The sequence below is a fragment of the Macrosteles quadrilineatus genome, unplaced genomic scaffold, assembly GCF_028750875.1.
Source record: "Macrosteles quadrilineatus isolate MER2022 unplaced genomic scaffold, UCM_ALF_1.0 Scaffold_2__2_contigs__length_208266976, whole genome shotgun sequence".
In the NCBI taxonomy this organism is placed as follows: domain Eukaryota; kingdom Metazoa; phylum Arthropoda; class Insecta; order Hemiptera; family Cicadellidae; genus Macrosteles; species Macrosteles quadrilineatus.
The window spans coordinates 6,964,819-7,201,985 of record NW_026542595.1 but is presented as its reverse complement, the minus strand read 5'-3'; the positions used below and the strand labels follow the sequence as shown (position 1 = coordinate 7,201,985).

The 237,167-nt window shown below is 37.1% G+C and overlaps 1 protein-coding gene across 1 annotated transcript; it reads left to right on the top strand.

Annotated features, from left to right (window-relative positions):
* The first annotated feature begins 17,980 nt into the window (after nucleotides 1–17,980).
* On the top strand, nucleotides 17,981–220,119 carry LOC128985747 (protein tiptop-like). Its single transcript, XM_054405584.1, has 3 exons — nucleotides 17,981–18,280; nucleotides 205,187–205,346; nucleotides 211,814–220,119. The coding sequence occupies exons 1-3, from the start codon at nucleotides 18,241–18,243 to the stop codon at nucleotides 215,187–215,189; spliced, it is 3,576 nt and encodes a 1,191-aa protein (XP_054261559.1). The 5' UTR covers nucleotides 17,981–18,240; the 3' UTR covers nucleotides 215,190–220,119.
* The last annotated feature ends 17,048 nt before the right edge of the window (nucleotides 220,120–237,167 follow it).

The window sequence follows — 237,167 nt, the reverse complement described above, 5'->3', positions numbered from 1 at the left end:
TAAGACTAGGTCAAATAATTATTTCTTGCAAATTTTTGGCTTAGTGATCATTTTACAAATGAAGAACTGCACACAGAATTCACCTAAACAAACTCATGCTGTGTTACTTTTCCAAGTTTCGAGGGCCCCGTGGTCCGTGTGATCGGTTCACATTGTTGGCGAGTTTGTTGATTTACAGACGAGAGTCAGCAGCTGCATGTTCGCGGTTCGTCCGTGTTTGTCGAGCCGAAGGTGAGTTATTGCCGCGTCAAACTCGACAAAAATCCGCGATCTCGTCAAAGCGCGCATTTCCATAATTCCGCCATATAGATCGGGCCACACGGGGAACTTAAAACTCGAAATGTCGAAAAGAGGGCGCGCGGGGCCCGACGACTTTTCGGGGTGTAAATTAGTGATTTATCTTTAGTGTGTAAAAAGTCTTTGTGCAGCAATCGCCCCATCATAACTCACTAGCGGCGACAGATTTAGGAGTTCCGATATGACTAAGGGTGGAGGGGGGGACAATACGGAGGCTAAATCATGGAACAATCGCGTCACTCTTGCATTGATCTACCATCTACAACACATTGTTGCAGTGCCGGCTCCAGACGTCCACCCTTTGTTTTAACTGGACGATAGGAACGGCTTTGCAAAGGGCGAGAGGGAATTATGGACTGTGTTGTGTCTGTGTGAGTGGACAACCAAACTACCTTCAATCCGTTTTCTAAATTTAATGAAAATATGTTTAATGCTTTCGAGAAGGGATGAAATTTAACTTTAGGATTTAGGCAAGGAAATTATCTACTACAACAGTCTAGGGTACAGACACACGAATCCCTTACTCATGATATCTAATTTATGAACAAATCCCTTCAATGATTTTTCATTCATAATCTTTCCCTGAAAAAAACTTGATGTTTTCTTGTTAAAGTCTAAGGATTATGTGTTACGTTCATAGTGTTCGCAAAAGATGTTAAAAAGTAAATACAAAACGAAAATCATTCGTGGTAATCATTAGAAATAAAAAAAAATGATTTCATTGATGTTTAAGAGAATTTTTCATGCATTTGGGTGCTGTTGGCTGTTGGCTTGGGTGGCTCGAATAAAGCACAATCTGGGAGTACAACTCCCGATCCTTTTATCCAGCAGCTAGAGCCATGTATCAGCAATAACGCAACAAATCTCAGCATCTAGGTCATCTAACTTCTGTGGTTGAATAGCGTTGACGTGAAAGCACTTCTTGTGTCCTAAAGATGGAGCAACTCACCACACACGCAGGACACTTGCTTTACTTATGTTTTTTTTATATATTTTAAACCATACAAGCAGGACCCAGTAATTAGCATTCATAGTCATGCATCGATCACGAATGGATTATTTTCTGTAGGAACATGTGAAGTAACATTTGAATGTTCATAAGGAACAAACAACGGATGGCTTAAACATAAATTCGTCGAGTTATAGTTACAATTATACACAAATTTGGTGCTAATGTGGCATATTTAGATTGCGCATTGCTGGAGGCTATCTGCGCTGACTAAAAAGTCAAAATAATAGGTAAACGAATAACATAAATTTGGCAACATATAAGGGCAAATAATAAAAATTGCTATTAATAAAACCTTAAATATCCAGTGCCTCTTGTACAAAGAACTTTGGATTTGTGGACTTTCTGAGTTTTATTATTTTTACCACAAGATTAACTTTGAAACTTATAACATGTGAAATAATCTCCGATAACTCGATAAATCTCCGATTTTTGAATCAAGAGTAAACTACTTTAAAAGTTGATTATTTATGGCATACCTTTTTCTATGTTCTTATAGACTTTCTTTTCCAGAGTACTCGGTACCATATAGTGCTAAAAATATTACTATTATGACTATCCTTTCTGGTTTTGTATTTACGTAGTAGTAAGACAAATGGAAATGAATGACATATGAATACAAAATACGATGCTAAAATAATACAACTCATTGAAAGTGTTAAAAGACTGTCAAGGGCATAAAATCTATAATTTCGTTAAGAATTAAAAATAAAATAAAACTTTTTAGTCAATGTAGCAAGTGCCGTATTGCAAACAGAAGCGATAATGAAAGTTAATTGAATCCGTCAATTAGAGGCAACGGAAGCAAACTTATTCAGTACAACGCTTAGCAATAAAAAACTCCCTCAGATTAATCAGCCGGTAGGCGAGACACTGGAATGTATAATGAAATACGTCAATGTAATTAACTCAAGGAGTTTATGAAGGAAATCAACTTTTATCTTAGAATTTCAGGCACTCTTTTATTAGTTACTTTCTAGTTCACTTAGATTTGTTGTAAAGTATGATTAAGAGCCAAACCAAAATGGTTATTTTCTTATAAAATCTCTATAAGTTTTAGCTTTAGTTGTAAGTAGACACGTTTTCCTGTCTAATATAACGAAGAAAGATGGGTGAACATTAATAGTACACCCGTAGTGGTACCTTGTTGTGTAGGGCTTGGTTATAGTTGTTAGTAAATAAAATATGATTTTACGAAATGTTAGTTGAGACGAACCTTCAATCTATAACTATGAACCTATAATGTGGCCAATTACTTTTTTAGGTTTTTTTGGCAAAAAAAAACTTTGTTTCGCCATTTTATGAAATAGGTTGATAATGATTATCAAAGGAAATTTTGTTTGAAAAGTGATTAACTTCCGCTTCAACTCCAGTTCAATAAACTTGCATTCTTGTCATGGAATCACTACTTGGATTTTGTAGCCTACAAAATGGTCGTTTTTGTCAAACATTAAATGGGGTAAAAGCTAAAATCCATGTAAAAACTGTGTCCGTTTCATGTATTCTGTTTCAACAATCATTTTTATTGCTTCGTTCTTCCTACACATAAGCTGAACTAAGCAAATCTTCATTTTATTTTGGCAATCCATCAAATATGCCTCTAGGAAGTAGGGTAACAAGAGGATGCCTGGAGGAAGGTATGAGGAAGTAATGTTTCAAGCCTCCAAGACCGCGACTAGATGTGTGCAGATCAGCTCAGCAGGACAGTAATATGAACATACATACGGTCCTCTCTACCACAAAATGTAAATGAACGGCCTAACTTAGCGGTGACCGTAAACTAATCCGAATAGTGGGACCTAGCTTCAGCTTGACTCTAGACAGAGAAGGCACATATCACTCTGTCTCTCTCTGTATCAGATGGTATCCTGGAGTCGAGGTGAAATTTCTGATGGTTTTGCATATTCCTGTAACTTGATGACGGGATGGGATGGATCCCAGATAAGTCCCGGAGTTTATGGGAGGCTGAGGTCTGAGGAGTTGAGGTCAAATCTTGGTCAGTACAGTGTGACTGTGACTGTAGACTGTCGCTAATGTCCAGTTACTGGATAAACTATCTACCAGAGTGATTACTTTCTATTGGAATGGAATTATAATTCATATAGGTGTAATGTTCTTGTTTTACAACATATTCGACAGTTATATAGATTATATGAGCGTTAATAAGTTAACTTTGGTATGGAAATTTATTAAAATAACAAGTCTATCCAATCATTTATAATATGTTGGGACAACCAACATTTTATTTGAGCTTGTTAGTTAATAAAAAATCATAAAAATATATGTGGCGAATAAAAGATATCACTTTCGAAGTGTTCATCATATTTTGTATTTTATTACAAAATTATGCAAGCAATCACGGTTTTATTGAAGCTTAAAACTATTTTGTGTATGGAATATTAGCCAAAACGTTTTATTGATTAATCACAAAAATATGGCTTAAAATATTTACAAAAGGTTAATATTTTTTTACGAAATGAGCTGTATCAGAGTACGGCAATTCTTATTTATAAACCACTTTATTTAGAAGTTTCACCTTTTTACAAGAATGTGAGCCATTTCAAAATTAAAGAATCAAGTCAAAATAAACTAAAAACATGCTGTATTAATCGTTGATTAGCGCAATCAAAACGTCGTTAAACATTCGTCAAAATGTCGTAGTACGCACATGCTCACACTATATATACATTCGTCAAAATGTCGTAGTACGCACATGCTCACACTATATACATTCGTCAAAATGTCGTAGTACGCACATGCTCACACTATATATACATTCGTCAAAATGTCGTAGTACGCACATGCTCACACTATATATACATTCGTCAAAATGTCGTAGTACGCACATGCTCACACTATATACATTCGTCAAAATGTCGTAGTACGCACATGCTCACACTATATATACATTCGTCAAAATGTCGTAGTACGCACATGCTCACACTATACATACATTCGTCAAAATGTCGTAGTACGCACATGCTCACACTATACATACATTCGTCAAAATGTCGTAGTACGCACATGCTCACACTATATATACATTCGTCAAAATGTCGTAGTACGCACATGCTCACACTATATATACATTCGTCAAAATGTCGTAGTACGCACATGCTCACACTATACATACATTCTTCAAAATGTCGTAGTACGCACATGCTCACACTATATATACATTCGTCAAAATGTCGTAGTACGCACATGCTCACACTATATATACATTCGTCAAAATGTCGTAGTACGCACATGCTCACACTATACATACATTCGTCAAAATGTCGTAGTACGCACATGCTCACACTATATATACATTCGTCAAAATGTCGTAGTACGCACATGCTCACACTATATATACACTCGTCAAAATGTCGTAGGTCGCACATGCTCACACTATATATACATTCGTCAAAATGTCGTAGTACGCACATGCTCACACTATATATACATTTGTCCGAAAATCACAAAAAATTATTGGGTCAACCAAGATCTTAAACATTCGAACAAATGCCCTTCCTGCAGGGTATTCCCCACATAATGCCGTTTTATATCGGGGGTAAAGTTTAAAACTAACTCACGCGTTTAATCGAAGGTATCCTCAAACCATGTTTGTTATTGTTTCCCCAGTTAGCCAGGGTAGTAGTATTAATATTATATCTTGAGAACAGCTTAATATTAACGTAAAATAGTGTCTTGATTTGAAAATATTTAAGATTATCAGTACTACTTAACGGTATATGTAACCAACTTTATATTACTTAGAAAAAACATTTTAATAATTTTTTTTATTATTATTATCATCTAACGGGTGGATTTTAATCTAATATTTTGTATGCATATAACTGTTTTCAAATTTCAGCCAATCATTTATTAAAATTGTTAAATACCTTATCCTTTTATAAACAAGTCAAAGATCACAAGAAAACGCAAAATCTTGAAATGATTACATAGATCATTGACATTGTCACTGGAAGGCATAATTTTATAAGAGTATAAGAACGCTTTATTCGTTGTATATTTCAAATTTTAACTTAAAATAAACCCTAATTTCAATAATACAAACAATCGCAACACTTTTCAATGTCTTACTAAATTCACCATACCATTCCAATACCGCAACCCCCTTTTATAAAAATATAAATTTCAGGTATCCCTTAAATTACAAACGGCCATTGGAGAGCCGAGTCGGGTATCCCTGTATTCTATAAATTGTACTAATTACTACCACAAATATAAAGGGATAGGATTGCGAGGCGTAATGCTCTGTTTCGAAACATATATCAGTCTTAGGCTTGTGACGCAACTTCCAGCTGTGGCCAGTGTAATAATTGGCGCTAACATCCGTGACGGGGTGAGGGGAGGGAGGGGGCCCTTGCGCCTTTATACACTCGCTCGTAAATTGTACACATGTAAAGACGAACCCCTATGAATCAAGGGGCTCGGCCACCGTTTTAATTCCATCTGCGGTTTGAAATAAAATATACTCCGAGTTGACAGGTCTGTCCGAACGAGTGTTTGGTGGGATTAGTAAGGGTGGGGGATTGGACGTGTGGAACTGTATGAAGTGGAACAAAGATTTTAGTATGTATTGAAATAACCATGCAAGCGTTGAAAAAATTATCAAAGTAACGGAGAAAACAACGTGTGAATGTACTTTAAAAACACAAAATTAACTGTCAAAAAAACCTCGTAGACGGAACTGGCATTTATACAGGGTGAATCAGACCACCCGTGCACACTGCACATACTTTAACTGGATATACAGCCGCTTGTGCAACTCACTGACTGACTGATTAGTTATATAAATGTTTACCCACTTCTAGAATAGCTAGCATCTGAATATTTTTGTGGAGGCCCATCTCGGTCCTAAAACACACAAAAAGTTACATTTTCAAATTAAAACCCCCTCAAGAAAAATTGCCTTGAACCCCCTTTTTGAGAAAAAGAAGTTTTTTTTAACGGCTATAGCTCGAAAACTGTAAGAGGTAGCAAAGATTTGTAAGAATTTTCACACTCAGGAATTAAATTTTCTATAAGACACTCTTATGGGATTGTCGAAAATCGTACTCCTTCACCGTCAAAAAAGCCCTAATTTTAAAATTTGTAAAATGTCTAGGATTTTCAACCTGTTTATAATTTTTTTTAATTAATGTTCCAAACACATTACCATCACCTCAACAGCATTGCGTGTCCTTCAACATAGCTACAGTACTTGCTTTCTTACCCCAACCAATGCTTTATTTAAGGTTTATAATCAAAATAAGTCACTGTTTTCCTGAATATTGTATACATTCCTTTACCAATTAGTGTAAAACTTTTTATTTTGGCAGAATGTTATTTTATGGGGTTTCACTCTTAGTTATTGTACACTAATGAGTTGGGAAGTATTCGTATTTCCTCATTGCCTTTAATCTTGAAGCCGTGTTATTCACTCTTTGTAAGTTTTTGATTGTACTAACTCATGGTAAGACAATATTTTTCAAATACTTAACTATTTGTGCTGTAGTTAGTTTTCTGTGCTCTAAGTCATTAAAGTTGTAAACCACAATAGGAAAATGTAGAAATGCATTTTTGAGTTACATTATTATGCAGAAACAAGAGCTAGGAACCGCACTATGTCCAATTATAAGTCTGCGAAGGCATAAAAAGACACTATATTATTAAATACGAGGTGACTTATTGTTTTATCTCAGCTCGATTGGTAGAATACATTGATTACCCCACGTCAAAGAGCGAGCTGGTCTAGTCGGTTAGAGCGCGGGACCTTGATTCTGTATCTTACAGTATATGTAAACATTTAATCGTTTAAAAAAAATTTGTGATAATTTTAATTTTAAAAGACCGATATCATTGAAGACTTTACTACAAATTAAGGCTGAGTTTTGAACCATATTTAGCAGTTAGACGGATTGTTTGGATTTGAAGGAACAACGCTTTTTGGGCTGTACTGTGAGAACCCAATTTAAAGTCTCTTTTTTATACGATGTGACGAGTAATGACATAAAAATGTTTTTAATTCATTTGAATACTAATAAATAAATCAAAATAAACAAATAGTGATGGATAAAATATAAGAATGTTTGTCTCAATAACATCATTTGTAACACTGGATTGCGGTTGTGTAATAGCTTTGATTATAATAGTCAATGGTAATATATTATTAATATATTTTTGTTTGAAAACAAATCATACTGTTTAAACATAAGAAGGGTTTAAACAACTTGTATTTTGCCTTGAATTTACCAACCTTACATAATAAATCTATGACAGTCAACTTCAAAACTACATATAGAAAAAGAGTAAATCAATGAATGATAAAGAATTTTTTTTTAATATAGGCGTACAACTTGCTAACTTTTTTGAACAGCGAATAAAATCAAAATGGCATGATCTACAAACTAGCAGTTTAAGAGATAGTTTTATAATATTTAAATATTATACATTAATGATTTTGACAATATAAGATATTATTATTAACAGCATTCGTAATAGAACAGTGTATATTTTTATACTTGGAATATAGAACTGTATTAGAAGGAATTGTTGTAGTTACAGTAAGGACTGTCGTATTGGACTAATATAGTCAGCAAGGGGACAGTACCATCCCCTGTACTACTGTGCTGGATCTCCCCAAGGCTACTCCTCGACCTTCACCTACCAAATTAATAATTCTCCCCTTTAAAATCCCACCAAAATTGTATGCTATCAGTACACAGAGCCTCAATTATTCAATGGATCTCTTGGCAGTGATGGCAGTGATAATGTGTTTTATATAATTGATACAGGAGAAGATATAACACTTTAGCCTTCTAAAATTGAATTGAACATGAACATCAAGTTTAATCCCAGATCCAAAATCTCAAACCATCACATAAATACAAACCAACCATGTTATGAGACTATACACAACTTTCTTCTTCGGGTACTTCACAGCCACTCCTAGGTAAACCTGCAATAGGTTTTGCAATCACTTGCTCAAATTAATGAAATACAGCCACCTTGTAATTACTGGATTAACAGACACTTTAAACTGTTTGGAGGCTTAGGTTCCATTCATGTCAAACCCAACGAGAATGGAAAAAATAACATTTACCATTACCATTTGCAATCAACACACCTTGTCAGATTCCTCTTCCTCTTTGGGAAGCTACTAAAGAAGAGCTTGAAAGAATGGTGTCAATGGGGGTGATCGCTGAGGTACACCATGCCACAGACTGGTGCTCTCCAATGGTTGTTGTACCAAAGACGGACTCTGACAAAGTCCGTATTTATGCGGATCTTAAAAAATGAAACACTTGCGTCAAACGAAGATATTATCTCATTTTTACCTATCGACATAATCAATGCCCAAATCTCCAAAGTAAAATGCAACCCTAAATTGGATGCTTTAATGGATTCTGACAGACCCCTTTGGACAAGGAATAAAAATATTTGACAACGTTTCTGACACCGTTTGACGCTTAACATTACATCAACACAAGAGGTATCCCAAGATTTTGTCCATTACAGTACATAGGCATACAATCTACCATTCCTCAAATTCATCTGTTTTCTTGGCTTCACATTTTTACAGTACATTGGAAGTATATTCTCCGTAGGGTTGGTACCAAATTTGGAAAATAAAATTCCCTGACTTTTCCAGGGTTTCCAGACTGATATACTTTTTCCAGGTATACCGTAAGTCATATAGACCAATCAAAAACAAGAAATATTAGAACAAATATAAATATTTAACTTAATTAATCACTCAAAAATACAAAACTTGTTCAAACTATATACATATTGATTCCTCCCATGTACCTATAATTAACTATCGATATAAAAATGAGGATCAGTGCTTACGTTGTTCTTTTTGCCATTGGTCATAACCCTGACTAATACATGTTTAGAGAAAAATGTAGCATATCTGTAAAAAGATAGTCTTTCAGGAGAAATTCCAGAATCTTTCTATAATTCCCTAACTTTTCCAGACCAAAAAATCCCTAACTTTTCCAGGTTTTCCCTGACCGTACCAACCGTGTCAATGATACTACTAGCACGTTTCGTCCATTTGGAATGTGAAATCAAAGTAAATCAATTAATAAGCAACAAGTAATTTATCAAGAAAGAGTAACACGTCTGGCGGCAAAATGTGTTCTGATGACTTAGTTGGGACAGAAAACAATCAATTCTTATGCAGCAAATAATTAGCTGTTTATTGTTCAAAGTTATAATTATTATGGTTGGTTTTTAGTCAGACACCAGACGCAATGCTAACCAGGAGATTTCTTTCTTCGATTCAGAAGTTTTAGTGATTAAAATTTCTACACCTACCAGTTAACAAGCTGTACCAGTGTAATAGTTGATAAATTATGAATAATTAATTGACCTTAACCCGTTAACGGTATGTGGTATGGAACGTTTTTATGTCTCTTAAGACCTCTGTTGACATGTACAATCATTGAGGTGTACATTGTTAACATACTTCTCCAACATGTCTGGTAGTGCTCTAGTGAGTTGCTAGAAGGTGTTAACTACGAGTATCATTGATAATCAGGTCAATGTAGAGCGAGGGGGTGCTCCGATGTTTGTATGTCTTTATGCACTCAGTCTGGACATTACACACTGCGCTGGCAGTTCTCATGGGAGTACTCGGTGTAAAGTAACTTGTGAAACTTACATCTTAGCCCATGATAAAAAGTAAACTTAATATAACACCATCAATCCGTCTATGTAATTAATACAATTGGGACTCTCTGTAACAACCCTGTTTCGCCCGTACCGACCGAGTTTATCGAATTTCCCATATAATGAGCTATATTACATACGTTTATTCGAACGAGTTCGCGAACCAGCATGATCAGACCATGTGAATGGGGTTTTATATTGTGAAACTTGGTTTTCTAAGTTTTTAACCTCAAAACATAGAATTTTCCACTTTATCTCTAAATTGTTTTGTAGAGCTTAAAATAACAAATAACTTAGTATATTGATTTTTTTACGGTTATTGGTTACGGAGAAAATTAAGGATTCCCTTTTATTCTTATTGAGAATAAGTAAATTGTTGTAGTTTGCTTGTCATTGATATTCGTTCAAATCACAGACAATAGACCACCCATGGTATATTCTCTGTTATCAGGCTTGGCAAATTTATTTATTTTAAACTTTTATTACAGAATGTAAATTTAAATACTTTCAATGATAGTTGTAACCTAATTGAGGTAGTACCTCATCACTCTTAATGGTAGCCTATAAATCTACAATCAACCGACTCCAACTCAAAATCAGTAGTTTGATTGACCTAATAACTCAACAAACATAAGTTAATACAGTATTTAGAAAGTAATTAAAATTTGGGCATTGGATTTTATTCGTTTTAACAAGTGCTTTTCAAATGGGCAATTTGCGCTCGGGGTCCCCAAGTTTGATACATAGGCTAGTAAAAATAATATGCAAAGCGTTGCTAAAAATGTAATATTTTCTTGAATTTCAATCGCCACATTAACAAAAAAATTATTACCACGAGATACAAATAAAAAACCACTCAGCTAATTTTGTTAAATTAGTGTAAGTGACTCATGCTAAGTTTTGTTGTGAAATCAATTCTGAAGCATTTTTCTTTTTTTTGTTATAGCTAATAAAGAAAACTAAGTTTACCATCCAGAAGTTAAAATTGTTTTACAGTAGGCACTGGACTAAAAAATCTCTACTCTTGTAATTACAAGAATGTTTACCGTACTAGGTACTGTAATGGTGACTTGTAAAAGGTTTTCATAAAATTCAAGAGTTTTACAAATACTCTGAATACCTAATAAGGAAAGTGTTTTCAACTTAAATTTTAATGTTACTACTTTACATAGAAAGACGTCGGTAAGATATGTAATTATCATTATCACCTGATTTAGGGGCCTTCGAGCCGAAAGTGTTGTTCATCGGTCCTAACATGACTCTACTTTCGGCCATGAAATGTTGTTCCGAAACCATATTATACAAACCTAGTAATGTACAATCCATGTTTTAAAATCTAAAAAAAATATTTAATGTAAGTTAAATATCAACTTAAATTTGCATAAAATATTAATACTAAAACCCATTGCTAATAACATTTTTTTTTAAATAGCTAAAACGCACAAAAAACTGTTGAACAAGTGCACCCCTCGATATCCGCTAAGTGCAACAGTGTATACAATGTAAGGTGGTGTGAAAGTGTGTGTGTCCGGGGAGGGGAGTTGTGAATGTTTGGGGGGGGGGGTTTGACCTTGAGCCAGTCGCTCTGTTATCAGTGGTTCCATCAGATAACACGCCGCCACGACAACATCGTTTACCGAGATTTAAGCCTTAGCCAAACATGTATAATTATACAGTTTGCTGTCCTTGATCTGCTAGATCGATGCCTTGGTGGTTTTTATTGTATTGCTCGATTGGCCTCTCCTGTCTAGGAGTTTCGACAAAAAGTAGGCCTAGCAATGTGTGAGTCGGTATACTGGTTTCATTTTTTGTGTGTGTCAACTCAATTGGTAAAATAAAATCTCACATACTCGACAATTTGTGAACCCAGAGGTTGTCAAGTTGTACGGAAATTTTAATTGGTTTTAACAAATACTAACCAACACCAAGTAGACTTCTAATCCCATTACATTTTGAAGTTCATTTTGTGCCTAGTTTATGTTAATGTCACTGACCACTAGGGTCGACAAAATTTCTTTTAGCGAATTTCCCATATAGGGAATAAGCTATTACCGTAGGTCTCATGGTAAGACCTAGACCCGGGACCGATTTACTTTTTCGTTTTGGGGTCCCCAGAGGCCAAAAACACCATCCGTTCAAATTCATATATATATATATATATTTATTTATTTATATATGTGTCCGTTAGCGCGATAACTCGAGCAAAATTGATCCGATTTTGATGAAATTTGGTACAAACGTGTAAACCTACATTTATTCGAACGAGTTCGCGAACCAGCATAATCGGACCATGGGATCAGGGGTTTATGGGAGGTTTTAAGGGGTAAAAATGGGTTTTTCTCATTTTTGACCCTAAAAACTTTTAATTTCTAAATTTCTCTCTAGACCATTTTGAAGAGCTTAAAAAAACAAATAATTTAGTATATTGAAGTGTTTTTGAATGTTCATTGACTACGGAGAAAATTAAAAAAATTGTAAATTTAAAATTCCCATGTTATCCTTATGGAGAATAAATAAACTGTTCTAGTTTGCTTGTTTATGGATATATTTTAATCAAATTTGGCAATTTGGTTTATTTCATACTAAGCTATCAATATTTTAATTGAAAAAACACACCTCAACATCTTCCCGTAGCAGCAAATTTAACTACTCACTAAAATTAATGTTATTTAAAAATGGAAATAAATCTGAAAATTTATAGGGAATATTTTAGTAGAAATCAAGCCGGGTAAATGGAAATTCGCTTAGTATGCAGGTTTGCTGCGACGGGGGTATTTTCAACATTTTAGGGTTAAAATTTCATGATTTGTGCTTTTCTGTTTGGTTATAAATTCGAATAATAATAATAATAAATTTCGAATCGAACCAGTGGCCTTAAGATTTGAAGGCGAACACTAATTATTGGTATTATTATATTTGCGAAACATTGTTAAATGTGCTTATTGAGCTTATAATAGAATGAGCAAAGGTTCATTCACGATTTCCATGTTAAAATAGTCCAAGTGTGTTTTTAATGGAATTAAGAAGATTCAGTAAAATATAGCGCACCGATCTTTTAATGGTATATTGTTAATTTGGTGAAGTATTGTGTTTACAGATGTATAGATATCAGATATGGATAGATTATGTTAGTTACAGTTAAGGATAAGTTTCAGATTTTTAATAGTTTATTAATTCTTTCTGAACTCTCTTGTATAAGATCAGTGTCAATAAAATACTAATAATAATTAACTGTAGTTTAGTAAAAACAAATATGTAGAGACCACAATGTAAATTGTTAATAAAAACATAGCCATACCAACAAAATATTCGTGTTTCTATATCACAAGAATTTTTTTTAAATGTACGGGAAAACAGAAAATACTGTACGATTAATTTTTCAGCGTAAGCGTATTGCTTTAACATGATTATAACACGTTATCCATGCAGACATTGAACAGTGTTTCGTGCTTTGTTAATCAGTATGCAAGTTACTAAAGTACCAGTACGTACTCTTTTAAATCGCATTTTACTAACAGTAAACATAGAATAAACTGTAACTAAAATTCACTTTAAAATTGTACTAAACAGTAATTTAATGGCACATTAAAATCAAATCAATAAAAACGATCAACATCGAACCATGATAGTTGCTTGATGCTTTTTATGATGATATCGTAGCTCTTAAACTGGACCGTGTCTTAAACAATAGAAAGACAGGACGAGTGATGTTTTTAAGCAAACAAGAAACTAATTATAGACTAAATCTAAAAACCTTTGCGATAAGAATGCTTGAAATCAAAGAAGTTAATACAATGCCGAAACCGTAAGTTATTATATATTCCCTTTTACAAAATAATTTATATAAGGATAAATAGCTTATCCTACAATAATTTAATTGGGTCTATAAACTAATACGTCAAATTGTTTACATAATTATTGACTATATTACTTGAATGTTGAATTAGAAACTAATTTTATGGCAGAAGTGTGCTATACAAATCGTGTATTATAGTAGTAAAGTAGATAAAAACCTTTTTTACAATATAATTTGATAAAATAACGATTTAATGGATACTACCAATTCATAAAAATACAGCAAATATAACGTTTTAGCAAATTTCTCATACAAACATGAAATAAGGTGATAACGTAAGTCCTAAACCAAGGGCTAATTTTCTTTTCATTTTGATGTCCCCAGAGGCCAAAAACACTATCCGTTCAAAGGCATATAACATTATGTATACTTGTGTGTCCTTTATCACGATTACTCGACTTAGTTCATACGATTTTGATGACATTCTGTACAAACTTGTAAGCCTTCATATTTTCGAACGAAACTGGGTTCAATTGCCTATTTTGAACCACTAAAAAACTTTGCTATTTTCTCTTGATTATTTTGCTGAGTTTAAACAACAAGTAATTTAGTATATTTAAGCTTGGTTGTACGCCTAATGTTTTTCATGGAAAATTCCAAAAACTTTAAATTAAAAATTCCTACCTAAATCTTATAGACAACTAGCTCAACCCATCATGGCTTTGCTCACGAAAATTTAAATATAAAAGCTCCTTTCATCTGATAAAAATAATATAAAAAAACATTACGGACATTGCTTTAAAATAAAATTTATTTGCATTAAATCCATTCTATTCATATAATTTTACTATGAAATATCATGATATTATAATCAACAAAGTTAGTTTAACATAAGTTACTATTGAAGTTAAACTATGAGATAACTTTTTTTTTAACTTGCCTTTCACCAGGAGCTTCGGACTACTCACTCTAACAACCCACTACATAATGTGTTTGGACAGCAAAACACAGTAAACTTCCCGCTGTATCTAAAGTATTTCGTATTTTAAAGAAACATAAAACAGAAAAACCTTGCACTATGCTTTATGACGGTTCTTATAACCCTCAAAGGCCCTAAACAGTTACAGGTGTTGATGCTTTTACCAAGCGAAATATACAAACACAAAATGGCTTTCCAGATATCTCCATTAAAATACATTATATAACTCGATATCATACATAAATGTCTCTACAAGAAAATAACATAAAACGAGTTTTTATTAACTTTAACCGCTATTTAGGCCTACATAATATGCAAAACAATTGAAGTCGGATTAAATACTCATCTGTATTTGCATAATTAATTGTGACACTGTTATTAGCCTATATGTAGGGATGGAGCGGGATGGACAGGATTGTACATAACAAGAACATCTGATCTCCTCCTTTAAGCACCCATTATAAATAATCACAAATAAAAGTGATAGAAGTGTGCTTTTCACATTGATATTCTGAACACAGTAAATATTATTGGCTACTGTTATTATATTGCAGTGAAACATAGATCTTACAAAAATAGTGTACATATCTTGATTTTTAAAATCAAATTAAATATTACAAAAAGTGTTTTGCAGTAAAACACTACCTACTTAAAAAATATTTAATTTCAACCAATTATAGCAAGCTAATCCCTTAATTGATAGTGTAAAACTAAAAACTCAATATCTGTTCAAATGTAAACAAATTTTTTCCCATGAGGATAACATGAGAACTTTAAGGGCCACTGGGGAAGAGCCCTTACGGAATTTATTGAAAACACTTCTTCATTAAGCACATCTAGAGCTTAATTGGAACCTCCACTCCAATTCCTCAGTTCTTATGACTTGTAAATTTTAAGATGTTCAGTGAATGAAAGAGGGAGTGGTATTTGCCTTTTGTAAGTAGGGTACAGTATAGCCTTTTGTAGTTTAAACTGTTCTAGTTTGCTTTGTTTAGGGATATTTTTATAACATTTGGCAATTTTTTAATATATACAAAGCTCATATTAATAAAAAAAAATTAAAAAAAAAACTTAATTACTTTCCCTGTAGCAGTAAATCAAAGTATCAATTGAAATTAGTGTTATATAAATAGACAAAATGCTGACAATCTTTTGAAGATTTTTATAAAAATCCAACCAGATCAATGAAATTCACTTAGTCGGAAGGTTTGCTGTGGTGGAGCAATTTTTTATGGGTTGAAGAGTAACATTCAATTTATAAAATACAAGCCTTTGTTTTCTTTTTGATGTCATATATTTTTGGAAGCTAGTTTAAAAATAAATCCATTATCTCGCGATCAAGTGATATAAGATGACTACAACAGTGTAATGTAGGTTAGAACCTACAACCACACTGCTACTGTATCTATACTTGAAACAACGGCAATTGATAATTTGTAAATGTCTGTAAAACAATCTACTCTGTCAATATGAAGAACAGATATTGATCTGTGTATTCAGTTGTCTTTCACTGTGCGTATATATGGGTACGATGTTTACTACCATACTGTAGTTGGCAATCACGCTAAATACAATCAATAACTCAACGTTTTATCTCCAGCTTTCTATGATGAGTCGAGTCTATGTTGAACTTCATTATGTTTTTGTAGCGTGACAAATTTATATTGAAGCAAAATGTCTGATAAACAAAATACAAAGTTGGAATACCCATAATCCTCAAACCATTCCTTAAGTTACTTCCAAAAGAGGTCAAATTCCAGGTTTGCTACGTTGTAGCCACTCTACAAGTAATTTAAACGGATTACAACAGCTTTAAGAAAATATTTATTACCTTGAGGGTGGTGTCATTTTAATGTGTAAATAGCAAATATAACTGACGAAAAGATTATGTAGAAGGTTAATAGAAAGTTGAGATAATGTGATACAGGTTTATACAATTTTATCAGTATTTGTTGTATGATATAAGGTACTGCTAAACAGTAAATTCAGAGACACATAGGGATTTCCATCTCATTCGCTGTATGGTTGATTTCCATCTGTAAGACATCTAAAACCTGTCTATTGCATAACAAAAAGCTCGTTCGATTATCAAACATGGACACAGACGTACCGGGAGAATTCCTGAGAATAAATAACGAACCTATCTCTGTAAGTGGTTTGAAAGTTTAAGAGAGCGTGATTCGACCTACCCAGCCGATATTTTAGTGGCCGAGTGCAGAATTTTCATATTAATCGCCAATAATTGAAACGAACAACGCCGATAAATAGCGGAGAGGAGGACAAATCGTGAGTGGCGCGGCGGACAATAAAATGCAAACGTTATTAGTAATTACGGAAATAAATTAGCATCCTACATTAGCGGCATGCGAGCGAGCCGCGCACCGAAATATCTCTTGATTGATTTATCTTTTCACTTGTGACACGTTAATGAGCGCGAGTAACGAGAAGCCCATAAATTGCGGAGAGTTATGACGAGCTCCGTAGATCGACGTACTGTAATAACTTCTTTGTTTTCTCGTACGAGTCTAATACACTGATAGCAGTACAGCGGTAACGGGGAGTCACTTGATCCCCCTCTCACTCGCTCCTGGGCTGCCGGTCGCTGCTGCACTCTCGCGGCGCAGCGGGGAAACACGTCGTAAATCACGAGTCTGCCGCTAGGAGTCGATAATTGTAGTGCGCGCCGCAGCTGCGCGTGGAAATAACCTCAAATTGAGAGAATTATGATGCACCGATGAGAAAGTGATTGACAGCTACGTCAGAGAACACCAAACTAATCATATAAGCATGGTACGAACGTTGAAACATTCGAAACCCCCGAGCAACAAAAGTGAAGAACGAAGGCGGCAGTCTCAGTACGGTGGCCATGATGGTTCACGGGGCTGGTTCTGATGTCGACGAGTCTAAAGTATTTGTCTGCTCTTTTCACTGACTTATACCACATACCGTGGTCATATTCGAACTTAAAATAAGAGGACATATGTACTTACTCAGTATGGTGACAATATCCGAGGTCAATGCGCAATATACACTCGAAACCGAACAAAAAACCGCGGAACACTTTCGCAGCGCTGTAGTATGAGTTGCGGGCGGCTTGAACGAGACATAAACAAGGTCGGGTGGAGGGGGAGCAACGTGCGCGACGGTGTAAGGGCGGAGCTTAGCGGAGAAGCCCCGCCCACCTGTCGTGACGTCACAGACCATGAGGTTTCACTAGAACGCCGGTGTTTAGCTCCTGACGACGTAGGATTTCGGGAGCTCGGGTATGCCGGCGGCCGGCAGTGACGCGCGGTTGACAGATGGGCCGGCAGAGTGCGCGCGGGAGGGGCGAGCGTGAACGACGGCCGCGTCAGTCTCTCTGAGTCCTTCGTAGTGACTACATCGCTGTCGCAGGACATAACTACGATATATCTCGTGTTGAGTGTATGTGACACAAGTGAGTTGATGTGACGCGGGCTGGCAGCCTCAGAGATATTCTCGTCCCTCCGCACCATGACTAGGAGGAAACAGAATTGCCCCAAGCGAATGAAATGTGAGTTCTAGTGGAAGTTAGCAAGTTTGTGCAAAGTGTTTTTCACGTGTCCGACGTTTTTGGAATTAGTGTATCATCGATGTGTTATGTGTGAGGAAGTATGGTTTTATTTTGTTTATCTGCCAGTCGTGTCGATAAGAGGCTTGAGTTTGGATTACTTCAGAAGTCGTCCACGCTGTCAACATTTTAATTACGGTGTAAATTCCTTGTAATTTCATACTGGGAATCAGATCTGACTACGATCAAATAGTTTATACCCAATATTTCCTTGTGATAACCGATTCCACTCTTTTAATCTTAAATACAATTTATCGACAGATTATAATTTGTTTCACATGCCAGGTAATACGCGTTTGGTAAATATTGAAATAAAGCTATCAAAATTTAAAGAAACTTGGAAATATTTATCACGAAATTATTCATCCTTAAATTGTAAAAACAATCCCTGTAGTAAATAATCTGTTATTTTCCATTGTGTTATTTTATTTCGTAACTATATTGAAACTAATATTCTTCAACATTATTCTTAAACTATAATGTCAGAGTAAATTGAAATACCCGTTCGTAAAGCGTCAGTTACTGTAATGTTAAGGTTTGATAAGCGGAGGATGGCAGGAGGAATTGTTTTGCGCGTCTCTAGAGTCTCGAGCAGCTTGACTGACAGTTGACGAGTATCACAATAAGACAATTGCTTCCCGTCCGTCCGTCAGACTGTCTGTCTGTCTTCTGTCAGTTCTGAGACAGTTTTAATTGTAAACCTGACAGCAGAACTAACTTCTTTCGTCATTCTGACGTATTAATCCGGCCTTCTCCTTGGCGGCTGGAAATTATTTCCAGTCTGAATTGTTTTTTTAATTTTTTTTGAGTTTTAATTACGTCAACTCTTGCTTACTAAAACTCCCAAAATAAAATCCCTAACCGAGATTACTCTTTAATCAAATATCTAAATGAGTTTTTTCTTACAGTCTAGTGCTAGTGTTGTTAACTTTACATATCTTACACTGGGCGTGTACCTAATCGTGATATGCTTATACATGCCACTGTCAAAGCTTTAATAAATTCAATGTCACCTTCACAACAATTTACTCAAGCGTTTTATGTTATTTTTAATTCATTCATTTTTTTCATTTGAACACAGTTAAATTTGATTTGTAATACTAAATAACAAGGAAATCGATTAAAAAGATTTAGAATTTTGCTTTCCTCGAAAAGCCCGTCGCTAATAACAGCACTATGCAGCCAATGTGGCAGATCAGAGTGATGACAGAACATATGTAGTGATGCTAGCTAGTGATAAAGTTGGTGATAACAGAGTGATAAGGACCCCTGACACTGATAAGAGAGCGGGGCGGTCGGCCAGCGCGCGGCACTCCGGCATATAGCTGCGAGCTCTTCTTGTATCAGACAACTTTTGCGGAGGGCACAACAAAAATATCGTGGTATTACGACGTTTGACAGTGTCCATGTTTTAGTCTAATTAAATAGTAACAAGCAAAAATAGGCTGGTAAACTAGAGGAAATGTCGGATCCAGAGTTCAGTAGAGTAGATCAACTAATAATGTTCATTTAGGTTTGACTCATTTTGATAAAAACTATTATTTATGTAGATATAATAATGTAAGTCATGTTATAGTTAGGCCTATTTTGGTATTTTTTTTCTTTTAATTGGTTGGATTAAGTCAAGTCCCGATTTTTCTTCGAAGTTCATCAAATTGAATGATGAACTTCGATATTAACTAGGTAAAGTAAGTAAATAAATAAATAAGTAAATAGATGAACTACTTTTGATATACTGCTCATTGTATTGATATAATGACTGCAGTGGTTATTTTATAAAATTATGCAGGGTAGGCTTAATAAATAATTAGGTATATTCTTACAAATTATTTTACAGCGATTAATAAAATTCGCCATCGTGATAATTTTTTGATAAAAGTTGTGGATACTTTTACGGTTGTATTTAGTTAGATGAACAAAATTAAGTGAATTTTAACGGTTGTTAAATTTACCTAAAGAATTGTTTTTATTATTCTCCCGTCAAAGTTTTGTTATTTGTAGCCCATAATACTTTTTTAGCGCATGGCACTAATAAACTACGTAGGCTACATCTGTGATAATTTAAAAATTGAACATAGCAATTGACAATTTAATCATAACAATTGAACTCGATAAACTGTTCTTATTCTAGCCGATGCGAACCCTAGTTTTTTGGGGTTTTTTTTAGTTTAAAAATAGCAATGCATTAGATTTGGACAGTACCACACTTTTGCATGCTTTACACAAGGAGTAGTAGAAAGACCGCTGTTCAGTGTTTTTTTGGATTATCCTCGGTCTTATAATGATATCTTATCACATAACTTAGTATTATTTACTTCCTAGGATCACCGTAGGAGTCAACTAGGCCTACAGTATGTTTGTTTTGGCAGAAACAAGAAAAAATTATGAATAATGATATATAATGAATAATTCAAGTAAAAATATAATTTTCCAACAACATTAAATCAGTGTTAATTGAAGAGAGCATAGGTTTTTCTGCAGGTTTAATTTACATACATTCCTGGAAAATAAAGATTATATATATTTATAACTTGTGTGTGTCTGTAACACAAAAAACCTATAGGCAACTAATGCAGTTTTGTCATTGCGCCTTTCACATCGTCTATTGATCTTACAATTTTGATTTATTATTATAACTGGTTGTTGTATATTTTTACAGTCTAAAGTGCTGTAAGAAAATGTAAATGCCTGATTCTACAGTTATCCAAAAGTATAATTAATTGAACCTATATTTTATCATATAGCAATAACCATGATCATATAGCCTAATATTGCATTGTTTTGCATGTTAAATCATTAGTACAGTATCTATATCAATTGTTTTTAATAGCAAAAATCTTGAGTACATTGCCATAGTTTTCCTTAAATGTTTTTAGATACAGGGAAGTAGTGTATGTGGTATGATAATTATAATAACGTGTTCTTTACCTTGATACTGGTTTCATAAATAACGTAATGAATGGGTTCATCCTGAAAAGACACAAATAGGATGCACTAAGATTTGTGTGGCCTATATTGTGTACATGGGATTTGGCAGAAATTCAAACGTAATCATTTTATAAAAATGTTTTTTTTACCTAATGTATGTAATCATTACTTGCGAATGTCATAACTTTAAAATGTTTATCAATCCAATATAAAGACGTACCTCACCTAGCCTACTTTATCGGTATTACAAGTTTTAGGCACAAAAAGTCCATAAGCAAACAGAAAAATACAGAACTGAGGTGTGCTGCACACAATCTTCTTAAATGTTCACCATGTCATTAATTTAAAAGGAAAAAATCTGTTTAGCTCTTTATAATGTATCGATAAAAAATTCGGCCATTGATATTAAAATCCATACATATTACCTATTATAGTTAATTTATAGTTATAATTTCAAAATTTTCCTCTCGTTTATTAGGCAATTTTATAATAGTTTGCTCAAGTACGCTAAATACTTAGGCTATATTTGGTCAAGTGTTCTCTTATCAATGGCCGGCCATCCAACCAAAATTGCTTGCTTGCTCTGACACCAAGTTTAAAACAATATTTGAACTATATTGTAAGCTGTATTTTATATACAAAAAATAATAAATAGACTGTGTTCTTAGGTTTGGAGATCTTCCTTAATTTTAACACTATCTTAATTATATTATAAGCTAATAACAAATTGTTAATCACCCGGACCGGATTAGCTAAAGATATATTATATTAAGTTACTGTAAATACCTTACAGCACATACATCTCTGATGAGATAATCTAATATTAACTATTTTCCCTCACCGAAAAGGAGGGAATCACAGGAGGGTATTCTTTACTTCACGTATGGTGGTCAAAAGAATGTTCTCCGATGAACAACAGTTCTATCTTTGACTATGATTGGCACCAACCAATTAGATTCCCAAATTAAAACTTTATCGGTTTTAGAAAAAAAATTGTAAGTCGATTATCTGAGCTGCCGACTGAGAGCACCGACTGGTAGTGTTAGTCTAAATCATGGCTACAGATGTACATGTACAGTATATCTGTAGCCATGAGTCTAAATACTGATTTCTGTTAAAGAAAACAAACTTGAAGCACAACTTTACTGTATACCCAAGCAATTTCCATGAATTAGTTTATCACAGCAAAAAAACAAGTGACGTTATAGAATTTTAGACTTTCAACATGCAAGTACATCTTTTTAAGTATACGATTATGCACAGTTTGTCCTTACAGATGCGATTTAACTATCCAAACCTCAGTGGATCTATCCAATTAAGTTATTGGATGCTCGACCAATGTCGACCTAATAATATAATAACCGCATTTTCTTAAAACCCCAAAAGAAGAATAACTAGTTGAAGAATCTTTGGATGATTTATGTTTTAAGCATAGATATTTTGCAGCGTTACGTATGTCGACATTTAGGCCACCCACGAGGTCTTGTCCAACGCTTGCGGATGAGTTGTGACTTGCCACAATAGTCCTCGTGGACTCCTCAGTCCTCAGTTTGTGCGACGTTTCGGCTATTTATCGCCTGTCGTCGTCAGGCCAGACGAGTGATGAGTTTACGGGACAAGCCGCCTTGCCCAGCTAATTTGTACTACTCCGAACCCGGGGATGAGGAGTACAAGGCTACAACACGTCTGTTGGTTATGCAAAAATGTAGTGTAGTGGAAGATTCTTGGATTAACCCTACCACACACAATAACTTGGTTATTCTATTTGTAGCGTTGTCAAGACGCTCATAGTAGTTTCATTTACTTGATACCTAGCCTAGTCTTTTCTTTTCCATAGTGTGTTTTATTGGTCCTTGTCAATCATACTGCTTTGGTTGTATGCTTGGCTGTGTGAAGCTTGGCAGCCGCATTTGCCATGTTCCTAGATCCACATATCCTACAAAGATGTAACGAAACAAATCGTTGACTGAAGTTTAATTAGAGTTAATTAGTTAAATATTATCAACAACTGTTTATGCTTTAATAACTGTTTGCAGGTTGACTTCCATAAAAAATTGGTCTTAAAATAAATTAATGCCGGTATAAGTATTCAATACGTTTTGATTATCATAAATAAATACATTTCACTGTCTATGTAAAGGGCCTACTTCCCAAGGACAAGTTGTTCTGTATTTGCTGCATCACACGTACTGAGTACTGTACATGAGTTTTTAGTAATCTCTTATAAAATGCAATTGATTAATTTAATCATAAAACCAGCGGTAGTGTTAAAAAGGCATTATTTTAGGTAAAAATTTATAATTTATAAAAAATTGATTGGAAGGAACCAATGATAATTCACATGTTATTGATAATTCAAGCAACTAAATAATTTAGTGCCTTCTTTATTAATATATCAAATCAACACTGGTAATACAAATTGTATAACAAGTCAAAACTCCAGCGTACCATATAACGTGTTATAAGCAGTTGTAAAGCTACTAAGATACATCAAAAAGGTTTTTATTTTTGTAAATACTAGTCCATGTAACTGATTTGTTATGTCATAATCTTAAAATGTTCGTATGTGAGTAACCTGTAGAAAAACTTGCTGCCGTTGAGTGGAGATGACAGTCGTTATCAATGGTGATATACACCTCGACCTGCTGCAGAAATTATTAATATCAATACGTAATGCTTCTGATAGCAAATCGTAAATTACTACAATTATCTCTTGATTTGAAACTAGGTTACCATAAATAAACGGAACGACGACAGACCGTCTGACAGGTTAATGCCGTCTTTGATAAACGCAACGTCTTCTGCTCTTCAGTCTTGAACCATGAGCACCGAGTAGGCCTAGTCTACAGTATGTGTATAGACTGTTGGCAGTCTCAACTAGCTCATGTTGGTTCTCGCAAGTAATTGTTTGATTGTTGTTAAGTAGGGTGACATCAAGTGTAGTCCAATTTAATCGGAGAAAGGGCTTATAATTCTTACAAATGTTGGGAGTGGTTAATTTTTTTCTTTCTGTTTTGACAAATGAACTATTGAACATTTCATAGCTCAAAACATTATCTAAACCGATACAATTCAAGATCACAGTAGATAAAATGTACCCCAAACATTTATGGGGACAGTGTATGAAGGCAGTGTATTTTATTCGACATCTGTAATGTAATGATTAGGTTATTATAATTTAGTTATTATATAAATATCGTTTATTTTCTTGGATTCATCCAATTTCAACATAAATTGATTTCACTTATACAGTACATCCATTTTCATTTATCAATAGTTTTCTAAGACCTATCATGTATAGGGTACTATTTAATCGACACACAATTAGTTTGAAGTAAGTTAGTTTCTGTGTGTACTCTGTACAACTGCAAAAATTGACTGAAGTGAATTATTATAAATACTTAATTAGTCAGTCCTTAGAACTGATTTAAACGTTAAAAAAAAACTCATGTACAAAAATAGAATACTGTAGTTGTACGGCAAAAATCAGCCGTGATAAGACACTTAGATGATTCAATGTAGAATTATCAATCGTCAATTTATCTTGTCGTCTAACATTGATTAGGTACTTTTATTGGATAATTATTCAACATTCATTTTTAAGATTGTTAAATTTCACGTTAACACTAAGGATATCCGGCAGTGATGAGTGATGACACGGTGTCACAATGACAATCGCCTCTTGTGTCATCTGCATTGAAGCAGACGAATCCCATCTTACCTCGAATTGTAACAATCCCAGTGGAGCCGCGGTCAAAATATCCCCGGAAGTCCGCTTCAGAGTCTTTGACAACGCCGAAATCGAAAATCGGAAATGATGTTTGACATGGTGCGCTGGACCGTGGTCCCGCGGCGCATATTATGATATCACAGTTGTTCTAACTTCTTTTGTCACTTGTGGGTGACATTTTGTGTCATTAGGCGTTTTGCATGCCCCGGCCCCGACTATACCGAATTGGCGTTGTGTGGGTGGGAACTGGGCACCGCGAAATCAAAAATTGCCCCCGTCCTGTCCGCTGACACCTCGATTGTCGATTGTCGGCCCATTTCACTCCTTCCAGTCTTTACAAAGATCTTTCAAACCTAATTGTCACCTCTCTCCGACGCTGGGTGGCGCGGTACAGGGTCGAAAGCTGCAAAATTCGGGAATCAAAACATTACTACGTTAACATTCTATGAGGCTTCAAAGCAATTCTAGGTACACACAAAATGTAAGTATTATTTGTAAGTCAATTAATTTGTATGTCAAACCCTACGTTTTAGATTCTGTTGTCTATTCTCATTATTTACTATGAAATTAGATTCTTTTAACACCCTGAGCTACAATTTCCCTACTTTCATGATGTGCCAGTTTGCGATATTTATGGTGTTCCCAATCGAATCCTTCTACTTTACTACGTCATCTTAAGTGTTCAATGTAGGTATACATCTACCTTTGTACTCTGTGACTTCCCTCACCTAGAGTGGCGCAGCGTTCTCTTATCGCACGAGTAGGTAATCATCAAGATTGGATCAGTGGAGTTATGAAGTACAAACAAGTAATACATCAAGTCAGCTCAACAGATCAACAGCGAGTCGGCTGTCATTCTCTAATTACGACGATTAGAAGTGATAAAGTCTAATGGCTCCCAGATAGTAGAGTCGCAGTCTGCGGTAACCCGACTATCAGGGGGTTAATACTTGGGATTCCCGTCGATTTGTCAATCAAACTTTAGTTTCTTCAATTTTCAATGAACCGCATTCAGGTAATTTATCACAATTCAAGAGTTTGTAATATATATATGGCATTAACTTGGTATTAAGTCACAATTACAGAAGTTAAAACGATATTTCGCGTTTCTCGTGTAGATTTTGTGTTTATTTTAAGTTAAACCAAATATTTGGAATTGAATTAGATTTTGAAACTGTCTAGATTTCTATTGCATAAACACGTTATTTTATTTAAACAAGTTTAATTTAAATCGGAAACTTAAATAAGATATAGATATATTTTCTGGGTACAAGATCTTTTGTATTGTTATGGACACGGGTAAACGTTTTAATAATTTTATTTTGAAATGTAAAATGTGTTTACAGATAAAATACTGGAACAAAGTGTTGGTAGAAATTAAAACTAGGCTACATAAATATTAATAATAAAAAAAAAACTAAAACCGCTATGATACATCAGCGCCCCTGCCAAGCTATGATGATGGGTCGCAGTGAGTGACGTAAGCATGGCGGCGCCCCATGTGGTAGAGTGACGAACTGTGTAAAACCGTCAGATTATTTTACTTTTTACGTGTTATATCTAAACTGTAACAATGCCTTCCAAACAACTCTTTCGTCGGAATTTTTCTTTCGTTTCATGTTTAAAAGTTTCTTTAAATAAAAACTGCAATTATTTAGTGTATTTTTATTAGATTATGCCTTCAGTTAGTAGTCGAACATAACAAATATCATTATAATTATATATGTGCCAAACATAGTCTTCAGTGCTTGGTCCAATGATCACCTTATTTAAACAGAAAGTGCTTATATTTTATAGGTTATTTTTTTTTCGTAAAAATTTTATTGCTTTCTGTCAACTAGATCCTCGTTGAGTTTATTTCTATCATCATAACATAACCATAAATTGTCTTTGCAAATATAAATATAAGAGAAGCGTGAATTGCTAGTTTATCGTTGAATGTGCAGTAACTTACCGCACAAATACAGTAGGCTATGTGTATGAGTCTCCAGCACGTGTGTTATCACCAAGTCAGCTGACTCCAGTACACCTGCGACTCAGCGTCTGTAGGTACATCAGCTGATAATGCACACACACAGACTCAGCTCTGATAACTGACTTCTCTGAAACCACATCAGCACACGGGACATGTGCCATTTTGCTGGGTAAAGCCGTTCTGCAGAACCTGTGAACAGTTGTAAATTATGTGTAAAGCATTTAGAAAATCTGTCAAGTGGAAGTAACATTATGCTCGCTCTATATGACCAAAAGGAAATACTGTACTGGTATTGGTATTGAAGTTATTAAACCTTTTGAATGTTTTATGAATTATGTAAGTATGACAAAAGCTTTTGTTGGTTCTCAATATAGTTCTGAATATTCTGTGAACGGTATTATTTGACCATATCTATCCAAATACAGTAAATGCAGATAAAATTACAATAAAAATATGATCTTATATTAGTTTTATTATAGTACTTTATCATAATATAATCAACTGATAACATGAAATTGTTAAACAAATTACTTAACATTTAATATAGGCCTACATATTTACTTATAATGTTGATTTGTTTCATTCATACAATTTTCAATTTTTACCTTAAACCAAAGGGCAGCAGGTTTTCCAATCATATAGTCTGAAGCCTTTCCTTTTTAGAATCTAAAAAAAAACATTTATGACTAATTATGGACTATGTTTGCGTGTTTTTAAATATCTAGGGACACTTTTTACCAACACAAAACCAATTACAAATTACAAAACACCTGAAAAGTGAGTGTATCAGTGCAGCTCGGTATGTATGTGATGTAGGCCTTATTCGGCGTGGCGTCAACCGACAGAACGGTAGCACTGTACCATAGTCCGCGGACGTGGCTCTTCAGTTTCAGTTCACTATTCACCTAACAACTTATTACGACACAAATTCACAAAACTATTGGAACAATGTCAAACACGTTATTATGGATAAAACATTAAATTATTCTCTAGAAACATAAGTACCGCAATATTAATATTCTTAAAGAATCTTTTTTCGTTCTTAAATTCTTAAATTCGTTGTACTTTTTCAATTAACAACACGAAGTCTTAAAAGATATGACACAAGCTGATTGTATAGTTTTCATAGATGTTTAGGGTAAATATTTTAATTTCATTTAATTAAAAAAAGGTTTTTCGTCGATACATACAAAATTCTTCGTCATGGTTTTTAGTTCCATTATGTATATATGATTGTCAATAAATAAATAAGACAAAGTTGTACCAATCTACGGTTATTAACTTACTGTACAGTATTAAATAACGTTTAGTTAATAATCATACTTGAAAATTGTTGAACGATGTTCTTCTGTACTCGTTATTTGGTGATTTTCGTACAGGACATGTATTTTTGGTGGTTTAGGAAATAACAATTTATTAACTGTTTTAGAAGGTTATTTTGTTCATAAAATCCATTTCCAGAGCGAAAATGTAAATTTAACAAAACTATTGTATTGCAATAAAACTGCTAACTATCTGTTATAAAAATGACTATGGAACATTTTCATTAGAAGACCCAGTGTGTCTACAAGAAGTGGGTTTGGGAATGGTGTGGGGGGAGGGAAACTGTGGGGGAGAGGGAAGGGAGCTAAAACTGAGCCGTTAATATAGTGTCACAACCGGCATTAATCATATGTTCGAGCCCCATGATGGGTAGCGCGTCAATAATATCACGGACCTCTAAAAGTAATCATATCCAACATGGCGTCCAACAAATCATTCTAACCTACATACACCGATGACTAATCATTATTTTATATCCGTAGTCGATTGTAATGTCAAGGCCCGCGCCCGCTGGTGTTTTATAGGTAAAAGCAGATTTAGAATGTCCGTTGATGTCATAATTATCGGTTGTGAATGGTCAGAGATAGGATCGCCATTTTTGACAGTATTTGCAGATTTATTGAGGTTCGGAGATATTCTACTTGGCGGTTCTGTCCATAAATCCCGTCACTTGTTTTCAATGGTTTCGTTTCACGTCTCTGTTGGATCATTAGTCATTTAAATAATAATTTTAAATGAATTGTAATTGAGGAGCCGTGTAGTGTAGGTATGTTTATATTGTTACAATAAAATGAGTGGCAAAAACAATAAACACAGTTAAACGTAACTAAAGAAACTCGGTGACGTAAACTGAAAGTGTGTGTGTTTTTTTAAATAAAGCATAAATCTCTTCTACTAGACATGAATGTGTTATTTAGTTGACATGCATTTTTTACACAACACACCAATGCACAAAAATTGATTCTCGCCCGATATGTAGGCTACCTAATCTGTTCAACCTTAGCTAGAAAATCACTTAAGCCAGAACAGTATCTCGACATCTCGAGTATTTCAAAGCCACCGTGAAGTGAACACCCCGAAATACGTTTTTCATCAATTCACCCCTGCACTCCGCGGGCAATTGCCTCGAATAAAGAGCTTAAAAAGTGTGTTAATGGAAACAAGGATGATCCATACCCCGACGAGAGGAAAAAACTAAAGCGACAAAAAATACGTCACAGTCCATCAGCGAAGGTACAAAGCACTGAGAGGTTATGTTTTACGGCCAGGTCCCACCAACAATGGACCACATGATTGACAGCTGATGGCTGACAGCTGGCTACCGCCGACATTTAATTAACAGCTGATTAGCTGAGTCACCCTGACTCGTGGTTTTCCCGCGCTCACGCCCCGACTTCTTCACTCATCTCAAAGCAACAGTCTAGATTGCTGTAATATTTTGAACGGACGACTCTAGTTTCTAATATTTTGTTTTGTAAATAATACAGGTTATCTTTAAAACTAATTCTGACTTTGGACACTTAAAAATGTTTGAAATTATCTGTGCTCTTCTTTATACAACATAAGTTCACTTAAATAAAATTGTATTTTAACAAGATTAATTTATATCAATATACGTAAAACATTTTACTACTGTATTTCATTACAAGCCTACTTTAAAAGTATGCCGTTAATTGAATGGGAAATCGTTGAATAATATCAACTTCTAATGGCAAGACTTAGGGCCGGTACCACTGTATTTTGTTCCATAGTTTTTTTTTTTTTTTTAGATAAAAACATTGTTTCCTAAGATGTTATAGCCTAGTACATACAAATGACAGTAAAACGAAAATCAGTATTACCATATTTCAAACAAATTAGGATCCAGCTCTTTAGTAGCATCTATTAATTCTCAGATCAATTCAATCCAAGTAGGGGTGAGGGTTTGAATCTAAAAAATCAGTTTGACAGTTTGCCAAAGTGTAGTCCCTATTATGAGCTAAAAGATATAATTTTGTCTTTATAATAACAAAAAGATTTAGTTAATCACTTTTATAATTCTAGGCATTGTATTATTGTAGAATGTTTTTTTTATAATATTACTGTATATGTTTATACAATTAGAAAGTTTTAATTTCATTGTATATTTTCAATTTAAACGGAAATTATTGTTTCCTTCAGTTACCTGACAATGTGGCCTTTCTTGCATTGATTGTAGCACGCAAAGTTGCTTATTCCTGCATTTACTTCCTTTCCTGCACTCATTTCACTTTATAGCACTCATTTTACTTTTCCGCATTCCAGTATTTACACCAAACAACACAAAATAGTGTGCTTCAAATGGGCACGTAATACAGGTATGTTTGAAAAACAAGTTGGCAAGTCTGCTAAATCTACAAAATCTGCGAACAATTTCAATTAACGTTTATTTGTTTGTAGGACAATTTCATTTAAGCCTAGGTTTGTATTTGTTAATTCGTGAAACTGCATAGTAAAAGTTCATAAAATTACCTATTATTTATGCTTTATAGTAACTGTAGGAAAAATATAATGTATAACGAGCGCAAAGTCTCTTTGCTGCAGTCGACAAACTTTGCACACCCGCCTGCGGCTCATTATACTTCGGCTCATCACAGCCACTTTGCGTACTAGTTACACAAATAACCATTGCTACTCGTAGCAGTCTAACACACTCATTAGTTATACACTCACTGATCCAATCATTTACACTTTGTATTATTGAAGTGTAAGTTTATTTTTATTGTAGGCCTACACATGTTAAAATAAACAACAAATAAAGCAACTTGTATAGTTCGCTTAGTATGTAGGTTTGCTTCCAGCGGGTGTATTTTTTTATTCAACGAGTTGCTTGAGTGGATGGTTTTACACTAAAGCTTTGTACCTATACGGTTGTACAAGAAAACTGTTTTAATAGAAATTCAAGCTATAACTAATACATTTTGTTGAAATGTGGAATGCTTTGGTTTGAAAGGACAGTGTGTAATTCATAAGAATTCATTTATAAATGTTTAAAAAATGTATTTCAAATTAGAATTCAATAATTTATAGCAAGCCACGTGGTTGATACAAACACAGCATCGTCCCCAATCGGAAAACAAAACGACACATTGTCCAAGACGCGTCAAGAAGGTGATGGTGCGGGGTGTCGGTCAAGCTCGGCACATGTCGGCAATCTCCGTTAGTGTTCGTGTGTCTTCGGCTGTGTTCGGGCCCGGCTCGGCCGTCATTGGACGAGCACTTGCAATCCTCACAATTTATGTGGGCCCGTTGCACTATCTGATGCGTCCCGGCAGTCTGTTTAATTTCTTCGCAGACAACCAGTTTCGCCAACAGCCGGTTGCAAATTAGCAGCTTTTGCCTATCTGTTTTATTTGTTGGCAAATTCATCGATCCAGGGCAATCACTTTCCTGAAATCATTTTCTGACTCATTTGATGTTGTATAATTATTCTAATTGATTGGTAAAATAGTTGGGCTTATTTGGTAATCGTGATAAGATTTTTTGCTAAACAGTATTTATACATACGGTTTAAGATAATAAACCAAAATAAGGTTATAATATCTGTGTATAAACTTCAAACCTGTTTTATTTGTTACATTGTACTACAGTTAGTGTGAATTGAAATATTTTTCCTGTCTATAAAAATGTGTTAGCATATTTTTATAATATTCGTGCGAGTTTTAAATACTCCAAACTCCGAACCTTTTACAGCTAATTATTAAAATGAATAGTTTCTGGCATTTTATAACACTAAACAGTAGGACTACAATAATTGTCAATTGTAATTGTCAATATATTATTGGCATGGTAAATAATTTGTCCAAGTATTGACATTGAAACAGTTAGTAATAATTATTTATCGCACTATGTGTGTAATGTTTGGTATTAAACGGCTCAGGATTTGCGGCAAAAGATGTCATGAGCTTATTACGAGATGTGTTCAAACTTAACAAGCTAAAGTAACTTAAAGCAGCGTTTAACTTATACTAAAAATAATCCACCCTCTTCTAAATGTTGACTAAAATCCACATTTTTATCTATTACAAGATTAATAATCATCCTAAATCGAATAAACCGGACCAAACAATAGTCCTTACAAAGGATCGCGAATTTTCCATTTCCTGCGCAACAATCGCTAAAACCACCCTTTCTGCCCAGACATGTGACAAGTGATAAACAAGGGGTGGGGAGGGGAGGGGAAGTGTCCGTCTGTCTGTCCGTCACTCAAACCGTGGATCGATGGGCTCAAGGCAGGTCAAAGATGCCCCCTCACCCCCCCCCCCCCCTACTCCTGCTGGACACCGCGATGTAAAGATCTCTCAATCAACTGCTGTCATCTGCATACACCTAGTCCAGGGGAGGGGGAACCCTTAAAAGCTGAAATTACCTTCCATACAGCGTATTACCTACAAAGCCGTCCTGAGGCTCTTGTCTGGAGCTTTATTATTTTTAATCACGAATGTGTCAGTGACCAAAGCGCCTTTGAAGTGACTGAGGTGTTAACGTCGAGACTGGTTTCCCTATTTACTTATCAGAAATTTGTCAATATACTTACCTTAGGGTATAAATTTGTAGACAAAGTAAGGTATTTTGTCCTCTCTAGAATTTTGCTTAAATTTTTACTTGACACGTAAACAATTAATATATAAAATTAAAAATAACTATGTTATAATGTCTGAGCAACTATTGGAACGAACCCTGCTTTTTCGGAGTGCCCTCAGGTAAAAAAATCTAATAAACAGTATTAATATATCATAGATAATAAAACATATGTTTATAAAAAAATACTGTACATAAAAAAATCGTGGTTATGAACATTTTGTTGCTCGCTATTTTTTCGTATGTCGTGTGACTTTTTTCATTTGAATTATCTTTTTCCTTAATATATTTAACATGTTAGATATATTTCACATACTCCTAGTTAACTTTGGTATACTTTTAAACATTTATTATTTCGGAAGATAATACAAAAAAAGTTTATACTTGTGGGTCAGTGAAATACATTTAGTTTTATTCACTGGATTTGTTTAATCCAAAATCAAACGTTTAAATTGTACTTTGTTTGCCCAAGAAAAGTACTGAATTTATTGACACCAAAGCCCTAAGCTCTATATAAATCCAAGCAAAGAAAATAACTCAAACACATGTCAGAATAGGACTCCCCTTAAATATTGTTTATCTCAACCATTAACCACAATTGTCTACATACGGTACAGAGTTAGGCATAGTGCCTTACTTTGGATAACACCTTCACACCAGTTGATCAAGTTGCGTTAGTGTGCGATTTAAGGTGCTGAAACCACCATCTTTTGTTGAGTTTACAATAGCTGGGAGTAAAACAATCATCTTCCTCTTGACAGGAGGGAAATATTGACAAATTCTGGACAATAGCCTCTCCCCCTCAAAGGGTCAGTCGTCTTATTCCAATTTTGGGGTGACGTGCGCAGATGAGGTAATTTTGGGGACGGGTCAATATCAAAGTGACGAGCCCTTATCAGTGTTCCGGACCTTTGTAGCCAAGGACACTCTACTGATAACAGGAGACTACAGAGTAGCAGTCGGCGTTGCACGAAGGCCACCTAATGGCAATGTTAGTTACGCTGGAAATCTGTATGTTAATAAATCAAGATATTTTGCATGTAGTTTTATCCTTTTAACGGTCCACTTTTCAAATCAAATAATAAATTAGAACAATTTGTACTTAATTGCCTACTATAATTAATAGTACGATTGCTGAACAATAATCAACATAAAACCTATAAAACATATTCAAACAGTGGTGTAAATTGAAACAAAGCTCACAGCTTTAGAGAACTAAAAATGTAAATAATTTGAACTTAAAGGGGCAGATAACATAATTTTCATTAAAAATACATTTGAGTTTATTTGGCCACAGGTAACATTAGGCCGACAAGCTTACTTATTTTTAAAAATTATTTTATTCTCATTATTTATATTTGTGCCCTTTAACTTTTGTTATTCAGTTGATTCATAGCTCCATAAACAATAGTTTGATATCGAAAAAATAATCACCACGTTCTTGTATCCTTTAACTTTTGATATGCAGTTGATACATAATTGCATAAACAATAGTCTTTCTAATGAAATAAAAGCAACAATACCAAAGTAGTTGAAACAGTCCCGTAGATTAATACAGCTTAGTTAAAAACAGTCTGTGTAACGTAGCTCCTTAAAGTTCATAGTTTGCAATTCGCGTTTTTTTCTATAGTAATAGGCCCTATTTCAATAACAAATGTTTTAATGAAAATAATATAGCTTTAAATTAACCTAGTAATATTCGTTTGAAAGTGCAAAACAGCCTCCCATTTGGTAATCCTACAGACTGTACTGTGGACACTACACTGTCTTAGGCTCGACGTTTAGCACGGCGCTAGGTAGGCAAAATGGGTACAGCCCTCTCCTACAGGCCGGTGTGGCACTAGCGCTGGGACATGTAGGAAGGCCTACGACAAACCGTTTGAATTAAATTACATACTACGTAATTATTTCCCTCAAAGTTTCGACAGTTACTGGGTTTAATAATGAAGAGAAAATCATAAATACTAGGTCTACTTCTTATTGGATAAATGAAACTGTCTTAACTTAACCAGGAAAAATGAACTTATATGTTGATATAAACAGTGTGACTAATTAGGCTTACATGAAGACCAACTCAATCTTGTAATGGGATATCCGGCATTTTTATCAAAGCAACTGCAATTGATTTTCTTGTAATTGTATCATTGACAGTTTCAAAGTAAAAAATAATGTTTTTCGTTGAAAATAACATCGGTTCTGCGCCACTCAAATATTCAAAACGTAAATTGAACGTTTTCATTAATATAGGCTACTTAAAAAAAAATTAATGTTATGGTTTAGCAAACCACTGATTTACCGGTTGCACGGTCGTTAGGGACTCATGGAAGTTATCGCTCCAACCCCCCAGACACATGATCAACACTCACAGTACACACAGTAAACAATACTGTCTTATAACAGAGAACTATTTGTCTAGCCGACTAAATGTTTTATCTGTACCAAGTGCTAAGGCTCCACCACATACGTATTGTGGCCCTAGCCCTACAGCATGCACGTTTACTTGCTCCACCACATACGTATTGTGGCCCTAGCCCTACAGCATGCACGTTTACTTGCTCCACCACATACGTATTGTGGCCCTAGCCCTACAGCATGCACGTTTACTTGCTCCACCACATACGTATTGTGGCCCTAGCCCTACAGCATGTTCGTTTACCTGCTCCACCACATACGTATTGTGGCCCTAGCCCTACAGCATGCACGTTTACTTGCTCCACCACATACGTATTGTGGCCCTAGCCCTACAGCATGCACGTTTACTTGCTCCACCACATACGTATTGTGGCCCTAGCCCTACAGCATGTTCGTTTACCTGCTCCACCACATACGTATTGTGGCCCTAGCCCTACAGCATGCACGTTTACTTGCTCCACCTCATACGTATTGTGGCCCTAGCCCTACAGCATGTTCGTTTACCTGCTCCACCACATACGTATTGTAGCCCTAGCCCTACAGCATGCACGTTTACTTGCTCCAGTTTCGTCCTACACTTGGCGCTCACTGTTGCTTGTTTACAGCCATGTTCTCCGCACTGTAATGATTTCTGATGGAGCACACTCGTTCTGATTATTGATGAGTTGCGACAGAGGTTTTGTACCCTTGCCAACTTGCTGACACCAAACCAAACCCAGAAGTCGACATGACTCATGTATAGTGGGGCCATTTGAATAAACTGTGTCACTGATGCCGCATAAATATTACCCGCATTAACCAATAGAAACGTGTCACTTTGTTGGTTTATTCCAGTTTTAGTACATAGAATAGGCCTAGTTTAAATAGAAGAATATTGTCGTGTCTGAAGATATGAACTTACATTTGATCTACAGCCGAAAGACACGTAATGGTATGATAATATAGTAATAGTATGGTATAAGGTATACAAACAACTCTATACAATCTTATTTAAGATTATCAATCTTACAATCTTACTTAAGTACAATCTTACGCTCTTATATAAGTAGTAAACTACTTCAATTAATTGATTTGCGATTGGCTAGGTATTTATGTATTTATATATGCACCTACTGCCAGAAGTTTATGGCAATGCATTTCTCAATTAGCCAACTACTGAATTACTCCATGGATGTCCCCTGGCCCTGGCCTTCGCCCCCTCCTACGTCCCTGGCCGAGGACCACAGGGGAGGTCCGGGCTGTGTCCTAGGCTTGTCAGTGTAGCCGCTACATCAATATTTATCAGCCAAGACCGTCCCGTATACACCGGCGTCCTACAAGCCTTGCATTAGCGCCATGATTCTCGTGACGTTTATTTTATCACTAACTAAGTGGGAGTTTGTAAAGTTGTCGTTTGGTTTAATATACGCCAGGCATTTGCATTTCGATGCTATGGACTGCGTTAGTATTTAGGTGAATTATTTATTCATCCGTATGTAAGTTTGTCAGGTTCTGGATTTGTTTTAGATTTTCCCGAATTTATCGTAATTTTTTGAGCTGGCAGGAACGTTTGCGTAGGGCCGTCAATATACGACCCTTCCTTGCATCCACACCACTTGCATAGTGATTCAACACCACCAAAACTGACTGTTATTGTCACTGTATAACACTGCCAGATCGTCTGTCCCGCTGGTGAGGCGCGCCTTGACGTGGACGTGGACGCCGTTGAGTAAAGAGCGGTGTCCCGGGATGGATGATCTACGACTCGTCACAAAAACCCCCACTTAGCCCGGAGACCCGTTTATGGCGGTGTTTGGCCAAAACAACGCCTCTAATGGGCTCTCTATGACAACGAACATACATTTTAGGATGTTTATTTTATTGCGTCTTATCGTCCGCCGCTCCATCTGCTAAGATCTGAAGGTAGTTAATTTTTAATACTGTAGTCAACATTGGAAACGACCAGAGAAGAAATTTTAGGTCCTTTAAAGTAGACAGTTTACATGGTTTTAGATTGACTTTTATTAGTAATATTAGAACCGGTTACAGAAACCCGAGCTGCTGATGAACTGTGTGTAGTTTTTACTTGTCGCGTTATGCACGGTGTTACCTAGAATTGTGTAATTTAATTATGTTAACATGATATATGCGAAAGATTGCGTGAATACCTAATAGTCAACTATTTTATATTTTCTTTATTTGTTTACCAAAATCGGGTTTACCTTGCAAATACTATTAGATAATTTACCGCACAATTATAGTAGTTAGTTAACGAACATTTAAGTGATTTTAATACGTATCTTTAACGAATGGTTTATCCATTTAGTAGTAACAAATCATACAAATAAGAGACCTTCCAACTCTAAATGATTGATCGAATATTAAAAAGCCACCACCCCCTCCCACCACGGCTATACCCATAGAGCGCCCTTATCGAAGCCGTGTTTCACCTTGAAACGACAGCAAAGAGAACGAAAAGAGAAAAATGGCTTTCAGATATTCCAGTGACACGACGGGGTGACGTGATATTGTTTATGTCCCTCAGAAGGGCTTTATCAGTAAATTACTCCGAAGAGAACCTTTTTAAATTAAATCCCGAACCACTAACTCATCCGTTCGATCCGTTCCTAAAATTATTTCGGCTTTAAAGACCGTTGGAAGAAGGGTTGAAAACGTCACCCGTATGGTCGGCGGGGACGATTAAGTTTATGGGCTTTAGATGATATTTTATCGCGAGTGTGCAGATAGGGCGAGATTCCAGTAATTTATGGGTCCGTGATGAAGAGAAGTCATAAACCACCGGAGTTATCGGAGCCGGCGTTGATTTGTGGCCTTTGTCAGAGAGCAGCCCTTCGTCCGAGGAAAATATTAAAGACTGATAATGGTTCAACGCTAGGGAATAGTGCGGTCAATATACGACCCTTAGCTAGCGTATCTTTGCCTCCACACCACTTGCACGGTAAAACACCACCACCAAAACCGACTGTTACACTGTATAACACTACCAGAACACTACCAGTCTGTCCCGCTGGTGATTATTCTAGTCAAACTAGCGTGTCTTTGCCTCCACACCACTTGCACGGTAAAACACCACTACCAAAACCGACTGTTACTCTGTATAACACTACCAGAACACTACCAGAACACTACCAGTCTGTCCCGCTGGTGATTGTTCTAGTCAAGCTAGCGTGTCTTTGCCTCCACACCACTTGCATAGTAAAGCAACACTACCAAAACTGACTGTTACACTGTATAACACTACCAGAACACTACCAGTCTGTCCCGCTGGTGATTATTCTAGTCAAGCTAGCGTGTCTTTGCCTCCACACCACTTGCATAGTAAAGCAACACTACCAAAACTGACTGTTACACTGTATAACACTACCAGAACACTACCAGTCTGTCCCGCTGGTGATTATTCTAGTCAAGCTAGCGTGTCTTTGCCTCCACACCACTTGCATAGTAAAGCAACACTACCAAAACTGACTGTTACACTGTATAACACTACCAGAACACTACCAGTCTGTCCCGCTGGTGATTATTCTAGTCAAGCTAGCGTGTCTTTGCCTCCACACCACTTGCATAGTAAAGCAACACTACCAAAACTGACTGTTACACACTGTATAACACTACCAGAACACTACCAGTCTGTCCCGCTGGTGATTATTCTAGTCAAGCTAGCGTGTCTTTGCCTCCACACCACTTGCATAGTAAAGCAACACTACCAAAACTGACTGTTACACTGTATAACACTACCAGAACACTACCAGTCTGTCCCGCTGGTGATTATTCTAGTCAAGCTAGCGTGTCTTTGCCTCCACACCACTTGCATAGTAAAGCAACACTACCAAAACTGACTGTTACACTGTATAACACTACCAGAACACTACCAGTCTGTCCCGCTGGTGATTATTCTAGTCAAGCTAGCGTGTCTTTGCCTCCACACCACTTGCATAGTAAAGCAACACTACCAAAACTGACTGTTACACACTGTATAACACTACCAGAACACTACCAGTCTGTCCCGCTGGTGATTATTCTAGTCAAGCTAGCGTGTCTTTGCCTCCACACCACTTGCATAGTAAAGCAACACTACCAAAACTGACTGTTACACTGTATAACACTACCAGAACACTACCAGTCTGTCCCGCTGGTGATTATTCTAGTCAAGCTAGCGTGTCTCTGCCTCCACACCACTTGCATAGTAAAGCAACACTACCAAAACTGACTGTTACACTGTATAACACTACCAGAACACTACCAGTCTGTCCCGCTGGTGATTATTCTAGTCAAGCTAGCGTGTCTCTGCCTCCACACCACTTGCATAGTAAAGCAACACTACCAAAACTGACTGTTACACTGTATAACACTACCAGAACACTACCAGTCTGTCCCGCTGGTGATTATTCTAGTCAAGCTAGCGTGTCTTTGCCTCCACACCACTTGCATAGTAAAGCAACACTACCAAAACTGACTGTTACACTGTATAACACTACCAGAACACTACCAGTCTGTCCCGCTGGTGATTATTCTAGTCAAGCTAGCGTGTCTCTGCCTACCTACCACTCATCGCCATTAGTTAATAGTACCAAATCAGCCTGGTAGTCGACTTTTCTCCTGATATCCACTAAACACCACAGAAACCTGAGCCTACCACACTCCACAACGTCGCCATCTTGTCGCCGGCAGCCGCCATTGGTGAAATATACCCATTGTTACGCCAATCTCGACGTAGGTATTGTAAGGTCCGATACATCGGGTTACTGGATTGCAGGATTGCCAGACGCTCCATTCGATACTGTTCTTTATCGCGTGAGCTGAGATGAACATCGTTCCAAACGCATAGCAAATGTGGTAAGCGATTAAATCTACCGTTTGGTATTTCATTAGGTTTTGTATTCTGTTCCCATGTAAAGTGGTCGTCGGCTTTTATAAGAAAATAGGCACATTATTTCATTGGGTCTAGATTCAACATGACAACCTGGTAAAGTATAAAAATAGAGAAGGGCGAATTTAAGTTAAAACCCCTTTGTAATGGATGTCACAATACTTAATCGTAATCAATGTTTTACATGATATATAATAGGTATACAACATTAAAAAAAAAATTGTAGTTGAAAACTTCGTGCATATAAAGTATATGCCTATTGGTTAGGGGTATATTGTCGTCAATACGTCGAAATAATGAATAAAAAGTATCCAAAGTTCAACGTTTGTGTTTAGTCCTGTTAAACGATATAAACAACTCACTGTTTGGTGGTTGATTCTGGTCATATAAATACTAGATAATTAGTTATTATTACATTGTAAAACAAAGTAGTCTTGTAGCTACCCCCATCACTTTGTACAGTATGACTGACACAACGAGGCTTCGCGTAGCCCAGTTGGCAGCATTGCTGACTGGGCAGTTGTCGGTTGTAGGAAGGTTGGTGGCACCGTCGCTGCACCAGGCGCCGCGCGGCGCGGGAACGCATTCGCGCATATATAATTATGACTCATAAAACGACACGGAATTTAAATGTCGTCATTAACCGGCCCAAGATAAATATTTATTATAGCAATAATAGACATCGGATTGATGTTACAAGAAGGTCGTTTGTACAGAACAGTTCGCGAGGCCAAGGAATTTTTATTCGATCGCTTCAGAGGAGATGACGGGCCGGAGTTTGGCGGTTGTTCCGAGAAGTAGACGGATTCAAAGATAGCTTGGCACCCGGACCGGGATACAATGGACGGGTGTTAGTCACAATCTCGTAAATCTAACGCGTAGGTGTCTCAGTCACTGTGACAATGGGGTGTTACGTTACAGTAAATAACTGTACCAGCTTCTGATCACTACTGTCGGTGTCGCTATGGAGGTTATTGAGGTTATTTAGGGAACTGTCTAATGATCTCTGGACAGATACACTTAATACTGTGTATTACATCAAAGAATCATAGGGACATACACTAAACACTGTGCATTATCTCAAACAATCTGCAGGCAGAGACACCAAACACTGTGCATTATCTCAAACAATCTGCAGGCAGATACACCAAACACTGCGTATTATCTCAAACAATCTGCAGGCAGATACACCAAACACTGCGTATTATCCCAAACAATCTGCAGACAGATACACCAAACACAGTGTAATATCCCAAACAATCTGCAGACAGAGACCCCAAACACTGTGTATTATCCCAGACAATCTGCAGGCAGATACACCAAACACTGCGTATTATCTCAAACAATCTGCAGGCAGATACACCAAACACTGCGTATTATCTCAAACAATCTGCAGGCAGATACACCAAACACTGCGTATTATCCCAAACAATCTGCAGGCAGATACACCAAACACTGTGCATTATCTCAAACAATCTGCAGACAGATACACCAAACACTGTGTAATATCCCAAACAAATCTGCAGACAGAGACCCCAAACACTGTGTATTATCCCAGACAATCTGCAAAACACTGTGTATTATCCCAAACAATCTGCAGGCAGATACACCAAACACTGTGCATTATCTCAAACAATCTGCAGACAGATACACCAAACACTGTGTAATATCCCAAACAAATCTGCAGACAGAGACCCCAAACACTGTGTATTATCCCAGACAATCTGCAAAACACTGTGTATTATCCCAAACAATCTGCAGGCAGTGACACCAAACACTGTGTATTATCCCAGACAATCTGCAAAACACTGTGTATTATCCCAAACAATCTGCAGGCAGTGACACCAAACACTGTGTATTATCCCAGACAATCTGCAAAACACTGTGTATTATCCCAAACAATCTGCAGGCAGTGACACCAAACACTGTGTATTATCCCAGACAATCTGCAAAACACTGTGTATTATCCCAAACAATCTGCAGGCAGTGACACCAAACAATGTGTATTATCCCAGACAATCTGCAAAACACTGTGTATTATCCCAAACAATCTACAGGCAGTGACACCAAACACTGCGTATTATCCCAAACTATTTTCAGGCAGAGACACCAAACACTGTGTCAAACAAATATATAGATAACATTCCTAATTGTGAGACATATAACCATAAAACATATCCATAACCAATAAATAAATTTTAAATTCAAAAGTACCCTTATATTTTGTAGGTAGTACTGTTGCCCGATATTGATTTAACATTGAAGTGTTGATTGTCTTTAATGCTTGACTCCCACATACAGTTTTCCCCTATACAGGTTTCCTATGTATGCAAACGGTTTCCGTATTTTGAATGCCAGGCTTGCTTCAGTAAGCCCCATTATTTTTTGTGGATAACAAATGAAAAGGTACAAGAGATTGTATTGACCGTTGAACAAGTACAGTATTTTAACCTCCTACGTCGAGTTGAGCTTTGCAACGGGCAGTAAAAGAGAACAGTTAGTGTACAACAAGTGGGTAAAAAAGCCTTTAAATACACATTTGTATAAGAAGGCGAAAAGGTGGAAGACGCTGTGTAAGGAATTGGGGTCGATCGGATGAAAAGGCGCCCCATTCAACAGGGCACCCCCCTCCCCCGGCCCACTAGTGGTCTCCCCGCGGATCTATTCCGGGGCTTGTTTTTACGAAAATTCCTTTACTTTTATACGCTGGCGTTACTACGAGTGGGGAGTTCATTCATGGAACAGGTCGTTCATCCTGGCCGAAAGAGATTAAATGAATCGGCAAAGGAAATTGCGTTAAAAGATTAAAGGCAGGAGATTGAACTAATTCTAGTCATCATGTTTCTACTATTTCAATTAACCAAAACTTTCATCAATGACTTTAACTGAAACGTAATATTGTTATGAATTTCAGGGCCAGAAGTACCTAATAACGAACACCACCAAAACCCACCAAATTCATCGGCAGTAATGGACGTTTGTTAAAAAAAAAAAAAAAAACGGTTTTGGTGAGCAAATATTATTGATAAAGTAAAAAAAATTACTTGCAATACATCATTATTAATACAATCTTTATGTAGGAACAGGAATAGTGTCTTAATCAGCAATATAAATTTTACACACCGCTCATTTCAAAGTTTGGTTGACATTTCTTAGCCTTTGGGGGAAGTTTATTCTTTATTGCTCTGATTTTCATTAAATCTTTTTATAATAAAATAGAATCTCCAACGCATCTACCAAATTTAAGTAGCCTATATACATGTTGTTTGCTTAAAGCATATTTCATTAAGTATTCTATTAACACAACAATAATGTATCGTACGTGGTTCATTATGCTTTTTATTATTTTTAATCTATACTTATTTAATACGCAAGCAGGATTTTTGTGACAATTACTCCTCCGAAACTACTGAACCGATTGACATGTTTTTGGACTCATTGGAAAGAGCATAACGTGAAGTTGTGCAGGAAACTTTCTTTTTAGGGAAATAATTAGAGAGTGAGGCCCTGGGGCCCTTTAAAGTTTCATATTTCTCCATAAGATTAACATGGGAAACAAAAATTGTTATGAAACTCCAGCTGTTGTCAGAAATTAAAAGTGAGAAGAAGAACATATGTTGTAAATCGTTAATAAGTTTGCTAATTTAAAAGTTTGCTACAAACATTTACTGACTTGGTTGAAATGAAATGTTTACTATTTGAATTTGGGTTGGCGTAAATATTACAATGGAAAAAAGTGAGAGAGCCTGGATAAATTGATATCTTAAAAAGAAAACTGAATTAACACTGTGCTGCATTTCTTATTAATCATTGAAAGAGCCCATTTGCAAACTATGGAACCAAAGGAAAGTCATAGAACACCACCAAGGAGAAGAAATAGAATTTTTTTTTATATTTTAATGTTATTATGGGTAACCTAATGCGGCTACGAGTAAGGCTATTTGTAGAAAACGCTAAAAAACAAGATCAGCTTTAAAAAAAAATGATAAGATATTTGTGATTTTTGTGATATTGTGATTTTGTGATATTTATGTGTCAGATAAGATATCTGACAAGAAATTGTGATTATATCGATCTGTTATGTACCTACATCATGAGTATTTCCAAAATCTTTGAGTTGAATCTTTTAAAGTCATCAGAAATTATGACTGTTATTCATTTTAATATAACGCCTTTAATACTTAGCAATTGCTCGAATTCGAGCAACAGGGACACTAGTACTATAAAATACATAATTCATTAGGAAACTAAAAGGCCGGCACACATCTTAGAAGCTGTTCCCAAGCCCCGACTAATTCCCCAAATAACACAACTCCTCCCAAAGTCGCGACGTACAATGTCCTCGTATTACGCGTTCCCGAAATCCAAATTGCAGAGGAAAAGAACAATTTAAAAAGCAAATTCGTAAAAGCCGTCTGTCGCCGGCGGTGTCATTAAGGAGGTCTAAAGGTGTAATTTGGGGCAATAAAACATTATAAGGATACGGTGGGTGCTTCGATGTCGAATTAGACCGACCCTGTTTGCTTTAATGAATCTCACAAGAGCATCCGAGCCCGAGTACCCGGCAATTGGGCTCCGAACCACGGGCCCCCGCCACCATCCTCACCGGCTCCGGTATCTCATCCTGATCACTTTATTATCAAGTCCGTCACCAACCTTCTTTGTTTGGAGTGGATTTCTCAACAACTACGTAGGAAGCTGAAGTCTCGAGAAAACAAGTATTGAATATGTCGTTTTTCAATTTTGATTTAGATTCAGACTCACTATTTCAAAGTTTTAAAATTAAGATGATTCCTAATAATAAAACTAGTTCATCATGTTCTGTAGTAAATGTTTTTGTAAGAATTATATCGCGTGACCTGGGTCAAATCGTTGGAAGGACAAATATAACTCATTTCCATTCTGTGTATTGCACGTAGCGGGTAGACAACTTAAATGAGTATAAATACTCAACTGTCAAATATGATTGATTTCACATGGACTATATTGCGTATAGATATTGACAACAAATCGTTAGAATGTTTTACGACATTCTTATTTTAATTAGGGGGAGATTCGTCGTCACAATTGACAGCCCATATACACCAACCGATCTAATAACATAAACATCACGTTGGCTCAACTGGCGCTTCGGATGAATCAATCGAGGAAATAAAAACCGATGTAGATGTATCAAATGGAGCAGAACTGTAAATCTGTCCGTCAGCGTCGCTTTTTGGCGGTAAAAACGGGAGGGAAGCGCAATCCGTCAATGGAATGAAGTTTCGATAGAGTATCTGCCCATCAATGTAGAGAAATGGCTCTATAAATCCATCAAGGTATATCTGTGACGCAGTGACTGCGATGTTTTACTAGGCCGACTGCCACCTGCGAAAAATACGCGCCAATGCAACGTACCTTTGTGCGGGCCTACAGCTTTTAATCCTCCTAGTACAGTAGACTATACAATACACGCACTGCATTAGGTTGCGTAGATTTTATGAAATTTAGTATATTATTAATATGTTAATATTTCGAATAAATGTTGGATCCATTTGATTTTTTTTTTATTCGTGATACTGTACAATGTATTTGTTTACGTAAAATGATGTACAGTACTAATGTACAGTAACTACGTTTTATCACAATTAACTAGTCGTTATTTATGTTCTCACTCCCACCATTCCGAAGACGTTAAAATGAAGCACTTCTCAACGAAAATAACTTGATTATAACAAACTGTGAACAAATTTGATTCAAGACGACCCTGATATTTCTCTCCCTAAGTCTGGAATTTTTTACCCGTTTTCCCGTCAAGCCACCTAAGTAGCCATTCATTCTGAGTATCAGCTAATTGGCAGTTTCGGTCCAGATTGATCGCCAGGGCTAAATGTAGTTTCGATGTTGTCGTGAAGAAGTGAGTGATAGCGCGTCCGAAACGTGGCAGCTAAAGAGTTATTTACGAGGCGCGATACCATCGTGTACTCTCCTCGCTTTTTATCGACCTATAACTCCCGGAGAGGGGGGGGGGGTAATTAATTCTAATTACCCGACCATAATTCGGTGACCCGAAAAGGAAAAGGCATTGGAAGCGTCGGGGGGAATCATAAAACCTTCGCTTAACTGCTTCTTTTAATTGTCCGCCGCACGTAAACAAATTCCGTTTTGACGGCCAGATCACATGGTGGATTCAAAATCTCGCAATTGATAGTCCCTTGCGCCCACACGCCGCCGCCGCTCCCATGCTTTTATCGATTTGGAAATTTCGCGTCCGAGGATCAAAATGGGAGTTTATGTGCGGCGGTGCGTTGTGACAAGACTAGTGGGCATTAACTAGACAAACATATTCCCTGTAGAAATCCCTCGCGTTCAGATAGTGGGGAGTGGAATGCTCTTTGAAAAGGCGTTTTGTTCAGTGTCAAGTAGTCGTACAGGCTATGTTGGTTACTTAACTGTCTTCAAGATAACGCAACGATATGTGTGTCGTGGAAATGAGTGTGTAAAACAGTCGGACGATCGATGGTTAAAATAAATTATTGAACTGCTGTATACACACTTAATGATAGCAGCAAACATCGTGAACTCAACTTAACGGCAATCCTGCCTGAATAGCATATAGGCTTTCCCTTTTCAAAAGTTTTTAAAAAAACAATCGATTATACTGTACCAGTTTGCAAGTAAGGTATGTCAACAAAACAAAAATGTATATACTTTCTCGTGTGAGTAATTGCAATGTTTTTAAGATATGTAGCAACTCAATAAACATATTTTGGAAAAATAAAAATTAAAAATTAAACTACCAAGCTGTAAAATTGTTATTGCGCCTTATATCACATCCTATCCCACATTTCCTCCTTTTAATCCGCCTCTTCCACATCACCCACATTTACCTTGGCTTTGATTCCTTATTCATATAATTTCGCATTCTCCTTTCCCTGACAGATCCTCGGGCCTCTCCTAATTATTTCTGGCCATCGCTTGTCACTCCATGTTGACAGCTGAGCTAATAGGCTGGGCTGTATCAATCATTCCATCTCACTTATAATTGCAAATACCCTCTCTCGCTCGCCCAAGTTGCGTAAGATTCCTGTTATTTATGCACTTGTGTCGGTGGATACTTATTAGTTGTGATTTATGTCTGATTTGAGCGCTCAGCTGATTTAAAGATATTATTGTGATTTGTTTGTTGGATTTCCTTGACACCACGTGGATGTGCAAGACCCAGAGTTAGTCGCGTGGGGTTCGCATATTGATATTGTTTTGTTGTGTTGTCCTTTTCTGCAGTAATTTGTCTGGTTTGTTCTGCATGATGGCCCCTGTCCAATTGGACCTACTACTGTGCTTCTCTCCTACCGTACTGTCTGATCAAAAATCTTTTATTTTGTATTCTCTAATGTATAATATACGTAAGAGAATAATACTTGTAACTGATAATAATTTAAGTAATCTGTTCATATCAAATTAATTAAAAACATTTCTAAAGTGTCTAAAATAAGAGACAATATAGCTATCAATTTTGGATAAACAAACAAATTCCCTACCTTTTCTCAGTTCTGATAGTTTTTTTTTCAAATCTGCCAAACTGAAGTAAAGGTTCTGTCTAAGAAAGATTTTTAAACTTACATTTTACACTTGAAATTGGTTTTTATTAGAAAACCTGTACACCACTCAAAGTAACCAAAGCAAAAAAGATATCTTAAAATCTTGTGTGTTTTAAATCTTAACACACGTATAATAAATAAATGTTGTTTACTTTATCATCAATTACGATATACAACTATAACTACAGTAGAGACTAAACTATATAGCCTAAAACTATTCAGACTAAAATCTCGCTCGTGTTTTACAGCGGCATGTTAAAATTAATTATCACCAAACACATTAAAATGGTTGACAATCGGATGACACAATCTCCACTATGACAATGACACTGACAGCGGATGACGGATTTATAATAATTAATTACATCCAGCTGATAACAAACACATGTTTACAATATGGCCATTGTTATTTATTGTTGATTGTCGAGCGGACTTGTAAAATAAGTCAATGGCTTTTCACTGATAACATTTTGATTAATTGATATTTCATTAGTAAAGATAAGCGATGTCACTCGGATTCAGCTTCCGCGGCTGGTTGTATCGCAGAAATTATGTCGCTATTTGATGAATCATGTCGACATTATCTGGCGTTTGGTCGAGTATTTATAGAAATTATGTGCGATCATTATTATATAGCTGGCGCTTGTTTTTTAAATTTATATTTAACTATAATAACTACATAACAAACCTAATTGTGATTGTTTTTTTTTCAGGTAAGTGTGGACATTCTCTTTCAACACCATGACTGCAAAACCAAACGTGTGAGTTTAACGTTACAATATTCTTTTACTCGTTATGGAATCTGAAAGGGAACAACATAGTATAGTACTGTAATACATAGGCCTAGTCAGGGAAGTATTTCTACATTCATCAATATGAAGAGTTGCTATAGCCTAACTTGTAGTTAGTTTTTCAAATTAAGGCGTGTGTGCTGTGGTGACGTTAAACGAACCATTATTTTGGTAAATACCTTTCGTGTTCTTTAATTGATTAATTTTAATATTAAGTTTTGTGTTACCTTGCACAAAAAATGCACTATTTAGTATCCGGAATAAAATGCTTAGTTTCCTCTTCTTATAGTATTTCATATAGTTTTATAAAATTACGTTTCAAGAGTAGTCTTGCATTTGGAAATAGAATAGACTGTATTTTAGAAAATTGCTTTGCCGTTTTTTTTTTCAATGTAAAAACTTTAGAAATTGCAAGCTATATGAGTGAATGAACTAATAAAAACATTTCTAAATTTATACTTAAGCAAACAAAACTCTGAATGTTGAGCTCAAAATCACACTCAAATCTGTATGAGTAGGTGCATTATAGCTTACATTCGTTTCTCCGCAATAGTAAAGTGTAAGTAACTCAGTAAGTAAGTGACTTGTTTCTCTACTCGGTGACTCCGTGGTTGACATTATTTGTGTCTGCCTTCCTAAAACATTAACATCTTCCCATAAACCAAGCCTAATAGACAAGAGGGCGGCGATTACCACTTAATAAAACATTATTCGACGTTGGATTAGTCGAAGCAAACAAGTTATTACAGTTTAAATTTCAATCAGGAGCGGTTAACTTTCTGTGGAATAGCCTCGAGCAGGGCTCATCCGAGGGCAGGTGGTGACTGGTGAGAGGCCATAATATACGCGAATTACCGTCCCCTGAGACAGAAGTATCGTTTTTATAAACGCGACGAACAGGTTTGAAATTAGGCTGTTGAAGGCGAGGCGACCTTGCTTGATAGATACGGTTTTGGTTTGGATCCAGAAGGCTTTTACACATGAGTGGCTATCGACGGATTTTGGATGCTTCAGAGTGACGAGGATCTGTGATATCGGCCTGTCATTAGGACTAGTTTCTCTTGTTTTTATTTGTCTTCATTTATTTTTTGTCCGGACAAGGAATGTTTATATTTGTATCTAAATGTTTGCTAATCATTCGTTTTCATGACAACATAGTTATATAATGAAGAACGTCATTATATAGCTGTTTAACTTTTTACTAATAATTACATTTACCACCCTCTTCCATACTTATTGTTATTTTTTTATTGTCTATTGAACTTAAACTTTTTTATTGCTTATTACGTTAGCAGGTAGATTGCTTAGAAGTTATCATCAGTTATTTTGAACCACGGACTGGCTGCGTACATTGGTTACGTACTAAACTTAATGTTTATTTTAACTGATATTAGTTGCGATTTATACATTTTGAGAAAATAACCATTGATGTAAACGTAAACAAAACACGTAATCACTAACGTGAACACAAATAATCTACCAATTTATTGTGTTAAGTGTGTTTCAGTTTTTGGGGGAAAATACAGAAAACTTGACAAGGGGCTCCTTATTGGTGGGTAGGGCCTAGTTATTTTCAGTAAAGTATTGTTGACAAAAATACCAACCATGTATTTATTAATTATATTTTTTGACATTCACATGTTCTGTGTTATGTGCATTCCATATATAAATAATAAATGAACTATTTTTCTAATACTACTTTTTACCATATACAGTGTGTAAATTAAGTATTGAAACAAACCCTTTAAAATGAGGGGTCACTCAATAGGGTTTGTAATTTGAAAAAAGTCACCCCCACCCCCTACCCTGTTAGGGGGCTTAAAACATATTTTTGATGTAAATAGGTGCGGATCTTTTATTAAAAACTAATGCCACAAACAGAATATCTCTATCTATTTCGGTTCAAAAAATACAGATTTGTTCCAATACTTAATATACACACTTTATAACAACCAATTACCGGTCTATAGCCGGATGGATTGGTCCACATCCGGCTGACGCTGCGTCTTCTGCTCGCCGCACATTGCATGGACGGACGACGGACGATCCGTTGAGCCCCGCCAAGCTCAAATGTCACCTCTAGTAAGAGTCACGCACATCCAAATCCTCTCTGGATCGAATTTCGGTCTTAAAAGATCGATTTTTCTCGTCCATCAAGCTTCAAGGAAGCCGACTTCTTATTTTATCCTATATAAATCTAGTTTTTACATACAGTAATCATACATGTATTATTTGAATGTCTAGTTTATGCCATTGAAATGAATTAAAACGCTTAGTTTATGTAATTTACCACGCAAAGAATTGATTATTTTTACGTCAATGTCCACTTTTAAGTTATTACATTCCATCTACAGTATGCATAATCCCAATTGGAAATAACGTTCTCCAAGTATGGTTGTGCCTTTGACTATTAGTTTTACCTTTTCCAAAAGCCAATGATTTTTATGTAACCTTTCTCAAAAGTATTAAGATCAATCTATTTCCAAGAACAAATGACGTGGCAAAGAGACAGTCATTCGTCGATTACCTAGCTAAGAAGTCCGCGGTTTTGGAACTTTGCCACTCATTTTGGAAACGTTCCAATTTTTTCTACAACTCTGCACCACAAACAGAAGATTCTACGTTCATTCTTAAACCCTCCGTAGAAATTGGCCTGACTCTATCAACGAACAATAGTTCTACTAAGTTTTATTAACTTATGAACGTTGTTTGACCGTTTGAAAGCTGTCGCTAGTCACTATCCACCCATACATCTTCTGAAATTAATTTAGTGACTTTATATTTAATGAGAGCCATCGAGTACGCTCAGCAATGTTTATACTGTTATGAAGGAAGCGTTGACTCCGTGATCTCACATTATTTCGTTACATCCCCACCTACTCCATTAATTTCGTCATATATTTGCAGCAAGAACATTTCTCGGGATGTGTATGTGGTTCTGGATTCGCAGATAAACCCATTCGGTTCACCATCCTGCGGAATGTTGTCCTGGGGGCCTAGGGGATGTTTTGGCCCTACGGTTCATTTTGTGACCATGTTGGCCCTTGCAGTGGAGGTTACTACGATGGAGTTCATTACTAAAACTAATAGAACAATTCTGAAATTAACTAGTATTTACTCTTGATAAAAATAAATAATAATTGTACTTGTATGGAAATAACCACTTTGGATTTTGAAGCAATGATATCTGCAAAGGTACGTTAGGTAGAAGTATTGGTTCTTGTGAGATGTAACTGCTTTGGTACTTGTGGCAAATATATGCCTTACTGCATTGGTAGTCATCAATGCGGTGGAGAATCTGACCAGTTGCATATGGTTTGTTGTGAGGCTGACGCAAATAGAGTGTATTACTGGCGTTTAACACTTTTTTGAGCGATAAATTTGGAAGCTTTTCATGTAAACTGCCGGTGTAGCTCTGCACGTTCTTTTTATACACTTTTTTCTTACTTGCTATTTCTATACACTACACGCAGTAGATTTGCCCATTCCAACGTCTCATAAAGACATTCTTTGCTGGATCTTCCTTGATTCTACACTAGGAATGGATTCTATATCAGTAAAACAGCGTATATTTATTCTGTTTCTGCACTCGGTTTTTTCAACCTTGCATTGTCATCCACTAATCATCTTTGTCACGTCAACGGGCGTCTGAATACATCAGTGCATCAGTGCAGTACATGCGCGGGGAGACATTACAACAATAGTAGTATATTTACCTGCCAGCGAGCAGATTCAGTAGCTCACGACGGAGGTGCCATCCATTGCTGGAGACATCTACCTCCACCGTCTGTACCTACTGGACAAAGGCCGGGGTCGCGAGTCGCGACGTATGGAAATCACTAACCCTGCGTAACTGCAAATAAATGTTGACTATTATGAATACAATCGGTCCTCGTTCCCCATTGGTGCGACATTTTTCGATTTTCGATCGGATTCCGTATTGTACCGATGTTTTTGTTTTAGCAACGTCAGTGTCTAGAGTATTTTATAGTCGCTTCGCCTTATTGTTCGGAGTTGAATTGTAATCAGAGGAAAGCGATGTATGCGTCTGACTCGGACGAAGGCATATCGCTCCAGCCATTCAGGTACTCCGACTGGAGCTGTATCCAACCGCAATAATCTTTTGCTACAGTAACATGTTTCCTGGCTCTTTCGGGGTTGAACTCTGCCTTTTTAATGCATATTCAATATTAATTATTTTAATACTTAGTTGTAAAAATAATGAAATACACTTTCAAAAAGAGGTTTTCTTTGGATGATAGTGATTTGCCCTAACATATTTGGAAAACATTTCCAAACTATAAGACACTTCTGTACAGCCTATATTTTGTGTTATCATTATTAAGTTTCTGTGCACAGTTTTCCCTGGCCAAATAAATACGGGTATGAATCGACTTACAGTAAATCGTAGGGCATTGTACTGTATCGGACAATGTAATCAGAGCAAAAATCCCGTAATACTATACAGTTTCTGTGTCAGATATATTCGTCTGCTCCAACACTGTAGGGTTGGTCAACTCATATCATAATTCCCTCCGTACCACGTTCCCACCTTATCTCTTTCACCATCTGATATGTTTATTGCTGAAAATAATTAGGACCTTGTTTTTCGCACCGCTTGTGCAAAACCGATCGCACTTTCTAGTTATAAATGGAAATAAGATCGCATATTACGAGGGGGCGGGTCGGTTTGTCTGTTTCCGTTCATTATTTGGGTAACCGCGCGAGCAATTAGTTTGAAATATAGTGTTCGGCTACAATGACACCTCGGGTGTGAAAACTGCGTTATTAATGTGTTCAATTATGTATGTTTCCTTGGCTGGCCGTGGCGCCACGATCGCGGAATCTGCTAATGAAGTTGTCCGGCCGCTAAATTAGGACTGGACTTGGATTGTTCGGATTTCTCCATTTCACCTGTCTCCCGCTCCCGTTAATTCTGCCCAAAGGCTGGGCCTGATTTGGACTTAGCCGGTGGATGAGTGAGATAATCCTGACGCTTCAAATGGTTATGATAGGTGATAACCTGACAGTTGGTGGAAACGTAGGAACCGTCTCATTGAAGCCTTTACATTTAGCTGTTTGCGGATTACAGCAAAAACATTTAATTTTGTTATAAATAATTTGTTTAGATTTACTACTGCTTGTGTTAACATTAAATTGTTAGTGTTAACATCAACTCATGCACTAAATAAATCTATAAGAGTTCACGTCTGTAAAAAGGCTTACAATCACTATTATTATTCAATACTAACTGCATTTCAGCGTATTATCTTCAGCATAACATATTTTTTCTAAAGATGTATCTTTTGAAGAAACATATTCGCAGACGAGACAGTGACGTGTTGTTTTGCTGTCGTCGAGATTGTCGTTATTGGACTTGTGACGAGCGGTTGTCACATACTGATCTCTCGCCTTGTCACAGCTTGTCATACTTCTTCAATTCACTTAAGAGTCCAACATGTATGATGCTAGACTAGTGACGAGCTGTTGTCACATACTGATCTCTCGACTTGTCACAGCTTGTCATACTTCTTCAATTCACATGAGTCCAGCATGTATGATGCTAGACTAGTGACGAGCTGTTGTCACATACTGATCTCTCGCCTTGTCACAGCTTGTCATACTTCTTCAATTCACTTAGGAGTCCAGCATGTATGATGCTAGACTAGTGACGAGCTGTTGTCACATCCTGATCTCTTGCCTTGTCACAGCTTGTCATGTTACTTCTTCAATTCACTTAAGAGTCCAGCATGTATGATGCTAGACTAGTGACGAGCTGTTGTCACATACTGATCTCTCGCCTTGTCACAGCTTGTCATGTTACTTCTTCAATTCACTTAAGAGTCCAACATGTATGATGCTAAACTAGTGACGAGCTGTTGTCACATACTGATCTCTCGCCTTGTCACAGCTTGTCATACTTCTTCAATTCACTTAGGAGTCCAGCATGTATGATGCTAGACTAGTGACGAGCTGTTGTCACATACTGATCTCTTGCCTTGTCACAGCTTGTCATGTTACTTCTTCAATTCACTTAAGAGTCCAACATGTATGATGCTAGACTAGTGACGAGCTGTTGTCACATACTGATCTCTTGCCTTGTCACAGCTTGTCATGTTACTTCTTCAATTCACTTAAGAGTCCAGCATGTATGATGCTAGACTAGTGACGAGCTGTTGTCACACACTGATCTCTTGCCTTGTCACAGCTTGTCATACTTCTTCAATTCACTTAAGAGTCCAACATGTATGATGCTAGACTAGTGACGAGCTGTTGTCACATACTGATCTCTTGCCTTGTCACAGCTTGTCATGTTACTTCTTCAATTCACTTAGGAGTCCAGCATGTATGATGCTAGACTAGTGACGAGCTGTTGTCACATACTGATCTCTTGCCTCGTCACAGCTTGTCATGTTACTTCTTCAATTCACTTAAGAGTCCAACATGTATGATGCTAGACTAGTGACGAGCTGTTGTCACATACTGATCTCTTGCCTTGTCACAGCTTGTCATGTTACTTCTTAAATTCACTTAAGAGTCCAACATGTATGATGCTAAACTAGTGACGAGCTGTTGTCACATACTGATCTCTTGCCTTGTCACAGCTTGTCATGTTACTTCTTCAATTCACTTAAGAGTCCAACATGTATGATGCTAAACTAGTGACGAGCTGTTGTCACATACTGATCTCTTGCCTTGTCACAGCTTGTCATGTTACTTCTTCAATTCACTTAAGAGTCCAACATTTATGATGCTAAACTAGTGACGAGCTGTTGTCACATACTGATCTCTTGCCTTGTCACAGCTTGTCATGTTACTTCTTCAATTCACTTAAGAGTCCAACATGTATGATGCTAAACTAGTGACGAGCTGTTGTCACATACTGATCTCTTGCCTTGTCACAGCTTGTCATGTTACTTCTTCAATTCACTTAAGAGTCCAACATGTATGATGCTAAACTAGTGACGAGCTGTTGTCACATACTGATCTCTTGCCTTGTCACAGCTTGTCATGTTACTTCTTCAATTCACTTAAGAGTCCAACATGTATGATGCTAAACTAGTGACGAGCTGTTGTCACATACTGATCTCTTGCCTTGTCACAGCTTGTCATGTTACTTCTTCAATTCACTTAAGAGTCCAACATGTATGATGCTAAACTAGTGACGAGCTGTTGTCACATACTGATCTCTTGCCTTGTCACAGCTTGTCATGTTACTTCTTCAATTCACTTAAGAGTCCAACATGTATGATGCTAAACTAGTGACGAGCTGTTGTCACATACTGATCTCTTGCCTTGTCACAGCTTGTCATGTTACTTCTTCAATTCACTTAAGAGTCCAACATGTATGATGCTAAACTAGTGACGAGCTGTTGTCACATACTGATCTCTTGCCTTGTCACAGCTTGTCATGTTACTTCTTAAATTCACTTAAGAGTCCAACATGTATGATGCTAAACTAGTGACGAGCTGTTGTCACATACTGATCTCTTGCCTTGTCACAGCTTGTCATGTTACTTCTTCAATTCACTTAAGAGTCCAACATGTATGATGCTAAACTAGTGACGAGCTGTTGTCACATACTGATCTCTTGCCTTGTCACAGCTTGTCATGTTACTTCTTCAATTCACTTAAGAGTCTAACATTTATGATGCTAGACTAGTGACGAGCTGTTGTCACATACTGATCTCTTGCCTTGTCACAGCTTGTCATGTTACTTCTTCAATTCACTTAAGAGTCCAGCATGTATGATGCTAGACTAGTGACGAGCTGTTGTCACATACTGATCTCTTGCTTTGTCCCAGCTTGTCACGTTACTTCTTTAATTCAAGGAGTCCAGCATGTATGCTACTAGCGGCGACGAGCTGTTGTCACATACTGATCTCTCGCCTTGTCACAGCTTGTCATGTTACTTTTTCAATTCACATAAGAGTCCAGCATGTATGCTATAGCGGCGACGAGCTGTCGTTATATACTTGTGTTTCGTTATTGTCATCGGTGCCACAGTATATGACGGTTACTGGACCAATATCAATATCAATAATAAATGACGTCATCACATTCATCCACTGAACCTCCTCGTCGTAGCTGTGGTCGTTGGGAGGTGGGTGGCGGAAACTCGGTCATAGACTGACCTTTGCGGAGGAGAGTGGAGAGCCTGAGGGCCCGTCATGGCTATGAGTCACAGCATATGGGCACCTGCGGCAGCTGTATACTATATACTTGATTTCAATATCTAGGGGGTCGCGGGGGAGGACAGCTAAATCATAAACAAGTATCCGTACCGGCTAGACCCCAGACATTTCACGAATCCCATATATAAACACGTAAGGTTCATTGTCTGGGCAAATTAATCGGTGACAACGTAGGTAATCGAGCCTTACGAACGCGATTAGAGTTATTTAGCGGGATCTACGTTATCAGAGATAAGCCTAGCGAGGTGTCTCTTGTCTCGCCCCCGCGCGTGTGTGTGTGCGTGCGAGTGCGCGTGCGTGGGGACGAAAGGCGCCGCGGTAAATAAATTACGACCGTGGAAACTGGTAAGTGAGAATCGTACAAGACCGAAAACCTGGCGTCGCGCAGTAAAGTGTCCCACGTTACGAACTGTCGGGAGGGAGCGAACAAATCTGAACGCGCCATGGAAATGCACTCGGCGCTCGGCGCCCACCGACTAATGCGGTTGCATTTCCTGCAGATAATGGGATTGTGTGTTATTCAACTATTGTCCAATTGTAATTGGAAAAATACAAGGGGTTTGACTCTCATTACGAGTATATTGATCTTGCTAAGATCATTTTCTACATAAAATACAATACCCTTGTTTATCTGTACGACCTTACCAATGCAGTGTTGTATTCAGTTCCAATAATTTATTTCGATAGTTAATGACTGATAACAAATATTAGTGACTTATCCATAGTTTAAGAAACCCGGTGATAAGATCATTCTGAAGGATTTAAAAGTAAATGTTCTCGTCAAAAATTTACGTCTTGGTTCCCCTTTCAAACATACTTTAGCTATACTCAGTATTTACACTTGTACAATTCCCGAACACCCGTTCAATTAGATTAATCTGTTATACTGTTAATCAGATAGCGAACAAATCTTATCTACAGGATCCCTCTCTCGCACCTGTCCTGAAAAAGGTTCAATTTAAAACATTACTACTTCCTGCGAGATACGAGGAATCAAATGTGTGGGCAGATATATGGCGCGTATATCAGGTGATAAGCAAACGTGTCGGATGGTTATCAGTGGTAAATCAGGCGCATCGCAGGCTCTCGGAGACGTTGTATGCGCTCAGCGCACCTGTCATCGTTGTGGCAGGTGCTAGAAAACAGTTGCGAAATTGTTTCAACTAATTCATAAGAAATAGCATATTCGTATGTTAGGTCCCAGCTTGAACTTAAAGCGGATGTTTTTATGTTTATTATGACATGGTAAAGCGAATTTAACTCCAGTGTTTTGTATTTGTGTTTACAAATGTAAAATCTTTAGTTATTTATCCTTGTATTTGCCATCGAAATTTCATGTCCTTTAGGTATTAGCCAACCTGTGGGTCACCAAACTGTAATGTAGTGTTTATTGTATTTTAAAACGTTTTGATATTTGATAATTATAATAAATGTAAGTACACAAATCCTCTACATTACCTTCAATACCTCAGTGGAAATAGTTCCCTCGGTTTGTTTGACTCAGTTTACAAGTCTTGTTAAACATGTTACTTGTTAATCACTACATTTGTAATCACAGATAATTGTAAATACGTGTCGCAACTATGTATTCCATTTAGTAAGGAGAAGAAAACAAATCTTACATGAATTAATTTTTGAAGGGTTCCATTTTCATCAATTAATCGGACGAAGCCGGTGGGATTTGTGAAATTGTAATTGACGGAAGTTTATTAAAATGAATCCATTTGAAACGTCAGCGAAGAAAGCATTTTAATATATTTTTGTGAGTTGATTAGAAATTAATGAATAAACTAAGCCGCTAATAAGCTGTATTGACAGGAATTGTGGATTAACGTCTTTATTGTCCCTGACTGATTTGGCTTGTGGAATGAGAGGTTTTTAATTGAGTTGTCATCTTTTGAGGGTGCGAGGGAGAAAAGTAGGTAAAGCGAATCGTCAAGTAATCTCAAGATTAAATTGTAGGATTATATTATATTACGTTAAATATTTATACAGCTTACTCCCTCGTTGTTTATTACAGAACTGTCTTTAAGATACAGTAATTTACAGCATTGTTGATAATGAACCATTAATTATTACATTCGTATTCACGGAAATAGGCAAGACAATTCCTTTTAACGTGTTTGATATGTTACTTGATTATTGTTTTTATTTTTATTTTTAAGACTTTTGTACTTAACTTGAAACGTCTAATGAAATATTTGATGAACTCTTGGGATTTTCCAATATTATACCACCCAAATAGCAACGATGGCAATGCTACTGCATTGCACTAGAAAAATTTGCTGTTAACACTTATTAAAGCTAATTTGTATTTTTTTCCACCCATAAGGAAGGAGGCCTACTTTGTGTCAAACTTTTGATATTGATCTTATATTCCTTCTCCCTGTTAACATCGTCAACCGCATGTAACGCATTTACAGCATAATGTATGCTGTAAATGCAATATTTATTGTTAAACTGTATTTTTTTGTAATACGTGTTTCCAACTGTCGTATATAGACAGATCAGTACAGTATACCCCTATAAAGGTACGGCTCTTTTAGTCAAAAGCTCCCAACGCAGAATAACAAACGTATCCTTCAGTAAGCAATCAGTTATTGGATACTAATCACCTGTGTCTGAGTCTTGTTGTTCAAAGGAAGACTCATATCAGCTGTTTTGTTTTTAATTGGCCTGTCATTGTCGTCGCTGTGGAGGGGGGTAGAGGGTATTGTCAGGGGGAGGGGGTTGTTGTCCATCAGACCTCGCAATGAGCATCTTTCTATGCAGCGCCCGTCCTCCCCCCCATCACTTCACTATAATTTATATCCCCTCTACCCTATTCTTTTACCCCTCCCTGGGACCCAAAACGCCCGATCTGTTTTATTTTGCGGACCAAAGTCGGTGTAAATTCTCCACGTTTTCCGGTCACCCAGACTTTTCTAATCATTACCATTGTACAGTCACGCGGTTAGGGTTGGGTTTGCGGTCAAAAAAAACATTGTTTCTATGAAATATATTTTTATTTGCTCGAATCAAATGAAAAGGATTAAAATCGTGCATTTTTGAGTTAAATGTTACAATTTGATAATTTTAAGAACAATGATTGATTATTACGTAAGTTTATAACTTTTGGCATCGGTTGCCAATGTTTACGCTATAAATTTATAAACATTATTTTTTAAATAATTGGTTTGGACGTTGATTTTATCGTTCTCTGTATCACATCTAAGCCTAGCAATATAAACTCCTTAAATTGATTGTTTTGAAATTTGTAATTTACACATCTTTTAAATACGAGTAGTTATTTCATTTTAAACGTTCTTACAGAAATAAACAAGCGATTGGTTTACAATTTATCTTTGGCTCTTTAATTAAATCAACCCAATTAATTGTTACGACAATTATATAACTGAGAGCGAATGAAATAAGTAACCATTCCGATACTACTGTTGCCATTTGTAAATAATTCAATGTATTTAAACGTGCGTCGTTGAAGATCTTCTGTTTTCAAAGTGTACAGCATATGTTGTTTACTTATGGAAACACCTTGTTACTTTATAGCAATGAAGGTTTTATTTCCTATACAATAATTCAAAACTTCATCTGAAGTGGATATTCACTGCCCAATTAATACTTGGGCCACCCTAGAGACCATAACGAGTAACGCTTCCCGTCGTCTTGGTTCTCTCGTCAGGCAGCGCCACCGTCGACCCGTCACAACTGTTATGATGTATCTGTCTTCTTTTTAGGTCATAAATATTTCTACAAAATGATAAACACTCGCAGCGTTTCTCTAGTTAATCTTCTGTCTTGTAATTCTGGTGCTGCGGGAGTTATTTATTGTAGTTTTGAAACGACTTTTATGGAATTTGTGCAATTTGTTGTGAGAGGCTTGCGACCGTGTGTGTCATATTTCCTTTGTAGATTTCATATAATGTGTGAGGAGTATGATATAAATGTTATACTTATATATTAGTACAAGTAGGCCTACACACATTTTTAAGACTTAGTTGTTTATTGTTTTTGTTTTGAAATTTAAAGAAATTGTTGGGTACGAAATAATAAAGTGATTAAGTATCGCAGTAAGACCTTTTGTCGTAAAGCATTGCCAATTATTATCATTTATTGTTTTTCTAATATTCTATTGTTTCACTCGATTACAGAAAAGTTATATTATTTCAAATCGTTGTAAATTCTCAACCTTTTTGCTTGTATGCTTTAAAACTACAAGCAGTTTGATCTATAGTTCCATCCAACCCACTAAACCCATGGTAACTAAATGTAGATTCTTCAATTAGACCCATTTATAAGCATGAAGTTTTTGTCGTAGTAATTAATATGAATAAGCCAAAGGTGATTTACGTAAGTTAACTAACGTTAAGTAGTCGACATTTAAGTGGAACTTGCACCACAGCACTGTGTTTCTTTCAGCGACTCACAGGCATAGCTTAATTGTGCTTGTGACATCAATGATAAAAGCTCTACAAACAGCACATGTGGTATAGAGCCGGCGCTAGCCTCAGACTCGGCCTCTATGTAGAACATTTTAGCACCTCCCCCACTCCAACTAATGACACAGCTGTTTATAGCCTACCCTACTCTTCAGCGAGTGTCATAAGTGGTCTGTTGAAGAAAACTATCCAGCTTTCGCATTAGTTGATATTTGACTTGGATTTTCGAGGATGTTGAAGAACTTTGGCGTGCTGGTTTGCTTTAAGCTGTTTATTGTTTTTGTTTTCCCGTGTTATTATTATGCTTATTATGATTATTATGTGTTGTTATTGTGCTGACAGGTCGTGTTTTGGCGTTTCTTTGTTTTATGATAGTGCCATATTGAAATGTTTCAAATCAAATTTTCTTTATAGTTTTCGTTAAACAATCTTCAGTCAATATTCGCATTTTATATCTTGTATTTTTTCATATACTTGTGCTTTGCAAGTCACTGTAATTTTTTACCGCAAATATTATAAACTTTTTTAACTAGTTTATAATTTAAAGGCTGCTATAAATTCAGGTTTGTACCATTAAACCAATGATCCTGTAGATTGCATGAATGCTATTGTCATTTGCTGATCAATTATTGTAGTTGTACATTTTTAGTCATGTTCCTCGCTTTGTTTTACTAAGTACATTAGGTTTAACTAGAGATCGTGGTGAGTATGAGATAGTCAACGAGTAGTGTGTAAGGGAGTGAGTAAGTGAAGGAATGATCTAAATTGTCGTCAGCCTTGAGATGTAGCTCTCGCTCACTCAATGACTCACAAGCTTTATTTTATGGAGTTCACAAATTGGTAAATTACAGATCCGGATAACTGGTCGTCAGTCTAGTTGATTTAACGACAAAACCAATCGACAACCAACCGTGAGTGATATAAGTCACTGTAAATTCTGTAAACTTTACAAGCCACTGTAACTTCTCTGAGGACATAGAAATTCATGTTGCCACTAGAGCACCATAGCACTATTAAATGTAACTAAGTGTGTTGCTGCAGGTTGGCTCTGTTAATAGTTATACAGTTATAGTTATAGTTATATAACTTCTGTGACCTTCCCAAGTAAACATCGATAACATATGGTGCTAAATTTTTATATCTTTTGTCGTTAGTTGTGCAGTTTTATTTGTGGTGTTGTGTAACTGTTTTAAGGACCAGTGTCTAAAGCTGCAGATTCCAGGCTCCAATATTGAACGGATATTTTAACATCCCAACTATAAAGGAATCTGCTACTATTCTTTAAGTTGCAGAACTTAATTGTGTACAAACACCGACCTATATATTAGGTTCTAACCACTTTATTACCAAACCAGTTAAATTGGTGGGGTGTAATCGTTATACAGGGTGTCCCGGAACTCTCTACCAATATTTTAGGGCATTGCTCCTGGGTAAGAAACATACCTAAATATCATATTTAAATTGTCCGGAAGTCCTTAGTTATTCACACAGCCGCCATTTTGTTTTTTTCAGTTATTAATTTTTTTCTAAAGAATGGTTAAACATACGAAATGGAAACTTTGCATACACATTACTGACAACTAGACAAAGCTACAAAAAAATTATGACGATTTTTCAAATTCATAAAACAAAATGGCGGCCATTTAAAATGTTTATAAAATCAACGGGTTTTTAGCTATTTAAGAAACAACATTTTAAATGGTCGCCATTTTGTTTTATGATTTTGAAAAATCTTCATAATTTTTTGGTAGCTTTGTCTAGTTGTCATTAATGTTTGTGCAAAGTTTCCATTTCGTATGTTTAACCATTCTTTAGGAAAAAATTAATAACTAGAAAAAACAAAATGGCGGCTGTGTGAGTAACTAAGGACTTCCGGACAATTTAAATATGATATTTAGGTATGTTTCTTACCCAGGAGCAATGCCCTAAAATATTGGTAGAGAGTTCCGGGACACCCTGTATAGTAGTTAAATCTAAGAGGAGCCTTACGTGACATATCTTTTTAAATGCTGATTAGTTTTGTTTACATCACCATTGCCGTTTCATTTTTAATTTAGATTTTGACAACCAATCTAATGTTAGAACTAATGTAGTCCAAGCTCGGTCCTCACCCAAAGACCACCCTGTCTTGTTCGTCCTCGCCCTGTGTTGATTTTCTCCCATTAATCTGCCAGTCTTTGTCCGAATGTCGGCGACGGACACGCTCGCTGTTCGACACATTCGACCACAAAACATTCGCACATCTCCAGATAACGCCAGGTATTGTCTCCGCCAAGGGCAAGGACGACTGGTGATTTAGAACAAGGACGTGCGACGTGAGAATTCCCAGACACATTGGGTTAGTAAAGATCACAGTCTCCCGTGGTCATGTCAAATAAGCTTACAGTCTTATATTTAATTTGTTGATAGGGTCCACGTATAACTAACACTAAATTATGCTCACACACTAACTATATATAGCTTTCGAGTTTGAATAAATAAATCTAGACGCTTAAAGTTGATTGTTTGCTGTATTGGTTTAAATATAAAAATACCCCCGCCGCAGCAAACCTGCAGACTAAGCGAATTTCCATTTGCCTGATTGGATTTACACTAAAATGTCTCCTTAAAAATATCACATTATTCCCTATTTAAATAGAATGAGTAAAACACATACTTAGGTTTGCTGCAACAGGGAGGGTAAAAGTGTTTTTTTATGTAAAATGTTAATAGTTAGTAAGAAATAAAAACATTTTCCAAATTTGGGCAAAATATGTTAATAAACAAGCAAACTACAACAGTTTACTTATTCTCCATAAGAATAACATAGGAATTTTAAATTTACAATTTTTTGGAATTTTCTCCGTAACCGATAGGCGCATTATAACGCTTCAATATACTAAATTATTTGTTTTTTTAAGCTCTACAAAATAGTTTAGAAAGAAATTGCAAAATTTTATGTTTTTTGGGTCAAAAATGGGAAAAACCCATTTTTACCCCATAAAAGCCCCCATAAACCCCCGTTCCCATGGTCCGATCATGCTGGTTCGCGAACTCGTTCGAATAAACGTAGGTTTACACGTTTGTACCAAATTTGATCAAAATCGGATCATTTTTGCTCGAGTTATCGCGCTAACGGACACATATATAAATATATATATATATATATATAAATATATATATATATATATATATGAATTTGAACGAATGGTGTTTTTGGCCTCTAGGGACCTCAAAACGAAAAAAAAATCGGTCCCGGGTCCAGGTCTTACCATGAGTACTACGGTAATAGCTTATTCCCTATATGGGAAATTCGCTAACAATTAATGTATGACGATTTAAAGTACGATTTTGATCTGGCTAACATATACATTCCTATGTCTCGTGTTCAAAACCGTTGGTGTCTACAGGACACTTCTTATAATCACTGTCAATAATAATTCACATCAGTCTAATTTAGAAAGCTCTTGGACGAGTTGTCATTACTAACTCTCTAATCTATTTACGAGCCTCGAGGACCAGATTTGACATTGATCCGGCCGAGACCGTCGCCACACAGTAGTAGTCCGGACACCCGGATGCCCGGATGCCCTGGATGATCTACAGGGCGTTCCAGGTCCAGAAGCCCGCCGAGCCGTGCATCTCTCTATCTCTTTCTCTCTCGCACGCTAGCGATTAATTGGTCGAGATCACGAATTTAGCCACTCACGAAATCCACCTATTAGATTATAAACAACTTGTACGCCTTTAATTTTATTCCAGCCATAATCCCAATAATAATGCTCGCGCAGGATGAGTTAATGAGATGAATAAACTGAGCCGGATTTACATTTCAACTCGGTTATGTCGATCCCTGGTGTGAATGCGATCGCGAGCCTGTTTGGCTGGTGTGATGACGTAAGCTATGTCGCTGTGGATGTAGTAGTGAGTAGACACGGTCGAACAATACCATACAAGTGTATGGTGTTTGACAAACTACCTATATATACACACGCGCATTTTACGGAGTAAATTAATTATAAAACCCATCTCCGATGGGCGTAGTCCTGCTTCTCGGCCTTTTTCTGTTAGAAACGTTCGTTTGTTCGCTTTTGAAATTTCCAGATTCATAGTTGAACATTATAACAGCATATTTGATCATGGATAAAATACATGTTAAGTCCAACATTTTTGCCTTCGCCCACCATAGTCTGCTTGTGTTTTATCATGTGATCATTTTAATTCGGGTTCGTTTCAAAAGTGTCTACACCGTCCTCGATAAGATAATCTGAAAACCATCAGGAGTCATCTGTGTCGCGTCTGGGAGCAAATAGTCTGAAGCAGGAAACAATTTGGGGCAAATACCCCTTGATTTGAGAACACGTCGCCGCTACATATGTAAAACACGGGTTATTGAATCCGTAACAGCAGTGGTCCCAGTAGCCGGCCCTGTGGCACTCCCATCTCGCTGTTTATAGCGTTTAGCAGCGATCCTATCGACTTCTTTGTCTCCCGATGGATCTCGACTTGTCCCATCTGCTCGGTTGTGAGACTCGGCCTCATCTACCGTCCATTTGATTACGAGTCGTCTAAATCTCGAGGTTTAGGGCCGCTGTCGACCTCCGGCAGGTTTATTTTTCCGGCGCCCAATGTATTCTCCCCGACTTTTTGGTTGCGTGTTCCCTCTGATTTAGACCTACTCCGTGAGAAATGTCATAATATCTCGGTCTTACTCGGGATTCTTTTACGTTTTTGACACTTTGTGGTGTTTATCGCTTTTCTTCGAGTTGTTTCGTGAAGGGTTTATGCTTTTCGGGTCGCGTTCTAGCTTGATAACACCTGGAAAGTGTCTTGTAGCAGAATAAACTCTTGTTATTATGCTCTTAACAGTTTGTGTCAGCTTCATATTTGTAATGCGATCGATCTTACTGGTTGATATTTATGTTTGGCTTTCAGCTATAAAGCGAATACATGTAATTTGTCTAATAGCATTTCCTCGTAAATGACTTTAGGCCTACATATCACATAAAATTTAACTCTATAATTGAATGCTAGAACAAATATATAATCTCGAAGACATTATAATTAGCTATTAATGGGTATGCCTACTGATGTTTTCTACAAACTATTCTGAAAATTAAGTCTAAATCAGCAGACACTTTAAGCCCTGGAGACTCGTGAGTCCCTGGCAACAATGTTATGTTTGTGGAGGCAATGTTTTGATTGGTCGACTCGTCGGCTAATTTCACCGCCACGTGTGTTGTGGGTTATGAGTGACTTTTATGCCCTCTTGAGCGCGAGCAGATGAGGCTACAAACAATATCTCACGCCCTTGTTGATGACCTAAACACCTAAACACTTTGTTTAGGCTGTTATTGTAAAGTAACGCCATAAAAGTTTATAAATATGGTTATTTAAGGAATATATATTTTTTAACCAATTTAAATGGTTTCGTCTATTCTTCACGATCTAGGAATACTGTAATTACACTGTTTTGACCAAGGTTATTATGGTACACTAACTTTTAAAAACATAAAATACTCCGCTATATAATTATTATGCCCATAAATATTATATTGGTAAATCTAGAGGTTATGTTGGGGTTTGGAACATTAATTTGGATGTGCAGACTTTATAGGTGTCAAAATATATGTTTTGGGTGTGTAGAGTTGGAAAATATGCTTTCTTATCACATATTGTAATGCAGTACTGTACTCAAAATTATTAGTAATTATTAAATAGACCATCGCCTGAGACTTAATATTGAGATAGTAACGCAGCCTTGTGGAGTGCCGTATCTTGCGAAACCCAATCACAAATCAATCAGGAGAGGTTAAGGGCGTGGCAGACTTTAACGGAGGAATGATTGAAGGAAAGAACTAGGCTATAAAACATAACGATAAACTGGCTGAGAGAGAGCAATCAGAAGAAGACGAAGTAAAGAGAGGAAGAATGATGGAACGGGAGGTGTGTAAATCTATCAGCACTCGCGGGCGGACTCCTAAATAACCTGTGACGGGAAACAGAACAACACGTGGAATGCCGGGAAATCTCATTGTTGATATTGAAGTTGAAACTGAGAAACAGACGCAGGGGTGGGGTGTAAAATATGCTCATGTGATGAGCAAAGTGTATTGAAGTGATGCATTCTCCATCTCCAGTCTGTGTTGTTGTAGTACGACACAATTATATGATGAACACAGTGCTACTGAGCGCTCTCTACTGACACTCACTGAACATGAGTTTGTACACGTGTATAGTCAATGACATAAAATATGCTCATGTGATGAGCAAAGTGTATTGTATTGAAGTGATACCATTTTATACGGAAGACACAATTAATTATATTATGAACATGCCCAGCCTTTATCTACAGAGGTGATGTATATCAACTGCATAACTGTTAGGTTTACTGAAATATGTCCATAAGAATAACGTGGTGTTTCTTACGCTGTCATCGATTGGTACGATCGAATCTAGCAATTCCCATGTTACTGCTGAGTCTTTCGTGCTATGAACCCGGCGAACGACAAGTGGTATTGTTAAATATTGATCTTACAGCTCAAGTAATGAAGTCCCCTTCCTACAGTAATTACCGATACTGCTCCGTCTTCCACGACAAGACTCCTGCCTCAGCCCAGACTCCTGGACCCAGACTATTGTTCTCCCGATACCCATCTAGCTGCCACCGTGTCCTGGCGAAGACCTAAATCGTATTGTCCTGTCCATGGCGATGGCATCTGGTGTACCACTGTACCGGACAGTGGACGGGCCTGTGCGGGTTTCATGAATTTTAAACGACCTCTTTCAACCGATGCATCATATTGCACGTTCCGTGATCTGAGTTATGCTACCCCATAGCGAGAGCTAAAATATGTATAGGTTTGAACAGGATTTAAACGGACTTTGATGAAAATGGCCATTGCCACATGCGTTAATTTGTAATACAGTTCTTTTACTCTTACCTTTGCCAAACTCACCTCCTCGGGAAAAAAATAATTTAGCAACACATTTATGTCGTAGCCTTGTTCTGCAATTACAGTATGATGAAATACAAATCAATGCGCCGTTCTTATCCTGAAGTGTAGGGATTGCTGTTGACATGGAAGCATAGTTGTAAATAAAATCAAAGTAGCAAACTTGAATGAGTATTAGGAAAGAAAATATTTGCATAAGAACGTTTGTTCATATTATGAGGCCTTGAACATTTACCATTCAAGCAATAAAATGTAATTGACCTGTCCAACTCGTCTCGGGTGAAACATCTTGGAGGGAAAACATTGCCGCAGTTTTCCAAACCGTTTAACAATACGGGACGTCTTAACCTTTATCTGCGACAATGTAAACAGATAACTCGCGACTCTAGAAACTTGGCTGGTAACGTATTGGAGAAACTAGACGTGTAAAACGGCTACGTCAAAACATTTCTAACGGTAAAGCGCCTGGGTTTAAAATTAGTTTTAGTGACCCAACTGCTTCGATTAAATCATTTTAATAACTTAAAGTCAAATGTATTCAATTTATCTCTTGAACCAAATTCAGGCTTTTATGGATTTAAAATTAGCTTCACTAATTTCTCTCACAGGTTTAAATCTGGCAAAATCGTAGATGAAATGTGCACAGACTACTTAATGGTCGTACTCTAACAGACTACAAAACCAATCCCATTCTCCGTGAATTTAAACGAAAGGCTCTCACAATTTGCACAGATTTTGATTTTAAAGTTGTAAAATTGCCAAAACGACGAACAATTAACTGCAGTGTTTGAAGAGTAGCAGCGAGGACCAAGTGCCTTATAAACAATCCCTTTTTACAAAGCTGGCGGTATTATCTAAGTATTAAACAGATCGCAGCGAGTGTGCCAAGTTAGGAGGGGCAAAACCACCCCTAGCTACCGACCAATCTCTGTTTATCCCATATCAACTAATTTAATACCTGTCCCCAACAAACAATCTCCGAATATGTTCCTGGACCAATTATCTTTTTTCCTTCGTTTCCGCCCAAAATTTATCACCCACATCCGACTTTAATCTCCCCAGGTCCCCTTCAATATCGTTTATCGAAGGTTTCGGAGTGGTCCAGAGGACGTGTTGAAATGTGGACGTATTTTTAGATTGGAAATTTTATACGATTTCAGTTTTAGAAAGGTTTTAGGGAAGTTTTGTTTTATTTGAACTCGTTCAGTTAACAATTTTATTACCAATTAATTGTTAGACACTAGGGCTTCTGGAGTTAGTAGATTCGATGAAATTTAATTTCAAATGATTTGCTTCTAAGTATTTACTGTATGAAGTGTTTTGTTCCTCTCTTAAGAGCAGAACTATGGACCTTCCTCGTTGACTGATTTCTAATCTCAACTATCCACGATTATTCCTCACACACAATATCCTCAACAAGGAGATATGAGCGACGTGTCCATCCAAGAGAGGTCAATTACTGGACCAATCTCCAATAATTACCCTCAAGACCTCGACCAATTACTGGAAATGTAATTCCTCAACATAAACAGGCGGGTAACGATCTACCGCCACAACTCGGTCGGAATTGCTAGCAAGGAGACTATAAAAGTTCATCCCAATCACGGACGAGGTTAGTGACTCCGGCAAAAACAGGACATCCACCATTCCCTAGTCGATATCCACAGATAATTACAAAGCCGCCGCGAAAGTAAAAGCAAATTGCGACGTTCGATGGTACAATTACACATGTAATTATTGAAATATTAATGTTCGTATTTGATAGTGTCGAGGGGTAATCGGTGATGGGGGCGTGGTCTGAAATCGTCGTGGGATCGTGGCAGCCTTCAATCAAGCTCTACGGTTGATGGATGCCTGGGACGTTGCAGTCATCTTCGATAGCGCGGTCCCCTCGAGTGAGTATACCTTGGGGTGTCCTCAGCTCGTCATGATCCACCTTAGCGTTGTTGGACATCGTTCTGGAACCGTAACAGGCTTCATCAAACTACCAAACAGTTGACTGATGCCTGGGACGTTGCAGTCATCTTCGTTAGTACGGTCTCCTCGAGCGAGTATACCTTGGGGTGTCCTCAACTCGTTACGTTCGATCTTAGCGTTGTTAGGCAGCATCCTGGAATCGTAACAGGCTTCAATCAAACTAAACAGTTGATTGATGCCTGGAACGTTGCAGTCATCTTCGATTGCGCGGTCCCCTCGAGCGAGCATACCTTGGGGTGTCCTCAACTCGGCATGCTCCATCTTAGCGTTGTTAGGCAGTGTCCTGGAATCGTAAAATGCTTCGATAAATCTCAGTTGATTGGCATTCGTGACGTTGCATTCATCTTCGTAGACAGACTTTTCGCTAATGTAAACATTATCTCTACATCACAAGATTCTCATTTTTAGCTTGTTGGATCGCATATAGCCTTTAAAGATATAATATGTAACCTGTTACTTGTGTGAGTGTGAGTGTGGTACATAAAGCACCGTAAAAACAACATACATTTTAAAACTGCTTACAGACTGATAAAGTATGTATGGCCCACATATGCTATACAATTACATTTTATTGAGTAAGCTACAAATCCAATTTTCATTGTTCGGTATTTCGAAACAGTTGTGAACACATTGTACGAACAATGCCACACATTCAAGCATCAAATTGACAACGCTAATAGTCTCAAATTGGTGATAATTATTGATAAGTGATGCCACCATGACAAAACACCTGTCCAATCGTCGAAAATTCACGAAAAATAAAATGTTTACGATCTCGTTGTCAAGTGTTCGGAGTGTAATTGTGGAGTGAAGCAACGCGAATTATCATCACGATATTTTGACAATTGGTCCGATCAGAAACAATGTTTGTGTTGTAGACGTTGATACGCAGCTAGGTGGGCTATGTTCACAGATGTTCCTACACCTGTGGTCGTCTGAGGAGCTTCAGATCGTACCGACATGTGTCAGTCGCCACGGTGGTCCCCGTGGGTTGACTCTGGGTAATCGACCATAGGGTGTAAAGGAAACCGCACTTGCAACAACTGAGTAACACAAAATGTCAACAGTTGTATTTGTCGGACCAAATTTTGTATATATTTATCATGTCATGGCCACAATTATTTTGCTGACGAATACTTTAATCAAACATCCTATCCTAACTGAATGATCAATGTATATTATTCAAGCTGCATTTCGTATGATGAGCATCACAGCATTTTTCGTATCAGCGGTAAACTGCTCAAAGGAGACTTAGGTCCCTTGTGAACAAAAGCCGAACCGACCATTGACTCCGAGCGAAAAATCATATTTTCACAGGTAAGGGCAAACAAGAAGGTCCATCAGCAACGAAAGACGGACGAACATAAATTACCTGTCACCTTTGTGGCCCTGCGTCCTGCGCCCTCTACCAACACATAAATCAGTCATCTGGAGGCATCTGCATACACCAGATTTGCGCCATTTTTTGCGCCCCCAAAGCCAAAATCGCCCAAGTATCTCGTAACTCACGGCATCCAGCGCCCTGAGCTCCGCCTTCACCTTTCCTCCCTTTTAATTACTCTTCTTGCGCTGACGGCCGGTGCCATAATTCTTGTTTTATTGTTAACCGCTAGAATGGACCACCCCGTAATGGGTTCTCTCGTTAGTTCTACAATTAGGGATGAAGGACTTTCCTTTATTTATATTTTTAATGATACTAAAGGTTTTATGTTACTAAATTATTTTCATTTTTGGGTTAATTATTTGCTATATTTTTTGTGGAACTTATTTATAATTTTGATTCATAAACAGTTATCGATGCTTATCTCCTTGTGAACAATGTAACTCATTGATACGTATATAATTCCGAACCTTCTGTCACAAGAAATTAATCAACATTTATCTGGTAGGCCTATCAGTTTCTTTTGGCAAGAAATTGAAGATGTTTAATCTGACGTAACAATAACCCGTACCTACCATATTACCTACATCACTTTGTAATATTCAGGCTTGCTACCAAAATCAATTTTTGCTTTATTTACACATTTAAACTTTTTTGAAAGCATACTCATCACCAATATAATGAATACCATTTAGATACTGCATGAAGTTTAACACGTATGCCATACCGAGTTGTGTTAAATGTGTTAAATGTAGACGATTAAATTCAAAATTACATGGCGGTGTGATAATGAGTGACAAAATCCGTGACGGAGTTGACACATTTTATGCTGACCCGCGGAACCTGTAGGCTACTGTGATGAGTGTCATTTTAATAAACGTCCGCGGTGAAATGCAGTAAAATGGCAGTATCTGTTGGTAACACTGTCAGGTATCCGATCAGCTGATCAGCTACAACAATCACATGTTACATTGATATGATATGACGACAGTTAGTTAGTTACCTTGTTCGACTAATCCATCTGTTTAAATACTTGCGGATCTTATCACTTCCACATGATGGCTGTCATTTAGAGATCTACAACATTGAACTTACTGCCAAATGTATGTTGAATTGTCATTATCTAACGGTTTGGGGTTTTTTTTAACTGACACTTGCTTATTTAGGTAAGAAGGGCTAGTAAAATGACAAGTAATTTAATATATGGCATATAAAATAATTTGATTTTCCAAATCTGAATGTCAACCTTTCTAGATAGACCTACATTGCTATATTTTCCATTTTTTATTTAACAAAATACAACGTGGATTACCCGAAAAAAATATTTCGTCGTTGAAAATTAAAGTAGATTTGTTTGCACATGATAAGATATCTTAGTGACAATGGACAACCAATTAAAAATTAGACTAGTCAGCACTATTACTTTTGTTGTTGTTTATAATATTATAATTTAATTTGGTTAATATGCCTTTGTCATATTTAAGCACAAGGACTCGAGGAGACTAAACAAACCTGTACCAATGACTGCAAAACTCTAACTTTGTTACAAGTACATAACCTCCCCTCCTACCACCTTCGCGACAAACTTAGCTCGTAAACCCCCTTTAGTGGGGGGGGGGGGGGCTGCAGGGGGGCAAGACGCTCGCTTGTCGAACACATCTGCGACAAAAGACGGATCAATACGTTTTAAAAAAATGACAGTTTGTTATTTGTTCGTACAATGCACTTGTTGACAGCACCATAAGATAAATGGCACGCACGCCACCGCCCGCTCCGTCTGACAATTTTCCATCCATCACAAATGAAAGAAACCTACCTGGCTTTCCCCACTTTCCTTTCGTTTGGGAAAATCTCCGAAGCGGGAAATTAATGGCAGTTGTCGAGGCCGATACAGAAGGCTGCGGAGTCGCTGTTTTTGCAAATTGTTTGCTCTGTGCGACACCTTGCAACTTTTCTACCCTTACCTTTCAGATTTATGAAGGCATTTGCTCGTAGATTGTTTCTCCGGATTTGATTGTCGGGTTTCAGTTTTCTCTTCGGTTTCTTCGATGGATCGACGGTCGTAACACCCTATCGAGGTACAAATTACTCAATCATCCGATTCAATATCCAATAGTATTGTATTAGTTAGCTGTAAGTTGGGAATTAGGTAAATTATATTAGTTAGTTTATTGTTTGGTGTTACAGCTCTTACGTGTTTTTACAACGCAATCATAAACCCCCGGACTTATACTCTTGCTATTTGTCCATCCATAACATATCAAAGCGCACAAAAGAAACATATACTCACGTACAGTACAACATTTTTAATACCTACCGCATATAGTAAATTGGATTGAATTTTGTAACTTAATCCACAAACGTGTGTTTGAAATTAATTTCGCGGATGCATAAAAATAACGTCAATACAAAGTCCACTGTGCCACACAAAGTACAACTGAATGACACTAAGTATTATTATTTTAATTACGTTGTTCAGTACATCACACACGAGGCATTATACAACAAACAACCGTTGATAAAATAACTTTTGATACGTGTGTCAAATGATCAATTATGATAATATTCAAATATTAATATTATGTTTAAAACTTCAACTATAATTCTCTTTGGTCTTTACTGGGCTTTGAAGGACATTAGGGCGTGTTAGGGACAAAGAATAGCTGGGATGTTGAAATTAATTGTGTTTGACTAATAATAATCACCAAAGTTTATTAATCATATTTATAAGAGGAAATGGTTATAGGCAGTGCTTGCTTTTGAGCAAAGGGTCTTTGATCTTCCGTTTTAGTATACCATTGTGTGTGATAACAACAAAATATGTTACAGAGATAATCATGTAAGAACAATAAATTCGTGAAACATTTGTATGAATACACTACTAAAAATTATCCATGTTTTACAAATTTAACTTTAAAAAATTTATATCCAAAAAGTTTTAGGACGGAGTTATATTAGGAACCAACAATGTTTAATGTTTCCCCTTATCTTTGCTAATATCTAGTTTATAAAGACTCATGGTAATATTGCATACTATTCTTTTATTAAGAAATATAGCCTATGTTTTGATTGAATGAAATCAATTAGCTGGTTCTGCATGTATTATGTAAATTTGAAGGTCACACCTTTAATCCATGCTCAAGGTAACTTACAAAGGTATAGGTTTAGGTGACTGCCTACCTCAGATATACATTTCAGTATTTTGCACGGTAAAAATTGTTTCGATACGATTACCGAAAAGAAACCTGCTTAATAAGCAAATGTCTTACACAAAACAGGAATTTTATTTGTAAATGCTTCTACTACTGTTTGGCCCGTAGCACGGGTAGGACTGTATCATGCTGCGCGATGTCATTAAAACTAAAATCAAGTGTTTATTTATTGCCTTCACACATTAGATCAAATAATTTACGATAAGTAAAGTGGATCCTAGGTTGAGTTTATTTTCCATAATCCCACAAGATTTGTTACTGTTTCATTCTGGCTCCAATTCCCGAATTTATAAATGATTTATTCGAATCCAGAAAAACGAAAAAACCTGATTTTTGCATTGGGGGGAAACTTTGTTTATGAGGATGTTGATATTTTGTATATTGCTAATTAGCTAAATAAATAACTTAACTGCTCTGTCAATAGTATGACGCTTTCTTATTGCTTACCTACACGAATGAGTGAGGATCTTGGTGTGAGTACTGTCCTGAGGTATCCTCCGCTATGACTCTACATTAAATATAAGTATACAAAACGTATAATTTCACGTCTCTTGTTGTAAAAGGAGCCAAGTGTAAACCACATTTAGCCTGTACTGTTGTGGTTGTGTGTGTTGGTTTGAAGGGGGAGTTGGGGGATGAAAGCCTTCAACGCCGCGGCAGATGCCATCTCATCAGCGAACAGAACCTAACAGTAAATCAAGTCAAAAGCTCAGCCCAGATCAGGATGCCGTGAATTATGTCCCTCCAGAGGTGGATCTGGATTTTCAAAACTTTTTTGAGCCCCTCTCTCTCCCCCCCCTCGACAATACCATCTCCTGCTGTAGTACAAACAGACATCACTCGTGTTGCGGTTGGAGAATATCGAGGTTTGCTTGTGTTGGTAAACACTAATGTATTCTTGACTCTACTTTCTGATTAATATTTATAAATTTTGTATTTTATCGCATGTTTGTAATGTTATTGATGTCGTGTGCTCATATTACTTTGTTTGTGTAACTAATGTGCCAAACTATAATTAAGCATAACCTAGAGTTTTTTTTAACCTGAAAAGTGATTTTGAATGCAAAAAACAGATAATAAATACAGGAATACATAAATGTGTAACCAATGTGCAAAAACTATGGTCGTGTCCACAAACTGTTTAACCTTAAGAACAGTTTCACCCTCCAGCTAAGGCAGTAGTTACGCCAGTACAAGTCCAGACCCTCGCTCGTGGGGTCCTCACTCCCCCATACGTCTCCACACTCCTCGTACCTCGCATACCACGTCACAGCAACGACAGCTTTACGAATATGGTCAGATCGTCGTCCGCTCCTAATTTCCATACCTTTGAATAACATCATATGAGACGTCGTGATCGGAATTGCTATCAGTTAATTCCTCGCCACAGAGTTGTAAGTTGCGACCGCGAGTAAATTTCCTTCACCACAACGTCCTTATATATCTGCGGCCGGGAAACTCCCTACGTTTACTTGACTTTTTATTACTGCAGGAAATCTCTCTAACATTTATTTATATCCTGGTTATATTAGTGTCATAACCCTTAGGCTGATATATTATATTTGGGACAGTACAACTCGCTCCCTTAACTCCTAAATGCCATAAACATGTTAGTCTCGTTAATTTGAGGTCGTATTTCCGTTCCTAGTATGTACAATAGCATTGTTTTTTTAGTACGGCAGGTTCAATGTAAGGTTTTTGCAACCGTAACAATTAACTAGAACATAACATTTGTCTTAAGGTCTTGGGACCTAAAATAAAACAAAAAGCACAGTGTTCACGAACCTAGGTTCCATACGGCAACAGCTTTAGTATTGGGAAATAATAATAAAAATAAAAAATAAAAAAATAAACTGATAAAATCCTACACTTGTCTGTGTTTGTAATGCGAGAATTGTCACACTGTGACTAAATGTTATTTCTTTGCTCCATTATTTTCTTATTAACTTCAATTTATTGATAATATAGTCAAACATCATAAAAGTTAATAACACATAGGTGTAGCAATTAAATTGTAGGTGTCAAATCGTTATATCATATTCTGGCACTGCCTATGCGGCATGCCGTATTATCATGAACATGAGACATGCACTATGAGACCATGCCGCAGACCTGTCGCAAGAGACATGAGACCATGTCGCAAGATTGATGCCAGTCGAAGCATTAACACGTCAATTTAAGCTAGCCTAATCCCTCGTCAGCCGTCCGTCCGGTAAGTCCGCCTGTCCCTCAAGAATACTTCGAATTGGATTTACTCCCAGAGTTTTCGATTGGTTTCTTAATCTGAAATGTTGTTTGTGAATTAAATAAAATACTCTTCACAGAGTTTTGTATTATTTAATGTTAGGAAGGTTTCGATACGGCAAGTCTCACTTTTGGTGGAACTAGGCGTCAAATAGCTGTAGGCGGATCTTACAATAGCAAATTAAATAGTAAAATGTTACCAGGGGAAAATAGTGCAGTAGAAATAGGGTTTGAGGTGGAACTAATTGCAACAGAAATTATTCCAGTTAGAAATGGTAGGTAATACACTTTTAAAAAACATACTAAAAATATACATTTGTACTGTTACGCAAAATACGGTTTTTTGGTCGCCATTTAAAAAAAGTGTAAAATTTTAAATTATTGTTAAAAAATCTGGTTTGGTATCAAATTATAGAACATTTCATGCTGGAAAAGAATATAATGGTTGAATTTAAAATATACTGTTAACGGTGATTCACTATGGGCGAAAAAAGGTGCGTTTAAAAACGTGGCATTTGAAAAGTTTTTTATTTATAAGTTATTTTATACTTTTAAAATTTGTTTTTTTCATTTTTGACCCTTAAAACGTAAAATTTCCCAATTTCTCTCTAGACCTTTTTAAAGAGCTTAAAAACAAATATTTAAGTATATCAAAGGTGTTTTGTACAATTATTGGTAACGAGGAAAATTAAAAAAAATTGGAAATTTAAAATCCCCATGTTATTCTTATGGAGAATATGGTAAAAAGTTGTAGTTTCCTTGTTTATGGATATACAGGGTGTCCCGGAACTCTCTACCAATATTTTAGGGCTTTGCTCCTGGGTAAGAAACATACCTAAATATCATATTTAAATTGTCCGGAAGTCCTTAGTTACTCACACAGCCGCCATTTTGTTTTTTTTTAGTTATTAATTTTTTTTTAAGAATGGTTAAACATACGAAATGGAAACTTTGCACAAACATTAATGACAACTAGACAAAGCTACAAAAAAATAATGACGATTTTTCAAATTCATAAAACAAAATGGTGGCCATTTAAAATTTTTATAAAATCAACGGTTTTTGAGCTATTTAAGAAACAACATTTTAAATGGTCGCCATTTTGTTTTATGAATTTGAAAAATCTTCATAATTTTTTTGTAGCTTTGTCTAGTTGTCATTAATGTTTGTGCAAAGTTTCCATTTCGTATGTTTAACCATTCTTTAGAAAAAAATTAATAACTGGAAAAAACAAAATGGCGGCTGTGTGAGTAACTAAGGACTTCCGGACAATTTAAATATGATATTTAGGTATGTTTCTTACCCAGGAGCAATGCCCTAAAATATTGGTAGAGAGTTCCGGGACACCCTGTATTTTGAGAAAAAATTGAAGATTTATTTATTTTATACTAAACGATTAATATTTTACTAAAAACACACTTAATTGGTTTCCTTGTAGCAGCAAACCTTGGTACTCGTTTCGTTAAACCTAATGTTATTTATTTAATAGACTAGCAACAGAGCCCATTGTGGTTAAATTAATGCAACGGTCTCTAGTAAAATAATGGTTATGAAATCCATACACCACTTTACTCACTAATATTTGGTACATATTAAGCTCATAACATTAGAATCACACACTTAACATAAGAAACACACTTTAAACACAAATGCAAATTGATAACAACAATATTTAATCAAAGAAAATTTAATTAAATAACAATATAACAATAAGCTGTTAAATTATCAACTCATTTTTCGTATGGTTAGATTATGCATACTGGTGAATCAATTATTGCCATCTATAAAAATAATTGGTTTTTCTTTTCCAAGTCGGGTTAGCTCTTCTACAAGACCGATTTTCATAATTTTGGCCTTAAGCCGGGTTTACACTATGTAGCTAAACCTGCTACATTGCAGATTTGTGTAACATCTAGCAATGTTGTATAACATTTGCTAGAAGTAGAAAAAGTAACTTTACAAAAGTGCTATATAACACTGCTATATGTAGCAGATCCTGCTATATATAGCTAAAATTGTGCTATCCATCGGGAGTCGGTAAATATCAAAAGAAATGCGTGCTACATCTAACATTGCCATATGTAGTAATGATATACATATATTTTTCGTCTAGCATCTGCTATATGTAGCGCTGAACGGTTTTGCTCAGGGATCTTTGTTTACAATGGATGGACTGGAAACGGAAAGTGGCAGTGCCTAAGATCGGGATGATATTATCGGGGCTATTGATATTATAAACTTAATTGAACTGTTCCGTGGACAACCGGCGTTGTGATCATACGTAAAACGTTTTTGAAGTTACCGTCGCCTTATTTAGCGTTTTAATTATGGATTGTCAGGGTATTCATAATCATTAAGGTCCCGTAATAAATCTGCTACACTGTACTTATTTCTCGAAGCAAGAAGCGGTCAAACCTAAAACTTGCTAAAATCTTCGCTCCTGTCTGTCTCTCTCTCTGACTTGCAATATCACCACGATAGCTGCCACGAACAATGTCTCTTCAGCGCACATTTCGATACGGAATGCGAATGAGGTTGTGCTACATATATGTGCACAACCGTGTACATATCGTGCTATTATAGCACGAGCACCAGAATCACTAATATTGTTTGTAAATTTTTCATACAGCAAAAGTTATAAAGCAATGTTATATAGCAAAAGTTATATAGCAGGTTTTGCTACATAGTGTAAATTCGGCTTCAAACTAAAGCTATATACACACCATAGATTTGCTATTAAGCATCAGCACTCATTTTGACGTATATTTTGAGCTATGCACAAACTGCCTCCCTGTACATTACTTACGGGAGTTAAATTTGTTTTTTTCGAGTTTGTTTGGCTCTTCTACCAGACTGATTTTCATAATTTTGGTCTCAAAGCTATGCAAGCACATATTTGTCATAATTAATCTATCAAATGTATAACCCTACAAAAACAATTAAATTGGATTTTTTTCAATTTTTACTTCAATTAAAAATGTATTCCAGCAGTTACATTATCCTATATCTTTTTATCTAAAAATCTTCAGTGAAATACCAGATTCCATTGGAATTATTGATTATTGAGATTGGACGTACCTAAAGCACACTGCTAAATTATAAACGACCCAAATAGTTTAAAAATGGATTTATAGTTAAAAGATCTTACTTGCAAACTCAACAGTACCTAAGCTAATTGTCGACGTAGACGGGTTTCACCTAGCAAATCTTAAAAAATCAAACTTTAATAATTATTTGAAAATCTACACGAATTCCTTTCCAATGACCCATTAGGTTATAAAATCGGTCCAGTAGAACTCTAGATTTAGTTGTACAAAGATTTTTAAAACTGAATTACTAGATTTAATTGAAAATCAATTAAGACAAATGAAAATTCGTTTAGTCTGCAGGTTTGCTGCGGCGGGGGTGTTTTGTACTACGATCGTATTTCTAAATAGTGCTAATAACCACTATTATAACATTTTTCAGCATTAAATTTCCTATAATTTGATACCCAAAAAGTTATTTTTACGAATATTAAAATGTTGACACTTTTTTCAAGATGGCGGCCAAAAAACGTATTTTGCGCCACAGTACGGATGTATATTTTTAGTATGTTGATTAGAAGCATACTACCTACCATTCACAGCAAGAATCATTTGTGTTGCAATTAGTTCCACCTTAAGCTATATTTTCGATTATTTCTACTGCACTAAAAGATGTGTTAACAGATTTATAGTTTCAGCATGATTTTTCTACTGATTCTACCCGCTAAGGTTAGTTTTAAACCCTATTAAATTTCTTTAAAATGTATAATTAAAAGAGGACCTATAGAGGATTACAAGGTAGGTACCAATTGAGGTATCCAAAAGGTTAGGCATTTTAATTGTAGCAGACGATGTATGGACTACGACTAAGTTTACACAATCGTAGTAAGTCCCTCAAGGATTTTATTTTATTTTATTTTTACATGTGTGTTGCTGATTTCAAATGCCACATAGATTAGATTAATAAAATAATAAAAACAAAACAAAAACTGGGAGTTTTGTATATATTTTTTTAATAAGTTGTAAATATTCCCCACCATCAGCAGTTTGATACAAATATAAAACAACACGTTTTACCTACAAGTTCGTGTTTTGCTCTTCAACACATGTATTGATTTCCCACAGAGTGGAGTATTCAAGTGTAAAACAGGAACAGTTTAGACAGAGTAAGAAGTTGCACGAGCAGTGGCAGCGACGCGGTGGCTATAAAGAAGTCAATCACACTGGGATAATAAGAGCTTGGGGGGGGGGGGATGGGGGAGTGACGGATTTATGAAGGCATTGCGTCTGCCTGACTGATGGGACGCCAGCTCCTCCGGGACCTCCCTTAGCTTAGACAAACCCTAAAAATATCACGGGACGACAGAGCGATGAAATAATTCGAAAACTGAAGAGTCCGAAATAACAGTCATAATCTAGGCGCTGGAAGACGAAATGCGGTCTGTGACAAGTATTGGAGGAGTTTCAAAAGAGGTGGCGACTGAGGAGTTGTTATCATTGCGAGCTGGCCAGCTGTATTGCAGCAATTAATATGCGAGTGTTTAGACTGGGCTCAGCTGTTTTGAGGGATATACTGCAGTTGGGTTAGTAGCAATGAGCAATTGGTCTTGAAACGTCAAATCAATAAGAAGCTCAGTTGCTTTGGCCAGCGCAGTTATACTGCAACAAATAATATCTGAAAACACCTGTTTTGATAATTAAAAAACTTTAGCCATTGGTAGGCATACACCAACACTCTGTAGTAATTGTGTTGCATATAAAATCCCAAAATGGTAATTCATAATTTCAAGTAAAATGTCCATCAATATATCCAAAGTGTTTAAGTTTTCAAGGTATTAATAAAAATAGACGTTTTAATAGTCAGTAACATAATATTCAGTCAGCGATTGTGTTAACTTATTAATTGTGAATCATTTTTAAAAATCCTGAATGTACTGGGTCAAATATTTTTTAATAGGCCTAACTGAACAATCAATGTACAACAATTTCTTCGTAGTATTCTGAGACTGTGTAGTGAAAAAAACGTTGAACAGTTGTACATAACCTATGTATATTAATCAGCATTTAATATTACGACTCAAGAAGTAAATCTATCGATAGGCTGGACTAATTTAAAGCTAGCCGAAATACCTCACTTTAAGTCCCCGGGGAACGGAGACAAATGTTTCGTCATTTCTCATCGCAAAAGATCGTACGTCAACGATGAACCATCGCTCTCGTTTGTGAATAATTTAAATAAATATGCGTTTTTCTAAACTGCAAGTTGACGAGAGAAGTAGGGGCGGGAGAGAAGAGAGAATGAAGAATGGGACTTCTCCGTCAGTGCCAACCAAATACAGAACCAGGCGATATATTCGCGTCAGATCCCAGTAGCGATATCATTCATTAGAGTTGGCAGTAGAAGGACCAATCGCGTGGCTGCTTACAACAATTAAACCTCAGACACACAGGTGACGCTTCTATTTAGGAGTTTGGCGAGCGGCCCAGTTGGTCCATTGTTGTCGAAATGCATCGCGAGTATTGTAAGTGGCGAATAGCGATCGAATGTCGAACGCGACTCAGCGATCGAATGTTTTGTGTTTTCCTCCAAGAAAGTTAAAGTTGACTCTTATCGATACGCTCAGTTATCTTTTGTTTAGCGTCGAGACAGTAACTACAACCTCGAATGGTGTCACGTGAAAAACATCAATAATGTCATCACCAAATGTCACTAAACCTTTTTGTACTGTTGTAACTTGTAAAAAAATAACAATAGTATGCAAGTTTAAATGGTTTCGTTAAGAATTATACAATTGTGTCAAAATAGAGATGTATGCTTCATTCGTAAAACCATAACTCTATTAATCAGAGATGTTAAAAAAATTTTATGTGTAACTTGAGTGCTAAAATAATTTAAATATTCCAGATGGATGAAGTCTAAGTGCCATTTATGGTTATGTAAACTGATATTGGTTTTACACCTTTTCCGTCTTACCATTCATTTTATTGTACACTATTAAAGGTTAGTGAAAATTATATGCTTGAAAAGGTTTTGTCTACTATTCGCCCCAATATAATGGCAGTCATACAACACGCCCCAAGCAGAAGGTGGAGAATAATTAACATTTGATAGTCGTATCGACGAGCGATACATTGATTATCACATAGCGTGTGGACGTTGGCAGTTGTGTTATGTTCGTGGGCGAAGGCTTATTTGTTGTTACTGGAACGTTTTACTTCTTTTTATTTTGATGTCAGCTTGTACTAACTTATTGCGTAAGCTCTCAAAACAGAGGCACCATTCTACATTGTAATGGGATTTTTTTTATATCTGTCTGCAGGGAATTTGGTTGATCTAATTCTCCCTCTTACTTGGCGTTTTTAGTTCAACGGCTGCTTGAATAATACAGATAATGATCAGGGTGTCCACATTCTGGAAAGTCAGGGAAAGTCATGGAAATCTATTCTGGTCATTGAAAGTCATGGAAATAGGCAAAAGGTCATGGAAAGTCATGGAAATCCCCAATGATGAATAGGTTTGACGGGACTTTTCAATGCTCTAGTCGGCCATAACCCCGACTATTGTAGAATTTTTTTTTATTTTTCACAAATGCACGACAATTTAATTTAATACATTTGTATAGGTTTATGAGTTTTGAGTTTGTAATAGTTCAATACTAACTGTCCCTACTATATATTATAATTGAATTTAATATTTGTAGAATATTGTTACAACAGAAGTGTGTATTTAAATGTTACAACTTTATTATTACAACTCAAATTGGAATATAAATAATAGGCTATTGTTATAATGTTTTAAGTTGTCTTAAAGTCAAATCTTTCTTAAGTTAAAAGCTAAATTTAGTAAACACTAAACTCAATAAAAATCAATAATAAAAAGTATATCGGAAGGAGAAAAGAAAGTGGAGAGAGAACTTGGCCAGCTACGGGGACGGAGGAGGCTGGGTTTTCTTCATTTCTTCCTTATTTTGAATACCATATTTTGGCAAAATTGATTACTCCATTGTTATCTGTTAATATATATTTCAGTATTTTCTGTGAAATTACTTGTCTAGGCAGTATTATCCGTGTGTACGTATGTTATATATAATTTTCGAATAAAATTCGTGAGTCATGGAAATCAATGTTAAATGGTCATGGATAGTCATGGAAAGTCATGGAAATTAATGACAAATTTTCTGTGGACACCCTGATGATGCTTGTGTAATATTGCCATTCAACAAAATAGAAAAATAAGGATAAACTACATGCACTGTTGGTGCTATAATTTAAACGCAAAATCGCTTTACTTTCAATGAATACCGAATAGTTGTACACAATTAGTTTGACAATTCTTATAAAAACATAGTCATTAATAATGCTAAGACATATTTTCAGAAGCAGTTTTTTTACCTTTACTGTACTTTGTTCTTTTTCAAAATGTTATTATTCATCCTAAGGTATTTTTGCAATCCCATGGTGACTTGTAAGCCTGGCCCTCTGTTAAAAAAGGTACTTCTAATAAGCATCCAAACATTGTTTGCTTATGATTGTCCACCTTTTGTTAAAGTGTGTACTAACGAATGTTTTAAAATTTCTTATAATGCAGTTATAAACGAATACAAACTCATACTATACTGTGATAAATTTTGTCATTAACATTCAACATAACTGTTATGCTGTAAGGTGTATAAACGTCGTATAGCTCATGAGATACAACACTTGTCACCTGTATGTGTGTGTGTGTGTGTGTGTGTGTGTGTGTGTGTGTGAGAGAGAGAGAGAGAGAGAGAGAGAGAGAGAGAGAGAGAGAGAGAGAGAGAGAGAGAGGCAGAGTATTGCGTGTCGGTCAGGCATCACAGGTCGTCGTGTCACATTCATTAAATGCTCGACCAACACTCTTGCCCTTTTTGCTTCACCTCCTTCTTTATCACTCCTCTTGCGAGTCTTCTTTATTCGCCAATCTAAACTTGTTTTTTAAGGAGACTACTATGTGTTTATCACCACTGCCTCGCTCTATCTCTCTCACTCTCTCTCACTAGTCTCTTGATACACTCACAGTTGTATACTCTCCATTTTATTGACTCTCCGGACGTCGCGTTATTGATGCTTACTAGTCCAGGAATGCTTTGAGGCGTTGAGTGTTTGGGCTTATCCTCGGCTTGAGTTACGTCCGTGAGATCATCTGTAAGTAAATCGCCGTGCGTTTAATGGCGACAAGCAGACCTAGAAAATATATTGCATTGTGCTCAATAGATAGAAATTTTAACTTTCTATTTTTTAATTTATTGGTGATACATAAAACGATAAACATTTTGAATTGCAAGCCTTTTTGAAATCCATCAATATTGGTTCTACTACTCCTCTAGTCTCCCTTCTCGGAAACCTTTCTTACGAATCACGCCACAAGCCGAGATGCATATCAAACCTCGACTTTCCACCCGATCGAATCTCAACCGCCAGAATGCAAATCACTCATTCATCAAAGCTAACCCGGTATTAATGTAATCGCGCTCACAAAACCTATCTATCACGGGGCCAAAATGGCGGATGACGAAACTTATCATCCACGGACGGCGTATCTTACCTGGCCGGGGAGCCAATTAAAAGCCCGGACGTTGTGTTAATTATGGGGGATAATGTGATAATTGTGGCTCGAGACTGAGCCCCGCGTAAATCAGTCAGGGGAGCCGTCACGACGTCCGCGTCCGCGTCCGACTCTGATTGAAATTCTGACCGCTGAGGCAATTAACAACTTATATATGTTACCATAAATAACATCCGAGATGTAATTTGGACCGTCCTGCCACAGGGAGATTTACTGCTCAGATAAGTCAGATATTGGTTTTAAGATATAAATTATTATTCGTATTTTTGTTGCCGGTCTCTTTGTTTCAGTCGGGCGCAAGGTGCAAGCGGAATTAATGGTATGCGAGCGGTGCGATCTTGTAGCGGTGGTGTACCACAGGGACATGCGGGGGTCCTCTGTTGGCCGAAAACTCTCAATGTATTGCCAGTTAATATGTGTTCTGAAATTGTCACTGCTGTGTGTCTAAAAACAATCAAACCCTAATACACTACGACACAGAAAATGTTATAAATATATTTTGCGTGTAAATTATTAGTGATCATTATATAATCTATCTTCAACGTACACAACTGTGCTCCTTTAAACCCAACCATCACATCTGGACGAAACTCCAGCCTCTAACTAACCAAAGCTCGAATATACTCAGCTAAAAGTCTTATTACCGTGTTTAACCAATAAATATAGTTAAGATCGCCAACAGTTCGCTGCTCAGGCTCTAACGCTATCAACGTCGGCACCAACGGTCGTTAATTAACTTCATGAATGTTAACGTTACTTCTGTGTCGTTACGTTAATTTATTATCCGTTAAGTGTCGGTAGTAAACCCCCGCCGCTCCTACAAGTCGCGCCAACCGTAACTACTAAATGTTTTGTTTGCTAAACTCAAGAGCCGATTTCTGTGTTAGTGTAGTGACTTGGCCAGTTCCAGCTTGTGGAAGTGTCATAGAGGAACATCAAACTATATTGTTAATGATCAGTGAGTGTAATGACGCTTGACTTGTCATTTGCTCTTGTAAACGATCGATGAATGTTCTCGGCTAAGTGTCAGCGTACTGTGGACTTATATTTTGTACACCAATCGTGTTTTTTTATTGTGTCCCTTAAGGTCTACCTCTACAGTTTATTAGCGATTTCATAGTTTTCATTTGCTGTTCATTCATGTTATTGTCAAAAGACCTGTGTAGAAGGTATCTGTGCAGTAATGTCAGTAGTTGTAAGTCTCTAGCATGTAAGTCATTTCATAATTTACTCATCAGCCCCTCATAGTTACATGATGGGTAATTTGTAAAGTCACGCCACATTACCAAGTCGCCCTCGTTGCAGCAACCCCTGTTGTATACAGATCGCTTAGTTGTACACACAACTCCGTCACTCCCTTCGAGCAGCGATTTGTCTGCGTTTTCAGCTCATTGCCCGTTGAAATATCAATTTGTCGACAAAAAGGCGACTCGCTGGTCGAGCTCCGGCTCAGGCTCCCCCCAGAGTCGAGTTCACACAAGACATTGCCTAACAATGGCTCACGACAGTGCGGATTGTCAAAATACTGTTGGGGCACCCTTTCATACCTACAGATGTCCGTACTTAAGTAGGTTTAGCCCGGCCAATGGGGGATGTCGTATGTCGTACGCCGTTTCGAATCGGTGACACCGCATTAGTGTTGTGGCGCAACCGGAGTTGGAAATCGGTGCGACATTATAGTACTACGTAGGGCTCGAGGTTGGGCGTGAGGCTGCGATTGTGTTTGTCTAGGTCAGGTAGACTGCGGTGTTTGCTTCGACGGGGTTGTTTGTTTGTTTTATTGTGTCGGTTACAATCAAAGATACTTCGATCAAAAACACATCCAACAACAACTACAAATTTAGGGATTTCAATACAGTACTTCAACAATCAACATATGGGAAAATAGCTGTGTTTGAGTTTGAAAATAGATAGTATAGTAATTAGCCAATTTCAAAATTAATTTGATACAGTCAATTGCACCACATCTTAGATATTGTTTTGATTCATGATGACCAATAATGAATCACCTTTGCCAAACCAATGGGCTTTTTATCGCCCCTAGATCGTACCCCAGCTATTTACCTCCGTTTAGTGAGGTTATTCTGTAAGCCGTACAATAGCGCGGGTAAGGTATGTTTTTGGCGGGTTCTATCTCGCTTTTGTCTCAGCTTATATCTCTATCTGATCCTACGTCACTTGTCAGGTGGTCTCTGAGTGGCAGGACAAAACGCGCAATTTTCTACACGATGAACACGGACCAGAGCAGATGGTTAGGTACGTGCGATCTATCGATATCAATATCGATGACAACCGTGTTAAGACAGATGGTTGCAGGTTAGGTACTGTAAGTGCAATTTTGACGTCGTAACAATTCGCTGAACTGATCGGTAATGATGCAATTAATCTTAATTTATCATAAGAAATCTTTAATTATTAGTGTTAAGCTAAAAAAAGATTGCAAATGTACCTATCATATAGGCCTACCTTATTAATTGTAGCTATGATAATCATCACCCAAAATGGAAAACTATTGTTCAAATGAAAATAATTTATTAACCTACAAAACAAAGGTAATACAACTAACATACCTAATGCTTGTCTCATCAATTATTGGAGAACGTTTAGATCACCAAGTGTTAACCATTTTGTGTGTAAGGGGTATAAGTATACCTTTTTTAGTGTTTCATAATAGTTGAAAATTTTACTGAGCAAAAATTGAGGAGTAAACCTACTTAGTATGATTGGAAGTTTTTTAAACACTTGATCAATTATTAATAATAGCGATCTCTTTGAATGATTGCTGTTCGTGAGCACTAGGCACTACTGTAGTTAGCACCATTGATGTTTCAGATAATATTTAAAGTCTCAGATATACCGGGTGCGACAAAAGTCAGCGTACCACTGCAGACCGTTGAGCGTCAATATATACAACATTAACTCACTGATCAGGTATACAAAAGATTAGGCACTTCTAGAATAGCTAGGGAGCTGAGATTTTTTGTGGATTTTTTTGTCTAGGTCCCAAACCACCAGGAAAATCCCAAAAAGTTACATTTTCAAAATGCAACCCCCCAAAAAATTCCATTAAAACCCCCGTTTTTTGGGAAAAACACGTTTTTTTTTAAACGGCTGTAGCTCGAAAACGGTAAGAGCTAGAAGGGATTTGAGGAAAAATCGTAGGTTCGGAATTAAATTTTCTACAAGACACTTCTAAGCGTTTTACGAAAATCTAACTCCTTCAACTTCAAAAAGTAGCCTACTTCCGAAAATTGTGAAAACATTTAAAAGAATTGATAACGGAACATTTTTAAATTTTATTCACACCACAACTATGCAACAAAATGTGTAAGTCAGTGTTGAAAATGTGCTACAAGTGTATAGACAATGATGGTGGTCACATTGAGCAGCTTCTCTAACAGGTACATTAAAATTATACTTTTATAGTTATGTTTAATGCTAGCTACAGTTTAACTGCTTTTTCGGTATACTGACTTTTGCCGCACCCGGTATATCATTTGCTGGCATTTGATTCAATCGTAAAGCATCTTGTGAATGTTTTGTTTGAGAATTGAGGATCATATGAAATACGGTTCTAAAGTGTAATGTTCAATACCATTAACACTTGACAGTCCATAAATATTTATAATTCTTTACGTATTGTGATCCACATTGAATTTTTTAAGTAACATTTTAAGCAGTGTATTGATATAGTAAGTATATTTTATTTAATGAAGCCTAATTTATCTCTTTGTTGCAGGTATGTATGCGAATATTCCTAAGCTTCTCAATGTTTTTGACACGTGTAAGTAGAATATAGTTTAAGCAAATGTAGTATAACATATACTGTATATCTGAAAGTGATGAATTCTCTAATGTGTAGAGTAATAAACCTATTGTTGATATTATTACTTAGCGTATTTTGGTTATCCTCGACCCATTGGGCACTGAACCCCCCACCTGAAGGCGACGTACCGTGAGTAAACACCCCGCAACAGTTCTTCCCCTTCGACACTTTTCTCACCTACTAATCACTAGTTCAATTACAAGATGCAAATGTGCGTCGCAGGGTCTCTACGCTGTTTGTATTTCCTAATTCGCGCCGGTTCACTGCACTAAGCTCTCCGGCTGTTTTTCCATTTCGTGTGAGGTAAGATGCCCTACACCTCTATGTAGATTAGACCTTTTGTCGCTGACTTGTTCTCAGGGACAGGATCGCCCAACAATACCCCTTTATTCACTTTATCGTCGTTTAAGTTTATAACAGCGTATTTAAGGGGTAATAAATTTTTTTGAGAATTAATTGCCGTTAAGATGTACTGTTAAATCAGGTCCTAGGGTAGTCGGCATAAGGCTAAAGCTTTACACAACTGAACGTTCATTTTAAATGGCTAAGATTATTTATTTTTAATTGACCTGTAAGATAAACAACAAGTTTAGAGTCAAATTAGCACAAATTGTAGTTTTAAATTACTTAGGTATGCAACTCATTTTGCAATGAATAATAAAAAACAAAAACAAAAGAGTTTTAAAAATAGCTGTGTAACCATTATTTTTTATATGCACAGAATCTTATAATTATAACAATACTAATTGACTTTGTAATTAATTAATTACCTTTATAAATGTTTTTACTGCCGTTAGAATGTAATTTTAAATAAATCGTAGAATTTTACTTGATAAAATCCGCCTAAAACAATATATTACATTCAGCATATAATTGGTTTAAATATTTTTTGCTTTCGATGTGGTCATAAAAAAAAAATAATACCCAATAGATATATTGGTCTATAATTTAGATGGAAATAGTGTTTCTCGAAGATTTACATTTAATCATTTCAAAACAAGGAGTTTAACAATCTTGCGTTCTAAAATGTTTCTAGAAGATAATTTCAATTTTTAAAAGTTGTTATTCAATGTATGTAAACGCAAGTGATCTCCTTTTTGTTATGTTCGGAAAAAACAATTCTATTGAAATGGAAAAATACATATTTGAATTGGGACGAAATTTCATTACGAAATAACAATATTATTCTACTAGTTTTGAGTTTGAGCTCGAATACAGAATTCAGGTAGCCTTTTGGATCGTATAATTTAATAATAACCAGAATGAAAATACGTTATAGTTAAAGTGAAAAGTCTTCAGCGTTTCTATTGTAATTCTAGACCCTGTGCTTGACTATATGTTTACAAATAGCCGGACCAAGTTAGCGTACAGCATATGATAAGCTGATGGCCTTGAACTGGTCTTATAAACTTGGTTGTTTAACTTAGTTCTGCAAGTTGATGGTCTAGAAGTTTCTTTGTGCATTCTGATTAGTTGTTTGTACTAGTGAGATATTTTCAAGATATTATATGCTTATAATACCCTTGTTATTGATGTGTGTGCACATGAATAACTGAAATACGGAATTTTTAATTGTTTTTCCAACATCTAATAAAAAAAATAATTTTTGAAATTAGTATTAGGTTAAACTAAATTTGCAGTATTTTTATCATCACAAAAACATGAAAATTTGTAATGGAAGTTTCTAAATGCCCCTGTGCTATCCACTATATTAATAATACTGTTACACAATTTAGCAATATTGAGGGAATATGACATTTAAATGATAATTGCATCCATAATACAAGAAATGAATTTGATACGCTAAGACTTGGGTATTTTTGAAAAATTATAATCGTGTTTGAATTTTAATAAAATTCAATTTAATTCTGAAGTCAAAATCTGGTAAATTTTAATAATATGTTCACCAAAAGGTCTTGGAATTAAATCAGTTTGTGATCTTTAGCTTCAGGCGAACAACAGCAAATAACAACTTATGTCAAAGTCAAAGTCGTCCCCTTGCAATCCATCGCTTAAAATCACTCACGGAATACATTAAACATTAAACCCGAAAATCCCGTTGAAACGGAGAAGACGGAGTACCGGTCCAGGTCGAGTAAACAATAGCTGTACTTTAACGGCCTATTTGACCGACGCCGATCGCCAAAAAACTAGTTTGTAGGCCTCCCGTCCGAGCTGCCGAGTTTTCGAGAGATATCGGATGGCAAATTAGCATGGGGAGGGGCCTAAGTAAACATCAAGTCATATTAATATTTTGGGCTACATTAATACAGTTACTCTCTCGCCCCTCGCTTTGACCTGTCAGTCATAATTAGACACAAAGAGGTTCGCCACACAATACGCTCCTACCCTTCGGCGTACATTTCTTTTTAATTGAGAGGGCCGGGTCAAGGGGTGTCGTGCCGAGGTTCGTCATGTGCTTTACAGATTGCTCATATCCTCAAGATCCTCCTTGATTTTCCCAACCCCCCCCCCCACCAGTACAACAGATGCTACTTGCAGGCGGGTATATTGGTAGTGTACGTGAGATCGCAGAGATTTGATTTTCGAAGCGTGTTGTTTTTGTCGGTAAATTCTTTGTTATTAAGGCTCAGGAATCAGTTTTTTTGGTGAGCGAGAACCATAAGTCTACAGTATTATTCAGCGTATAAGCGAGTAAGTAGAACTATTACGCATAAGAGAAATTACATTTCTTTATCAAATTGGTTTTGATCCAGCCAAACAGCCTACATTTGGTTATCGTAAAACTGTAACTTTGTTCCATATTCTACAATTAGAAAAGTAAATCAAAATTAGTATTAGCCTACATATTTACAATCATCCCAATATTGCGATTATCAAATTAAAGGAGATCAAACCGAAGGTAATTTTATTTGCGTTATTTGGTAATATTGAAAGAGATAAAACCAAGCGATAAACTGAGCTAGTTTATAACTTTCAAGTGTTAAACTCGAAAACTCCGAATGCAAATTATTCCACAATAATCCCCAGCTGGGTTTATTTTCAACTTCATTCGCCTTTAGTGACATAAGTCCCCCAAACATATTGCGCCTAAGTGAGCAGAAAGCCTTCAAATTGGTCTCTAATCAAGGAAAACCTTTCGTCGCTAATCCTCAGGTATGTCTATAATCCCATTTTCCTTATCTCCAGTCTCTTCTTTTAAATAAACTATATCGAATCGAAATGATCACAGGCAAAAGAATCTCTTTTTCAAAGTAATTAGACTAATTAAGATTATTTTCTAAAATGTCTGCCTCCGTCTTCGATGGCCTTCGACAGTTTTTAATAATAACGAATAATTAGTATTTAGTAATAAATAAAGTTGCCGATAAAAATGTTTTATTGTTTATGGTTATGAGTGTTCCCATTTTAGAAAGCTTAATCTTCCGTGGGAAAAGATTTACCCAATGGACTTTTAAGACATCTAAATTGTGCATAAGAATACACAATATAGTGTTCTTGCTACCGACTTAGTATTCAACTTGCTTAATATTCAACTACCAATAATTCACTTCTGGTACACTCAACGAAGTTGAAAACCATTAAAAAGTTAACACCTTTAAACCCCATTATCTCAAATACCATGGCATTTTTTTTATACTAAACCAATGTTGAATTGTTTATAAAACCAAATTTGATTCATGTATACTTCTGCATGTAAGAGTTAAAAGTATATCGGTTTAGTTATAGGTTATATGCATCTATGGTTATAGGTTAACAGATTGTTTGTCCTAACTCCATCTCCCACATTTTTAAGCTCTATGTCGTTATACTTGTTGTAACCTCAACATTACAACATTACCCCCTCCCTTGACACCGAGGGATGGCTAGGAAGGGTGGGGGAAGGATATCCATCACACAGTCACAGAGGTCCTCGTGTCCTTAGCTGAGGCGTCCTTCAATCCTGAGGGAACCTCATCCATTCTGCATCCAGCCTATTATATCTGCTTCAATACCCGTACTGACTGCGGGTTACAGGTATATATGTATATAACTTGTTTACCCGTATGATTATTTTCTTAATACAATTTTTTTAAGTAAAAGTTAGACGCTTAATAGTTACGGAGAAACATCCAAAAAACTAAATTTAAGATTCCCATGTTATTATTATGGAGAATAAGTAAACTGTTGCAAGTTTGCTAGTCTATGAACTCATTTTGATCAAATGTGGAAAGTTTATTTATTTCATTCTAAAAGACAATAGCATTTACCTGAAAAAAAATGAAAAAAAACACATGGCAGCGAACTTACGTACACTTTCAACAAATTCTATTTAAATAGGGAATAAATGTGAATTTTTAAAAGATATATTTTATTAAAAATGTAATCAGGCAAATGGAAATTAGCTACGCTTATAATTTCCATTATTTATTTATTTATTTTTGGAAAAACTTTGCTATTTTATCTACGTGATAATTTTAACGAAATGTTGTTATTTAGATAATATATTGTGCATTTGTTTGAATTTAGAGCCTTCTTATTTCATGCCAAAAAGCGAAATTGTTTAACAATTCATCGTGTATTTATAACTTATGATTTTACTGTTCTATCAAATATTTATTTTTCTGTTTTACCATGAAATGAAACTAATAATTATATCGGTTATTACAGATCTGAAGAATGGATACATTGTGTGGATGATATGTCAATACAAGAGCATCATTTGTTTAAGTAAAAGAGAAACGCAAATAAAGTTATGATATTACATAGCGGTAGCTGGACATCCTTAAAACTTCCTGTAAAAAATGTTAACGGTTTTAAATAAAATTGATTTTAATTTTCTTATTATTATACAGGGTGAAACGAAGTAAGTGTTAAACACTTTTATGTGTTAAACTACTTAGTGTTAGTGACAAAATGGTGCCAAATTAATTTTCTATGCCCTTCTGTAAACCCCATTCAAACTTAATTTTTAATGAAGCTTTTGTCATATTATATAATCACATACATGTTTTTTTTTTTTTTTTTTTTTTTTTTTAAAGTAAATGCATCTTTAGCCGTTCCGTGTTTTTCCAAGAGAAACTCCTAGCTTTAAGGACGAAAATCTAAGAAACCGTTGGTTTTATACATTATTTTGAAGCTTTTCAATTGAGGAAGTCTTAAGTCAAATTTGACACTCCCTGCAGTCCAATGTAGCATAGAAAACCCTAAGTAAAAGTTAATGATTTCTTTCAAAAATCACAAATTCAATCTTCCATTGAAGAATAAAGGCTTATACCAATTTTTAATGTCAATTACGTTGTACTATTATATTAGATTTAATAAAGATTATGAAAATGACAATAAATAAATAAAAACAACGTTTAGTGCACTTATGGCTATTTTATCTAAGCAAATACAAATATTTTGATAATCATCATGTTTTGTACCTATGAGGTTATAAAAATTTAAATTTGTGTCATTTTGTCACTAACACCTAGAAGATTTACACATAAAAATTTTTAACACTAACTTCGTTCCATCCTGTACATTTATGTGCATACTTTAAATGACGCGTTTTGGTATCACTTAATTCGGGTCTAATTGGGTTTCAGCTTAGTTTTGATACCTAATTTCCATTTGCAATAAACTTGATCTCTTTTAAATCCAATGTTTAGTTTTCACCCTTAAGAGAGAGTAAAACACTTGATTTTTACTTCAGCTCTCAGTTCTGCATAAACACTGTATATCAGTAGTATTGACTAGTGTATATTCATTAATCTATCATTGGTCGAGGTGCCCGCTGTACCAATTTTCATAGAGTTCGATTTAAAAACAAATCGGTTAATCTTGATGGTATAATAATACGTATAACGGCTTAAAACAGGTGTTTAGATTTATATCAAAGTGCATATTTTTTTAAAAGGCTAACTAACCATCTTCTGTTAAAATGTGCCTATGTTGATATCGCTTCTCAACAGTGTGTACAACATGATTTACACAGGAAGCTGTATTGTTAATACTAAAGACTATCACATGCATACTAAACGTATATATACAGTAACACACACAGTGGTATAGTCTACACCTTTATCTACCTCCTACACTGCGCTATTCCACAGCCAGGCGCAGTTACGTTTCCGTCAACAATGAGTTATACACAGACGTGACGTTTGCCCTGTGACGTTTAGTCTTACAGCTGATTTATAGTTTCCCTCTACCCCTTCCCTAGTTTACCCTATCCACATTTCCCCCTTCCCCAATAAGTAATTCCCTAATCTCATGTGCTAATTAGTTTTGCCGAGTAGTTTATTAATAGTTCCAATAGTTTCAATCGGCCAGTGTTTGCGTTTTCAGCGTAATTTCATTAAATCCACATTATGACGAGGTCCACATTTGTTTGTCAATTATTCGCTGGTAGAGTGCAGTGTGTGTATATACGATATGTAATTGTGTTGTTTTAATGTAATCGTATTAAAAAAAGTGATTACTGAATGTACTGGATCTTTCGTTTCTTAATGTTTTTAAGATACGAAATGTTAGCTGTGCAGTTTTTTTTATATTTTTTTAGTTTGTTTGATTTCGTAGATTCACAATTTTTCCGATGGAATTTAATCGGAAATTCTTGTAATGCTATCATCAATTTGTAACTAATCAAATTTGATTTAATAACATTATGAATAATAATGAGATTTTAGAGTCCTCATTTTAATGACTTATATAATATTTAAATGCCACAATAGTTTTCCGATCTTCGTAAATGTTTGCTAACAAACGATTTTTAATTATGTTGTTTGTCGTTCTGTGATTCTTAAAACTTTTTACGTATGGCTGTTTTTTTATTTATTTATTTTTTTTATTTTTTTTCCGGTAGATATAAAAATATGAAAGTCCAACGGAGTTTTAAATTGCCGCGTGCCTAATTATTTCAAGTTAAACATACAATAAAATAGTAACTCTACAGTAAGCTAATACACTGCTAATTGTATACAAATCCATCATTATTTTCGAATCTGATTCGTTTCAATTTCACAATATCCCATCAGATCGCTGAACAGCCCGTGTCTCCGAGGTCACTAATGTGACGAGATTACCTCAAGGTTTTTTTTATAATTGACACACCCTCACTCGTCTATTACCCGTGTTTTATTTGCACCAAATGATGAATGTTTCACATAGTCGTCTAATTAGATTAAGCTTTATAATTAATGTGGACAGCGTTGTTATTTATGTGTTGACTTTTCGTTACGCCGTGTGAGTTTGTCTACTGTTTATTCCACACATTGTTGGCAACGGTAGTGTGCAAAAACATTACTTACTTCTTAGCGAAACAACTCAACTGAACCTTCAAAAATATAAGTCGTTCGTCCCCGCGGTTGTAATTTGATAGCAGATGAACGAATAATGAGTAAGATACTGAGGAAATCACTGTATCAGGTTGTACAGGACCAGCCAAGTCTAGCCATAGAACCATGTTGTTTTGTTATCCAAATTTAACGTACCTCGGTAACGGAAATTCTATGAACCGATAGAATAATCGGGCAGAATAATTAATTAGGACGATACGCGCGCGCATCTGTTCAATATGTTTAAAATTACTGCAATGTACTTGACAATGCATTTTGTTGGTAATGTGGCTGACTAGTTGTCTTAAGCGAGTTGTCGAAACAGGTACGGTTCGTGCACCAACACAGTATATTTAAAACTTTAGGTAGATAATTTGCTCTGCAGCTTTTATTGCAAGGAAAACTGAGAATCAGCAAAATATTTCAATTTTCAATTTTTACCACGCTAATTTGGGTTTTTGAAATGAATTCAGGTTTGTAGTGGAACAGTTAAATAAACTAGTCTTATTCATTCACCATTCAGTAAACAAGATAACATAAGTTATCAACATACAGAACCACAAACCCGTTTCCCAGGCTCGTCGCACCTACAATCAAACTAATTGAATAGGGGGCTACTGATACACCCTCAAAATTATAACAGAACACCACAAAAAACTATACTAAATGACCAATTTTACTGTCCAAGTGATGTTAATTGACAAAGGAAAAAGGAAAGAAGACTCGATTCCGTAAACGGAGTGAGAACTCGCAAGAGAGTGTGTAAATCCGAGATTGACGAATGAGAAGACATAATGGACAGCAGACTGCGTTGTTTTGCGAAGAAACGCAAAAGGAATGTGGAAGGCAGGAAAGATGGATGGGGACCCGGAGCACAATAATACTGAACTCAACTGAACGTCTGAAAACTGCCACTGATGGATAGCTGACGTTAACCGTTGACGTTGGGGGCGAGGGGGCAGAGGCAGGGGGGCATTGACGTATTTGTATTGGACAACTGCTTTTGCTCTCTGTTTACCCTGAGATGGAAATGGACTTGTTCGCAAAGAGACCTGTCTTTTGTATCTGTTCGATAGAACGGGGTACACCAAGGGATCATTTTAGGTCCCATATTGTTTAAACGAAAAGGCGTTCTTTTTGTGTGATCTCGCTACGGGTTTAAGTAATCTAAATATGTTTATTCATTACGTTTTAAATATTACGAGGTCCGCCCATGATAGCTTACATTCCCGATTAACATATAGGCATATTCTTATCTCAAAAATCCTTTCGGGATCCGCCCCAGAGGCTCTGTAATTCCCCATGTTAACCTTATGAGTATTCATATTTAAAGGGAATTGAAGAATTTAGTCAGCTGTTTCAACTAAAAAAGTTGGTTCTATGATATGGAAAAGCATTAAAAAGTTATAAGATTTACCAACAGGGTGCAGCACTGTATTTTTTTTGCATTTATGAAAACAGCTAATTTGAACTAAGCAGCAACAAAAAACTGTGATTCGCAAAACTGACTGTTTGCTGTGACTGTCAAAGTAGGATTGTTTACAGTTATGTTTGTTTTTCATTTCATGAATAATTTGTGATATTTTGCGAATTGTTTATAATTTATTTTTCTCTTTTGTTTAGGTGAAGTGGTAGAACATTATGGCTATGGTAGATGTGTAATACTATAGAATACTGTAAATTTTAAAAAGCAAATTTTATCAAACTGTGTCCTCCCTTATTGCAAACGCAAAGCTTGAGTATAACTGCAATAAGCATTTTTTACTTATATCCCAACCCCGTACGAAGGACGGGTACTCCGCTAGTTGCTAAATAAATAAGTGTAAACAAAGAAAAGTAAAAACAACAACAGTTTGTTTTGAAACAGCTGTTTGGTTCAAATAACATTCATTTGAAAAAAGAACTGGTCACATGTAGCAGGAATATAAAAAGTAAACACGCTAGTAAAGCTAATGACATAATTGTCAATGTTTATTATCCATACCGTTATCAGTTCTATCCTTGATAATTACCCACCCTCATTGAATAAATGTACATCGTAATTTCCCATATTAGTTCATTTAAACTACAATATATTCATAGTTGAAATAAAAGTGATATTTTCACGTTTGGGGGTGCTGATTTAGCACCCCCAAACGTAACCACAACTGAACACGATTTCATAAAAGGATGGTTTGTCTAATTGCAGTATCCTAGGTCAATGTTGACGTTGTGTTCAATCTATGTCATCCATCTGTTTATCTTTGTATAAAACCCGGCTGAGGTTGTGGTGGTAATTTAAAATCGTGATTCCTGATTATTCTTGATCTTCTTTTTACGACATAAATATTTCCGGGCCTAATCCAAACAAAGTTAAAGCAGACAAACACAAACATTAATTGTAAACATAAAGCTACCATTAAGAATTAATACATGTAAACACTGTTATTTTTTAATCTTTCCTTGAAAAGTAGAGCAGTAAAATAATTTGCATTTATCCTTTTTTATTAAGACTCGTGTACAGAGCCTCGATTTGTACTTTGGTTTAATTAATTTTGGTTAAAACTGTGGTCTAATTATCTCTACTAATCTTACTTATTTCCTATAATCAATGACAAAATAAAAGTAAATAAAATAACCTCATAGTTCCATAGTTTATATTTAACCAGCTGTTAGTTAAAACAAATTATATTGCTCTAAAACAAATCGAAGATTACAATGATTGCTTTAAAAAATAATTTGAACATCCTAGTATTTTACTATGTATATTTAATTATACTGTAATCTTCTTACCGAAGAATTGAACGTATCAATGATTAGCGTTACATATAGTATAAATAAGTCAACCCTAAGTATGTCTTTACATTTTTATCCAAATGCTGAATTTGTGACACAAAAGCTGAATGTTTACAGCTGTTATGTTAAGCAAATTATTTTACGCCAAAAGCTAGTTTAGAATCTTAGCGTCGGCTGCTAGACTTTTTAAAAATTAAAATTTAATTTCTCAAAAACTGGGACCCTAAACTAAAATTATGGCTTCGACATTCCCTAGTTCTCAAAATTATCTTTCTTTCAACACAAAAATCATGAAAATCCGTCAAGTGGTTGATTCAGAATCGTGAAATAAAAAAACACTGTTTCGTTTTAATATTATAGATTTGCTTATTTTGTTTGAAATTGTGGGTTTATTGGGCTTGTTCAACTTTTAAAATTTGTATATCCAGTACAACCTTTACATTTTTCTAGTTAACTCTGTTTCAAATTTTTACAAAGACTATATAGGCCTACATCAGTTAGAAGTAGACCATGTGTATATAATTTATATGTAGGCTTAAACTGTTGAAAAATGTAAAGTTACACTTATACACTATAAAAAGTACGCAAGGTTTCTTTAGATATTAAATCTTTTAAGTGTAACTCAAAGTGCTCACTATGAATGATCATATTCTCTTAATGCCCGCTTCTGAGAAACTGAATAATCAAACTGTCTCATCACCCGAGAGAGGGTATGTAACACACGATAAACCTTAACAGCACTTGACAAGAAAATCTACAGATCAACTCGTAAAGGAGGGAAATGAGTGGAAACGGTTGATGAGTTATTGCAAAATTCAGTGTCAAAGCGAGCGCTTGACGAAGAAATCTCTCGTCGGAGAAATATCTGCGCGTGAAAGTACGCGTAATGAGATGGTTCATGATACAAAGAGTGGCATGGAGCTGCCCCGGGCGTCACAAACGGAATCTTAATTCACAGACAGTCTTACACGCGGGTGTACAGGACAGTAGCCTCGGGGCGGGATCAGCCGCTAATATCATTATCTACTTGTCAAACATCAAAGAACAACATAACCTATTTTAATATCTGTGTGTCACTTTTGTCAATACCGCTCGCGCTGTCTCGGGTAGATGGGTTCTTTGAGCAGAAATCGTTTATCGTGGTTTAATTCCGTATCTGATTGTTGATGCTATTATTCTAGCGTTTTACTCACAGTACTTTGGTTATCAACTCTACCTGTAGCAAGTATGGATAGTGATAAAGTTCTTATAGAAAATAGTTCTTTATGATTTTGGGTGCTAGTTCATACATAACTTTAAAAACACTACGCTATTTATATGTTTATAGTTGCAAAACGGACATCTTAACTGAGTGGTTATGTTCATTTTAATTACAATTCCAATTCTCATTTCTTTATTTGACATTGTATATACAGAGAAAGTTTAGTCGGCAACGCGGTTCAAATGTTGTGGCTTAACCATAAAACCTCTAACGACACAGTTTGAAACCCCGTGTTCAAAGTTTGTATGCTTCAGATTTGTAATCACTTATATTATAGAACAAAAATATTCTTTTAATACCTTATTTTATTCCTCTCAATAGACACTTTCAATACATTATCATATTTTACGTTTGCAAGAGCTAAACGTAAAGTCCATTGTTTCTTGACTTGGTAACATCCACGTTGATTTTCTTTTCCAGTGTATGAGGGGATAACTTTTTCAGTCTGAGTATCCCCAAAGATCTTTGTCCGGGAAGTAGAGTAAGTAAACAAATGCGGCCAGGGGGTGGTGGATGGGAGTGAGTTATAGGGTTGTTCATCGGGGAATGAGTGAGGGGGATTTATCTACTGAGTTATGTTGCGTCCGTCACTGGACGCCGGACCAACTCCTTCACTTCTGATCCTTCCTTATCCTTATAAATAAGACTGCGATCCGGGATATTGGATTTGTGTGATTTACTCGCCTAGGGCGAAAATATGCCTAGTACTTTATAGCCTTAGATAATACAACCCGAGGGGAAAATATCTAGAATGTAAAATATTCTAGAAACTATCCTGTTTACAAAAATGTTTTGGAAAATGTTTAAGTTTGTTGTAGTTTTTATTGAATTAGCCTACCGCTGATGACATTTTAAGGAGGATGGACTTTTATAAGCTTCAAAACACATGTTTCTTCTGACACAAAATTTTTTAAAGTTTCATGTGTTTTTCAGATAACACTTTATCAGTTACCAACCATATTCATTGCAAATATATATTCATAGCAAATATATATGTGGCAGGTTGTGCCAATTCTTTAAAATGCAATAAGATAGCAATGATTTAAGTATTAATGAAACCACTTAAAAAAAACATTACAAAACACTACTTTGCCGCACTATATTATGTTAGTAAAGATATGCCGCTAAATATGGTCTACTGCAGACTATATTTCATTGTAATTCACTCGATTTATCAATATTATAATTACTCCTAAACATATGCCCTGAAAACAATGCAATTTAATCATCAAACAATATGCTTTTAACATTATCACATCAGACAAACGAGGGGTAAAACATACTCAATATTTGTACCAAAAACCAGACGTCACACGCAGATGTGCAATTGCAACATATTAATCAAAAAGGAATAGGCGGGCAGCACGAGCGTAGCGCATACAGACGGACAAACCTATGTAATGCACTTCAGCAGCACACTCGCCGCCATCATTAACAAAAACACTACGACTGGAAATTCCATCAACAAACTAGAATTGATTCTGGATCAAAGCGTTCAATCACACACCAGTCCCGGGGCCTCACGTTATCGTTGTGTTATGCAATGTAACGTGTAACGTGGCCGACTGTCCAGTGCACGTCGTCATCGCCCGCAGATCATCTCCGTTCCACCACTTTTGAACAGTTTTGCCATTTTAAAGTGCATTAGTTAGCGGCTGTTTAGGTTATTCATTGTTTAAATACTGATTTAATTGAGTTTAGTTTGTTGTGAACTAAAGTACTTAACTCCATCAATTTATGATGATGTAACTACGCCGTTTTTCTTGGTGAAATTAAAAAGACACATCGCTATGTTGTCCCTTCGAAACTAGCTAGGAATATTTTAGCTCAACGTTTTCTCTTCACTGGGTTTATTGATGTTAAAAAAAACAAATAGGCCTATACTAATATGTTAAATAAATAATTGTATGCTTGAATGTATCTTACAGTAAAAAAAAGAAGAAAAAAAATAGGTTTAAACTGTATATAGTTCACTTTATTTATAAATTATTTTCATAAATAAAAGAAGTATATTTTTTTGTGTAATACTAGTTTCGGAGGAAATATTCAGTATATGTAAATAATATGGGTTATTATAATATGTTTTTATAAATTATGTTATTATAATATAAATAATAACATCTTTATTTTATGGGTGTAGTACATTTCATTTTGAAACACTGTGAGTGTACCATACCAATTATGCTAATAAGGTTTATTTCATCCGTTTGTTTGGCCATGTTGCACCAATCACAATGTATTTGTTCAGAAGAATGTGTTTCCCACTCCAACAACTACCGTCCAATGGCGGAGCTGTTTCTTTCGACAATCGACCTGTGTATTTGCTCAGTCTGTTTGCATATTGCCGTACGATACTCAATTAAACATAATTTATGATAAAAGCGGTGGAATTGTCAACAGCAGCCTCCTCTACTGTCAATGTTTGTCCGAACATCAGCTAATAATAATTAGTTATTGAATTATAAATTGGTGAAATAATATCGCGCGGAGCAAATAAAGGCGAACCGCGATAAAGGTAATGGAAGCTCGTTATTAGATGATATTTGCCGAGCGATGTTTTCAAATGTCTAATGAGTCGCGAAATTGAATAAACTAAATAAAGCCCAGGGGGAAAATTATTTTGCGATTTTGATAGTTTTAATTTTGCGAGTGGCATTCGCAGGTGCAGCCCGCGGACGTTTTTGCAAGTGTTGTTTATATTGGTGTAAAATTCGCTTACACGCATCATCAGATAGCGCGCAAAAAACCTGTTGAATGCGAGGGGCATCCCGGACTGATTTGATTTCCACTGTTAACCAAATGAGGTCGTGTGTTTTATCTTAACAAATTGTTTTGTGTCAAATGTTTTATACAGTATATTTATTACCATTGACTAGGTATATATAGTCAATTAGCTATTACTAATTCATATCTTTAACTTTCTGAACTAGTTTTCATTAGTTCACCATGAGCACACGTCTACTTGGCTTCGTTATTGACTGTATAAACATTATGTAATGTGACTTAAATATCCGTTGTTTTTTTATTGCTTGGATAGATTTTAAGCCAGGGTGTGAAAATATTATTGCTAAACATGACAATACAATTTAATTATGTTTGTTGCAGGTGCGTATATGAAAATGACGATTCTTGGTTTAAACATGAAAGGTGTAAGTTATTAACTTAGCTTTTAGAAAAATATTAACATCTACAGTACATAATTATTCCATTTTTAGTCAATAGAAACATACTGAACTCGTAACCATCATTTTCAAATATGTTAATTTATAAATCTTCTCCTCAAAGACGATTAAAGACTGTACCTGTAAAGTGAACCATACTGATATTGATCATATGTTTACATGTTTTGTTACAATAAAATAAATAATAAAAATACAATTGTATAAAGAAGATGAATGCTGGAGACATGGGAACGGTCAGCCGGTCGCTGCATTGATGTGATGCGGACGAGACAAGTTATTTCTGTCAGATGACATTTGTGACATTTCTTGTCTCGTGACATTTCTCGCAGTTCATCTTCCATTGTGTCACGTCTGATATCCACTGTTGTGTTTCTTTGTCTTGTCTCTGCAATAATTGACGTGTCTTTATCATCAGTCAACCTCATAGATTACTTTTTTGTGGATGCAATGTCAGTTCATACAATGAAACATATCATTGTAATTCCTTCAAGCATATAAAACTTAGTTTGCTATTATGTTTGTTGATAACAACTAAACCGAAGACTAGAGGTAGTTTATCGTATGCAACTGTGTATTCACAATATTATGTGATTGACAGATATTATCGATATAAGGTGGTTTGATGATCCATCGTATCACTATATCATAACTTAATGTTAGTCCTTCTTTTTATCTGTACAATACCGTACATTGAATATAAATAGTTAGATAAACTTTTATTACAAATCCCTTATACGTATTTTGGTTCTGGTTTGTACATACAGTACATATATTACATAGGGTTTTGTTTCGTGGTGGATGCTTAATTATTTGTAATTTTTGTCTCGTACAGTATTTGTTGCGTTATACTTTGTTATATGGTCAGGGTCAGGTATGCTATTGACGGCTATTTGCCGTGTCACGACTGGTGACGATTTTTCAAATGTAAGTCGCTGCAGAAAGTTTCTGTACATTGTGTTCACCTATATTTCACAGACTCGGCCGGTGCTGAGTCCCGTCCGCCATCGCTAGGTGTAACCATCAAGGACTCATTAATTGATCACCTCGGGCCACAAATAGCACATTAATGAGTCTACAGAAGGACGGATGGCCGACCAACTAATAGCGCTCATCTGCCAAATCTCGTCACTAACTTTGTGCGACGATCGCCTCGGTGTTCCAATTAATTTTGGGTCACCTGCCCCCCTCCCCCCCCCCCCCGGTCGACAAATCCCCTTGTCTTTTATCACCATCGGTTCCGTATCACTCCTCATGATGGCCCCAGTTTGTCAGGACCTCGCCGTAGATGGATGCCCAGCTTACAGGGATTAGTAGCGAATTGAGGATTAGAAGGTTCTGGAAAAATGTATCGCGTGATTGTTAAGTGTGATGGAGGATTTGTTGCGATGTGTTTCTTGTATCTAAATCTAAATGATTGATCTTGGATAGTTATTGCTTTTTCTAGTATATATCACTTTAATCAACGATGTTTTGTTGGATTTAATAATCCACATAAAGACGAAATGTCTCCAATTTCTTCTCAGATAGTTTGTTTCTTGTGGTTTAGTCTACGGATTGTAAGTTAATCATAAGTTTCATTACACCGTATTCACTTGCAATCACAGTACTTGTGGCTAAGAGTCGGTTGTATCCGGTTGTATCAATGTAATGTTTGCGGTCTCATTGTGTATTAAATCACGCGTTTTATTTGTCAATTTGCAATAAGATGTGTAATCTGTGTAATTTTATATTTCAGTTATCTGTTTGTTAAACGAGAAGTGCAATTTTAAACCATATATATTTGCGTTTTACTAATAAAAAAAAATACATTCAATCAACCTATCACTTTGTAAAAAGTTATCTATGAGGTTGACTGATGATTAACACTTTGTCAATTACTGCAGAGACAAGACAAAGAAACACACAGTGGATATCAGACGTGACACAATGGAAGATGAACTGCGAGAAATGTCACGAGACAAGAAATGTCACAAATGTCATCAGACAGAAATAACTTGTCTCGTCCGCATCACATCAATGCAGCGACCGGCTGACCGTTTCCTTGTCTCGCCTTTTTTCTCGTCGACTTTGTGATATAAAATATTCCCTCAGCGAAACATTTTGAGGAACGATTTTAATAGCGTAGGCCTACGTAGCTTAAGTTATTTTGGTAAGTGTGTTTCTTTGGTGGTGCCACAGAGGAAATTATCTTAATAAAATGCAATCAAAATATTCGATTCCTCTACACATACTACTCAACGACAGTTACAGTGGTCGGACTGTCACACTTCTGATCTTTCAATATATGATCAAATAATATACGAGTTACCAGACCTTTTTGTCTTCTTTTGCCAATTGATGTTTAAGGGGAAACGGATCGACACCAGTGAAATAGCACACTAACATATTTGAATATTTAAACAATTTGACAACAATTTTATATTTGAAACAAATCGATAAGTTTAATCATATATGATGTTCCTTGAAGAAGTAACACACTTATCCTGATTTTGTCCTATTCTGGTACACCTGTGGGTACGCGTATTTCATTAATATTTTGTCATAAGCAATTGGTAGTTAGGGTTTTGAACGATTTGTTAAAAATTCACAAATTTCAAGCCTATGTGTAATATTATCTAGGTGGTTTGTTTAGCTGCATTTCTAACATTCCGAGCCCGCGAACACTCTCTACCCTAAGAGTTTATGCAAGAGCGTATGAAGCTCCGTAACTCAGGCTGAGTTAGGGGGGTGTTGGCCGAAAGTAAAAATGCGCGTATTTTACGTCGACATGCGCTGTCGGACCCGAGTAGGAAGTGGCGGAATACACGCCTACATCCGCACTGCAATTGCGCGCAGCGCCTGCCGCCTAGACCAAGTCCTTTTTGCATCTACAACTTATGCAGGGAGATAGTTCTTCAGAGATGTATCTCTGTAATTAAACATATTATGGTATCCGTCACAGCTGTTATTCCATTTTTAGAGTTTATATATAGGAGGGTTTAATTAATGGTGTAATTGCTAGTAATTTGCAGCCGGTTTAATGATAGTTTTAGTCGGTTGGCACGTTTAATTGTCGGTTACGTTGCTCTACCAGTCGGTGGACTGTTGCAGTTATTGACGTGTCAGGTGGCCGGTTGCATTTGTCTGTTTCATTTTAGCGAATTTCCCATATAGGGAATAAGCTATTACCGTAGTACTCATGGTAAGACCTGGACCCGGGACCGATTTTTTTTTCGTTTTGAGGTCCCTAGAGGCCAAAAACACCATCCGTTCAAATTCATATACAGTGTGTAAATTAAGTATGGAAACAAATCTGTATTTTTAAAACCGAAATAGATAGAAATATTCTATTTGTGACAATAATAGTTTACAAAGATTCCGCAATTTTTCACATGAAAAATATTTTTTTACCCCTCTAACAGGGTAGGTGGTAGGGGGTGACTTATTTTTTTCAAATAGCAACCCCTATTGAGTGACCCCTCATTTTGAAGGGTTTGTCAAAAGAAACACAATGACGCAAATCCGAGGTGAATATCTCACTCCTAGCCCAAATGGCGGATATTCCAAAATTTGATTTATTGTACGTGAAAAGCACCAATTTCACAAATAATGGAAAGAAATCTGTATTTTTAAAACCGAAATAGATAGAAATATTCTGTTTGTGGAATTGATTGTTTGACATAGGTTCCGCAATTCTTTTAATTAACAATATTTTTTCAACCCCTTTAACAGGGTAGGGGGTGGGAGTGACTTATTTATTTCAACAACAACCCCTATTGAGTGACCCCTCATTTTGAAGGGTTTGTTAAAAGAAAAAGAATGACGCAAACCCGAGGTAGATATTTCACCCCTAGCCTAAATGGTGGGTAATGAAAAATTTAATTTTTGTAAAAAAAAGCCCATTTTGGAATATCCGCCATGTTAGCTAGGAGTGAGATATTCACCTCGGATTTGCGTCATTGTGTTTCTTTTGACAAACCCTTCAAAATGAGGGGTCACTCAATAGGGGTTGCTATTTGAAAAAAATAAGTCACCCCCTACCACCTACCCTGTTAGGGGGGTAAAAAAATATTTTTCATGTGAAAAATTGCGGAATCTTTGTTAACTATTATTGCCACAAATAGAATATTTCTATCTATTTCGGTTTTAAAAATACAGATTTGTTTCCATACTTAATTTACACACTGTATATATATATATATATTTATATATATATATGTGTCCGTTAGCGCGATAACTCGAGCAAAAATGATCCGATTTTGATTAAATTTGGTACAAACGTGTAAACCTACGTTTATTCGAACGAGTTTGCGAACCAGCATGATCGGACCATGGGAACGGGGTTTATGGGGGGTTTTATGGGGTAAAAATGGGGTTTTCCCATTTTTGACCCAAAAAACATCAAATTTTGCAATTTCTTTATAAACTATTTTGTAGAGCTTAAAAAAACAAATAATTTAGTATATTGAAGCGTTATAATGCGCCTAATGGTTACGGAGAAAATTCCAAAAAATTGCAAATTTAAAATTCCCATGTTATTCTTATGGAGAATAAGTAAACTGTTGTAGTTTGCTTGTTTATTAACATATTTTGCCCAAATTTGGAACATGTTTTTATTTCTTACTAACAATTAACATTTTACATAAAAAACACTTTTACCCTCCCTGTTGCAGCAAACCTAAGTATGTGTTAAACTGATTCTATTTAAATAGGGATAAATGTGATATTTTTAAGGAGACATTTTAGTGTAAATCCAATCAGGCAAATGGAAATTCGCTTAGTCTGCAGGTTTGCTGCGGCGGGGGTATCATTTTGTATTACAGTAACCTACATTGTTATAAGAATACTGCAAACCACTTACTTAAGTCTAAATCAAATACAGTTAGACAGAAATAAGTATACAGTAACACGATTTCACTTTATTCGCGTGGCACATACGCTAGCGCATTTTTATTACGTTAATAGTAGTTTACGCAACGATTGCGTTAAGTGAGTCTTTATGACACGAGTAGAAAATTTAAGGCACGAGCCTTGGCGAGTGCCTTAAAAACTTCTACGAGTGTCGTAAAGACTATTAACGTGAGTTGCGTACACTACTTTACCTACGACCGTTTTTTAATTACTATCAATCTGGATTTAATTACTAACAATCACTAATGATAACTTTTTAGAGAGGTTTTGGTTTCGTGTATTGTCATTGCCACTGAAAGTGATGCAACGACTTGTTGTATAATCAGCTGATTTCCTGTAATTACGTGTTTGTTAAACTTCGTTAAATATTACATTGCTAGCAGCATTCTTACCATAATTAATATTGTATCAGGTACAATTCGGCAAATATTTAATTTATTTTTGGACTTCCACCAACTTAATTAAGAATACGCGAGTATCAACATGAACAAGTCGGATCAACAATTAAATTGGTCAACTGATCAGCTGATCAGCTGATTAGTTGACGTTCGAAGCATTACAATTTTAATTCTTTTCTCTCAATACTTGAACCTCATTGGTCCGTTACCTGTGTGGATATGAGAAAACTATGCGGATATGAAATGAAACCATGCGGATATGAAAGTAAACAGCTGTAAAGTGAAACTTTTCAATTCTAAGAACTGGACTGGAATGGCTACTTTAAAAAACGGCCGTAGGTAAAATGTTTCTTCCTTACTGGTTCCTATTTCGAATGCATAAACAAACACGTCAATACTTCTATCGTTGACAAAATGGCTTGACGAATATTTATGCACAATTCACCGTGTGATGAAGTAAACAAAACACCATATTAATGCTCAACATTTATGTCCAAGGGCTACCAAACTTCAATTCCTGCCATTCAACACAATTCATACGCAATAGCAGAAACAGAAACGTTTAATTATTAAGAGTGTTCTCTCCACAATCTTGTTGACGACTGCAGTAGACCTAATCTGTTGGTCGGTTCGTCGCCAAGACAGAGAGCTTCATAGCTAGGCTAGGTGAAGGGTGGATCTGATGTGACATGCTGGGTACAAAGCATAGCCCCGGTCACAAAGGCCTTATCACGACAGGGACAGCTGTCTGACAGAGAGAAGAACTGTGAACTGTGCTGACATGACAGGACGCTTGTGCCACCGCCGTCTCATCACAAACACCATGAAAATGACGTGCACATCTACGACACTCAGTACCTCAATAGTGTAAGCATACACGTCAAGAATCGGTAGAACCACAACGAATAAACTAATCATACACAGGTTCTACTAGAGTATCCCAAATTGATTTAGAGCCTAACGTAAGTGTGTTAAAAAACAGAAAATCTTTTCACACAAAATATGTTATTTTTTCATCTCATGATTCAGCTCTTGATATTTTTATTCAGGTTTTATTTTTAGTTGCTAGCCTTAACTAATTAATAGGTACTTATGATAGTTTAATTGATTCGTGACATTGATGTATATCCATAACAAGTTTAGCTGTTCGTTGTCCGTTGTCCGCGACGGCGACGGTCAGTCGTACGATCAATACGGCTTGATTGATAGAGACGTATGGCCGCAATAAGGTCACCATTATAACGTGTTGTCATAGCAACTACGACCGGCGACCGGCGACACTTGACAGGTGAAATGTCCTTCTTAGATGCGACGTTTGATTAGCAGATGATTGAGCACTGAGCAGCGAGCTCCCCTGAATAATGGATCGGTCTCGACGGATTGGCCAAGTTTAATTATCGCTTCGCATGACGATGACGAGTCGTATAAAGGGTTGACCACTAGACCTCTCGCTTATTGATCGGAGACGATTCTCTCCAAGGCTCGACTAACTCATTTGCTTTTGTTAAGGTCCAATCAGTTGTATGTACTCTGCATACTTGGGTAAATGTTATTGGAAGAACCAAACATAAAGGCATTTTTTGTTCAATACATTGTGGAATAAAACTTAATATAAAAATTAGGAGATATCGTAAAATTTCGTTTATAAAAAAATTATGAGGTATGTGACCTTATATTGTGGTAATACAACGAAATTCACCAAAATACGAAGTTTGTGATAAATATAAAACTTTACCAAGCACTCAAATGTGTTATAATGTAAAGTGTTGGCCTCTACTCTATAGGGAAAGTTAGGAAACATTGTACTCTATGTAGTGTTCAGTTCACGAACGGCGCACTCGATAACAATAATTAATGCCATTTCAGTTACCAAAATTGTTTTGAGTTCTTTTTTTATTATTAAGTTTAAATAGCTTAATTTACCATTAGTATTTGGTTCTGATAATGAACTGTACTTAGACACTGTAGGCTACAAAGCAATAATCTTAAAATATTATTATTGTCATAAATATTTTATTTTGATTGCATTGAGCTAATATTATAACCACGACCTGTGGTTTCCAGTGTCATATCCACAATCGGGAAAATGACACAACCATTTTGCGTCAATTCGTACCAAAAACCACTAAACAGAGGCTCCGAACGCAACCCCACAAAAATGCAAATAGCCGCTCCTCCCTCAAAGACTAATCCAGTTTATTTACAAAGCAACACCACTCGACACTCACTGCCACTTGTTGACTCGACTCAGATCAATTAATCAACTCCAACCGGCCAATAAATTTAATAACCGGTCAATCTATCACGTAGAATAAAAGCGCTGTAAAAACCGTCTAAACACGGCCCTAGCCTCGATGGACTGCCGTTGTATTGTTAATTGAATCATTTTGTACAGTATATCGCAGTGTCATTCTGGACCTCTGGGCAGGATACTGATTCTTTTCAAGCACGTTTCATCCTTTATGTTTGGGTTTTGATTTGTGTGTTTGTGTTTTTGCGGAATGTGATTTTTGTTGCTGCTTAATTTGTTGTGTCAACGTGGAAGTGGGGAATTAGTACTTAAACTGATAAATACGAGCTGTTTCTTTTAATATCACAACTAGCTGTGTGCATAATACTTCATACAAGTAATCAACACTTTTCTGTGAAAGCAAATTATGTAACATGAATGCAATTTATAAATAATTAAAATGCATTTAAAATATTGCCGTTGTGTTGATAATTAATTTAGGCCTAACATTTTTTATTAAAATCTGGTATCAAAAAGTTATGTTGAGAAATCTGTAGTTTTAATGCAGATTTTTGCTGCACTAGGTAAAAGCTGCACTTTTAGTTCTTATTTCACGACGCTGAACCAGTTTCTTAGCGGCACAAATCTATAATTGAAGTACTTTCATCAATTACTTTTGAAGTATGTAACAAAGGTCGGAAGTTTTCCCACAACCAGTCTAGACTCCAGACATTGTAGTAGGTAATAGGCGCGCCCCGGCCTGCACCCAGCTCTCTCATGTTAAGGTTAATGCTCATCAGATTATATCCATCAGCTGTTCAATAATTGCATATGATTGTTCGACATAACTGCCCCACGCCACAACATCCTGCGATCATGGAGTAATAAAATATGAATACAACTGAGCCGTAACCACAATGATTAGCTCCTGGTCCACCACGTGCTGTAGACCTATCTACCATCTTCTGTTCTGTATTGGCGAGGTCAGCACTCAGCACTGGTAGCGACCATGGCAAATACGTACCTATATCTATCTACCTGCTGCACTGAGGCTGGGGTCACAATGATTAGCTCCTGGTCCACCACGTGCTGTAGACCTATCTACCATCTTCTGTTCTGTATTGGCGAGGTCAGCACTCAGCACTGGTAGCGACCATGGCAAATATGTACCTAAATCTATCTACCTGCTGCACTGAGGCTGGGGTCACAGTGATTAGCTCCTGGTCCACCACGTGCTGTAGACCTATCTACCATCTTCTGTTCTGTATTGGCGAGGTCAGCACTCAGCACTGGTAGCGACCATGGCAAATATGTACCTATATCTATCTACCTGCTGCACTGAGGCTGGGGTCACAATGATTAGCTCCTGGTCCACCACGTGCTGTAGACCTATCTACCATCTTCTGTTCTGTATTGGCGAGGTCAGCACTCAGCACTGGTAGCGACCATGGCAAATATGTACCTATATCTATCTACCTGCTGCACTGAGGCTGGGGTCACAATGATTAGCTCCTGGTCCACCACGTGCTGTAGACCTATCTACCATCTTCTGTTCTGTATTGGCGAGGTCAGCACTCAGCACTGGTAGCGACCATGGCAAATATGTACCTATATCTATCTACCTGCTGCACTGAGGCTGGGGTCACAATGATTAGCTCCTGGTCCACCACGTGCTGTAGACCTATCTACCATCTTCTGTAGGTACAGCGATCTATCTACGTGCTGCACTGAGGGTTTTCACTAGTGTCCAACTCTTAATAAAAGATATTCTACTGCTCATTTGATTAGTCAAAGACAATCATTACCAAGACAATCAGTTTTAATTTAAAATAGGTTAATCATTTCGGAATTGAATTAAAATGACGAGAAATTAAATACCCGGTTTATGATTTGGTATCATGAATTCAATCAGAGAATCCGATATTTACGAGTGACTAATCTAAAACAATTTAACAATCACCCCGAAACAAATAGCTTCATCATAAAGCGGTGTATCCAATTAAAACAACGCAATAAAACGGATGCAGTAAAATAATGAAAAGTGTTTATCAATAACTTTTCAAATGAGCAAATTCATCAGGCTCATTATAACTTATTTTACCTCGATTTATTTTATCACGGCTATCGACAAATTTCGCGAACCAGTGGGCACTGTATTAATTTATTTATTCCGGTTGTTCATTTTTCGGCCGGATATTGTTATTTAGCGCATTACCAGAGGCGCTAGTATCGATCGCTGGGAGGGGAGTATAGTTTTAATTCGTCCCTTAATGAATGGATGCAATTACAATAAAACAATGTAGCCGGGTGGATTGAGTGATATAGTGGCCGCTGCATTACCTACAGCCATAATTGTTTGGTCGCAGACAAACTGTTTAATTCCAATCTCCCCGAGAAATATTGGATACGGTTTGGAGTAATTGGAAATATTTTGATTGGATCAAGCTTTGGACGAGTGTACCATACAAAAATGTATAGGTACATGTATAGGAATAATCATATTTTTAGAGATGAAAGGATCGTGTCTACATGGAAAGGATGATGTCTACAAAGGATCGTTTTGACAGTAACAAGGTAATTTAAACCAATATATAGAAATGAAAGGTTCAACTGTTTTCAACTCAATATGTTGTTAGAAAGTGTAACTAGAAAAAGAAAGGCCTCTTTTCCTGCACACATTTTCCTACATATATTTTCAATATTCCCTGTCAACGATTATACATTTTTTATGATAGAAAACTGCTGAAATCATTCTATTAGTAAATTACCACTTGTAAGTAACCATTCAAATAGTTAACTTTGATTGAGGCCAGGTCCACTTATCAGTCTCAGCCAAGAAGGGTTCCTTTAATTAAACTAGACCTGCAGGATTTGTAATTGTTATCGTTCCAGGACCGCTGTTACCGTTAGAACACACTCGGGCGTTACTTTCTTTTATCTCAGTCCTTAAGTCGGCCCTGGCTCTTCCCCAATTGACTTTTATCCCGGACAGGACTTACTGGAAATGTCGGGACTCTCTCCTAACGCCCCATTACCTATGTACTTCACCCTTGACTGGGTCTCGGGTCTCCTATACTGTAGCTATACTGTATACTGTAGTTGTTTAACTAGGAATCGCGCCGCCCCCGGCTTTTGCGTTGTTTATTTTCTAACACATTGTTTTGCTGTTGTTACGACTGCCCAGTTTGTTTTTCACTATTTGCCGTTTCGTTTTGTTAGTTTTGCGTCTATTTATTGTCAACAATGTTCGTTATAGTTGTTTGTCATAAATTATACTTTGTTTTCAGTTCCTTTTCGTCTTTTATTTAATTATTTAGTTCGTCAAATAGTGGGCATTTGTATTTATTCAGCTAGTTTTTAGTCGGACATGTCGGATGTTATTTAAACACGCGAAACTAATTACTTTTCTGCCTACTAATTAAATGTTTTTGCGGCCTGCCAAAAATTAGTTTAGTTTCAAATATGGCGGTAAACAGAACGCAATTTCCATTATATGCTTTTAATTCTTTCCATTTTTTATTTGTCCCCGTTGCATTATTATATTGCAACCAACTACGTTAATGTTAATTGGTAATATAAATTTGAAATAAAAACTTCACCAATATTTATGAATTTTTAATTTTATGAGACCTTTCGCCAACTATGCTGGCATCATCAGTTAAATTAATTGGTAATGTTTTGTGACAAATTTACTCAAAGAGCAAAGATACATTTGGAGCTTATTTTAGTCATTACAAAATGCATACATACATATAACTTATACCATTGACTGTATATACTTACCTTATACCCACTCTCCGAGCATCTACAATAATGCAAACCCACAGAACAGAAACAACCCTAAGTAAAACATCCAGAATTTGTCGTGGAACCTTTTTAAATCCAATTCAGACAAACAACTGCCATCGAAAACAATCGGACCGACGGAAAGAAACGACAATTCCATTCGAGAGGAACAGAAGGAGCGAGACAATCCAATCAAATTCGGTCCAGAAAGTCGCATGAATATTTAACTGGTCACCAGCAGGCGAGCTCGCAAGTTTTTCGTTTAGCGATTATCGCCCTTCTTGGGTCGGATTGAAGGGTAATGGTTAGCTGGTCCCGTAATCCGAGGGTCGAAAAAGGTTGGGGCAATAAAACGACTCCACTGGTCCCGAGAGGTCCAGGTAGTTTTGGGGCGGCTAATCCAGTGGGGCAATGAGGCATGAAGCGTGATGTAAACAAACAATAAATACTTGCAGTCCTGTCCTCGGCATGAATGGTGTAAATTTTGGAATTCCCTCGCCAGGTCATCATCCCATCGCGAAGCTCTAAACAATGCATCACTTCACTCTACACGTCAACAACAGCAAATACTTGCAGCGCTTTTGGTATCAAAGAATGTTGCGAATTTGGGGTTTTGTAGCACTCACCTACCATAAGGGGGAAGTTGATAAATATACCTTTAAACATCTATGAGAGAAGTAAACAAAATTGAGTACAAGAGGTAGTACTGTAGTAAGCAAAGTTAGTAGGGATATTTATGTTCAAAATCAAATGTTGAGGGGAGAGAAGGAACGTGGAGGAAAAAGAAGACTGTATCAATGAAATACTTCATCGACAAAAAGCTAGAAATTCCTTCATCAAGGGAGATCGACCTGGTCACTTTTAGCGAATTTCCCCTATAGGGAATAAGCTATTACCGTAGTACTCATGGTGAGACCTGGACCCGGGACCGATTTATTTTTTCGTTTTGAGGTCCCTAGAGGCAAAAAACACCATCCGTTCAAATTCATATATAACACCACACCGTCCGTTAGCGCGAGAACTCGAGCAAAAATGTTCCGATTTTGATTAAATTTAATACAAACGTGTAAACTTATGTGTATTCGAATGAGTTCGCGAACCAGCATGATCGGACTATGGGAACAGGGGTTTATGGGGGGTTTTATGGTGTTTTCCCATTTTTGACCCTAAAAACTTAAAATTTAGCAATTTCTTTTCAAACCATTTTGTAGAGCTGAAAAACAAATTATTTAGTATATTAAAGCGTTATTATGAGTTTCATACTAAACTATTAACATTTTACAAAAAAAAAAAACACATTGTTACCCTCCCTGTTGCAGCAAACCTAAGTATATGCATATAGGCATACTCGTTAAACTAATGTTATTTAAAATAGGGAATAAATGTGAAGTTTTTAAGGATACATTTTAGTGTAAAACCAATCAGGCAAATGGAAAAACGCTTAATCTGCAGGTTTGCTGCGGCGGGGTATTAAAAAATATGTATCAAACGTTTCCTTACCCAGAGAGGTTTAGTCGAGGGGAATAGAGTCTGTGAATATAGTTTTTAGTCTTTTGTAACATGGTAGTTTGTTTGTAAAATCTTTGTAAGCATTCAGTTTATCGTATTTTTCGTTTATTCGTATATTTTATGAGTTTTTTGTTTTGTTATCAATTGTAAATACATCTCTTTTCCGCAATTTAATTTAATATTCAATCGTATTTGATCTGGTTTTTGATCAATGTTTATGTCAGTTTTTGTGAAATATGTTTTTAAATGTACTTAGTTATTATTAAATCGTAAATATTCATCTTTTAGCTGTGTGCCCGTTTTACGCACGGGGATCTTATAGTGGTCAGTTGAAACCTTCCTGTATAAAGAACAGCAGTTGGTTTGCATATTTTCAAATATGCTGGCCAAACTATTATATATAAACAAATACAGTATCCGACAGTTTCAAGTAAAAAAAATGCGTAATAGTATAAGGGGTACACTTCCATATCTGTTGGCACAAACAACCAAATGAGTAATATTGATTATTCGATTGTTTAATTCGATATATCGTTTGGTTAGTTAGGTTAGGTTAACCTTACCTAACCAACCAAACGATATTGAGTTAAAATACTATACCTCGACCTCGCTATTAAAGATTCAGGTTGGAAATTTCACTATCAAAGGCGTTCTTGTCCTGTCCGTACGGAACACTGAGTATATAATATGTGCTACCAACTTATGAATAATTGTTTAGGCCTGCGATCCCAAGAGATAGGCAATTGGTCTATTGGCTGTATGGTCCATCGAGCAGCACATAGCGTTGAGAAGACTATAAGAGGTATAAAATTACCTGAGTACTGCCAAAGTGATCCTGTTGGTCCTTACGGAGTACGCGTTTCGAGGAGCTTAAGTCCTCATCATCAGATATTGTACAAGAAACACATCTATCACTTCGAAAAGGTCGTCAAAAGTTTAAATACACAACACGGACACATAATAAATAAACATGTTTTACAATTATGAGTAGGCCTACCGACAAAAACTTTTGCTTGCAATGTCCGACCGCCCAGTTCGTTGGTCATGACTTTAACCATAGATAAAAGGAGTATAGACATCTTTTAATCTATGCTTTAACCTACAACGTAGACCTCTGTTACAATCACCCACTGCAGTTGTCACTTTACACTTTACACAACCACCATTGAAGTGCCGTCAATGAGTTTAAACCTTTTATGTAAGCTATTGGTAATGCTTATGTAAAAAATGTAAGTTTCCCAGCCATATAAAACACTGATTCAAGGTCTCTTCCCTGGTTATCAAAACTCAAGAAAACTTTTATACACAAAGAATCTCTATTTTCATTTACAGTTACCCCACAAGTTATTGAACTTGCGATTAATTAAATCCGTTATGTAAGGAAAAACTGTTTTAATCCAACTTTGTTTGGATTTGCTTTTGAAACGTGATCGGAAATGATTGCGGTATTTGTAAATAACATTAAATGTAAACATATCAGTGACATCTAGAGAAAAATAATCTTGATCCGAACAGCTGTTCGCTATTTCATCTATCTATATATCTATATTATTATTTATTTAATACACAAGCAGGTATTTTGTGACAACTACTCCTCCCAAACTACTGAGCCGATTGACATGTTCTTGGTTTCATTGGAAAGAGCGTTACGTGAAGTTGTGCAGGAAACTTTCTTTTATGGGAAATAATTAGAGAGTGAGGCCCTGGGGCCCTTTAAAGTTTTGTATTTCTCCATAAGATTAACATGGGAAACAAATAGTGTTATGAAACTCCAGCTGTTGTCAGAAATTAAAAGTGAGAAGAAGAACATATGTTAACTGTCAACAGTCAATAAGTTTGCTAATCTAACAGTTAGTTTGCTACAAGCATTTACTTACAATGCTTACTTACATTTACAAGAAATGTTGATTATATCGATCTGTTATGTACATCTTGAGTAATCCATAAGCTTTGAGTCGAATCTTTAAAGTCATAAAAAATTATGAATGTTATTCGTTTTAAAATAACGCCTGTAATACTTAGCAATTGCTCGATTTCGAGCAACAGGGACACTAGTACTTATTTAATACGCAAGCAGGTTTTTTGTGACAATTACTCCTCCGAAACTACTGAACCGATTGACATGTTTTTGGTGTCATTGGAAAGAGCGTAGCTTGAAGTTGTGCAGGAAACTTTCTTTTTTGGGAAATAATTAGAGAGTGAGGCCCTGGGGCCCTTTAAAGTTTCGTATTTCTCCATAAGGATAACATGGGAGATAATTTTTATTTACAGAAACATATGTTTGTTTCTTGAAAATAGTCAAAGTCTACTACATAATAATTGCTGAGTATTATGATTGTTAATGTATATTACATTTCAATCAAGGATTGTGTACCTTAAAGTTTACTCATAATGGATCTTACTACTTTATTTTAATGCTGGGAATGGTAAAATTCAGTCGAGAATAAGTTACCATTCATGATTTAGAAAACTTAAATATAATAATTTATGTATTTAAAATCACAAATCTTTGACAATATTAATTCATTTGAAACTAAACAGCTGATCAACAAATCAAACAAATCATCTACTTCATGTGAATAATATTGTTACACAAACATAATTTTTGTTAATCAATAACTTGATTCTTTTTTACTTGTACTTATTTAATACGCAAGCACGATTTTTGTGACAATTACTCCTCCGAAACTACTGAACAGATTGACACGTTTTTGGTGTCATTGGAAAGAACGTAACGTGAAGTTGTGCAGGAAACTTTCTTTTTAGGTAAATAATTAGAGAGTGAGGCCCTAGGGCCCTTTAAAGTTTCGTATTCCTCCATAAGATTAACATGGGAAACAAACATTGTTTTGAAACTCCAGCTGTTGTCAGAAATTAAATATTAAATAATTCGTTTAAATGGAAGCATGAGAAAATTCACAATGTTTACATTTGCTTTGACATTTTATTGTAAACAACCAGAACTGTCAAATTTCTATTTCACAAATTCCGACAGCTGATCCAAAAAAATGCATTTTCCCTTGACCATGTAAAACAACTACTGTATGTGGTAGGTTTATTTAATCTTAAACTTTATGATAGATTATTTATTATAAATCTATTTCAATGATTATGAAACAGATTTTTCCCATTGCGAAGCAAAAATTAATAGTGAGAAGAAGAACATATGTAAAACAGTCAATGTGTAAATTATCTATGTTGTATTAAAAATGTGTTTAGTTTTGGATGTTGGTGTGTGTTGAATGATATCGGTTATTAGTTATTGCATTTTTATTTTAAGGATTTGGCATATGAGTAAACCTATGATAAATAACACCATTTCAGAGTTCTGCCAGTTTTTGCCTAACTCTATCTTGTAGAGTTTAAAGTGGCCTACACCTTATTGTCTACATATTGGCTAAACAACTTAGGTACGGTACTTTATAAAAGCTGAAAGCCTTTTTACGTTGACTTAATGTAAGCTTACCTTTTCCCGTACATGGGCAGATTGATTGTTAAAAATTAACCCTTTAAACTGGAATAGGACTGTCATGTAAATAGTGAGTATTTCCTTTAGTTAATAATCTTATAGTTGACTCTTTTAAAATCATCAGAAATTATGACTGTTATTAGTTTTTAAACAAGTTATTTGTTTATAAATAACTCCTGTACTTCTTTGCAATTGCTCGATTTCGAGCAACATGTACACTAGTAGATGATTATGTGATAAAAATTGGGAGAAAACTTGACAAAAATCGCACAAAATTGGGTTTTTAAACGTCCGTAAGTTTATTTAAAAAGTAGTGAGGCCATACTTTAATAGCTAAAGACACTCTCGCCAATCCAGTGAAAACATTAAAATGATTCGGATCTTGATAGGTACTCTCGTTTTTCAGGAGAAGGCCGCGTAAATGGCTCTTGGGCCGTGACAGACGGAAGACAGGCAGACAGAAATTGAGATGAGACTTGTTTCGGCTTCTTTAATGTATAAAACGTAAAAATAACCTAAAAAATTATGATTCTGAGCAATGTACATACAAAACTATAGTTTTATTTATACAGATTGTTTTAAACATATGTCTTTGTATATTTTTTCAATTCTTTTCTTAACGCATTTGTATTTTATAATAAATAGGCCTATTTTCAGCATGAAATAATCGAAAATTATTCCAATGAATTCTATAACATGCCATATTACAGTACTGATACTCATTCGCTGAATCACCTTTTAAACACTTGAAAGTATAAAAACATTAATGCTGTACTTTTTAATGTTACTGTTACTGGTAACACTATCTAAATCTATCAAACACTCTCCAAACATGTGTTTTTAGAGACAACGAACACCTCAGGCCCCTTTCTCCTACTGATGAATGAGCATTGATAGCTATACACACACTAGCCGTAATCCTGTTAGACAAATTGCAAAGGGGCTGCCGACGGGACCAGTGGAAGTGCGGATTAAGAGACCTTACTTGAGACTGGGACCAGTAGAAGTGGGGTACCTGGCTTACGGGACCAGTTGAGTCTGCCCCGGATTGAAGGCAGTCCCGCAACTATTCCGTTCGGACGCTTTGCTAATGTGGATTGCTGGGGTTTTACACGACCCAGGTGGGTAGTGGACATCTATGAGAGGGGGGGGGGGGGGCACTTCCATTACCACGACCTTTCAGCGTTCATTACTTTCCTGGGGAATAAACAGTGGACCCCCCACCAGCACCATCACCCTACAATACTTCGTCTCCACCTTTGTAGCTCTGGTATCAGTCGACGGTAATCATGATGCATTTCAATGTTACTTAACGAATATACTGATTCAGTGAGGAATTCGCTCATAAGTTTATAAACTAAAAACAAGAAGTGGTTTGCATGTAACAATAAATATTGTCTTATTGAATTAGGTGTTAAATGCAAACCAAAAGTCATTAATTTATATACAAAATATTTATTTCTGATTAAAATTTGATATCAAAATCTTTAATTGATTAAACGTTGTAGTAGCCAACGTCATCTTATTTTAATTTTTGAGGAAATAAGATTAAATACTGACGAATATCATTTAATTGAAACCCCTAGGGTCTACAAATTTCACAAATTATACAGTATCAAAGGGGACAGTTTTGGTTGGACACGTTGGTTTGTATCTGGAGCTGCTACTATCCCAGACCACCGCCTCCGCCACCACCACCGCCGCGGTAGCCCGGGCCGTGGGAGTACGTCCCATGGAGCCTTGGACTACCTGGAGTGTTTCACACTTATCCCTCTAATTCAATAATCCCGCGTGGTAAAAATCAATCATCCAGCAACCACTTGACAGGCTCTTAACATGGTTTTTTGTCTGGAGTTGTAAAGTTTTGGGGTTTGTAGCTACAGTAATGTGAGTGTTTTAAAATTTGTAATTTAAAAACACTTTTTTAATTAAGTTAGTTTCGACCAAGTTAATCTTAAGTAAAAGCATGTCAAAGTGACTTACTTAAAAGGGTTTAATTAAAATTTGTGATATGCTAAAATGGTTGCTCTGTTGTATATGCATTTTAAGTTGTACTTTCAAATATTTGGGAAACGTATTCCTAAAAGGTTAAACATTAATTACCTGGTATTATTTTTTTACGATATATTCGCAGCACGAATATAGTTTTTAATGTTTTATAAGTTTCTCTCGTCGATGGTAATTTCTTGACAAACAAGTTCGTCATTGATAATGTAAATAGATTACTCTGTATTATGATTTAGTCCAAACAATTTGCTTAACAACTCGACCAAACTCTACCCTCAAGATGGGTTGATGGTGGGAGGGGGGGAGGGTGATTCGTCTCAAGGAAATTAGCGCCTTTGCTTTGCTGACATTTTGAGCTCACTCGAGGGCTGCTCAGACGCCCTAATCATTAATTTATTTTTCCCCGCACACAGTTTGTGTTAATTGAATTCGATCCCTCCATTCATAGCTGCAATTGATCATTGAGTGGCGGCGCTATTTTTGTTTATATTTGACGAATTACTTGCAAATTTATACCTGCTTTCCTCAGCCCTTCCTTTGATGTGCTCTGCCACGTGAAGCTGATTGTAAAGTTACCGATATTTCCCAAAAGCAAATGTTGGGACAAAGTTAGTTTATGTATTAGTTATTATAAATAATAATTAGCAACTGATCAACTCTGTATGGTTCGGCATAGCTGATCATAAACAGTGGTATTTAAATATTACACTTACTTTTATCATCATTCAGATATATACATTACTCCAGTGTAATCATAAAATAAACGTGATTGCAGGGACATTTTTTTAAACAAGTTTTTCCAAAACTGCTAGTTTTTTTATAGAAGTTACTTGCATGGCAAAAAAAAAAATAGTTTGAGCATTCCTCCATATTATAATAATTTAAATAGCAATTAACCTAACAAATCATGGGATTCTTCATAAATGTAACTGGTAATTTATTGGTTTCAATACAGTTTAAATTAAACCCTTCACGAAAATTTTACATTTTTTTATTAATCGAGTGTTTTAAATTATAATTAGGTGTTGTTGTTTTTTTTTCTTTATGATTATACACATCTTTAAAAATCTCCTGTTACAACAAGGTGGTCCAAATCATCTAGATCTTGTCGATATTAATCTAGATGCTTTGTTGAGGTTTACCTAAACCAAAATTAATATGGTAGCAAATAAAAATATATATAGCAATCCACGCATCGCATAGTGTGAATGAGTACACTTAGGCATAGAGAAGTACCTATGATACAGCCCTCTTACCTCTCTGTGACTAAGGTGAGGTGATGTGACGTAGTACAATTTCTATGCTTAATTAAGTTCCAAAATAGTTCATGATGACAATCATTGGTTTGTGAAATGTATATAAACGTATCCAGTAATAGAGCAATATAACAATTAATCTTCCCGGCGTAAGAATAACTGGGAGACATATGTTTACTGAATTTAGAAATATTAATAGATTTGTATACAATGGCCGTAAAAAAAAATAAGTAGGCCTAATCTATAGAAATGTTTGACTTCATAGCCGCTTTGAAATTATAATTCTGATCATCTTTTAAATATCTAAATATTATTACTCACTAAGTTCTGGATGTTTTATAGGGACCCAACGAGAGAAGTCCAGTCGATCCACATTTACGTCATAACCTTTTTTCTAAAGAACAAATCATTGGAATAACGGTGGCAAATGTTTTGCCGTCTTCATTACTCTTTTTACTTTGAAGTTACTTGATATGTAAACAAACTAATTAAATATCTATAGACAGGATGGTTAAACAACTTAACCCCCCTTAACTGAAGATTCGATCTCGATGGGGATATTATTAAGAAGGCTCAAAGGTGCGCTGATTGCATCTAGTTAATTACAATCGTACTGAAGAACCTGCGGAAGTCAAAACACAGTTTGGGTTGAACACGGCGTAGATAAGCCCCCAGTAGGAGGGGGCGGCGGCTCCCCCGTTTTATGGCTCCCAGTTCTAATAAATCCTGTCAAAATTGTCGCAAGAGGCGCGCGGTGCGACTACAGTCCTCAGTATCGACTAAACCTTGCGAATTTAGCTTTCAGACGCGCAATTCTATTTTTGTTGTAAAACATACTTTTTCAAATTGGGGGGTTTGTTATTGCAATTGTGCAATTCCAGGGAAGAATTAAGTCCCTAAAGGTCTACTAATGCACAACAGTTTGTCAGTAATTGTTTAACGTAAAACATAAAATAATCATATTATTGACATTTTGCCTCTGAAGTGGGAATTGTTCTGTACTTAAATTTAACAAAAGGTTGCACTAAATTACCGTTAGGTATTGTTATAAATTAATTTAGGCTTACAAAATCATATCACTTCATGTTATATTTTCCCCCAAAGAACCATTTACCTTTCGTCTTGAAATAGCTTTTTACAAAACCACTTGGCGTGAACCTAATAAAACCACAAACAAAACAACCGCTACAGATAAACAGTTCACGGAGTCGCCATAAACCTGTAAAGCCCCGTAATCCACATTAGATACAGGAGGTAAGAAATAATTAGCTTCCTGAATTATGTAAGGGGAGGTAGAGTTCCGAATCTTGTCACGGATACGGCGGCCTGGAGATAAGGCGCGATTTATAAACGAGGAGCATTCGCAGGATCCGGGGCATTATCCGCTACAATTACAGGTCCTGGAGGACCTGCGGAATGACAATCAGCGCCAGGATCGCAATCGGGGATAATTGATCCTATAAACTTCCTCCGGGACTTTAACTCCCGGGACTTCTCTCCGGGACTCGGGATAATACTACATTCCGATGCTCCCACTCACCTGGCGACCGTATCGATAACAAAACGGCCGGCTCTTCCGAATGAGATTTCTTTTGTTCGCTTCCAATTTTGCGACACCCTTTTCTCCGATGAGATTTTCTCGAGTGACGCCAGACGACGCGATGAAACGTTTTACATTTTTTACTCCCAGACTCGATCAGGATCCGGTCTCGAGACGATGATTTTGATAAGAATAAAAAGAGCGAGGTGAAGTTCCCTTTTGTCAGGAGTGGAAAGGTCGCAGTCTGCGCCGTTTTGGAAAATGAGGTCTGTGGAAACTGTGAAAGAAAATACACCCGTGCGCTCGGATAGGAGTTGCAACAAATGAAATCTAGACCGGGACTTGAGAGGATTCGCTTATTGAGCCGGATATGAAAAGTGTTGATGCGATTGAGGTGCTCGATTATCTTATAACCTTCTACTGTTGTTCTAGTGCACTTCTAAATAAATTTGAATAAACTAAGCCTAACTGTTCATCGAAATATCAGTCACCAGTTCCCTTCGTCAACTAGCCAAACAATGTATGTACATGTAATTATTCATTATTTAGTTATGCTTAAACTGGCAATTGATTTACAGTTCGTATTGGCTCATCTCTTTAAAAACCATCTCTTAATGGTGTCCTGTAAGAAGCTTTGCACTGGGATGTGATACTCACTTAACATTAATTACAAACCTGAAAAATGTATTATAACCCAAATATCTCTAGTTGCTTTCACGTTTGTTCTTTTTTCTGGGCATTATGGTTTTGAACGATTAAAATTATCCTAGCAATATCTTGGCATCAATATATCCACCTACAAAGTTTTGAAGTGAAAATTAAAACCACGGAACGCCAAGTTGTGTGGGGGAGGCGGATATTTTATGTTGTGCTGGTAGACTACGTAAGATACGTAAGTTACATGTTCGATTGTAAGGACGTCACATGTCTCACACGCATTGCATGTCCTCGGCCCTTCGTCCTGCGCCGAGTTTGCAACTACGTACATCAACTGGCGAATATTAAGACGATATATTCACCGTTGATTTATACCTCTGTGTCGTGCTGCTTATAACACGAGTGAGTTACGGATTGCTTGGGGAAGTTGGCGAATATAAGGGTTGGTCTGCAGTTGTGATGTTTAGAGTACAGTAAAGCACTCATTCGCAAAACATTCTTGTTTTGTCTTTAGCATTAGGTTTTATAGCACCAAGGTTATGAAACTATTCATTAGTTCATAACCCTGTAATGCGACATTCTAATTCTTTCCATTTTATGTATTAAAAAAATGACTCAGTAATATCATTTTTACGAGGTCTAATCATAATGGTACGTTTATAAGAAATACTTGTTTTACTGCAAAATACTAATGGTTATAAGGAATAACGTTACATAAGATGAAATTTTGCTTATCGTCCTAAATGCGGGAAGTTGTTGAACTTGATTTCAAACGGAAGCTGCATGTATAAAATAAAAACACTGTGTAAAAAAACAAGTCTTTACCTTTCGATCATAATGTCCAATCAAACGTATTGTTTTTACACGTGATATATTGTTGTACGGCACTCTACTACCGAGTACTCATGGTGTAACGACCTGATTTTGCGTCAGCTGAGTTGAAGGCTCGCTCACAGTGATACAGGTTAAAAGGTTGTATGGAATTCATATGTTTACAACGTGCTGTGGTCAGAAACACTCAACCTCCGTGTGCAACTTAATATCCATCTCGATGTATTGTAGTTTGGCTCAATTAGATCACGTGCAACGGACCCATACAATGTATTTGTTCCGATTGGACTCATCACTCCTGGTCTAATCTTCAGACGTGTATGTAACTCTACCCGGTGGCGGTGGGCTCGGACCGCGTCCCCTGTCGTGTCGTCGGCGGGTTGAAAGACCTGTCCGTCAATGTCGCGTCTTCTCTGGAGCGAGAAGATGATTTGAAACTTAATACAAAAAGAAAAAAGTCCGTCCAGCGCCAGCGGTCCGACCTGTGTCCGTCACCCTCCCAGCTTCTCCGGATTAAAACATCAGTCAGTCCGAGCTCATTCAATGGAAATTGATGTCGGAGCCGGGTGTGTAGTCCGACGTAAAGTGCTTTATTGTCAGCATTGTTTTCCGCGGTTCGATCATTCCCTACGGCCTGTTTTGGTCTGTTTTTCGATTTGTGCTTTTGTGTCTCGTCTGTCGAGCGGTGGATGTCGTGGAGTGATTTGTGATCCCCGGGGCTATGAGAGCTGTACTCCGGTCTGAGGCAATATTACAGGTAATTAAGCTGTTCATCAAGTTTTCTTATATTATGTGTACAGGGAGAATAGAATTACAGTAAATTCCAGCCAGAACTGTTCGCAACTGTCAAAAGTGTGCATAGGTAAATTAACATACACTATTATTATTTGTATATTAACCTAGAATTATATTAAATGTGACTATCAACATGTTTAATCGTATATCTTTCTATTTCAATTCTGCAATAAGTATATATCGTGAGCAGTTCCGGTGATCCTTTACCTACATCAATTCTTTAGTTATGTTCTAGATAAATCCTTTTGTCCAGCAGTGACATTGAACACTAATCAATACTGTTTCTGATTCGGGCCGAAACCGGTCCTATCGATTAACGTTTCCTGCAAACGGAATTAATAATGACTAACTCGCAGAACGCTAAAGACGCACAAATCATTGCGAGGTGCCCTTAAAAGCGAAGCGGAGCCTGTAAATCAAGCCTCGGTGATTTAACCAACAGACTGCGCAGCGGTCGGATCATTTTTAAAAATCTTCCCGATGGCCATAAATTGCAAAATGGAGACAAGTCAATTTCGGCCGATTACTCAGACCGCGTGATGGAGAGAACTCGTACATCGGGAGAATGAGAGTTTCAATCAATCCTGTATCCTGCACCGTATCAATCCCGTAGGATATATCCTGTATGTATGAGGAACGGCAGGTGCTCAGTGCTGTTTAGGTACGACCGCAGACTTTGACTGATTTATTTCACTACCTCTCCCTCTCTACCAGTCTCTCTTCCCCCCCCCTTCCCCCAACCTCCTCTATCTTTTACATAAGTATATTTGTATTCTTTCGCTTTATAGGGTTGGAGATTTGTTTTGTTTTTTGTTTTATTATATTTCTAATTTAACATAAGTTCTTAGGTTTTTCACATTTGTTCGTATCAAACTGTGGTCAATTCATGCTTGTTTTGAGATCACATCACGCTCCTTCTATTACTATATTACAAGTCAATTATTTCTCGATTATTAACTGTTATCGACTACTTGCCAGTTTATAAACGTGTCTTCTCAAATGTAGAGCCATGTTCCTATTTTGAAGTTTCTGTTCCCAGTTTGATGTTGTTTATTGTATTTTTACGCTCTTTGTGTCTGTTGCAGGTGAGTAGTTATGCGTTCGCAACCGTAAGTCAAATTTAATTAATTAGCTTGCAATTTAATAAAGAGTTAATTTAATAATGAAGATCCTTACTGTCGAAAGAATTTTACAATTTTAGGGTAGGCGAATGTATTTGGGACATTATTGATTCAAAGGGATCCTGTATTGATTAATACGTAGGCTATGCAAACCTATTTGTCGTTTTGCAAATAAATCATTATTACCCCCGCCGCAGAAAACCTGCGGACGACGGCCAGGGACACACTTACCGGCGAAACCGCCGGACGCCGGATCCGGCGGCGCCGGAGCAAGTTAAGATACACAGGAAGGCATGGGGCAGGCCACACTTCTCCGGTTCGGCGAATCTGCCGATCCGGCGGGAAAATGCTCCGGCGAAACCGCCGGATATTCTCTACCTCGCCGGACCGCCGGATCGGCGGTTTCGCCGGAGCAGTGGGTAGCGGGGCATTGTGCCTTATGGAGATGAACACACTTACCGGCGTAACAGCCGGACTGCGACTGCCCCCACTCCTCAGTCGTTGTTCAACCCTCGAGGGTGGTGATTGTTTATGATTTTTATGCAGTGTCCAAGTGGTGTATTTAGTTTTGTTTTGCTATTTACTTTTTATTTTTAGTCTGTTTATCAGTATATCATCATGGTAGATGTTGATATGGATTTACTTATTAGTTTGGTTCATGAGAAACCAGAACTTTGTGATAGGTCATTGGAAATTTACAAAGACAAAAACAAAACGAGGGACAGCAGCAGCTGGCGACAAATTTGTGCCGCACTGAATCCAGCCTTTCCAGCGTCTCATGTATATGTTTTGTCCTTGTATTTGCACTGTAATCTTCGATAGTAGCTCGTCGAATGAGGGGACAGACATTCGAAAATAATTAAAAAACTTATTTTCTTCATTTCTCAACTGTAAAAATAGAGTGTAAAAAGCTCCATGTAGCTGTCTATTCTCTAGAATAGGATGCACCCAAACAGTTCGGTGGTGTTTTCTCTTCCTTCTGTGGTGGATTAAACACAGCAAGGCCAACTTTTGAGGTCCCGACAGCACCATTTCTAAGACTAAACTGTACTAGAACTGTACTAGTCTAAGACAAAACTGATTCAGAGTTCATTGCACTCTATTTATTGTCGCCGGCTCCGGCAAAATAGTTTTCGCTGGAACAAGTGTGTTCTGACCCTCAACCTCCGGCGGATCCGCCGGATCCGGCGCTTGGCGGTTTCGCCGGTAGGCCTAATTGTGTCCCTGGCCTATAGGCAAATGTCCAATTCCCTAGTTGGATTTTACAGTAGCTAAAATATTTAATTAAAATTGTCAGATTTATTCCCTATTTAGATAGCATTAATTTTTTATGAGTACCTGGGTTTGCTGCTAAGGGAAGGCAATAATGTTTGTTGATTATTTAAACGTTAATATCTCTCTATGAAATAAATTAATTTGCAAAATTTAATCGAAATATGTCAATAGACAGGTAAACAACAATACTTTATTTTCAATGCAAACTGCGTCCAAATTTATTAAATTATGAGCTCCAAGAGAATAACGTAAACATTTTAAAAGTAAAGTTTTATTCTTAATATCCCACGTAAATATTAGATGTACGGAAACACTAGAGCATACGAAATTGTTAGGGTTTCAAGCTCTACAAAAATCTGAAGTAAATTGCATAGCCTAATTGTATTTTTTGGTTCATGAATTCGTTCAAATAAACGTATGTTTACACTTTTGTACAACATTTTATAAAAATCGTATGGTTTTGCGTGAGTTATCGTGCTAACAGACACATATATAAATGTATATGCACTTTAACGGATGGTGATTTTGGCCTATGGGGACATCAAAATGAAAAAGTAAATAGGTCCCGGGTCTAGACGGGTACCATTAGACCTAGTATAATAGCTAATTCCATGTATAGGAAATTCATTAAAACAGGAAATTATAGTACCATGATATTGTTCAACAAAACATTGCGCCAAATTGGCTAAATAAGCGCCTAAAGTTGGAGGGAATAACACAGATTCTCATCAGCTGCGTTGTATCTTCTCGTTTACTTTTCATAAAGTTGTAATTCGGCAAAGTATAGATTAACGGAGGCGATCCTATAAGCAGTACGTTCCAATGTAATGAACAGAACGGGATAGCGCCGCCGCTCCGAGGGAATTCAGATAAAGAGTTTCCTACTTTGAAATGTTTATGGGGAATATTAAGTCTTCGGTTAAAGCGAAAGAAATATAAAACCGAGATTGTTTAAGGAGAAGAAACTGCTTCGGCGTTTCTTGTCGCCGGGCGGAGGGTGGAATTAACCCCGTTTTGTACTCCACAATATAACAGGGAGATATGGGCAAATCGATGCCGAACCCCGATCATTCCTATGCGACCGGACTCTCAGCTCGACTTCAATTTATTCAAATATCAAATTGACTCGGAGACTTTGCCGAATACCAAAACAATCTTATGGCCAAACTCTTGGTTTGTGTTTATTCTTTCTTGTTTCCATCTTATCCGCGGTCGATCGACTTTTTATCGGTTCCGTCGAATCCGACGTCATTCAATTATTTTGTAGGGAATTTGTATTCAGTCGGAGTATTGGATACTTGCATGTGGTTGTGTGTAGTTTAATATGAGGCCAGAAAACATATCTACTGGTTTTTCAAATATGTTACTTTATATTCACTTTTTGATCCAATTTTATCTTATTGATGGATAGTTACTTTTGTTGCCTATAAAATGTATATACAGTGCAATAAATAAATAAATGAATAAAAACTATAAAAATTTGTTTGACCAGAATGCTTTAAAATGTAACTTAAGTATTACAGGTATTACATTGACAATATAATCTCATGAATAAGCACTAACATTAATTCTTATACTGTCCTCCTTCAATTTGTTTATGTTCATTATATTGCATATGTATAGTTAAAACAACTATTATTTTTACTATTCCGTTGTAGTCATTTAAATAGTTTTATTGCATTTTTACTTGACTTCTCGTGGTAAAATCTACGAGTATTAAGTTTACGAACTCAAACATGACGTCGCAGTGAAAGTATACGATGTATTGGAGTGATAATATTATTATTTTGAAATATTCGTCACAAAACATTGTAATTGTATAATCGGTTAGCTGGATCGGTTACTGTAGAGCCTACAACTATGCAGTATGTCTGCACGTCATAAATATAACTGTCAAGAAAAGAGATTTACCATTGAACCGCCGTGGTAGATTATAAACACGGTAAGATCTGGCTATGCATTATAGCCATGTACAGTATAAACACAGTATGCCTTGACTGTGCTGTATTACTATACAGTATAGCTATAGAGCGGTCTCTTGGAAATACCCCTGTACAGTACAGTATAGACACAGTATGCCCTGACTGTGCTGTATAGCTATAGAGTGGTCTCTTGGAAATACCCCTGTACAGTACAGTATAGACACAGTATGCCCTGACTGTGCTGTATAGCTATAGAGTGGTCTCTTGGAAATACCCCTGTACAGTACAGTATAGACACAGTATGCCCTGACTGTGCTGTATGACTTTACAGTATAGCTATATAGCGATCTCTTGGAAATACCCCCGTACCGTACAAGTATGCCCTGACTGTGCTGTATGACTATAGGCTACAGTATAGCTATAGAGCGGTCAAGGAGACAGGTTTACTCCCCGCGTGTTTTATGGTCTGTTCGCACTTCACCTGCCACTAAAGCAGTGGTAGTAACGCACTTATACCGTCGTAATACTAATACTTCTACGTATCATTTCACACTTTTGAAACAATATACAGTATATAGATTCGGAAAAACGTGTAATATATTGGTTTATTCTTTTTTCTTTGATAGCAGCAGAAAGTTTTTCAGCCATAATCAAGTATGATGCATTTTACCACATTTGATAGCGGTTTTAATAAAAGTAAAATCCAAATTAAAATTAAACTGACGACACATTACAAACATAATATAATCATACAGAATTACATAATTCGATTCAATGGCGAGGTTTTTTTCTTGAAAGAGAATCACCTACAACAAAGTCATTGTTTATGCAGTATAACCCGATTTATTAAGCAGATGGCAAAGCTTGGTTTGTCGCCCTACATCACTGTTTGGAGTTTTTGCGTTTGGTATTTAGGTTCAAAATTATCACTTTCACTACATGTTTCCTGTGTATTACTGTAGAGCGTAGCTGTGTCCAGCATTTCTCCACCGACTGTGTGAAGGACTGATGTTGAAGTTGAAGTATTCCCCTCACGCGCACAGATTCAAGTGAACATTTCTCTGTTTTTCCACCTCTCCCACAGGTGACTCGGTGACTGATGGACGCGGTCTGGACCAATCAGCGATCTTGTCGCTCTAATTGCGATCTGACTCACTCCACTCCAGTCCAGTCCAGTCCGTTTCCATCACCACAAAAACACGACCAGCCACTGTCGCTGATTGATTCTTTAAACCCGGTCACTGATTTGTCGCCTCGATTGTTGCCATTATTTCTCCAGTTTTGGCTCGTCGTTTGATCCCCCTTTTTTACTCGACGATGTTGTTACCAGGCGGGTATGTACTAATTTTAGTAAATATTAAGACGTTTTATATTCTGTTGCAATTTGATTTTATGTATCCAATGTATATATAAAATCAACCACATACCGAGGAGATCTGTGTGGTTAGGATTAAATTACTTGCTAAAAGTTTAACAACCTATATGCTTGGGTGTCCATTCTCATTATTGCAAAGATATTTTAGATTATATTTATGTACTCACTGAAAGTGGCATCTACAGTTATGCTTATAAACAGTTTAAATTCCAATCATACAAATAAAATTTTACGATGCAACGTAATTATAATTCAATTATTTGTACTCACAACTGTATAAATTACATTTGAGTAAACAATATCCATGCCTTGTTTTCCTCTTGAACAAATAAAATGAACCCCTTTGCTGGAGATTACACCAACCTCTTAGACAGAATGAGATAAAACAATGAAGATCATAAAGTGCCCCTCCCGTTAAGTAAAGTTCCTGGAGTAAATATCAGCTATCTGCAGGGCGGAGTACTTAAAACAAATTATGTCTGGTATAGAAACGGACATTTGTTAGGAATGAAGGTTCCTAATTACGAAAAGCGGGTCAGAAAACGTAGAGTCGTCTGAGGGACGTAAATACTTGGACTCCTTAATGGAAATATAATTGCATCAAACCGCCCTTCTAGCTGCAGCTCCGTCTGTTGGTGCTAATGATGGCGACATCGCAGAGTCGTTAATGTGCGAACTCCTACAAACACTATACATATATACTTTATACTAACGGTACAGTGTACAGTGGTAGTCGATAAACACGGTACTATCGTGATAGTCTCCTAATGTAACACATTACTTTGAGTTTACAGAAACAGATTTTTTCTGTTTTAATAATTATTCTAGAGATTTGCTTATCACAATATGATAATTGTTTTTTAATAACTAACCAAAAGCTCCAATACCGTATTGCATCTACATTAAATACAAATTCTATCGATTATATCATTATTTTGGTAGGTGAAGGTGCAGCCAACATAGAGTAGTTGTTTTCTTTAACCAAAAAACTGCATTTACGATGCTAATACCATGGAATAAATAAACATATTGTATTCTAACCTGGAAACCATGAAAATTATAAGTAGTTTACAGCGGCTTTAGGTTTTGGCCGAGATAAGCCAGTACTCCAGTTCAGTCGTGTTCAGTAGCATCAGCGGTGTTCTCCAAAACATTCCGGTACAACCACTGAAGGATACGTGCAGTATTTACGAAAAGTGACTATCAAATCAAGAACGTGCAGTAAAGACAAGCAGTGACTGCCAAATCAAGAACGTGCAGTGCAGACAGATCGGTCGACAGATATAAGTGACGTGCAGGCCAGGTGTCACTCCAATTAGTGACGTCATAGTGGACTCATTTAATTAAAAATTATATCGATCCTTGTCTGGCAATGACAGACTGGTAGAGTGATGGTCGCGGTCGAGATGGATGGTTAGATAGAAGAGAAACACGCTGAGTTGGCTGCTGCTGCTGCTGCTGCTCCCCTGTGTTCGTCTCAGAACTGTGTTGGACAGTCGCATGTAACAAACCGTATTAATATAATTAGCTTTACACATGGATATTATGATTATGTGACAATGTTGACGAAGTGTCAGGTTTCAAGGTCGACGTACGTGTATTATACAAATCACCAAATTAAATTATATTTTTAATACAGTACCTATGGTAAATATGTAGAAGACAAATCGATTAAAACGAGGTTCAATATTTTCTTGGAGTATTGAACTAAATGTTATTGATAAACTAGTAAATTGCATTAATCAGTTGAATTAGGTATTTCGACGTTTATCTGATAAGCCTCGAAGTATTTATCTCCAAGTACTAAAGAGAAACAGCGTTGACAAATGTTGAGGTGGCATTAATAAATATTAATAAGGTGCCAACTCGAGTCCATACAACCCTCATCACGAAAAGGAGTTATGGGAACAAAAGCAATTAGAAACTCGGTTAAAAATGAATTTTACCGGACAAAAGGATCGGGGGTGAAATTTCAATTGAATATGCGATGTCGGCCATTACAAATTACAATGTGGGTAATAAGCATACATGAATGCGAATGTCCGGGACCGGTGGGGGTAGGTGTCGGACGTTGTAATGCCGTGTTATAAATTGTTCTTGTCAAGAAAAAAGTAAATACACCGTCGGTGAGCGCTGAGCGGTGTACACTGTACAGTAGAGGTCCGAGCTTTGTTTGAGAGTGTTGATGAAGGCCAGGGGTTATTCAGAACCCTCGTCACGTGACATTCAAGATGACAACCCCTCTTTCATTAGCATCCATCAAGCTTTGAAACAAAGAGACCACAATGGACTCGCCTCGCTTGCGACACTTTGGAAAACCTAATATGTCAAATTACTTCCTTTGGCCGGCCTTTTCACCCCTCCGCTACACGCTAGACGTGGAACGCCGATAATGTGACCTGGAAAATGGAAAAGGGTTGATCGGTTTGGTGAAAAAGCTTAAGTGGGGGAGGGGAGAATCTGTGTTTAAGTTTGTTGGACGGAAGGTAGGGGATAAGTATTTAACAACTCGTCGAGATTTGTATTTTTCATGTTTTTTTATTGCATTTGACCTGACCTATATTTTAAATAGGCCTACTGTAAGATTAAATTCATAAAATAAAATTTCATTAAATTAAATTGTCCTGATTTTTGGGTTTTATGTTGTAAAAACAACAAAGTAGGTAGCTCTCAATGTTGAAAATTTCTTTAACGATGAATGGATTTTAAATTTATATTTCATAAGTTTTCCTTGCCGATGATAATCAGTCATTACCAAAGCACAACTGTCATTTCACCCCAACATTGTATCAGACATTACCTCAACTCTGGTTTACCGCAGTCTCCAGATGGCAGTGAAGCCTTTGTGTTGTAATTATTCGCATCCTGGGTCCTGACAGATGTATGAAGGACATGTGCCGTCCTAATCCTCTATCTGTGCCTCACACACACGCAACACCCCCTCGTCTAATTAGGCCTTGTCCAGCTATAATCTTGTCCGAACCCCAATTTCACTCAAAGCGCCGACGCGATTCCTTCTGGAATTCAGTGTTTAGGGTTTTTATATCGTCTGTGGTCTCAAGTGTGAAAACGTTCTGCTCTGTTTGGCCGGTCACGCAATATACTTCTCGTTTTGTTCTGCGCAGTCACAAAAAATTAATTGTAGGCTATGGTTGTTTTGAGTGATGTGTGGTCGTGTTGACTTTTAACACGAGAAGTGTGCTATTAATTTTAATTTGTGTGTATTTCGATTTTAGATTCTAACCCTGTACTGGAAGAACGTCAGTGCAATTATTAAAACTCCCAAAACATTAAAATTTTAAAGTGTTACTCATAGTAGTACAGAGAACATAATTGTTTATAAAATTTAGATTTGCATCAGAAGCTATGATTGCAGTATGATAGTAATCAGAAATTAAAAACCTTCAATAATATAAGTTTGAAGAATGCATGCATGATACAATAACTAATATATCGTAGAAAAAAATATCGATGTTTTTATTAGCAAGATCGTCGAGACCACAGAACCGCAAATATTCCGATAAATACGACCGCATTAAAATAAATTACCTAATAAAGGGCGACATACACGTAACAATATCAATCGGAGACGAGGTAGCAAGAAGGGCGAGGAGGGGGAAAGGCCATTCGGGGAGAAATACAAGTGGATAAATTGTGTCACTCGGACGGTTGTATGGTTGAGATAAGTCGGGCCCATGGCTGCCAAGAACACCGTAAATTGTATCGTCCAAAGTTTTATAGGTTTGTTTTCCAGTTCCACTCGCATGATCAAGGAGTTAAATCATCTCCGAACACTTGTAAATAGAGACGCGTCACTCCGCTTTAATGGGCCGTGCCACCTACATTTCCTACTGTCCCCCGCGCCCCATATCTCCGAGGATCCCCGCACCCGCACCGCAAGAAGCGCTGCGCCAAGCGCCACCAAATGATGATTTGCGATTGACATTTCATTTTCTCCGGGTCTTCCTTTTCCTCGTTTTTCTCCTCGCTCCGGACACTTCCCCCTCCCCACTGGGTTTGGAAATTAAAACTTTTTGTCCACAACGGGTCTGTGGTGGCGGTGAGATAGTGGCAATAGCCTTCACGTGTTATCGCCTGTCGCCTGTGATAGGGTTTTATAAGAACACATATTACCAATGTAGCGTAATTGTAGCTTTTTGACCTAATTATGTCGTAGCGGTTAGTATATTAAGTTTTGCCTAACCAACACGTATTTTAAGAATTTAAAAAATGTGTAAACGTGTATTTAAAAGATCTAAATGCCCATATAATAATGTTTGGTACTATGGTACTTAAACATTTGTTAACAATGTTAAACACTTGAAAACTAAATAAAATGTCTAAAACAGTTACAAATGAGAACACATTTTGACAACACGAAGCAGATGCGCCACAAACTAGACATCACCGCTAGAGACATAGACGGAGCGTAAAACGGTTACAGTTGGGAAGTGTATTTGTCAGAGTTGAACAAGTCTAAACTAATTTGAGCAGGACTTGTCCCCCCCCCACCCACCACGCGGGTGACGTGCCCCTGACGTCCCTTATGCTGTCCCTGACACGACGGACACACTTCACTTCCTTCGTCTCTCTGTCCCTGTCTTAATCCGACAAGGGTACTGACACTGTCACCAGCACAGACACAGACACAGACCTCCGACACCGACATGCAAATTACTCTTGCAACGAGTAGGTTTATGTGGCCAAACGTTGGCACATTTAAACTCTGTCACTTGATGCAGAGGAAGTTTTTAATAATCTAACATTTTAGCTAACAAAGAGTAATCTAACATTAGTGTTACCTACGAGAGGGGTTCTTTCGGGTGTACTATTTCAGGTGTACAACTATTGATAATGTTACCTGGTAGATATCAGTATGATCTGGTGGGATCAGTTTATCTTGGGATTATCATGTCTGGAGCATGTTCTCTTGAATTGTTGCTCGAGAGCGAGTTCTACGGTATATGCTCTATCAAATACTTTCTATTCTGTTGTCTTCACACACAGTTGCAAGACAACCACTCTCTTGAATTATCGTCCGATACTCGACCAACCACACCCGGTAAATCACAGTTCTTCGCTCTCACATGTCTACAGTTGAAACAATCGCCAATCACCGCGATGCTAACCAGTCGTGTTGTAGGTGCAACATGTGACCTTATTAGAGCGATCCGGCGCCCGAGGCCACGATATATCAATATCCGGAAGTGTTAATCACCGGCTCAGTTCGGGAACGCCCCAGAACCAGAGACGAGCGACGAGCGACGAGAGAGTGGGTTTATGTAAATGTTGAAGGATTTACGCGAGGACTCGAGATGGTCCGATATTGTAGGAGCAGTTGTCGTCTGCTGTCGACTACGGTGGCACCGGTGGCAGTGGTGGCAGTGGTGTGGAGTCTTGAGACGAGGGCTACTTGTACTGCGTGGGTATCGACACCTATTTGCACACATTAATTTTGTATCCTTGTTTTTGTAAGAAAATCTTGTCAGTAAAATCCATTCTAGATTAAAGGAAGGTTCTCATCCAGCTTTTCGAAGGTGATCGACTTAAAAAGTTACTTACTAAATTAACATTCTTGATTATATCTTAGTAAAATTACAGCCCACACATCATCCAATTAGCTCTTCAACGTAATGGTGGACGTGTGGTAAACCTCTTAAATACATTGTTCCATGTTATGTTAGATATTAGAAATTTATCGTCACATTCGGTCGTTATTAATGTAATCTATTCGTTTTTCAAACTGTATTATTATTTGCATTTACTGTACTATAATCCACACACAACTTCTTAACATCAAGGGTTTCACACACAAAGTCAAGAAGGATATCTCTTTCTGATTCACATTCTTTTTCAGTTTTTCATCAACATTACCTGAAGGTCTAAACTAAAGAACCCTGTTGTAGATACCAAACCATCAGCTAGCTTACATTCTTCGGTAGACGCAGACCCGAGACACGCGACCTTTTAGCTGATAGATGGAGTCCTCTAACCATCTATCAGCAAGTAACAGAGACACACGTGTGTTGGTGAAGCTGCGAGATCGCACTGCGAAACGTCGCAAGAAACCTGTATGTTGATATGAACAGTTTCTATGGCAACTGAACATTTGATTTTGCTTCATAAAATTATTGAATTTTAAGGGATGCCAAGTACAGTAATTCGTTTTAATAATTAATTACGGACATGCAGTGGAATCTCAAAAACAAGACCCTCGATAACCAGTGTCTCTTGATAACAAGTGCCATTTTTAAATGCCCTTAAATAAAAATTGTTTTGTTTTACTTTCAACGGTCTATACCTATATGTTATCAAGGGTCTGCCAATTGAAGCTCAGTATCACAGCTATCCACGATAAGCCGTCCCCGTCATAGTGATATCTGAGATCGGTTACAGTCGCAGCCAGGATGCCCCAAGGACGGTGACTTTCTGTTTGGACAGTCGTCGGGAGCTCCGCCCATACCAGCGGCCGCGCCGTGCCTATGATATCAGGACCTGTGATATCAGCACAGATAGATCGTGGGTGATAAACAATATTTCCAACTACTATCACGAGTTGGTATTTTACATGACATACTTGTTGGGTTCCTGAGCATTGAATTAAATTTCGCTCGCATTCATGTTGATTTGCATAAAATGCAACTTTTTTTCGTAGACTTCAAAGTATACCTTGTAACTTACTTCTCAATTTGACAACTGCTCTGCATGAAAAATGTTTTGACTCTTCCAATGCATTTGTAATATGTCTACTGGAAATAAACATGTCTTATGTCTTATTTAAATTATTTATCGCCACTTTACATAGTTAAGTCATTGTAGAATTACTATATACTTTATTAAAAATAAATAAAATTGGTACAACGAGTTGATTCTCACACCATCAAAACGTCGAAATGACTCCTCTATATTTGTAGTATAGGGACATGCACATGCGTAGTTGGCGACACTCAAGCATTGTCATATCTCCCTGAAACTTAGATACAAAATAAAACGTTACCACGAAACCACTTAATTACCGACTTATCTGGAAGAAACAAGAAATGGGAGTTGGATTCGTGAAAATTACCTTTTCATCGGCCGACATAAAAACTAAACCGAGTCAAATAAGCTAAGAAACATACCTGAAACACGTGCTGATAAACCTAAAACAAACGTAGTGGCGTATAAATCTGCGCGATTATATCATCAGAGTACTCGGTAGCTTGTAATACCGGTTAATTGGGAGAACCAATGAATAATTTAGTCGTATAGAACTGCGATACTTCCGCTGGCCGTTGCGGTTGTAATGTAGTATTTATTTTACCTTGTGTCCCCGATGTGCCCCTTAGATACTGGCCGGACTGAACTGTCCAGGTGGTATATATATGGCGGGGGGCGGGGCACGGACGGCAGGTGTTATATATGTAATGATTCTTGTGCTGTCTACTGCCGCGCCGTGCCGTGCCACGCGAGACCGTGCACACTGTGACAGTACTGCGGCCTGCGGCGGGTATACCACGTACAGCACACATTACAAGATGTGCCGCATTCATACAAGAGAAACATTTAGTTACCAATGTTGGCCATCACAAACTGTACTATAGCGTAGATATGATCAACGTAGGGTAGACAAATACGTGTGCTAGTACATCCCCACACGCCTCACGGTTAGTTGACATAGTCTACCTCAGCCGTCACACGTTGTATAGTGGGACGACACTAAAGCTGCCCCTGACAAGCGCCACAGGCAAAAACCCTTCACACGGCGCTCCTGGAGTACAAAAAACACGGGGTCTTAAATTAAAACCGCATTAAGCGACCGGCCGCCGCGAGCGTACTGTCCTGGTCCTCTGTCGCTGCTTTAATTATTTCCATTTATTCGCCTTTGTACCGTAAGAATGCTTAATTACATTTATTACGTCCGCCCTGCGGACATGGGCTCCTTTAAAGTGTCATTTTGAAATCCATGGCCCTGGGGCCGGGGTTCCGAGTAAGAAATACGGTTTGTTAAATAAATTAGCCGCTTAATCGTAATCGCTTTAAATTAAAGTGTTTCTAGATGAAAAAGTTAAACACTGTAAGTGAATTAGGTTGTAGTACCGCGATGGGAGCTGTTCCTCAGAAACAAACATCGAATTATATTACACAATACCAATTGTTTTCTTGGCTTGATTTGGAAGAGTGTTTTTAACGAAGAGCCTCCACAATATTCATTTTTCCTTATCAAAGTTCAAATGGTCAAACTATAGAAATGAAAATTGCAATTAAGCATTTAATTAGAACATATGCAGCCGCAAGTGGCTATTGAGTAGAAGTTACCGTTATTATACAAAGTTACAAAAATATTTCGATTCTCCAAGTAATTAAGTATAGCCTACAGGGTTGTATTTCATGAAGTATAAAAATACCATTCAAAATACCGTTCTTGCAAGCAAATGTCATCGTGATAGATGGATACGAATAGTGATTTTTTTCTTCAACTAATCATTAATATTACGTTAGGCTTTGCTAAATTTAACTTTTACATTCGACGTCGTATTTGTTTTTAGACGTCCACGGTACCGTGTCACATTCTATCGACGCTCCTGGACTTAAACCATACTTGACTTTTACGTTTTATAGCGTATTTGTTTGTAGACGTCGACGTTGCCGTGACACGGTGTAGGGACGCCCCTGGACATCAACCATACTTGACTTTTACGTTTAGCGTATTTGTTTGTAGACGTCGACGTTGCCGTGACACGGTGTAGGGACGCCCCTGGACTTAAACCATCCTTGACTTTTACGTTTTATAGCGTATTTGTTTGTAGACGTTGACGTTGCCGTGATACGGTGTAGGGACGCCCCTGGACTCAAACCATACTTGACTTTTACGTTTTATAGCGTATTTGTTTGTAGACGTCGACGTTGCCGTGATACGGTGTAGGGACGCCCCTGGACTCAAACCATACTTGACTTTTACGTTTTATAGCGTATTTGTTTGTAGACGTCGACGTTGCCATAACACGGTGTAGGGACGCCCCTGGACTCAAACCATACTTGACTTTTCCATTTTACGTCGTATTTGTTTGTAGACGTCGACGTTGCCGTGACACGGTGTAGGGACGCCCCTGGACTTCAACCATACTTGACTTTTCCATTCGACGTCGTATTTGTTTGTAGACGTCGACGTTGCCGTGACACGGTGTAGGGACGCCCCTGGACTTCAACCATACTTGACTTTTCCATTCGACGTCGTATTTGTTTGTAGACGTCGACGTTGCCGTGACACGGTGTAGGGACGCCCCTGGACTTCAACCATACTTGACTTTTCCATTCGACGTCGTATTTGTTTGTAGACGTCGACGTTGCCGTGACACGGTGTAGGGACGCCCCTGGACTTCAACCATACTTGACTTTTCCATTCGACGTCGTATTTGTTTGTAGACGTCGACGTTGCCGTGACACGGTGAAGGGACGCCCCTGGACTCAAACCATACTTGACTTTTACGTTTTATAGCGTATTTGTTTGTAGACGTCGACGTTGCCGTGACACGGTGTAGGGACGCCCCTGGACTTCAACCATACTTGACTTTTACGTTTTATAGCGTATTTGTTTGTAGACGTCGACGTTGCCGTGATACGGTGTAGGGACGCCCCTGGACTCAAACCATACTTGACTTTTACGTTTTATAGCGTATTTGTTTGTAGACGTCGACGTTGCCATAACACGGTGTAGGGACGCCCCTGGACTTCAACCATCTTGACCTTAACGTTTTATAGCGTATTTGTTTGTAGACGTTGACGTTGCCGTGACACGGTGTAGGGACGCCCCTGGACTTCAACCATACTTGACTTTTCCATTCGACGTCGTATTTGTTTGTAGACGTCGACGTTGCCGTGACACGGTGTAGGGACGCCCCTGGACTTCAACCATACTTGACTTTTCCATTCGACGTCGTATTTGTTTGTAGACGTCGACGTTGCCGTGACACGGTGTAGGGACGCCCCTGGACTTCAACCATACTTGACTTTTCCATTCGACGTCGTATTTGTTTGTAGACGTCGACGTTGCCGTGACACGGTGTAGGGACGCCCCTGGACTTCAACCATACTTGACTTTTCCATTCGACGTCGTATTTGTTTGTAGACGTCGACGTTGCCGTGACACGGTGTAGGGACGCCCCTGGACTTCAACCATACTTGACTTTTCCATTCGACGTCGTATTTGTTTGTAGACGTCGACGTTGCCGTGACACGGTGTAGGGACGCCCCTGGACTTCAACCATACTTGACTTTTCCATTCGACGTCGTATTTGTTTGTAGACGTCGACGTTGCCGTGACACGGTGTAGGGACGCCCCTGGACTTCAACCATACTTGACTTTTCCATTCGACGTCGTATTTGTTTGTAGACGTCGACGTTGCCGTGACACGGTGTAGGGACGCCCCTGGACTTCAACCATACTTGACTTTTCCATTCGACGTCGTATTTGTTTGTAGACGTCGACGTTGCCGTGACACGGTGTAGGGACGCCCCTGGACTTCAACCATGCTTGACTTTTACATTTGACGTCGTATTTGTTTGTAGACGTCGACGTTGCCGTGACACGGTGTAGGGACGCCCCTGGCTTCGCAACTGCTTGACGGTTGGTGTAATGAGAAAAACAAACCTTGTCATTTTAACATTAACATAAAACATCGTTATGACTTGTCAGACGGTTGTGACGCGTGTTTCGTCCCTTTCTCTCTTTTTATTTGTTCCATTACTGTCTTCACATAATGTAGAGAATTATGAATTAATTCTAATTACTTTAGTATTTTAAAATATTTTTGATGTTTTTCTTATATTTTTTCATTTATTTTTCAGTTTGGAAATAAGTTAGTATTGTCAATTATTTAATAAACTGACCTTTTGATTTTTTCCCAATTCCAGCAATACATTCTTACAATATTTGTATACTTAATTGAACTTTTTTATTTCTGTAATTTGTTAATTTGTAGTTTTAAAAATTTATATACATTGGATGATTATTAAATTTATTTATAAAATACCCACATTTGTTTTGTATAACGTTAATAAATTTGGGGAAAACTCCATAGAATTTTCTCAGATAATAATACGCTCCATTCTGTTTCGTTTCCGGGAATATTTCAATGGTCAATAAATTCAGCACATTAGTTGTTACTTTTGAAGGATTTATGATACAGATTGGCAATGCATTATCATAAACCACGCCCAATGAAAACTCCTTCCATAATACTGATACCCTCAAACCCATCGAAGAGATCTTAACTGGACCATAACAGTAAAAGGCTATATTTTACCGCAAAGAAACATCACGGACTATAGAATCGTACATGGAAGAGCGATAAAGGGTATAACTCAACGTATCGAAACTGGACGTCGACTAAAATATTCATAAAATGTTATGAAGCCAATCCTCGGTCAATGATGGCTACGTCATCAATAGACGGCGCGAGACGTGAGGCTGAGACGTCTATTGGACGTTTGGGAAATCTCCCCTTTTTAGTGTCGGCTTGAATGGTCCACGGGGTGGGGCTGGGGTTATAGTACTCTATATTTGCCTTCTCGTCGATATCCACACCCTCCGTTCTCGCTCTACGCTTTGTTAACATTTGACCAACTTGTTTTGTTAACCCCCTCCCCCTCCCCCTCCATCCGTACCTCTCATTACCTTCGCGAGCGTCGTGTTAAATATACATGTCTGCACTTGCTCCTCCAAGATTCTCAGTTTGATTAAGAAAGTTGATTTTCAGTTTTCGTTGCTTCTCTGCGTCTTACTATGTTACTTGTTCTTGTGGATGGGAAAAAGTTGGATCAACACTTTTCCACGCGAGGAAAAGGTTTTTCAGCTTATTCTCAAGTAATTGGACAGTAAGTATGGGAATCTGTTGGAAACACTGTTTTTGATGACGCCACTATGTCTAAAAACTACTATCATACTATTTTGTATTTTGATCACACTACAAAAATATATTTTGGAATAGCATGTTTAAATTTCTTGTTTTCTTCCGGGTGATTTTTCTTCAAGGGTTTAAAGTACGTTTGACTTTTCGTTTCTTATCTTCCGTTACACAACGTACAGTGCATATTAACTTGTAGACCATAATATTGTGCTTTAATGTATTCCATGTAAGTTTTCATGTTCATAACACACTGTTACACTCGAAATTTAAAGTGTTGTTGCAGTCAAAAATAGTTATAGTTTTTTTAAGATTAGTCCGTGTTATGTCAGTTTTATTACAGATTAGGCATATTATATTATTTTTGGCCTTTACATATTTGAAGGAGTGTCTTGTTTAGTATAAGACAGGGGATCTAACGAAAGCGCACTAATAGTCGCTTAACACCGTCACTACACGGGTGTTTAGACAAAACCGCCGGCGGGCGAAGTTAGTGAGAACGATCAGATGCCGTAAAACACGCAGATAGAATCTCTACAATCCGGGTCTCTGCGGCTCCTCGAGTAATTACGCGATAATAATCGAGAAATCCGACCACATTTCATAACTCCGGTAATTATTAGAGCGCTCAATCATCCTCAACGAGCGCGATAGACTCCCGGTCTGGAGCGTGGAGCGACGTGCGGGACCGGACTGGAGCGACTACCTGACCGTAACCGTACAAGCCGGTCAGCCTGTCCGATAACACGGGCTGTAATGAGTCATGGAGATTAATGGGTGGTCTTCGAGCATCAGGGTTGAAACCGATTTTGTCCATTATCAATAAACAAAGTTTAATTTAGAACATTTCTTCCTTTAACGTATCGTGATCCGAATCTTTAATGTCATCAGCTAGTAATAGTATTGAGGTTTCCTCGTCCCTTGGCCTCTTCTCGCGTTTCAGTCTTCTAATACATGTCTTCCTGTCAAGGTGACTACTATATTAAGTCCTCAGCCAATAAAAAGACACGAGCACCTCGGAAAGCTTCTATCGACGAGACCGCGATCTAGAAAACGCCACTGGCCGATAAGATAGTCCAGCTCGTCCCATTACTTATCAGTTATCAACGCGACTGCGGCATCAAGAAGCGAGGAACCGGGCCTATAAAACTCGACCGGCTCTTCTCTCAAATCATTAAAGCCATTTCATTACTCATTCACACGCTGAGCCGAAAAAGCTCATTCTTCTACAGTCGAGATGCGTTGCAATTAGAAAAGCCGAGTTTATAAACGCGTTAGAAGATAGGATTTACAAGACTTCTCCCTGGCTCGCCTGATTCTCTGGAGCGGTCGTAAAGTGTGTAAGATGTGAGAGGGACGCTGTGAACTATGGCACAGTCCGTGGAGTTGCTACAAGACTACGTCAGGAATTCCACCTACCTGCCAGGGCAGTTGACGTGATCAACTCTTCTTGCCTTGGGTTCTGTTACCAGAGAAGCGTATGCTTATCTAGAATTGATAAAACTTACCAGAGAACAATACAAGTCCCCGCGAGCTCGTATCAAGCCAGTTCAAGTGACACACGAAACTTCACCTTTACCTTTGGCAGAATATTTGGTCTTTTAAATACTGTAACAGGAGTGTCTATAGTAAAATCCTCTTTTAAAAGTATGGCAATCTTTGTCTATACTTATCGCATATTCAGTGGATGTGGCTGGACCCAGGGCGTTTATCACTGATTAACATCAGTTTTTATGAAACTTTAGACGGAATGGCTACTTTCTTCGTAAAACCAGAAACCCTGTCATGTCCTCCAATGCCTTTTATTCATTTAATTTAGCATTGATAGTGAGTGACCTGTTGAAGGATTGATCGAGTGGACTAATTCTATGATTTAGCCTCATTAATTACATGACTTATTAATTACTTGTTGTGAAAAGATTTTTTACCGAATTAGTATTGGACTTTATTAAGTTTTATTTATGTTATTTTTTTACTCAGTGTATAATTTTGATTCCTAAAAAACAGTTTTTCAGCAGTAGGCCCACTGACCCCATTGTCAATTACAATAATTCCCCCGATTAACATTGAAGCGACGGCCATGCCGCCAATTTCCCGCGGGCCTGTTAAGCGCGGTAATAAACGGGTAGTTACACGGGTAATGTCGGTGGATCTGATGCAAGATGGGGTCTACAGCATGCAAGTGGGCTAATTAAAGTGGGAATTTATATATTTAGCAGTGGCAACACTGGGCGCCATAACATTTCCCGCACATAAGATAATACAATTACTGCAGTACCGTCCGGACATCTTTATACCCCTTTTCTTTCTTCTTTCTAATCTAATTTACCATTACGTTCCCTCCGCCTGTATAATTTGATAGATAAATTCCGGCTCAACGGGATTAAAACTTTTCTCGTCTTTGTTGGCCAGAATGAAGGCGCGCCCAGGCTTTTCTTTGATATGTGTGACACGGTGCGCCCGCCGACTTTAAATGTCCGACTTTGTTGTTTATTTTGCGTTCTACTCTGTTGCTTTTATAAGTTTTCCCTCCGCTAATTACTGTACTGTTTGTATTCGTTGACGCCTTTTATGATATCTCTCTGTGTGGCGAGCTAGAATGAGTCCGCGGGACTTGGAACAATACAGTGCACATTTCATACAAGGAGAACAGTGTTCCTCGCTTTTAAAACATATTTACTCGACGTTATAATGTAAAGCTCATTGAAACATACTTTCTCATAAAGCTTAACTTCGTAAAATATTCCTAAATACTTAACGTTAAATTTAATACCGTACTCTAAGTATACAAAGAACTCTGGTGATCATTAATGTTCAACTGCCTTCTTTATACTTTTACCTACATAATGCCTATAAATATGACTTTTTAGTTCCGAAATACTGTAGTCACTAAACCATAACACCGTAACCGTCGAATGCGGCGGTTATGGCAACAAGCCGAGACACTGGACTGTACAATTAGCAGAAAAGTGTTGAACAAATGGGGACACATCACGCTAGCCTGACGTATGGTGGTATTATGGTGAGTTATGGGGACACCGACACCATACCGCACCATACACCATACACCATGCTGCGGCATTAGTGTATTGGACAGTTGATGGCAGAGTGGCAGGCAAGCTAGACTGATGTACCTTCAAGTGTACTGTGACGCAGTATCATGTTATGGGCTTTATAATACACTATAGCGATTAAACACTGATAGCTAACCATAAATATATAGTTACCCGCTGACTTATTACCCAATCCTTGATTTAAGTAATTTATTATGGTGTGGAATTTATTGTGTTAGAAAGGAGCCTGCAATTATAATATGGATTGTATGTTTGTAAATACTGTTATAATGTAATGCATGATACTAATGTAGTGACTATAACTGATTGTAATTTATTGTTTTGATTACAGGTAAGTTAACAGCAGGATTCGTTTTCGTTTACCGACATGTCTTAACCATCTGTGAGTAGTCCATATAAATTAGTAATAGTCACAAGAAAAAATTAAAAAATTACAATTCTTTTCCTCAATTGTTAATAACGAATAAATGTAAATTCGAGACTTTAAATTTTTAATGCAATTGATAAACATTATATTTACGCTTATAACAATCGTCTAATGCAAAACAACATATTCTATTGTTTAAATAAGTTACATCATGTAGAATATTAACACGGAAAGGGAATAAAACACCAAGATATAATTAACCCTTACCACCCGAACTCCTTGTGAATATTTGAAGGAATAATTAATAAAACCCTTTGTCCGTAGAAGCAGGGGCTAACTGAGTTATCCGAGGAAAATTAAAGCTTCCGACGGGTCCGATAATCGAATGAGACGAAGCAAAGGAATCGGAGATTTTGAAAACGTCTGTGAGAATGGGAATGGGATGCATCTGCGCCTAACGTTAACGCGCTGGGAGCCCCCCGCGCATACAAATGGACTATAAGCAGTGTTACAATTACTAAATAAGCTTAAGCCGGTCGTATATTCAAGGGCTGTGATACGAGTTACGTGGTAAATAACAAGGGCGAGAATTAATTCTGGACAGAGGGGTCGATTGACATGAGCGGATTAGCTGAAGAGTTTGTAGTAAGAGGAATACGAAGTCAATAAAATGCTGTGCAAAGTATTAATGGAATAACATCCATTACAAAATAATTTGTCTTGAAATGTTGAGAGTCAATGTCTGACTCTCTCGTTAACATCCACCTCGTTAAGCTGGAACCGAATAGTTTTCTATATACAGTACTACTTTTTTAGTACATAGCCGTCTCAGAAAATAATGCAGACACAATTGACTAAGTTTATTATATGGGCTACCAAAAACCCCTAAACACGATCCAAACTGTTCCGGGTACATGGTTTTTGGTCATATCTCGAAAGTAAAGTCCTAAAAGTAACATTAACCTTTAACTAAATGAAATGTAAAGTGGACAAATAAAAAAATATAAAACATGAAATTTTATCATGACCAGAATAATTTAGCGAGTACCTAATAAAAGTGGCTTTGCTCCTAAAACCTAACCCACCCAACTCTACGCTCGCGTCCCAACTCCATTCTCACTCACTGCAGTCAGCCTGAGCGATCCTCCGTACCCTATCCCTACCCCTAGCAGATCCCGCAGGACCATAAACATCGGGGGCGAGGGGGTTTCATCCCCCCCAAAGTCTGCACCCGCATCGACCGGTGTATGCAGACTCGTCGGAATTGTAGGGATAAGCAAGCACATAAAAGTTTACAGCACCCTTTCGAATTGGCCGTCTATAACAACAACTTCCCTCCTCCCTTAATCATCCGGCATCACGTCTCATCCCGTCTAATATCGCACATCTCTTTTATGGTCGCCTCGCTAACTCGTCCCGTTCCCTCCATGTCTTTCCCCTTTATCTTGCTGCGTTACCGCCTAAAACGCGACTGAGGGCGCACTTTCATGTATAACTTAGTTTCCGTTTTAGGCGATAGGATGGAATTGTTCGTTGACGATTTTATGTTATGTCTGTTTTTGGCGTTCGGCTATGGGGATGAGCTTTAATTGTATAAATAAATAGGGTTGTTTAAACACTTGGTGTGTCTTCCGACAACTTTCAATATTGATTAACGTTTGAAAATTACTTACTTTTTTAGTTTAGTACGGCACTGTAATATTTTTTATTGAAAATCATAACTGTACATCACTGTCATTTGTAAATTAAACAGAAAACCATCCATTTTATTATAGCCTATAATTATATTATTTCTACTACTAATGTCAGATTTAAAGAGAAGAAAATAAAATATCGAAACAAACGGCTTGCACAAATAGTTCCAAAGCCTCGGCGAGGGACAGCGGCATTCGCTATGTCAGGCGGTATTGCTCACTGTGGACAGCGGTATTCGCTGAATATGCAATGACTCCACCCTCGGACGTCCAAGTCTGGAGGATATTGCGGCTGCCAGGAAATGAACTCCGTATCAATCCGTCCGTCCGGCAGCCTTTTACTCTTCTTAACGCCGACGTCGGGGTGCGGAGAGGGTGCGGGAGGAGGGTTGTATATTTCTCTGCTCGTTTAAAGGATTTGTATCGACAGGCGAGACGCTGCTAGCAGCATTTAAGGTGGTTTAGGGCCCGAGAATTCCTTACAAGAAAAGGGTTTTCTTCAAGGCGATTTATGTTAGTCACTAATGCCACGTGAAGCTGGGAATTGATGTCTGCATCTGAGTCGAAAAGTTGTATGTTTGTGGCGGGTTGGTGAATACGAATCATGTGTTTTGTAAAATACAGTTTTTGTGTTATAAATTAAGTACACCTTTGCGGGAACGATTCCAACTAATAATGTAACTTACGATAACTCGATTGTATGAAAACATACACGGAAATCATAGAATACAGTATATTAAAATCATTAATATTTGAGAAACTTGTTTTTACTGTATTGGAAAAGAAAAACTGGCATACTTATGTGCGCTTAAGAGGTTAACATGTGAGTAGTCGTGTTGTTGCCCCCCTTCTCCTCAGTAGGTAATGACTAATGTCCCTCCCCCTCCCTCCCTTACCCAACACGACATGTCGCAAGTCGCAAGTTGGAGACAGTTTGACGGGGACGGGGGTCAGTTGCTCCGGGGCAGTTACTCACAATTATCCCAAGAAGATCCGTACACATTAACATTACCCTAATTGAAACATTCATCCACATTACGCGCATAACTTGGCTTTTAGCGACTTCGAGGATCCTTAGGTGATATCAATTATAATTACGACGCGTATATCTTAATGTGGGAGCAATTTATGCGGTCCGGGTCGGACCATCCGTTTTAATGACGCCGCCCCCGACCGAGTCTACTGCTGAGTCGAGTTTCGCCCCCAAATTAATCTTCACTTCTCGCAAGTGGAGTGGTCAGCACTAAACCGGCCTTAAATCTCACCTAGTTTATGGATTAATTAAATCTCAAAATGACCTCCTCTATATGGTATTTGTGCGATAATAATGGTGTCTTGTCCCGTCGTAGTGCTGAGTGCTGACCGAGCTAAGAAGACAGACATGTCGTGGAACGGGTCGTCGCTGTAGGCCTACTGCGGAGTGGTTAACTGCAAATAACGAACCGATTTGTTAGATAATCGTGTAGTTGTTTAAATAATAAAACAACCTGAACCAACTCGTACACGTGTTAAAAGTATTGAATGCATTAAATTTCAGTTTATTATAGTTAGTTGTATTACTTCATTTTGAGCATTTGTAAGTTTAGTATAAAATAATTTACAGTAAAAAACATATTTCACCATTTTGATTTATTGCATTTTATGTACTTATTTATCTTAACCCAATCGTATTATTTTATTCGGTAACCTACACAATGTACAAATTCTGTGTAGCCTATATGATTGCAACGTACTATGCGTACATGGGAATATATACAAGATCAAATAGGAATAGTGATAAGTAAAAAGCATATAGCTTACTGCATTATTCTCGTAAAAATTACAAGTTGACACTTTTATCTTCTGGTGTAATAATTGTTCAAACATTTCTCCTTGTGTAATCTACTTCGATAAGAAACGATGTAGTTATGAGTAAAACATGCTTGGAGAGGGCATTTAATAAGTTTCTTTATACATTTTCTAAACATATAACCTTTATATAATTTTCAATTGAACAGAACTTTAACAAACTCTTTGCACTCCTCTCTCAATAGTAGTGGGGTACAATAAACAGCTTCAGTAAAACAAAACCCATAGATATTTAAGCAATTGTGTTGCTTACAAAAGACTTTGTATTCAAGGCAAGCAAATACTTTCCACAAGAGTTTCCAACCAACAATTAATTGATTTAAATTGAAGTCAATAAACCAAGACCATCTCATTTTCCGACCGATAAAATCTAATGGGAGCGATTGTAGACTGGAGACTGGAGACTGGAGACGGTGCAGTTGCATTGCCTACTGAAGCAACGTGATGCATTTAAACTACACATTGGCCGTCGTCACTTGTTATTGGCGGAATATTCCGTCGACAGCCAATAGCGGGCGAGCATTTGTGCATTGTTGGAAAAATACACCAATCCCCTGCCACCGTTTGTATCATTGTTCCAACCGTGATAGTGTGATTATCGGCGCAATCGGTTCTCCACGACCAGCGCTGTCTTGTGACCAAGACTTGTTTCTGGTTGCTTTGTTAAGAGCTGCGAATGGAAATATTTTTAAACGTTCTTGGAATTCTAATTGGTTTGTCCTATCAAACCTATGTTGTAGTGGTTCATTCCCCGCAAAATGATGTGCACAAATGTCTACACACTTAGCCGCAATTGCAAAACATTATGTAAACAGTATTATGTGTTACTTTTTATACAGCTACGATACTAAACTGTTTTATAAAACAGTTCTATGTATGGACAAATAGACTACAGTGTAATAATATACATTATATATTTAATTATTATTATTTGAAAAATATTATCCGTATAAATAACTTGGTTCAATAAAGTTTATTTATATCATTATAAAATATATATGAATAGCAAATAAATCGTTCTGCCCAAAACAATAATATTTAACATAAGCGTAAACATAACATTTTTTCTTCAAATTTTGGTACTCAAATTAAGTATTGAAATCACTATTTTGAAAAATGTAAAGCTGCTTAAATTTACAGTTAGCTTGATGGATTTTTTTAACCATTGAATGAATGGACAGCTTTTATTCTAAGGTATACGTATATACTCTGTGAAGTTTTGAGTTGAGTTGTCCGTTGTAATCAATATATCTTTTGATTGCGGTTGTCTAAATATGTTTGATGATGTCACGCATTGCCTCGTATCGCTTATACGAGAAATTTGACATAAACATCTCCTGAACAAGATTAATTATAGCTATTAATCGTCAGCCTGTTTATTTTAATTCTCTACATTCCATAACAGTCTAGATTGGTTACCTTTGCCATTGTCTCTGTCAACGTCCAATGTTGGACTTGCCAGGTCCATGTAGCCTTCTGTCTGATACTATCGTAGTACAGTATTCAAGTCAAATCTTCATGTACTGCTGTCACTAACGCACTGTTTACACTGCAGTGCATGTTATGTGTCCTGTAACTGCAGACCTTGTAGCAGTTAACCTTTCAATAATATAATACTGTACCACACAAGATTATATGCAATTGTAAGAAAGTATGATTGTATCTAGAATACTGTTCCAACAAACGCATTTAATTTAAGATGGAGATGGAGGCTGTACAATTTACTGGCAACTAAATGTTTAATGTCAAATACATTTTTTATACATTTACTATTTTCCTACATATTGATTCAAATGCTGAAACATACTCCATCAAACCCTGCCAAGTCAAAGGGAAATGCTTCCCATTGTACATTTACAATTGGATTAAATTTAGATTTTAAATTGATTCTATTCGCTATTTATACGTAATATATTTGAGGTGTGTCCTTGACAGGTATAAACTCTGTTACGTTGCCCTAGTTTATACTCTGTATTGGCCCAGCGTATCGCAGATCATGAACACATAACATGTTATCATACCTCGTACACATACCAGTGAGATGTCCGGTTGTATGAATTGACTCTGACCAGTTAGACACAGGAATCACGTACCGGCACAGTACTGTAGGAGTGAGGAACGGTCGAAACCCTAGGTTTATTTAGGATTTTGTATTCCCAACACTCACACACGTACACACGAACTGACGGACGCGAGCGGCATTCCGCGATAGCTGTGCGGCCTCTGTCTCTGTAGTAGCAGTACAGTACAGTAGTATACTGAATCCTGAACATAGATTTGTAGTTATGGAAATATATTTTAAAGTTCGCTACCGAGATAAGTCACTGACTTTTTGATGGCTTACAACTGTACTCAGATGTCTGTGATCATAGAGATTTTATTCCTTTTTTTGTTCTAAACAGAAGCAGCTGATCATAGTCATGTCAGTAACAAAGCTGTAATTTCAATAACAAAATAATTCCACGACACGTAGCTTTAATGACACAAAAGTCGTTAAATCGAGTCGATTTAGGAATATAAAACTGTGAAACCTTAATTACATTATCGAAACTTTAATCGTACCTAAAATGTTGTCGTCTTTATTTATTTGTGATTGAAAACCATTTGGTTCTAGGCTATAAACTGCCATCAACTTTTAAAGTAAAGAACCAGTATTATGGTAAAAATAACATTAGCCTTTCTATTTATAGCTCTTTGAAAGCTATTTGGAAGTATAAAGTTGTCGACATAAATTCAAGGAAACAACAACAAGAAACACGAATCTCTACATATATATTGTGATCCGCCAAAGAAACAAATCAAGAACGTATAACTGCGGAGGGTAGTTCAGTTATCGACGAATTTATGTCTGCTAATGTGACTGATGTTGAACATTACCAAGAGTTATTAGTTGGTGCAGTTTCTGGGTTAACCGTCGCAGAATACTTCTTTATATTTCTACCGTCAACTTTTAACAGCCATAAGTCAACTATGACTATTCATAATTGTGACTTAATACCATGTTATGGCTCTTTTCAGAGAGGGTTATAGCGCTATTATTTTTATCGGCCGATATTTATAATGTATTTTAAAGAAGCATGTTTTACTCTAGCTATTATGCTCTGAACATATTATTTGTATAAATGGTCATGTTTTGTTGTTAGAATTCTAAATAAATATGCTTTATTAAAACTATTATATAAATCAATAATAAATCAAATGCATGACAAAGAATCGACTGTAGGCTCTGAGGAAGGAGTATTCCACTCTCAACAATCAACTTTTTAATATAGCTTACTGTGGTTTGTTTTTATATACTGGCAATTACCTAAAATATGAAAACTATTTTTATGACACTCTTCTTACACGTTTAAATTGGAGTGAGGACCCTACGTAGGCCTACTGTAATTCTTTATTAGGCATATTAAGGGTAAATGTTTCTATACGAACTATCGTTATAAATATAACGTAACGTTAATACATACGTTACGTTATATTAATTCAAGCATCATTTAATAATTACCAAGTGTGGTACTAATAATTACTTTCTATGATAATCCCTAATTATTATTAAAAAGTTAAATACTCCCAAGTTTTAAATGTTCAGTACAGATTTTATTACATTTGTTAAATTCCTCCATAACAACATTTTACTTATATTTTGATTGAAAGTACACAAACACGTATAATAACACTTGTAATTTATACTCACACAGTTGACATACAAGAAGGAGAAAAATACATATCGATACATATAAAAAGATCCTAATAACACGTACGATGCGATCAAGATGTTACTTATAATTTGCTTGATGACTGAACCACAACCTACAGGGTGACAAATCAATATTTTAGTGGAGATCTGAAAGCATTGTGCGATGTTTCCAGTTTGGGTAGTAGCGCAGCATTTTCATATGTATTATAATTGACATGGCCGTCACATGTAATTATGTAGGAATATTCATGATTGACACAGGTACTCGCATTTTGTGACGGCTAACACCGGGGGATGATAATTCGCAAAACTATTTCACCGTTCACAGACAACACCAACTCAGTTGACGGCTACATAATTATTACGACATGGCTTTGAACAGAATATCAATTCCGTTACAATTTATGGATTACACGTGAATTATTAATCTCCTGTGAACGAGATGTTATGTTATGTACCTGAAACGTGGAAACACGTATTTTAACGTGGTGTCTATATGTTATCTGACATCAGCAAATAAACATAATGTTGGTTTGAGCAATAGTTTATAGTGGCTTGTCCCAAGGTCATGTTCATGTTCATACACTTGCATACAATGTATATGTGAGTTTGTTATACATTTTTAGAAAAATTTCAAGTCAATTGAACAATTTACTATTCAACCCTAAAGTAGGGTGTTTATATTTTGGCTCTGGACTTGCAACGAATTGAAAATCATGTAGAGTTGTAATTTTTCTAAACCAATTATTCAAGATTTTGCTCAGGACTACACACCACATCCGATTAAATGTGTTTGCCTCTTTTCATACACTAAAGGAGTACAGACTCAACTGTCAGTTGATGGACCATCACTAGTGGCATATGACGAACGTTGGCACCAGTTAATTAATTCTTGTGATGTTATCTGAACGTGTAGTACAGAAAGAATCGAAATCGACTGACTTTCATTCAGAGTTGACAAGCTGACATCGAGAAACTATAAGTCTCTGACAAATTGTCAATTAATTGATTGCCGGACGTGGGTGGTGGTGGGTGACGATGTTTTCAGGACGGACTTGTGCTTGTCCAGTGACGAACGTCGCCTAAGGTTGACAAGACGTCACCTGTGCAAGGCAGCCCAGGGACCCCCCCACCCCCTACCCTTCAAAGTGCTCCTGACATCCCTTCAGCTCAAGGCATGCCACTGTCCGACTACAATGCCGCCCCCCCTCCTCAACCCTTCTCACTCTTTAATTACGAGTACGTGTTAACTTCTCTATATTCGTTGGTCCAATTTTGGCTGAGTTTTGTGTTTCCCTGTTCTTTGTTGATGTAAAAATCTTAACATCGTGAAACAAGTATTAAGGATTAATAGTTAGACCTACACTCAAACGTGTGCATATTTAATTATTTTATGGCTGTGTGTGTTCGTGTGATATAATTTGAAATATTATAGTGGAATTAAAATTAACTCCCATACAACATAATTATTTTGTATATAAATTACTGAGGAGTAAGAAAAAAATCTATTATTAAGTGGTTTATCCCGTTACATTCTTCAATAGAGACCTATCTATAAAAAAACGTTATGTGTCAAATGAAGCATTTTATGAAAGTATTTTCGTAGAAAAAGCCTCAAATAATACCCTGTGAGTTAGCTTAAAATCTCATGTCCGTCTGTCTGTAAACACAAGCTGTTCCTGCAGCGAGTCCATGTCCACTGTCCAGTTACCGGGCAGAAGTGAAGCAGTGAGCGCGTGTGTACGCGTGTGTGAGGAATACAAAACTGTTACAAGCTAGTTTACAACTTCCTCCACCAGGCGAGCCAAGGCCACATGCCGAGGTGTCTAGAATGTGTTAGAATATGACAGTTGAAACCTACTTATAATATCAACATACCGCAACGTTTGTTAATAAACGATTAAAAACCATTTCATGAACTGGAGTGTGCAACTTTTATTCTGTACATTACTTCTCATCTTCAGAATACGCTTTTCATTGTATCTCTGCTTCATCCTAACTATATCTTGCTTCGAATACACTGTCTCACAAACATCATAATATAAAGTGATTGCAACCTCATAACCACAATTACAATTTGAATACGAGCGTCGCGTGTGGTAGCTGTGACGTCATCGGCGGTGACCAATCCAATCATGCCACGTCAGTCACGTGACCTACGTCAGCCAATGAGCGCTCGTCACTGTCAGTCACGTGACCCCAGACACGCACAGACCTGTCTGTCTGACGCTGATGTATCTTGACAGTTACTCCGCGTACTTTTGATAATGGAACATGTCACTCTTCGAAGATTACTTTGTCCCGTTTCAAGAAATAGAAAAGATCTCGTTCTCGTCCAAGTAAAACTGCGTTGTTTTGTAATATTTTTTAGATTGATGAAGATCAATAATGTCTGAGACTTTGGATAGTAAGCACACCAGCTCATATTAAATAATATCATAAATAGCCCGTTTACCTTAGTTGATACAGTAATATTTTCACTATTATTAATTCAATACCTACTAACTGTAATTAATTATTATTGAAATACAAATGTACAAAATTTAAGATACTTACACGTTTAGATGTTTGGCAAAAGATTTCCATAGGTGACATATTAGACATTTGAACTCTATAAACACTTTTTTTTATTTTCAGCATATTCCACCAATAAGTTCCCACTTTTTGTCAGAGAGACCAAACCATCAAAACCTGTCGGAGACCACTTTCACGCGACCATTCAAATAATGCAGTTCCATTGTCGTGGTGTTGTAGCCAACCATCAGTCAAGACGCACAATATCATTGACGTGGGCTGACGGACGTGTGAGTTGCCACCTGGCTCTAATGCACTTCCTAATGTTGTCGGTCCATCATACTCCCTGCTATCCATCATGTCCACGTATTGATTCCTTGGCTTTGTCGTTGCTGCTCCTGCTACCCATCTGCTTCTGATACTGCCCATTGGTCATTGGTCATCTGTTTCAGACACACACTTTAGACAACCGTCTCGTTACGTCAACCGTTAATAAGTAATAATTTGTTTGTATTTTTTTGTTTTGTTAAGGAAATACATATTTGTATATACAGAGTGGTTACAGAAAGCTTTGATTAAATCTTCTCCACGAGATGATGACTCAGCAATGTAAGTGTAGGCCTACATGTGAAAAAAAGGTTGAACGGGGATATCTAGGGTTTGCAATGTTTTGAACTGAATTTTCCGTTCCTTAAAGGGTAAAATCTGGAAAGGTAGTTTTTTATACAACGTTTTTGAGTGAAGTTATGGATTTACTTTAAAAAGATTATTAACATTATTAAATTGTCATAGTACGAAAAGGATCAATGACTCTCTCGGGCACAAATGTCATTCATGTTGTAACGCTTTGAACTACTGTTAATATAATGATGACAACACAGCACATGTTTGCTATTTAGAATGTTCCACCCATAATATCTTGTAGATTACACACTAAAGGGCCCATGTAGCGTTGTAGGACACTGTCCAGTGATTCATGTCACTGAAGTAGTTGATAACAGTAAAGCCACTGTCGCAGCATCACTACGTTACAACATTGAAGCTATACTTAGCTTTGTTAATCCGCGGAGATGATTTAAGTTGGCGTTCCTCAGAAAATCCAAAACAGAACTCTTCAAAGGAGGATAATCAGGTAGACACGCGAAGTGGGTCGAGAACTAACCTGCAGAGATGGGGAGCGAAAATAGCGACTTGATGAACCAGAGTATGACACAGACACACACATAATGGCAGAGTAGATGCCAAGAGTGTAGCAACCACTTGATAAATCCCCGACCACTTAGTTATAATTATTTCACCTTTGAGTGTGTGAACAGCTGATTATACTTTGGGACATTTGTAAAACTCTTGCGTGAAGCTTCGACTGTCAACGACACATAGCCTACAGTACGACTAGGATTGTCAGGGAAGTCCCTTTCGAGAGGAAGCCTGTTTACAAGCACATTTTGTTGTAACAGTAAATTACTTTTTGTTACAAAAAAATATCAATGAATAAAAAATAAATACTTTATTGTCTTGACAATATAAATTGTATCGAAAGTACAATTAGTTATTGTATTAAATTTTAAATGTTGATGCATTTTTCATTGAAGTCTTCAAAAGAGTAGATTGGATTTTCAGTAAGGATTTGTCTTAATTTTCTTTTGTATTTTTTTAATTTTAAGTTTTGAATATTAGTTGGTAGTTTGTTAAATAATGTTCTTCCGTTGTAATAAACAACATGTTTTTCATAAAACTTTGTTTGGTGGAAAGTAGAAGAAAATGTTTGTAATTTTCTCAAATCAGTATTCTTCTCACATAATTCATCATTTTTCCTGAATTTCTCAAAATTGTTCTTAAAAAATAGTAATGTTTTATAAATATAAAATGAGTAAAAGGTCATAAATTGAAATTTTTAAAATATTTTTTTACAGGATTGGCGTGGTTTTAATTTAAAAATAATTCTTAATGCAGACTTTTGCAATTTAAATATTTGTTTAGTTTTTGATGAAGTTGAGCCCCATATAGGTATTGCATATCTAATATAGGAAATAATTGGCGAATGATATACAGTGAGTACCGCGTCTTCACTACAGAACATATACAATCTTCTTAGTATAAAAATAATTTGGGAAAGTTGTTTTACATAAGTGTTCAATATGTGAGTTTAAATTTAAATTTTGGTCTATAATAAGTCCTAGGACAAGACAAAAACTGTTCCATTCCAAAAACGACAATTGTTACCGTACATTAGCTCTTCTCCATTAGTCTACCGCCTAGTATTTTAAGCATAATTACTGACAAAATTTGCCATGCATGTGACTTTGTTTAACTCACGTTTAATGTGTCAATAAATAGACTAAATTTGCGGGTTATTCAAAATATATATTTATTATAAATAAATATTATTAAAACAAGCGATTTATTTTTAGTTACGAGTTAATTATAGGCTACTAAAACCTAGTCTTTCATGTGGACAATAATACCTTATTTTATAACCGTTGTAACATAATGTAACTTAGCTGTAAAACTTTGCCGTTAACTTACACAACCCCAATATTATAGTATTCTGCAACCTATTAATGTGTTCTATTATAACCCGCATATTTAACAGTCATAGATCCTAATTAGAAACGCCTAAAAGTGTACAAACGCATTACAGCCTGTTTTACTTGTCAAAATACGAGGTACATTTTCCGCGTGTCACTTTTCGCAGACAGTAAAACATGTCAAACGAGATATGAAGAACATAAAAATGTCTCCGTGACAACTTTTTGCTGCAACTTACAACACTCGTAATTCTGTAAGAGTTGTGCGACGTGTCAGTGTGTGTGTAGCTCGCTCGCGGTCCAAACGTACAATGGATTAGCCTCAGTAGCCTACTCTCATGTAATTATACAGTATCTCACATTGTAATTTGTTTAGTCAACAAACACTGCAATCCTGCTTTATACTGGTCTATTATTATTTAAACATTTAAGTGTCTAGAAAATGTTTTTTTTTATTCTGTATTGTATTAGTTCTTATTATAAATCTGTACCTAAGTCGTTTGACGTTAAAGTACATTTATTGGCTAGTTGAGTTAAAAATGTATAGTACACACCACGAATACTAGAAAAATACGTTGTACACACCATTTGGGTTATTTAATAATTGTCACGAAACAAATACGTTCCGTTAGGTATATTATGCCTATTATTATGGTGAGATTGCATCTTTCACCACTCTTAATTATTCGAATACATTCCATTGACATAAATACATCGGTCCATATTTTGTTTCCAAACGGGCTAAATGTTTTTCAATACCCTACTGTAGCCTACTTTGTTGGATTTTTAAATCTTTTGGGTTACTACTAAAACCATGCACCACTGTCTCTCGATGTAGGCCTATATTATAAATACTAGAATTGATTAAAGGAGTCTATTTCTTTAAATGCTAATTAATACAATTAATTCTACTCCTTTATTCTAATAGTAGTATAGGGCTAGCCTATACCAGGATTCCTATCTACTGTATACAACTGCAGGTTTACCTGCTTCCCTAGTCTGTGGTAGCCCTTGGCTCTGTAGACCCTCTCTAGATCCGCGAGCTGATCAATAGTTGTCCACGATGGACGTGATTTACACCACGACTTCCAAGGGTCCAAGGGCGGATGGCCGCGGATCACCCGGGGGTGAGGAGATTTATAGATATGGAACTCGCGCCAGTGACATCGGCCTAGCTCGTTTAATTATAATACTTTATAGCGCTATAAATCAGGAAGGGCGCATTATCTCGAACCCCAGAAAACATTTTTGAGGGATGCTGTTCACTCAGTGACGTACGTGCGTAGTTTATGAGCGTATTACGCATTCCCCAACCCCCCACCCTGTAAGTTTGTTTGTCGGAAGATCCCCGGAGATCTGCCCCTTCATGGTTCTCTCAGAGGGTTTATGCGCTTCTCAAGGTTGTTTACACCTATCTCTCTCTCTCTCTGCTTTAGACGTTTCCCGATTTCCCCCGCTTCGAGTAGTTTCCTTTGTTATTTACTTTTATATTCGATTGGAACCGCATAAGTTACACGTTTTGTTTTACTTTTCAGCATCCCCTTTGCTTACTTGGCATTACTTTTAATGAATTATTTATTTGTGAAATGTAAAAATGGTTTTTCGGACTGCCATTATCAGGCTGCATTGCCATGCAATTGAAAGATGGAACGTATAATTAACAAGTTATCCTTTCTCACATTAATTATGATTCCTATTTTGTAATACAGTATCTAGTTTTAGTAAAAATCTTATACTCAATTAGGTTTACCATTTATTTCTTGTAAATCATTTGAAAATACTTCACCACATTTCATATTATTTAAATATTTGTTGGATCAAAGCTTTAATTTATCTGACATATAACCAAATCTCCTACTTAACTGTTGTCCCAGCGTTGATTCTCGCTATTTCATCCCCTAATGATGAGTTCTTATTCAAATGGCTTGATTTAAAATGACACCACTTTTCTTCACATGTTGCCCTTGTCAATGTAAGGCTTCTAAATTTAATTGTTCATGTTAGTAAAATAAAACGTGTGAAATATTTCCCTCGATTTTCTTAATCCTTCCAAGAACGGAATCTGTATCTCTAAACGCTTTTATCGAACGGAAATTGGCAAGTAAGGTCCAGAGGCGGATTGAAGAGGCGAATACATGATTAACTGACAATTCAAGATGGCGGCCAGTCCGGCTATGACATGTGTCACTACCAACTCGCCAATACCCGTCCGCGTTTCTCACTTTTCTCAAATATTTCTCACTTTTCTCCGTCATTATTCGACAGAGGTGATTGTGTTAGTGCCCTTCGTCCTGTCCGTTGTCAAATTATATCGTCAGCTTCAGAAACTGTCTGAATCCGGACCGGGGTGGGGATTGTTTTACGATTTTTTGACCTCTTGTTTTATGTCTTGGATTCTGTTTATCGTTGGCCAACGTCACTTTCATTTTACATTACTTTATAATACATATTATATTTAACTTTGAAGGGAATGTTTATTTGTACATTCTTGCGAATAATTTTAAAGAACGTTAGAAGGCATAATTAATCAACAAAGAGATAACTAATCAAGGAAAAATGTTGAGATTCGGAGCTAACGCCTGACAACTTAGGCTAAAATTTTTTCAAAGCTATTATGGTGTCTGGCCTTGTTACACTCGTTGCCTTAATATTAGGCCTATTGTTATGTTTTCATCAGCATGCTCCTGCGTTGTTCAATGTTGAGTCGCCTTATCTCATGGACAAGTTCTGCCAACACACAAATTCAATCTCGCAAGACGGTACCGTCAACGTTGTCGGTTGTCGGTTGTGAGGGATGATGAGTGAACCATTAGTCGGACATTGAGTAATGCAGGACATGCTTGACGACACCGGCTATCTTCGTCTCTCTCGCACTCACGGCAGCACCTATAGCTCCCTCTCTGTCTCTCTCTTTGTTCCCATCAGTCCATCATCTATCATCGGCAGCTGCGTCCGATTAGTCAGGCTCGGTATCGACTGGCCGATTTTCGACCATTGAAAGCGCCCTGAAAAATACAAGACAGATGCCGCCCGGTGACATAACTCACTCAAACTCGACAGCCCGAATTGTCGCGGGCCATTAAAATTATTAATTGCGGAACAGCGGGCCCGCTCGCGTTTCTTTTGTGTCCCCCGTAAGATTAATGCGTGACACTATTTAAGTATTATTTATAGACCTTGTGCCGATTACGTTGTGTGACGGTGATATAAATCATGCGATTGATTTTTTGTCCTCCCGCGCTCTGAGAGGCGTGGACGCGCATGTGCGAGTAGTTGCGTTCTCGGCCGCTAGAACGCGCCGCGGTTTGTTTACACCGCAACAATGAACGTGACCAACTTCCGCCGGCAACAATCGATAGCACATTGTTGCACCCCATTGATAAGAGAGGGGCGATGCTCCCTGCAAAGTTGGCTGTTTGGTTTTGATTCAGTAACTTGTGCCCGAGTGTTATTTATAGTGTAAACTAAACAAATGAAAATATTGAATTTAACTCCATATTATGAATGTATTTAATATCAACTTGATGTACCTACCAAACAAACTTAAAGCTTATTATAGTTTCATTTATAAAATGTATAATTATACATTAATTCGTTGAATATTATTCTTGATTCATTGAGATTGTGAATGCATTAGCATTAGAGAAGACTCATATTACCCCATAATCATAATATGCTTTTTTGAACAAATCACAATCGTAGAATTTACCGAACATACTTCGTCGTTCCATAATAAACTTTATACATTTCTTTAATGTTCTGTACTAATTTATACATTATATATTCCCAAATGCATCCATGATTGACGGTTGAAACACTGAATCCACCCGAAGCTAACCGAAAACTAGGACACTGGGGCGATTTTTTAGCCCAAAATCATCTCTAACGGCATCTCCCAGGGCGACAGATATCTTGACACAGTGAATAGAAGATGTTCTGGTTGTTGACATATGAACAATAGGTGGCGTTCAGTGTTCAGTGTTCACCTAGTGACTGTGACTGGGGGAGGGGTGGTAGGTAGGGGTAGTTCCCCCTCCACCACCCTCCATCCCTCCTCTCCTGACCTCTAGACGTATTGCCTCAGTTGACGGCTATCCCTCAACCGTCTCTGACGCTAGTGGCGCTATCGCTGTTATCATGTGTTTACCGCTCCGCTACCCCACGGATCAGCTGTTCCTAGGTAAGTCGACCAACTGTCACGTGTCACTCACTGCTCTTGTCCACTCCAACTCACTTGTTATTGATTCAATCACTCGTTTCTGGGAAACCCCCAATGAGTTTGTTGTGTTTACACCTTATTGCTGTAAGTTTTAATTCAGAGCTGTTGTTTGTAGTTTGGTCCTACAAATGCCACCTTATAAGATGCGTAAATACGTCAGACCTATTTACGATATGACAAAAGATTATTTATGTTGTAATTATTACTTAAGATGAACTGTCTGTGGTATTACTGAATAGGTCTGTGGTTCAGTGATAACAGAGCGAGTATTCTCTTAAGCAATTTTTCACGTTTCCTTCTCTTCATTTTGATCTATTGTATTTAGGCCAATTTATAAAAGAAATAGGTACTACTGTATCACATTTAAATGACGAAGGGGAGAATGTAATTACAGTTATTGTTGTTGATAAGGATGAAATCACATTATTTTCAGAATTTGAAATAACATAATAAATGACACAATAACAGTTAACCATAAACGTTATTTTTATTAATTTTTTTCAGTATAGTAATATTTTATCTGTTCCTCATCATCTAATATATTATTACTTACTAATATATTACTTTATCGATTAAAAGATTGCCCTAGTTGCATTAGAGGAATACACTAATTTACATGTTTTCTAAATGTTAAAGAAATTAAATTTCAAGCGAACCCGCTCGGATTTGACTTTGAAGTGATACAAAAGGTGGAGACGTGTTTCTAAAAGAAGATGGAAGAAAGAATCGTTTCCTCGAGCAGTGAAGACTTTTGTACCTCCAGTTTGACACACATAACTCATTGGCGGCTCTTAGCGTGGGGTAGCGGCCACAAAAACTCGTGATTTATCCTCAGACACGAGTTATTTTGGCGAGTTTCCAGCGGCTGGGGACTTGAGGGATGTGAAGATTTGAAGATGACCTTCTTCCGGCGTTCACTAGTGACGTCATGCATGTCTGTCACAGCGCGTGCGTGGGAGAACGCGTCTTCGCGGGAAACTTGGCAACTTCCAATATCAGATGACATACTGTTTTTCATTGATAATACTCCAAGGCTGTTTGGTTTTTTAAGCCAAAATTTTTATCAATCAATATTTTTAATAATATTAACTACTGCTTAACCCACTAAGCACTAATATAAGCTAAAACGTACAATAACATAAAACATACTTTTCGAATTAATATAGTTATGGTAAAACAAAAAAAACATCTTTTTAAAGCAAAAGATTTTTTTTCTTTTACCTGTACAGTATTACACATTCGATATACTCTATATTTAAATTTAATTAAAATTCGAGGAGTCAATTAATTACCTATACTTATACTCATATCGTTGCAAGCTCACCCCTAACGATCAGTTTGACGAGACATTTAACGACTCAACAAATTAACCGATTTAATAAGGAAACAAAACGCCACACCTTGAATGTTGATGCGCTCATTTACATGAAGCGCCGCCAGCATGTTTATTCTGTCGGATGGAGAAAGCTGCGTTTTGACAAGGTTTGTGGAATGTACGATGCGGATTGCCTGTGTGTAACGGGTGACCACTTGTGTGTGTGTGTGTGTGGGGGGGGGGGGGGGAGAAAGTTCATCACTTACGCCTCATTATGGGCCGCGCCATCGCGGGTTTATGTTATTGTTATGGGTGTCCCGCAGGGGCGACTCGTAGTTCCCCTCTTCTTTTCAAATTCCTCCTGACTCTGGAAATCGAATTCCGCCGCAATAGCCTCAGTAGTAACGTAACGATGCAGTAAACCCTGTTAATGCTCAGGTGGGAGTGTTTGGGGACGTTTATAGCTTTCGATTCAGCAGAAATAATTTCGTTAACCACTACGAAACAAATATTTTATCATAGCTGTTACTCTTTCAATATTTTATGTGCATTTCAAAGTCAATTACTCTAATTAGATACATATTGTTTGGGCATCCCACCTTGTTTAAGTAAGGAAAACACAGTTTTTGTCACCACACGTCCATTTCACATGCAAAACCATATACATTAAAAATAAATAAAAAATAAAAATAACAAACTAAAGTCCTCTCTCTCCGACGATCCACCGCGCCAATATCTACGTGCGGCGTTTTCAAGGTTACACTATATTTTTCTCGTATACATTTACAAAACTGATTAGGTTGCTCCCAAAACTCTGTCCTCATAATGTTAAAATTTGCACCAATGAAGTTAAACACACGAGCTTATTCAACCTTAACCATGTAGGCCTAATGTAAAAACTATCGTCATTGACAAGACAAAATGCAAACGCCCAAGTCCAGTTAATAAAAGTAACTAAACATTTAAAAAAATGTAACCTTATAAAGTGCCAAATGAAAGTTATCTGGATCTTATACCGTATCACCTTAGTTTATAAATATCATATTCAAATCTGGTTTGAGGTTGTCTATACCGAATTAATATTATTTCCCCACTAAATAAATTTGAATAACAAATTTATTAAATTACCTAAATACTCATCCATTACCAATTTTATCATTTACATAAATATATCAATCATAGTTTCATGTGTGAAAACAAGATTTTCCAACATCTGCGCAAAATCCAATTTACAATAGTAAATTGTATATGATTTTGATTTACCATTCCCTGTCACTCTAAGCTATGAGGCGGGTGTTTTGTTGGTTATACCTTAACAAGTAGAAAGCAGCACAAAATTGCTGCTTAATGATTATTGACGTTTGCCACCTGAGGAGGTCCTGCGGGGTCAGAGTTGAGGAGTCTGCGGTCTGACTGATGGGATGTTGCCTACATGGTGGTCATTTAGAGTTGGGCTTCTTATCAAATTGATTAGAAATCGTTGGTTATTTGCTACTATTTAAATAAATTTTTATTGAATGACAAAAATGACCTTTAGTGAAAGTTGACACATTCATTATATATCCACATGAAAACATTACTTTCTGTTTTGTTTGATCCCTTTATACTTTGAGCACTTATTCTAATATTTTAAACAATTGGAACTTGATAACTAAGGTATACTACTTAACAATAATTACAATCTAGCTCCAAACCAAGAGTTCTATTCGACACTGTATGGCTTTTTAAGTCCTATTTGATGAAACCTCATTCGCAACATGTCTAGGGTATGTCTTCTCTAATCGCAATTGTAAGCCTGAAAGTCTGGGCTATCTGGCAGCGCTGCAAGTGCGTTAGACAGGCATCAGTCATGAGTTAGTCGCGCTTGACAATTATTCTGAGAGCTCTTCCTTGCGCTGACCTTTGTCTAAAGCTTCTCTTCTTCGTAGTGACATTTGGAAAGGCTGTGAAACAAACGTGAAATGGTCAACTAAACGGTGCGTGTGGAACTGTTAGAGGGAAATGAGTTGTCTCTACGGCTGTTAGGGCTTTGATTGCTACACACACACATGAATTGACTGCTTCTGCCCGTATCCAGTGTAAAATTACGTGAACTACGGTAGCAATCCATTATATATTTTAATATTTTATTTATTTATTGATTATATTATATTGCATTTAATAGTCTTCTTCGGAGGCATGGTTTAGATAGAAACTAATTATAAAGTGCGATTTAATTCCAATTTGATTGGGGAGTGATGGACAGCAGATAATTTAATTAATTTGACGTCAGTTAGAAAACATTCAAAAATAATTAACTATATCTAACATATTAAATAAAGATTGTCACCGAAATCGTAGTTTGATACCTAATTTAGTTTGTAACATATAGTTAATAATTGCAACTATCATTCTATTAATTGTTGCACGCTGTTTGTTATGATGACGTGGTAGTACTTGACACGTTCTGTATATTGTAATCGCACGTATCGGTATCTCACTGAGCTTGATTCATTCCTGTACATGACTTGACTCGACGCAGTATCGGAGGCGCATCGCTCACACACGACTACAGAGCGCGCCGGGCCCAGAGGCGACACTAAACTTGGCCAGCACAGAAAACAATTCTCACAGATCGTCAGCCAACCTCGTTTTGGAATTAAGTCATAAAAATGCAGCGTTGCGAGGCGAAACAGGTTCGATGTATCGATAGTCCCGTCATTATCGATCTTGTCGCGACTGTCGGTCGGTAATAAGCGGTTTGATGTGGCTTGATGGTCCCAAATTTGGGGGTAGAGAAGCCAACGAATTAGGATATTCCCCGTATAATAAGGTCGTGCCCATTACATTGGACTTACGTGAACCCTTTACTAATAAGACGATTACAGTCTGTCCATACGCTGGCCAGCGTGCGAACAGATGTTGATTGACGTGGCAATTCAGGCGGCAACTCATGTAGCCAATCTGGTATCTGAGCTGGTTATGAGCATTGACGTTTACGTGGTAACCCATGTAGCCAATGTGGTATCTGAGCAGGTCATAAGCATTGACGTTACGTTTTCTATTAGTTGTGAAGATTTTCGCGGTCATTTTGAGATAATTTACCGTTAACATGTCAGATCTGATGATCATAAATATTTAAACTTTGTGTTAATGATTTGCAAACATCTAAAACCCCTGTAGACTATTGGTATTTTTTATCTTATGAGCTCATATCTAACCTCCGAGTATAAACATTGTTTCGGTTTACGATTACCGATTTGTCTATCATCAACCAAAGAATAGATAGCCTAAACATAGTTATATTACTTCTCTGTGGTTTAGTTTAATCAGTTAATCCCTTGGGTAGATTTAAAAAATCGGGCAGATGCCATTAGGTGGGTAAAGTAACGAGTACTTACTAAATAAACCAATAGTAATACGTCATGTGTTTTAACTCCTTCCCAAACGTTCGTACAGTACTCGGTCAAAATACAACACTAAAGACCACCAAACACTGAAGAGAACAAGCTAATTACCACACAACAAAGGAAGACAAACCCACAATAAGGTACACCTTTGACAAACAACCATTGTATTTTATGGTCTATTCAAGAAATGGTCCATAAACAGACAAAGTGCCGCTCCCGAGATAACCCCATGTTTCCTTAACGCGGTTGTAAAGTCGTCTTAGTCAAATATTTGTGCTCGTGTCGATCTTGCGGCTCAGCAATGATGGTTGAAAATTTAATAGGGAGAAAGTTAACCCCATGATTACATATTCTCAACTATTGCAAAGTATAAATGGAAAGATATAATGTGATGAAAACATAAATGTTAAATGCGCCGAAGCTGTTGTAATCGTTACATGTTGACTTATTTGTGTAGGCCTACATGCGCGTAGCGTGTGTGAGTTAAAACAAACACATCTAATAATTAAAGGAAACTGGTTCCAACAAGTCTTTATATTTGCTCGTTGCACTCCACTCTATATATTTGCCATCGTACTCGCCTCCCGCCTCTGTTAGCTCATGTAACATTATTAATGGAATTCAAGAGGGCAAAAAAACGTTTCATTATGGTGTCGTCCATTTGGCCACTTTTGTTAATCAAATCGAGTAATTAATAATTACTCTTTATTTGTCCGCAATGTTATTAGCGGTGCAGGGTTACTGTAAGCAATGCAGGAAAAACATGCATTATTGTAATTAACAATTTAACCCTGTCTTCATTACGTTATGTGTTTGTTACTGGGACTTTGAGGACGCGAATCCCCGGGTGACGGGTGTTTCATAATGTGTATCAAAGACTGGTTGTTTATCTAAATGTCTTTTGGCTTATTTTATAATGTAACATGACACAAATAATCACTGGTGCGTACGTTCACTTTTACTAGATAAATTTATTAAATTAAATTTTTAACGTCAATGCTTTTCGATATTGAATCAGTTTTTAAATTTTGATCCGCGTCAGTATTTACTTAACACACGATTTGTTATCCTTGATGCAATAGTTTACTTACAGTGCATCTTGTCCCTAGTTTTTAATTCACAGGATGCCTCTCGATGTTAGCTTACAACTTTCCCCTATATGTTAGTTTACCACTTGCTCTTAGATGTTAAATGACAACTTGCCACTAGACCACTAGTTATTATTCACATTCTACACAGATAACAAAAGTTGCTTATGTAAACATGCTCTCACATCCACTGCTACAATCTTCCATCTCATTTGCAGTAATCCTCTCGGACGCTGGAGCACTCTTGCCTAATGTTTTACAAAACAATAAACCGTTGTAAGAGGGGGACATACTACCCCTGTATGTCACACCCCACTGACATACAACTGACCCGCGCTGCTTGATGACTCAGAAACTGCCGTGATGGACGCGTATGTCTTGACATTAAACGAAATTGCATGTTGTTTTGCCTAATGGCACAAATCCGCCTGAGTTATATCGTCTCTATCTATATTCGTCCGTTGTCGCTCGTCCACTTGTTCAGTTCGCGATGGCTGATGTGTCTTAGACTGCAGTGTGTTTGAGTTTAATTCCAACAACCTTTACCTAGCTACGCAAAAGATCTGTAAATTCTACAATTAAAGTAGACTAATGGACTATTTAGAACGTCGTAGTTAACGTTTTGTTGTGTTTATTAAGTTTTAATAACGATTTATCATACAATATTGGTCAAATAATTGGTCAGTGTGGTATTTAACCGTCGTCATTGTGGGACGTATTTTGTGTTAGGGAGTATAATATTATGTTTGACCTAGTGTAGACTCTTATCATGAATAATATAACTATGCAATGTTTTCCTAAGAGTTGTTTATACTGATTTTCTTACTTTTTCTTTTCTTTTGCAGGTAGGTGTTTCGTTCATGTGTGCCAACTCTTCGTAAGTCTTAAGAATATTAGCTAACACAATAAACTACTAAAGTAAGTAACTTTATTTTGAGAAAGTTATTTGATTATTAACTACTTCATTGTATCTTTTCAATTTAAATATTACAATCCATCCCGTTTCTGACGAGAGAACAAAGCTCACTTAAAATCTTATAGTACACGCGCTGCATAACATTGAAGACTGTCCGCCTAAAACAAAAGTATTGTGATTTAAAAGCTTATTCTATGACAATGATTGTTTCAAGGAGTAAGCTGCGTAGCACCTCGTGACGCAGGTAATGTGCACATCCTGTGACCAGATAACCGGGCTTCCGGTGTCTAGTTCTCATTGTCAACACTTCTCCGAGGAAATATGACACGTTATCGCGCGTCCCGGGGTGAAAGGGTGCGATTTATACCCTGTAAATCACAACACAAGACGTTCGTTTCCCGCTACGCCGCTTCAGGCGAGGCAGCGTCTCGTTATTTTGATCAACTGCCGTCGCTGGGAGCTAAAGTGCAAAGGCGTGGGCAGTGAGATCAATGTGGGACCAATACGCAACTGAACACGTGTAATGTGATAGTCAACCTATGTTGCCATTGCCAAACAGTGGACGAGACCGTACACCTAATAAATATTGTCCTCAAACTACGGTCACAGACAATATAATACTTTAATGGTTTACTCCATTGTCTGTGCTATGGTAGTAAGAGGAATTACAGTAATGCCATGACACTCAACATCGGCAACCTAGGTCTACATTGTGTACTCTGTTGAAGTAGTTTTCCCACACAACTCTTAGCCTAATTTAGCCTCACTACAACTGCCGTTGAACATAAAACGCACTAGCGCTATTAATCAAACATATCATTTCCATGCTATAAAAACAATTGTCACCCCCTTTGAAATTTTACTCGTATTATTCCCCGGACGATTAACCTAGCCGGGCGGCGAGTGGACCAATTCTAATTAAAATTTAAAGCCCATTAAATCAAGTGAGACGTCAGGGCGGGCCATAACGGCCCTAACGTTCCCTGTAAGACAATAGGCCGATGTAGCAGTAGATAGTGAAGAGCAAGGGACCCTCGCGATCTCTTCAGACAAAGGCCAGGAAACTAGAGGCGCATGAAATTGTAACATCCCCGGGGGTAATTGCTTCACAATAACCTCTCCTCCTGATGGACACTTTTTGTCAGCTGCCGGTCATGTTAATGCGCAGTTTATAGCGGCTCAAGTGGTCGGGAGGATCCGCACTTGTAAATAGATACCCTTTCACGACCCCAGCGAGGGCAACGTTTAACCCGATGGTTAAAGTTAATGTGAGGAATTTAAAATAAGGGTGTGTTTTTATGTTTTCAAAGAGGGTGGAATTATATACTTTGTCTGGTTGAATTTGGTTTTAATTTGTATAAAATTTTAGTACTTTATAACGGCTGTACGAACAGTTAAATTTAATTGATTCTAGTAATTTTAGATTTTTTTGATATATTTCAAACCTTTATGAAAACTAGGAACACTGCATCAAATCCTAAGTAGTTTATTTTAATGTATCTGAAATACCTTTTTCTCAGGTAATAACAAGTTCTCTCAGGTAATATCAAACATGAGAAATATTTCCTATTGTTAAAACAGTGACACCAATTTCAGGTCCTATACCCACAATGATCGTCTCCCCGTCACAAGACAATGTACAATCAAGTCGGACCATCGGTTTTTAATCTGCAAGTTCATCGGATTAGTCTCACCGAGGAAACGCTGATTCTGTGTGTGCAGAAGACACGTTAGTGTAGAGGAGGGCGTATTCAAAGACACCTCGAGAGGTGGTCACAATCAAGGGCTATTGAAGGTCCGGGGGCGAATTTCGCTGAGTCGCCCCGGTCTCGGTTTTGTCCTATCTTATCACATCTTCGGTCGCTGAAAAGCGCAAAAAACATAATTAATGTGGATCGGGGAGTACGCAGTCATCAATCTGACAGGTAATAACCGAATACCTCACCACCATTAATCTACCGGAGATTCCTGCCTTCAGGAATAACAAATCGTCTATGCTGGACAATTCATCAGGCGTTTTGTGAAACTTTGCAAAGGCGGCTTCTGACTTCAGGTGGCCGGTGAAAAGACGGCCCAATATTAGTTTGGGATGAGTCGCCGGTTTGCCTCGGTCTGATCACAGGCGATGCAGTGTATTGTCGCTTTCTCACATCGAGATCGTACTGAATAGACAGAAATTGTTATTTGGAAACTGGGAATCAATCATTAAATTGTCTCAAAGTAAAATACGATTCATTTCATGGAGGTGGGATCTTGTAATTTTAATTACAATTAGCCGTAAAATTAAGTGGCATTTTAGACATAAATTGAACCAGGATAGACAAACGTAACATTAGCGTCATCCTGACGTCTACGATATTAATGTAACGGTGTAAACATTGACAACACGCTCGTTTGTAACCCCTCTAGGGAACCTCTGGAAATCGGCGTTTTGTCAAAAAGAAAAATGTCGTTTTAAACATGCCACAGGAGTCTATTTAAACACAAACCGCGCTCGTTGAAGATTAATGGAAAAAAGTTCAGCAAGACAAATAATGAAGGGATGATAAAAGGTGAGAAAACTCGGTGATGCGGGGGTAGTTGGGGGGGGGCGAGGTAAAGTGACATGTATTAATGATAACCAATAGCACTCCGTTCCAAACTTTAGATTACTCCGACCGACAACTGTTCAATTGAAACGACTGATTTCTGTTCCTGGCGACAATTAAAATGAAAAAGGCGAACAGCAGTTGGCTCGCGTTCGACAAGTTGAAAAATGCGCTTGGAAAAAACAGTCGCTATTGAAAAAGGCGCGGTGAACTGATTATTGATGGCGAACGGTTTACATACATCTTTCCCGCCAAAACCCCAACAGACCGACGTCTTTGATTACTTCCTCCCTTCGAGAATTTTTCCCCGAGACGTTTCAATTATTGGACAATATTTCCGTGGAATATTTCTCTCCTTGTTTCGTGGCGGCGAATATAAACTAATCAATCGCGCCACAGCCGCGAAGCGCGACCCCGTCGTCTTCTTTTATCATCGTGAATTCACTTTCTTCTCCGGAGAAGTTTTGTTCGTTTTAATAAGCGCCTTTATTCTTTTGCTTTGACGAATTTTAATGTTTGATTTTCACTTCGCTTTAGAATTAAGGATTACCTCGTTCTTAGACAATTGAGGATTGTTACAGGGTTTTATCAATTTATTAACTATATCATGTTTGAAACATTTAAATTGTTATGCAAATGTAAACTATATTTCAGCCATTCAGTAAATAGAGAATATGTTAATCGATCATGTAAAATCCAATGGTAGTTTTTAAGCTTTCATAATGTTTCCGACCTACATCACACCAGACGGTACACTGCAGCTGCCCAGGCGCCCATCAGTGACGATGATACGCTACCCTTCTTTGTCCCTGATTGAGTCGTCCGCAGATCATTGCTCCAGTCATCCAGCGTCCATCAATCTACCTGGACATCTCCTCCAATGATACCTCAATCTCTACTTCCAGAGATTTCAATCGTTTCGTTATGAGCCTTACCGTGTAAAAAACGAAAGAAGGAAGGCCACATGATTTGGACAATCCCCTTTTTCTACCCAGGGTCGCTTGGTAATATATTATTCGTTTTACCAATACATAAAAATTCAGGGTAATCCCTTGTTATTGTTGTTCTATTACAAAATAGGAGGCAATGCAAATGATTTAATAGAGTATGGTTCTGTAAAAACTCTCTTTAACTTTAGGCAATCAAACTGTGTTCATCCCGTAATTAACAATTTTATCCAACAACCATTGGATTTTACAAACTACAATCGACCTACGTTTGTATATTTTTAACGAGTTTTACGGTTACTTTTTTGTACCAGTTGCATTGAGTTGTGAGTATTTACGTTTGGCAGTGAAGGGGTTAGATGAGTCGAGGGGGTTTATAAGTCAGTGACATGAGACAGCCCCAGGTGCAGCAAGTAGAGAGCCACAGCCAGAGCCAGAGCAGGTGATGTGTCCTAATGTATTGTTCTATATACACAGCTCTCCAGTGACCCGGTAGAAGCAGTTGACAGCCCTCGTCACTTAGTTGGAACAAAAAAGGACGAGCTCGAAAGATCGTCCGTAAAATAACGTATTTGGAATTAGAAAAGGAAAGCGTAATTACAACATAATAAACTATTTTGCCATCTTTCGGCATTGCATCCAACATAATCCATCAACTCATTCGTTCGAAATTGATTTTATCGTATTGAAGATTTAAAATTAACAAAGATTTAATACTAATACATAGTTTTTTTTTACTTTTACTTAGTTTTTACCTATCGTGTTATACAATTAAGGTTATTGTCGTCTCTCTTCTTAGGAGTGACACTCTAGACATTTAAACGGGAATAGTTCCACGTTAAACTACATCCTTGGAAGGAGAAAATATATTGACACCAAACTTGTTGAAAATGTTAATATAGATGCAATCACAGTCCTCTTACAATAATTTATTTAAACACGTGCAGATTTAACATCTCGCACACAACGATGAAATATGTTACTGAATATCTTCTATGTTTATGTCTGGAATCAATGCAAGAATCGAATCAACACACCGAACTGGTTTCCACTATACCGGACGGGTCACCCATCACGCCAGAACCAAACGATCCACAAGCGATTTGACGGGAAGGCAAACAATCTTGAAAATTGAGTAAATGAAAAACAATGGGATGAATACCCGGGTCGATTCATCATCGGGAAACACGGCCTTAAAACATGTGAAGTAATCAATCTGGTGGACAAACACGATGCGTCAGTCGCTGATAGTGTAACATCAAATTAACATCAACCGTTGATTGATCAGTTTCATTTGGCCCCGCATTATCGCTTCTGTCTGGCGCGAAATCAACGCGACCTTTCTCGTCATATACAACGTGTAAAGTGCTAAGTACCACGGCCTTTACTCGTCATATGCAACGTGTAAAGTGCAAAGTACCACGGCCTGTACTCGTCATATGCAACGTGTAAAGTGCAAAGTACCACGGCCTTTACTCGTCATATGCAACGTGTAAAGTGCAAAGTACCACGGCCTGTACTCGTCATATCCAACGTGTAAAGTGCAAAGTACCACGGCCTTAGCTCGTCATATGCAACGTGTAAAGTGTAAATCACCGCGATGAATGTGTTGTATACAGTATACAGTGTAGTACTGTGCTGAACTTGTGTGTAAATTATACAGTATACAGTGTAGTGCTGTAGTTGTGTGAAGTGAGGGCGGGGTTCCCACGTGAGATGATGCAGCGCACACTGCAGAGCAGAGAAGCGAGTTGATGATTCTTGTAATAATAACTGTCTGCCAAGCCTGACAGGCGTCACTCTTTGTTCTCACTCATTATTGTCCTCTCTCTCCGTCTTCCTTCATTCACTTCAACTTCACTCCCGATCCGCCCGCTGGCAATCAATCCGTCTTCACCAAACCCGACCTAATTCTTCCTCTGCTTCCTGCATCTCCGTCTGGAAGGACTCTTCATTCGAGGACCTGTCCTGTTCCCCCCTCCCGTCCCTCCCAGAGGTAACGATGCCAATCCTCTGTAATTTCGATCATCGTTGGATTTGATGGCCTTTTGTCGGTTGGTCACGATATGAAGTGAGCGGTTGCGATTGTACCACCTGTGTTGGTCGGCTGCGAGGAAACACATGCATATAGGAACACATGCTGCTTTACGGAGCTTAATTATTTTACAAACTACTTTAAAAAATATTAAGTTCTAAATATTTTATTTAAAACAATTTAAAGGTAATTAAAATTAAACAAGATTGTATATTGTGTGTCATATAAACTTGATTTATCTGTAGCCAACTGCCGTAAAAAAAAAAATTACCCGGGATTATTTTCTTATTGTTGATAAGTTAAGTTATTGTGAAATGAAAATCATCATGTGTTAAAGAGGTAGACGATGTTAAAAAAATTGCCTAAGCATACTTATATTATTATCTATTTTATATCCATACATGTACAAACGTGCGGTAAGATTCACAGGCAGGTGTTACTGTTGCACTCAACGTATTGTTACGGCTGCAACTACCTTTCTGTCGTCTACACACTGTACAAGGTGCGGCATACAGACTGTACATCACTGTACATCTGTATCCACCACATGTAAACTCTTCGCACGAGACGTACACAGGTAATTATCCCAGAGATAGCAGAGTCGTCGCACTGCGGCCCACTTAAGCTCTCTGGGGGAAGGGTAGTTTAAGGGGATGCTTCTTTGTTATTGTACTTTCACACCCTGCGCTGTCATTTTTCCCTTGATTAAACCCTTACGCCTGATAAGATTATTTTAGTCACAAGCGGATATTTAAAATTTAACGTTTCTATTAGTTTACGAATATAATTTTCAAAGCTTTGATCAAATGAAAGGATTGATTAGTGTACTAAATTTAATCATAGTTATTAATCATAGAGAAATATCATCGATTTTGTGTTGACTGGGTTTTAAATTATGGTTGTCCTACAGTTTTCTATCTATTTATAGAGCTTTTTACATCCATGGATCCATAATTGAATAAGAAAGTGTTTGTAGTGAAATTTATTAGAAACAAGGGAGTCATTTAAAACACACTGTAAAAAACGTGCATGCATAGTTTTACCGTGAATATAGTAGTAAACTAAATACTTAATCGGCAAGCACAGCACACTCATTTGAGCAGATACACTTACCGATATCACCACAAACGAAGTCATCTTAAAGTTCAGTGCTAAATATCCAAACATTTAATTAACTAAACTTCTATACTACCGCGCGTTGAGGGCGCGGGATTTAGAATTATGTAAACAACCTCCCAGAGGGAAAATGAAAAATAACGAGGACACAGAGGTCGGAGCTGCGGTGGCGAAAACAGAATACACCGCAAGACGGAATTATCATAGTCGTAAAAACAACGACTCGACCAAGAGAAACAATAGACGGTCGCGGCTGATGTGAAAACTTTTAATTAGGCGGGGGAAAATTGGGGAATCCGTGTCGATATCAGTAACCTGATTAGGGGAAATAAGATTTGGTCCTCACCCGGGGCTCCGGGCGACTTTTGGATTAATTGACGACCTGGAGCTCTGGACGAGCGAAATTGAATTATCGTAGAGCTCGCTCAGCGCGCAGTGGTCCAGGGTACAAATTAGGAAACGGACGTTACGAGTAATTCGGACTGTTAGTTATACGACAGGTTATGATGCTTTATGGGCGAAAAGTTGGAAATTAATGACTGTTAGTTTTGAATCCCGGTGATTTCCCTTTAATTGGATTGGTTCGCCGTTCTGGCCTGGAGAATGATTTCATCGCGTAGACATTTCGGTGGCGCTTTTTATTAATTTGATTAGTTAAATTGATTGTACAATGCCAATCTTCTTGACAATTTGTTGTATTTGTGATTTGTTTTTAAAATGTTCTAACCATACTTCCATTATTTTAATCCCGTATACCATAAGGCTAGTAAAAATAACATCTGCATATTAAGTAGTAGGCCTACATGGGAGTTCACCGGGTCTGAACATTGAGCAAATCAATTACCGAAACGGTCCCTAATCATTTACATCTACACGATCAAAAATGTAAAACACAGCGATAAAAATAAACGTTCTCATTTCTGCATGACGTGTTCAGCTAATGGGCAAACAAAAATCACATTATTTATATTTACCGATAAAAATCGGACGTGTTATTTATCCTCGGGATGACAAATGGATGCGACCCGTTCAAACACAAAACTATCGCAATTACGTTTGTTCCGGGAGCGAATTCGGACCGAATTAACGTTTATGTTTTGAAATTCAAATGTGACGCGTGGGAGGAGGGCGGACAATCGGCATATTGTGAGTGATCCGATGATTGATCGGCTCTGTTTAATTAATTATGATCGATTTCCGGCGATCGCCAATTCCGCGGCGGAAACGCTGTTTTACAAACCGTCCGCCATGTTGGTGCGATTCATTATCTGGCTCATTATTTAAACAAATGCGCCCATAATTGGTCGTTATTCTTTCCGATTTGTCGCTTCCCTCGCCCATTCGTCACCGATATTTCCACTGCGAACTGCAAACACGCGGCGATACGCGATTACGTCAAATCCGTCATGTCGGCGCCAAACCGTCACAAAGTCCGACGGTTTTTGAGTCATCGCTGCCTAAGTTGGATTTATTGCGTCCACTTTGAGTTATTGGCTGTAACGTTGAAATTTTGATCCGCACTAACGCCGCGTCAACGCTCGTTTCACCGACAATGCCCGCCGTTTATCTTTTTTAATCTTTGCCAGTCAAAAGTGAAAATCCACTGACGGGCTATTGGTCGGTATTTGGACACGGTGTGGGAAGTATTCAATAATGTGACAAGCGAGAGGTCGAAGCGGTTTGACTATTGCATTTCACTGGGTTTCCTAGTTTTAAATTTTATTTAGCTTTTGAGTAGCTAAAATTGTTTCGTGCAGCTAATTGTACTCGCGTAGAACAAATACTTATACAAAAGGCTATTTTGTTTGTTTTTCACAACACAGTTTTTTTATTATATTAAAATTATGAAGTCTAAATTAAATCTATGTGAAAAACGAAAAATAAAACTAAAATTACCAATACAAAAACATTGATTACTACTACTAATGAAGCCACAACAAAAGTTGCAATTTCCAATGTTAACCATTTGACCATATAACGCTTACGCAGGTAAATTTAAAATATGCATATCTATCACAGGCACTCATTATACCAGGAATATTTACATTTAAACCAGCCTGGTGCCTCATGCCTCCATAAAGAGGCAAAACACGCGTAAAGGCTCACAATAAATAAGTGTAACGAAGATGGCAGCGACATCAAAGTGATGCACAACTCATTAGTCGCGATAAGAAGAGAGGTCCGAACGTGCAGCCTTGTGGGACTCCGCTGTCTCGGTGTCTCGCTGTCGTGTCTCCCGTGTTTTACGGCGATGGCTTTTACGGCCCGGGGATTGGCTTCTGGCTGTAGCGCAGCAATTCAATATTATCTTTTCACTCATAATCTTCGTCAATTGCCATAAAGGTGTCGGAGCCGTAGCGTGAAATATCGTACGGCCGGCAGACTTATTCACAGATAAACAACTGCCTCCAGCTATTTTTATGGTGATGGTGTTAATCCCGGACGCCGTGGAATGTAGAAAGTCCGCGGTTCGATTGAATTACGCAGTTAATCTACGAGTCCCGAAGGATAATAGAAGTCCTATCCAATTAAATTAGAGGTTTAACCGCGTTACTCTCTTTGGACGAACGTTAAGATACAGCGGTATCATTAACTTACGTGTGTATTGGGCCGGGTTTTAGGCTCAGGATAGTAAACAAGCTGAAGGTCGTATAGGTCCGACATTCGGACGTTGATGGGACATGGAGTAACACGATCCGGTGAGCCGCAGAGATTAGGTTACTCACAGGGAAACGCTGCTACCTGATGTCTACAGAGAAGCCGTACACGAGTTGTAAATAAGCAAATATTGCGTTGGTTATGTCAACATAAGTTGTAACAAACACGTTTTCGAGTTAAAATTATAAAGAAATAAGTTTATTAATGTTTCTTTATTGCGAATACATTTGAATAATTGCTTAACAGCACTAGTATCTGATACACATTTTACTCTTCATTCAATTAATAGACTTTGTTTCATATAAATCGAATAATCATGAACTATGTTTTGCTAAAAACTAAACAAAATCATTAACTATAGCTGCTAGCTGTGTACTGACCAACAGTTAGTTATCAAGGTCGGGTAAAAGCTAGCCGTGCCCGTAGGTCAGCCTGTTAACGACAACCAAGTTGAGCGGACAAGCTGTAATTGGAAGAGTTATGGTGCGAGCATGCAGCCTTGTGGAGGCTACCGTCAACCTTTTCTTCAACAGTGCAGGAGTATGTACCGCAACAGCAAGTGAGCTGTACAAAATATCGCAGTATTGTTAGTGTGAACATTGCAGCCTTGTGGAGGCTACCGTCAACCTTTTCTTCAACAGTGCAGGGGTATGTGCTGCAACAGCAAGTGAGCTGTACAACATATCGCAGTATTGTTAGTGTGAACATTGCAGCCTTGTGGAGGCTACCGTCAACCTTTTCTTCAACAGTGCAGGAGTATGTACCGCAACAGCAAGTGAGCTGTACAACATATCGCAGTATTGTTAGTGTGAACATTGCAGCCTTGTGGAGGCTACCGTCAACCTTTTCTTCAACAGTGCAGGGGTATGTACTGTAACAGCAAGTGAGCTGTACAAAATATCGCAGTATTGTTAGTGTGAACATTTCAGCCTTGTGGAGGCTACCGTCAACCTTTTCTTCAACAGTGCAGGGGTATGTGCTGCAACAGCAAGTAAGCTGTACAAAATATCGCAGTATTGTTAGTGTGAACATTGCAGCCTTGTGGAGGCTACCGTCAACCTTTTCTTCAACAGTGCAGGGGTATGTGCTGCAACAGCAAGTAAGCTGTACAAAATATCGCAGTATTGTTAGTGTGAACATTGCAGCCTTGTGGAGGCTACCGTCAACCTTTTCTTCAACAGTGCAGGGGTATGTACCGCAACAGCAAGTGAGCTGTACAACATATCGCAGTATTGTTAGTGTGAACATTGCAGCCTTGTGGAGGCTACCGTCAACCTTTTCTTCAACAGTGCAGGAGTATGTACCGCAACAGCAAGTGAGCTGTACAAAATATCGCAGTAGGTATTGTTAGTGTGAACATTGCAGCCTTGTGGAGGCTACCGTCAACCTTTTCTTCAACAGTGCAGGGGTATGTGCTGCAACAGCAAGTGAGCTGTACAACATATCGCAGTATTGTTAGTGTGAACATTGCAGCCTTGTGGAGGCTACCGTCAACCTTTTCTTCAACAGTGCAGGAGTATGTACCGCAACAGCAAGTGAGTTGTACAACATATCGCAGTATTGTTAGTGTGAACATTGCAGCCTTGTGGAGGCTACCGTCAACCTTTTCTTCAACAGTGCAGGGGTATGTACTGTAACAGAAAGTGAGCTGTACAAAATATCGCAGTATTGTTAGTGTGAACATTGCAGCCTTGTGGAGGCTACCGTCAACCTTTTCTTCAACAGTGCAGGGGTATGTGCTGCAACAGCAAGTAAGCTGTACAAAATATCGCAGTATTGTTAGTGTGAACATTGCAGCCTTGTGGAGGCTACCGTCAACCTTTTCTTCAACAGTGCAGGGGTATGTGCTGCAACAGCAAGTAAGCTGTACAAAATATCGCAGTATTGTTAGTGTGAACATTGCAGCCTTGTGGAGGCTACCGTCAACCTTTTCTTCAACAGTGCAGGAGTATGTACCGCAACAGCAAGTGAGCTGTACAAAATATCGCAGTATTGTTAGTGTGAACATTGCAGCCTTGTGGAGGCTACCGTCAACCTTTTCTTCAACAGTGCAGGGGTATGTGCTGCAACAGCAAGTAAGCTGTACAAAATATCGCAGTATTGTTAGTGTGAACATTGCAGCCTTGTGGAGGCTACCGGCAACCTTTTCTTCAACAGTGCAGGAGTATGTACCGCAACAGCAAGTGAGCTGTACAACATATCGCAGTATTGTTAGTGTGAACATTGCAGCCTTGTGGAGGCTACCGTCAACCTTTTCTTCAACAGTGCAGGGGTATGTGCTGCAACAGCAAGTGAGCTGTACAACATATCGCAGTATTGTTAGTGTGAACATTGCAGCCTTGTGGAGGCTACCGTCAACCTTTTCTTCAACAGTGCAGGAGTATGTACCGCAACAGCAAGTGAGCTGTACAACATATCGCAGTATTGTTAGTGTGAACATTGCAGCCTTGTGGAGGCTACCGTCAACCTTTTCTTCAACAGTGCAGGGGTATGTACTGTAACAGCAAGTGAGCTGTACAAAATATCGCAGTATTGTTAGTGTGAACATTGCAGCCTTGTGGAGGCTGCCGTCAACCTTTTCTTCAACAGTGCAGGGGTATGTGCTGCAACAGCAAGTAAGCTGTACAAAATATCGCAGTATTGTTAGTGTGAACATTGCAGCCTTGTGGAGGCTACCGTCAACCTTTTCTTCAACAGTGCAGGGGTATGTGCTGCAACAGCAAGTAAGCTGTACAAAATATCGCAGTATTGTTAGTGTGAACATTGCAGCCTTGTGGAGGCTACCGTCAACCTTTTCTTCAACAGTGCAGGGGTATGTACCGCAACAGCAAGTGAGCTGTACAACATATCGCAGTATTGTTAGTGTGAACATTGCAGCCTTGTGGAGGCTACCGTCAACCTTTTCTTCAACAGTGCAGGAGTATGTACCGCAACAGCAAGTGAGCTGTACAAAATATCGCAGTATTGTTAGTGTGAACATTGCAGCCTTGTGGAGGCTACCGTCAACCTTTTTTTCAACAGTGCAGGGGTATGTGCTGCAACAGCAAGTGAGCTGTACAACATATCGCAGTATTGTTAGTGTGAACATTGCAGCCTTGTGGAGGCTACCGTCAACCTTTTCTTCAACAGTGCAGGAGTATGTACCGCAACAGCAAGTGAGCTGTACAACATATCGCAGTATTGTTAGTGTGAACATTGCAGCCTTGTGGAGGCTACCGTCAACCTTTTCTTCAACAGTGCAGGGGTATGTACTGTAACAGCAAGTGAGCTGTACAAAATATCGCAGTATTGTTAGTGTGAACATTTCAGCCTTGTGGAGGCTACCGTCAACCTTTTCTTCAACAGTGCAGGGGTATGTGCTGCAACAGCAAGTAAGCTGTACAAAATATCGCAGTATTGTTAGTGTGAACATTGCAGCCTTGTGGAGGCTACCGTCAACCATTTCTTCAACAGTGCAGGGGTATGTGCTGCAACAGCAAGTAAGCTGTACAAAATATCGCAGTATTGTTAGTGTGAACATTGCAGCCTTGTGGAGGCTACCGTCAACCTTTTCTTCAACAGTGCAGGAGTATGTACCGCAACAGCAAGTGAGCTGTACAAAATATCGCAGTATTGTTAGTGTGAACATTGCAGCCTTGTGGAGGCTACCGTCAACCTTTTCTTCAACAGTGCAGGGGTATGTGCTGCAACAGCAAGTAAGCTGTACAAAATATCGCAGTATTATTAGTGTGAACATTGCAGCCTTGTGGAGGCTACCGTCAACCTTTTCTTCAACAGTGCAGGAGTATGTACCGCAACAGCAAGTAAGCTGTACAAAATATCGCAGTATTGTTAGTGTGAACATTGCAGCCTTGTGGAGGCTACCGTCAACCTTTTCTTCAACAGTGCAGGAGTATGTACCGCAACAGCAAGTGAGCTGTACAAAATATCGCAGTATTGTTAGTGTGAACATTGCAGCCTTGTGGAGGCTACCGTCAACCTTTTCTTCAACAGTGCAAGGGTATGTACCGCAACAGCAAGTGAGCTGTACAAAATATCGCAGTATTGTTAGTGTGAACATTGCAGCCTTGTGGAGGCTACCGTCAACCTTTTCTTCAACAGTGCAAGGGTATGTACCGCAACAGCAAGTGAGCTGTACAACATATCGCAGTATTGTTAGTGTGAACATTGCACCCTTTTGGAGGCTACTGTCAACCTTTTCTTCAACAGTGCAGGGGTATGTGCTGCAACAGCAAGTGAGCTGTACAACATATCGCAGTATTGTTAGTGTGAACATTGCAGCCTTGTGGAGGCTACCGTCAACCTTTTCTTCAACAGTGCAGGGGTATGTGCTGCAACAGCAAGTGAGCTGTACAACATATCGCAGTATTGTTAGTGTGAACATTGCAGCCTTGTGGAGGCTACCATCAACCTTTTCTTCAACAGTGCAGGGGTATGTTCCGCAACAGCTAGTGAGCTGTACAAAATATCGCAGTATTGTTAGTGTGAACATTGCAGCCTTGTGGAGGCTACCGTCAACCTTTTCTTCAACAGTGCAGGGGTATGTGCTGCAACAGCAAGTAAGCTGTACAAAATATCGCAGTATTGTTAGTGTGAACATTGTAGCCTTGTGGAGGCTACCGTCAACCTTTTCTTCAACAGTGCAGGAGTATGTACCGCAACAGCAAGTGAGCTGTACAAAATATCGCAGTATTGTTAGTGTGAACATTGCAGCCTTGTGGAGGCTACCGTCAACCTTTTCTTCAACAGTGCAGGAGTATGTACCGCAACAGCAAGTGAGCTGTACAAAATATCGCAGTATTGTTAGTGTGAACATTGCAGCCTTGTGGAGGCTACCGTCAACCTTTAGTTCAACAGTGCAGGGGTATGTGCTGCAACAGCAAGTAAGCTGTACAAAATATCGCAGTATTGTTAGTGTGAACATTGCAGCCTTGTGGAGGCTACCGTCAACCTTTTCTTCAACAGTGCAGGAGTATGTACCGCAACAGCAAGTAAGCTGTACAAAATATCGCAGTATTGTTAGTGTGAACATTGCAGCCTTGTGGAGGCTACCGTCAACCTTTTCTTCAACAGTGCAGGGGTATGTGCTGCAACAGCAAGTAAGCTGTACAAAATATCGCAGTATTGTTAGTGCGAGCATTGCAGCCTTGTGGAGGCTACCGTCAACCTTTTCTTCAACAGTGCAGGGGTATGTGCTGCAACAGCAAGTGAGCTGTACAAAATATCGCAGTATTGTTCGTGTGAACATTGCAGCCTTGTGGAGGCTACCGTCAACCTTTTCTTCAACAGTGCAGGGGTATGTGCTGCAACAGCAAGTAAGCTGTACAAAATATCGCAGTATTGTTAGTGTGAACATTGCAGCCTTGTGGAGGCTACCGTCAACCTTTTCTTCAACAGTGCAAGGGTATGTGCTGCAACAGCAAGTGAGCTGTACAACATATCGCAGTATTGTTAGTGTGAACATTGCAGCCTTGTGGAGGCTACCGTCAACCTTTTCTTCAACAGTGCAGGGGTATGTACTGCAACAGCAAGTAAGCTGTACAAAATATCGCAGTATTGTTAGTGCGAGCATTGCAGCCTTGTGGAGGCTACCGTCAACCTTGCTTTAACACTGCAGGTGTATGTTCTGGAAAATCGGGGGAGACTAAAAGTATAATATCGTTTGTGTAAATAGTGCAGCCAATCAGAGGCTTATGTCATCATTGCTGCAATATCAAATGCATAATACAGTAGTTAGCTATCTACAATAAGTAGCAGGTACTACAAACACCCCAGTATTGTTGAGGGAGCACGCAGCATTGTAGAGGCTATTGGTTAAACATGCTAAACTAAAGTTGGAACAATCTTTAAAAATGTTAAGTTTTAGGGATATCTTTATGTGTTTGTCATGACAATTAGTATGGGGTCCTACAACAATGGGATGCGACCTTTTACTTTAATATCAATGGGTTGAAGAGATCTTATATTATGAGGCTAGGTTATCGTTGAAATTTCTGTCAGGATCATAATTAAAACTTATACTGATGAGTAAACATGTTGTACCCGAGGCAATATTTACATTTTCCATAATAATGCTACTTAAGAATTTGAATATTTTTTGTTATAAGATTAAGTAAACGAATATCTTGTACAAACACATTGACCTTGCTGTGAGGAATGTTTCTACCTTCGTGATTCAAATATGATTGTCTCATATGTTCGTATTATGTATATTCAGCAATAAATAGGCCTACCCTCTTAACTAGTTTGAGTAACATAGTAAAAATGTCCCTAATTGTAGTAAGAGGGACGGCAGTAAATCATAATAAAACATATCTTCCACACGCAAACCAAGATAAAAACAACCGTACTCCCATTATATCCGAGTTGTGTATGATTCTACACCTTTTATTTCGCCTAGTCAAGCTAGTTCTGGGTAATTTCACCTCATAAATCAATCAGTTCTACAGTCAATTTCATAGCTACTATTTTCTTGAACGTTATAATAAGTCTTGTCATAGCGTGTAATCAAGTGTAATATAAAGTTTATAGGATTCGGCAAGTACCCGTCTTAAAATATGATTGATAGTAATTTCTCAGCATGGGACGCGATCGCACAAAGAGGGAAAGAAAATCAATAACTCCAACAATCGCTATGACCTTTGGTGAATAATAATGGGACATAAAAGTTCATGGAGTGCTAGATGGATCGTCGCTATAAAGAAATATTGCGTGTTTAAGGACGGATATTATTCTTCAAGTAAATTGCTGGTTTAGAACTGCCGTCGTTATGAATATTGATTGTGAAGGCGGTTCCATAGAATATTTTGTACTACAGCATATTGATTTTTCCATCCAAATAAATTGTGGGTTTATTCTGTATGGCCAAAAATTATGGATGGGCTAGTATTTTAAGTTTGAGAGCAATAGATAAAAGGCACAATTTACCATAATTTTATTCGTGTTGTGTTGTATAAAGATGGAGTTTGGAATTAAATTATTTCTATAAAATTACCCTTTTTAATTGGAATATTTTTAAATCTCTATACTATGGAGTATTCTTTAATATGTTTACCATATTAAAGAACATATATGTATTGTATATATGTTCTTCAGTATGTATGTTGTACCTACTTTAGTTCACTTTTTTATAGTTATATAGAGCTTTAAATCAATCTTTGTAATATAATAACGGTAGGTAACTTAAAACTCTAATTTTTGCTCAACGAATTTATGATCAACCTTATAACATTCGCGAGTAATGATATAAAAAGCAGTATTTTGTCCTAGCAATGTATCTACGTTCAGCAGTGCAGCCTAAGTTTTACTGTTATACTTGGTAAAATGTAGAATCCTTGTAACACAAAACAACTTGTTTCTTGTGTGTTTCGCGATAGGAACGGTGTCCTCTGCTGTAACGCAATGTAGCTGTGTTTTTACAAGTTTCTCTCACCTGTGGCATGTGTTTGCGCCTCCTACTACAGTAAGTAGCCCATTGCGAGTAGCTCACCAGCTCAGACGCCCACCCACTCACCTACCATTACAATAAAGTGGCCGCTCGGATCTGCCATATTTATGAAAGTTTCCTTACAGGTCTAATTACCGTAACTCAGTCTCCGCGTTGTTTATTGGTCGCTATAAAAATGATATTTTATTCCGCGCGCGCTGAAACGCTCAAACACGGCTGGTTTATGCGCCTACTAATGCCTGCATGTCGCTATATATTGTGATCGGTGCGTGAGTTTTACAATTCCGAGGTTGGTCACACTGTCGCGGTGCTCGGCTTGGAGGGAGTTGTACTACACAGTGCCTCCATACCACCTGCTATTTAGGCTGTGTTTAGTAGCTACTTTTGCCAACTGGAAATGAGTTTAACTCTGTCTTATATGTATGTTAAGGTTATTAAGTTACCATCTTATTTTGAGTAATAACTCGGTTTTTAGGTACACATTAGTGATAAGTTAACTGCACATTCAAGAGTTTAAATTTCGCTGGTATACGTCTTTAGAACACTAACCATTTGCATGTAACAGAAATATCACATATGAAACCAACTAATGTCTTATTATCTTATTACCTGTGAATACCCTTGTACCGTCTCCGTCTCTTGACTGTCGTGCAGTTACAGTAAGGACCAGGTTTCAGCTTGTTGACGGCCGTGGACGAGTTGACGGGTTGACAGGTTGACAGGTTGACGTTGACAGACATGCGCCACGGCCGGCCGCATTGCCTCCGGTCCGGAAGCTCATTGTTGCCCGCCGGTGATGACAAATCGCAGAGGCAGTGGCGGCATTGTACCGGATGATATAGTGGGCCGAGCACCGACTTAATGATCAACTTAGCTCTGACAGTCCGTCAATTAATCACATCTTGCCTCCACCTTGTTTACATTGGTGCCTAATTAGTTTTAAACGCGTTCTAATTGAGATATCTTCGAGAGCTTACCGGAGAGGTGTCCGGGCAAATGCGGACACGGAATATTGGGGACACATCATTAAAGAGGGCATAAGCGGACACTAGAGATTATTGCTACCTGACAAGGGGTTGACAGGTCTCTGCAAATATTTCAAGGGCGGAACATTGCGGACACATGTATCTACGATGGGGAAAAAGGTGCGAGGGAGAAAGGCCACGGGTATTTGGCAGTTTAAATCTTTATCTTTCTATTTATAGCTAGACTCTCCCTATACTATTATACGCGTTACGTTTGTGCTTACAATATTTTAAAAAAATGCTCCAAGGATTTCCAAAACTGGAACTAATAGCCTTCAAAAAATGTTGTTATTTATTATGAATATTTCGTGGAGTTTACTGTTAATAATTAAATTTTCATTAGAGATCGCTTGCCAGATTGACAATGTTTGTTAGTTAAATAAAGAATAGAGACAGGGCATCGCTAAGAGATATTGGTTTTCTTACTTTATTAGCAAACAGCTGTTATCTGGACTAAATCCTTGTGTAGGAAGTTCGTAAAACCAGTGTAGTGTGGCGTAAAAGTTTTTTTACCGTACACTTAGTCAGCTGATGAAATAAACAGCAAAATGCAACGGCCGATTTTATTTTCTGAAATATAACAATATTATAATTTATGTTATATACAAACACATTGTTTATTGAGTTTAAAATGTACTAATGTTTCTGTGTAGTATGATGTCAGGTACCGTACGTTACTCGCCCGGTAAGCTTCACTGTTCTCGCACGAAAATCCTGTGAAAATCCGCAAACCGTCGTGCTTGCACGGTAAAACACCACTTACCAGGCTAGTAGTGTAATAACTATTCCTGTAGGCCTGTCAGAACTGTACAACGTGTCTATCGGCTTGGCAATCAATTGACAAAGGTAACCCGATGTCAAATATGAGCCTATAAACTATGATATATGGTATGAGAACTTTTATAACATTGAGCCTTGTATAGTTTTAATGTTGTCCAGCTTCAAAAAGCGCGACATATATCCAAAATTTGGCATTTTTATTTGATGCATGTTTATTGACAATAATTTGTAATGAATAATTGACAAATGATAATGGACAACACTCTATCTACTTGTTATAACTAATCCTATAGAACTCGATAATAGAATGATGTTCAACTTATATTCCAGCTTTCAATAAGTAATTAAAATACAAACAATAGGTCTTTTTATAAATAATACATTAAACTTAAGTGATATTTATAATGTCAAATATTTTGGGGGTCGATGTAGGCTATATAAACATTAAAAATGGTAGAGAAATTAGTTTACATTTGTAAACCTAATATACATGTAGAACTAAAGCGAAACATATCAAATATACTTCTGAACAATATTATCAATACGTTAGTTATAAAAACTTAGTTTCAAGTAAATTGATTAAGTTCACTGGTATTTTTCTGTTTGGAATTTTGCAAACGTACAATTCACAGGGCGCGAATGCCAGAGTAGGGGTGTTACTGGTATTTTTCGTTTGGAGTTTTGCAAACGTACAGGGCGAGTTTACCTGGGTAACTATTAGATGTCAGTTTGCTTCTTACCGTCACAGTGTACGCATCGTTCAGTATGGAAGTTATAAAAAATTGTTTAGATTGTGTATATAGGGAATAATCGTTTACCGTGATGCGGCACAACAGGATAGGCATATAGGAATAGCACAAATAGAAATTCGCTAAACATATGTCTCATGGCAAGACCTAGACCCGGAACCGAAACAGATTTTATTTTTTTGTTTTAAGCTCCCCAGAGGCCAAAACAGTTCGTTAAAATATGTATGTGCAATCTATTTGTCTATGGCAATTTAGAGATATTTGTACATGCGTCCATTACCACTATAACTCAAGTAAGAAAAATACGATTTTGGCAACATTTGAAACAAACGTGTAAAAATCTACGTTTTTTCAAAGGAGATCGAAAACCAGCATGGCCGGACTAATAAAGTTAGAAAACCAAATGTCAATCTGGCGAGCGATCTCTAATAAAAATATAATTATCAACAGCTTTAAAATCAAAGCTATCAATTAATTATCAAAGCTCTACAAAATATTCATAATAAGTAAAAACATTTGTTGAAGGCTATTAGTCCCAGTTTTGGAAATCATTGGAGCAATTTTTAGAAACATTGTAAGCACAAACGTAATGCGTATAATAGTATAGGGAGAGTCTAGCTATAAATAGAAAGATAAAGATTTAAACTGCCAAATACCCGTGGCCTCCCTCCCTCGCACCTTTTTCCCCATCGTAGATACATGTGTCCGCAATGTTCCGCCCTTGAAATATTTGCAGAGACCTGTCAACCCCTTGTCAGGTAGCAATAATCTCTAGTGTCCGCTTATGCCCTCTTTAATGATGTGTCCCCAATATTCCGTGTCCGCATTTGCCCGGCATTCACCGGAGATGTCTTCGGGAAACCGAGCCCTTCTAATCCCTCTAAGCTCGAGTATTGAGATCGAGACGTTCGCTTTGCATTTTGAGATTACAGCTGACTTCCCTCTCCCTCGTCTTAGCGATGACTTGATAATTCTTGCAGACGATTATTCCGTGTTAATATTCATTTGGATTTTAGGTGTTCCCATCTTATGATGAGCTGTTTCCGCATACATTTGAATAAATTTACAAAGAAAAACGCTAAGTTAAGTCATCTAAGCTTCTAACTTTAAACCCTGAGGTAATGTGTTGCTGTAGGAAATAAGTTTTAGGTATTTTCAGACAATATTTTAATTGGCTTTATCATCTTGTTATAAATAACATATTATCCTTTTTAAATGTTTAAAAACGTAGGATGGATAACATGGACAACCCTAACTTGTAATACATTATATAAGTACATTTTTCCTTTAATATTATTTTAGATAGAAGGCACCGAGCAGCACCTTGATTACCGAGTTCCAAGTCGCCTACCCTCTTCACTATGACCGATGCTGTCCCATAAGTCTCCGAAATGACGCACATCACTGCAGCCAGCGCAGATTCCCAGCCCAAATCGTGTGGCCACTGGCCTGGTCGTGCCCAGGAGGCGTCCACCTTCGTCACAATTGGACTGTCCGCTGTAATTTATCGTCCATTGTACGACCTGCCACTTCCTTGTCGCATTTTTCCCGTATAAAGATATTGCTGAGGCTGCTAAATACATCAATAGGTGTCGGACGGTCGATTTATGTGTCCGCGGGCGGAATTAATAGTTGGGCCGGAGTCTGCAAGCCGCTAGCTGCGAAATAAGTCATCGATTGTGATATAGCGCTCTGATAGGCCTTGTGTTCCTATATTATGTCTGACAGATGTTTTTGAAATGCTTAAGAATAAAGTTTGTCTTAAGAGTGTTGAATTTTGATTTGCAAATTAAATATGTACTTGCGTAACTTGGCTTTTATTGTGCCTTGTTGGCTGAAGTAATTACCATTTTCCAAAGATTTTCTCTGTGTAAGGAAACATTTTGTAAATTATTTCAGTGCTACAACCATTATTGATCGAACGAATTTTAGATATTTGTCACCAATTTATTGTTTCGACTCACACCATACCCTAACACTTGTGGTACAGTAAAAAAATGCGAAAGCTAAATCTACAATAAATACAAGAAATTCCTCATCATATAGTCTCCTTTACATATCGTAGTTTTGTTGCCGTATACATCTTCTGCACCAGCATTTCACCTCATTGGTGGGCGCTCACACGCATTATTTCCAAATGGACGATTAAAATAAAAGTAAAAATGGAAATTGTCTCGATTACACAATTACCTCAAAACAAGTGGTGCGAGATTACCACGATTACGAGGCATTACCCGGGCAAACAACGCGCTTTGATAGATAGGTAATTGGACGGCAAATAAGGAGTGTTTTATAATTAGCGTCCGACTGATTCCCGCCAAACAAAGTATTCCCGACTGATTTGCGCGCGTCAAATTTACCGCGCGCGGGAGTTGTAATTTCGTCAATATTAATGTTGCAGCAGTTTCGATTCATTTCCCGCTAAAAATGATTAGTTAACTTGTTCGGAACGTTTTACGACTGGAAATTGGCCCACCGCGATTTTTCATTGTTAATCTATGCCTCTTGTGTCTGATTGAGTTGCTGTGTTTTTGTTTTGATTTTATTTAATTTGTACAGTTACCTCTCTGACATTAGGCCTAAACTTTGGCGATTTGTGACCTTGGTAATTTAGTTTCTAATAAATATGATTTAAGTTTTGGGATTGGAATTATTTAATTATACTGTATTTGTCTTTTCAAGAATATGCCTATACCTAGCCAGTGTAAGTTTGGTTTGCAACTTTGTATTAATAAATTATAGATTGGCCTGAATATGTTTGTTTTCCCCTCCATTCAATCTCGACATATCAAAAAGCGTCTCTACATATTTTGTTAGGGTTAGTATAAAAACTCATTCGAATAATACTTGACTAACATTTGACAACAAACATATTAGCTGGAAATCCATTCTGTAATCTTGGTACATTTTAATAAAACAAATTCCGTATTGCATGCAGCCTATTCAACATTTAAGTTGTCCCCTATTTACTTAGTTTCTATCACCATTGATCAGGAAGACACCTTAGATAAAATTTTACTTACAAGTCTTACAATAAAAAATGGTCATGAAATAAAGTTAGATTATATGATTTTAAAGTATATAGCATATATAGCAAATGAATGATTTTGAAATAGGAATTGACGCTGTAGAGGATCAATGATGGTCGTGTCGCGATGAGAGAGCACTCTGATTCTCTCATTCCAGACGTATCACAACGCCGTTGTCAAACATGTTAAAAGCGCCACCCCAGAGTATTGTTAAGACATGTTTCATCTCGACAAACGAACAATGACTTGGATAACCAAACATGCCAGTGTCTCTGCGGAGAGCCTTATCACCTGCTGTGTGTGTGTGTGTGTACTTGAACACACAGACACACAGCCTCTGTCGTGAGGACAGAGCTGTGAAGCAACATTGCTTGAAGAGTTTACAAACACTTCTCTCAGACACATAAATCTTGAACAATGTCTATCCTGAGTGGGTCCACCTGTGTTATGGGACACCCTGTACAACTCCGACAGTCCGATGTAACCAATCACCCTCCAGGGATGGCCTCCAACTTGTCGCAAGTTGTGGCCATACAATTGCTGTATTGTATCGTATTACAAGAGTATATGACTTGAACGCTAATTGATTTCGGCAATGCCAGTCAGTAGATGTTGAAGTGAAATATCTATGTAGATTGGTCGTGCCCTTCACTAATAAATGTACTACTGTATATTGTTTCATGCTCCTCAGGAACAAAACTATATTTTAAGTTTGTATGTTGAGAAATAACCTCTGGCGTGTTTTGAAGAACTAAGCAGGGTTTAGTAATTTAGCCAATTTATGAGTTTATTGATAATGATATCAATGCAACATGGTGCATACGATCACTTACAATTTAAATACAGTTTAGCAAAAATATAGTTTATGCCAATGTTTGTCTTATTAATTTTTCGTTCCTACATCATGTTTTATTTAGCGAATTATAGTATATTGCGTTGTACGATTCAATATAAAGTACCCACGTAGCATATTTATTGTATAAAATATAATGCAGTTGAATCTTGACCTTAAATCTATCACCCCTTGTCTATAGTAATTTGTTAGGATTTGTTAAATGAAATAACCTAGGTAGGTTCTTTTAATACACCATGCACTAACTAGTTGGTGAGATCCTCGGCGAAGTCCTAATGGATGCTATATACCCGAGGCACCTTTAGTAGACCTAAGGACTCGTCAAACGTCCAACTCAAACATCTCGGCCGTAACGACATACAATCGCTCACAACATCTCATCCGACAAGCGCGTCAAACTAAACGGTCTTCGCGAGGCCGAAATTCTGATTCATTAGGGAGGATGGATGGACGGCCAGATTGTTTTCACTCTGTCACTGGCAGAATTCCCTTATTAAGACGGATCTATGACGGCGAGTATCGAGCGCTGGATTTGTCTACGTCTCTCCAGGGGATCGTCGGTCATTTGGCTACTTGCGCTTCACCGGTAGTCACTGGTCGCACCCGGCCCCTGCGGGGAGATGGTTTACTTTATGTTAATGACGTTGTGAACAGTAGCCTCCAGCTCTTGTCGTAAACATTATTGGTTCTATCTTAAGTTGGCTTGATAATTAACAACCGGAATGTTTTCTGTCGGAACATGAGAACGATGTTCGACTAAAACGCGCAATGTTAGGTATCGTATTACGTCAACTGTCGATTTAGGATGTTTTGCGCATCTTATTTAATTATTTCGTATCTATGCTAGTGTACCTGTTTTTGGCTTATCTATTATATGACTTTTAATTAAAATTTGAACTGAGCTCGCTACGAGTGTGACTGAGCCCTGCCAATATCCAGAACAATATTCGCAGATGATGCCAGAGCGTGGCACCTGCCAGCAGTAATGGCGACATTAGCATGGTCGCGATTGATGGCGTACTGTTTGCGAAGACTGTTTGTGCCAAAATTCCCGTGAATCCACGGTCGAGCAAGACCGAGGATCAATTAAAAGGTGGAGACGCGATCAAAGGAAGCGCCGGACTAGCGACGTAATTACCAGGGAAAATGAAATTCCCCGAGGACGGAATGGACTCGTATCGCACGATATTGAGAGAGCGGAGCGAATTACGACGAGATCGTGGTGAGGAAGACGTCAGAGGAGACAAGCATGACATCGATGTCACAGCGTGAGCGAGGGGCAGCGCTGCGACGCCTCCCCCACCTGGCGGCGTATCTGGCAACTAGAACCGCCCCTGGCCGTCCACAGCACACCAACATCAACTTTCTATCTGCGAATCATATCAACTTGCATCACATCATATTGACAATAATTGTCATTTCGTTACGGTGGGTTTTATTGCTAGGATGTTTCTCTTAATAATCATGAACTAATCAACATTTTTGTGTTAAATTGACCCATATATCATACTAATATGTGTTAAACAATAATTTGATATACAGTAGAACCCAAAACACAAGTACAATCATTACACCTGTTGAGGATATCTGTGGAGAGATGGCGAGATCGCCCCCGCTCGGGGTTGGTATTGGTGTTGGTGTTGCCGCAAGATTTACAACATATACATATTCAGCGTCGCTCGAGGATCATTTACGGGCGGTTCGGACGATAACAATACGCGTACCCAGGGGTCACGGTACACCCACCTCCGTCAAATTAGAAATTTGAGAACGACGACCGCGCGGTCACGACGGCCCACCTCTCGTCCGTCGCCGGCGGCCGCGACCTCTTCCGGGTCCACGGTGCCAAAACTGTGAATTGTTAAACGGCTCGTTATATGTGATGTCTTGATCCCGGCAGACGTTTCCATATATTAGGGGAATTTTCACTTGAGAGGTTAAGGTGATCCATTTAGAGATATGGGTTTATTTAGAACGTAAGTAGTTTTTGATAGGTAAATAAAACACACTAATGCCACTAACTCTGACGATAACATTAAGAAATTGCAATTAGGAAGAAAGCTGAACTAAAATACTCTAAATAATTATATGTACCCATTAGTGTGGGTAATACTTTTTACGTGTCTTGTTGCAAGTTTTCACCAACATAGCCAACTATAGCCTAACAGTGTAATTGAAGTTTATTGATCCTTGCCTACAACGTTTGCTTTAATACGATCGCGTAGTAAAGACCTATTCTACGGCCCTCCATGCAAGCACATTTTCTCTGTATTCATTTTTCAAGTTGCCAAGATTAAAGATGGGAGATAAAGCGTGTTTTACTCAAATCAATATTTTGTAGAGTTATATCCTGTTTACAGTTTACCAGGACGATCGGGTTTTAAGATACACGAAAATGTTGAAGATGCCATTTTTTAAATATTGTACACCAATCCTTTAATTGGATTACTCTTTTTACTGAAATATAGTTAAAAGCCATTGTATTTTTTCAAGAACAAATATGATTTGCCAACAGCTAAATTTTTATCTACCTTTCTCAAAATTAATATATTATACTGCATCTTCTTGTTGTTATTATTACTACGTGAGTGTATACAAGTAAAGGTAGCTTCGAAAATGTACCTGGCGCTACAGACAATATACCTTCTCTGTGCTGGCGCTTACATGTACCTTCTACTCACAATTAATTCTGATTTGCATAACTCTCAGTGAGAGAGAAACCAACGACATGAACAAAAGACTTGTCAAATCTCTCCACACGCGCCGAATACTGGACAGTGGACACCTCCAAACTCCCACAGGTGGAGGAAATATAACGTCGAGTCCATGCAAATTCTAAAAGTGCAAAGTCCACTCGGCTTATCAGCCTGTGCTTCTGCAGCCACAAAACGAAGACCAACGGAGTGACAAGTGAAAAAAAGATATGGAACGGGACAATGCTCGATCGGATAAGGGGACTCGGACATAGCGCACAACCGATCTAATTGGCAGAATGAAATATGCGTCCTTGGACTCTGGCGTCTAATTAATGCTGCATCAGACACTAATTGTACCTGGAGACCTGTGAAATTCCTCCACTTGCTCAGGGTTTGTTGGAGAATTCGCACTTGAGTAATTGTTGCATTCGCAGGCGTGTTGCGTGCCGGCTCCAGGAATGCGTTCCACTAAAACATTCCTGTTTGCCTTCTTTTCGTGATGTTTGCAACGTTGATGGCTTTTCTCGCGGGTGGTTTGTGTCTCAAGAGATGGACACTTAACTCCTGTGGTGCAACTTGTGTCATTCTGTTCAGTTTATCTTGTCAGAAGGATCTTAGAAATTGTTGCATTTTACGAAAGAAACTTGTACTAGTATTTATTTCAAATGGTATTTTATATATGACGTTTTATAGTCATTTTGCTGTTATGGGGTTTCAAATTTGTAACCCCGTAAACGTCGATGGTTATTGAAAACAAATTTCAAACTCTAGTTTTAAGTGAAAATCCAAGTTGGAAAGGAAGAGCCTGTTGTATGAGTATTGGGACAAAGTTACCTATGGTAGCTGAGCTGTCGCTGTAGGCCGTGACTTGACGGAATTGAGTTTACTTGTTAATTAGTGGTAAATAACACTTACCAGATTTCACTCAGCCATTGACTGGTTTCACAAATATTTATAGTTGCAATAAGGTTAATGAGGTTTTCATATCGACCTGTGGAGTGTTCGTGTAAAGATGATTGGTTAGTTGTCGTGAGCTGTCGACAGATAGCAGCCTCAGCGCTTGGCTGGTTACTGAGCATGCGGTTTTGCTCTCCACTCTGCTCACACTTCACATTTCTACATTCTACACTACACTATATATATAGTTTGTCAGTACAGTCATCTGCACATGTGTTCACCTCTGTTGTTATTATCACAAATGTGTCCTTGTATTTTAAGATAGATTGAATGCATCCGAGTTATTTTTCATGTAGAGCAGTACCATATGACTAATTTCCACACCACGGGAACCCCTTTACATTACCCAGCCAACTAGTGCTGACCTATGCAAATGTGTTAATAAACAGTAGCCGAAGAAACAAAACCTCGTAATACCCAACGACGTTATCGGTGTCCGTTTTTCTTCAGCGTCGCAGCTAGAGCCTCAATAATCCCACAATGTGCCATGCTAATGTTCCAACTAAGCAGGGCTCTATGGTATCGGATACTTTCCGTAACACCCACAATGGCGTTTAAATCCCAAGAACATCGATGGCCTAATGTCCTCCGGCTTAGCAGAGATATTAAAACGTCCCTTATTGTTATTGGGACACTAACACTAAGCACGACTCGCCGCCTATTATTGCGGTACCCGGTAAATTTCAATAATTCCCACCCTCCCTCTCTCCCTCCAAACCGCCCCCGGCTCCCGGACACTGGCCGCGATTCACGACTCCACCAAGGTGGCAATTAAGAGGTTTTGTTTTGAAAGTAATGTTTCACGCTTTGAGTGTATAGCTTTGCTGTTATATTAGTCAAGTTTATTTTAGGAGAGGGTTACAAAATAAGCCCCCTACGCCCACACGAGCGATAATATTCAATATAGATCACACTGATTAGGCTATATTCTGTTTCCCATTCAACCAATGTAGATTGACAAATGAATGATAAATTTGTTGTTTAGTTCACTATTTTGATTTTACTATGATGGCGATGCAACTAAAACGGAGTTTTAATCCTGTTATGTATGAAAGCTGTGTATGGGATGATTCCTAACCTTTTGTATATCATTCAAATGTTTACACTTATAAATAATAATTAGCACTGAACAAACCTGCATGACCACGTAGTGTGGGCTGATTTAAGCCTAGATCACATTTAAGATTATAAATACTGCATAGTAGTTTGAGTTGAGAAGTTGAAAGTTCACACCTGTCGCAGGTAGCGCCACTGCTGCCTCTAAACGGAAGTGACGTCATGTATCACTTATCAAAAACCGGAAGCCGCTATTTGCCCGAGGCATTTCCACTGCCCATTGTCTACCTATTCAAATATTTGTACCACAAATCTCACTTTCTGATTAGCCTATTTGCCCGGACAAACCCGCGGCGTAAACGGAAGTTGTGAATGGGCGTAGTAAAGCGTAGTGTGTGAATTTATTAATGGGATATTTTCTTGGGTAGTAAGTACTACGGTTGTAACAATGTATTTTGTTTACCACGTCTTGGTTGTTGTAACTTCATTATTTATGGTATTTGTAAGTCGCTAATTGATTAATACTGTAAAGTTTTTTTTTTGCTCGTACTTAAATTTACTCCTTTCGTGTTAGCTAGACCCTCTATGACACTTTTGAATGTACAAAAGCAATGTTAACTTTGTAACAGAATTTCTAAAGAAACAAAAACGTGTTGTGATAAAATAATGATTGAGGTGTTAAAATTAAGGTTTAGATGTCTTCTAGGGAGTGAAGATTTTAGTTTTGCCATTTTCCCTCTACTTAATAAGTTAATGGTCATTAATTTAGCATTTAATGAAATAATTTATTAAGAAAAGACAAAAAATATTTGAAATATCATTTCCTTATTCCCTAGTACTCTTAGTTATAAACCTAATAAAAGATTTTCAAAGCTATATCTTTATAAAAAACACCGGCATACTGCTTCAAATGAAGGTATGTTCTGCCACATTTAACATTGAACTTATGGGACTAAAATCCAATATGGCTACCACTGATGATGAAGACTCTTAAGAGCAGACTTTTCAACTTATTTTCACTGCTTCGATTACAATAAGTCCGATGTTTTCCTCTTGGCCAGGAATGTGAGCTAGTGGTCCGACGATGATGAAGATGTTACCCACGATGTCAAAGCTCACACTCTGGGCTACAACCGGTCGTCCTCTGCAGGAGACATGCGTGTTCAGCAACAATCAGTAACCAGCAGCGGGGGCTGAGGAGACTGAGGACCGCATACAGTGGAGCTCGTGACTAGTCCAGGGCTAGATAGGGCGTTACACTTGTCCCAGAGATGCACAGCGCAGTCAAACAATGGTTGCATAAATCAATGCAATTAGAGTTCTCGTCCCCCCGCGATCGGACGTACCATCGACTCCCGCAGCCCCATTGGCTGGCGATGTTTTTCTTGTTGCTGTTTACAAGATGGAGACCGTGGTCGTGCGACATTTTGTGCTACTGTTCTCTGTCCTCCCGAGGTGCATAAGGATTGCCTTGGAATTCTTTGAATGTTATGAGAGCAAGGAATGTAATAAATAACCTACGGTTTTAAATTTATGCTGCTTATCGCGGTATGTTCCGTTTAACTTTTTAACATTTTAAAATTGTTCATTATGCCCTACAATTTTCATGAGGAAGATATAGTTAGACGCACTCTATATACTGTAAAAAATTGACGTATGAAAACTAAGTAATTGAACAGGTTTTTCAAAACTGTGTAGGCCTATGCTTATAATATTTAGAGCAAGTTTGTCAATAAACTTTAGACCTATTTTATAACCAATTTATTTCCAAACAAACATGTACACAAAAACTTTGTTTTATTATAATGTTAAGAAGCTTTATTATGTCGCAAATTTATGATCGATGTTTAGAGCTATTTATTTTTAACCTCAATCTATAGGAGAAGTTTTAAAGGTATTCGATCACCTCTAGGGCCCGCGTTTTCTGCAATGTCAATCAAATCAAAAGTTCATTACCCAAAGTTTGCAGACAAAGCGAGCCCTTCATTGTTCTTTGATGATTAAAAGTGATAAATTAGGAAGTCGGCGAATGTCGTCAAAAGACGTCATTGTTTTCAAAGTCTTCAAAATGATGCCTTCTGATTTCATTTGGTGATAAACCCTTCCTCGCCTTTGTGTTCACATCGGGGCAGCCCACCTGATACCGCTCCTTAATTAACTTTGGTCATGTCTTTCATTTCGCACGCTCGTTCCTTTCGTTTTGGTTAACGGTTTGTCGTTTTACAGCACTTCCTTTTCTCCGTTTGTCCGTAGACACATCTCCCTTATCTCGTTTGTTAGGCATAGCAAGTTTATTCGGCTTGTCAATGTTGTTTGATCGGAGAAATAGCAGCAAATATTGTTAAATTGAACGCATATACAGTATTAAGCATTTTCGGTTCTCGGTCAATCTGCGATGTTCCATACCACGTATAAGTACTGTATAAACGCAGGGGCTATAAATGATCTTGGTGATATTCAAAAAAGTTTTATTCCACAGCAATGGGAAGCTGTAATTTTTAACATTTAATTAATTTTACGTTTTCTGGCAAAAGTCACTCTTCTAGAAGATTCTAGTCAATCAATCATAACTCCATGAAACTACTAGCTTTTCCCCACATTAGCATATGTCAGGTTTTCATAATTTAATCTGTGTAATAAAATCGCATGATTTGTTTGATCGTAACTCATTATAAAATTTACCACTCCCTTAATCCTTCAAACTGTCACACCTACCCATCTCCTAAAACGGATTTCCACCTGGATTTATGATGATGAAACTCAAACTCGTCCGTCCGTCGCAGAGAAAAGTTGGAACTCCGAGAACGCATTCGCGATAAATCAACAGTTTACGTGGCCTCCTTGCCCTTTAGGAACCAGTCGGGGGATGCTGGATACTAACCACATCGACTACCGAACTGAAAGTGCTATAGCTTGCAAAGGTGGTATTGAAAGAGAGATACTGTACTTATATGTTTGAAAAAGTGAACTTCTCTTAAAAATTAAAACCTTGCAAACGAAATTTGATACCTAAAGCACGTACAGGTAATATAAATATTTATTTATAAGTATAAATATTGTATAAGTAGCCTACTTTATAAATCTCTGAACCCAAAGCGTTATGTTAACAAAGGTTAAGTTAGCAAAGTCTGTTATTTGTTTAATTCAATAACCCCTTCTTAACTAAATCATTCTTGCGTACATTTTAATAATAACGTTTGTGATATTGTAGTTTAAATTTTAAATAATTTTGTTTGTTATAAGAAAGATGTGTTAGATATATTTAAACCGATTCATTTGAATTCAAGTAGCAATTCACAACATAATTATGTGATGTAGCTGTTAAATTGTACACATTGCGTTGAATGTCAAACGACTGTATCTAGATACCATCCAGAAAGCTTAGTCCTGTAACCAGCCAGAAGTCCCTTCGAACACATAACATCGCCAAGTAATATTCCTGTAAACCCTTCTTCTGGCCTAGCAGCTCCTGTTTTCTGAGTTATCAGATGCAGTGTCCATTGTCGCGAGCTCTTCACGTTTTCTAATCTACTGTATTAACAATGGATGTAAATTGAAAGTCGGCCAGTTTGCTCGATAACGTCCCAGTACGAGTAAATCTGTACGATCGTCAGATAAGCCAGGTATTCGCGGACCATGGCGCGCGGCGTGGTGCAGTATTTCTACGGGACATCGGCATCCGACGGACGACACCGTGAATGCCGTAAATCGTACGTGCGGACTGCGCTGACGTTCGCAATTGTCTGTCGGGAGTTATGGATTTGGTTTTGTTTGAATTTTAGAACGTTTATCGAAAGGATAAAAGTTATCGTGATTATTTTTCCAGTAATTGTCACTTCTTGTATTCAACCTTAGGACAAGTTTACACTGATTGAAAAAAAAACAGCGAAATAGATTATTTTAAATTAAATCCTTCATAATTACAAATACGAAACAAGTTTGTTATGAAAAAGACTATAAGTCCACTTAATTTATATAGTTGCCATGCTTAAGCATATTTAAAATTTTTTATGTAAAAATCATTCACGAACTTACATTTTATATTGCGATGATTATTATTGATGCTTGCTATCTTCTTTTAACTTCTTACATCAATCAAGTTATGCAATCTTACTATTTGTTGCTAACATAAAATTAAAAGTAGGGAACTTCTGCTGGTTAATAATTCATTTTGTCACTTAAGCTAAGTTTTCTCCCTTCTTGGGACAGTTCATTTCTGAAATGATTTGGAATTTCTCCTGTCAGTAGGTGTTTGTTGATTGTTGCGACGGTTTAGTGAATACTGTAGCGACATAATGAGCACCGTTTACAGACTTGGCCAGGGATCACCTGTTCACCGTGTGCCAGTGCCAGTGCCAGTGCCAGCCTCCTGATAGATAGAACAAGTTAGCACTTCCAACAGCGGATTCTTCTCCATTACAGTTCTTGATTAGCGGCGTCTCTTTATTAATTGTTCCCACCTGTCTGACCATCCGTCTTAGTTCCTTTCTTCTTGCCGTCCGTTGTAGTCTATTTACCCCCATTACGTCTGTTTACCGTCTGTTCAACTACATTGCCGCGAATTATGCTATTTCAGTAGCGAGCTAGTTGAGAAGTAACCTTTGCTGAATATCCGTGTTAAAATATGTACTTGTGTGGATTTATGTTGAATATTAGTTCATGCTCGGTTTGCCACAAAGCTCGTACATAATTATTGAATTAGTATGGATAATTTTAATTTACTCCATGGGAAATGCCAAATATGATTACCAATTGTTTCTTTTGCTCTATTGATACCTTAGTCTACCTAATAACCGTATCCCTCAACTAGTATTTAACTACTATGATGTAAAGTTTTTCCTCCTTCCTCAAATTTATCAGTATAAAAGTAGGCTAGATAGTATTAATTCAAAATTATACAACTGAGATAAATCTAAATAAGTATATTTATAGAATACACCATAGATGTATACTCGTTTTCTTTGCAATGAGTAAGTAGTACAGATGTTATATTATGTGATCTTTTTTTATATTTTTATTGAGTTATTTTAGCTACATTGGACGCATTTCAAAATATTTTACTAGTGTGTTAAATTCCCTTCTGATATGGGGAAGAAGATGCTGCCCTAAATAGAAGTCTTAAAACACCAATTCAGTTGTAATTCTAGGGCAAACGTCCCCAAGGCCTTTGACGTCTACTAAGCCGTATTTTTGACTGTTGACAAGTAGAATATTCTTGGGCCGTCTCCAAACAATATCAACCGACGATACAATTTTGCTTCCCCCATTCCTTGATGTTGGCGCCAAGATGATCGCCTTCAATTTGCTAAACTATTCCTCGTTTGTAATTAAAGTCTGGGACAACTTAGTAAAGCTTTGATAACGACTTGTTCTACAACTTCGGTGACACAATTTTATGGCGGCTTGATACTAGCTCATTCCAATTATTGATACGACCGTGCTTTTAAGTTAAGGTTGCCAAATTAATTCCTCGAATTTCAAACGAATAATTTTTTTATATTTTACATGTTTTGTTGCATATTGTTACACTGCACTTAATCTCATTTAATTATGTGTTTAAAATAAAACTGTTAAAAATACAGTAGCCCACATATTATATAACTGTATAGTTTACTTATGTCTTTGACGACAGTCTGAATAAATAAGCTTTGGAAAAGTACGGCTCCAATCTGTTGAATCCTCTTGCTCACTATCTTGCGAATGTGTTAGTCAAACCAATTAATTGTTGTATTATGTATATTTCAAGATTTAAATTTCATATTTCTTGGTTTCTCTGTGGTGTAAAAAATTCTCATTGAATTGTGTGTGTTCCAGGGGAGGGAGGTGAAGGTGAACCACCCCCAGAAGGTTTAGGGGATGAAGCAACCCCTTCAGAGGACGAAGAAGAAGACTCAGTAGACTCGTCGGCGTCTCAGCCGTGTTCCCCCCAGCATCCTACCAACCCCTTGGAGCCGGAGACTGAGATTGTGCTCAGGTAAACAGATGTTATATCAGCAAACTCGTTAGGTTAAATAATATACTACTGCTATGTACGTTTACCAATTACAATAGAAGATTATAGCTAACGAGGAAAGAATTAAATCTGTATACTTGCTTTTATTTAAACTCAAGGAATGTAATACATTATCGGTTGAAAAAATACTGTAAGTGCCAAAAGCACAATGTTATAACAAAAATTTAACTAAATAAACTCCTCATCTTTAACTTTTTTATTTATTTTTTGTTGTGAAAACCCTAACCTTGATTGGTTCATGTTTTGAAACTGTTTTATATTTACACTAGTGGCTTGTAGGGACATAAGTCCCTAAAAAGCTCAATAATATAAAACAAATTATTCTAATATTTAAACAAACTAAGAAATACAACCATGTGTCAGAATAGATATCTCTGTACGCCATTACGCCATATCTTTTGTGTAAAAAACAGTTTGTTGTTTGTCTTTGTTTGCCTTTGTTGATGTTATTTTCAATAAATCATTCAAATCACTTTAAAGGTTTAACTCTGCTAAAGGCAGCAAAATTATAATTGTTTGTGAATAAATACTGGGTTTTTAAAGAAGCTTTGGTCTTGTGGTTAATGGTGATAAAAAAATACTTCCCTGATTGGAATTTTGGAAATTGTCATCGTCAAATATGAAAAGGCAAATAAAGGTGTGTTGAGGTAAGCTTAGTTCTTGGCCAAACCCGCTAGAAATTAACATCCCTACCCAGTTAATATTTCTAAGACTCCTTTTGTTGAGGTTTAACAACATTAGTGTAAAGTAAAGGCATCCTATTGACCAAACTCAACCTTAGATTTTTCTGATCAACATAAAAAAATACATTAAAATAAAGAAAGTGTAGAATAAATCTAGAACATGTTTTAAAATAAAAACAAAGCAGAAGTTTTCCATTTAATCTTGTATCGTTAATTATTTAGTCAATTTGGTTATTTCATGTTTAACGTTCAAAATAACCAAATTTTAAAAAGTTCACAGTAAAATAATTTATATCCACATTCTATAATATAACTAAAAAGTCTTAATTATTATAGGTTACGTTATCCCTGGTTTTATATAGTATACAGTACATTGCAGAATTGACTGGCAAATAAGTAATCCAAATGTTAATATTGCTCACTGGCTTGATGATAAATCACGGATCAGCTGTATTGAAGTAAACAAAAATCTGCAGTAAATGGCTTCTAATGCTATTCTTATGGAGAACATTTTACGTTATATCTCGTTTTCTGGTAGCTTTACGGCAATTCTGCTATTTTTCCCGAGTCCCTGGGGTCAAGACCTTTAATTTAAGACCCCTCCCACTTTTCTACGACTTACCAGACGTCCACAATTTTCTGGTAAAAATTTTGTCTTACAGAATTATATATAAGGATAATAAATGATTTTTGATTCGTTGTTGATACAGTGTCAAGACCATTCCCATTAAAACCCAGTAAAATCTTTTTGACGAAGCCACTCGATTAACCATTGTCCGTTACTATATTTTGTTTTTACTCTATAAACTCGCACACAATCAGATTCAGGCTTAAAGAGAGCTGCATTTTCCGCATGTTGGTTCATAATTACGTCATACATATGAATGAACAGTAAACAGTTGTCATACGTATACCAAGTTGTCCCCGGACTGCCGATTCACTGGTTCGTTTTAAAGTTAATATTTTAATTTAATTTGTTGCTTTTTAAGGTAAAAGCGTTTTATCAATTCAAAGGTTCGTTACTTCCGAGCTGATGGTTCGGATAATAATCCTGATATCATAGGCAATGTTCTTGTTTAGCTCTGTTATAAATAATGTTAGTATGTATATCATTTTTAACATGGTACACGTTGTGAAACATAAAGTCCAGTACTCGTAATAAACATAATATGTGTATTCTTCACTTTTTCAAAATTCGTTCACCTAGTGAGTTTATATTAAACTAGTCTTTTACGGAACAACAGTTCATCAGTGCGTTGTATTAGCATTACTGACCCTGTTTAAACAAATCTCAAACACTGAACTCTGCGCACATTCTCGTTGCCTTACAACTCACATTTGGCAAATAAGTGAACTACTAAAGCACAACCCGAGCGAAGAGCTGTATTTATGAGAGCCTGACGTCAGAAAACTCCGAGAAACAAATAGAGATACTAAAAACTGTCCGGAATCAGAATAAATTATAATTATGCGAACAAAAGAAACAAAATAAAACAATTTGTACATAGGAAGACGTTGCTGTGATTAATGTTCAGTTGGAGGCGGCGAGCGCGGGTGAAAAACAACGTCCTCTCTTTTGTCAACTTTAAGATGAAATACTTACGTAAGCCTTAATCTACTTTAGAGTAGAGCTTGTTAGCCAAATGTAACCTTTTACGGCTAAGAATATTGGTCCTTTCAACGAACATACATGAAGGCTACTTGAAATCAAAACAATAATGAAAACGTAAATGCTTTCCACTTTACGAGAATCATAATATCGTATCATATTCACACACTATTTTGCATGGGTATTTCTTTATCGATTTATTTTCAAAAGATAAAAAAATGAGAAGTTTTTTAGATGATTTTCTAATATAAGATTGTTCATATCCTCTTAAAAAAGAAATGCAATAAACCATCACAGTATATTCCACTTAGTGTATAGCAGATGTGTATGAAGCGATGAGAATGAGAAGGTCTCTGAGCCGTCGGTTACAGTACGTGTTTTCAGTATATACCACACAGTGTATATCAGATGTGTATGAAGGGATGAGAATGAGAAGGTCTCTGAGCCGTTGGTTACTGTACATGTTTTCAGTATATACCACACAGTATATAGCAGATGTGTATGAAGGGATGAGAATGAGAAGGTCTCTGAGCCGTTGGTTACAGTACATGTTTTCAGTATATACCACACAGTATATAGCAGATGTGTATGAAGGGACGAGAATGAGAAGGTCTCTGAGCCGTCGGTTACAGTACATGATTCCAGTATATACCACACAGTGTATAGCAGATGTGTATGAAGGGATGAGAATGAGAAGGTCTCTGAGCCGTTGGTTACAGTACGTGTTTTCAGTATATACCACACAGTGTATATCAGATGTGTATGAAGGGATGAGAATGAGAAGGTCTCTGAGCCGTTGGTTACAGTACATGTTTTCAGTATATACCACACAGTATATAGCAGATGTGTATGAAGGGACGAGAATGAGAAGGTCTCTGAGCCGTCGGTTACAGTACATGATTCCAGTATATACCACACAGTGTATAGCAGATGTGTTTGAAGGGATGAGAATGAGAAGGTCTCTGAGCCGTCGGTTACAGTACGTGTTTTCAGTATATACCACACAGTGTATATCAGATGTGTATGAAGGGATGAGAATGAGAAGGTCTCTGAGTCGTTGGTTACAGTACATGTTTTCAGTATATTCCACACAGTGTATAGCAGATATGTATGAAGGGATGAGAATGAGAACGTCTCTGTGCCGTTGGTTACAGTACATGTTTTCAGTATATACCACACAGTGTATATCAGATATGTATGAAGGGATGAGAATGAGAAGGTCTCTGAGCCGTTGGTTACAGTACATGTTTTCAGTATATTCCACACAGTGTATAGCAGATGTGTATGAAGGGATGAGAATGAGAACGTCTCTGTGCCGTTGGTTACAGTACATGTTTTCAGTATATTCCACACAGTGTATAGCAGATATGTATGAAGGGATGAGAATGAGAAGGTCTCTGAGCCGTTGGTTACAGTACATGTTTTCAGTATATTCCACACAGTGTATAGCAGATGTGTATGAAGGGATGAGAATGAGAAGGTCTCTGAGCCGTTGGTTACAGTACATGTTTTCAGTATATTCCACACAGTGTATAGCAGATGTGTATGAAGGGATGAGAATGAGAACGTCTCTGTGCCGTTGGTTACAGTACATGTTTTCAGTATATACCACACAGTGTATATCAGATGTGTATGAAGGGATGAGAATGAGAAGGTCTCTGAGCCGTTGGTTACAGTACGTGTTTTCAGTATATACCACACAGTGTATATCAGATGTGTATGAAGGGATGAGAATGAGAAGGTCTCTGAGCCGTTGGTTACTGTACGTGTTTTCAGTATATTCCACACAGTGTATATCAGATGTGTATGAAGGGATGAGAATGAGAAGGTCTCTGAGCCGTCGGTTACAGTACATGATTCCAGTATATACCACACAGTGTATAGCAGATGTGTTTGAAGGGATGAGAATGAGAAGGTCTCTGAGCCGTCGGTTACAGTAAGTGTTTTCAGTATATACCACACAGTGTATATCAGATGTGTATGAAGGGATGAGAATGAGAAGGTCTCTGAGCAGTTGGTTACAGTACATGTTTTCAGTATATTCCACACAGTGTATAGCAGATGTGTATGAAGGGATGAGAATGAGAAGGTCTCTGAGCCGTTGGTTACTGTACGTGTTTTCAGTATATTCCACACAGTGTATATCAGATGTGTATGAAGGGATGAGAATGAGAAGGTCTCTGAGCCGTTGGTTACTGTACGTGTTTTCAGTATATTGCACACAGTGTATATCAGATGTGTATGAAGGGATGAGAATGAGAAGGTCTCTGAGCCGTCGGTTACAGTACATTATTCCAGTATATACCACACAGTGTATAGCAGATGTGTTTGAAGGGATGAGAATGAGAAGGTCTCTGAGCCGTCGGTTACAGTAAGTGTTTTCAGTATATACCACACAGTGTATATCAGATGTGTATGAAGGGATGAGAATGAGAAGGTCTCTGAGCAGTTGGTTACAGTACATGTTTACAGTATATTCCACACAGTGTATAGCAGATGTGTATGAAGGGATGAGAATGAGAAGGTCTCTGAGCCGTTTGTTACTGTACGTGTTTTCAGTATATTCCACACAGTGTATATCAGATGTGTATGAAGGGATGAGAATGAGAAGGTCTCTGAGCCGTTGGTTACTGTACGTGTTTTCGGTATATTCCACACAGTGTATAGCAGATGGGTATGAAGGGATGAGAATGAGAAGGTCTCTGAGCCGTTGACGCCAGTTTATCACGAGAGAGTCGCCTCTCCCTCACAACTCCTCGCTGCTGTAATTAAGGAACCAGCCGTAAATTTCAATAACCCGCCCAACTCCGCTGTTTTGATGTATTCTGAACGGATTAAATTCTTTGCTCAGACGTTTTTGCGATGTTACTCGATACTTGATTCGAAGCTTAGAGTGATTAATGTTGTTGTTAATTAGGGAGCCGGTTATTTAGGAGAAATGTTCGTTAGTGTATTGATTAGACGTATTCGGAAGCCATGTAAATTGTTCCACAGAAAGAATGAACAAAGTGCATACTAATTATCTATTATTATTATGAGATTTTGCTATTGTACTCGTTTTATAAATGCAACATCGCCAATAATCGATCGTACAAATGGCTGGCCCATACATTGTCATAATAGTGTATACTTTTTTTTATTTTTACATTTTTTCAACGTTGGAAATACATTTTAACTGCAAGTTGTATACAAGGTTTTATAGTATAATTAGAAGGGGTGATAATTTGTTTTTAATAAAGGAAAAGGAACACCCTTAAATTTTCAAAGGAGGAAATGAAATATTTGATTATTGACATTATATAATATATAATGTAATATATAATAACAGAATTCTAAACAAAAATAGTGCAACCCGCAATTGCTGTAACAATTACGGTTCCAAAGTTATTGCAACCTTTGTGATTTACCCCTATAGAATATCTTAGTTACTCCCACCGCTTACCCATGAAAGGTTGTTTACAATCTTATGGGAGAAAGTATGTGTCAGTTTGATGATACCGTTTATTTGTATAGCCTATCCTTTAAATTATTGACAATTAAAATAACATAGATTCTAAATAATGTTTTATCAAATTTCTCGAGGTGTTGAGTTGTGTAGCATCATACCAACACATTGTGCTCGGATCGATCTAAGGTCGTTTGACGCTCGGCAGGGGGCGCAGCGCCCGTCTTGCAGCGATATTTAGCACCGGTGCGCACCCATTATCGTAAATCAACAGCGCAAACATTTTTCCAAAGCGGTTCGCGACAAAAAGCCTTGCATAAAAACGAGGATGAAGGGGGAGTTGTATTTGCAAAGGGGGGTTAGAAACCGCATTTTGTTTCGGCATCTTAAACGAATAAGTATCAAGGTAAAGGATCATCTTTCTGTGAAACTTGACAAGAAGGAATTACACGGTCAATGACGAAGAGCTCGACACCGCTCTTAGTATGAGAACGTGGAGGAGATCTCCGCTTCTGTCGAACAATTTATGGTCCCCGCTTAATGGCTGTTTGGCCGCCGCGATTAGTTCCCGTCATTGGACATCAGCGCTCAGTGACACGCTATTTATAACCGGGGAATGTCGTCAGATCGTAGTTCACTTTAATGTCACCGTAAATAATACCGCCTTTTTAATTAGACTCTCCTGTTTCAGGGATCAGACGAGCCCGTCAAGAGACTCGAGATGTTCGTCCATTCCGCCGAGGTGCCCGTCCCGGGACTCTGAGGGCTCCGACAGAGCACTACCCATGGCTCCAGTCAGTCCTGTGTCGCTCATCCCACCTGCCTTTCTACCCGTGATGGCGCCTCACAGGCTTGTCATGACATCACCGCAGGGCTCTGTGTCTCCTCTGGTGTCTTCATCGTCTTCACCCCCGATGTTGATCCCAGCTACTTCGTTGGTTTCTCCACGATCCCCGCCACCTCGATCGCCAAACGATACAGACGCTGCTGTATTAGATTTCAGCAAGAAACGGGGCTCTGATGAAGGTTCAGGTCTTGACTTAAGTAAAGCATCTCCGGTCCCTAATTCGGAATCGAGTCCTCTAGATCTATCAGTCTCAAGTAGAAAGAGAGGCCAAGACGATTCCTCCTGTGGTTCGCAATCTCCGAGCCCGCAACCGAGAAAAACGCCAAGAGTCAATACCGATTTCAAGACCGTTGTATCTCCGTGGACATCTCCAGTAGTTGCCTCTCACTTCCCATACTTTGCTGCTGCCGTGGCTGCAGCAAATAGTTTGTCGCCAAAACTTAACGCGAGCCTCAACAGTCATTCAAGTAGTGATAGCTCATTGTGGAACGGAAAGATGAAAGATAAGCCAGCATTTACCCCAAGTGATGCGACAAAAGCTTTAGAAAAGATGAGTGAACTCAGTAAGCTTGGAGGGGACGAATTCAGGTCAATGGGAAATAGCGCAAGTTCTGGAGGAAGGCACAGCGCGTGGCAGTCACATTGGCTCAACAAAGGAGCTGATCAGGCGAAAGATGTGTTGAAATGTGTGTGGTGCAAACAGAGCTTTCCGACTTTGGCAGCTATGACGACGCATATGAAGGAAGCGAAACACTGTGGAGTAAACGTTCCTGTCCCGAACATTCAGCCTCCTCCACCACCAATCCCCCCACCAACAACACCTACCTCATCTGTTCCTCCAGTTAGCTTGCCAAATCTTTCATCGTCAGGTAGTGGCAAACCCTCTCCAGCAGACCTCAATCTTCTAATTAAAGAGACGATGCCATTACCAAGAAAACTCGTTCGAGGACAGGACGTCTGGCTGGGTAAAGGGGCTGAGCAAACTAGGCAAATATTGAAATGTATGTGGTGCGGCCAAAGCTTCAGGTCATTGGCAGAGATGACAAGTCACATGCAGCAAACTCAGCATTATACCAACATTATCTCTCAAGAGCAAATTATTTCTTGGAAGTCGGCAGATGAAGGAAAATCTAGTGGGGGAAATGGCGGCAGTGGTGGAGGCGGGTCGTCTGGAAACGGTAGCAGTGGAACCGTAAGTTCAGCCGGAGGTGCAAGTGCAGCTAGCAGTCATGTAAGTGCAGTTCTCACATGCAAAGTTTGTGATCAAGCATTTAGTTCTTTGAAAGAGCTTAGTAATCACATGGTTAAAAACTCACATTACAAAGAGCATATTATGAGGTCCATTACAGAAAGCGGTGGACGAAGAAGGCAAACTCGAGAAAAAAGGAAAAAGTCCCTTCCTGTCAGAAAACTCTTAGAGCTAGAAAGAGCTCAAAATGAGTTAAAAAATGGCGAAGGAGGAATGATGATGATGGGTGGGAAAATCGGCCGTGAAATGCATTCGGCTGGGCGTATAACCTGCGAAAAATGTGGCGAGAAGATCGATATGGCTGTGTTTGTTGATCACATCAGAATGTGTATAGGAGGAGGACATATCAGTAGTGATCAGAGAAATCTCCTCAAGTCGGCATTATTATCCAGTAACATGATGCCTAGTGAACAACACGCCAGTGTCACACAAGCTCTTAGAGAAAGCAGAAAAATCAAAAAAGAAGATGCACAACTATCCCCGTCGGCCACTGATCTTTCAGTTCCCCCCACCAGTCCTGACAAAGATTCTGCTAAGCAAGATGGTAAAACATCTTCTCCTTCTGTTCTTAATGCAATAGAAAAGTTAATAGAAAAAAGTTTTGACTCAAGAGCAAGGCATGGAGCGTCTGGCTACGCTGGTCCTGGTGGTATGGGTCAAGGGGTTATCGGTTCCAGCATTCTAAAGAGGTTAGGTATTGACGAGAGTGTCGATTACACCAAACCTCTTGTCGATCCTCAAACAATGAATCTTCTTAGAAACTATCCTCACCATTCTCACGGCCATTTTGGTAGAAGAGAACGAAGCGGGAGTGAGTCCAGTTCAATGTCAGAACGTGGTCGCACCGAAGCTTCTACGCCCGATAGGAAGTTTGACCAAACGGACAGATTAATGAGTTCTACGCCGCGGACAACACCTGAAAAGAGGATACAAACTCCACCATCAGCAAAAAACTTGACCCACGATGATTCCACCGAAGAAGACGTCCGCATTAAGAAAGAAATTGAAGATGATGAGGTGCCCTTAGAGAGTAACATGAGACACGGTATAGTCGTAAAGAAAGAAGATCTGGAAAATGGAGACGATGAAGATGAAAGGAGGAGTTATCACAGTGACGGACTTAATTTACAACGAAGTGTAAAGGAGGAACCAATGCCATCACCAAGGTTAACTCATGACGAACCCGAAGAAGACCGCCGGAGTCACAACAGCATGGTTAGTCCTGGACTTAGTCCTAGGCAACCTACCCCGATAAGACCATCGTCCAGTGAACCAGTCCCAAACAGTCCTTGCAGAAACAGTACCAGTAGTCCAGCAAGTAGTGACAGATCAGGAACCCCTCGGAGCACTATAGAGAAGAAGACCACCGGAAGCTTGGGGGCGTTATCTTCAATGTTTGATAATCTCTCTGGAGGAGCTTCAGGAGGAGGTGCGTCCTCTGAACCTACCGTCTCCAGTGGGAAAGGAACTAGCCACCCTTTAGCTGCTCTGCAGAAACTCTGTGATAAGACTGAAACACACCATCATTCGAGTAGCTCGGGTAGGCCATCTTCCTCGAATCAGGGACCTTTATCAATGGGTGCCGGATCTTCACAGACGCCACAGTCAGCGACTACTCCAGGAGCTATATTAGCTTTCAGCTGGGCCTGCAACGACGCCGTAGTTACCGCAGACTCCATCATGAAGTGCGCTTTCTGTGACACGCCCTTCATATCCAAAGGAGCGTACAGACATCATCTCAGCAAGATGCATTTTGTCAAAGACGGTGTCATTCCTGACCCGGTGGCTCTAAAAGCTCAAGCGGGCGTCAGTGGCGCCTCCCCCGGTCCTCATGGTGGTAAGTCCAACAACGCGGCCTCGACATCCTCAGGGAAAAGTCCCACTCAGCAAAACAGCTTCGAGGAGAGCCCGCACTCAAAGTTCCTCAAGTACACTGAACTCGCCAAGCAACTGTCAAGTAAATATGTATAGCCCGAGAAGTAATCGTGAGTGTAAATGTGTACATTAGAAAGTGTCATTCCTGTACAGATCGCGTTGTGATGATACCATATCTGGCCCCCGGGCCGTAGTTTAGGGACGTTGTGATCTCCCGGTCAGTTCGATCTGGTCAACTGTATACCTGGCCTTCGGCCCACAACTATGTATACTCTATCTTCTAAGAGATACGTGATATTTATCAATAATCTCGTTGTAATCTTTATTTATTATTGTACTGTTATTTAAAGGATTCTCCACGACTCCTAGGAGGTGTTGTTTCTTAAGTGTTTCAAGAAATTTCGTGTTGTAAACTATTTTCAGTAATACGCTTTATTTTAAAATATAGTTGTTAAAACGACGCCCCCGACTTAGCTCTTAAGTCCTGAAAGTAAACTCTACCGTATACGTACACTCGTGTTTGTTAACAGTTTTGCTAATATTAGAGTTTTTCGTATAGCGAAGTAATTTTTATCGAACCTCTTAGCCTAGCTGTACTGTAAGTAATATAGAAGATCGCGGTTTCCTTGTAACGTTACTATACGTATTATCGAATTATCTTCTACTCTTCCGGTATAATTGGGTGTTTGTAAATTATGTATACAAACATAATAGTCATTATTTTCTACTGTTATCATGTACAATGTGTATACGCTGCTGATTTTCAGTCACTTTTTGCATCGGGCTCAGTCTTAGGCTAGTTCTCGTGTATACCGACCCTCAGTATCGAGTGTACAATAATATAGAGTCTAAGTAGTCTATATGTTTTAAACCTGTGCTCGGGGACACGTTAAAATGCCCAATTCCTTACTTTGTGTGAGTTATATACCATTATAATTTCGTAAGTTGTTTTCCAAATTACAAAGATATACGTTTTTATTTACTATAGATTTATTTATTTAGTTTTACACGGCTCTACACCGATATTCTAAATAACACCTTAACTTCAAATGTATACGAAACCTGTAGCAGTCCCCTCCGTCCATTTTAAAATGCCCATGTAATGAAAAATATATCTGGAAGGAAACTGATAGATTTTGTCGATGAATTACTAGCAGAGATGATTTAATGTTTTAGTGGTGCTTTATTTATAATTATGTACACAAAATTAAGTAGAACATGAATATTTCAATAACCATGCAATTCCAAGTCGCTCAGTTCTGCTGGGTCTAAAACGTTAGGGTTGAATCCTTGAACCTCGGTAGTATTTACTAGCGGTTTCGGTTTTGAAGCGATCTGAGTGTTATATGTTGGTGTCCGTAGATGGAAAGTTCGCTGCAGGCTCGCGAGACAGTCACAGTCGTGTCACAGCCCACACACAACAACACAACCGGTTCTCTAATGATCAGCCTGTGCCTCTTATCCCGTGATTTACAGTAGACGAGAGAGTCCCTCCTCCCGACCAATAAGACAATCATTTTATCAAAGTCAACTGGAATGTACAGTCGCGTCGACGCCATGACACCGACCGGGCTTCACATCCTGGTCATGGAGGTACGTCGATGCCAGATTGATCACTTCAATGTGGCCGTACAGAATGCGATACCTAACCTAGACATTACTTTTATATAATCGTCAGTATTCCGAAGAACCTTATCAGAAATAATCTTTCACTCAGCAATAGGAAATCTCATCTAGATTTACCGTACATTTCAATATATTATCTTAAATTCAAAATGAAATTACATTTTTTTGCAAATGAAGATTGGAAATACTCAGTCCAACTAAATTTGTGTTTAAATATTGGGAAACTCAGAATGAACATCTAAATGAATTAATAAATAGTAAGACAGTGAAGCAAGCGACGTGGCAACAATGCAGGCAGCTGGCAGCCGTTTATTAATTAGAGACGCCTTTGATGCGTCGTCGAAGGCATAAATAAGAGAGACATGTCAAATGTTTGTCCTTCACCGAGACGCGCTTGTCTCTTGTAAATCATTATTATGGCCGGGATATCCAATAAATCTCCACCATCTTGTCTTCTCTATTTCAAGATGTCTCCCGCCTCGCTGTGTCACTGTCTGACTCGTCTCTACGCCTTGCTTGGTCCTGAGAAAAAATTGTAAACTCAGTTGCATCAATTGATTATCTTGTTTCAAAAACGTTACCTTAACCGACTTTGGCAAAGAATACGGGTATGCAAATTCCCTGTGTTTTACTATTCTTTTTGACGGTTTTTGACATGGCAAAAAAGTGTTCTTAAACTATACCTAAAGTCAATTAAAAAAGTATATTATGTTTGCATTTCTTAAAACGTAAATCTGACAAAGAAATTAAGTTTCCACAACATTGCACTTTAAAACGTTTTGAAAAAATTAAATTTAATATAAATAATCAGTCTTTTGCTGACTCAATGCTCAGTTTTTCCGCCAACAACGATTTAAACTTATTAGTTTTTTATGCTTTTCCTACTACAGTTTGATAAATGCAGGTTAATAGTTGGCAATATGCCTACTAGAGAGGCGGTAAAAGTCTACCTTATTCAAACGGTCCAATTGTACTATATTCTTTTTCAATTAATAACTAAGATTAAAAAGCTGAGAATTATTTTGAAAAGGTAGGTTCCAATTGGGACAGTATATTTCTGTTTGATGTAATACGGTTAACTACTTAAAATGTATTCATTATTATGAGACCAGTTTTCAAATTGAACAGTACCAATAAAACATAGATGGCTCCAAGAGACTACCTTGTGGCATCCCTTAGTGACGGCAGACAAGACGATGGCGATGGCTGGTAACCCATTTGGCTGGAGCCCCATAAAACATGCCAGGATGTGTTGTCTATGGTAGGCCAGACTTAGTCCCGAATAAATCCGTCAATATGACAATAAAGTAGTGAGGTTGTGTTCTATATCCGTTGCTCTCCCGGGCCTCTTGATGGATGGATAGACAGCTGTCGCCGCCACACGCTATTCTCATCTTCTCCCCCCACCCCTAGCACGACTAACACTAACTAACTACCGCGTTATGTGTCGTCGGACGTGATCATATTTCGTCAGAATGGACACGATTTAAAACGCACTCAGATCCGCTCGAGCAGATGTTCCTTTTAGCTTCCATAACTTAGAGTCGTTAGAGGCGATTCTGGGTTTAGTTTTAGTTATGGGACGAGGGGTAACGCTGCGTGTTGATTGAACACGAAGTAAATCGCAATCTAGTTCTACAGTAAACTCCGAGACTTGCATATCAAAACTGTGGTAAAACGAGGTTCATGGATCATTACTTTGCAATATTTTATATTTTAAAGAGACTTATGGTTTTTATATTTTATTGTAGTTTTTCTCTATAATTAATAACCAGGAAATATATTAGTTTGCCAATATGTCGTCAACGTGGCAACATTTTTTAACACTGCGTATATTAGTACTGTAATTGACTGGAACTAGACTTGAATTTAACCCAAGACGAAAATTTTCATGCAATCGACACATTCATACTGAGACAAGAATGTGCATTTAGACTATCCAAACTTGTCTTGCCTTTCTACTTGTTGTAGTAATATTGTTGTTACAACAGATCTCATTTAGTAAAAAATCAAATGTATTCATTATTTAGAGAAATTAAGCTGAATTCTTGGCACAAATATTTTGTATTTTACAAGGATTTAGTTAGGATTAGATTTGTGAAATTTACAATATCAAATAACGCTAAAGCTATGAGTTATGTTTCATTACACATACTTTAGTAATAAACAAATATACAGAATGCGATAATTTTAATGCATATTTCTTTCTCAAGTGTAATATTGTACACAGAATTGAATGGTTTTCATACTTTCTTCTTGTAATTCTGAGCTTTAATTGTATTCAGACACTGTTACCCTTATTTAACGTTAATGATAAAATTTAACCCATAGACATTTTAGAGGAGTTCATAAAATAGTTAAGTGATCCAGTTAGACTCTGTAGATACGATTTTGATAACGATGTAAGCTTTAAGATAACATTAATTTCTTAATGTTTTAGTATCTAGAGTAAACAGCTGATGATTATAATTACTCTTGCAATAAGTATGTATAAATAGTTTATTTATTATATGTGATATATAGTTAAAACATATAGACTACATCGTGTACAAAATATATTTATTGTTAATTTAAACTTCGTTGTGTTCTAGTACAAGTTATAATAATAACATTGGAGATTTTGCTGTGTAATTTTTGTGGGACATTTTGTGTAGTAGCTGTTATTCAAGTTCTGATCGTTCCTTTTCATTTGATGTTATTGCCAATATTCATATTTTCGTGTATTGCTCACTCTTTTTGTGTTTTCTAATGTTATTATTGTAGGTTGTACCCGAGTGGGCAAGAAGTACATTTCAGCTTATTTTTGATTTTTGTTCCATGTTATCAAGATTGTTTGTTATATTGTTCTATTTACCTCCTAACGTTCAAATCGCAGTGGAAGGTTTTACACAACCGGATGCCACAACTCTACTGTATATCCATTTCTCTTGCCCACTCGTTCATATAAGACTTATTCGCTCTTTTGACCAAATGCAAGTATACGATTGAAGCTGGTGAAGTGTTTTCCTTCTCTCAGTGATCAAATTTGATATTTTTTGCTCCAAATGTAAATGTAGGATTTTTTATTACGACAGAGTGCATGTGTTCATACCTCTAACGCGGTCCGGTGCTGGGCGCTCGAGGTGACCGGTGACCACTGTACACCGCGAGCGCCACTGTACCTGACCGCTCCAAACAAGATTGTATAGCGGCTGTATATTGGGATGTGTACAGATAGACTGGCGTGTAACAGCTGATTGGCCCATCGTCCTATCGTCATTATGACGTCAGGGTGTTGGGCCGGTCAGCTGGACCTCAGAAATGTTCTTATGAACGCCCTCAATGCTGTTGATGTTTCTTTTATTCTAATTATACTATTGATAGACAATTATTGATTTCAATAAAATAAGTCTTGCTGCAATTATGTTGGTTTTATTTTGTAACCTCTCTATAATGGTTTTGTCCGAATACGTTTTAGACGTACGAATGAAAAGGAAAGTTGTTTTATAATAACAATATACTATGTGTACCAATTATATACTAATTTCCATTGAAAAAACAAAACAATTAGTGGTTTTACCATCAGCTCTCCTAAATAAACCATTTCATATTTTCCTTTATTTAAGGGGGCGTAAATTGGGCCGTGCTTTGAGTAACACTTCTTTTCTATTGATAATGATTGTAATTATATTGTCCAGTTTATCCGTTTAATAATTTATAGCTATTTAAACTAATTAAATTAGTAGGCCTATATCAAGACAATCATGACGCAGGAAAAAATTAAAACAAACAAATCATCTTAAGGGAAAAGATTCACTTATGCCTAATCGTGCTATGACAACAGAAAATAATCTTAGGTGGTTTGAGGCGCAAATGCCCCCACTGCACTACTGTGCTACCCAATAAAAGAAATACCCGAATGTTACAAAAATGCCACATTACTTAGTAGGAATTGAACTAAAGGAAGTTGGTGTTTCATTGTTAACACACAAAGAGAGTGTTGTTTGATAAAAATAGTCACAGCAGCGATAATTAAAGTCAAACATTTTATACGAGAGCAATTAATTATGGATGACTTAGTATTTGGTAAAATCATTTAGAATATATGTTAAAATATATTTCTTTAGATAGTCTGTGTTTGACTAAAAGAAAGCCGTGACGTAACTTAAAAAATGTTGATGTATTGGTTTAAATTATTAATTTAGATTACTCGGGTGGTAGATTTCAATGAAGGCAGATTGTTTGAAAACTTAAAACCTAATATAGCATTTGAAAACTGATACATGTCACCAAGTGTGGAAAGCAAAAGAATGCCTATTATACAAAATGAATGGTTGAGTAGCCGACTTTCTGCTTTCAAATAAATCAAAAAGAGCGCGAGTTAACAATGAATGCGATCGATCCTGGTCCCAGTGTCTTTATCATTGAACCATCAATGGTAAATGTCTATTGTTATATTTCTATATATACTTTATGTTCAAGTTAATTGAACAACTTTATTTTGTAAATTTGTAATTAAATATTTGGCCGAATTTTTATAACACCCTATTGGTCCACATTTCTTGCCAAATTATGAAATAATTAATTATTTTTATTAATTATCCAAATAAAATCATTGCCTTAAAAAAAACATTCTGATATACCATTTAAATAGTAAAATGTGTATATATAGAATGCTTGGTGACTTACCAGTTAATGGATATCTCAGTTAATTAATATAAAAAAAACCATCAAGTTGGTTTACACGTTTGAAAAATGAAGATGTACACACATTACTGAAGTTATTAAACAACAGAAACAAATACAGTTTCATCAATGTATAAAATATATAAATCGATTTCTTTAAAATCATAAGTCTGTAATGTTTGATGTAATATGGTATATCATTGATTTGTATCCCATCCCTTATATCAATAGTGGATAGAGGTTTCTGTACCCACATTCACTCACACACACACACGCACGCTCAGAGCGTCAACTATAAATTAGCACAGTTTCCGCACGCTTCCATTTGACGTCCGATATCATATTTTACCGTAATTTAGTATCGGAACGTCGGTAGATACGGTCTTGTGCGGCGGTGATACTCAGAGTGATTTGTATGCTTGCAAGTACCCTGGTCGGCACATCAAACGAGCTGGCTGAGCTGTTCTTATAATTCCTACACAGTGCTTCAAATCAGTCAATCAGTTCTATACAAAATGGCTGTCAAGATAGTATTGATAGATTAATTTAAATGCAACCTATTACTGTAAACTTAAGATTTAAAACTTTTTTACATTATTGTTTTAATTAGTTCTTCAGATACGCTGTTTATGGTGGTTTTTTAAGTAAACATCTTCAATTTACAATTATCAGCGTAAATATAAATTTTTGTACCAAATAGTTTTGAAATATAATCGTTGGAGTCATTTCTGTGTGCACATCTGTAAAGACGTAAAGATACTCATAATTATTAGAGACCACACCAGATAAAATATTTCCATTGGGTATCTCCAACTTATTTTTCATTTATTTGACTTTTTTATTTTTAAATCATACCATACTTATTGTCTGAATCTAAATCACTGTTTACAAATTGTATAGTTATATTTTATCTAAAACTATGTCCCACGTACTGAATTTACATACAAATGGATGCTCAGAAGCTTTATCAGGACGTTTATTTAACTTTACACATATACACACTTAGAAAATAAGCAAATGTGTTGTGAACTAATAACATAATCAACTACACGTCATTTTGATTTATATGTAGGATTTCATTTTACTTGTTTGCAAAGGACCGAACTTTTAAAAAAAACTTGTTCAGGCTCGTTTTGGTTCGAAAATAGTTTTAATTGGTTTTACGATTCGATGTTTCCATTAAATATTACACCAATGAATATAGAATATTTCAAAATAAAATTAAAATCTGTTATTTACAAGAACTTTATAGCTTTTTAATTTGTATTAATAAAATTGCTTGAAGAAAGAGTACCCTAGTGTTATTGGTTTCTGACAAAACATTTGTTGTTACCTTAACAGCGTCTTTAAAAAATGCTGAGAAATATTTCACAGAGTTACTTTCCAAAATTACCTCGATAATTACTCTTATATAATGGTGGTAAAAACTGTGACCAAAATAGCAATTTTGGACAAACAAGATGTAAAAATATGCAAAAACCAAACAATTATCGTCACAAATGTCTCTGATACTAAGTCAAGTTAAAGCAAAATAGTCTTTAATAAACCAACCACACTTACAATCAGCTAAATACTGTTAACGAAGATTCTACTTGACTGACGTCACATAATTACACCTGTCGCCACGTGACCTCTGGGAGTTGAGCTGATATCTCTTATCACCTGTTATCAGTGACAGGTCTCGCCGCTCCTGATTGGCTGACCTGGAGCGTGTCCCTAGGGATGCGTCCACGTCCAGGCAACTTGAGGAGGATATACTGTCATCTGGTGGAGATACTGGATAGATGATGTACCAATGGTAATGGAACGATGTATCAAATTATTTTAATAAACTTATTAAATCAATTTTAAGAAATAAATTTACACTTAGTAGTGTAAAATTAAAATAGGGTAGTCTTTGCATAAGTTAAACATTTGCATACGTTTTAAAGTTCAGGTGAAAAGGTTAAGTTTAATAAAAGTTTTTCTGTGCACGACAGATCTGTAGTACTTTCTCTGGATGTATCTTCCCTGAATGAATCAGGATGACCTTATGGATATTCTAATACATTTCAAAAGTATTCATAATGGTTTCTCTATTGTAACTGGATACCCAAACGACATTTTGTAGAACACAAGTCACACACACGTACATGTTCATAAACTGATAAAACTTGCCGCCTTTTTTTCTATACTCTACCTTTGTACAAACATAGAGCGTGATTAATATGAAGTATTTAGACCAACGCCTTTAACGTGATTTAAAATAATAAGTTCAGTATTACAATAATTTTATATTTAAGGGATACCGTATTGAATAATTCCATTTCGTTAATAATTTTTAATGAAGTATATATATTTATTGACGCTCAGTTAATATTACTGTAATTAGTACATGACACAGTCATAACATTAATAATTGTAAATTCCAGTACATAATAAATGCCTTTTAATCTAAGTTTTTGACACAATTGAGCTAAATAGTTACAAGCAATTACACAATGATTACTTGACCATACAAGGAGAGATCTGCATATAAAACAGAGTTGACAATAGTCACTCAAGATGAGGAAGGGCAGTCCATGGACCTGCGTCAAGCACTATCAGAGCACTAGCAGCTAGGAGTCATATCCGTGTGGCACTAGGCAACCAGCGGCATATGGCTGTAACGTAAAATAACTGTAATGTTAAATAAAAATTGTCACCGAATGGGACGATTTGACGAAATAGTTCAGAGAAAAATAAATTCTATAGTTAGTTATACCATAGATTAAAGGAGTGTCTACTCTTTTAATCTATGGTTATACACACTACCAAATAAATGAAAACGTAGAAATCTTCTTATCCAATAAAGATTTACCTAGGTAATTCAAAGTTCATTGAAATAACGTATTACTATTATTTCACTTACCGCAAAGTATATGTTTTGGGAGTAATGTGGGTGCACTTGATTTAACAAAATTAATCTGATAGATAAGACTGTCTGGCCTACTTGAAATCTTATGAGAAAATTATACAAGTAGGCCTACTGTATTATTATATTCAAATTAAGAAAAGATTATCAAAATTTAATACAGGTATCATTGTCTCCAGGTTATTGGAAGTCGTTTATATGAAAGTAACATTAATCTAAGATTGACAATATAAGAGTAACCAAGACACTGTATTTATATAATCAGCCTTGATTCGAGACAAAAAAACCAGAGTACTAATGGATTAGACAAACGTCAACACCTGCGTCCATGTATTATGTCTGAAATTTTTATTTCATTCAGAAAAGCTAACTTTTTAACCAATATAGTCGATTTAAAAGTAACTGTTCTTTATAAAAATAGGGGTTTAAACTCATATTGGACTATTTCAGTGACTACACATACTTTTATTTAGCTTGAAAATCATCCCACTAATTTAGGAAAATAGCGTAGGCCATTTAATTGAGCCAGCCATACTAAAAGGATAAATACAGTAATGTCTAGGTTTTTTCTGTCACATTGGCTAGGCAAGTGCATAGGACGAGAGGAAAATGATAAATTAAAATCCACATAGACTTCATGTGCAGCCACCTTAGCAGATAATACTAACTGTTTAATTGGCATAGTCAAAGATAATAAATACCTAATTAAAACATGAAAGTGTATTATAGGATTCAGTTAACACTTTGGACGCCGAGAATGTATCAACTAGGTGTTGTGTGTTGGTGTCAGTTTTGACTCCAGATATACCGCCGTATCACCAACACCTTCGCTCAGCAGCAGATAAACTCTCACCCCGTCCTCGCATCTGTTGATGTTATCTTCGGAGGGACAGTTGAACAGTTGGAGGCAGTAAGTCGCATCTTACGACACACGCTGTACATAGCTCACGCTGACATCCGGTCTCACCACTTCCGGGGCATATCTCTGGCCCATCACACACATTACGGGATATCTGCAGTACCTCACTCTGTGTCTAATATGATCACTGAGGGGGTACAACCTATGGGCAATATCCGGTTACTTCAGGCAAGAGACTTTTATAACATGGCCATACCAAAGTAGGGAAGTTGAAGAATAATGTTATGCACATTATTAATGTTATAACACAAGATAACTTATACCTTTTATATAACTGTGTTATAACTTTTACCTACGTTCGTTATTTAAAGTAGCAGTTTCAGTTCAGTTCATAGAATTGAAAACATTATCATAACAGCATAGTTTTACTCATAACAAAACTAGTAACGGAACAAAGAGGTTCCAGGGTTGAGGGAGAAGAAGTAAAATTGTAATGATTCGAACTTTAACTAATCAGCTGTTCGGGCCAATTTAATTGTTAAGTGGTGCAATAAGTGTTTGGTAAAATGTTTCGTTGCATCACAGTCAGTGGCGTTGAGAGATTATAAACGAAAACATAACCTCTGAAGTTACGAGTAGTGCACTGTCGTAGGTAAAGTAGTATACGCAACTCGCATAAATAGTGACACTATATTTACGCAATCGTTGCGTAAACTACTATATTGTATTTAAAATAATCAATTTAGCCTAATATTTACAAACAGAAAATATAAAAATTGCTAATTTTGAATAAGTAGGCCTACTGTTGTGTTCTTGGCATTAACTTTTAGATAGTTTTTAAGATTTTTTACATTACATCTCAAACTCTTTTTTATAATGTTTGGTTTCGCAAGTCTAGAACGGTTGTCGTAATGAATGAATGGTAAATCAGGTAGTGCGTAAGTTTTGAATCGGGATCTTTTATTTATACTATTGTATCTTACACTTGATAAAAAATGACTTAATAATGTTGTTCTGTTGTAAATAACATAAGGCATGATGCGCATTATAATTCCACCGTATTTGGGTTCTAAGAAGTATAGTAGTTGGAATTAGGTTTCCGTTTGCTTGCCGTGTAATAGTTTAATAACTAAAGAGAAGCACAATAACGCCTGAGTTGCGAGAATCGTTTCATTTCTGCTCGGAACATCGTTATGCGCAATGTGCACCGAATCCTACATCAGCTCTTTATATATTAAGATCTTATTGAAGAATCCCGCTTGTATTTTTCGTTATCGTCTCTTCCCCGTTGAGTATATCCCTCTGCTCCCCCAGCTGAAATTGGCGATCCTCACACAAAGAACTCTTCCATCTAACGACGCTGTCGTATCTTCGGCAGTTTATGGGGATTGCTAATGTTGGCGCGCCACTTGCCAGATCAAACGTACACATTAGACGCGCAACAGACGACTGTTAGAGAGGGAGTGGTTGTTTTGTTTTTCCAATATGTTAAGAATCTCAAAATCTATACCCTTACAAGAGAAATGTTTGCTTGTATCCTTTACTCTTATATGATTTATTTTTGCTTGTATGTATGCTTGCTTGCTTACAAAAAGATGTCGAAAACTGCTTCAAAAGTTCCTTCCAAATGTTGCAAATAATTTATTTCAGGCCTAAAAACGTGTTGATTCAGTTAAAACTGACAAAAAATCTAACTACGTAAAAACACTTAAATTTAATTGCAAGTAGATTTTTTTAACATTGGCATTATGGGTGGCCAATTAATCATGATGGGTAACCAAAATAACAAGAAAAATTAAACAAAAAGACTTGTAGCATGTGTTTATAACAAGCCATCCACAGTAATCTAGCAAATTAAAAAATACACATTACAAATGAAAAAAAACATCAGTTGTTACTATTGAACTAGATTACACTGAAGATTAATCGGTGTAGGTTAAAATAGTTAGATCAAATACTGATTACTTGGATCTCTCCTAATAATGTTATATTTATGTTATGTAAATTAGAATCCAAACAAAAATATTCAATCAGCTGTTTTAATTTAAACAATCTTTCAAAACAACATTTATGCAAATATAGGCTATCATAAACACGAGTGATTTTTACCACCGACTGTAAAATAAATTATAAAGGGATGGATTGCCAAGTTAAACTTTACATAATAATAAATTGCTATTCCATTGAAACTTAAATACGGTAATAAAAGCCAAAATTTGTTGTAATCAAAACGTGAGTTTTTCTTTATATTTCTTAATACAATGGAAATGAACTATAACAAGCCATGGCTCGGTCGCCAGGTACTATTCTAATGAATTATCTAAAGATTAGAATGTCATTCACAATAAGTGCTTCGACGGTAAGACAAGTTTTCAAGAAGTGTGATTAATCAGTTCATAGTGGTGGTGTATCTATAATTGTGTTAAATTAAATGGTCATTGTTATTCGATATTTTAACACGAGGTAAAGAAAAAATCCAATGTTAACGAATCGTTTGATATATCTTAAGATTAATATCTGAGATTTCAATCTTAGGATTTGAATCATTTTAAACATTAAAAGCTATGGACCCATGTTTTAGTTAGTTGCCAAAAGTTTTGGCAGTTCAAAATTTGAATCTTTCGCCCCCTTTTTTCTTTGAAAAACACGTTTTTTTAAAACGTCTGTTGCTTGAAAACGGTAAGAGCCAGGAAAGATTTTAAAGAATTTTCATGGTCGGGAATAAAATTTTCTACAATACACTTTCAAGCGTTTTAAAATTATCGCACTCCTTCACCTTCAAAAATCGCAATACTTCAAACATGTGTAAGATTTCTAGGATTTTTTTAAGGTTTTTTATTGAACAAGCATTTTTCAAAGGTGTGACTAGCTGGCATGCTTGTTCAATAAAAAACCGTAAAAAATTCAAATGAAATGTTATGAATGTCTGCTATAGGCCAACCTTTAATATAAAACTTTTTGGAATAAGTTGATTGAGTATGGACTCCATCTAGGAAATATTAGTATATTTTCAAATTGTCAACAATATTATACCTACAATATTTAACGCCAGATATCCACCTCATGATGACAGCTTATATCCTCCTCAAGTTGCCTGGACGTGGACGCATCCCTAGGGACACGCTCCAGGTCAGCCAATCAGGAGCGGCGAGAGTTGTCACTGATAACAGGTGATAAGAGATATCAGCTCAACTCCCAGAGGTCACGTGACGACAGATGTAATTATGTGACGTCATCGCTACGTTGAACCTGATTAAACTACCTTCACTGATCACGGGAAAATTTTTGTGTAGTTTATTTAAACTCTTAAACATATTTTACAAGATAAATTACCAATACCAATGTAAACGGCCAATTAGAACCCAATTGAATACAAAATATATCATACAACGATAATAAACTACACTATCCATATGCAAGTAGGCCCACAATGCTAACGCAACACGTTGTACAGAAGTGCGAGTTTAAAAGAGACAGATCTACTTCGCGGCGTTTATTAAATGCTTCACCGAGCTAGCTGATGGAATTAAATGCATCTTTAAGGTGTTACGAGACAGGTGTAACGGGTAAACTTAAACTCTTATGAATGCAATGGTTAAAACAATTATCATTTTCTCTCAATAACATTTAGAATTACGAAAAAATAAATCAATTGCTTATTGCTAAATATCACAGTAAAAGGAGGGGTTAAGGATCGCGGCAAAAGCATGTAAAAAATACATCTCACTGGCGCGCGCGGTGAAGAAGGTCGTGCGTATGCAAACCTCGCGGTCAACATAGTTTAATATAAGTTTTAAGTGTTTTAGGCGCAATAGCTTTAGTAAAATTAAAAACAGGTAATATGCTGATAAAACCGTTACTTAGTTTTGGCTCGGTAGTGTTTGATTGAGATTAATAGTAGTTTCATAGTTTTCTTCAAACATACACGAATACACAAACTATTTGGTTTTTTTTTACAAACCATGAATGTTTTTTGATCGCTGAAATAATCACGACTCTGCAGCGTAAACATTTCAATAAATCGAAAGTTTTTACTTAAAATATGAACTTATGTTATAGTGCTACTAAATTATAAAGTTTTTATCGCATTTTATGAGTAAAGCCTGTTGTTATTTTTTAAGCTCACTTCACACAGACAACGTAAAATATAAAATAAACAAAATCATATTAATTTTCAGATGTCTCTTTTTACTCTCATCAATTAAGTATTTCTTAAGTAGTTCTTAAGTATCCCAAGTATTTCTCGTATAACATCGGTATGTTTGGTGAAAAGTTTTTTTTTCTTAACTTGCACTATTACTAGGAAATTGAGCCTCTGATCTTTTCTTGGAGTTTGACATACAAGTCACATTCAATTTTAAATCTCCTACAAGTTAACACAAATCGTAGGTCTAATTTTATATAAACCATCAACAAATTAAAACTTTAAAAATAATAAATTCCCATGCTATATTTTTAGAAAGAAATCCGTAAGATATTATGGAAGCAAAGGTGGGTGATTTGTTTGCATTGTACAATACTAAATATTTCCTTAAATAAAATTAAATCTTCAGCTTAGTCACACTCCTTAAAAATAATCCTATATAAGTGTATGATTTTTGTGGATCAGCTAAAGTTAAGTTTAGCTCTTTCCGGTTAAAGTAAAAAGCGTATTTGATTAATTATTCATTTAGACTTATTTATTTAGATTCATGCTTTTCAATAACACAACAGATTATAGAGGTTTATACAGGGTGTCTCACGAGAGGTGTATCAAATCGATTACGGAAAAACGGCTTAACGTACAAAGATGAAATAAAATTATTTCCCGCTAAATCGACCCCAAGAAATAACGTAAAAATATTTTTAACTTTTTCCCAATACAGGGTGTGCCAAAAACTGAGGGTCACTAGTTCGAATCTCGGAATTTTCAAATGTAAACATATGTCATGTTATACATCATTTTAAAGGTATTTAATAGACAAACATTTTAGCGAAAACAGAAATTAGTTATCTTTTTCCGTTTCAAAATGGCGGTGGTTTTTTTGGAAAAATCTATATTTTTTTAATACTCTGTGTTTCCTATACCAATGCATTTATTCCTTCTCCGGTTAAATTTTCTTACTCGTTATGAAATTAGCTTTACTTTGATATGCTACAAGTAACGGTTTTTTGAAATTATAAAAATTCAAAAAAAAAATTATTTTTGAAAATTTGCAAATGCTAATTTTTCAAAAATTTCAAATAGCAACATATGTCAAGTGGCACATCATTTTATAGTTTTTTTAATTCCTAACAACTTTGTAATTTACACTTACTTCGTATCTCTTTTAGTTTTTGCGTAAATAACAAAAAACCTAATTTTCCTATATCAAATGCATGTCAATTGGGTTTAACACTAAAGGCCCAATTTTATGAAGTGTTAAACCACATCAAACCCAAATAACATGCATTTGATATAGGAAAATTAGGTTTTTTGTTATTTACGCAAAAACTAAAAGAGATACGAAGTAAGTGTAAATTACAAAGTGTTTAGGAATTAAAAAACCTATAAAATGATATGCCACTTGACATATGTTGCTATTAGAAATTTAAAAAAAAATGAGCATTTGCAAATTTTAAAAAATAATTTTTTTTGAATTTTTTTAATTTCAAAAACCCGTTACTTGTAGCATATCAAAGTAAAGCTAATTTCATAACGAGTAAGAAAATTTAACCGGAGAAGGGATAAATACATTGGTATAGGAAACACAGAGTATTAAAAAATATAGTTTTTTTCCAAAAAAACCGCCGCCATTTTGAAACGGAAAAAGATAAATAATTTCTGTTTTCGCTAAAATGTTTGTTCATCAAATACCTTTAAAATGATGTATAACATGACATATGTTTACATTTGAAAATTCCGAGATTCGAACTAGTTACCCTCAGTTTTTGGCACACCCTGTATTGGGAAAAAGTAAAAATATTTTTACGTTATTCCTTGGGGTCGATTTAGCGGGAAATAATTTTATTTCATCCTTGTACGTTAAGCCGTTTTTCCGTAATCGATTTGAGACACCTCTCGTGAGACACCCTGTATGTAAACTATTACTTGTCCTTTGGTATAAAAAAGCACGAGAAATCGTATATTCTGCAATTTACCCCTAAATAAATGAGAAGCATTCAGTCTATGCCGAACAAACACACAAACAGAAATAGCTCTCGGTTAGATTATAGTGTCCATCAGATCAATTATAACGTTATTGTATATATTTATAAGGTAATTAAATAAGTAAAGGCATAAATTATATAATTATAAAATTAAATTTAGAAACTTAGAAATTTTGAAAGTAAAATTGATGACACAATGATAGTCTTGAAATTTACTTAGGCTCGTGCTGGGGCCAAAGCACTTTGTTCCCACCACCACATCTGGCTTAAGTATGTGATTTATAATTATAATAATAATATTATTATTATTATTATTATAGGCTAGATAGTTCTTTTTTGTCAACCCATCAGGATATATTCCTTCCCCCAGTATGTAGTGAGTGACTGAGCGCCACTTTGCTATAAAATTTCCTTTTGTCACTCCTGTTAGTATTTTTCTCAATTTTTACAGATGTGCCAATTCAATGTGTTTGTATATTTCAATAGTAATGCGATTTCTTTTACAAAAAGCAGTAAAGTAAGTAGATGACAATAATCAAAATGTTTAAAAATTGATTTTGACCACAATTATGATATTTTTTAAGATTACAAGCATTTATCAGCATGAAGCTATAGATGTTTTATATTGCATGCATTTTGTGTGACCAGTCAAACACAAAATGGCAAGTGTCAGCTTTAGTCATAAATCCTGTCATGACTCTGACATTCGCACACACCGATGCAAACATGTTAATTAGAATCGGCATCGTCCGAACCAACATTTTATGTGATCATTAATCGTCCAAGAATGATTAATATAGATAGGACTTTCATATAAACTCTTCTCTAAAAGACTTACCAAAATACAAATACAAAAAAAAAATGTTGCTTTCTAAAATTGTCTTGGTCGTTATGTACTTAAAATAACCTTAGTTTATCAGAATAGAGGAAATATAATTATTGTATTTGATTGAAAAATAAATATTTGTAACCAATAAGTTTGTCCTTAATTAATCATCCTATGGATTTACTACAAATTCGTTATCTAAGTGTAATAATTTTAAATATTGGAGGCAGCCCACAGCCCATTAAGACTCATCCGAACAAACCATGGTTGGTTAAAACAAATTATTCCTATAATATTCTCAACTTAGGCAGAGCCGCGGCTGAGCTAAAACTTGTGTAAATAATTTTAACAATCAAAAGGAATTACGTTCACCGCTGCCGCTGCCGCTCTTTTATGGAGAAAACTTTTAATTCTATTTTTCTCGAACCTGCAAATAAAGCAAATAACATTTATTGGTAGAACTAAGGTATATTGTGTTGTTTTAAGTGGTAACCTAAATGGGAATCAAAGCTAATTTCTTCAATCCAAATAGAAAAACATGTTATTAACAATCTAAAGCAAAAATGGTTAAATAAGATGCAATTATGTTTATTCAGGATACTGTCACTATTGAATCAGTTCGTATGGAAAGTCATAGTAAAGGAATGTTACAGGATACTTGTTACTCCTAGCTTTTGATTAATCTATCTAGTTTATTAATGGTTACGTGTGGTTCCCAAACGTTTAAGAAACGCAGTACATATACTTGTTGAAATTCGTAGTTGGTTGTTTGTCTGACGTCACCAGCACAACATGACGCTGGTCGCTCCCCACTTCACCGCTCCCGCAGTCCTTTTAATACTGTAATTATATTTTGCTTTGTTAATCCAAGACTCCAAGGAGTGATTCGTCTGTCCTGAGTTAGAGTGCTAACCTAAGGCAACCGGAGTAACTGGAGCGGTAGCCGGAGCTGGAGCTGTTTGTGGAGCTGGTTCCGCAACAGGAGCTGGAGCATTTGGAGTGGCTCTGCTCCCGGAGCTAGCTGGCACCTCTAGTTTGAATGTGAATAAGTGACAAGGCCAAACATAAATTTCAAGTCTTAACTTTATAGCAAAACATTATTTTTTTACTTTTAGAAATACCTATAATCTAGGTAAGAATATCAGGCGTAGATATTACAAAATATAAATACAGTAGCTTTATATCTTACCTAACACTCTAATCTAGAAATCTAGGAATTATAAAAAACTTGTATTGAAAAATTCAGTTATTTGAGGATTATATTTGGTTTTATCTATTGATAGTAATGTAAAATTAACATAGGCTACTTAAAATTAAATATGGGGTTTTCAAAGAAAATATTTTAGTTTAAGTTTAAAAGGTAGATCCACAAAATGATTAGAACATTTCCTTAACTTATAATTTCCGGCAGAGCCACGCCGCGCCGGCTTAACAACGATTATCATCGCTTGACACTCTCAACTTCAGTCGTGCTTGGGCAAAACTTTGTAAATAACTTAAACAATAACAAGAAATTACAACCCACCTCTTCCGCTCCATTATACCCTTTATTTTAATTTTTTAATATTTCTTATTGCGTTGAGAGAAAGCCTTTTGAGTAAAGAATGGGCTGGAATTTTTGTGGTATTTTTTACACTGTAATGTGTTGGCAAACTTTACCTATATTTATACAGAGTTTTCCTGCTATGGGAGTAATTTATTTCACTTAGCTGATGATTAGGTAAACTATTAACTAACAATACAATTGTACTGGGTAATTTTTATGCAACCTGATTGTTTACTGGTTTACTAGGAAAGTTTGGTACTTCTCTAAAAAAAGTAGTAAATGGTTATATATCACAGTAAACCACGCAATTATAATATCTTTGAAGCTATATAATACATAACATCAACTAAAAAATTATACAAATACACTTTATTACAAATAGACTATTATAGGATGAGTTTAATTTTGTCCTAATAGCAACGTATAGTGTTCAAATGCACGAGTGGATTAAATGTTGGTAAGTTTTTTTTAGTTGTAGTTTTTGATAGTAGGCCTACAATGAGTTTGTTTCATGTAGGGGGTTATGAAATTAATATTTAAAGGCATTATATATGAATAAAGTACACATAGTTTACACTATTTACAACAATGAATACAAAAGGTGTTAGTAAAACACGAATTAGACGAAAGAGTTCAATCATATTAACCTGTAATATCCATACAGTGTTTTGTTTGTCTACATTCTTAACGTTATTTACTGTGAAGAAGCATGTTACAGAAGCATAAATAACCATGAAAGGGCAGTGAAGTAGGAACTGTGTGATTGGGGGTGATTTAAACCACCCTGTCCATTACAATGGCCCTAGGATTGATTAAATGAGAAACTTTAACCTTCTTTATCTGGTAGACACCTCTGCTCTTACAAGGTTTCAAAATAACCTGTAAATACTACAGGTAATATGCACAAATTTCACCTGGTTATCGTTAGATATGCCTACTAATTATAACTGAAGTAGTGCCACTAAAATAATCGATTAATGAGATTATTGAAAAACCCTTAAGTTGAAGTTTTACAGCACATGATGTAAAAATGCAAATATTTTGCTGAAAGATTAAAACCTTTTTATTTTTCCGTTCGGATTAAGGGATAAAGAACTAAAATTAGACTTTCAATATAATTTAAAATATTAAATATGTTTTGAAAGTTAAATAACCTAATTTTAATCAAATTTTTAATATATTATAAATTAGTTGTACTAACATTTTTAGTCAAGGCATAGATAATAAATTATTTAACCGTTTAGTTGTAGAACATGAATTAAACTAACGAAAAAAATAATTTAAACACTAGAAATATCATTGCTTTACTGTCTATTACACGTACTGCCCATTTGTTGGTTTTTATACTTGCCAAAACTCAAGCTTATTAAAAAACCATTAATCAAGTTTTAAAACTGAACCTATATTATTTGACTCAAGCCATATTCAAAATCGTATTGTATAGCTAATCTGAGTATAAGAGTTAAAACTAAAGAAATTTGTACGTTAACACAAAAATTTCTGTTTAACATTTAAATATTAGTTAATTATTGAAAGTTTTTAAATAATTTTTAAGTGTTGTAATGCAAAATCTTACTCTTGCTACCACTTCTTGTAATATAAATATAAAATATTAAGACCGCGACGTTTTACAACAAGAGTAACTAAATTAATTTATAATTAATGATAATGGAAAATGAAGTCCTCTAATTTGCTGACAAGCGTAAAATGAGTGTTCCTCTGCCACTGGAAATTATAAGCCAAAGTAGAGTTTCTTCCATGAGTGTAACATCCATAAAATGAGTGCGGCTCGCCAGTCAAGTTGTTAGGATTGTATAATGAATGAATTCACTTACTTTCAAAGTGGTTGTCACAACACGATGAGTACGATTCAAAAGCAGTTATTGATTCTTTACTTACATTGGGTGTAATACTACAGGATAATTCTTTACTTTACCCTTTTGCGATGTATAATAAGGGTTTTAATGTCATGTTCATTATGTCATGTTCATCTACTCATTGTAAAGAAATAAAACGTATAGTCGACTGTTTCTATAAAAGAAATAGATAAACGAATTGAAAATATAGGAATACAATGTAATATTGCTATTTTTTTTGTTTACAATTATAAATAACAGTAAATTTGTATTTTAATCACAGTCAACCTTAATGGTGTAAAACATTAAACAAACAAACTTAACAGAATAAGTAATTTTTACAAAATTTGTATAGATATAACTTTTAATAGTATTTGCAGTTTGAAAAATATTCAAGAAACATTATCCGACTGCTAACCTTTTCCCATAATTTAAAAGAGTTCCTTTTTCATATAATTTTCTCTTATAACTGTATTTATAGTTATTTGATGGTATAAAAATTAACTGTTAAGGAAATATCACTTGTGCAGTAGTACGTTTTCTGTGGTTTGAGGGAGAGAGTTTTAGAGCTTAGTATGGATCAAGGTGAATTACTTTACTATTGAAAAACTGGGATAGTTTTTATGAGTCCAATTTGGCCCCTCTCGCACCTCTTCTGGTATATTTCTTATCGCTCCTACATTTTACCCTATATACCCTAGCGCCTTTGCCTACAGTGTCTAATTGGAAATGGGTCGCATCCAGGTTTACAACCACGCGTAGCCTAGCCACATTAACATAAGTCATCGCTTTACCAGTGTTTACGTCTGTTTGTAGCAACGCTGGTTGAAGTATGGATTCAGTTGCCATACTGAGTGATCAGCGTTCAGTTGTTGTTTGGTGTTGGACGTGAAATGGCACAGATTCGTAAACAAACGCCTATGAAAATAATTGGAGTGAAATAATAGAAGTGTTATACAACGAGTAAAATTGGATTATTATTACAGTACTCCCATAATTAGGCCTACTGTTTGTATAAAATTGAATCGGTTTAGTAAAAACATTTAATAACCTTGCCCAAACTAATTTGGTTAATTAATTGGCCAATGTATACCAATTAGAGTTGAAAATTTATGTTAACTACTTTTTTAAGGCTGAAATCACTAAAGCCAACGTACCAAAATAGTTTACTTGTGTTCGTATCATATTAATATATAGTTGTAAGTATTTAACATTATTATTAATCGTAATCATAATTGATAAGTCGGTGTACCATAAAACGCTTAAAAAGAGTGTTACAATACTATTTACAGAACTTCAACGCAACTGAAATTTTAATACGGGTTTGTTTTTACCATATGTAGAAGGGACTTTTGGTTTTCAATAATTAAGATTTAGCCTATTGGGAATCATAAAAGACATCCGTGCAGAATGTTATGAGAAAACTTTCCCACATCGGTCCCCGCGCAAGGAGACAATTTGAGCGAAATCACCACTGACGTTTTGATGTCTTAGTCACTCAGAAAAAGCGATATTATTTGATTATCGGTAAATTTTTATAGGCATACCATCCCAATTGCGTATAAACATCATAATCCAAGTCTAACATGCATCTCAGTTTGTTTAGTAATAATGTGCTTTTGTTATTTAAGGATGTATTTTTTTTTTCAAAAAATCTCTATAAACACATTGTGG

Coding starts and splice junctions, on each gene's coding strand:
- LOC128985747 (XM_054405584.1), top strand. CDS start 18,241: ATGACTAGGAGGAAACAGAATTGCCCCAAGCGAATGAAAT. Junction 18,281..205,186: donor TTGCCCCAAGCGAATGAAAT/GTGAGTTCTAGT, acceptor TGTGTGTTCCAG/GGGAGGGAGGTGAAGGTGAA. Junction 205,347..211,813: donor GAGACTGAGATTGTGCTCAG/GTAAACAGATGT, acceptor CTCCTGTTTCAG/GGATCAGACGAGCCCGTCAA.